The sequence below is a fragment of the Corella eumyota genome, chromosome 3 (assembly GCF_963082875.1).
Source record: "Corella eumyota chromosome 3, kaCorEumy4.1, whole genome shotgun sequence".
Lineage (NCBI taxonomy): Eukaryota > Metazoa > Chordata > Ascidiacea > Phlebobranchia > Corellidae > Corella > Corella eumyota.
Genome location: NC_137492.1, coordinates 18,372,953 through 18,599,150, shown reverse-complemented (window position 1 = coordinate 18,599,150; position 226,198 = coordinate 18,372,953). Strand labels below are relative to the sequence as shown.

Sequence of the window (226,198 nt, the reverse complement as noted above, 5' to 3'; positions counted from 1 at the left end):
AGACTGTGATGCCATCTTGGAGTTTTTCAACAAAAACACCAGGACAAAAAAAAAAAAAAACACCAAAATAAAAACACCAAAATACGTAAAAAGCATTCCTTTTGAATGACGTGGGCATCTATGGCTATAAATATATCTAAAAAATGTTGTCGTTATCAATCGGGCCACGAAGAGAGAGAGAGAGAGGTTGAAAAAGGTTTTAATACCGGCGAAGTGCGCGTAGGACTAGCGATTATATTTGTTCTGTAGTAGGAAGTCTTTTCGCTGTAGTAGCGTGGCAGCAGCATCACAGATCGCACGTTTTAGCGTTCTTGTGTGAATGGGAAAAATATACATTTTTCAACCATATATCATGTAATTAACGCTCTTAAAATTTTTAATTTATGACCTAGTTTACTAATTGATTAATTTTTTAATGTAGCTGCTAAGTTTTAAGTATATTTAAATAAAAAACTGCTAAATAGTATTTGACCATGTCTCGCGTGGATCATATCAAAAATGATAAAATGCCGCTTGGAGAGAGTGGGGAATCTTTATTAACATCAAAGAGTACCACAGGTCTTATCAAGATCAAGCAAATGGATGTAGAGAGTGGATCTTCGGGTGAAATCCCTTCTAAGGAGGGAAAACTTCAGGAAAGGGATACGTGGTCTGGAAGATTTGACTTTCTACTTGCTTGTTGTGGTACTGCTGTCGGTCTCGGGAATGTATGGAGATTTCCTTATCTCTGTTATAAAAATGGAGGAGGTAAAATGAAAAAAGGGCATTATTTTATTTTCTATTTAAAAAAATATTTTTTTTGTAAAACAATTTTTAATATTTTTATGTTATCAGCCTTAACTTATATTTTTTATAAAAAATATTTTTTTTTAATAGTTATTCAATTTTAAAATTTAATAATTTTTTGTTAGGTGCTTTTCTTATCCCCTATATGATTGTGGTTTTGGTTAGTGGAATACCGATCTTTTTTCTGGAAGTTTCCTTGGGTCAATTTTCAAAACTTGGTGCCATACAATCTTGGAACTACTTGTGCCCACTTATTTCCGGTAAGTTTATTTCTGTTTTTTTTAAATATGGTTTGTATATATAAGCAGTTTATTCAATATAAAGATATATATATAATAATATTTTTTAAATAATTTTTGCCAACATTTTTATACCAATATTTTTATTATTTTTTTTATAATATTACTATAAAACTTAATACCATATATTACCACCCTTTTTATAAATAAAGAAAAAGATCAAATTTAAAACACATCCATTTTTTGTATAATCAATTTAAATTTAAATTGTTAAAAATGTGTTATTTTTATAATGCATAACGCGTTTTTCATTTCATTACTAAAATGATGATGTGTAGATTTAAATTTAAAATGATTTGGAATGGAATTAGTTTTCTCCCAAAAGGAATTCTAATGGTAATATACTTAAACGTTTTAATTGTTTAACAAAATTCACTTTTATTGACCTAGATTTTTATAATCACTTCGTTTAACTGTTTTTTTTTTGTATGTTATATCCATATACCACTAAGGTGTTAGTAAGCCAAATAAATAACTCTTGATGGAAATGCCAGATAACTTTTAAACAAATCGCAATTAGATTGAATTTTGTTGAAAGATATTATATGACAAGTTTATTTTTAAACTATTTTAAAATTGGTGACATTTTTTCAATTTGAAGTATTTTTTTATACATTTTGATGATGATAATTAATAACACACATTTTTCGCAAAGCTGTCATTTTAAGAAAAATCCCCAGTTAGATCCTCTATTAATTTGCATATCCCTTGTCTTTGTAAATATAGGTATCGGTATTGCATCAGCCGTGATAGTATTTTTTACACTCTGCTACTATGCTGTTATTCTTGCCTGGGCCCTTTTCTACCTTTTTCAATCCTTTAGAGCGGAACTACCATGGGCTAGCTGCAACAATTCGTGGAACGATCCTCTGAGATGCCAAGAAAACTTCACCTATGTCAGAGAACTCAACATGTCAGCCGAAGAAAGAAGACTAAATTTTACCTCACCAGTTGTTGAATATTGGGAGTAAGTGAATAATGGATTTTTATTCACCTTGTTTTATATATATATGTGGATCATACATACACCTATTTACTATACAAAACTAGTACAGACTCCTGTTTATGAACAATAAATGGCCCATATAGATATTCTTTTATTTACTGTTTTTATATAAACTAAAGAAAAAAATTTTGTTCATTAAAAGTGGAATTTTTGTTTTTAGAAACAACGTTCTTCAAATTACTGATGGAATTGAAGACTTGGGTGGTTTGCGTTACGAACTTGCAGGAGTTCTTTTGTTGGCTTGGATTATTTGTTATTTTACAGTTTTTCAGGGAACAAAATCGACCGGAAAGGTATGTGGAAAATATAACGAATTTTTTTCGGCGAAATATTTGCGCGATTTATATAAAACGTCATCGTGACTAAGACCTAAGAACTTTAATAAGCAATTCTCCTTGCATTAAGAATAAACATACGCTGAGACATTTAGGCGATATTAAAAAAAACTATTTTTGGTATTTTTTTATGTGATAAATCGAAAAATTTAATTTAAGCTTTAAAAGAGAAGGAAAGAGAGTGAAAATTACGCGAGCTTAGAAACAAACGGGCGCATTTTCTCACCTCGATTTCTATGGAGTCGCGCTACAGCGCTCTCCTAGTCGAACCGGGTACGATTTTAAGTAATTTTCCATTACGTAAAAGCTCATCCGCATTCGAAATAGCGGTTGAAGCCATTCGCTGAACCGAGCCACGTTGTCGAGAATTAAAAAAAGAACACATGTTCCAATCTATAGTGGTGTATTCAGTAAACAATATCAAGAATAAGGCTTTAAATACTCGTTAACGCGACTTGAGTTACTTGTATTTTTAAACAAAACACTAAATAAATTAACGCCGTTTTTTTATTTTTTTTTAAACGTGTACTTGTGGTTCTGTAAGTTGTAAACTTGTCGGGGGGAAAAGTAATTTTGGACTACATCCGGCTGCCTAATAAGTACATAATACTCATGATCAGCGCGTGTTGCATAGTTAAGCCAGCGCAACAACACGAGGTCTATTTAGTTTCCGCTTTGCCAACCTATAGCACAATACAGTTACATCCTCTATAATGTATATGCTGTGTGGTTATTTGAAGCCAAACTGTGAATATTGTGTTTTTGTTTTTTTATTATTAGAATAAATATAAATGTGTTTTCGTCGCAAGTATTTTTTTTTCCTTTTAATGGTGGCCGGAAGTGAGTTCCTTCGATTTTTTGTCTCTTTTTACGCGCAATTCTAAAAAGAATTGCTTTGAAAACAAGTTTGTTTATTTCGTTCACAAAAAAAGTTTGAAAGTCCATTCAAAATAACACAACCATGTTATTTCTTTATATATTATTATAAAGCTCATAGTTATCAAACAAAAATTAAAATGAACTTTAATTTTAAAATTTTAAAACGTCATCGGTAACCTTTATTGAATGCCAATAAATATACGCCTTTTGATATTAATATTATTATTACATTTCATTTGTTGATGTTTTTTTTCAGGCTATGTACGTCACAGCAACCTTCCCATACGTAATGTTGTTTATCCTGCTCATCCGTGGAGTTACTCTTCCGGGCGCATGGAAGGGAATAGAATTCTACATTAAACCCAACATGACTAAACTCATGGAACCACAGGTACTTAGAGCACTAACAAAACAAAGCTGGTTAATTAAGCATTGTTGTTATGGCAGAAATTTGAACATTAGCTTGATTACAAAAGCACTTAAACGATTTTAATATTGTGACATTGTGTAACGGGGTATAATCGCGTTTTGCAACACATTGATATCGATTTTTAAAGGGTATGATTTTTAACCACTTATGTATTATACATTAGGTATGGATTGATGCTGGCACCCAAGTTTTCTTTTCCTATTCGCTCTGTATTGGCGTTCTCGTGTCTCTGGGGAGCTTCAACGCATACAACAACAACTGTTTAAGGTAAATTATTGTCCGGCAGTTGCTATATTAAGCAAGTGATTTTTTAATAAGCTTGTTGGTTTGGCTTGTCGAAAATTGTCGAAACTGAGTCAGAAATTTGAAACAAAATCGTTTGTTGTTTACTATAATATCGTGACATAACTTTTCAGTTGCCTTAATCAAAGTTTTGTTATCCGGCTTAAATTCATGAACGGAATTTTCCATGATATTGTAAACAAATATGCCAAATATACCAAATATATACTCGTTTCTGTTAACGTAAATTAATTTACTTTTTAGGGATACTGTTATAATAGCTTGTGTGAACAGTGGAACCAGTATTTTAGCTGGATTCGCGATTTTTTCAGCACTTGGTTTCATGGCATCCGAACAAGGGATGGAAGTTAGTGATGTTGCTGAAAAAGGTGAATTTTTTATTTAATTTTTTTGATTTTCACTAATGCGAAAAAGCTTGAAGCACTCTTAGATGGACGAGTATTTTTTTATACCAATTTATGGATAGCGGTTAATTTTCAAGTTTAATCGGATAATTGGGATGATTTTTATGCTGTAATTTCAGCCTTCATTTAAAGTGCTTTATAATTAAACCATATCCAATTCAACACGCTACGTAGACTGATATTCACGGTAGTCTGCAGTTGGCATATGCCTTCAACAATTTTCTTTTTTTCCCGCCAATCTCTGGCAATGGAAAATTACCAGGCCATCGACGTGTTTTTAAACCGTACAGCGCAGTGAAAAAAGCTCCAAATTTAAAACGCCTACCAATATATGACGGGAAATGACGGCTATATCCTTCTTGCAGTATTTCTATACCGCTTCTTCAGTTCGCCTTAGCACGAATTAATTGCCTTGTTTTTCAGCCCGATCAGCTAAAATGTAAACAATAGTTTAATCCAGTAGTAACACGTGCGATATACGCATTTGACGTTATTTTTAAATGGGTCTTTAATGGTAAAACGCTTAGCTGTTTTAGTTAGCAGCTTATCGCTTAACATGATAGCCTATTATAAAAAACCGTCAACCTAATTTGGTTTCCGGATTTTAGCGTTAACGCATTTTGAGGGAAATTTAGTAGTAGAATTGATGGATTAGTCGCGTTTTCCCGACAATCTACTTAATTGTTTGTATTTTCCACCGCTCTGCATTAATACCGGTGTAATCAATCTAAGTTATACTTGTAATTTTCCACTGTAAAACCGTACGGTTTTAACACTATAAAACACATGTAAAACACTCCCGCTACTGTGTTACAAAAGTTGTTGAACATGATTCTTAAAAATCCACATTTTAAACTTGTAATATTTTCAACTTTAGGCCCAGGTTTGGCATTTATTGCTTATCCAAAAGAGGTTTTGTTACTCCCCGTATCACAGCTGTGGTCCTGCTTATTCTTTATTATGATATTTCTTCTTGGAATTAGCACGCTGGTAATTTAACATAACAATATTATCTGTGTGTTTAAATTGTTGTTTTAATAGTGGGTATATTTAAATACCTAATGATAAATATGGGATATTATTTAAATATAGGCAAATTAGGCTATGTTATTTTATAGCATATAATATAACATTGTAAAATATCTATAAATATATAAATACCCTAATTTTTAAATATATACACTCATTTATTTATATGGTAATATTAATTGCTATATCTATGGCATCTGAAATATAAAAATTGAAGAATGTATAGGAATTAAAACACCTTTTGTAACATTACATTTGATATAAAATCGACCTTACTTTGAACAAAGTGTCTTATATGACCTTTAGTAACAGGTTTTGATATTTAATCTGTTTTTGTTTTGTTCAGTTGACTGACACCCTTGCCTTGGTCACTTCAGTCGGCGACTTGTACCCTCAGTTATTTAGGGGAGGGAAATATAGAAAAGAAATTGCTATGGCTGTTGGCTGTCTGGTGTGCTATTTAGTTGGGCTCACCATGGTTACTAGAGTGAGTTTTGCATTATTTTTTCCTTGTGCCTTTTTTATTAATAAAAATTTACAATTCCTACATAGGGGGTTTTAATTTTTTTTCGTTTATTTTTGATATTTTCTCATTTAAAATGTTTAAAAAAAAATGTTTAAAAAAAAATTAAAATATAATTTTTTATTCTTAGGGTGGTATGTACATTCTACAACTGTTCGATTTCTACGGAGCAAGTGGATTTACTCTTTTATGGACTGCCACCTGGCAATGTATAGCTGTAGCCTGGATGTACGGAGATGAAAAATTTTATGATTGTATTGAAGATATGATTGGACATCGTCCTGGATTTTATTTTAAACTCTGTTGGAAATACTTGGCACCAATACTCAACGTTGTAAGTGATATTTTTCACTTGTATTTAGGTTAAAAATAGCTATTAAAAATTAAGAATTAATTTATAATTAAATTACAAAATTTGGGTATTTGTGTTTGACATTTTATTTATTTACGCCCTAAAATGCCACTAACAAAACATATTTTTTTAATAATTACAATTTTTGTTTATTTTTGGTATTAATTTTGTAATTTCTATCAAATTCAGTATTATTGGTTTTCAAAAACATATTTCTTAATCCTTAACAAGAATCAGAATAAAACAAACAAGAAAGTGAATTAGTGTCACTTTCATTTTTAGCATTCTGTGTAAACAAAAAAATGTTTAAGTTTATTAATAATTCTGATTATGTATTATAAAAATCAATAACAGCCATTTAAATTTATTGCAAAATATTGTTTAATCCTATAATTACTTTCACTTAGAATAAAATAAATTGATTTTTTGAACATAAGGTCGTTTGGTTTGTTTCTTAAAAATTCTTTTAAATTAAAATTTATTTTTTTATTTTAGGCCATTCTTGTTTTTGCCATTGTGAAATATAAACCCCTTATGTACAACAAAGTATATAATTACCCTGCTTGGGGTCATGCCATCGGTTGGACCCTTGCTTTTTCCTCAATCCTTTGCATTCCTCTTCGTATGATGTATGTTGTGTGGAAATCAGATGGGGATACTTTATTGGAGGTGAAAAAAGTTTGTAAATTTGCAATCTTGCAAAGTTAACTCAAGCACTAACAAGAAAATTCTCTAAAAACCAAGACTATTGCAACTTTTGCAAAATTTTTATTGAAAAAAAATTACCCTAAAAGGCATCGAAAATTTGCTGAAAATTACTTTTTCAAAAAAGCAACAACAGCAAAAAATAAAATTACATAAACACAACTAAAAAATATTTTTCTATTGCTAACCATATGCTGAACAATTCTCAATATACGATCACCACATTTAGAAATATGATATATCCTTTGCAAACACAAAGGATTTGGTTACTTGTTTGTTAACATAGAAACTATTCAGGCCCTCTATAAATTATTGCACTATTTATTTGTATTTTAGAAAGCAAAATATTTTACAATAAGTGTTGCTATTTAAACATTTCTTTGTAATAGATTTAATCTTTTGTATTGTTTTTAAGAATAAATTTTTTTTTAGAAATTTAAAAATGCAAAAAAGTCGAAAATTGATCTTTCCCACGGAAATAACATAAACTTGGGATTAAATATTGAAGAAGATGATGATGACGAACCATCCTCCGAAGACAGTCCTCCTCCTCCTTACTCACCCGGTTACAATAAAGTCGCTGACCACGAGACATCAATATGAGATCCAGTTGAATTTAAAGGGGGTCAAATAAAAATGAAGTGGGGTAGGGGGGTGCGGTACCCCCCTTTAGCGAGCTAATTAGGTCTCTTGCTCAAAGGCAAAGTGAAATTTCACAAAGTTGTTTATTTTTTTCCCAGTTATTTAAGTCAGTTGCATTGCCCTAATCTTATATATTTAAAAAAACGTTGCTTGCATATACGCCACTCTTACGATTTAAGTTGTATATTGTAGGGTGTGTTGTTAATTGGCACTTCTTGTTACAAAATTTTACGTATGCATTAAGAATTTATCTTATAACTACACATACACAAAAGTCCATAAGCGTGCTACTATGTTTTCTATGTAAAAACATTGATTTTACAACACACATTAGAGTGAGTTCAATATTCTACTGTGATGGTGAAACTCGATATTACACGATTTGGTTTATATAACGGACTGTGAATTTTGCGTACTCAAATATACAAAAGCTAAATTATCTACTGGCATTTACCTAATTTGACCTCCATACACAATATTTATAAAAAATGTCTCGCTTGTATATAAACTGTAGTATTTAAAGCGCTTTCTTAATTTTCTATGACAAAATTTTTGGACACTATTTATTTAAAATAATTTTTTTTTACGCCAAAAAGCTATTTGCTTCTTTTTCATGTTTGTATTTTCGACAAGTTTTTTTTGCGACTGTAATCCCTTCAAATCTTCAGATATATGACGGTTCTAATTGTTTCCAATGTTTCATGTTTTTGTTAATTGTTTTGGTTTTTGAAAGTTAAATTTTTTGTCTTCTAAAATACATAAAACTTAATTTACAATCTGCTTGATAAATTGATCTATTACTTTAAAAAAATTCTTATCAAAAAGAGAGATATTTATTAGTTAGTTAAAGTTATACACTTTTGCAAAGTTTAAAACTACATTTTTATGTTTTTGCAAGTTTCAAAAAAAGGTAAAATTTAGTAGTTGCCAAAGGTTACATAGTTAGGCTGGTAAATATACATTACCCTATATCAAATATGTATTTTCAAGCATACAATTTAAAGGCCAACGGACTGTTTAAAGTAAGGTTTTGAAAACCACTTTATTTTGTTTCCACAAGTTTAAGTTCATATATAGAACAGGCAAGCCAATAATAACTGTTTTCAGTAAATCTAGGTACTTACGTTGATCAGTTAATAGTCGTCGACAGCTCTGAAGTTAGGCTTTTAAATGTACTTGAAAGACGCAACTGTTCGGTAAATTGCTTTTGAGTGTTGAAATTGTTATTGTCTTTCTATGATGTGTTATTTGTATGTCATACATAACATGATAGAAATAACAGTAGTTGATGAAATGTGTTTGTGCTTTAGTCATTAATTTTGAGTAACTCAGCACTATCCAAACTTTCGTTTTATCTTGTCGTACATTTGTATTTACTATTTTAGCCCACTCAAAAATGCAAGCTGTATGTTATAGAAAAAATAAAACATGTGGGTGGGTCTTATAAGCTGAATTTTATCCAATTAAAAAGTTTATAATCTGGGTTTGGCTCGACACCCTTGATGCCCTTCAGCGTGATTTGCTAATTTAAAGTTTTCAAAAAATTACTGGCTCGCCTTCTTTTACGCCTACGCTCCACCCTTAACCCGCAAAACTTTTATCTTTGGTTGGACGTTTTTTTGGAAAAATACTGTAACTATTTTAATATGTCATTTCTATGATAAATAAACGTATTTACATTGAATAAAATAGTAAATCAACAGTAAACATTTACCTAATAACAACTTTAATTTAGCAAAACATAGGTTTTTATTGGTATTTTTTTTCTACATGATAACCAGACATTAAAAAAACAAATTTTTTTAAGTCGACAGTTCTGAGTTAAAAGGAATTAAAGGAATTTATAAATATGTCCAAAATAATCTTGTATGAAAAGGGTAGAGGTGTACAACTGCAACGTGTTTTTGAGTTATTCGTTAACACCGGACTCAAGGTGTCCCAGGCAATCTAGCTAGTCGTAATTGTGAAGAACTCCAGGCCTTGTGCACCGTATGTCAGTTTTTATAATTATTTACACGTCCGTTAGTGGGAGCAACTGAGTCAATAACATAGTTCGTTATTTGTGCAAACTGTTTGAAATGTTTTACAATTATAAAAAGATAGTGTGTTTTATGTGGTCAATTAAAGCTGGTTTTGGTTTTGTAAACACGTGTAGAAGCCTATTAAACTCAAAGTGTATTTAAATAAGGTTTTTGAGCAAGAAACGTATGTTAAGCTAACTTTTATGGGTTTGTTGTCATATGTTATTATCATGTGACTTGCAAAAAAACGTGTTTACAATAACCATCATTTTAAAAATTACGAAAACATGCGTAACTAAAAAAATTGCTGTCAGGAATGATTAATTACATGCATGTTTTGCCAGTAATCGGATATTGTTTTTTTTAGATTATTTATCATTTAAAAGTTTGTTAGTATTCAATGCAAATTTAGTAAAAAAATATTAAAATAAAAGTTTGTTATTTTTACAAACTGTAAAAATTTAAAAACTGCGAAATGAGTGAAGAAAAAAAAACACCAACGAGGGTCCGGCGACGCAGTTCGACTAAAAAACAACCATTTCCATGGTTCGGTTTGGACATTGGTGGCACTCTGGTAAAACTGGTTTATTTTGAACCACGTCAATTTTCACCAGATGAAGAAGCTTTAGAAAAAGAGTCTTTAAAGTCGATTCGGAAATATTTAACATTAAATACAGCTTATGGGTCATCTGGAGTTAGGGATATCACAATGGAATTGAAAGTAAATTATTGTAGCTTTATGTAAAAAAATTGAATTGTCTGCAATAAATTAAAATATAGGATAATATATTTTGTAATTTTTTATTTGTCCAAAATTTTTAACAACAATTTTAAACATAAAATTTATATGCTTACTATCTAAATATTGAAAATATTAAGTTATCTAAATACATTTTTAATTGCAATTATTTATCCCTTTTTTTATTTTTTAAGAATATTAAGCTTCAAAATTATGAAGGAACGCTTCACTTTATTCGATTTCCCACCAATAAAATGGACAGCTTTGTTAAAATGGCAAAAGAAAAACAATTTGCAACATTACTCGACACTATTCATGCAACAGGAGGTGGGGCTTACAAATTTGAAGAAACGTTTTTAAGTGAAGTCAACATCACCTTAAGTAAATGGGATGAATTAGACAGTTTAATTAAAGGTGAGTACTCTGGCTATCTTTATGCAATTGTAGTTGTAAAATATTTAAATATTTATAAGACTGTTATTGATTTTTTGGTTCTCTGTTAAGGTATCTAATTGTTGTGATATCTTGAAAATCAAAAAATTATCCATTATATATTTTTTTTATGATTTTTAGAAATTTATGACTTATGTTTTTATTAATTGCCAAATTAAAATAGTTAATTGTTTAAAATTATTTTTAATTACATTTATATAAATATTATTTTTTAATTTAGGAATCCATTTTGTTGACCATAATAGTGATGTTAACGGACATTCTGAATGTTTCTCGATATTAGAACCCCTAAGTGAAGGACCCCTTAAAAAAGAACCATTTGATTTTCGAAACCCTTACCCCTATATTGTCGTTAACATTGGGTCAGGTGTTGGGGTAATGCTTGTTGAATCACAAGAAACATATCGAAGAGTAACAGGTAAATACAGTTTTTACATTATTAATAACATTTCTGTTTGACTATTTTAAAATACTTTCCTCCTAACTATTATTTTTACTCATTATTTTTCCAATAGTTTTGAGTATATAATTAAAAAAATATTGCATGATATTATATGTTAAATGCATTGTTAACTTGTTAATTAGTGTTATTAAATGACAAAGTAATTTAGAATTTATTATAGGATGTAATTACATTTCAAAATTTTCCTGTATTTTTATAGTTGTATTATTTCAGTATTAATGTGTATTGTCAAGTCAAATTTTAAGTTAAGAATTTTTATTTAATATTTTTATTGCCCTAAAAATATAGCTAGTAAATTATGTGTGCTTAACACACAGTCTATATACTCATTTTTCCATACATTTGTTTGCACAATATCACCTACATTATAAATTATCTACCTATATTTACCATGGTAAATTTGCCTGGTTTAATGAAACTAGGTTAAGACTATATACATAAAACTTAGATGTGTAATTTAGCATGAGTTTTTGTCACTTTAGGTTAGTTTTATATTGTGTTGATATATTTAAACAAATGACAATGCCATTAGGTGTTAAGTAAAAGTGGCAGAATGTGTTTGCACCAAAAAACATGTTAAAAATTGTTAAAAACATTAAAATTTGGTTTATGATATTTTAAATCATTGAAACTTATTTAAATATTTTTTTTATTAATTTACAGAAAAAATATTATTTATAATTTTCATCTTAAAAAAACATTTTTTTGTGCCATCCTTGTTTAATTTAATACTTAACACCAAGAAAAAAAGATTGATTAAGTCATAAAACAAAAGTTATATTTTAAATTTTTGGTATTAGTTATAACTTGTTGCATTATCATAGACTTCATAATATTTTGTATAAAATATATGTATACGGAACACTACCAATAATCGAACTATTTGTTTATAATTACTGTATAATTTTGTATTCACTTATAGGTACTAGTTTGGGTGGGGGTACCTTTCTTGGTCTATGTTGTTTACTGACAGGATGCCAGACGTTTGATGAAGCAATAGAACTAGCCACACATGGAGACAGCACAAAAATTGATCTTTCAGTTGCCGATATTTACGGTGAAGCTGGTTATTCAAAATTTGGGCTAGCAGGCGACGTAGTAGCATCAAGGTTTATATTATTATGTTATTTATGTGTATTGTATTGTCAGATTTATATTGATAAATAAGTTAGTTTTTACTTACATTAATTAATGTGGTATAAAATGTTCTACAGTACCCTTATAGCTTTAAAAAAATATCTTGTATATTTTTTGCTGTTGTATATTTTTAAAATTTGTATTTAAAGTAACATTACTTCCCTTAAATTTTACTTAAATTCCCAAAATTGTTTTTTAGTTTTGGTAAAATGAATTCAGAACAGCAACGAACAAACGCATCAAAAGCAGATCTGGCAAAAGCCACTCTAGTTACTGTTACTAATAATATTGGATCCATTGCCAGAGATTCTGCTGCAAGATATGTAAGTATTTTTAAATACAAAGTCAGATTTTTTTTAGTATAGCTGAAATTTTTTCTAAAAATTAATTTTTTTAGAATGTCGAAAGAATTGTTTTTGCTGGAAACTTCTTAAGAGTGAACCCGATTTCAATGAAGTTACTCGCCTATGCAATGGACTACTGGTCCCAAGGTTCATTAAAAGCATTATTTCTTGAACACGAAGGTTACTTTGGGTCAGTAGGTGCTTTCTTACATAACTTATAAACTTTAAACACCATAAAAAGGAGATATTTGATCAAATGTTTTGAAAATCTGTGGTAAAATAAATATAAATGCATATTCCATGCAGTCAGTAATTTTCAAAATAAATCGATCAATATTTAAAGAGCATCTCTAATTGACATGTCAAATTTTGTTAAGTTATGCATTTAATCATTAGGATATACATTCCTGTGTAAATCATATACATTTTTGTTCTAACAAAATGCTATTTGTATTTTTTTTGTTATAAATTAATTCATTTTAAATTATTATAAATTAAATGAAGCTTCGTCGAATATGCTTTAGAAATACTAATAGCAATACTAAATAAAAACTAAAAAAGGCACCCTGGTACAAGACTTTATATTAGTGTTTACCTATGTTAATTATGCAGCTTTTAATGTTAACTATTTTTCTGATTATTTGAAAATATAACAAATATATATTTATGTTGACAACAAAAATTTGTGTAAATATTTTTGTTGTACATTGTTCCTAAATGATTTAGGAATGTCATTTTGATAATTTTATTGAAAAATATGCACTCCTATCTATATTATTTTTAGATTTTTGTAGCAGTTTTTTATTTGTTCTTGTGATTTTTTTACTTTAGGCATAATCAAGTTTTTTTTTACATATTTATTAATAAGTAGATTTACAATTTATGAAAAAAAAATATCATTATTTAATTTCTGAATGAACATATTGGGTTAACTTAATTAAATTGTGTTTGTACAAATTAAGCCATTTAATCTTGATTAGTGATTACATAAAATTTTTGTGATTTTGCCAATCTTTGCTTATTTAAAATGTCAAGAATTTTTGTACAATTTTAAGGTTACAAAATGTATTTACGATTGCAGTAACATTTTATTTATTATTAAAAAAATTGTATTTTTAAGTTTATTTTATTTTCAGATAATAATAGTAATAGTAATAATAAAAGAATGCAAAATCAAAAACATATGTGGTTAGTTTAAAACTATTTTGACTGAAAATATTATTTCATATATATATAATATATTAAATATAAACATTAAACTGTGTTTTATTTAATTTAATACCTAACTAAATAGATAAACTGGCTGTAACCCAGCAATAAGTTTAAATACTAAATTTTGTACTTGATATAAGTAATATGAGATTGGTTATCAGTTAATTTCTATTAATCAATATATGTTACAAGTGTTTTTATAGGGCTGGTAGAACATATATATTTGGTAAGAAATAAATAAACCTGATACTAGATTTATTATAGATATTTCTATATAATTAAGCTGTAAAATACAATTCATTTTGTTTTAACAAATATTTTAAAAGTACCAAAACCACCAAAAGGGTTTGTTTATATTATCGCTTCGAAATTAAAACACATTTGTTTACGTTTTTTACTTAACTGATTTTTGTTTCCTAAGGTTTAGTGCCGATCGAGCTATCCTTGCACTTTTCTTCACTTTGTAAACAGGTTTATTTAGCTTAAATCTTCAGTTGGCGTACATATGTGTTATTTAATAGTTTTTAAATTATTAAATTAATTGTATAATAAAAACAATATACAGATTAATAAAAAATTAAATATTTACAGAAAACGAAATAATTTCTTTGAATAATTTTCTGGGAATAAAAGCGTCAAGCATAATGAGGTACAACATCTGAAACTAGAACGAGGGTTGCAAATTAAATTAAAAGATCGTTTTTTTAAGGTGTGTTGTTAAAATAAAGTAAAATCTAAAAACAAATTTTTAATTGTTAATTTACCTGTTTTAAAGAAACCTTATTAGTCATAAGCGTATTTACAAAAAATATCTTAAAATTATTAATATTTACGAGAGTTATGACGAAAAATATTAAATGTTGGGAGTTCTCAAAAATAAATGTTAGTGCTTTTATTATATTCAAAATAGCCTAACTAACATTCAAGATAAATTATTTTCAAAAAATATGCTATAGAACAAAAGTTCACAAAAAATATCTTAATATTATTAATATATTCGAGAGTTTTGACGAAAAATATTAAATTTTGCGAGTTTTCAAAAATGAACTTTAGTGCTTTTATTATATGCGCAATAGCCCAACTAACATTCAAGAAAAAACAATTTAAAAAATATGCTATAGAACAAAAGTTACAGCGATTTTTTATGGCGACCTTTAACCTTTATACTATAGGCCATATCATATGCAAAAAAAATTCAAAATTTTTTTTTTTAAATTTTAAATTTAACTGTTTTAAAAAAACCCCATTAGCCTAATAATCGTATTTACAAAAAATATCTTAAAATTATTAATATTTACGAGAGTTATGACGAAAAATATTAATTTTTGGGAGTTCTCAAAAATGAATTTTAGTGCTTTTATTATATGCGCAATGGCCCAACTAACATTCAAGAAAAAACATTTAAAAAAATATGCTATAGAACAAAAGTAACAGCGATTTTTTATGGCGACCTTTAACCTTTATACTATAGGCCATATCATATGCAAAAAAAATTCAAAATTTTTTTTTTTAAATTTTAAATTTAACTGTTTTAAAAAAACCCCATTAGCCTAATAATCGTATTTACAAAAAATATCTTAAAATTATTAATATTTACGAGAGTTATGACGAAAAATATTAATTTTTGGGAGTTCTCAAAAATGAATTTTAGTGCTTTTATTATATGCGCAATGGCCCAACTAACATTCAAGAAAAAACATTTAAAAAAATATGCTATAGAACAAAAGTAACAGCGATTTTTTGAAGGCGACCTTTAACCCTTATGCTATAGACCATATGGAATATCATATGCAAAAATGTTCAAAAATTTTTTTTTCAAATTTTAAATTTAACTGTTTTAAAGAAACCCCATTAGCCTAATAAGCGTATTTACAAAAAATATCTTAAAATTATTAATATTTACGAGAGTTATGACGAAAAATATTAATTTTTGGGAGTTCTCAAAAATGAATTTTAGTGCTTTTATTATATGCGCAATGGCCCAACTAACATTCAAGAAAAAACATTTAAAAAAATATGCTATAGAACAAAAGTAACAGCGATTTTTTGAAGGCGACCTTTAACCCTTATGCTATAGGCCATATGGAGGAATATTATATGCAAAAAAAATTCAAAAATTTTTTTTTCAAATTTTAAATTTAACTGTTTTAAAGAAACCCCATTAGCCTAATAAGCGTATTCACAAAAAATATCTTAAAATTATTAATATTTACGAGAGTTATGACGAAAAAAAAAAATGTTGGGAGTTCTCAAAAATGAATTTTAGTGCTTTTATTATATGCGCAATAGCCCCTAACATTCAAGAAAAAACATTTAAAAAATATGCTATAGAACAAAAGTTACAGCAGTTTTTTTATGTCGACCTTTAACCCTTATGCTATAGGCCATATCATATGCAAAAAAAATTCAAAAATTTTTTTTTCAAATTTTAAATTTAACTGTTTTAAAGAAACCCCATTAGCCTAATAAGCGTATTTACAAAAAAATATCTTAAAATTATTAATATATACGAGAGTTATGACGAAAAATATTAATTTTTGGGAGTTCTCAAAAATGAATTTTAGTGCTTTTATTATATACGCAATGGCCCAACTAACATTCAAGAAAAAAACATTTAAAAAATATGCTATAGAACAAAAGTTACAGCGATTTTTTTATGGCGACCTTTAACCCTGATGCTATAGGCCATATGGAGGAATATTATATGCAAAAAAAATTCAAAAATTTTTTTTCAAATTTTAAATTTAACTGTTTTAAAGAAACCCCATTAGCCTAATAAGCGTATTCACAAAAAAATATCTTAAAATTATTAATATATACGAGAGTTATGACGAAAAATATTAAATTTTGGGAGTTTTCAAAAATGAATTTTAGTGCTTTTATTATATGCGCAATAGCCCAACTAGCACTGAAGACAAAAAATTTAAAAAAAATATGCTATAGAACAAAAGTAACAGTAGTTTTATATTGTGCGGAGACCTATACTATAACCTTAACATGTTTGTATTATAGATGATAAGGCGTGCTAAACAGTTCTCGGCATATTAAAACAAGTTATGGAAAAAAGATGACGTCAACAAACATATATGTTGAATGTATAAGTTATCGTAAACAAAATAAAAACAACTAATTTTTTTTTCGTTTATAAAAGTGAAACTTACACTTTATATATTTCTTTAACTTTACGTTTTTTGTTGGCTCAATGGTGTAGTGGTAAGACTCTCCTGGGACTCTAGTTATCTGAGGTTCGAACCCATCCAAGAACAAACAACATATTATTTATTTTCGTTTATTGAAGTGTGGTCTGCCGACTATATACTCGCTTAACCTACCGTCATAACGTTACCCAAATGGTCTAGTGGTAGGAGTCTCGGTTGTGACTCTGAACATCCGGGTTTCGGTCCCCGAGTACAACAAGGAAAAAATGTTTTTATAATAAGCGTGCTTATTGAAGCGGAACTAATTGGTCACGTGACCAATCAAAGTTGATTGGATAAAAAATATATTTTAAAATAAACTTCTTCATTCAGGCGGAATTAATGGGTCATGTGACAAACTAACGTTGATTAGATGTGGATAAATAAATAATACTTTTGTACTCTTAAGTTAATTTAATAAAATTTTTTGACCAACATCAAAAAGTAATCAACGTTGATTAGTCACGTGATCAATTAGTTCCGCTTGAGTTATTACTAAATAAAAGGTGTTTGTTTGCTTAAGTTGAGCCCACTTGACCTTTATTGGTAACATATATATCAACGATCATTTTTTTTTAAATTCAAAATTTTTAAATTCAATTTCAATTATACCTATTTTACATGTTATCAGACCAATTTTAAGTTATTATGGTTCGAAATCTTAGATTTCGAAACATATTGTTATTGTCAGTGTATTTATTATTATTATTGTTTTTATTCTTTCTAGTCAGAATTTTGAAAGACGATAACTTTTGTTCTTTAAAACTAAAAGTTCTAAATTTTTAGTATGTTTGTTAATATCCCAACGAATCGCAAATCTCCTATTTACGACATTTAATTATTACTTATTACTAATTAATAGGTGTTTGTTTATTAAAATTTAAAGGTTGTTATTAATTTTTTAAATCTTGGTCAATTGTATATTATGATATAACTAACTCAAAAATAAATTACAATTTTAATTTTTATCACTAATTACTTAATAATAGGTGTTTGTTTATTAAAATTTAAAGGTTGTTATTAATTTTTTTAATTTTTGTCAATTGTATATCATGATATTAGTAACTCAAAAACGATTTTAATTTTTGTCACCAATTACTAATTAATAGGTGTTTGTTTATTTAAATTTAAAGATATTATTAGGTTTTTAAATTTTGGTCGGTTATATCTTATAATATTTATAATTCGAAAATAAATTAAAAAATAATTCTAATAAAGTTTCATAACTTTTATAAATATTAATATTTTCGAAAAATATTAAGTAAACACGGTAATTGGACCTGTGCGGTTCTAACACAACAATTATTTTTTGATTTAAAATTTTTTTTCAAAAAATTTGTATGCAATATCATTGGCCAAAAATATCACGTGACCTAATTAAACCCAAAATAAAAATTATCTCAAACTTTTGTTTTACTGAAAATTTTTGCGAAATGTTTTATCTTGAATGTTAGTTAGGCCAATGCGCGTTTAATAAAATACAAAATTTTAGGTTTTGAGATTTCATAAATTTTTAATAAAAGTTTCATAACTTTTATGAATATTAATATTTTTGAAAAATATTTTGTAAACACGGTAATTGGACCTGTGCGGTTCTAACACAACAATTATTTTTCGATTTAAAATTTTTTATTTTTTTTTAAAAAATTTGTATGCAATATCATTGGCCAAAAATATCACGTGACCTAATGAAAACCAAAATAAAAATTACCTCAAACTTTTGTTTTACTGAAAATTTTCGCGAAATGTTTTATCTTGAATGTTAGTTAGGCCAATGCGCGTCTAATAAAATACAAAATTTTAGGTTTTGAGATTTCATAAATTTTTAATAAAAGTTTCATAACTTTTATAAATATTAATATTTTTGAAAAATATTTTGTAAACACGGTAATTGGACCTGTGCGGTTCTAACACAACAATTATTTTTCGATTTAAAATTTTTTATTTTTTTTTTTAAATTTGTATGCAATATTATATCATTGGCCAAAAATATCACGTGACCTAATGAAAACCAAAATAAAAATTACCTCCTACTTTTGTTTTACTAAAAATTTTCGCGAAATGTTTTATCTTGAATGTTAGTTAGGCCAATGCGCGTGTAATAAAATACAAAATTTTAGGTTTTAAGATTTCATAAATTTTTAATAAAAGTTTCATAACTTTTATAAATATTAATATTTTTGAAAAATATTTTGTAAACACGGTAATTGGACCTGTGCGGTTCTAACACAACAATTATTTTTCGATTTAAAATTTTTAATTTTTTTTCAAAATATTTGTATACAATATCATTGGCCAAAAATATCACGTGACCTAATGAAAACCAAAATAAAAATTACCTCAAACTTTTGTTTTACTAAAAATTTTCGCGAAATGTTTTATCTTGAATGTTAGTTAGGCCAATGCGCGTGTAATAAAATACAAAATTTTAGGTTTTAAGATTTCATAAATTTTTAATAAAAGTTTCATAACTTTTATAAATATTAATATTTTTGAAAAATATTTTGTAAACACGGTAATTGGACCTGTGCGGTTCTAACACAACAATTATTTTTCGATTTAAAATTTTTAATTTTTTTTCAAAATATTTGTATACAATATCATTGGCCAAAAATTTCACGTGACCTAATGAAAACCCAAAATAAAAATTACCTCAAACTTTTGTTTTACTGAAAATTTTCGCGAAATGTTTTATCTTGAATGTTAGTTAGGCCAATATGCGTCTAATAGAATACAAAATTTTAGGTTTTGAGATTTCATAAATTTTTAATAAAAGTTTCATAACTTTTATGAATATTAATATTTTTGAAAAATATTTTGTAAACACGGTAATTGGACCTGTGCGGTTCTAACACAACAATTATTTTTCGATTTAAAATTTTTTATTTTTTTTTTAAATTTGTATGCAATATCATTTGCCAAAAATATCACGTGACCTAATTAAACCCAAAAGAAAAATTACCTCAAACTTTTGTTTTACTGAAAATTTTCGCGAAATGTTTTATCTTGAATGTTAGTTAGGCCATTGCACGTCTAATAAAATACAAAATTTTAGGTTTTGAGATTTCATAAATTTTTAATAAAAGTTTCATAACTTTTATGAATATTAATATTTTTGAAAAATATTTTGTAAACACGGTAATTGGACCTGTGCGGTTCTAACACAACAATAATTTTTTGATTTAATATTTTTTATTTTTTTTTTAAAAATTTGTATCCAATATCATTGGCCAAAAATATCACGTGACCTAATGAAAACCAAAATAAAAATTACCTCAAACTTTTGTTTTACTAAAAATTTTCGCGAAATGTTTTATCTTGAATGTTAGTTAGGCCAATGCGCGTGTAATAAAATACAAAATTTTAGGTTTTGAGATTTCATAAATTTTTAATAAAAGTTTCATAACTTTTATGAATATTAATATTTTCGAAAAATATTTTGTAAACATGGTAATTGGACCCGTGCGGTTCTAACACAACAATTATTTTTCGATTTAAAATTTTTTATTTTTTTTCAAAAAATTTGTATGCAGTATCATTGGCCAAATTATCACGTGACCTAATAAAAACCATAACAAAAATTACTTCAAACTTTTGTTTTACTGAAAATTTTCGCGAAATGTTTTATCTTGAATGTTAGTGAGGACAATGCGCGTCTAATAAAATACAAAATTTTAGGTTTTGAGATTTCATAAATTTTTAATAAAAGTTTCATAACTTTTATGAATATTAATATTTTTGAAAAATATTTTGTAAACACGGTAATTGGACCTGTGCGGTTCTAACACAACAATTATTTTTTGATTTAAAATTTTTAATTTTTTTTTTAAAATTTGTATGCAATATCATTTGCCAAAAATATCACGTGACCTAATTAAACCCAAAATAAAAATTACCTCAAACTTTTGTTTTACTGAAAATTTTCGCGAAATGTTTTATTTTGAATGTTAGTTAGGCCAATGCGCGTGTAATAAAATACAAAATTTTAGGTTTTGAGATTTCATAAATTTTTAATAAAAGTTTCATAACTTTTATAAATATTAATATTTTTGAAAAATATTTTGTAAACACGGTAATTGGACTTGTGTGGTTCTAACACAACAATTATTTTTCGATTTAAAATTTTTCATTTTTTTTTTAAAATTTGTATGCAATATCATTGGCCAAAAATATCACGTGACCTAATTAAACCCAAAATAAAAATTACCTCAAACTTTTGTTTTACTGAAAATTTTCGCGAAATGTTTTATCTTGAATGTTAGTTAGGCCAATGCGCGTCTAATAAAATACAAAATTTTAGGTTTTGAGATTTCATAAATTTTTAATAAAAGTTTCATAACTTTTATAAATATTAATATTTTTGAATAATATTTTGTAAACACGGTAATTGGACCTGTGCGGTTCTAACACAACAATTATTTTTCGATTTAAAATTTTTAATTTTTTTTAAAAAATTTGTATGCAATATCATTGGCCAAAAATATCACGTGACCTAATTAAACCCAAAATAAAAATTACCTCAAACTTTTGTTTTACTGAAAATTTTTGCGAAATGTTTTATCTTGAATGTTAGTTAGGCCAATGTGCGTCTAATAAAATACAAAATTTTAGGTTTTGAGATTTCATAAATTTTTAATAAAAGTTTCATAACTTTTATGAATATTAATATTTTTGAAAAATATTTTGTAAACACGGTAATTGGACCTGTGCGGTTCTAACACAACAATTATTTTTCGATTTAAAATTTTTTATTTTTTTTTTAAAATTTGTATGCAATATCATTGGCCAAAAATATCACGTGACCTAATTAAAGCCAAAATAAAAATTACCTCAAACTTTTGTTTTACTGAAAATTTTCGCGAAATGTTTTATCTTGAATGTTAGTTAGGCCAATATGCGTCTAATAAAATACAAAATTTTAGGTTTTGAGATTTCATAAATTTTTAATAAAAGTTTCATAACTTTTATGAATATTAATATTTTTGAAAAATATTTTGTAAACACGGTAATTGGACCTGTGCGGTTCTAACACAACAATTATTTTTCGATTTAAAATTTTTTATTTTTTTTTTAAAATTTGTATGCAATATCATTTGCCAAAAATATCACGTGACCTAATTAAACCCAAAATAAAAATTACCTCAAACTTTTGTTTTACTGAAAATTTTTGCGAAATGTTTTATCTTGAATGTTAGTTAGGCCAATGCGCGTGTAATAAAATACAAAATTTTAGGTTTTGAGATTTCATAAATTTTTAATAAAAGTTTCATAACTTTTATAAATATTAATATTTTTGAAAAATATTTTGTAAACACGGTAATTGGACCCGTGCGGTTCTAACACAACAATTATTTTTCGATTTAAAATTTTTTATTTTTTTTTTAAAAATTTGTATGCAATATCATTGGCTAAAAATATCACGTGACCTAATGAAAACCAAAATAAAAATTACCTCAAACTTTTGTTTTACTGAAAATTTTCGCGAAATGTTTTATCTTGAATGTTAGTTAGGCCAATGTGCGTCTAATAAAATACAAAATTTTAGGTTTTGAGATTTCATAAATTTTTAATAAAAGTTTCATAACTTTTATAAATATTAATATTTTTGAAAAATATTTTGTAAACACGGTAATTGGACCTGTGCGGTTCTAACACAACAATTATTTTTCGATTTAAAATTTTTTATTTTTTTTTTAAATTTGTATGCAATATCATTGGCCAAAAATATCACGTGACCTAATTAAACCCAAAATAAAAATTACCTCAAACTTTTGTTTTACTGAAAATTTTCGCGAAATGTTTTATCTTGAATGTTAGTTAGGCCAATATGCGTCTAATAAAATACAAAATTTTAGGTTTTGAGATTTCATAAATTTTTAATAAAAGTTTCATAACTTTTATGAATATTAATATTTTTGAAAAATATTTTGTAAACACGGTAATTGGACCTGTGCGGTTCTAACACAACAATTATTTTTCGATTTAAAATTTTTTATTTTTTTTTTTAAATTTGTATGCAATATCATTTGCCAAAAATATCACGTGACCTAATTAAACCCAAAATAAAAATTACCTCAAACTTTTGTTTTACTGAAAATTTTCGCGAAATGTTTTATCTTGAATGTTAGTTAGGCCAATGCGCGTCTAATAAAATACAAAATTTTAGGTTTTGAGATTTCATAAATTTTTAATAAAAGTTTCATAACTTTTATAAATATTAATATTTTTGAATAATATTTTGTAAACACGGTAATTGGACCTGTGCGGTTCTAACACAACAATTATTTTTCGATTTAAAATTTTTAATTTTTTTTAAAAAATTTGTATGCAATATCATTGGCCAAAAATATCACGTGACCTAATTAAACCCAAAATAAAAATTACCTCAAACTTTTGTTTTACTGAAAATTTTTGCGAAATGTTTATCTTGAATGTTAGTTAGGCCAATGTGCGTCTAATAAAATACAAAATTTTAGGTTTTGAGATTTCATAAATTTTTAATAAAAGTTTCATAACTTTTATGAATATTAATATTTTTGAAAAATATTTTGTAAACACGGTAATTGGACCTGTGCGGTTCTAACACAACAATTATTTTTCGATTTAAAATTTTTAATTTTTTTTAAAAAATTTGTATGCAATATCATTGGCCAAAAATATCACGTGACCTAATTAAACCCAAAATAAAAATTACCTCAAACTTTTGTTTTACTGAAAATTTTTGCGAAATGTTTTATCTTGAATGTTAGTTTGGCCAATGTGCGTCTAATAAAATACAAAATTTTAGGTTTTGAGATTTCATAAATTTTTAATAAAAGTTTCATAACTTTTATGAATATTAATATTTTTGAAAAATATTTTGTAAACACGGTAATTGGACCTGTGCGGTTCTAACACAACAATTATTTTTCGATTTAAAATTTTTTATTTTTTTTTTTAAATTTGTATGCAATATCATTGGCCAAAAATATCACGTGACCTAATGAAAACCAAAATAAAAATTACCTCAAACTTTTGTTTTACTAAAAATTTTCGCGAAATGTTTTATCTTGAATGTTAGTTAGGGGAATGCGCGTGTAATAAAATACAAAATTTTAGGTTTTGAGATTTCATAAATTTTTAATAAAAGTTTCATAATTTTTATAAATATTAAAATTTTTGAAAAATATTTTGTAAACACGGTAATTGGACCTGTGCGGTTCTAACACAACAATTATTTTTCGATTTAAAATTTTTTATTTTTTTTCAAAATATTTGTATGCAATATCATTGGCCAAAAATATCACTTGACCTAATTAAACCCAAAATAAAAATTACCTCAAACTTTTGTTTTACTGAAAATTTTTGCGAAATGTTTTATCTTGAATGTTAGTTAGTCCAATATGCGTCTAATAAAATACAAAATTTTAGGTTTTGAGATTTCATAAATTTTTAATAAAAGTTTCATAACTTTTATGAATATTAATATTTTTGAAAAATATTTTGTAAACACGGTAATTGGACCTGTGCGGTTCTAACACAACAATTATTTTTCGATTTAAAATTTTTTTTTTTTTTTTTATATTTGTATGCAATATCATTTGCCAAAAATATCACGTGACCTAATTAAACCCAAAATAAAAATTACCTTAAACTTTTGTTTTACTGAAAATTGTCGCGAAATGTTTTATCTTGAATGTTAGTTAGGCCAATGCGCGTGTAATAAAATACAAAATTTTAGGTTTTGAGATTTCATAAATGTTTAATAAAAGTTTCATAACTTTTATGAATATTAATATTTTTGAAAAATATTTTGTAAACACGGTAATTGGACCTGTGCGGTTCTAACACAACAATTATTTTTCGATTTAAAATTTTTAATTTTTTTTTTTAAATTTGTATGCAATATCATTGGCCAAAAATATCACGTGACCTAATGAAAACCAAAATAAAAATTACCTCAAACTTTTGTTTTACTAAAAATTTTCGCGAAATGTTTTATCTTGAATGTTAGTTAGGCCAATATGCGTCTAATAAAATACAAAATTTTAGGTTTTGAGATTTCATAAATTTTTAATAAAAGTTTCATAACTTTTATGAATATTAATATTTTTGAAAAATATTTTGTAAACACGGTAATTGGACCTGTGTGGTTCTAACACAACAATTATTTTTCGATTTAAAATTTTTTATTTTTTTTTTTAAATTTGTATGCAATATCATTGGCCAAAAATATCACGTGACCTAATTAAACCCAAAATAAAAATTACCTCAAACTTTTGTTTTACTGAAAATTTTCGCGAAATGTTTTATCTTGAATGTTAGTTAGGCCAATGCGCGTCTAATAAAATACAAAATTTTAGGTTTTGAGATTTCATAAATTTTTAATAAAAGTTTCATAACTTTTATAAATATTAATATTTTTGAAAAATATTTTGTAAACACGGTAATTGGACCTGTGCGGTTCTAACACAACAATTATTTTTCGATTTAAAATTTTTATTTTTTTTTAAAAAATTTGTATGCAATATCATTGGCCAAAAATATCACGTGACCTAATTAAACCCAAAATAAAAATTACCTCAAACTTTTGTTTTACTGAAAATTTTTGCGAAATGTTTTATCTTGAATGTTAGTTAGGCCAATGTGCGTCTAATAAAATACAAAATTTTAGGTTTTGAAATTTCATAAATTTTTAATAAAAGTTTCATAACTTTTATGAATATTAATATGTTTAAAAAATATTTTGTAAACACGGTAATTGGACCTGTGCGGTTCTAACACAACAATTATTTTTCGATTTAAAATTTTTTATTTTTTTTTTTAAATTTGTATGCAATATCATTTGCCAAAAATATCACGTGACCTAATTAAAGCCAAAATAAAAATTACCTCAAACTTTTGTTTTACTAAAAATTTTCGCAAAATGTTTTATCTTGAATGTTAGTTAGGCCAATGCGCGTCTAATAAATACAAAATTTTAGGTTTTGAGATTTCATAAATTTTTAATAAAAGTTTCATAACTTTTATGAATGTTAATATTTTCGAAAAATATTTTGTAAACACGGTAATTGGACCTGTGCGGTTCTAACACAACAATTATTTTTCGATTTAAAATTTTTTTTTTTCAAAAAATTTGTATGCAATATAATTGGCCAAAAATATCACGTGACCTAATTAAACCCCCAAAAAAAATTACCTCAAACTTATGTTTTACTGAAAATTTTCGCGAAATGTTTTAGCTTGGATGTTAGTTAGGCCAATGCGCGCCCATAAAATACAAAATTTTAGGTTTTGAGATTTCATAAATTTGTAATAAAAGTTTCATAATTTTTATGAATATTAATATTTTCGAAAAATATTTTGTAAAACACGGTAATTGGACCTGTGCGGTTCTAACACAACACTTATTTTTCGATTTAAAATTTTTTTTTTTTTTCAAAAAATTTGTATGCAATATCATTGGCCAAAAATATCACTTGGCCTAATTAAACCCAAAATAAAAATTACCTCAAACTTTTGTTTTATTGAAAATATTCGCGAAATGTTTAATCTTGAATGTTAGTTAGGCCAATGCGCGTCTAATTAAATATAAAATTTTAGGTTTTGAGATTTCGTCAATTTTTAATAAAAGTGTCATAACTTTTATTAATATTAATATTTTCGAAAAATATTATTTCAACATTACAATAAGACCTACGGTTCTAACAGAACAATTATTTTTTGATTTAAAAGTTTTTTTATTTTTTATTTGTATGCAATATTATTGGCCAAAAATATCACGTGACCTAATTAAACCCAAGAAATTTTCGAAAACAATTAAAAAAACAAAAATAAGAGCATTTTTTTTATTTCACGTACATAGAATCGTTCGCGTGCCCCTTTGACCTATCAAAACTGTATACTTAGCTCGACCAATAATCATACAAGGGTTGTATGATCATTGGCTCGACCAAAAAAAATTTTTTGTCGCAAAACTTAAAATTTTATAGTTAATTAGAATTGTAATGACGTTACTAATTTTTATTTTTATTTTTATTCTTACTAATCCGAATTTTAAAATCGAATAATTTTTGTTTTTGTGAATATAAATTTTTAAATTTTAGTATGTTGTTTATTATCATATCGTGTTTCAATCCTCCTATTTTGATAAATTAAATATTATTAATTAGTAATTAATAGGTGTTTGTTTATTAAAATTTAGAGATCGTTATTAAGTTTTCAAATTTTGGTCAGTTATATATCATAGTATTACTCGAAAATGGATTAAAAATTTATTTTTGTTTGTTTATTATATTTAAATTCTTGTTTGTTTATTAAAAATAAAAGTTTGATATTAGGCAATTAAAATTTAATATTATGTATTTTATAATATTTGTAATAAAATACTTGTTTAAAAAATAATTTTTGGTTGTTTATTTTATTTAAATGCTTGTTTATTTATTAAAAATCAAAAATCCATTTTAGGAATTTAAAATTTAGTATAATGTATATCCTGATATTAACAACATAAAACTGGGTTGAAAAATTAATTTTATTTGTACAATATATTTAAATGCTTGTTTGTTTATTAAAAATCAAAGATATGTAATATTCTTAGTAAAGGTGTATGCATATTTTTTTTTATTTCTAAAAATTTATGCTAAAAATAATCAAATAATTTCGAACCATATTTTTTCTATCAAATAAATCTAGTTTTCCATGTTATTGGACAATTTTAAGTTATTTTTCATGTTAATTGGACAAATTTCAAGTTATTGTTCATGTTAATTAGACCAATTTTAAGTTATGGTATCAAGTACAAAAACAAATAATTTTTCTGTTTTAATTTCGACATTGTAAAAAAAAGTTCGAAATAAAACACAACTGCAATACATAGAAGACAGTAAAAGCATTTATAATATACATTGACAAAAAGGCTAATAAATTCAATAACTAAATAATAAAAGTGACAATATATTAAACAGATAAGCATAACAAATAAAAACAAAAATTTAGAATAAAAAATTAAGAATAAATAAAGATATAATATAGTATTATAATCTAAGTAACAACATACATTACAAGAAAAGTACAAAAATATTGCAATAATATTCACATGGTCAGAGGTACAATTATTTGGCCATAAAAACAGTGTTAAGTATAAAAATTTGTAAAATTGAAAGACAAAACTGTAGAAAAATTAATAACACAAAGTACACAAAAAGTTACTGTTTCTTTAAATTTATGTCCAGTTAAATCGATACAGTAGTTCTGTTTATAAAGTCTAAACTTTTACAGTTAATGTACATGTATGTTTGTACAGTTTACTTTTGATCTGTACATAAAGACATAAAACCCGTTGCTAAAAGGGCTGGCCGACTTTTTGGGAAAAAAGAGTTGACTAGCTTAGGAAAAATGGCTGGATAGCCCCTCCAGAGAAGTACAATTGCTAACCCCTTGGCAAGAGTGGTATGCAAGTTTTGCTCTTTTTTTTCTATAAAATAATAAAGATTAGAATATTGCTTACAAATAATAAAAGTGTGGTTGTAACTATTTGATCATGTTATGTTTGTTTTATTTTATTTAGGTAAAGTTATAATTTGTTTTGTGTTGGTGACATTTTACAATAAAGGTTTTATACAAACTTATGCTCGTCAACCAGAATCTAAAAATAAAGAACAAATTTACTATTTGTTTATGGTAATCTCCCCTGCAAGATTGACAAGATTGACAAATCGACAAGGTCTCCGAAATATTCAACCAGCATCTAAAAATAAAAAACAGAATGTTTAAATTTGTTTTTGGTAATCTAACCTGAAAAAAAGCCTGTAAAAAGGGTTAGTTTGGTTTTAGTTTTTTAAAGGCCCCTGAAAAAAATTATAATTTGGTTAGTGATGCCCCTGTAGAAAAATAAAATGAATGGTTTAAGAGGCCCCTGTGGAGATGTTTAAAGGTAGAAGGAAATAAGAATAGCCTGCAAAAAATAAGAGAGAAATTGGAAAATTTTGTGTTTTTTTTTCTGCATGTTTAATTTTATTGTTTACTGTGTATGTTATTTTGGACAAAATCTATAATTTTTTTGTTTGGATTTCCATACACGAAATTAAATATTGCTTAGATTGGGCTTCGCCCACAAAATTTATGTTGGGTTCCAACCCACTCACACACTTCGGTTTAGTATATAAATAAAACATTGGACGAATAAAATACAGTAAATTGCATAAAATACACACATAAATAATAAAAACCACACATAGGTCTAGTTTTATAAAATCTAATCATCTATATAAATATATTTATAAACTTTACTTGCGCAAAACATCTAAAAACCCATTAAACAGTCCCATTTAATTTAATTATGAACACACATAAACCTAAACACACTTGGGACTGTGTCAACTATACTACTTTTAATGCGCAAAGTTATGAGTTGTTTACCAGTGCCAAAAATAAAAAGTAGATCGTGATATTAAAAACTTTTAACCCGTGAAAACTTTTAAAGCGCTTGATTATGCAGTACATATAAAAACAGGCACGTGAAAACCTACAGCCCTACAGACCTAAAGCCCTACAGCCCACCTTTTGTTGAGTGAGGTCCTGAGACTATTTTGGAGTTTCTTCTTTTGCATAAATACACATAACACACATAGGCTTAGTTTTATAAAAACCTATTCTATATTCTCTATATATTACTTGCGCCAAAACATCTAAAAACCATTAAACAGTCCCGTTTAATATAATTATGATTACACAGAAACCTAAACACACTTGGGACTGTGTCAACTATACAACATTTAATGCGCAAAATTATGAGTTGTTAACCAGTCACAAAATAAAAAAAATACAGAAACGTGATACTACAAACTATTAACCCGTGAAAATTTTAAAGCGCTTTATTATGCAGTACATATAAAAAATAGACACGTGAAAACCTACAGCCCTACAGACCTCATTTTAAGGTCCTGAGTTAATCGAGTTTGTAAAATAATCCAATCCGTTCCAAAATTGTCTTCAGGTCCTGAGTTTTTTAAAACTTAACATCCCCTTTGCTAGTTGCAAAGAAGACTTATAATGATTCGATCCATTTTCCATTCATCCAATTCCTCCCATTATCTTTTTCCTCCAATAATATAATCCAAATATAATTCATTTTTCTTCTACATAAAATATATTGTTTAGAAAAGGGTAATAGATACTAAACCCTACTTTGTAATTTTTTTATACCAATGTGAATTTTATGATATGTCGACCAGTGCCAAAAATTTTTGTCATTTTTTACTTTTTTGTGCCAATATTATTAAATTATGTTAATTTTTGTGCCAAATATTGTTATTATGTGTAAATATTTTATTATTTGTGCCAACAATTTTAAATTATTTCCATTTTTCAAGTTTTTGTGCCAGATCTTTCAATTTATGTTAAAAGTACAACTATTTTATAGTTTAAATACCTCGTTTAACTACTTTGTGGAAGTACCTGCGCATCAACACAGATTTAATAATGTTCATAGGTTTTTAATTAATATATATATAAAAACAATTATTTTATTGTTACGTTTATTAACTTTAAACTAATATCTATTTTAATTATGATTTTTTATGATCATTTTAAAATATATTTTAAATTTAAAATATATTTCGTATTAATTAAAAATTACCAGACCTGGAACAGTATTTCGAACTTAGCCGCGCAAGATGTTCTTCAAGATCAAGTTCTTCTGCACTAACTTTTCTAAAAACAATAAAATCTTTTAAAAAAGTTACAAAAATTCCTTTTTATTTAATAAGTAACTGCTTATAATATTCCACACCTAATACTGTTATTGATAAGTTTTAAAAAAACAAACTACAACAAAAACATGTCTACTCACCTTGAAAGTCCATCTAGAAAGATCTAGAAATCTGATTTCAATTCAAATTTGCCACGAAACACTAAGTCACGTGACTCTGCACGTGTGTGTTCGTGCACGACGGCGCTTACCGTAAAAAGCGCTTTTCGAAATGTCACTCAAAATATATTTGCTTAAATCTTTTAAACAATTTAATAAAATGCTAATATAACAATACAAATTAATAACTTTATATAATATATTAATGTTTATTAACTTTTTAGTTTAAATTTTTAATAATTAATGTCCTAAATTGTGACTAAACAATTGGCGTGTGCGTTAACAAAGCGCGTTATCTCGCAATACTAGGAATTTTTGATTATGATGCAACAACCCGGGACCTCGTGCAAAGGAATTTCTCGGGGAGGCGCACTAATTATGACGTCACATTCCTCGCGCCTCGCTTAATGGAGAATTTTGAGTTTGTTTTATAACAGACCTAGTTCAGCCATATTAAATTATATTATTACCCTTTCTTAATTATAAAAATCGAAATCCATCTATTATTAGTGTTTTTTCATATTTATATTTTACAAATATATAACTCAAATTGAAATATTCTATGCATACTTTTGAATTTTAACGTTATATCTTGCAATAAAAAATAACAATTACATTTATTTGATAAATATAATATGGTTCGAAATCCTTAGATCATTTTTATTACTATTATTCATTATGAATGAATGTATGCATAAACTTTACATAATTCAGAATAATTCCAAATTAATAAACCAATTATTACTTTTTTTATTACTAGACTGAACAGAGGGTTTTCGCCCTCTATTTTGTTGCAACACGGAATATATTACGTTGTAAAAAGTAATATTAGATTTAAAATATATTTAAAAATTGTAAGATCTGAAATTTTAAGAATCACGCCTCAATTATGTTAAATTACAACACCAATATAAGAAATATTGCTTCAAATTTAAAATACGACGTCACTAAATCTTTAAAATGACGTCACACGGTCATCTTCACTAAATGTGGTCACAGGGTTACGACGTGACGTAATTCACTCCTTTATAGACGTCATGGAATAACATCACGTGAAAATCCACTCCCAAAATGACGTCACAAGTTTACGATGTGACGCCATCGACTCCCTAAATGACGTCACAAGCTCCCGGAATGAACCACTCTATGCAGCATCCAGTTAACTTAAACCGTCCAACTCTTCCTCAAAACTCCAGAGATTTCCGAGAGGAAATAATTTCCCGCTTCCTGCTCCGTTTTGTGCAATACCAACAACTGTGACGTAAGAATCATAAATAAAAGAATAATAGTTACATTTCTTGGTTCAACGTCATAATAGGGTATTGTAACGAATCCGCCATCTTGTTGTTTACACTAAGTGTTATCAGATCTTGGTCACGTGTTTACACCATCAAGTCGCGTACTAACATCTTTTCTTTATCACGTGCTATGTATCACGTGATTTCTTAGTTAACTGTTGCAAATGTAATTGTATGTAGTATTCGTGGTACAAGTTTGTAAACGGTTGTTTGTGAATCTTTTTGCAATAAAATACTTTTAAAACGGCTTTGATATAAAAGACTATCAGGCAAAATAACGTTACGGTATCTACTTAACTCTTCAGTAGCGCGCTAAAAAAAATTATTATACTACAATATATGATCAATATAAACGGTGTAAAACCTCTCTAGTAACTAACTCTATATTAAACCAACAAATCACGTTCTGTGAATATCTTATATCCCTGACTGAATCAGGAATCCCGGTTAACATCAGAAATCCCGGTTAACATCATCATGTGGAATAAGTTGATGAATAAAGGAGCATGTTGTCAGATTACTAGGCATAAACACATGCATCCCAGTGAAGTAGGAGAAATAATGTTTATATTAGTAATTTTAAGATACATTTTTGACATATTTTATATCCATTATTTTTATTATTTAAAAAAAAAATACGATTTTTAAACAACTGCAAGCGCCACCTCGCGGTTGGTAAAAATTAATTTTGGTTTGAATATTATAAATACAAATAGCTTTTGTGATTATATTGTACGGTAAACAAAAAGCCAAGTATGTTGTTGTGTTATTATTATTTAATTAAAAGAATGAGAATTTTGGAATGGGACGAATTGATCTTTTTTTGTTTAGTAAAATAATTTAAAATTAACCGGCAGCGTGTTGTAGTGGTAAGAACACTTGCTACACTACATATGAGGTCGTGGGTTCAATCCCCACTGAGATCATGCCGTAGCGCCCTTGAGTAAGGCGCTATAAATGGTATAAACTTCTGCTGAGCCAGCACTTAATCAGCAGCATAATTATCGGGCAATTATAATCTATAATATCCCAAACTGCCACAGGCAACTTGAAACTGGGTCGGACTGATGTGAAAACTAACTGATGTTACTGTATGTTTAAGTGGCGCAGTCGACTTTCCCACATCGAGAATAAAGATATATATAAAAAAAAAAATTAAAAATGTTCAAACGATATTGAACCATATTTTATTTATCAAATAAATCTAGTTGGCTCTTTTATTTTCATTGTTTGGAAACCAATTCCAACGTTTAAAAAAGTACATATATTGCAAAAGAAATAAATATATTAGGTTGTTTACATCTGTTAAAACAATTTTGGTCACTGTTTATAATATCCTACAAAACTGATCATACCAAATAAGAACATGTGCTACAATGAAGGTTTTAGATTGGAACATGCTATTATTTAAGGGCAATAATGTAGCTCCATCAGAAGCTATTGGTCAATATGGTCTTGGAATATTATATACTAGTTTAAAAAAAAAAAATGTTTATTAAACTGAAGATATAAATAAAACTATTTTGAGTTTGCAATTTTTACAAAAAAAGTTGAGTTAAATATTGAAATAGAAAAACAAATGATAAAACAATGTACTAAATATAAATGCGTATTATTGCTTGGTAATAAGTGCAACAGAAAATAATTCGACTCTTTAAAAATGATTTTTTATTTGGTATAAAATAAAAAAACTTAAAATATTTTTTTTAGTGTTACTTAAAATTTGCAGGTAGGTTGACCAGGTGGCTTAACATAAAATTCATCAAACTTTTTCTATTTCTTTAATGATTTTTTCTTAATTTTCTTTAGCATTGTAGCCTAAATAGAAGATTTTGAATTTATAAATTTAGAATAACAAAAAGACTTAACTACTAAATTTCGAAAGTTTTTTAACCACTTATTTTTACCCCCCCCCCCCCCCCAAAATTTGTTATTTTTTACTTGATCATGGGCAGCTGTGATGATAATCTTTCCTGGAGGTTGTAGCCACGGCTCTCCATCAACTTGCACTGCAACCTCCTCCTTCATTGTAATCCGGAAGTTCTCTCCTTGAGCAATCTTGAATCCATTTCTTAAACCACTATAAATCTGGCTCTTTGGGAACAAAAAAAGAAGATCACTTAAATTTCAAAATCTATCACAAATTAAAAAATGACTAAATACTCACCATATGGGCTACACCTCCTACCCCGATCACTTCCAATTTCCCATCCCCAAATGAAGGGGGGTCAAATTTTCGACTTTGGCCCCAAGGGTTAGCCCCACCAGCCCAGCTGAAACAAAAAATATTTTTTTTATTAAATTCAAATAAACAAAAAAATTGTTAAAATATTCCAAAAAAATTAAAGCTTATAAAGTCAACCAACAAAAATGTTTTTAAATATTCAAAATTAAAATGTTTTGTTTTTTCTAACCTTTCAATATTTAAGAAAATAATTCCTTTAATAGAAGGAAGTTGAACTTTAATTCCATCAACTTCCAATTCAATTATATTATGAAGACTTGATGACCGAGTTGTCATCTTCTTTAACCCAGCTTTAAAATACATCGCTTTGTTTCTTAGCCTAAAAAAAATTAAATTATTTATTTTTTTGTTACTATGGGCAAAATAATTTAAATTTACAATATACCTTTAAAAATGCTGTGAATGTAAATGTGCTAATCTAATAGGTATATCATGATGGGATTTTTCTTATTACAATATAGTCAAAATAGACAATTTTTAATTTTTTCCATGCAAAATAATATAAATAAAAATCGTAAATAAAAACATTCCATAAACAAGACAAAAAGATTTTTTAAATTAAGTACCATGAAAATATAAATACCTGCTTGTACAGAACTCAGGATTTTCAAGCCTTGCCACATGGAAAGCCAAACTTAACTCAGCGTCAATTCCTATTCCCATATAATTGTTCATAGACATCAACTTTAAACCAGATGGTAACTCCTGTACAACAATAATAAATATTTTAACTATACATGTTATAGTAAGGACTTTTTAGGGGTGATAAGGGTTTTAGTGCAGAAAAAAATAGGTCCTGTGGTTTTTAGGTTTTCCTATGGATGGGTAATTACTTTTGCCAAATTAAAATATGCAACAACCGAAAAAAAATAACTCAAATCCAAGGTCAATAAAAATTTGTTGAAGAAACATTTCTATAAATATGTTAAATAAAAACCAGAACAAACTGAAAGGCCAATGTGAATTTCAATAGCCTACTTTACAACACTTTTACGAGATTTATTAAAATTAAAATCTGCCAGTGGTTTTTAAAACATTAAAATTTTATAAAACTAATAAAAATACTGAAGGATATTAAACATAAATTACCGTGATTTTCTTTTCAATCGTTTCGGTTTTAAAGGTCGAGCGAACAGGGACCGAATAATTACTTTCATATTGATTTGTTTCTTCATCCAGTACACTGTAACAAAGTTATAAACAAGTTTAAATTTGTGGGTATCCAAGTGCAAACTTATTTTTTAAAATAATCTACGTTGCCAATTTGAAGTTTTCAAAAAAAAAATAAAAGTTTGAAAAAAAAATTTAAAAAATTTATTATGCTAATATCAAACAAAAACAAAAGCATTAAGTATTTTAATTATCAATGAAATTACGTATTTGATAAACATTACATGAACTAACCTTTTATCTATGTAACCATTACTTGTCATAGTACTTGATTGTATTTTTTCGCTATGAAAATGTCTAAAACCTTTATTTCCGTTTGCGTACTCTGTTTTTTTGTATTCAACGGTTTTGCTTTTATGCGGATGAAAAATTGATTTATTTTGGCAGGATTCCGTATTATCACAGTTATTGTCATGTTTACTTATTTCATGGTATTTTGAAACCATATCTTTACTTGTTAAATCATTGTTTTTATTGTGCTCGACAGTTCTAATTAAAAGTTCGAGAATTATTTCCACTTCATTGGGTATCTTGTCTTCTGCTTCATAGGTTTTACTGCTTTTCAGTGTAAGTGCATTACCCTTATTATTACTACAAATAATTTGTGATTCTGTTTTTCCAATACTACTGTTAAATTTTTTTTCTTTAAATTCACTTTTTTGATGATCAGAAGTCTTTCTTGTGTTTAAATTATCGTAAAAAACAGAATTACCGCCTATGGACATTACAACGTTGGTTGGCGGTTTTCGAGTTTTTAAGTTTTTTTTTGGTACATCTGTGATAGAAACGGCATCAGAAAATAACATGGCAGAAGATTGTTTAGAGCCTTGTTTGGTCTTCACTGGTCTTGCAACTGAATCAAATAATAAGTTCCATCTGTCTAGTTTAAAAGGCTGCAAGTCTTCGTACTGTAAACAAGTTATTATTTACAACAAGTTGTTTTTTTATATTACTAAGTTAGTGTATAAAATATTAATTTTAGGCATTACTAAACCAAATCAAAATTAATGCATTTAAAAGGTAAATTAATAAGTATTATTTTAAGACTATAATACAGGCCATTAATATAAGGTTTTCAAGCTCAAAAATATGATTAAAACTTACTTGAGTGAGAAGTTGTGAGATGCTATCTCCACTCCATGAGGATCCACTTCCAAGAACCCTTGCAAGATCATTACCAGTTCCCACTGGCAGAATGGCCACCGAAGGGGACTGGCAAGCAAGATGGGTTTGAACGACCTCAATATGGGAAAGTACCCACCCAGCTGTGCCATCACCACCGCAAACTAGAATACGAAAACGGGGCAACTTCCGAAAAGCAAATAACCTAAAAAAAATTAGTAGTGGAATACTGAATTATCCAGTAGTTACGTAAAAAAAAATCAAATTTTATAATTTATAAACCCCATTGGGTTTATTTTTATTTAAGCTTTTGTCTTGGTTATGGTTTTGAAATCAATTCAAAAACAATGTCACTATCATAACCAAAACAATTCCAATTCCAAGTAAAAAATATCGGTAGTTAGTAATATGTGCTCACAACACATCAAAATTCCCCTTACTTACATGTTATATTTGTATAAACATTATATAAATACTTAGGTTAAAAATTAACCATTTTAATGCTTCGTCATGATTTTATTATAGGCTATAAATATTAAGATTTGCTTTTTCTACAAAATGTAAAAATTCATAAAAGCCCCCTTTTTTGTCTTACCCAGGTATAGCCCCCGAATGTTCCATTAAAAACACTTGGTTGGGGTTTAAGGACTTTTTCATCAACTCATACAACTCAGCCCCCTGACCCCCTCCACTTTTACAGTTTATAAACACAAGTAATGGACAATTGTGCTTTGATGCCAGTGGTGGCTAAAATAATAAATAAAAATAAAAAAAAGTCAATTAGTTGGTTCAATTCATAATCTATTTAGAATTTAAACAGTTTCAGATCTGTTTAATTTATAGTTTTTTAACTGAACAAAAATTTATCAATTTACATATATGGTCAATTAATTTTTAGAGTCATATCATGAACTAAAATGTGAAACTCTGGTTTTATAATCAGCAAACGTCATCTCATAAATTTAACCAATTTTGAGTCAAACAACGACAATACCAAAATTTATTAATGACCTTACTAATTCTGTCCACCAAACTTTTATTTTTTTTTTATAGTAACCGGAATTCCGACATTACAATTAGTCATTTATTACAAGAAAAAAACTTTCTGTTTAAAAACCTACATACCATGTTGATATACGGAATTAGTTGTAGTTTAGGGATTTTTCCCCGAAACTGGGTTTGTTTTAACATTTTCATGGCATTGTAGGCAGAAACACCACTTGCAAATGTTATAATAAAACATCCAACCGTTGAAAATATTGGTCCAATGCTTGATTTTTCTGTAAAAAAACAAGCATATAGTTATGATTATTTCGGTTTATTAAAAAAAATTATTAAAAAATTTTAGGTTTCTTTGACATTTTGTTTAGCTTTGGATTTAAAAAAAGTTATTTATAAAAATTATTACCACATAAACCCATGTAAAAATTGAATAGCCTATTTATATTAATAAAATTTTATTTTAGTGCATTGTTTTACGAATTTGTTATTAATAATTAAGTTTTGTGTTAAAAATAAGTTGCCTTACCATTTGTACACTTCATAGCATAATCAGTATATTGGTCATTAGTAAGATTATTGGGTAGTCCACCAACGAGTAAAATAAGCTCCTTGACTTTGCTTATATTTCTTCTGATGGCTTTGTGATGCCCTGAAAAAAATGTTATCAATAATTGATTTTGTAATCTTTCGAATCACTTAATGATTAAACATCATAAATTTTTGGTTGGGTATATATTAAGGTAAACAATAAGGTTCCAAAAATAGAGATTTTATCATATTTGTTCTTTGGTAGGTGGTTTCTTTGAACAAAAACTTTTTAAAGTGTTTTATACGGTTGCAAATATTTACAAAGCCCTAAAAAACGTCATTTAACAATTTATAATAAAACTAAAAATAAATTTTTTTTTTTTGAAATTTCTGTAAATTTTTTACATTTTTTCTCAGTAGAGGGTGAATTTTCTTGCAAAACCGAATCTAAAAAATAAATAAATATTATTTAATTCTATGTATTAAATAAAAATAATGCATTATTAATTTATGAATAAATATTCATCTAAAACACAATAATTTAGATGCAATGCCTTGAGTTATAGTATTTTTAAATAACTACAAAATTGCAAAAAAATAACAATTAAAACAAATGGACTATACATATATACAAAATTCATGTTATAATAAATTAGCAATAATATAAATATTTAAAATAGACTAATACATATTGTGGGTTCAATAAAAAGCTATGTTACATATGTACTTCCTTATACCAACAAGAACATGTTTATAAAGCATATGCTATCTTTATTACTTAGCAAGGAAGTGCTAAAAATAAAAAAATTAACAAAAAAAGGAAGTAGTCTTAAATTAAAAAATTAATATTCATGCAATTAAATATATATAGAATAATAATTTAAATAAAAAAAAATCTATATATATACTGATTTAGTTGAATATTTGAAATAAAAATTAATGACAGATCAATACTCATTAAAATTAAAAATGCAATTAATATTTAATTTTTTACAAGAAATGACTCTTTTATTATTTGTATTATTTTTTGCACACATTATTGTAAAACACTAAAAGTTGCATTAAATATTTATTCTTTAATTATATATTCTTTTTAATTTTTTTAAGCATAAATTACACAACCAAAATACAACTTCTGATTACTCTGTATTAGACTCAAAATGATCTTGCTTTTGTTTTTAACTTAAACATGGCAGCAGTGGGAATTAAACTATAGACCTTAGGCTTCACAGCAGTTTTCGACGAGATCTCGTGCGTGCAAGGGTAAAAAATGGAGTGATCGCGTGTGCATGCGTACTAAAATTTTCGATCTTTGCGTGATTTATTTTCGCATGTTTTATCTAAATTTGGCTTAAATATGTTACCACAAGACGTCGTCGGTATTGCGCGTGTGCGAATTTTTTTAAAAACCAGGCGTGCAAATTGCTAATTTCAGACGAGCATTTTGTCACCGAAAAAAATCTTGTGTGTGCACGCTGCCTTACCTTCCAGACTGGGCAGCAGTGGGAATTAAACTATATACCTTAGGCTTTCCAGCAGCCAAAGTAAGCAGTCATTTAACAGGCTAGTTTAATAATGTACTATTACTAAGACATGAATGTTATACCTGAATTGCAAAGTGTAGTTTGATTTTTTAATGTAATATGCCCATCTTCTTCAACTGGGATTGAAACAAAATTGATCGGCAAAAAGTTTTTTTGAATAATATAATCCACAGGACTTGGGTCTTGCTTAACCTTAAAAATTAATTAAATTTATATAAAAAAAAAATTAGTTAGGATTTAAACAGTAAAACAGAAATGTACCTTACTGTTTTTTTTTAAATAGAAAGCATAGAATATATACATAAAACTTTTCCTTTTTATTGTTAAATAAATATAATTAAATAAAAAAACTTTCAAGTTCTAGTCTGCCCCCCCCCCCACCCCTCATAAAAAATGGAATTTAAATACACAAAACTCTCGTAAGTTTTTAAAATATTTTTTTTATTACCGTTTAAACAAAAACGATAATAAAATTTATATTAGTCTTTATAGTATAGTACTTACATGCATTACTTCGTTAACTACACCACCTTGTTGGTATGAATTGGAGCTTCTAGTGGCTACAAGTCGTTTTAAGGGTGCGTGACCGCTCATTTCGGTTTGCATATTGTTTTCGACATAAATTATAACCAAAACATTGATTTCCTCAGTTCTTGGAACTGTAAAAATATCTTTCGGTTTTTTAGTGGCTCATAAACCATGAAATGACGTCACGAATTCCAAGGTTTATCCCCGAGAACTGTCGATCAATAATGCATCATGCATCACAAAACACAATAACAATGTTTCAAATCCTTGGAGAAATTTGTTGTTATGTTACGGTTATTTACATTAAATTAAACATTTATTACTGGTAAAGTTATGTTTATTAGAAAAATATAATAATAACTTTTATTGATTAAAAGTAATTTAAATCCTATTTGATTTTGCACATAGCAGTAAACAAAAAGACTTATTTATAAAAACAATTTCTCTAAACTTACGATGTGGTTTCAAATGTATGTAATTTTTTGTATTTGTTTATGTAAATAAACGATAACAAAACAGGGCAATACCCCTTTAATAGTAAATACTTTAAAAGAAACAATTTATAAAGTTCATTTAAAAATATTTTTTAATAAATATTAAATAAAAAAATGCAAAAAAATATGACAAGCATTTTTTGTTGTTTAAACCACAAAAAACTATTTTAAAATGCTTTAATTTATATTAATATTGTTTAAAATTACGGTAATTAAAGTGCTTACCTGTAGCTAGTAGATACAATACAAGCTTTCACATTTTGGACGAAATCACAACATAAATTACCTAAAATTATATATTTATCAAACTACTAATATAAATTTGACAATGGGAGACTCTAGATACTTGATCCGTTTACTTCATGGCAATACGAAAAGTCTTAACTTAAATGGTAAACGTTTAAAAGAAATGCCAACTCCAATCCACAGAATGCAAGGTTTAATTACCCTTGAAATTAAAAACAATCAACTTATTGATTGCCCAGAGTTTTTGTCAAACTTAATAAATGTAAGTTTTAATAATTAAATCAAACACTTTATATGTTTGAGTCTTAGTTTTACTAGTAAAGCTTGTTTGCAAAAATTTAAATATCCTAAACACAGCTTTTTAATTATTAAATAAAAAAATTTATTTTTATAGTTGGAATCGTTAAATTTGGGAAACAACAAACTAAAAGCAATACCCGATGTATTACAACACTTAAAAAATTTAAGAAAATTACACATTTTTGGCAACTTTATAACAGAAATTAAATCTAACGTCTTAGGTAAAATTTTCCCACTATTGTAATAAATAAAATTAATTATTTTTTCTGATATAAACTGAAACAAATATATGTTAATAGTATACCCCAGAAATATGATCTTGTGACTATTTTTATATTTTATTCTTTTAGAAAATCTAAGTGGTCTTACACTACTCAATTTAAACAATAACAACTTGAAGACATTACCACCCCAGATAGGAAGGTACAACAATTCTATAAAATTATTTTAACAGTTTTATGTTATTTAAATTATACTACAGTAATTTTACAAATCGTGCTATTTATTGCAATAAAAAATCGTTAAGCAATTTTCTGAAATTAAAACTTTAAAATGAGTTTTATTTAAAATGTCTAGAAAACTAACTACTTTTTTTTATTAATTGGCTTAAGGTATTTCAAAAAAAATATTTGTTTTATTTAGTTTACAAAATCTACAAACCTTAAGTCTTAACGGAAACCTGCTAGAGAAACTACCTGAAGAACTTTGTACTCTTACAACACTAAAAGAATTGCAAGTCTCGCATAATCAACTTACTGCCCTTCCACTAGAAATTGGTTACATGTCTGCACTTGTCAAGTTATGTCTTGCTCAAAATAAAATTAAAGAACTACCTGAGGTATAACATATTATTTCATCCAATAAAAAAGTCAGAATGTAAAATGCTATAAATTAAAAATATATACAAATATAATTTGTCTGTAAACAAATTATGAGTAAAATATTATAGTTTTGTGAAACAATTTGTAATTCTTAAAATAATTTTAATACTTCACAGGGACTTGGAAAATTACGAAAACTTCACATTCTAGATGTAGCAGGCAATGAATTAAGAATTTTTCCAACTGAGGTATATAAATATTTTAATATTAAATTTATATGATCTTACACTTACCATGAATATTATTAAACTTTAGATTTACAAAATAAACCTTTATAGCAATACAATTTTTGTCTAAAAAAGCTTATTTGCTGTTTCAAAATCGATTTTACTTTTTTAGATGCATAACATACCACTAACTGAGCTTTATTTTGAAGCAAATCCACTTCTAGAAAAACTTCCAGTACATTCTATACAAGAAGAAGAAGTATTATCTCTTAAAGTAAATCCTTAGATAAATCATTATAACGTGACTAATAATAAAAATTATCATTCCCTTAATTATTGACAATCTATCTACAATCTTTGTCTTTTTAAACTTGAAAATTCTTTTTTTAGGAACTTTCAGCAAGAATGGTTATGAGAGAAGTTAAAATAAAGTAAGTTTTTAAAATAAATTTAAGCATATAAAGACATGGCATTTGAGCACTAATAAAAATATATATTCAATTTGTTACTTAAATGCTTTAAAGCCCAACAGGAGTTGCCAATAAACTTGGACATAAATATAACTAATTTGTTTATAATTATAGGGGTTCTGTGTTAAGAAATATGATTCCCTACTTTCCGGGTGTACGGGATATGTTATCACAAGCGAGTAGATGTGCTGTATGCTCTGAAGCCTTTCTAAATACCTGGCTAGAATGCGTAAAGTTTATCAAAGTTAACAAGGTATAAAACTTTACTAACTACAAGCTAAGCAGGGTTTGTACCGTTTCTATGGCACTACTCAAGAGTATGTTATAAAATAAAAGCAATGGGGTTCAAACCCAGGACTTTATGTAATAAAGATAAGTTATCTAACCACTACACCACTGGTACAAATGTAAAATTGATTTTGTATGCTCAAGGTCCCTACTTCGAATCCCACTATTGCTTTAAATCAGTATCATCATTTTTATTTACTTGTACTCAGTTTACATTTTTGTTCAGGAGCTTAAAATTGACAAATGCAACAACAATGTTTTACCAATTCGAGCTCTTCTATGTTCATACAGATGTTTTAACTCAGAGGGTCATGCTTATTTCGGGGTTGCTTTTCCATGATTTATTCACCTTTTAGCCATAAGAAATATTAAATTAATTTTAAGTGTAATTTTTATTGCACTGCACAATAGTTAACCATTTACAAACAAAAAACTACAACAATAAAGTCACTAAAAAGAGTTTGAAGAATTGAATGTTGTTAAATCACCCTTAAAATTTTGCAAGAAGTTATTTAAACAGCCTACATTTAAATAGAACTAACTTAGTATCTACTAATGCTATATAAATATAAGTTAACAAAAGTTACCAATCCAAGACTTAAGACATTAAGCAGTTAGTGAAAATTGCATAAACAAACCAATCAAAAATAAATATGTAAAACCCACTTTACCTTTACTTAAAATCAATAAAAGTTAAATTTTTACTTTCCTTTATACACCACACTGTTATTTTCAGTTTCCACTACTTTAACTTTATAAAGTGAACATTTTTCATTTTTAAGTAAATTTTCCAAACCGTCCCAAATAAAAATGGAAATGTTTTCAGCTGTGGATGGACAGTGTTTAAAATGTTCGACATCTTTGTCAATGTTTAGGTGGTCCATAGGCATTACTATTACCTCCTAAAAAAATAATATAAAAGAAATGACCGTTCTTCTTAATATATATTTTTTGTATATACATTTATCCTCGATGTGGGAAAGTCGAATGCGCGACTTAAACATAGAGTAACATCAGTTACTCCGACCCAGTCTCGAGTTGCCTGTGGCAGTTTGGGATATTATAGATTATAATTGCCAGATTATTGTACTGCTGATTAAGTGCTGGCTCAGCAGGAGTTCATACCATTTATAGCCCCTTACTCAAGAGCGCTACAACATAAGAGCAGTGGGGATTGAACCCACGACCTCATGTGTGGTGTAGCAAGTGTTCTTACCACTACACCATGCTGCCGATAATATATATAAGATAATTAAACCAACCCTTATAAAATGAATTTTAATTGACAGCGGTTTTAACTAAATCCATATGTATTGGTTTTAGTTTTATACATAGAAGTGAGAAACTTACGTTCATATATTCCTTTAATTTAGTTGCATTTATTACCATTCCAGTTACTGGATCTGCATGCCCACAAACAGTTACTTTTACTCTAAACAAATTTAAAGATTAAGGTACTGCTTTAAATGTTTAATAAAAAATATTCAACAAAAATAAGATTTTTGATTAAGTTTTCTAATAAACAAGTATTCTAATTATAACTGGCAGCACCATGAGGTCATGGATTCAATCCCCACTGCTCTCATGCTGCAACGCCCTTGAGTAAAGTGCTATAAACGGTATGAACTCCTGCTGAGCCAGCACTTAATCAGCAGAATAATTACCGGGCAATTATAATCCATATTATACCCAAACTGCCACAGGCAACTCGAGACTGGGTGAGGGTAACTGATGTTACTCTATGTTTAGGTCGTGGATTCGACCTACCCACATCAAGGATAAAGTAATATACAAAAAAACAAACGTATATGTGAAATTAAATAAAAAGTTTAAAATATAATTTTTACACGTAGTTATGACCATGCCCATTTGGCCGACCACACTTTCCAAAAACTTCTTTATTTTCTTCCTCAGATAGCAAATGACTGTTTAATCTGTGAGCAGCAGCAAACGTTACCCTTCTGTAAAATATCAAAAAAATGTGTTTTATTTAACATACGTAATTATCAAGTTGGTAAAGTGTTACTTGGTAAAGTATACAACATACAACTCCACTTACTTGGTAAAGTATACAACTCCATTTTCTTGTTCTGCCATGGCGCCAAAACTGATATTACCAGAATAACAAATGTATAAACTGCCTTTTCAATAATTTAAAATCAATAAATTAAAATGTCACCAAAACGTGTTTCCATAGCCAAGGGAAAGTCCCTTACTTACAAGCTACGATAACGTATGGTATGTTAAAAGCGCTCTCTAAAAACTTACAGTATACAATTGTACACAAAACTTTTTTTATCTAAAATTTTTTGTGGAATTCGCTTTTTAACCGAAAGATGATAAACAAAAGCAGTTATTTTTAATTCCAATTTTGTTCCAACCATTTGGACAATGTTTATATGACTTGCTTGAACCCCCGAAGGGTTAGGGGGTATATACCTTATTATTCCTACTAAAGCCCCTTGAAGAATAGCAATTTCTTGATCTCTTAATAAACTGACTTTCTTAACTAAGTGGAAAAATCACAAATAATTGATTGACATGATAATTAATTTAAAAGAAAAAACAATCAAAAATGAATGAAAAAAAACAGAATTAACACTCAAAAAAAGGGAAATATATAATATTTATATTAGTAAAATAAAGTATTATTTATTACAAATTAAATATCGATAAAGATACAATATCTTACATAATCGAAATTCGGAAGACAAAAAATTATTTTTGCGATAGTTTAAAAAATTAAACAAGCAGATCAACTGCATTTAGATACAAAGCCGAAATCCAAATAATATACAAAATGCATAATTGTATAGACTATGCCATTTTGAAGGGTTTTAAACTACTGTGCATACCCTATAGCTCTTTTATATAGCTATAAGCATCTATTAATAGAAATAATAAAATTAGAACAGTGTACATATTTAATAACATAATAACAACCGAATCTCAAAAGGAACATAAAAAAAATTAGTTTCGTTCCTAAAAATTGTATAATTGAACAAACAATATAATGCAAGGTAATGAAAAATCATAGTATGTACTAAATTGCACAAGTATATAGTTAGATAATCACAAAATTTATTAGGCAAAACAGCAAATCAAAGTGTACAAATATCAAAAATAAATTTTTAAATTAACTTTGCCGAAAAAAATAACAATTAACCCGACAGGATTGAATTAAGAAATAAAACAAAAATTACTGCATTCTGAATGGTGTATGTTAAAGATATTATCAATGCATACAACATACCCTAAAAAATATGTTCAATAAATGGCTTATATTTGGCAAACTTCACGCAATTGCAATGGACTTTTCTGAATTAGAAAAAAAATTTGGACGAATCAAGATATTATTTACACTCAATTATTGCACTGACATATAGTCTACTATAACACTAAAAAAAAACAAGAACTAAATATATATATAAGCTGTTGAAACTTAATGTATTAAGATTGAGAGGTTTTTTCATCCAAATAATGACTGTGTGTTGCTTTGCTGTTGCTAGATACAAAGTTCAAAATAAATTTATTCAGAGTTTAATCATTTACTTAAGTTTACCTAAATTTATTGCACAAAATAAATAATATTTTATAATATTTTGTTTGTAATAGCCCGCATAACACTAATAAAAAATGATTGACTAGATTTTACAAATTTAATTTAAAATAAAATTTGTAAAAAAAAAAATTAAAAAAATTTAACAAACCTGATTATCGGTAAAGAAATTTGAAGAGTTGTCGTTGAACATTCCGAAGGGGTCGTCACTGGGTCCATTAGTTGCATCACCGGCAGCTTGGTTCGGGGTTGACCTTGGGGCAGCGACAGGGGCAGAAGCAGGGGCGTTGTTGTTCATCTCAGATGGTTTTACAGGGACCCCGCCAACTGAGTTACGCAAGTAGCTGTCGAAATTTGGGGACACAGAGTCACCCGACCTTGGTGGAGGCTCGGGCTTCGCCATTTGGAAATTTTTAAACATGTCCTTTTTGTTGGATGATCCACCTCCGAGGCCTGGCAACAAACTGGCAAATGGGTCACTCTTACCCTTCTCCTCCATACCCTGCTCATTTTGAAGGTTGGCTTTTAAATTTATCGGCTCCATTAACCCATTAGAGACTGGGCCACCTCCCAAAGCATCACCAAATGGATTTTGTGGTGCACCAGAAGGTGCCACGTTAGATTGTGGTTGGCGCATGGCACCAGGTCGGGCAGGAATGGCAGGACTTGGACCTCGGAACATCGGTGCCACAGCAGGAGCACCATAAGCACTTGCGGCAAATGGGTTTGCAGCTGGTACGGATGGCATAGAGGCTCCACCATACATTCCTTGTTGCTGTTGTTGTGCTGGGAATGGATTGCCTTGCATTCCCATTTGCTGTTGGGCCATGTATGGGTTTTGTTGTTGTTGGTACATCCCAGGCATTTGTTGCTGGGGTGGAAACATCCCTTGTCCTCCCATTGCTTTAAAAAATAAACATTTATCAAATATAGGTGATTAAATTCAAAACAAATTCAAAAAGGTTGTTAATGGCAAAGTGAATCCGGCAAAACAAGATGATGACTTCATAATTTTACAACAAAATTTTATTGAATATTTACTTTTAGTATTCTGATAAACTATGAATTATCGTAATAGCAAAGTTAATAATTGTACATTCACAAACAAAAGGTAATACTAAACACCTAATTTACAGTATTCATAAATTTTTATTAAATTGTACAGTTTTAGTTTATTTTACTCACCAGCTCCAGGAGTACCAAACCCAGCAAGAATTTGATCTTTTGTTTTCTTTGCTCCTGGTGCTGCTGCAGGTTGAACAGCATCTACGCTCAAAGCAGCAAGATCATCGCTATACGACATATTTCTAGCTTCACTGTTGAATTCCGAACTCTAAAGTATAAAAATATGATTTAATTTAACGGGTACTTAATTAATTTTATAAAAATTGTGAGGCCATATAGTTGCATGATTTTAAAAGCTACCTATTTACAAATCAATATTTTAACTAGTGTATGCTTTGAACGTTAGAAGTAATCCAATAAACGAACAAAAAACATGCAAAAAAATAACATCATGCGTTCAAATGCAATAACCGAAATAAAGGTTTAAAAATGAGAACAAAGGTTAGTAACACATTCAAGCCATGTCAAACATTGAAAGCAAGCAAATAAGTAAAAAATACATGCAAACTAAATATAAAAGAGTTAGTAAAAAAAAATAAATCCAGCTAAAAAAATATACTAAGTGTAAAAAGAATAAGTGTTTAAAAAACTTTAGTACAAAAAGAATGGTGACCAACGACAAGATGTGCTCAATATCACACTCTAGTGTTGATTACCGCGCTACTCCCTCCTAAATACCCGGCATCAGACGGGTTCGAAATCGAACCACTACTGGTGCTAGAGCACTGTGATTTTCCACTGCTAGAGTCTTTGCTAGGATTTTTTGGAACAAAAGAACAAATACGACGACGTTGGTGTTTTTTTGTTCGGGGTGGGGGCCGAATAAGGGGAATATTATCACTACCATGCAACTATATAATTTGATATATTACTTGTGGTTAAGTTATAAACTGAAAGTTGATAAGTTTTGCTTATAAAAAAGCCAATAGCATTGTTACTATAATCAAGTAAAACATAAAAAATTATGTTAGTACTGTAAGTAGTAATTTAACCTAAACAATCAACTACAGAAAAATAAGTTCTACAACTGAAAAAATTTAATAATAACCAAGTTACACCATGTTAAGTTCATGCTCTAAATAAAATGAATCAAGAAAGTTAAAACTAAAAGCTGTTAAAATCTGCATTCCCAATGCTAACCTAGGTAACAGTATCACATGCTGGAAGGCATGCAAACGAAAACCTTAATCAAAAACCTCTGCTGAAGATTTATTGTTTTCTTCCGCACTTAAATCACTTTGTTTATCCGAATCTTCATGAGTTGGAGTTTTGGAAAAGTTTCGACTTGGTAGCGCTGGCGGGGGAAAAGCTGGTGGTTTTAATTCCGGTTTAAATTTATCTGAAATTTGTTTTTCTTCGTCTTCGCTTTCGCTGCTACTTTCTTCTTTATTCTGGGTATTTGTGGGTAAAGGAGGTGGGGCTGTTAAGGGAGGTGGTACAATATTGTCCGAGGGATGCGAGGCAGGTCTGGGTGGAATACGGGGTGGGACTATTGGTGGGGCTATTTGGGGTAATTCTGGAGGGGGTCCTGTCGGAGGGGTTGAAGGGGGTGAAAAAGAGGGTGAGGTTTGTACAAAATTAGATTGAGGTAGATTTGGGTCATTATTATATTTTGAGGGTAACAGGGGTGGTGTTCGAGGGGGCATAGGGGGGAGTTCAGGGGGTGGTAATTGAGGGGGGGCACTTGAAGTTATATAATCATCTGTGCCCGACGACTCGATTTCTGTCGCTGTTATCCAGTTATCCTCACTTGAAAAAGTGTTGGGATTTCTGGACGGCGACGGAAAAGAATTATCAGTGTTTAGATCGCTTAAAATATTATTATCTGATAAATTGTCAAATGAATCTTCTGTTTTTTCGATAATTTTATCGTCTATGTTTTCATGAACCACCGGTAGTTGGCTATTATTATTTGCCCCGAACCCAAATGTTTCTTCTATGTCAGCAAATGGGTCCTCTTCGACAGGATTTTCAAGAACTAACTCTGCAAATGGATCCACAAATGCAACTTCAGATGAAAATGGGTCGACTTGGGCCTCAGTTTCTTTCGAAAAATCCGAAGCAAATGGGTTCTCAGTGGATTGTGATTCACTTTGTTTGATTGTGTTTGTGTCATTCCATGCAAAATTGTCTTTATCAGGAGTGGTTTGCTTTGGAGGGTCATTAAAGGAACACCAATCTGATTGTGATGTAGTGTTCCCAGTTTCTGTAATAGATTCTGGTGGTGTTTGCTCATCAAACGAAGCCCACGATGCAAAATTAGTTAAATTTTGTTGTGCGCTACCACTAGAGGCGTTAGATTCAGTTCTTGTTAATGATTTCGAACTTTTCTCGTCTGTGTTTGTGTTATCAGTTTTGTCGTTTGACATTAATTTGCTTTTAAACATAGGTGGGTTGCTTTTATTCCCCGACGACTTTCTCTGTAAATTTTGAGTTTTTCTGGGTCGTGCCCTCGCTATCGCTAACGAAGGAGGGATTCTAGTTTTGGGGCTTTCATCACTGCGATAAGAATCGGGGGCTGAGGAGATTGAGGTAAGGGAAAGCCCCCGCGATAGTTTGTTTGCATAAGTGGGTTCATTCGTCAAATTTAGTGAAGTATTTGATTTTGTGCTGATTGTATTTGAGTTAATAGATTTGTTTGACAAACTTTTACTGATTACTCCCTTACTTGAGTTTGACTCTGAAGAGCCACTCAGACTTACTGGAGTCTGTTTAGGCGAGTTGAGATTTTTCTTTTTTTGTTTTTTGCTTGAGCTTGAAAAAAAGCTGGCAATTGAAAGAGATTTTTGCGGCGTCTTCCGCTTGCTGTCTGTGCTTGTAACAGAAGACGCAGAACTGTTAACATCATCGGTTGAGTAAGTCTTTTCAACTCCTTGTGTTGAACCGTCATGGGCTGGACTAAAATTTGCTGAAACAGCGCCCATGACCTCATCAAAAAATGAATTTCTGTCGACATTTTCGGGTGGGTTTTCTGTTAGTTGTCCACTATCTATAAAAACTGGTGGAACATTATCTTTGTCAGAATTTTTATCTGGTTTTTGTTCAACTTTGTTAAGCGAAGGAATATTTCGCTCAGGTGTATCATTTTTGTTAAACGAGTTTTTCCGATTTCCACCTGACATTGACGAATGTCGTGTTTTATTTCGTTGAAACCAATGATTACTCGAACCCTGCCATGACTTAGCGCTTTTACCACTGCTTGTTCGATGAAAATTTTGCGGCGAGTAATTGTTTTTTGGATATTTTTCGCCAATTTTTGGCGTATCTTGAACAGAATTTGAAGTACTTGCAAGACTAAAATCGCTGCTTAAAGATGATATATCACTCAGATTCTATTGCACATGAAAATTAAGTTTAATTAACCTCACTTAATTGGCAACAATTATAGTTAAGTTAACATGAAAAATTATTAAATGAATAAATTTAGATAACCAGAGAAATAATAAATTTATATTAAAAATTACAAACTGTGCTGGTGCACGTTAAGTTTGCCATAAAAGTTATAAAAAATAACAACTAAAAAATTAAAAACTGATGTTCTCTTAATTAGCAAATTTATTAAAAATATATTTGTAAATTAAAATATCATAAAAAGAAATATGTTTATTTTAAGTAATTTTCCTGCGAAAAATACAGTTATATTTTTAGAACTTTTATATTAAAAGTTGGATAACAAACAACTCTCCTACAGTAATTTATCATGTCATAGTAGTATGTCAAATTTGATTTACTGCGTTTGTAAAATAGTATTTAAAACTTTAAATTGACAGGGGAATATAGTAAAGACCTTATGTAGTAAACAACACGAGAATATAGTAGTTTTATAATAAATAGAAACTTTAAATTTTTTTTTAATATGCCATTATTACATCCTTCAACGTTTTCTGTTAAGCCCTTTCAAGAATTCTCTAATATTTTAAACTATTTTTATATAAAAGCAATGACCCTTAAAAATATTTTTTCTCTAATGTAAAGGTGACAACAGTCTTTACAAAAACACTAAAAAAAGTTATTCTAAGAACCAAAATGTAAAAAATTATTTACAGCATTTTTTATTATCTAGTTACCAATACCATTACAACCTTTTAATTAGAATAACCGTTTTATTAAATTCTATGTTCTAAAATTTTTTTGCAATTTTTATTATATATATTAAAATTAAAAATATTAAACTACCCAAGAAATTGTAACAAAATATTATAGAAATAACATACCGCCATTCCGAATAAATCTGCATCGTTTGTTGCCGGTGGGGAGCCAGGAGTATCTGGAGAGGTGGGTGTGTTTTCTGGCCAGGGGGTGAAAGCATCCAACCCTGACATCTAAAATAATTAACAACTTAGTTTTTAAATTATGATTTTGACAAAATAAAGTAAAAAAATAAATTTAGTTAGTATTTAATTTTAGCAATATTTAATTGAATTTTTTCATGCTTTAAACACTCTTTTTTAAATTAATTAACATTTCGAAGCATGTTTTCGCCACTCCGAAAAAATATTAATTTTTTCGGTAAAAACAGATATTAAGGCATGATTAAAAAAAAGTTCGTTGAAAAAATTTCCACGAACCTGTTGCATGTTTTGCATCTGTTGTTTGAGGTCAACCAAACTTCCATCCGATCTTTTAACAGCAGGTCTGTTGTTTGGAACAGCATAAACTGCATCACCACCTTCCTTGTCTTGTGCCTAAACATTAAATTATTTTTAAAAAATAAAAAGTTGAGAAATAGAAAAATGTAAAAATGTCAAATTTGAAATTATAAAGCTAAAGCAGAAAAACTTTCAACGAAATAAGTTAAAAAATGAGTAAAAAACAGCAGTTTATGCATATTTTCAATTTTAACTTTAATTTAAAATAGCTATTAAACAAAAGTTAAAATTTGTTTTCTAGTTTGAAATCTAATGCTTACACTATAACAAAAAAACTAAAGCCAATACATAAGTTACAACATTATAACTAAACTAAGACAAAATACATAATGTAAAATCTTATACCTTTTAAACTGTGTGATAAGAAATACATTTTTTTAAATAAGAAATTATCTTCTACTAAAATTATCAACTAAAATTAATATAACTTAAAATTCTAAATTTTTACCTCAGTTTTCTTTGCGATTTCGTCCTTCTTCATATCATATACAACTTGAAACAAATCCCTTAAAGCTAACACTAAATGCTCTGCAATCTTCGCTGTCTTGATGCCAAAGAAATGATGCTTCCCATCACTTGTCCCATAAATGTAACCGAACGCTCGTCTGTCTGTAAGATCTCGTGCAATAAATGAAATGCGGTTGACTTGGTGTTCGTGTTGAATTTCCTAAAGAAAACAGAGAGTGGTGTAATTATATTTAAATGTGTGTCGGGTTATATAGTGCTAGACTTATGCGTGTGCTTTGTTGTTGCAGAATGATTAATTAGAAAAATGTAGTACATTGTTAGACATGATTAATTGGGGTAAAAGTTATTGTATAAAACTGCAAGCTTATTTTTAATATGCAAATTCTATATTAATAAGGCTGAATATAAATCAAATGCTTTGAAAATTGTCCCGAATATTAAAAAAAATTTTAAGCTAATTTAAAATTAAAATATAAAAATAATATTAGAATATTTTAAAGATAAATGTAAGTGGTTATAGTAATATTATATAACACAAGACTTGTACAGTGTGTGCATAGCGCGTGTTAACACCGTTTATTTAAAAAACAAATAAATTAATTCAGTTTCTGTTAAGATCTGTGAATTGACGTCACAGCAACCAATTTATAAATGGCTAATCCTTAGTAAAAATAATTTAACCGACTAAAAAAACATATTATTTAGTTAATTTATATTGCATGTCATGACACAAAGCGAGCACGCTATTTTAAATCCTAAATATCGTTTAAAAAATTTAAAATAACATCTTAATTGACCTAAAGTAATTTAGAATTTTTATAGTAAATTACTATCATATAACATTTATGAAAATTACATATTTCAAGCAATCCTGGGGTAGTAAAAATTAGTATACAACACTTTTTATTAACTGAATTAAAATAAAAGTGACAAATATAACTGCAAGGTCGTACTGCAAAGCATATGATTAAAATATGATTAATATTGCAGATAGCATCAGTAATATTAACATCAATTGTAAACTATTAACCCTTTAACACATTTTCATTCCATAAAATTTGTATAAAAAAATTATTAAATACAATTTAATGTCTTAATGATAATAACGTTTTCACCATGACATTTCATTATCTTGCATTAATTATTTTGACATTTTATTTAATGCATATAAATTACCCACATTTTAATTGATATATTCATTTAAATGTCATGTAATATAACCACATGCATATCATTGCAAGTAGGAATTTGAACAACAATTTTAAAAGGTTTAAAAATAGAAAAAATGGGAAGGTATTAACTACAATTAGGACGTGATTTAAAATACCTATTGGTAAAAACTTTTAATTATCGGTTCAAATACAGAGTAAAATTTCAATAAACAAACCTATTTATAAATTTAAGTATTTTAAATTTAAATTAACAGTTTTTATAAAATTAGATAAATAATAAAATAACTTACTCCGGATATAAGATCAACAACTTTAAGGCCATCCAATGAAACGTTTATGATAATTTTTTGTTTGTGTTGACCAGAAGCTTTTACTGCAGCCTTAAAGAACAAAATAAACAAATATTTTTCAGTTTCTAAAAAAGTTAAATAGTATAAAAAATTTCTTTTTTCATTACCAAATTATTTTGAACAATATTACTAATTTTTAGAATGTTTAGAATTAACAAAATCTTCCACCTTTAACTTGAGGATTGAATCTTGGCACATCTTGTCTCCTCTTGATTCCTCCACATCATCAACTCCTATCAACTTCGCTTTAAAATTTGTTCCAATTCCTCGAAATCTTGCTGTAGGGTCTTTTACAACAGGGGTTGGAGGTGGGGCTAAAAAATAAATTAACACATTAAAATTATAACTTAAAAAATTAAAAATTTTGAAAATAATATTATTCATAAACGTAGGCGTTAAAAAAATAGAAAGTTACAATTTAAACTCTAATAGTGGTATCGAATTTAAGTCACACAGCTATCATATTTATGCTACTTTACTTCAAATACAAAAACCAAGGTAACTTTATAGTTAGAAAATGTGAAAAGAGAATACAATTTTAAAAAGAATAATATATAAAAGGTGTTATATATATAACACAAAAATCCTGCCAACTACACTACATAAACTATAAATAAAACAAAATAAAAGTAATTGAAATGAAAACTTAATATTTTTTTGCCTTTAAAAAAATAGGCAATATAAGTTAATTAAAAAAACGTTAATCAATTTTTATAATTAGTTACCAAAACCAGTTAAGTTACATGCAGAAGTACCAACAAAATTTTAATTTTTGAAAGGAATTTGCCTGCAGGCAATTATAAGTTTATTGTTTACAGTTACAAGTGTTAACAAACCATAAAAATTTTTAAGGAGAAAAATAAGTAAAATTTTTGGTAAGAATTTAAAAAATGCTGGCATAAATTTTTGTAAATTGCATTTTTTACCTGCGACTACTTCTTGTGCTTTTTCAGGTTCTTGTTTCTCTGTGTTGGTTGCAGGATTTCCCGCTGCTATTGTTGGATCTTCCATTATAAATTATTTAACTTTTATTACGCAACTAAAAATTACAACTAACACCAATCGCTAAAGGTTTAAATCTAAAAAATTAAGAGAAAAAATGTTTAAGTTTTCAGTACATTTAAAAAAGTTTATAAATATAATACTACCATAAAGCAATTTTTACATTTTAAATTTGTAAAATTTAAACTAAAAAAGACTATTTAATTTTACAAAATTATTGCCCAATTTCTGTTTAATCTAATTCTATTCTGGACCAGAACTGCACTGCGTTTGGCGCTAGGTATTAACAATGCCGGTTGCACATTAACTTTAAGCAAAAACAAATAAATTCACAAAAGAACTCGCGCTTCTTTACCGAACAACATGTTGCATGGACAAACAACACAAAATAACATTCTGTACCACTGCCTGCCTTCCACTTGTGCACAAGACAAATAAAGTTATTGACTATACCTGTAAGCACATAAGGTTCTAGCAAACATTGTGTTAACTGAACAAAGAAAACCAATGCTGTTTAAATGCTCTGTTTTCGCAATAATTAATTATTAGTTTTATCACACATTTGTTAAAAAATTCTTTTTGTAGAATTTTTCAAACAAAAAAAAACACCAATGTATATAGTTTAAAATTAAAATTTTTTTTTTAGTTTTTAGTTTTTTCCAATTTTGTTTTGAAATTTAATAAACCGTAAAATCACAAATTGGGTTAAATTAGTTTTCTTCAGCTACGCCTTTTTAAACTATTTGAAGCATGGCATTGTTTCCTATTGATTCTTAACACAGTAAAGTGATGTTTTGTTGTTCTAACTATAACGAGTTTTAAAGAAAAAAGCCTAAATAATATTTTTAACAGCTTGTATTATTTTAAAATCAATTTATAAATGTAAAAATTTTTGAAACCAATTATTTAAAAAAAAAATTTTTTCTATTTAATTTCAGAATTTAAATTAACAATTTTAAAACTAGTACAACTCTGTATTCTTTTACGAAATATCTAAAAAAATGAAATCCATTTTTTATTTAAGTTATATATACCAAATTGCTTACTGTCGGTACATCAGCTTTATTATTACCATAGTATTACATAGAATTGATTGGTTTGCTTAATGTTAATGATCTTAAGTAAGAAACCAAATAACATAACAGTCTGACAGTGATTGAAGGTTATAAATGTACATGCCATAATAATGATACTAACTAATATATTAGTGAAATGAAACTGTACTAATTTTATATTCTTATACACAACAACAATATAAACAGATAACTAATTAAATTCTAGTTAAGTTTAGAGGTTGTTAGAGTGCCTCAGTTTGTCAATGGAGGTAGCTGACTAATAACACAACATTATTATAAAAAAAAAAAAAACGTTTTATCAGCTTATGATCGTGATATTCAATTATTTAAATAGATTTGATTTTATTACCATCGCATCTATGAAATTCTGACATTGCCATCCTTTATAAATCAGTCTGTTTATTTTCAGGATTTCCAAAACAACGTCAGATAAACGAACATACCCACAAATTAATTCTAGTATTTAGAAACTTAACTTTATGCTATGGTATACAGTATTGCTCACCACATTTGCTTACATTCTACCTTCATCAACTTTTAAAATGTTTCTTGTTTGTATGGGTTTGCTTACTATCTAATAATGCACGATGAGCTTACTATGCGCGGTAAGCCTACTCGATATGGCTAATATGCGTGATATATATTTTATAGGTGCGGTATAGAAACTCCTTTATTAAGTACAATGCAAATATAATTTAAATAATTAGCAAAAAAGTTTATAAATAAAAAAAATATTTTTTGCTTTAAGAAGTTGCCTGTTTAAGCTTTTATTATTTAAAAAATATAAGTTACAGCAGTGTTTTACAAAGTAAACATTAACAACATAGCTTCTCAGAAAAATCGTCCGTAAGATGTTGCTAGTAAGCCTTTATTAGAACGTAGTTCAAGTTTAAGACTTGCTATTCAAAAACAGACGACGAATGACCTGTGAAGAACGTTCTATACGTTATAAAATACAAACAAATGGTAAATCTATTTGACATTTTAAAAAACAGAATTAAAGGTGCTTTGAAGGAAAATTGGGGCTGGGGCCTCTGTCATCAGTGTGTAAAATTTCAATTTCAATCAAACTCGTATTCTTTTTAACACATTGCTCGACACAGAAGCAAAGGTTGTATAGTTTTTGCAGTGTATAAGGCATTAGATAACCTTCAAAATACAACAACAACGAAACCACAAGGCCATTAATTGCCTTTTAAAAAGGATTAAGATTTTTGTTCCCGATATAGAATATAAAATTTAAAAATATCACGTTAGTGATGGAAGGAATATGACAATAACACATAAAGCACATGTTAACATTGAAAAGCTAATTATCTTACAGAGAGGCAGTAATTAAAAACTTGAAATCCATAATTTGGCAAGAAAGAACATAAGCAGAACATGCCTACACGATTTTTGTATCTGAATTCCAAGACTAACATTTGATATAAATGCAGTTAATTTAAATAGGTTATATGAACTTTAAATGTTCTTTATCTGCCGACTTAAAAAGCGCCTGCGGTATTATGAATTATGGTTATTCAAAAATGATATTTCATACAGTTTTTTTCTTGGTATAAACTAAGTACTTTTCTGTTAAAATAGTGACGTCAAAATTTGGAATAACGTTTTTAGATAATAATGGAAATGTTATGATATTAATTAGTCTGATGATGCGAATATATAAACGTGATCAACTTTTAATCTGTTATTTCAAATTTAACTAAAAAGACGACCACAACATACTGATTTTAACACCGATATTTTTTGATACGAGGGAAATAATTCAGAAATGAATAGCATCATATATGGAATATTAATAATAGTGACATTACATCAATCTGTAGCAGGTAAAATATATGTTTTTGTAGCAAAAAATATAGAAAATTAAATTACTACTTGCAAAAAAAAAACAAATTTAAAAATTCAAGAGAAGCGTACTTAAAATAAAAAATATTTGTTTTAAAGTTCGTTAATTATGTTAAAACAAAATACCCTACAGAAAATTATTTTGAAAGTAGAATAAAATTTTACAGAGTTAGAAAATTGTGGCAACCAAGTTTGTCATCCAGAAGCAAGCTGTGTAAAAATAAAAGGAGAATTCAGATGCCAATGTAACCAATGGTACATCGGAAATGGAACCAAATGCATCGGTTAGTTATTTGTTTGTAATTTTATTTTGTTAAAATACTGTGTGACATATTCTTTTACTTTAAAAGAATTAAGTCTTAGTACACAATTAAGGCTTCCGTATATTACAGCAGCCTAAAACAGGCTTAATTTTCTAGTATTTTGCATATCTTTGAATAAAATTTTAAAAAGCTTGATTAATCGGTTAAGGAGAAAAAATAACCATTTTTTAAATGGCGTGGTATCTAAATTCGTTTAATATTTATAATGTCAACAAAAAAATTTTAAATATTTTGATAGAAAGCACCACAAACTGGTTAAAGTTGTTTTAAATAATACAATATGGATTAGCGGGTATATTAAGTAGATTAGCGGGCAATTTTATATAACAATATCTTCTAATTAACTTGATCAGTTTTGATATCCACTTCTTTATGTACTTTTCAACGTTATATAAATGAAAAAATTAAATGCAAATTATACTTTAGGTTATTGTAATAATGATTGTTCAAATAGTGGAGGAAATTGCCGTTGGAACCCGTTTGGAAATACTTGTTTCTGCTCTGGTAGAACGTCTCAAAATTGCCAAAGTTTGTAAAAATTCCTAATCTAATTTGAGCGCGTTTCTTAATTTTAAAAGCTTAAATTAAGTGGTAATTAGAAGGTTGTGTTTTAGGTACTAGATTTACTTTGGCTGGTATTATATTAATCCTTTGTTGTGTAATAAATAAGCCTGTTATGTAAAGATCATTAATAAACACTTGTTATAGGTTGCTTAAAATAATTTTAAATAGTAAACATTTTTATAATAGCTCTTAATTAATCATATACATATTTATTTTAATACAGTTGGCAACGTTGAAAATGTACAAGTGACTTACAATTCCACCAACTCACTAAGTTTTAAGTGGGACTTTGTACGAAACGCTTATATCTACTTTGTAACACTCAGAAATTCAACATGGACAAGCATGTTGTATGTTACTTATGTACCTATGGCTGCCTTTTCTGGGCTAGAGCCAGGCCTAAATTACGAATTGGAACTTAATGCTAGAGATTCTACATCGACGGTACGTGGGAATTACACAACTTTGCTGGTTCATACCGCAGAAGGTAAGTAACCTATTCCTTAAAGCAGTAATGATTACTGTTTTTTTGAAAACTTTGATTAGAAATATTAATTGTAATTGATTTATTTTTAGTACAAGGAAATAACATACCAACCGGAAGCACATTTATTAAAAACAAAAATAACCAAGGTATTTCAATACACATTTCTCCCTTGTAACTGTAACAAATTAAAAACACTAAACCAAACCAATCCCTTATTTCAAAAAGTTTTCACCAAAGGCGTTAACGAATGTGAGATGGGGATTCACAATTGTCATGTTGAAGCGACCTGTACTGATTTAGAAGTGGGATTTAAATGTACTTGTAACGACTGGTATATTGGAAATGGATACAATTGTACAGGCAAGTATAAACATCTAATAATACAAATACATGAAAAGTTCGATAATTAAACTTGAACCCTTCTGATAAGGCTTGAAAGAAATATTGATTGCGTGATACAATTCCTGTTATATTTATTCAATTCCTCAAACAAATGTAGTATTACTAAAACTAGGAAGTGAACATATTTCGTGACTTGCTAATTTATTATACTTTTAACTACGTCACAGGATTTTGTGATAGTTCATGTACAGACAACCAGCAATGTTACCCAAATTTGTTTGGCTTCACTTGTACTTGCAGAAGTGGCGATACAGAAAATTGCAGAGGTAACAAAATATATTGTAACAAACGTGGAAACGCAGTAGCCCTTTACATAAATTGGTGATAAGTTAAATAAAATATTTTTTTCTGTTTAGCCTGATTACTGTTTATGTTTAAATGTTGTGCTGAAAATTTAAGCAAGTTCCTTGGAATATCTTTAACTATTTAAAATGATTTCCCATTTTAGTGCCTGCCAACCCTACCGAAATTAGAATCGAGTCCCAAAGTACTACCTCGTTATCGTTTAGTTGGAATCTTATTTCAAACGTGGATAGATATGTAGTTAGGTTATTTAACTCGACATTTGAGGATAGGTTATATCAGGGCATCGCCCCGGTCGCAGGCTTTGGTGGACTTAACCCAGGGTCGTTGTACAACCTCACAATTACTTCAACTAACTTATTTGGAGGGAGTACACGGTTTTCTAATTTCTCAGCCTACACAGGTAAAAATGTGTAAAAATTTATAAAATACAATCATCAAATAGGCTTAAAATCATTGTTTTGATTAAAACAAGCTTTAATTTTAACAAAATTAGTAACAAATTTAATTACCGAAATCTGTATTTTTTAAATAGTTGTTGAAGCTGCACCTACCCTTACATTACATATGATTAAGCTAACTACGTTGTCAGTTCAATTCGATCCAGTTCCTGGCGCAATATTATATCAAATCCAATACAGCACTGGTAAGAAATAACCAAATTCTAATTTAAAATTATTTATTTATAGGTAATATTTACGCAATACTATAAAAATATTTAAAAAAATGCCAAATAAGGACATAATGATCAAACCTATTTCAATAATTAATCTATCACAATAATCTACGTAATAACAACCCTTTGCCTATCTTGGGAGCATATATGAGCCTGTTTTATTATAGTTATATAGTAGAATTACAGATTCGGAATTTCAAGGGTTAATACAATAAGAAAATGTCCCAAGAAAGATTTATGCTTTGAATAAACGTGCAAGCAAAATATTTCTCTTTACCAACCTAAATGATAAACGTGACTTGGAAAAAAAGTCAAATGACTTGCACTAATTTACATTTAAAACTCCCCGTTATATAATACTGTCATATTTATAGGGCCTGATGACGTCACTACTATCGAAGTGACGACAACGTCGACACAAATATCTGGGCTAGTCCCCGATCAGTTCTATGACGTAGTTGTGTACGTCATTTATAAGGCGGGAAGAAGTGCTGGAAGTAAACCAATAAGAATTGCTACAGGTAAAATAGGAAAACAGCAAAAAAAAATTATAAAAAAAAATAAAAAAAATGAAGTTAACTTTAATTTTGAGTCCCTTACATATTAGGTCTGTATTAAATAACCTACTGTATCTTTTAATTGAATGAATAGTCTTAATGAGAAACTTTATCTATATTATTTAAATAAAAACTTTAAGTTACGATAAAATTGACAAATTAATTAACACGAATTGGCTCATACATATAACGTGCAAAGAAGCAATCATGATATCGTAGAAGTGAAGCAAATTACAAAATATAATTCTTCCATTTTATCAAATACCAATTAAACTATAAACGCATGACCTATACTTTAAGCACGCGATAAAAAATTCTCGTAGAATTAAAATACCAACCTTTAACATATTAATTAATTTTTTGTTAACATTTTGTAGCTGACACTTGTTTCAGAGGGGATCAAACCTGTGCTCATACAGCTTCATGTCAAAAAACGCAACTTGGTATTGAACAATGTGTTTGCAAAGATGGCCTAATTGGTGATGGGTTTGAATGCCTTAGTAAGCCTACATTTTATACTTGTTATTTTGTTCTAATGTCTATATAGAAACCAATAGATTAAATTATTAAAAATCAAGTTTTTGTTTTTTGACCTTACAATGTTTTTCTCTTTCAATAATATATATTTGTTGTTCCTTTAGACTTGTACGCGAAGTTATTTCGCCAGCAAATTAGCAACTCTCTTCTTGAAGAAAACTGTACCCAATATGTCGAGTTACTAAATAAGGCTTTCCGATTCAACTCCGATGTTTATGATGTAATTAAAACTGGAGCCTTTGCCGGTAGAAAAGGAATATCAACTGTATCGTGAGTTTGTTCATATTTTATTCATAGAAATTGCGTTTCTATATTTAGGTTGTGATTATATCAAATGTCTGAACTGCGTAAGAGGTTCGCGTAATTAACCCAATTGGCTAGCCTTAATTTGGAAAATGTCTTTCAGGTCAAGCTGTACAAAAAATAGGTTTAACTTTGTTTTTATAGCAAAGTGAAAATATCAGTCATGTTTAATGTTTGCCCTACTGTCTGGTTCTTAACTCCAATGTACGTGATGCTATCATGTTTTTATTTACAGATATTTGGTCAGATTTCGAACCATTAATAAGTCAGTGACAGCTTTGTTGAGTTCATATGACAAATATGTTGCTCGTTCGAGTTCACTCTTGAATACACTTAGTCGCCCGTCATCTTTTGCAGGTATGTAAAATTCTTATATGGTTTATAAGACGTAACATTACAAAACGACCTAACCACATTGTGTATTGTTAACGTATGTAATATCACATAACTTAGCTTACAATGTTAATAGCTTTGCCTACGGGCTTTTGATATCCTTATACACAACTTAATGCAAAATGTTTTTGTGATTTTTTAGATCGTTGTCCGTTTACTCGAGTATCAAACTTATCATTTTCACAAAGTTTCGTTTCACGTCGCCAAGCCTCAAGCAATCTATGCGACAATGGTAAACAAGCAAATTATGATAACAACAAAATTTTTCAAAACAACTTGATAAAATATTCATTTCTATTATGATATTTATTTAGGTAATGTTATGGCCTATATGGTATGTAGTCGAGAACTTTCAAAGGGACAAAATGGAATTGTTATAAGCGCTCATTACGATCTTGCAACGTTCCATCGAGTTCCTTGCGATTTTGTTGAGACTACAACTGCTCTAACGACAACAGCAGAAGTAACAACAACAAAACCAATAACAACTACCGCTTCAACAACTACTACAACAACCACTACTACTGAAATGCCTACAACAACTAGAAGCACTACCCAAGAGATTTCAACTTTTCCTGCAAACCCCACCGATGTATTGGATTTCTATAATTTGTATATATATATATGAAATAATTTAGTTCCAAAATAATGTTTAAAATTGTTTTAACAGCTTTTACCGCCAATTGAACTAGGGAAAATGGTTGGCAACGTCAGTGTTCCCTTGTTTAATTTTACTGTTCCAGTCGAAGCTATTTTACAATCGTTACAGCGAAATAATACAGGCGAAGTTACTTATTTTCTTCAAAATGCGACCGATTTTCCTTCGCATGAAAACATATCTACAGTAAGTTAAAAATAAGTGTACAAACTTCACAATAAAGCCCTCTGTTTTTGTTAAGTGTCAAAAAAAATATTACTTTTTGACTTTATAACCTTTTTTTTGTTTAGATAAATGGCAAAGAATGAATAACTTTACCTATTTTAATAAAAAAATAGGCACTTTATTTTATATATTTAATTTAAGGTTATCACAATAAATGTTGGGGTGGACCAAAGAATAGAAAATCTAGAAACTCCAGTTCGGATCGAGATTTTAAACGAAGAAACTAGTTATGGGGAAGTTACGCCAGTTAACGACTTCGTGGTAAGTAATTTTTCCTTTTAATAAAAACAATTTTCCGGTCATTCTTAGAAAATCAGACCATTTCATAAATTTAAAAAATATTTTTTCAATATAACTATCTCATTAAATCACGAAATTTTATATGTCAAAAATTCAATTCATCATAACTCATATGGTAATAAATATTTGTAAATGTTTATGCATAGAATAATAAACAAACTATTTTAAATGTTAATTAGAATTTCGAAGTAATTTAAATTTTTTTGTTATTTTTAGAATGAAGTAACGTTTCAAAGATGTGTATTCTGGGATGAAATAAACATGGTTTGGTCTGATGAAGGATGCTGCCTGGAAGTGCAAAATAATCATACTGTTTGTGTGTGTAATCATCTAACAAGCTTTGCCTTGCTTGTGGTAAATACCTTTTAAATATTTTATATCTTAACTATAAATAAATCCTTAATTTTGATTACCTTAAGTTCTTATTAATAGTATGAACTTACTTACAAGTCATTGACCCATTTTTGTCTGCAAATGTTTTGTTAATTCTTAATCTTAAAATCTATATAATATATGATGATTAAAACATTATTATTGTTAATTCTTGTGTGCTAAAAGCGGAAATAGGAGGTTATAAACGCTAATACATGTTTTGAATAAGCAGAAAAATGTTTATAAATATCAACATCATGACATTTTAGGACATAATCAATATTCATAAAACTTTATATAGGCCAAAAAAATGTCACGTGGTCTAATTAGGAGCAATTCTATTTAAAAACCCTCCATTTTTTTAAGTAATTTTGCACGTACCAATGACTCATGAATAAACTTGATGATTGCATAGATATCTGACCTCCATTTTGTATTTTTAGTCTGTAATTGATGTACCCGCTGATTTGGTTTTATCTCTTGTAAGTGATGTAGGATGCTACTTCTCTATAGCAGGACTATTTGCAACTATACTTATTGTTGCCTTAAACAAGTAAATATAACATTTGACTATTTTTGCTTATATGGTCAAGTTATTTTGTGCTTGGTAATATGTTCTTTGTGAGAACATAACTAAACAATGCTTCAGCTTAGCTACTAGCTTTTGTTACTAAATAACTTTTTTACACTTTGCAGAAATGCTAGGAACAAAGTTCAGTATCAAATTCAACTGCACATCAACACAAACATTATGCTTTTCTATATTATATTTGTTCTTGGTGTATCCACACCGTCACAAGAAATCTTGTGCACTGTAATTACAATAACCTTGCAGTTAACCTTTTTAAGTGGTTGGATTTGGATGGCAGTGTATAGCAATCGACTGTATACAGCTCTTGTAAAAGTAAGTGTATTAAGTTTATGATATTGCACGGTTTACTTAGTAGATGCTATCTTTTCGCTGGTGAAACTAATTTAATGTGCTTGAGATTTATAAAGACACTAACATAAGATGCACCAATAACTATTTGTCCTTAAACCCGATATTTACGTATAAACCAAACATATTACAATAACAAACTAATTCTTTGAAATATAAATTTATATGATTTTAAAATAAATGTATAACTTAAAAGGTTTTTAAAACAACTGGACGATATTTTATGTGGAAAGCTTGTGCATTCTGTTATTTGCTGTCGATTTCAATTGTTGGTATCAACCTTGGACTAACTTATGGGTACTTTGATCAATTTAGGCCTTCCGATGGTTTGTGTCAAAGTCATACTATGGGTATGTGTAAAATTATTTCTAGAACTTACATTTTTATGCTTTTATTTTGGTGTGTTAAAATTTTAAAGGACTGTAACGACGTTAAGAAGGTATTATAAGGTTTTAAGTATTATCTTTTGTTATTCAACCAAATCTCTTTTGTGTTTTGAATGGTTTTAAATGATATTGGCCAAAACTTTTGACAAGAATTAAACACAAGACATTAAATGTTATAACAATCCAATCACAATTTCAATAAACATTTTAAAACCTATTTTCTAGGACGACAGTTATCCGATTCCTATTACCGTGAAGCAAATATGTGCTGGCTGCAAAATTATTCCTTGTACGGGTTTTTAGCTATTGTTGGAAGCGTATTTATGTACAATCTGTTTGTTTTAGTTCTTGTTATTCGGAAAATTTGGTTTAAAAGAGATCAGGTAAAAAAGATTTTTTTATTTTAGACACCCTTTTTAAGAACATTTCTGAAATAATAAAACCGTTCAGTAATGTTAAATAAAAATATACAATCTGAACTCACAAATATAAAGTATAAACCTAATTAGAATCTACAAGTAAAATATAAACTAAATCTACAAGTATAAAAATAAACTTACAAGTTTAAAAAAAAATTAAAAAACAAAGTATAACTTTTGTATTTTTTTTTAAATATTAGATAAGATCAACAGTAGCTAAAAGAAATAAATCTCAAGAGGTGATAACTGCTTGCACTCTTTCACTAACTCTTGGAATAACTTGGATGTTTGGATTTCTTTTGCTATTTTCGTCTGATCTTCTTTATAACATGATTATGTCCTGGCTGTTTGCTATTTTTAACGCTTTTTGGGTAAGCTTAAACATTATTTAATATATTGTAGCGCACTACTTTATTGACATACGAAGCGTAGTATGTGTGTGTACGTTATACGCATGTTGTTATTACCTTTTTCCTAATTACTTAAGCGTCCCGCTGTTATCTTATCTTTCATTCATTCTGTAATTCACCGTTAAACTAATAAGACGCTTTCTCACTTCTATTTAACCGCTACATTGGTGACCCCGACATCTAGAAACGACATTTCTAGAATGATTAAAGAAGAGAATTCTGTTTCTTTAAAATTGCCAAGCTTTTGGTCAGCTCATCCGAGAGTTTGGTATCAACAAGCAGAAGCTCAGTTTGAGTTAAGAAAAATAAATGTTGACCAGACGAAATACTTGTATGTGGTTGCTGCCTTAGATCAAGATACTGCCCTTCGGGTCATTGATTTATTGGAAAACCCTCCAAGCAATGACAAGTATGAAGCACTCAAACAAAGATTGCTAGGAACATTCACGCTTTCCGCACAAGAAAGGGCTTCTCGGTTGCTAAACATGCCTGGTTTGGGAGACCGCAAACCGTCCGAATTAATGGATGAAATGCTGGCACTGTTAGGCGATCACAAATCGTGTTTTATTTTTCAACACCTTTTTTTGCAACATCTACCAGAGGATGTACGTTTAGTTCTTGCCCATGATTCATTCGCAAACATGCGTGCACTTGCGCAACGTGCCGATGCTGTATGGATGGCAAGAAATGCTCCATCACCTTACGCCATTTCTCGAGTTAATCGGACACAAACTGAGCGAAAACCCGATAAGAATGGCGATTCTCTATGTTTCTATCATCGCCGGTTTGGAAACAGGGCCAGAAAATGCGTTCCTCCCTGTAATTTTTCGGAAAACTAAATGGTCGGTTGCTGTCAGCGGCAGCAACCGGTAAACAAAACAATTTATTTTTTGTGCACGACATCAATTCCAAAATTAGATTTCTCATTGACACTGGTGCTGAAGTAAGTGTTATTCCGCCGACCAGTTATGAGCGACGAACAAAAACCAAACAGCAACCACTTCTTTCCGCTAATGGAGGCAAATTATGCACATATGGGACTAAAATGACAAAAATTTGCTTACCTATTGGTACATTTTTATGCAAGTTCGTTATTGCGGATGTTCTTAGGTCACTTCTTGGTGCAGATTTTTTGCGTAAAAACTCCTTCCTAGTAGACATAAACGGCCAAAAGCTTTTGCAAAAACCAGTTTTAAAAAACGACCCTCAACAAAAATTGGTATTGCAAGTCAATTCAACATATACATCGTTATTGCATCAGTTTCCAGGGCTTACGTTGCCACGTTTTGATCAAAAGACCACTAAGCACAATATCATGCATTACATTCCCACCATCGGTCCACCTGTTCACGCACGAGCTCGTCGATTGCCACCCGAGAAGCTTATTATTGCCAAAACGGAGTTTACAAAGATGTTGGAAATGGGCATAATTCAACGCTCCTCTAGTCCTTGGTCTTCACCCTTCATTTGGTGCCCAAAGCTTCTGGAGGTTGGAGACCGTGCGGTGATTATCGCCGTCTAAATGCATTCACAGAACCGGATCGTTATCCGATACCCAATATACAAGATTTTACATCGCATTTAGACGGTTGTTGCCTATTTTCTAAAATAGATTTAGTCAGAGGATATCACCAAGTGCCAGTGGCCCCTGAAGATATACCGAAGACCGCTGTCATAACTCCATTTGGCCTTTTTGAATTCAGGCGCATGCCGTTCGGGTTAAAAAATGCTGCACAAGCTTTTCAGCGACTCATGGACAGTGTATGTCAAGGTCTTAATTTCGTGTTCGTCTATCTGGATGACATATTGGTAGCAAGCAAATCTGAGAAAGAGCACCTTGAACACTTAAAAAGTCTTTTTGAAGTTCTGTCACTAAACGGCTTAGTCGTTAACATTGACAAATGTCGATTTGGCAAATCAGAACTCAACTTTCTAGGGCATTTGGTTAACAAAGCTGGAATAATTCCTTTACCGGATAAAGTAAAAGCTATTACGCAAATGCAGCCCCCTAAAACTGTTAAAGGACTACAGGAGTTTGCCGGAATGATAAATTTTTATTTTCGTTTTATTCCTGGTGCCGCACGCATAATGACGCCAATTTATAAAAGTTTGTCAGGAAAGCCAAAAAAGTTGATCTGGAATAAGGACACGCAATTCGCTTTTGACAAGGCAAAATTGTCACTTGCTAATTGTACCATGCTTCATCACCCCCAGGCGCATGCTACAACAGCCTTAACGGTTGACGCATCACAACAGGCGGTTGGTGCCGTTTTGCAACAAGTAATTAATGGAAAGTGGACACCCCTTGCTTTCTTCAGCAAATATTTACGACCTGCCGAAATAAAATATAGCGCATTCGATCGGGAACTACTGGCAATGTATCTAGCTGTTCGCCATTTCCGTTATTTTCTCCAAGGTAGAGTCTTTACCATCTACACAGATCACAAACCCCTTACTTTTGCTTTTTCTAAAGTCACTGATCCTTGGTCTAATCGACAACAACGACATCTGTCGGCTATTTCCGAATATACGACTGATATTCAACATATTAATGGAAAAGAAAATTATGTCGCAGACGCATTGTCACGGGCTAACATTTCCTGCATTAAAAATAACGTTATCGACCTCGATTTTGAGATTTTTGCCGCAGACCAACTTGTACCGGAAGTACAAGCATATCGTACCGCAGAAACTAATCTGAAAATTGCTGATATAAATATGGGCATCAAGGGCGCAACTGTTTTGTGTGATGTCTCAACTGGTAAGCCTCGTCCCATTGTTCCTTTGTCATGGAGAAAGAAAATATTTCATACTTTGCACGACTTATCACATCCTTCAATCCGAACTACCCGCAAATTAATTGCTTCAAAATTTGTTTGGTCGGGTCTCAACAAGGATGTTGGCACATGGGCAAGACAATGTTTTCCTTGTCAGAAATCAAAAATTCAACGGCATGTGCAAACTCCCTTATCTACATATCCAGACGCAAAAGCTCGTTTTACCGATATAAATATCGATATTGTCGGCCCTCTTCTCCCATCAGATGGTTACACGTATTTGCTAACCATAGTCGATCGTTTTACCAGATGGCCAGAAGCAATTCCGATGAGAAATTCAAAAACAGATACATGTGCAAAAGCTTTTTTATACAATTGGATATCGCGATTTGGTATTCCTTTAAATATGTCGTCTGATCGAGGATCGCAATTTACCTCTAGTGTCTGGAGATCTATAAACGCCTCACTCGGAATTCAGTTAAACCACACGTGTGCTTTCAGGCCGCAATCCAATGGTTTGGTTGAGCGATTACATCGCCACCTTAAAAGTTCGTTAATGGCGCGGTTGACTGGACCTAACTGGACGAATCAACTTCCATGGGTGCTTTTAGGTATAAGAACCGTTCCTAAAGAAGATTTAAAGGTGTCGTCGGCGGAGCTAGTATACGGCGCCCCAATTACTGTCCCAGGGGATTTCATTTTTCATGACCCTGACAAAACAAACAGCGAACAAAAATTAAAACTTATACGCAAAAAAATCAGCCAGTTTATGCCACAACCCATGTCACGCCACGCAAATCAAACTACATATGTCCCTCAAACTTTAAAAACTTGTAAATATGTTTTTATTCGAAAAGATGCTCATCGCCCTCCACTGACAGCACCTTATGAAGGACCATATTATGTAATAAAGCGTGATATAAAAACTTTTATTTTGGATATTGGTGGTACCAAACAAACTTTGTCCGTTGATCGTTTGAAACCAGCCAACGTTGATTTGACGCAGCCTGTTCAAGTGGCAATACCCAATAAACGTGGAAGACCAAAAACGAAACAAAATTAACTGTTAATTTTTAATTTTCTTGTAATTTTTACTACGCTTCTGGGGGGGAATTGTGTAGCGCACTACTTTATTGACATACGAAGCGTAGTATGTGTGTGTACGTTATACGCATGTTGTTATTACCTTTTTCCTAATTACTTAAGCGTCCCGCTGTTATCTTATCTTTCATTCATTCTGTAATTCACCGTTAAACTAATAAGACGCTTTCTCACTTCTATTTAACCGCTACAATATCATATTTATCTCTAAAGTATTTAGAGATATCTTTTACAGTTTACTCTCATGATTTATTAATAATCTTTTGAGCATTTAGTTACCCTGTAATCTGGTTAAAAGTATGAATTACATTGAAAAAATATTAGTTTATTGTATATAGAAATGTTATCTTTTAAATCTGTTTTGTTAAGTACAAAATAATTAATTTAAATATTGTTTTATTTTAGGGTTTATTTATTTGGTATATGACATGTATAAGAAACAAAATGATGCGCGAATTTTGGTGGGGTCCAATAAAGGAATGTTTTGGTCGATGTGGGATCAGCAAATTTAAACAACTTAAGACGCCTGACAAAACTTCATCTACAATTACTGCGGCCACAACAACAGTTTCTAATGCAAATAGTGCAATATAACTCAATTTATATTGCACTTTTTGGCAATAGGCAACGCTGTTATTAAGACAAGGAAATTTAAAAGTTGAAATTTCTGCGATGATCTATGCGGCTTATGAAACTTTCAGTAATTGTAATTCTGAATTGTGGCAATCCTATTTGTAAAGGTTTTGTTTATGAATTTAAATTACAAATTTGTGTAGCCTTGTATAACTGTGAAATATTATATCTCTAATTATTATTTTTGTTACATTTCTTCAAAAGTTTGACCGTTAAGGCAAACGAATGGTTGGTCAAAGCCTTACAACGAGTTTCTTTTGTTCTTATATTATTTCTACCAAATTGATTTGTTAAAATTTCTGTGTAGTTTTTAAGTTGTAATATGCAGTTTTAATATAAAACATAACCTACTCTTATATTTTAGATAATAAAATATAACTTTTTTCTAAAATGCCTAATTAATTTGATCAAGATCTAACTAATAGCATATAACTATGTTTTTACTGATTTTATCAATAAGTACCCAACACAATAAAATGTGAATTATTAATTAGAACTCATTTTGCTTAAGAAATTCGGCCTTTATACGTTTAGTCTTGCAGTTGGAACAAAGGGATTATTTTACAAGTTTCAATCGTACAATAATATCAAGTCTTGTCATGTTTATTTAAGTTTAAATCAGCAAAAACAAGTCTTTTTATTGATTCTAAATCTATTTTAATGATTAATAAATGTCGTTTTAAATACCTGCTTGCAAAAGTAAATCCGTCTGCCGTCGGTCTAACATATTTGTTGTTTCTTACATTAAAATAAACGCCCTTTAGGGGCTCCCCCCAAGGGAGTAATCAACCTACAAAATGTGTATCTTTGGCGTGCGATTGCAATACGATAATATTGATTGCAGGACCAGCACACATTGCATATTTTGATTTAATTGGATGCTGATCGATGTGAAGGAAATGTGAAAAGAACAAGACACTTACAAATTTAAATCGATTATCGCTGGCAAAGCGAACAAGTTTTTTGACAAATCGCTTATCCCAAAAGATAACCGGCAAAGGATATATAACGCATGTAAATCAGCATCTAGCAATTCACTTAACTTTCAACCAGTTTTTAAAACGATTAAAGTTTGAAAATTGTTTTGAGCTCTAAATTTTTGACTTTAAAAAAGAGTTACGGAGAAATAAAACGCAGTATAAAATTGTAAGCGTTAAGAACTGAAGAACTAGGATTTAATTTTGCCAAGTTACACAACACATTATATTTAAATTAAATTTTTTTTTTAACATTGCGTATTTAAGTTAGACCAAGCATTTTATTACAAGAATCACGTTGCTCATAAAAATAATATTTTTGCTGTAAAGCTATTTGAGGACAAACAAAAAAGCTATTTGAGGACATCTTTTTTCAATCGTCGATATCATAAATTTTTTTTTACTAGCAAGTATTTCGCAACAACTTTAATTTGAAAATTTCAAGTAGAGCGAGGTAGTAAACGACTGTTGACTTTAATAAGATATAGTTAGAACTTAAATCCTAAGCAGGATTACGAGTTGTCAGCCTATATGTCTATCAACTAAAAGGTCACCGGGTTACGGAGAAAAATGTGGATTGGAAGCACTTAGTCAATAGTTAAAAAATAAAAAGTAATAACAGGCTTATAAAAAAAAAAATTAAAAAAAAAATTGTAAACAATTAGTTTCAGGCAATATATGTTTAAAAATTTATGTACAACTTCGTAGTCAAAAATGGTAAAATTTTCGTATAAATTTATATAGATATACAAGTCTGAGAAATGTAATAGGTTTACCTGAAGAAAACCTCGCGTTATCTATATTGTTCTCTGTACATTGTATACTCGTACAAAACTTATTGTTTGTACATTTTGTGCGCGTTGCCTGCGTAGCGATACAAAGGTGTAAGGGGCTTCGGAATACAAAGCCGATAAATTATGTATTAAGCTCAGTCTTCAGTAGTTTATACTGCACGTGCTATTGTGAAGTTACGACTAAAGAGTAGAATTAAGAAAAGTGGGCTAGATTAAATACAACTTATAGAAAAGAATGACGGGTTCTTTAACATAGCATTTAAAAGTTTTAAATTTAAATATAAGCATAATTTAAATTTCTTTAAATTTTAGGTTGTTATATTTTCAATTTTTGTTAGTAGTCAAGTTAAAGAATGTTAGGCTTTTCCAAAAACTTTCAGTCTTCGTTGCTAGGTAATAAGCTTATTAGTCTGATGCATTGATTTTTATACATCACTTATAATCAAAAGCGACAGGGATTTCTCATAATATTGGATATTGGATTAATTTTCTTTACACAAATTAAACTTTTCAAACCAAGAATAAATACATCAATCGATTTCTATTTAAATTGGGCACTGTAACATTTATATATATGCAACTACTTCGCTTTTAAAACATGCTCGCAAGGATTTAGTTGTACTAATTTGACGATACATTTATTTACACGGAATTTAATAAATATTAACAAGCAAGATATGAATAATTAAGCAGCAGTAATGAAAAAATTTAAGACGTGTGTGGACGCTTGTTTAATTTATTGCTAAACTGTGAAGCCGCGCAACGCTTCAAAAAAAGCGTCATAAAATTTTAATCTAAGCACAGAAAAATCGCTAACATGTTACATGTGTTATTTAGTTTGCACCTGTAGATTATAGATAACTTATTATAATCATAACAAAATTGTCTGGTAGAGTGACGCATTAATTATAGAACTATATTGTAACTTTAGAAATTAATTGACTTTTGATAAGCAATCGAAATAATTTAGTTTAAAATTTAAAAAAAATTATTTCAGAATAGAACAAAGTATAAGTTAAATAAAGAACGCTTTTTAAGATATATGGATATATATTTTAATCCAATATAATACCAATCAACACATTATACGCAAGCCTTGTACTAATTAGTAAAGATATGTCTATTAAACCTCGCATTGAATGTATGCTAGTTGTATGGATATCACAATCAAAATAGCTCGCTAAATACATTACCACCCTTCGCAAGTTCTGATGGCTTGCGGGCATATGAAACCGTAAGGTTAGGTGGACGATTAAGGGGGGATATAAAGTAAGTTGAACCTCCTTAGTGCATTGCTATTAGTCAAATGTTAATTAGGACTGACAACGCGTATTGTGTATATCAAAACTAATAGTAAATAATGTAAAGCAAAAAAAAAACAAATTGCTAAAACTTATTTTTTCTGACAGTGTTAGATTATTTTTTTTTAGATTAAAATATAAATTTGATTTTGTTTTAACTATTCTTTAGGTTATATAATACTAGGTCTGTCAGGTGTTGTTTGCGATTTAAAAACGGATTATATCATTATGGGTTTATGCAACTGAATAAGAAACCCAACGACTTGGACTGATTAGTTAAAAATGGATAATCTGGCAAAACAATATCCGGCAGAACAACAAGATCATGCAGAAGACGGTTATTATTTATTCACTAAAGAAAGTCAGGAAAAATTACGCAACCGGAGAAAGGAACTTAAGGACAAAAAAGCATCTGAAAAAAATTCCGCAGCCAAACAAGCCATCTTGAAAGGTAAATTTTGTTGTACAATAACTTAGTGTCAAATGGTAATTCTTGTCTTATAACTAACAGGAAATTGTAAATATAATTGTTTTTTGTTTTAAATGGATCCCGCATCTAAAAATTAAATACATTTATTTGTACTTATTATGAATATAATAATATGTATAAAGTAATTTACACTACAGCATTATTTTATTTTATTTACAGCACGCCAGGTTTAGTAGTAACTTACTTAAAGTATCAAAGTAATGTTGTTAAATAAACATTAAACATGTATACAAATTTGTAATAACTTTTAATTAACATTATGTTTAAAAAGGGGTCAAACCAAAGCGCAGGTTTCCCCCACAAATATATACTAACTCACAATGTTCTGTTAGTTCTAAACGAAACATGTCAATTTTTAGGATTAAATGAAAAGTTTATGCCAGAAGTGATTGACAATTACCTCGAACCCGAACCAGAACCCGACCAAGCCCTTGAGGACAGCCAAGAACTTCCTCAATATTATGGACATTTTCCTAAAAAATTTCGAAACCAACCGATAGAAGATGTGGATCCTTATTACAAAGGTCGTGGAGATAAGGTAGGTTAACTTATTTTGTACCTTTTTTAAACATCTTGTAAGTAAAGTTTTATAGAATTATTACTTCAATTAAAAGAGACATGTCTTGATATATAATCTCAATATATTTTTCAGTTAATGAATTGTTTGTAGATATTATAACACGAATAATATGTTGGATAATATATAAATACCCAAACTACCAAATGTAATTAATTAAAAGTGACTGATTGCTTATAAAATTTAACGTAATATTAACAGAACCTACAATAATATTTGTAGCGTTTTAAAAGATAAATAAATTGGTAGTTTTTATGAAATATTTATATGTATAAATTAATAAGGTATTGGCTTAAAAAGCCCAGGAAAATATTGTTATACATATCTAGGCGATAGGTTAACTTGATATATCAGATAAAGTTACATCCAAAGAAATGTATTGTCTTTTCATGAAACAAAAGATTTCTTAATAAAAGAAACATATTGTTACCAACAAGTTAAAAACATTGTAGAAAAATGTAATTGGAAAAGCATTATTAACAAGTTATTATATATATTAAAAGAAACTTAATCACAAAAAATATGTTAATAAAATTAGAAAAGTGTTTCATATTTTCAAAAATAAATTTGGGGCAATTGTTAAGCCTTGAATTAACCTCTTTTTATCTCTTTTTTGGAAATTTGTTCATTTTGAGAAATTTAATTAATATTTTCAGACCTTTTGTGTGGTATCACGAAGATATGGAAAAAATTACGTGTTTCGTTTCAGTTCAACCAGAGCATTATTCGTCCTATCCCCATTTAATCCTGTACGACAATTCGCCATTAGAACAATATTACACCCGTAAGTAAAAACTATACAAATCGTTTTTAAGTGTAAAATTTTAAGACTCGGTCCTAATACAAAATTTACTCTGTGTTTTATTTTAGGGCCTTTGATGCTCTCGTCATGTTAGCTATTTTGGTTAATTGTGCTTTTCTAAGTCTGGACAACGAAATTAAAGAAGCAGAGTAAGTGTGATTTGGAAACAATACGTTACATATTACGTAATGTTCAATATGTTATCAGTCAAGCAATAATCATGCTGTTATGTAACGTAAAACGATTGGAATTATCGAAAATCAATATCTTTAAACCTTTGGCTTAAAAAACACCAAGTTTTATCTAATAACAAATGTAATTTCCAGTAGTATTTTTAATTAAAACAATACAATCAATTACTTAACAAACTTATTTAATTAAAAGTTAACAACCTTAAAAAACAATTAATTTTAAATCAATTAAAATTAAATTATTTATTCGTTTTGTTAGATATTTTTTCACTGCGTTCTACACTGCCGAAATGATAATTAAAATGGCAGCAAGAGGTATTATACTCAACCCATACACCTATCTACGGGACCCCTGGAATTGCCTGGATTTTTTTATTGTCGTAGTTTCGTAAGTGATACATTCTAAACTTTATTAGCAACACATTTGAAGTATTTATGATTTGTTAAACATATATCATTTGTGCTTTTGTTAAACTTAGTTTTGCGTGAATTAATAATTTATTAAAGGTATGCTAAGACCGTGACTTCGATAATTATTTTACTATTATCATGAATATTTATAACTGTTACAAATTTGCACTGTTTTAGTTATGTCACCATTTCGGGGGATCTTAACATATCAGGACTCCGGACGTTTAGAGTCTTGCGAGCTTTGAAGTCTGTATCGATAATACCAGGTAAAAAAAGTTAGATATGTCATTAACTTCAGCATAAACCATTAATGCTTTTACACATAATGTTTATACTAAAAGTCTATGGATTAAAAACCCTTTTTAGGTTTGAAAACTATTGTTAATTCCTTATTTCACTCCTTGCTACCTTTGGCCGAGGTAATGCTGATCATGTTATTCTTGATGGTGGTCATAGCCTTGATATCCTTGCAAGCATATCAAGGAGTTTTACGCAGGCGTTGTGTTAGATATTGGACTGCACAGGACAATATTACAGACCAGAATTTTCAAGCATATGTTACTAACGAATGTAAGTGTACTAGTACTCAAATTGTAAACTGTTTACCCTTTACACTTAACTTAATTGCAACTTTATTTGATTACAGCAAATTGGAGAGTGGTCGACGGAGAAGAAATAGTTTGTGGAAACAGTACGGGCAGTGGGTAAGATTAACTTCCTAATTCTAGTAAATCTATTAGCACTTCAGGCAAACTTAAATATTTTATGTTTTAACTAACTTGACACAAGTAGCATTTGCAAGCCATGTGTTATATTAAGTTATCTAGTTTGTTTGTTGTTAATCCACAGATAACTTTAAGACATTTAAATCCCAACTGTAAAAGTATATTTTATTAATTTTAAGATTTTGTCCATCTGATTTCATCTGCTTGCCTGACGCTGGACCAAACCCTAATTTTGGTTATACAAATTTTGATAATATGGGGTACGCTCTGTTAACTTCATTTCAACTTCTTACGCTTGACTTTTGGGAAAACGTTTATAACATGGTAAGTAAACAACTTAGTTACATATAAGTGATTTGATATGTTTCCTAATTTATGATTTTTTCCAGATTATTAGAGCAGAAGGTCCTTGGAATATTTTGTTCTTTCTCCTATCGGTTTTTCTTGGTCCGTTTTACTTGTTAAATTTGTTGCTAGCAGTTGTAACACTAGCCTATAAAAGGGAACATAATAAGCAGGTAGGAATCATGATTGACCAGGCAAATAAACTGTTGATAACTGAATTTAAATTTAACAACCTATATTTAAACTTGTCAAGGAACAATTAGAAGAGCTGCGTATTAAAGCAAAGGAAAGAGCAAAACGAAAGAGAATTAGAAAAAGGAAAATTGACGAAGAGAAGGCAAGAAGAGAGGAAAAGGCGAAAATGAACGAAGAAGGCGCAGTTTCCGTCTCCATGCAAGACATCGTCGCCTGCGTTAAAAATACCGCCTCGTCAACAATCCAAAGACAAGTAATTATAAACGAAAACGCGCTGGGAGAAAATACAAGAGATGACAACACACAAACTGACGTGGAATCGTCTGTTGCTGGCAATGGGGCCCCGAAATCTAAACTCCAGGCTTTCAAAAGCGGTCGAAACCAAGTTTCAGTTGACAGTTCTGAATCATGTAAGTTTATATTTCAACCACGTGAGCATATTATTAAATAACACAAAGGTTTAAGGTTTTTTAAACGTCATTAGTATGTTAGTAGTATCAAATTACCAATGACTTAGCAAGAAGAAAGTTCTCCCTGAATGAATTTGCTAATTCGTTGTTTTTCTCAAGCCAAAGCACAAAATATTTACTTGGTTCCAAAAATAATTTTTTAACAAATTAAAACTATTTATGTAAGGCTAATTATACATTTCCTTACCGCGACCTTTTATAATTCAATTTAAAGCCCAACAATTTGTACATTTAGTGACGTATTTATTTATTTAATGACGTCAGATCTCAAACCACCTGTTACATCCATATTTGTAGTCTTAAATAATTAAACACTCATAAAAGCGTTTAACGATTTAGTTTTGCCCTACTTTGAAATGTAAGAAAACACTTATTTTTCAAATTAAAACGCCTTGAATATTGATTTTTAATTTAGTTTTTTCTTTAAATTATTTTTTTTAGCAAATAAATCCAAAAATAAATGGCTTCGCAAGTTCCTCCAATTCAAAACCTGGTATATGACAATATTTTGCAGTTGGAAATGCACTAAAGGCTTTGAAAATTTCCAAAAGGTTTTACAAAAGGTAATCTAAGTCTACAACTTTTACCGGCAGCGTGGTGTAGTGGTAAGAACTCTTGCTACACCACACATGAGGTCGTGGGTTCAATCCCCACTGATCTCATGCTGTAGCGCCCTTGAGTAAGGCGCTATAAACGGTATGAACTCCTGCTGAGCCAGCACTTAATCAGTAGCATAATTACCGGGCAATTATAGTCTCTATAATATCCCAAACTGCCACAGGCAACTCGAGACTGGGTCGGAGTAACTTATGTTACTCTAAGTTTAAGTCGCGCATTCGACTTTCCCACATCGAGGATAATATATATACATTAAAAAAAAAAAAAAAAAAAAATTCCCAAAAATGAAACTTTTAAATGTTTGTTTAATAAATCCTTCAAACTTCTTGTTTTCAAATATTGCAGGTGATTAAGCATCAGATTTTCGAAGGATTGGTGATGTTTTGTATTCTTCTTAACACAGTGTTTCTTGCCATCGATCATCATGGAATAAGTTTTGAGTTGGCTAATGCACTAAGCATTGGAAACAAGGTATTTTTTAAATATTAAGTTAATTTTTAGGATTGTAAAGTTGTAGCCTTTATGAAAAAGAATCAAAATGTTGTTTAAAATTTCCAAACCGAAGAATAAAGAATCAGATTTTTATAATTTTTTTAATGTTATACTGACAGGTTTTTACTGCTATATTCACATTTGAGGCCTTGTTTAAAATGCTGGCTTTGGGTCCTCTTACTTACCTTAAAGAACCCTGGAATATGTTTGACTTCTTTATTGTTATATCGAGTTTAGTAGAGTTAGCATTGGACATTGCACAAGTTGGCGCTGATGTAGGATTTACAGTCCTAAGGACTTTTAGACTGGTAAGTTAAACTTTTCTAAAGCTTAAAAACTTTAACTTTTTAAATGCTATAAAATCATTTTTTTGTTTAGTTAAGGGTGTTAAGGCTAGCAAAGATGTGGGGCACTATGCGAAAGTTGGTGAGCATTATTATGAAAAGTCTTGGTGCTGTACGAGATCTTACAATCGTTCTTTTCTTGGTGCTTTACATTTTCGCAGTAATGGGTAAGTTAAATATGTAAAAAATATTGGCAAAACTAACATGCATTGGTGAATGTATAGTATCTAATTTATAGTTAAAAAATATAAAGTGAAGAATTCAAAATTTAATTTTTTGGGTAATATTTTTAATGAGCATTTTAACATTAAAATAGTGTTGTAATCTTTTCAATAAAAATGTTAAATTGACCTGCTAAATTTAACTATTGTTGTTATTACAAAGCGAATATAGTGTGTGCGCTTCTGATTATCGTATTGATTGTAATATCATACTGGTTCTAATAAAACATGAATAGGACTTCCATAATACAATGTTTAAACTGTAGTTCAAAAACAACATAACGATAATATCAATGCTGTTTTTCATTTAGGTAACAAGCTTTTCAGCCAAAATTATCGTGATAGCGCGCACTTGTTTGAGGACAACCAAATACCAAGATGGAATTTCGTCGATTTTTTTCACTCATTCGTTTTAGTTTGGAGAGTTATGTGTGGGGAATGGATAGAGCCACTTTATGATTGTCTTTATATTACTGGAGGCACTGAAAATGTGGGATTCTGTGTGCCTCTCTTCCTCATGATAACGTTCGTTGCAAATTTTATGGTAAGCTGAAAAAATTGTTAATATATTTTGAACTAATTAAAGTTATATGTCTAAGTATATTAATGTATATCCACAAATATTACTGTTTTTTTTTAATTTAAATTTTTTTTATTTAGATACTGAATTTATTTACTGCTATTCTGTTAGACGCTTTTAATATCGACAACATAAAAGCCAAAAAAAACAAGGTAGGCATTTGAAATTAGGTTGCTAGTTAATACAAAGTGAATAACAAGCAATTTTTAATACAAAGTTAATACAAAGTGAACAAACAAGCGATCATTTTAGTGTAGGCTAAGTTATAATTTAATCCCCCCTCAACTACACAAAGTTTATTTTCAGAATAAAATTGAAGTCCTTAGTCCTAACGAGAATGAAACCGAACCAAATGGAAATGACGTAAGCAATGACGTCACAGAGCAGGTAGCTGACGAAGAATTAACTGGTAAGCATAAACAACATTGTTACGTCATAGATTAAAAACAATGACTTTATAAATAACTGTCAACTTCTTTTGTTAAAATGGATATAAAGATTTTTATTGCATTTTAAATGATGGCTATTTACATCTTTACAGTCCCAGATCTTCCGATGGAGGAGCTTGCAATACCACGACGAAATCGTCGCGAGTCCTGGATCAACCTAATAGGTTTTGCACAAACATCGCCCAAACTGAATCACCAGTCTATGCTTAGTGCGGTGAGCGAAGTTCAACAGCTGAATGAAGTTCCAAGCAAAAAACCTGGGCTGCGAAAAACATTCCATAGACAAAACAGTATAAGGTAGGCTAGGTTTCCAATTTTATAATACTTGGGAACGCTGTAACGCCACTAATAAATTGAATCCAACTGCCGTATCTAAAGTATGTAGTACATCATATTAAAACTAAAGCAGACACAAACATTCATTTTTTATGTATAGGGATATAAACGACGACAACATTGGACTTATAACTAAAAATCCTCCAATCATAATCGAGCCGATCGCTGAGGTGTATGATGAAACGACCGCTGGCGAGGACCTTGTAACAACAACATCTCAAATCGAAAACGATCTAAGACAAATTAGAGCAAACGTAGCAGAAGCCGGCGAGAATTCTGAATACTCGAAGACTACGAACCCTTTTCTGTTATGTGGAGGGATGATGAGTTGTTGTGATTGCGTTCAAGGGAGAGAGGAAAACGCGAGTACTGAAAGTACTGATTCAGGGAATGCACCAGAAGAGGAAGCGGAAAAGAAAAAAGAAATTCCGCCAAACTGCCTGCCTAACTGGTTTTTAAACAGGTAATTGTTAAACTGTAAAAATGTAATTACAATTTAAAAGGAAATATCTAAGAAAATACTCCTAGTAATATCGCTCTAAACATACTCCCAAACTACCCTTTAAAAGTTTTAATAAAATACTACAGGGCCTTGGACAATAAATCATAAAATTTTAGGTAGAAACATTATCGAAATCTAAATTTATTTTTTTCTTGAAGGTATCCATCTCTTAAGAAGACGTCAGATACCCCTGCATCTCAATGCTGGCATAAGTTTAGAAAGGGATGTTACAATCTCGTTGAAAATAAATACTTTGAGGGATTTGTGTTGTTTCTTATCGTCGCGAGTACAACAACCTTGGTAAAGAAACTTTTTATTTATTCACTTTCAATGTAAATATAATAGGTTTAAAGCCAGGGCATTGGTTGACATACATTTGTTGCCCAAGTTTAGTATATAGATGCATAGGTAAGTTTTGGATAGTAGTTGTCTTTGATATATTGTCCAAGTATTGAGTTTTCGATTAGTAGGAGTTAGCACCATATAATGCATGGTCTTCTATGAAAATACCTTAAGTAGAAACAGTGGGTATCGAACCAATCACGACATATGGGATGCCTAATGCGTTTAACAATAGCTTCAAGTTGCCAGTAAATGTAAAAATGAACGATTTTTTACAGGCGATGGAAGATGTATACTTACAATTTGATCCAGTGCGAAAAGAAGTTCTTCAAATATTGGAATATATTTTCACTGCCCTGTTTACAATAGAAATGATACTTAAACTTATTGGATTTGGACCCACGAAATATTTCACAAGTTTTTGCTGTCTATTGGATGGTGGCATCGTCGCGGTACGTAAACATTTACATTTTCCTTTAGAAAAAGCATAGCGATAGCATACTTTTAAAGTTTCTTTTAATTTTACAATTATTCATTTTTTTAAAGGCATCTTGGGCTGGCATTATCATTCAGTTAACTTCAACCAATCCACAATCAAGTAATACCGCAGCGTTCCGTGCCCTCCGTACTTTAAGAGCGCTCCGGCCCTTACGTGCTATATCAAGGTGGCAGGGAATGAGGGTAAGTTCTACTTCTTTGCTAAAGGGGGCTGTATTATATTAATTTCTATACTTTGATTTACAAATTGTAACACTGGAATTGATTTTTATTTTTTCAGGTTGTTGTAAATGCGTTAATTTACTGTATCCCGTCTATTGGAAATGTGTTGTGTGTGTGCAGCCTTATTTGGCTGATATTTGCCATTTTAGGAGTCCAGTTTTTTAAAGGAAAATTCTTCAGGTAAGCTATGTTAACAAACTTTTTAAACATGCCTTGCTACAATAGGAAATCTAATTTTAAATTTAATTTATGATTTTTAGGTGCGTAGATGTCGATAACGAACCAGTATCTTCGTTTAATGTAACAGACGTCAACTCTTGTATTATGTCAGGAAATTTCTGGGTTAACACGAACGTTAACTTTGACAACGTGGCCAATGCTATGCTAGCGCTATTTCAAGTGGTAAGCTACTTCAAAAAACATTTACTATAAACATAACCTAAGTTATAGATTTAAACCAACTTTAACCAAAACAAGGTTAATTTTTACCAAAACAAAGTTTTACATACAGCTATTAACTATATAAATCTTACCATCTTAAAAGCTTTATGTATTTTAAATCTAGGCTACCTACGAAGGCTGGATAGAGCTTATGGCTTCAGCAAGTGACACAACTTCAGTTGACTTACAACCGCGTAGAGAAGCCAACCAGTATTTAGCGATGATATACTTCATCATTTTTGTTCTAGTCGGAGCTTTCTTTATATTGAATCTCATCGTGGGGGTTATTATAGAGAGCTTTCAGAAGCTAAGAAAACAGGTACTTAAACTTACTTACTTTATTAACCTGCAAATTAGGCAAAAAACTACACAAAAATGTAGCCAAAATGATATCATGGTATAATCAATGTAAAATTATACTTTCAATCTCTTGGCACTAGAGTTAAAATTTGTATTTTATTTTTCTTAGACTGATGCCCAATCGGCGGTCGAAGCCTTGTTAACTGACACCCAAAAGAATTTTTACAAAACTATGAGGACTATGCTTAACAGAAAACCCAAGAAAACAATATCACCTCCTACAGTAAGAATGTAGTTAAAAGTTTAATCCGTAGCGCATTTTAAAAAAATATTAAGTTTGTTTAATTTTAGGCGTAAATTTATATATATTAAATAATTTTTTGCTACATCCTTGTTGTAAAAAGTCCAACTTTACAGCCTATAACAAGGTGCCTAACATTATAACAAACCAGCCTTGTAACTTAAGTATATAAGTTAATTAAATATCTAATAAATTCCATTTTATTTCAGAACGCATTTCAGTTGTTCTTCTACAACGTAGTTACACACAACCGATTTGAGATGGTAATATTTATCCTGATCGTTCTTAACATGATCACCCTGAGCATGGAACATTATCAGATGACTGAGGCCTGGGTTGATGCCTTGCGCATTTCAGACATAACGTTTACAGCTCTATTTGGAGTTGAAGCGGTTATGAAACTTATCGGAATGCGACATTATTATTTCAAAGATGCTTTTAATGTTTTTGATTTTGTGGTGATAGTAGTATCTATAACAGGTCAGTATTAACGAAAATACATTTAAATCTAGTATAAAAATATACTTTTAAAATCCTAACACTTTGCGTTTTTGTTATAGGGTTTATTCTGGAGAAACTCATTGCTTTTATTGTATCTCCAACCCTGCTTCGTGTTGTGCGAGTTTTTCGAGTGTTCCGTGTATTAAGAGTAGTAAGAGCAGCCAGAGGGATCCGCCGACTGATCTTGACTTTGATGATTTCACTCCCTGCTTTGTTCAACATCGCTATACTGCTGGGCGTTTTTATCGTTATATACGCTATCCTAGGTATGTTGGTGTTATAAAATCAAGTATTAGTATGTTATAGTGAAGATAATCAATTTTTCTGACAAAATAAATATTCTAGGTATGAATCTTTTCATGAATGTTAAATTTAACGATTCGTTGAACGACCAAGTCAATTTCCAAACCTTCGGAAACTCGATCCTTCTTCTCTTTCGACTTGTGACGTCAGCAGGATGGAATGACGTATTAGATCCTCTTATGAATACAAGGAATTGTACGTCAGAGTGCTTTGTGGCTGATTGCACAGTGGACTGCGGAGATCCATTCTTAGCCGCCATTTATTTTCTATCTTTTATTTTCATCGTCTTTCTAGGTAAGTTACTGTATAAACATATATTTAATTTAACTTAGTCATTTAGTAAATGGCCTAACCATAACGTAGCTTAAAATAAACTAGGGGCTAACTAATATGTAGCCTAAACAGCCTAACTAATATGTGGCTAAAATGCAGACTAAATGACCTTAATAATAAGTAGCCGTAGCCTAAACTGAACCAGGAGACCTTATACTACATATTTAGAAACATATTTACTCTTTATTTAGTTATTGTAAACATGTACATTGCGATTATCCTGGAAAATTTTGACGAAATATTTCAACAAGACGAGAGCGGGGTTTCTCAAGGAGATTTTGAAACGTTTTACATGGTCTGGGGTCGGTACGATCCCCGTGCCACACAATTCGTTACATTAACTGAGTTATCTAATCTACTACACGACCTCCACCCACCTTTTCAACTACAAAAACCAAACTTGGTAAGATAATTAAATAATGATTGTGATAATGTTGTAAAACGGTTTTTATTTATTAGCTGGTTGTTTAAATATTAGCTTGTGAGTTAGTGCTGATATTTTCTGAAGTTTTTACATATAAAAAGGTTTTTAAAATGCTTTACATTTTTTTAAATCGTGTTGTTCTCCTTACCAGGTAAAAATTGGAGCCCTTGACCTGCCAGTGTTATACGGAGACAAAGTGCATTGTCTAGATGTCCTGTTTGCACTTGTTAAACGCATTTTGGGCGAGGTTGAAATATCAGAAGAAATGAGGAAAGAGGCCGAAGAAAGGTTGCTGAAGTCGTTTCCAACGAGGAGGACTCTGAAAGCGGAGACTACGACGTTGGTGCTTAGACAGCAAATGAGAGCCGCCAAATTAATTCAGGTGAGTTAAAAGTTTTAAATGGCAAGTGACTACCCAATACTGGATATTATTCTCTTAATAGTTTTGGAATTAGCCAACTAAATTAACAGGGCTAACACTGTATTATTGTATTTGTTTTCAGCATATTTTTAACTTTGCAGACTTTGATAAAATCTTTACCTATTTATTTGTAGGATAATTGGAAAGGTTTTCAACAGAGAAAGAAAGAAGGCGGCGAAAAACCGAGCCTTGCAACTTCAATCATGCAACTTGCCAAGAAAAGCAAGGAAGATAATGCTCAACAAGAAAAGCAAAAAGAGGCAGAAAAGTCTGAGAAGAAAGTAAACGGTATTGTCCACTTTGAAGACGATGACAACTTGCAGATTCAAGATGTTGCAGACCAAAGCAATGAAAACAATAATTCAAACACTTTTGATACGACAATTTCGACTTCTAAGCAAAAGGCATCGAAAGAAGATCTAGATTATGTAATTGAAAATATTTACATACAGAAGAAAGATATTCCAGATTACCAAATATCCGAAAAGTCTAAAAATCAAGCAATAACCACAAAAGACATTAATGAGCCTTTGACGATTTCAAACACAAAAGTAGGCACTTTAAGCGCTCAAAAAATCAACGAGAAGCCTGTACAACCACCTGTAAAAAGTAAAGTTGATTCTGAAAAAGTACTTACCAATAAAGCACTTGCATCAAGTAGTCAAAAGCCCCCAGAAAATAAAGCAATTCCCCGCCCAGCTACTTCATTGGGAATAAAACGAAATTCTGACATCGACAAGCAACCTGTGGCAAGACCTAATACATCAATGGCTACAAAAGCTAAGATAGAGACAAATAAGAAACCGAATGGTCCAGTGTACGGAGAGGTACAAGTGAACAATCTTTTTAAGTCTCGAAATTCGAACAATAATATTTCGGTTACAAGACCGATCGAAAAACCCTCGAAAAATGGGTTTCTGAGAAAAGAAGAAATCGACAAGCGAAAGTCGAAAGTTTAAATAAAAATGCGCGCCAACTTTTAATTTATTATTGTTATCTTGAAATTCCTTTTTCTTTGCCCGTCGCGTTTTATTATGAAATTCTGTATTTAAATAAAATACAAAAAATAAACTTGCTTGCCTAAAAATATAAGAACATTTTTTAGACAGTCTGGCGCAAACCCTCAATTCTTTTGATTTTGATTTTATTAAGTTAATTTTATATACTATTTAGGAAAATGGACATAAATGTATGTATAATTGCACTACTTTAAAAAAGCATTAGATGACTCCAAAAAATTTCAAAGATCCAAAATTTATCTAAAAAAATTCCAATTTTTTTCCAAGGGCCAGGAAAAGTTAAACTAATGTTATCCAACAGCTGATGTAATAACTTGTGCAGCATCACCATCCGTACTACGCACTGTAAGCTGCATAGTCACACCGTTGTTAAGTATCAGCTTAGCTCTAGCTAATACATCATGCCCCCCTCTGTACACCCCAGATAGAAATAAAGTGTGGGTGGATTTTCCCTCTGGAACTCTATCTGAACGTTCACAAGCTTGCATGCCAAGATATTTTGTTATATCTTTGACAGCATCTGAACGGGACCAAATTGGTTAAAAATTTAAATAATTTTTATTGTTTGATTTGATATAAATATGAAAACTGCTAAAAAATAAGGGGGGTAACAATCAATATACCCTCCCTAATTTTCCACCATATAAAAGACATTTTAATCTATTATTTAACCCACCTTGTAATGTATTGACAGTAGACAGAGCGTAGGTATCTTCCAGTTGGTTCTCATCACCAACCTCATCCCACGAAGCTCCAAAATTGGATTTCAAGACTTTTTGGACATGGTCAGCTACCGATATATCTATATCCTCTAACTATGGGTGATGATAATACAAATTTAAAAATTACAAAAAAAATAAATTTAAAAAAAAAAAATTTTTTGTGATAAAAGAATTCCCCATACCTGGTATTCATCTTCATATCCATTATCGTCAGTTTCACCTGTGTTTGGGTCACAATCCTTTACAATAAACTTCATCGTGCATGATAGTGTGGTGGTCACTTCTGTTAAGTCCTCTGTGGGCATTACTATACACGCATATGTGACACCTAAACAATGAAAAGTAGATTAACAACAGGCTGATTTACACTAAATAAAAATAGTCAGTACTATCTCCAATGCTAATATATCAGAGTGCACTTGAGTAGGGCACCATAACTGGTACGAACTTTTGCTGGGTCAAAAACCATTTCACAATTTAATTAACAAACAACATTTAGGCAACTTGACAATATGTTAAAATGTAATATTTTGGGCTATAAAGTCAGCCCCATAGTAAGTATTGAAATACAATAAAAAAAATGCACATTAAACAAATTTTAAAAAACCTTTAGTATTTAAGCAATAGTTACAAAACTTAATTTAAAAATAAAAATATATATATAGTATTTTGTACCTGGTTGGTTGTAAGCCAGTTTAGGGCAAGGAACATAAGCAACGGCTTTGAATCCATCATTCTCCTCAACTTGAACTGTCACATTCTCCAATAATTGATCATTTAATGTGTTCACGCAATCAAACTAAAAAAAAAAAATTTTGAGGTCAGTAGTAAATTATTAAAAAAATTTTAAATGTAGTGTAAGTACAAAGGCTGCCTAATAATGTTTAGTTTTTGACAATTTTTGTATTTTTTTTGTTTAATTTTTTAATCTGAATAATTTTGTTTACACTAAAAGTTTTTAGGAACTTACTTGTAAAACAATGTGTTTGTTGAATGTGTGTTTAACACATTTAATGTAATATTCGGTCTCTGATTCAGTTAGTTCTATTGGATCAGAAGATTTGAACAACGGACCCATGATATTGAACTCAGGAATATTAGAAAGTTGCTCTAAAAATTAAAATATTTATTTAGTTTATATGTAATAAGTAGAATATAAATTTTTTGGTGTGAAAAAAATTGGTGCCATCAGTGGGAATCAAACCTAAGACCTTAGATGGTTAAATTACCTGAGTAGATTTCTTGTTTTGAGATTGTTGGTTTATCAACTTTTCTTGAAGGAGCTAAAAATAAATTCCCAATTTTTTATTCAAAATAAAAACTGAACTCTGCACAAATCACAAATAAAAATTTAATCTTACCAATCTCAGATTTAATTTCATTGGTTGGAATGGAAACCAATGGAACAGATTTCATGTTAAAAGGTTCGGTTCCAACTTCTTGAAGATATTGCTGCAGACATCGTTCCAATCCTGGTACAGATACAGCAAGACCTGTAGATAATAACAGATTAAAAATTTAAAAATACAAAATTCTGGTACAAAAAAAAAACAATATAAAAACTTCTTTTTCCATATCCCTTAAGGGGATAGGTTTTTGATATTTTATCAAGTAATGATGTAATATTAGGATGTGTTTAAGCTTTCAGTAAACGCCGGACTCAAGGGCGAATAGTGTGCCATTTGCGACTTGAACCCTAAACCTTCGAACTCATAGTCCTACACCATAACCGGTATACTAAACAACCGAATTTTCTATGAGTATAATAAATAATATAACAGTGGCAAAAGTTATTTAAATTTTTTTATTAAAATAAATTTTATTTTTTACCATTAAGTATGTAGGCAGAGTTAAGCGGTTTTTCTTTTTGTTGGAGAGTGTGAAAATAAAAAGTTGCACGATCTCTCACTTCATCGTCCTCATCCATCATCGATCTTGAGAGGAGAGAGAGAATAGAGGGAAGAAGGGCCTCACATTGAGCTCCGAATCTTGCAAGAGCAGATACAGCAGCTAAAGAAAAACACCAAAAAAATTTAAGTTAAATTTCTATCTTAAATCAAAAAATAACTCTGATAAAATAATCCTAATTTATAAAATTTTAAACGAAACTGTTGGTTTTACTACATGAGGTTCTTGGTTTAATCCCCACTGCTCTCATGCTGGAGCACCTTCAAGTAAGGTCCTATAAACAGTATGAATTTTTGCTAGCCAACACTTATCAACAGTTTAAATATCAGGCAACTATAAATCTACAATATCTCAAACTGCAGAAAGCAACTGAAAGCGAGGTTGGAGTAACTGATGTTACTCTATGTTAAGGCCGTGAAGTCGACCATTCCACATCAAGATAAATAAAATTAAACTAAAAAACAAACATTTAAAAACAAAACATAATTAATTACCTGCCCGAACTGCCTCGTTTTCCAATATAACCCTGTTGTAAATAAATCTGATATATTTGGATGGGTTTGGTGTTTTAGGTCCTTCTCTGCCAAGTAGGTGAATAATCTTGGTGGCAAGAATGGTGTGCTCACAATCCTATCAAAAATAAAACATTTAACACACACAGATATAAAAATAATAATCTACAAAAAAAAGTTAAAATAAATGTAAAATTTTTTAAAATTAAAATTGATTTATTTACCTCAATAAATTCACAAAGATGTGAAAGTCCGCTTTCTTTTGATTCTGGTGATTCCTCTAATATTGTGATAATACATTCAACTATTGATTTCTTATACTCAAAACCACCCTTAACAAAAATTAAAGATGTTTGAAATATATAAATAAAAAATCAAATTTAAATAAGTGCCTTAACAAAAATTAAAAAAGAAAAATTATTTAAACAAATTAATTATTTACTATTTTTATATTTTAACACAGAAAACCAAAAAATAAGTTTTTTTAATCAATTACACAAAACATTTTTTTTGCCTAACTACCTCGTCTCTAAGCATGGATGACAAGTAGTTCATCATGACAGCATGTTTTCTTGGATATTTCTGGCAGAGTGCTGATATAGCTCGTACAACAACAACTTTAAATTCATCTGAGATCTCGGACATGAATGATGTTATTTGTTTCATCAAACGATCAACACTGCTCTCACTACCAGTCTTTAAAATAAAATCAAAAAAATGTAACAATTGGTTTAATAATCTTTATATAATAAACCTCAGTGGGCAGTTATAAGTATATGTATGTCCAATTTATAAGCTCACGGGTAAATTATCACTGGCAAAATTAATTGACAGTAAATGCTGTATAAAATTCTGACTGTGGGACGGGCTATCGAGTAGTTTTTGGTAAAATTAGTCTTCCGTTGTTAGATATGAATTTACAAATGCAACTTATGCTTTACATAGGATTTTAAACTCTAGAAAACCTACCTTTAACAATGTAGTAATAGCCAGGGTAGCAATACTCCTGTTCACATCAGTGATCAAGTTTTCAAGATCCAAGTTACAAGCTGTAACTGCTGATGGATGCTTCATGGCAACCTAACATAAAAAAATGTTGGTAATAACTTTTTACATACCTTTTAAATTTTAAGGCATTATTATTAAAGTAATAGAATTTACCTTATTAAGTGTCCTTACTCCAGCATATCTAAATGAAGGTTTGGGTGAACTCAAAAATAATTGCAAAACTAAAAAACAAATCACATCATAATTATTTAATATACCAATATGTAATTTTTGGACAAACTACTGCTTTTTTTAATATATACTTTTACTTATATAAAAAAATTATTAATTTTTAACTTTTTTATTATTAAATGAAAATTACCTGAAACAGCAGGGGCTAATTCACGGGCTGTACAATTTGGCATGTTAACGATGGCAGAAGCAGCTTCGTAAATCACAATCTCGTGTTTGTTTCTTAAACAACTTTCGATAAAATCAAACAGTGGGCTCTCATGGCTGAAAATTTTTTTATTCAAGTTTAGATAAAAAGTGTTTAAAGTAGTTACATAGTTTACATTTATTTAGTATAGCTTCACCTATGTACACTTAAATTCAAAATGTAAAAAATTTGCAAAGTATAAAAAATAATACAATACAAATATAAGTATTAATAAAATACTACACTAAGCTTAATATACAAACATAAAAAAATAATAAAAGTATAGAAATTTAATTTAAAAAAAAGCATTTTAATTGACAAAAAACAATTTTTTTACCCGTTATCGTCTTCTTCAATCAATTTACTCGCAATCCTGATGAGAATACAATAAGCAAATGGTGATTTTAAACCAGATTTCATGAACTTGCTCACCATTTTAGAGGTACCAAGCCTGTCCTTCTTACGAAGATGATTTAAAAGACCAAGGGCATGATACTAAATGAAAAAAAGTAAATTTATATATTACAATTTTATAATTATTCTAACATAATATTATATTAAAAATACAAAAAAACACATTTTCAAAATATTATAAAACCGAAAATTAAAATGATCTAAAATTGGTAAATAATACTGTTTAAAAATGACCTTTTTTTAAATTCAATGGGCTATAACAGTACATAAACCTATTAATAATATATTTAGGCAAGCCTTAATAGAAATAAATATTTGTGTTTAATTACCTGCACCATAATGTTATCATTAGAACAGGATTCCTGTACTTCATTGACCCATCTTTTCACAACATCAAACGAGGTCTTTGTAAGATGTAGAGAAGATACCAGAGCAGCACTAGATACCGAAGCAACCTAAAACACATAAAATTTAACTAAAAAATGGACCTATTTAAAATATGTAGCATTTGCCATTTAATTATGCCATATACCGGCATGGTGTAATAGTCAGAACACTTGCTACGCTACATGAGGTCGTGGGTTCGATTTCCAGTGCTTTCATGCTGTAGCAAAGTAAGGCGCTATAAACGGTATAAACTCCTGCTAAGCCAGCACTTTATCAGCAGCTTAATTATCTGGCAATTTTGATTTATAATATCCCAAACTGTCAAAGACAACTCGAGACTGGGTCAGGGTAACTGAAGTTACTCTATGTTTAGGTCGTGAAGTTGATCTTCCAACATCAAGGATAAATACATACAAAAAAAAACTCAGTTTAAAAAAAGTTAATAGTTCACCTTATCCACAATAGCTTGTTTCATATATCTCTCAATCCCTTGTAAAGTACTAACATCAGTGATTGCACATAATGCTCTAACAGCTGCTGCTCTGAATATATCTTCACGACCATTCATGTCTTTTGTTAAACTAAAAAACAAATAAATCATTGGTTATTTTCCAATATCAATATTAAATGGGAATATATATACATAAAATACACTTATGTTTCTTTTAAATTTAAAGTCGAAATTGTTTAATTTTTTTAAATTCTTTTTTATTTAAAAAACCTTTGTGTAACGATGAAAGCATTCTCGGTCATCTTAGACATTTCCTTGATAGTAAGATAACACATTCTTCTCATAATAACCTTTACAACAAATTACAAATTTATAAGTTACAAAAAAAAATTTAAGAACTAAAAGTTATTAAAAATAGGTTTCAAAATCTAACAAATTTAAAAAAAAAAAAAATTTCTAAAATGATTTTTTTTAAAACATAAAATATACTTTTTTTTTTGTATATATCTTTATCCTCTATGTGGGAAAGTCGAATGTGCGACTTAAACATAGAGTAACATTATTTACTCCGACCCAGTCCTGAGTTGCCTGTAGCAGTTTGGGATATTATAGATTATAATTGCCAGATAATTATGCTGCTGATTAAGTGCTGGCTCAGCAGGAGTTCATAATTTTTATAGCTCCTTACTCAAGAGCGCTACAGCATAAGATCAGTGGGGATTGAACCCATGACCTCATGTGTGGTGTAGCAAGTGTTCTTACCACTACACCATGCTGCCGGTCTTTATTATATAAGAGTTAATAATGTATATTTAAAAAAATTATTTTACATCGTTAGATTGAAACAATTTTGTCATTGCAAAAAATGTTTCCGTTGCTTCGTTTGTTGAAATAATTTCTCCTTGATTTATCAAGTAAATAATTTTGGTTAAGATCTCGCAGCATTTTCGAGGATTTATCGGAGTTTGCTGGAAGATTCTCGCTTCCTGGAGAACAGTGGATCTCTCAATGTTGGCAAATGGATTTACTCCTGGATAAATTAAATAAACAGTGTATCGCCCTTGAGTAAGGCGTTATAAACGGTATGAACTCCTGCTGAGCCAACACTTAATCAGCAGCATAATTATCGGGAAATTATAATCTATAATATCCTAAACTGCTAAAGGAAACTCGAGACTGGGTCAGACTTTCCCACATCAAGGATAAAGATATATACAAAAATATACATGCAAGTTTTGCAATCAAATTCATTACAAAAAAGCATTATAAAAATATATTATAAATAAATAACATTTCTATGAGTTAGTTACCCCCTTCTTCATCCTTATCTTTTCTCATCGGTGCCATTGTTTATTTGTTGTTAAAATTAAAAAGGTCTATTTTTTATAAAATACAAAATAACGTTAAAAATGACACGTGTACAAAACAGGTTTCGCCAAAACGCTTAAAATTTAACCTTTTTCTAGCTAAAAATCGGTTGTCTAGTACATATATGATATACCTTACATTTTGTTACAAATCTTTATACATGTTATAAACTGAAAACGGCAGAAAATTAAAAATTTTTATTAAGATTTAGAATTTACGATTTTATGCAAAAAATTAAAAAACTTGTGACGTCATTTCTTCCATGAAATAGCAGGAGTCATAAATATCAACACTAGCGTCGCCACTTGCATTTTTAATTTTAGGTTTATCCTCTTTTCAGTCACCGACGCAAGAATATTGATATTTATTTCAAGGTGTTATTTTATATTCCTGACTTAAATTATTGTAGGTATTTATATTGCATTGTTTACCCATTTCTTTAAGTTAATTCTTTTTGTTTATTTAAGGCAAATACTTCTTTTGTTTACGTTTTTATTGCGAGTTGGTATGTTACCAAGGTAAACAAAACTCTTTCAGTCGGTTACAAAGTTGCGGTAATCTACATTAAATAATAAAGCAGGTTAAATAAGTTGTTTGTTACCTTAAGCAGAAGACCAACCAATGATTATATAACTAATACAACTAGGATTTAGTGATTATGTAATGCACAAACGGAGTTATCAAGTGATCAAACATAACGCATTCCAATAAAAGCTGAAATTATAGACTTGGCAGCTTCGTAGTGTACGACACAATGAGTATTATGGACAACATCCCACCACTACAGAAAAGCTCTTTGTATCCACTTGTGATTCGGTCAAAGAAAAGTATAACCGATGAAGAAATTAATGATCATGTCTCTTATTCATTTCTTGATGATATGGAAATGGTGGAAAAAGAAATAATTTCCACAGATATAAGTAAGTTTTAAAGTAATAATAAAAAAGAAAATAATCTATATATTGTATTTTTTGGTTTACTATAACTTCTTGGAATATTCCTTACAGTTAAAATCATAAAGTTTTTTTTCCCTTTGTTTACCAAGCAAATCTTACTACACCACATATTTACTTAATCATAAGTTACATTGTACAAGCAAACTTATAACTCATTATATCAAAGAATGCTTATTGTATTTCATCTGGTATTTGTTCCCTTCAAAATCACCCTAGAGTAAATATTGACTTGAAGGCTTTTAATCCTTTGTCCTATGTTAGATAACTATGAAGGAACTGGAAAATACATAATGGAAGTTACTGAGAAAAAAGGACATATGAAAATGGATTTAAAATCGACAGAATTCTCGGACAATGAACAAAAGCACACCAGGAATAACTCGAAAATGTTGTTTGAACTAAAACAAGTGGGGACATGTTATGTGATGGTTCGAAAACCGACAAGGGAAAATATACAAGCCATTGCAATTGATCATGCTAGAAGTAGTTTAACTTCATTACCTGGCGCAATGGATTACCACCTCTGTGTTGAAGATACTGAAACCGACAAGAAAGGATTCCGTGCGAAAAATTCGATATTAAATCTAAGATTTCAGTCTATGCAGTCGAAGAATATATTAAAATTCACCGAAGCAAGTAACTCCGCGTTACAACAAATGCAGAAGTTTTTGTTAAAAATTAAACAAGCAATAGCAGCCGAGTTTAGGTATTTAAAACACTTAGATAATGTTAAAGAAATGTACGCTTCCAAGCAAAAAAATATGCAACAGAGTTTTTCAGAGGACTCAGTTTTTGATGACATCTCGCTAGATGGTAATAGTATAAATGGAGTAAATAATTCAATTACTCTGCCCAAGTTAGGAAAGGTTTATGTTGAACTTCAAATGCATTTTAATGTTTGGAATGACCTCATGTTAAAGTTTGAGCGCACAAAGTGAGTGTTTATTAACTTTACATAAAATTTGTTTTTAATATTACTGACTCTAAAATTTTAAGTTTGCATAAAGTAATGTTGTAGTAGTATATAAATTAAGGGTACTAGTAGAATTACAACTGCCAATATTACCTATTTTTACCTAACTATAGTTGCTATCAACAAAACCATATCGAGTATATCTTTAAAATAATGATAATTTTTTTACAGGCTATCATTATCCATTGCTATGATGCAACAATTAACAAAACTTCACAACCGACTGTCTACACTCCACAACAAAATACTTTTCTATGTTCAAAAATTAATCGAGACTCGTTTAAAAAGTTTCGCTTGTTGCTCGAGTGTAAGATCAAAGCACGAGGAAGCGGAAAGAGAATGGTCCTCCGTGTTTGGATCTGGAGCGTTAAAACGTTTTTGTAAACTGATTGAGGTGTACAACAAGTTGCTTAGGTGAATTTTAAGCTAACTTTGGGCCTAAAATAACATAATATTTTCTGAGATCACCACATTTTAAACTTTTTTTAATTTTCACTATAAAGTGTAGCGCTGCTTTAACAACTAAATGTATTTACAGAAAATCGAAACATTTTCAATCCAAGTCCTCCATGTCTTCCTCCCATTCCCATCCACATCTAGGAGCATCCCATAATACTTCCAACGAAAGTAAAATTATTTTTATTATTAAATATAATATCTGACTTTTTTTTCGAAATTTTTGTTGTAAATAAATATTTTCTTTTGCAGAAGATGCCCCCCAAATTTTCACTGTGCCCAGAATTGTTTTTTTGTTATCGAAACCTGTTAAAAATGACCTCGGAATCAGTCTAATCCGAGTTTTACTTCTTATTCTCCAAAACGAACCGAATGATGATGAATTTGGTGAAGAAAATCAAAATATATTTCACGATTATAAACTGAACTGGAGAAATGCAGATGATATTGAAATGGGTAATTTAAACTTAAAAATTTTTTTCATACAACCTTATTATAAAGGGTTAGCAATATTGTAGTTGTTTATTTAATAGAATAACCAAAATACAAATTATTTTAGATGAAGATCAAGTAATAACGCACATCGACGAAATGCCAGTTCATAGCATTCCAGACACAGATCTTTCTAATGGTAATAACCAAAACATGAAATGTTTAAAAGTACTATAAAAATTAAAGGATTAATTTAACCCCCTTCCCCCCTTTTTTGTAGATTGTTTATCTGGGGTTAAGCAGCTGTTATATGCACAAGGAAGTTTTATTGTTTCATTTCTTAACTGCTTGGCTGGTAACACCAGTTTGTTACGGAGAAATCTTAGAAGCAAAAGTCCATGTTCAGTCTCTTCTCAAGTAAGATATAAACAAGTATTATTTTTTATATCAAGAATGTGTTCATTTTAAGACCAAAAAAGGGGGTTAAAGTAGTAAACCACAAACCCCCACCCTAAATTTTTTACATTTGACAATTTTTTAAATGTTTTGTAAATCTGAATTTATTTTAAAGTATTTTGGGGATACTGTGGGATCAGTAAACAGTTCTGACGAAGAAGCAAGCAGCATCGCATCCTCCTCATTCTATAGCCAACTTAGTGGAGCCGGAGGACTAAATTCTCCTCGAAAAAGGAAGACAGTTTTATGGAGAGACTCCTGGGATCATGAAGCGGTGAAATCACTCTCGAAATCCTACATTGCTGATTTAGTGACCCATGGGTCATTTGAATCCCTTTTAGGGGTTTTATTTTCACCCTCGGAGACTACAAAAACAATTTGTCGATCAAGCAGAACATTTGACGAGAATTTAATTTATCCCCAATCCTCGTTTAAGGTTTTGTTCCGGTCCGATATGCAGTTGTTGTTGTTGGAAGGAAGTGTAACAAATATGATCACTACTGGGTTGTTGCCGGAAGATATTCTTGAAAATTTGTTGGAGTCAACTCACAGCTTTATCATCCAAAAAGGTAAAATTTTGTATTTGTATGTATGACCAAGTTTTAAGGCCCTTAAGATAAATAAAACTGCCATTTGTGATGCATGAGTAAATTGTCACAGGTAAAAGTTAGTTGAAAGTTGCGACAATTGAATTTAGTTTGTAGGACGAGATATTGACTAGTTTTTGTTAATGTAATAAAAAAAATGCAATAGCTACAGTTACATTACAGAATCTTGATCTGACCTAGCCTTATCTAGTAACTTATATTTGCAAAACTTAACTGTTCAGGTTAATGAATTAATATTTTTATTTAAAATGACAGCGTTAAGTAAATGGGATGAAAGTATGTCCGAAGCACTTGCTATTGGTTGTTCAGACAAATGTGGTGGAATAACCATAGGTGGTCGACAATGTTTAACTAAAACCGCTTGGTTGTATGTGGAAGCTGTACATGCATTAATGTTCATCATGGACAAGTAAGTCATTTCAATTAAAGTTTTTATATTTTGTGTTTTTAAAAAAGGGCTAACAACCTAAACATCGAATAATAATCTAACTGTAAGTCCTTGCTGTAGTCTTACTAGGTGTTTAAAAAGTATATGGTTGTTTATTGCTTCTTAAAATATGTAAAAATTATGACAATTTGTGTTATATACATTTATTATTTCAGGTATAACGATAGGGAAGATGTAGCACAAGAGGCTCTACCGAGACTTGGTTCCACTTTGCACTCATTTTATGTTTGGTGTGTTGGCAAAATACAACAGTTGTTAGGCTTGTGGGCACTCAGACCACTTTTACAGGTAGCTATTAAATATTTATCACAATACTTGTTGAAAGTTTTATGACTTTGAATTGTTTGCTCAAAGCAGATTTGTTTAATGTTGGTAAGTTGTGAATTGTTTTATTACATGTTTGAATGAAGTATTTCTGGTAATACCTTTATTAAAAAATCAGTTTTAGAAAACTGGTTTCCAAAAAATGGAAAATATAAATTAGCTATAAAAACGTTACTACTCTTTATTTTATCTTTTTTAGTTGAAAATAAGGCATTTAAAAGGATTTCAAACAATAAAACAAAATGTTTGCTTTATAGCAGTAGAATTGCTAAAAACCGATTTATTTACCTTTTTTTAAGGTCACGCTTGGCGACTTGAGCCACCTGACAGCAATCGGTTTAGAATGTCTTCCCCTAGTTGAAAAATTACACAATTATGTTGAAAGCAGGAGGGTTGAAAACCCGGCCACTCTTCATCTGGCAACAAATAACCTGGAGAGCATTGATGGGATTATCACTAACATGCAGGTATGTAAAAAAACTAGGACTTACCCTTAATTTAAAAGTGAAATTTTTGCCTTTAACATGATATGCACCTACAGAAGAACAGAAAGCAATACCTTTTACAAAGCGAAATATACATTTTTTTTACTTAGAAATTTAAATGTTTTTATTTTTTAGTCGCTCAGTGGTGAATGTATGAAAATGTACTTAAACAAATGCGACCGCTTATCCAAGGAATCGATTGAATCAACCTTCCCACCTCAGAAGATGTGGAGACAAAAGAACTTAACAGGTATCTTCTATACTGGTGTTTAAATTTCCCTCTGTTAAGTCCCAACTGGACCCTTGAATAGCACAGTTCAAATTATGAAAAATTTTTCCAGATTTCAAAATAAAAAATGGTCAAGGCATTTTTAAGTATTTTTTTAAACAGTTTTATTTTTAATCTTGACACAGATCATGGCTCAGCAAGTAGCTATATCGAGAAAGCTGTTAAATCGGTGATCCAACCAGTGTGCTCAGCTGTAAACGAACTTGATATTAGATCTCAACTTTCATCTGCACCAACTGCAGTTTCTTCGCTTATGAATGCACTGGCGAGACATATTTGCGACCATAAAGTTCATTTTAGGTATGTAGTAGAAACAAAATATAAATTAAATCCTTTTTGTTATATATAAATGAAGCTATTTGACTTGTTCTTTTGGCCTTGATATTACCTTAAAAATGCATTATAAGTTTTGCCAACTACTTTATATATATTTTTAATAGTTTTTGTTGTGTGCTTTAATCCACTTAAATTTATTCATTTGTTTTTCTAACTTCCAAAGTTTTACTTAAATTTTCCTTTTTTTTCAGTGTCCAAGGTGCTTTACAACTACAACACGATTTTGAGCATATTATTGATTTTATTTGCTCGCAAGAAGCAGGAATGTGTCATGAGGTAAAGAGGGCTGTGCTGAGACTACCGGCAACCAAGAGGGCATTCAAAATGTGCAAAACTTTACAAAGAACTGATTTGATTCCTGAAAAAGGGGGCAAGTCAGGATATGAGGCATCAAAAAGTGGTAAGAGTCCTTTCTTTAAATAAATAATATATTTTTAATGGTTTAGAAGTTCATCTGAAAAATGTAAAACTTCTTTTTTAGCTCGCCGTGCTTCATCTGTCGAAACGGATGATCTGGAAGATAACACAACCGATGAATGTCCCTGGATGTTGTCGGAGCAACGTCTCCTCCAATTAAGAGTCCACGCCTCCCCCAAGAAATGGTTTTCTTTGCCTTGCTCCGATAACTAAAATTTTTCTTGTTTATTCCATGATTCTTCATATATTTTCTTTTTTTTTCTAATTGGTGCTACAACAGTATTACAACTCTTGCACTTACCAATGCCAATGTTATCTCTATACAAATCTTTAATGTGTCTTAGGTGCTTTTACCTGTACTTTGAATAAAAGAATAAAAGCAGTAACAAAAATGAATTTATTTGGATAATTAAAATGAAGAAAAAATACTTTTGCAAGATTTTTGGACGCAATATTTAAATGCAAGTCATTAGCAACACAATTTGCTATGTTCAAATAATAAAATTAAAATATATTAACAAAAGTACTTTTAAATTATGTAATAATGTTCTGTATTACAAAAGATAAATTATTTGCTGTTGTTTCCGAAAAAATGTTTCTTAAAAAAAATAATTTCCAAAAAAATGTTTCTTAAAAAAATAATTTCTGAAAAAAGTTTTTTAAAAATTTGCTAATTAATATTCGGTCTATATATTAACACAAACACTTGGCTTAACAAACACAATTACTATTATTACACATTTAAAATATTGCACTTGATCATGGGTTAATGTGGCAAAAATGAAATTCAATAACTACAGTTAAGTGCAGTAACTTTATCTGCAAGTTTTTTCTACTAGTGGTAATGTGAAAATATGGAAATTAAAAAGTGTAACTAATGACATAATTTACAGCTAAAAAAAGGGTTTGGACGTTCTTTTTTAGAGGAATATTTTCTAATAATTTGTCAGTTATATAAAAACTGTATTTTTGGGATCACAAATGTTTTGTCATTGCAAATGATATAAAGAAAAATGTTTTAAAAAAAATTTTCTTTTCTTATATATATTTTAGAAATTAAATATAATTTATCAGCTCTAGAAATATTAAAAGAAAACTTGCTAAAAAATTACATATTTAATCATAAAATCTGGCTTTTTAAAATACAAATTATTTAGCTAATATGTGACAAAATAGTTAAGAATATAATAACCTGTGTTTTTCGAACGCATAATACACATAATTTTAATGTTAGCAATTAAAAATTAAATTTTACAGATTAATCATCATCGCTATCCATATCTTTATTATTATCAGTTTCAACTCTAACAAACCCATGTCTAAGTTTATCAAGCTCAAGTAATTCTGCCGTGACTTTTTCGATGTGAATCGCACGAAGGCGATTGATTTTTCGCATCGGAAAGGGGTTGATTTCACGGAGCGCAATATCAGTTAGAACTCTACAAAGGTTTTAGATATAAAAAAGATAATGCCCATGAAATATTTAAAAAAAATTTAATCCTGGTTTTAAAAAAAATTTAAAAAAAACATTTGTATGCACATAAAACTTATAAAAAAATAATGCCCTGCTTTTAAAATACTTAAAGTAAATTAGACTAATTTAATGCCGATTTAAAAAAAAATTTAATTGTTTACACATTAAACTTATAGTTTTAAAATTATATTTAAACCTATTGTAAGTACATAAAGTAGCTTATATAATATAATAGCAAATATTAATTTAAAATTGCTTAATAATTATTTTCTTGATAGAAAAAAAAACATGAAACTATAATAGTTTCAAATTTCTTTTAGGCCCATATTTTTTTAACAACATTGTTTAAAAACCTATTTAAATGGAATTAACTTTATAATAGTTTTAAAATATTAAGTATAATAACCCCTTACCTGACATCATACATTCTATGTGACATGGACCTGAGAAAGTTGAAGATTGCCATGTAATCTGTTAATGCTAGGATATCGTTCTCTACATGTTTGAAGAATGCTATTCCAAATCGAAACAAGATCTGAAAAATAAATAAAGTTTTAACCAGTAAACTAAAAAACCTTTTTTTTACATTTATTTATCCTCAATGTGGGAGAATCAACTCCACGACCTATACATAGAGTAACATCAGTTACCCCGATCCCAGTCTTGAGTTGCCTGTGGCAGTTTGGAATATTATAGATTATGATTTTCCGGTAACTAAACTGCTAATTAAGTATTGGCTCAGCAGGAGTTTATTCCGTATATAGTGCCTTACTCAAGGGCACCACACCAAAAAAGCAGTCAGAATTGAACCCAAAACCTCAAGTTATGAAGCCAAGTGTTCTGACCATTACATCACCCTGGCTTTCTAAAAAATAAAAATCAAAAAAATTAAAGTTTTTTATTACCTTTGAAGACTCATTAAGCAAAATATCCCAGATATGAAACATAGTGTCAGGAGGAACATTGTCACAAAATAAACATAACAACCAATTAAAAGTGATCAGTGAACAATCGACGCCGGCATTTTCTAAATGTCTGTGGATTTTAGGTAGTTTGTCAGCCATTAGATCTCTAAATACCCGCTGGTCAGCCTGCATTAAATTGTATTTAATTATTGGCTTCAAATTATTATAATGTAACCTTTAATTACAAAAAAACCAGCAGTGTGGTATAGACCGGCAGCGTGGTGTAGTGGTAAGAATTCTTTCTACACCACACATGAGGTCGTGGGTTCAATCCCCACTAATCTCATGCTGTAGTGCTCTTGGGTAAGGTGCTATAAACGGTATGAACTCCTGCTGAGCCAGCACTTAATCAGCAGCATGATTACCGGGCAATTATAATCTATATAATATCCCAAACTGCCACAGGCAACTCAAGACTGGTTCGGAGTAACTTATGTTACTCTATGTTTAAGTCGCGCATTCGACTTTCCCACATTGAGGATAAAGATATATACAAAAAAAAAATACTGACATTGCAGCCACTGCTAGCACTACACTTAAAGGCACAACGCTAAGGCATTATTGGGGATCAAACAAAGAACCCCAAGGTAATGCATTATTGGGAATACAACAATTTTGACTGCTTATATTACCTGTGAGGCAGTAAGTGTTGTACTGTAGTAATCAGGTGGCATAATACACTCAGTTATACACACTAAACACCAAAAAGCATCTTCTTCACTTAGATATAGTAGTGCTACAGCAACAATTCTGTTCAATCCCTGGCAATACCTAAATTTAATATTGTTTTTATTAAAGAACACTCAAAAAAATTATTTAATTAGACATTTTAATAATATAAAGGCCTTGAATTTACTAATAGGCTTGAGAAAGCCGGCAGCGTGGTGTAGCGTTAAGAACACTTGCTACACCACACATGAGGTAATGGGTTCAATCCCCACTGATCTCATGCTGTAGAACCCTTAAGTAAGGCGCTATAAACGGTATGGACACCTGCTGAGCCAGCACTTAATCAGCAGCATAATTACCATGCAATTATAATCTATATAATATCCCAAACTGCCACAGGCAACTCAAGACTGGGTTGGAGTAACTGATGTTACTCTATGTTTAAGTCGCGCATTCGACTTTCCCACATTGAGGATAAAGATATATACAAAAAAACAACCAAAAATAAAACTAGCAGTTTGCTAAGTTCTGAATACACACTTACCCAATACTTGGATTGTGAATACTGTAAGCTCTCAAAACATTTCTTAGTTGCTCAATTCCTGTTGAGGACATTGAAGTAAAATGTTTGTTGTTTGGTAAAGTCCTCAACAAATCAAGTTCAATCTGCTTGGAAGGGAGTTGGGCTTCTTTGCTTGTTTTGAGTTCCTCGTAATAAGAATCAGCAAAGTTTTTCCTAAAAAAACCAAAGACAGATAAAATTATTTTTTCGAAATTTTTATTTCATTTTTTAATTTTTGAACATTATTTTTAAAAGTTATCTATACATAAATATAATTATGTCCAATTTTTCGACCTACAAAACATAAACAACTGCTGTTTGGAATGCGTGGGTAAATTATAACAGCAAATATTAGTGGCAAAATGCAACCTTGTCCCAACAATTGAGATGCTGACTTAAATTTAATATAACGTTGCGTTTATGGTTAACTACCTGATGTGTAAAGTTCTATTGTTTACCATCCACGACCAAACTCGAGGCCTCAACTCATGGGGAATCCCCTGTCTGATCAAGTTTTTAAGTTCATCATTTCTCTGTAGGTCTCTAAAAGTAAAAAAAAATCAGAATTACATTTTTGGATTTGAAATTGGGTTAAATTTCGAAGAGTTTAAATCATTTGTAACAATTTGATTAGATAACTGAACCTGCAATCATTAAGAATTAAACATAGAAACTAGGGTCCCCACTGATCTCATGCTGTAGCGCCCTTGAGTAAGGCGCTTTAAAGGTACGAACTCCTGCTGAGCCAGCACTTAATCAGCAGCATAATTACTGGGCAATTATAATCTATGATATCCCAAACTACCACAGGCAACTCGAGACTGGGTCGGAGTAACTGATGTTACTATATGTTTAAGTCGCGCATTCGACTTTCCCACATCGAGGATAAATATAGATACAAAAATAGGGTGTTTGGTAAACTGGCTTTCTGCACTATTTTTTTATTAGTGTTTATATTAAAAATAAAAAAAATTGTAAACAATTAAAAAAAAACACTGCTATAAATATATTGTTTAAAAAAAAACTTAAATTTTTATATATTTATTAAGTTATATTTACTTGTTTATTGCCAAATAGTTTTGCCATTTCACATTCAATGATTGATCGTATTTGTGAAGGGAATTCTGAATATCTGATGATCTTTTGGCCAAATAACTGGCGGCAGAATATAAAGCACAATCACTATCATCTTCTGGAATGCAGGAGAAACCATGGCGATCGTATTTGTCCTCCCTGAAAAAAAAACATTCAACTTTTATTAGTTTTTTAAAAAAAAATTTTGACGATAAAAAAAAATTTTATGATCAGAAAAAATTTTTTTTCTCATGTTTAATACAAGCTATTATTAAATACCATTACAATTATTAAAATGTTTAAATTTTAGCCTATTATTTAATTGCTATACAAGTTATTTTAGTTTATTAAAATTTATGTTTTTTTAAGTTGGTATGTATGTATTAAAATGACGTCAATATTGTTTTTAAATATATATTTAGATGACGAGTTTGGGGTATGTTTAGTAAACCTAATATATACCAAACAAGAACTTTCAAAATGTTTAGTAGTGATTCAATATTTGCAAATGTTGTTGTACAACATCAAACATAACATACTTTTTAAGATAAATAAATACATTACATAATATAGGGTGGGGGCTGGTAAATAAAAATAACTATTTCATGACTAGAAGGCTATATGAGGCCAATATAATATTTTTAAAAGATAACTAAAAAAAATTTTATACCTAAAGTACTGTAAGATGATATTCAGTATGCTATAAAAAAAGCAAAAATATGGTAAAAAAATCTTTAAAAAAAACAGTATATATGTTTAAGAAAAATACAATTTCAGTTTACTATGGCAAATATCTAATAGTTCAATACCTAATTTTTATTAACAAAACTATAATACAATTTTTGTTTAATATATAACCAACCTCATTGCCTCTGCATCAACTATTGAACTCAACCCATTTCCTCCCATAGCATCCTTGATTAAAATCTTCACCATATTCTTACTCTCTTCATCTACTGACCCCTTACCGTACCCAGAACCTCTTCTGGGCTTATTCATTTCAGCCAATATAATGAGGTACTTGCTATGGAGTTGGCAGTACTTTGCTTCTTGTAATTGAACCTGAAAATCAATTTTTAAATTTAAAAATAAATTTTTGTGTTGTATTTAAACAGGAAAGTATGATTTAAGTTTTTTTGGCAAACAATAACAAAATTTTGGCAGAATTTGGAATCATTGTTTTGATGATAAATTCGATTTAATTTTATTACATCACGAAGTTCAACAATTTGATGCTCAATTAAATCACACTTTAACTAAATTTTTTTTAGCAACTATTATTTATAATAAATTTCTATTTAAAATTCCTATTTAATTAACACACAAAAAATTGGACTTAAACATAGAGTAACATCAGTTACTCCAACCCAGTCTCGAGTTGCCTGTGGCAGTTTACGATATTATAGATTATAATTGCCCAATAAATAAGCTGCTAATTAAGTATTGGCTTAGCAAGAGTTCATATTATTTACAGCGCCTTACTGAAGGAAGCTACAGCATTAGAGCAGTGGTGATCAAACCCAGGACCTCATGTAGTGAGGCCAAGTGTTCTGACCACTACACCATGCTGCCGGTTATTATATAAATTAAGTTACATTACATTAAAGATATTAACAAATTATATTTATTTACCTTATCTTGTAATGCTTGTAGTTTATCGTTGTCCAGTTTTCTCAAATAATCTAACTGGAAAATTTCTTGATTCAGAAAATGATTTTGGTCTGTATACCCTTGCAGTTTATCCTAAATATAAAAGTTTAATTATAAAACTGGGTTGGGCAGTAAAGCTCGTAAAAAAATAAATACAAAACAGAAAGAGATTTGCAATATGTGACAACATAGAAAAGTAAATAGTATTTCGAATTGCTTAACTAAATAAAATGTTTTTCAATATTAATTATGACATAGATGCTTAAAATAGAATATATAATGGCCTGTAGATATGAAATGGTGGTACCATATTGTTTGTATTTTACAATAAGCAAGCATTAATATAAAAAAGATCTTTACACTTTTGAGGTAAGAAATCACTGCCAGTGTGGTGTCGTGGTTAAGAACACTTGCTACACCACATGAGGTCGTGGGTTCAATCCCCACTGCCCTTATGTTTTAGCGCCCTTGAGTAAGGCGCTATAAACGGTATGAACTCCTGCTGAGCCAGCACTTAATCAGCAGCATAATTATCACGCAGTTATAGAATAATATCCCAAACTGCCACAGGCAACTCGAGACTGGGTCGGGATAACTGATGTCACTCTATGTTTAAGTCGTGCATTCCGACCTTCCCAAATCGAGGATAAGGATATATACGAAAAAAATCAAAAATAAATTAGACTATAGTAATATTTAAAAAATGTGCCTAAATAATATTTATGAGCAAAATATAAAAATGCAATAAAACAAAAAAAACTAAAAAATTATTAATACTACCATCTACAAGCTAACAGAGAATTTATATTACAACAAACGCAAATTTAATAATTAATATTTCATTTAAATATTTAATTAACTATGCTTAGTCAAACTGAATTATCTTAAACCAATATTTAAATGTTTTAAAAAATATTTTACCATAATTTTTGTTAAATCCTCGTTAGAGTTGGTTGGCGTTAAAAGAACGAATTCTTCATTTTTTTCAGCTCTTAATTCTTCGTATTGTTTAGTTAATGCTCTAAGTGAGGTTTCAACATCATACAACTAAACATTAAATTTAAATTTTATTTCAAAGTTGAACATTTATTAATTTTGAATTTTCATAATGTTATCTTAAGCATTTTAATAAATAGGTAAACATTAGTAATATATACAAGATAGACCAAACTTTATATAAAACAAAATTTCACATTTTCAAAACTTTAAAAACTTAAATTATTTCTACCAAGGCCCAAGTAGAATTATCAAAAATTTTCTTATATTGCTTTACAATACATAATACATTTATAAAAAACAAAAACCATAAAAAAGCACAAGTTGTGGATTTATTAAGGTGAAAAAAGTACCTTATTGCTCAATTGAATGACCACATCGTCTTTAATTTGCAGCATTTCCGTTAACATCACATTGTTTTCTTCAAGGGTTCTGTTGCTTAGGGTTTTCTCTTCAACGTCCTGTTCTAACTTTTCGTGTTTCAGTTTGAGGTTAATAAAATCCGATCTCATTTTGTAATCAGAGGTAGAAGAAAATTTACTCGCTAAAAAAATAAATTAAAAAATAACAATATTTTTAAAAAAAATTTGATTTAAATGTCTATATTTTTTTAATTAAAAAATTAGCATATCATAATAGATAAAAATTTGAATAAAATATAACGTTATAATTTTTTTTTAAATAAACATGAGAAAATTAATTTTAAGAAATGTAAAACACAGATTGAGGATATGCTTAATTTGCTTTTAAAATAGTTTCGGTAGCAAGTATATAAATATATATAAGAATGCACAATTTAAAATTGACTAACACGATATATAAGTGGAAGCGGCAACTATTAGTTTTTATAAAGCTTGGCAGAATGAAATTCTATATTTAGCTTTACTTATTTTGCATTTTTAAAATAGATTATAAATTACCGGCGTTTCTGTCATTTTCTAGTTTCTCAAGTTCCATTCTTAGTAGTTGTATAGTTTCCTGTTGAAAATAAAATGATTGTTAACAATTTGTATTGGTATTAAAAAACTTTTGATATTTTTTATATGGTGAAAGTAAGATTTTTATAATTCACTTAAACAAAAAAAAAATGGAAATAATTTTTGAATTTCAATAAATATATTTTTAATACTTTTTAAATCTAATATAGTTTTACAAACCTCTTTAGATTCTAATGTTGACTTGACTAAAAATAATTCATCTTTATATTGTTGTAGGGTATCTTCTAAACATCTTTGGTCATTGTTAATCAAATTTGAATTTGATTGGTCAAAAAACTCTAAAAACCAAAAAAAATATATTTTTAATAAAATTAAAAAAGTTAAAAAATTATGCTCTGTGAGATTAAAAAAAAAATTGCACCCGACCCAGACTAACCCGAGTTCATAGAAGTAGTTGTAATATCGTTGGCAATATTTTGTTTTCTGCGATTGAAAAACATTGCAACTTTATCGACAGATAAAATATGTTTGGGTGAGTGTTGTGGGGTGGTAGATGAGGGTAAGGTGGGTACAGTGGGGTCAGAAATATCGATTAAATTACCAGTGGGGACTACAGTTAAGGCATTATTTCTAGTTTTAGTAGTTTCTGTATAAAAAAAGTACAATTAAAAGCCAAATAAATAAATATATATAAAATCGAACTATTTTTTATACTTTTTTAAAATTTTAAACAACAAACTCATTATTTAACTAACATGCCTATTGTGTAAAACAAAAATGAATGGTATGACATACTTGAACTCTTTTTCTCTGGTGAATTATTTCCACTTATAAGTCCCTTGTTTTCCCTGGGTAACCAAAACACACTCGACCCCTGAATATTTCCATGAAAATCGTGTTTTTCTGCATTGGCATAAGCCGGTTGTTCATTTGAGTTGAAATTGCGTCTTTCAAGCTGTAATCTTTCCAACCACCATTTAAGAGCATTTTTGTTTAGGGCCTTAAAAAAAAAAGAGAAAAACTAATTAAAAATTTTAAATATACAACTATTTATTAAACATGGATGTATGGCGTAGTGGTCAGAACACTTGGATTTACTACATAAGGTACAGGGTTCTATCCTTGCTGCTCTTATGCTGTAGCACTCTTGAGTAAGGCACTATGAATGGTAAAAACTTCTGCTGAGCTAACATTTAGTCAACAGCTTATAGTTATTGGGGAATTATAATCTATAATATCCAAAACTACCGAAGAAAAATAGGAACCGGGTTGGGGTAATTTATATTACTCTTGGTTTGGGTGGTGAAGTCGACCTTCCCACATTGAGGATAAATAAATGTGAAAATTGTGTTTTTAAAACTACATTCTGTTGGTTGGCCAATCATAAATCAAGTATATATAGATTATTGCATAACTATGAATTATCCGTTACAATGTGAATAAAAGTAAATAACTTTAATTTTAAACCTGTAAAGTGTGGGTTTCCCCTTCAGCATGTATTGTAAAAATATTTTCACTTATATTTGCTGCAGTTAAGTTGAACGAAGCTCTTCGCAATGGTATTCTCCCAACCTCTGAGTTTAAAGAATTTGCTCCTGAATTTTTAGTGGCTCTGTAGTAAACCAGATCACATGTTGTTGGATCATAAGAAAACCAGCGAGGTCTTGTGTCTAAAAAACATTCTTATTTGTAATAGAACTTCCTTAATTACCAAATTTTGCAATAAGTTAAATCTTAACCGAAATATTAAAATGTCATACTTTTTATTGGTCCGGTAACTGTTATCTTAGAAAGTTGTCCACACAACTTATTTTCATCCATATTTTCAAAATAAAGCTTGCAATTTCATGACAGTATTTATTAAAATTACTAAATCACATTACAACTAATGCTATTAAAGTTATTAAATGTAAAATTGCTTAACTTGCTCACGAGACTTAAATAGAAATATCAAGAGTTAATTTCGTCTTAGGGTAAAACCCTTTGGCAACTTAGTTTATTATAATAAACGAAAGCTAACAAAATTTGAGATGCTAATTTTTCTAAATAAACATACCATTTACAATCCCATAATGTATTTATATGAGTTTTTAATTGTATAATAAGTAATACGAGTTAATTGCTAACTAAGCATACAAAAATCTAATATTTAATTGGAAACACTTAGACTTTCAGCCTAGGTGACGACGAAATTCTCTGCAATTCCCCTGACGAATTTGTGACAAACACGGTCGGTGGTGTCATTTTAACTTTGAAAACATAAACAGATGTTACAAGTTTTGTACCCGCTATAAAAGCCAAAAAAACGAATCGTTATATTTATTAAACGATAGAAGTTTGCTGCTGAAGGGTCTAAGCAGTGACCTACCATGAAAATTAAAGTCAACCAAGTAAGAACGTACGACGATGATGGGTATAGACGGAGGGCAGCTTGTCTGTGTTTTAGATCAGAATGTGAAACGGAGGTGAAAGTTTAAATTAATTATTAATTGTCATGTATATAATAATACATCAAGGGCGTATGGTATTTAAATTATTAAATATGAAATTAATTATATTTTTGAGCGTATATATACAAATTTACACAAACATACAGCCTAAACCTTTCTGTATATAGTTTGTTTATTAATTAAAATTATATTTTTTGTTTTATTGACAGATTTTGTTAGTCTCAAGCAGTAGATACCACGATTTATGGATCGTTCCTGGAGGGGGTCAAGAACCGGGCGAGGACCCAGCAACAACAGCAATACGAGAAGTCAACGAAGAAGTAAATACTTAAAAATTTATTTTGTTATTTATTCATGTATTTATACAAATTTATTTTTATCTGTCCATAGAATGATTTAAATTTTAATAATCGTTATGACGGGGGTTTATCTGAATTATTGAATAATGCTTTTTTGAGTTTGTGATGTCACTAGTCTGCTAGTATAATTGTCTTAAAAGAAATGCATTGTTTAATTTTTATTGTTGGCCTTTTTTATTGTTGTACACAAAGCCCTATTGGTTGTTTCTTTGAAACAACTAATGAGTTACTTAAGTTGTTGGTATCAATTTTTGTCTAAATATTGGAAAATTTATGGGTAAAAACATGAATTTAATTTTATACACATACATATTTAATCTTCAATGTATGGAGAAGGTCGCAGGCCAATGCTTTACAAACTTGCATTCGAATTTCAAAGCAAATATATATTTTGTTGTGCTTATATTGTGATTCCATAAACTTTAAATGGGTCAGTTACGCACAAAGTGTGTCAACGGTCTTTACATAATACTACCTTCTCTTCAATAAACGATGTCGATATTGTATTATGTAAACACACAAAACACGAGCTTAAGACCTGGCTTAAATGGTGAATCATAAATTGTATTATTTCATTACCACATTTGACTTTTTGTATTACGTAACCTACTTACAACATGACTTAACTTTTAACAATTGTTTACTTATGTTTTAGGCTGGTGTTGTAGGCAAGCTTGGAAGGTTGTTAGATATTTTCAAGGTATGGGCATTATTTGATTAATAATTTATGTGTTTTATAATTGTTTAACAAAAATATTAAAGTTATAAACTTTAACTAAAAAATAATATTTTACAAATTAATTTAATTTTTTGTCTTAGCTTATCAACAACTTATTTAACTTGAACCCTAAATGTTTTACAGAATGTTGAAAGGAAGACCAAGACTTATGTTTACATACTCACTGTTGAAAAGTTGAACGATGAATATGAAGATGCCAAAGGTATAGGTCGCATCAGACGTTGGTTCTCCCTTCCCGAAGCCAATGAGAGATTACTTGAACACAAACCCATTCAACAAGGTTATCTGAAGAAGCTTTTTAACGACCAGGTACATCATAACTAACTTTTAACTGCCTTTTTATTGCCGTTTATTGCCAATAAAAAGTAAATAAAACAAAAGTGTCACATATAGTTTAACAATTTTACTTTTTATCCTAAAATATTTTTTATTTTGGTTTAGGATCATCAACAAAGATCGTCACGATGTAAAATATCCTCTAATTTGCCTCCTTTTAATCCGCACTTTACCGAACAAAATGGGCACTATGAAAACAATGGTTGTTGCCACCATTGTAACAATGGTTCCAACAATGGGGATAATGACATTGCCACGGACAACTCCAAAGTAAGATGTACTGTGCTTGCAGCCACTTCAAATAACCCCCATCAATCCAGTAACGGCGATTCGGCATCCTCAAATTACCAGCCTATTGAAGCAAGAACTGTGAGTGACAACAGAGTTGAGACTCTGGCGATAACCGAGCCCAGCACAGTCGGCAAATTTTTACCCGTGTGAAGAAGGATATTTGTAGAGCAACTGCATGCGAAAGTGTTCTACAATATTAGGTATTAATTTTGTACTATTTTTTTTTTGCTTTTTAGTTGTAAATTATGTTTTATGCGTGCCTTAAATATTAGGTCTATGTTAAAATGATCATTATCAGATTTGAAAAGTTCAATATTTTATGGTTGCTTCAACTGCCATTTAAAGTGAGATCGGTTAATAAAAAAATCAAGTCCTCTCTTTGTGTATGTTTTGCTTTATATAATAACCACATATTTTTTCAGAATTATTTTCAGAATTATTCGATGTCTCTTTTCATGCCTATTGCTTTTTTAAGATGGCATTTTCAGATATCATTAAAGGCTGTTTTAAATGTGCTAGTGTTTAATAAATGATATTGAATAACAGATGTTTTCATTTTTTTTATGATGAGTTTGCACTTTTAGGCTTATGTTCATACAAAATAGTGTTTTAAACTGCATTAATACCTGATTCTTCCTCAATCTAAGGTTGTTTTTCATTGCTTTATGTATCCTAATTGAAGAGAAATATTGGACAAAGTTTTTGATATTTAAACCATGTTAATATACTGTTGAATTTTGTTTCTCTTGTTGTTTTTTTTTTGTGTGAATCTTGATCGTATATTTACAATTAAATAAAGTTTACCACTGTTCGAAATGGCTATTTGGTTATTTGTGGTCAAGTTTAAAGTGCAATAGTAGTCAGATATTACTATTAGCCTGTACTTTGGCCTATTAAGGTTCCAACATAAAGGATATACTATAATTAAAAAGCTTCTAGCTGGGTAGAATTTTAGATTATTTTCTATGGAAACTAACTTTGATAAATAATAAAAAAAAACGAAATACCTTAATCTTTTTGAATACTTTGTTAATTCTTAAATTTTTTCTTTAATGATCTTGTACATCTACCATATAAAAGAAAACTTTATTAGTTTTACTAACATAAAACTAGTTCATAATTGTTTGACAATTTTAATAAAGCAGTTAATCGACAATAGGCAATTAATTAATACTGATAAAAAAGCAAATTGCAAAGATAGAAAAATTACAAAAATACACCTAATTTCAGAATGCATAGCAAGCTCTTAAAGGAATTATTCATTTCATGAATGTAATGCATATACAGCTTAACACTTACATAACATAAAATCTAAACTCCTTTTGTTTTCCCTTATGACCGTAACCCTTTTTTGACTGAATTAAAAACCCCATCATTTCATCCGGTTCATTTTCCTGAACGGTACTTACAGAGGTAAATGAAGCCGGGTTCTTTTTAAGATTGAAAACTGGTTTTTGATCAGTAATCGAAACGTTCTTGCTACCCCTTGTTGTGTTGAGTCTTAATAAGAAAAAAAAACATTTAGAGTCAAACTATACTTAAAGCTCTTCATGTGGAAAGACCGACTTCACAACGTAAACATAGAGTAACATCAGTTACCCTGACCCAATCTAGAGTTGCTTTTGGCAATTTGGAATATTATGAATTTATAATTGCCCGGTAATAAAACTGCTTATTAATTGTTGGCTTAGCAGGAGTTAATAGCGATTATTGCGCCTTACTTAAAACTGCTACAGCATAAGAGCAGTGGGGATTGAACCCAGGACCACAAGTAGTAACTTACATTAGTTATTAAAATTTTACCTTAATACAACACATGTCAATTGCACTGCGGTCATGGTAACAAAAAGAAGTCCAATAATTGCAAACACAAGTTTAGCATTTACATCATCCAGCCAGGTCTGATATTTGACCTCATCAATAATATAAACTTGGTCCGTGTTTGGTAAATACCCAGGCTCAGGAGAAGCTAAAACAACAAGAAATATGAAAATACTGAAAATGAATATATTATTTTTGATTTTAAAAATTGTTTATTTTTTGCACTGTTAAGCAGTTTGTATATTTTCGAAAACCAGATGTTATAAATATCCCATAATTTAAAACCTTTTAAAATAAATAAAATGCATCATATGACGCATATGACTTTAACAAAAATTTATCAAAACAATTTTCAAAGCATTTATTTAATATTATTTTATGTTACGTTAAATAAATATTTTTAATTTGCTGCTAATTTAATTATGACATTTTTATTTTGGGTTTTTCCAAATGTTTCACACCAACCTATGATAACTTGTTGACAAAAAGATTACTAAAAAACACAAAAAAATTTTACCAATTAGTAATCTATTTTTAACTTACCCTTTTTAGCGTAAATATCAGCTAATGATTTTACAGTTAAAGAGTTCTTTAATGCCTGTGTTGTAACGTTATTTTCCCATGGATAAAATGTCAAAGTTTTTACTGAATTTGTCATCAAAAACCCATTCTCAGAAAATCGACCTGTAAAAAAAATTTAAAAAAAAATTAATAATTTTCCCAATATATATAAATATATATTGCCTAATGTTTTGCAATGGAAGCTTATCAAGAGCAATATTTGCTGATGAAAGCAAATATTGACCAACTTTTGGTTTTCTTTAAAGCTGTAAAATTGATATTGGATCAACCACATAAACAGTTTACTAATGTAATCACAGTGTTGTTTAAACAAAAGTACGAGCAAACATATCTTAGCTCATGTGTAAATATTTATATAGCAAATTCATGTGATGGATTTTAATTAAAAACCCAATTGTTGGTAGTTAATAAATTAATAAAGGACAAACAGCATAAAAGCAAAACAATTAAAAAAAAAGTTAATTTATATAAAAGGTTTTATTTAACCGGCAGGGTGGGGTAGTGGTAAGAACACTTGCCACACCACCATAAGGTAGTGGGTTCAATCCCCACTGCTCTCATGCTGTAGCGCCCTTGAGTAAGGCACTATAAACGGTATGAACTCCTGCTGAGCCAGCACTTAATCAGCAGCATAATTACCAGGCAATTAAAATCTAAAATATCTCAAACTGCCACGGGCAACTCGAGACTGGGTCGGAGTAACTGATGTTACTCTATGTTTAAGTCGCACAGTCGACTTTTCCACATTGAGGATAAAGATTAATACAAAAAAAAATTTAGGTATAATAACATGAAAGCAGTGGGGATTGAACCTAGGACCTTTTGTAGCACAACACCAATATACCATGGCGTACATATAATTTTAAAAATATGATATGTCATGCTTTTAACCAATATGTTAAATATATTGACATACTATTTTACCTTTTATTCCAACAGCTTCAAACCATGTAAAAAGTGAGGGATTTTTTGCTATAAATGATATCTCAAAATTTTCCTTAACAGCTACAACATCTTTAATCTAAAAATTTTTATTTTTTACTACCTATAAAAATAAAAATTTTTAAAGTAAAAATTAAGTTACCACAATCTCTGGTTTGGCAAGACCTTCTATATTCTTAAACGGAACTGGATAAAAATATGTCGTAGGCACATCTGTGTTATTTTGTAGGTGAACAGAAATGTAGCACAACTCCTAAAATAATAAGTTTTTTGTGTTATTGCAAAATAACTAACATCTTTAAAAAAATAAACCTACAGTAGTATAATCCAGCAGCGTGGTGTAGTAGTAAGAACACTTGCTACACCACACATGAGGTCGTGGGTTCAATCCCCACTGACCTCATGCTGTAGCGCCCTAAAGTAAGGCGCTATAAACGGTATGAACTCCTGCTGAGCCAGCACTTAATCAGCAGCATAATTACTGGGCAATTATAATCTCTATAATATCCCAAACTGCCACAGGCAACTCGAGACTGGGTCGGGGTAACTGATGTTACTCTATGTTTAAGTCGAGCATTTGACTTTCTCACATCGAGGATAAAGATATATACAAAAAAATAATATTAAATTAAAATGCTGATTAACAGATACAAAAAATAAATTTTTAAATATAGTTAAAATTTGAACAACAATTGATACTTAGAATTAGGAATGTCTAAAATAATCTTAAAAATTAAACGTTAAAGCTGTTGTAAAAGAAACTAGTTCACTACCTTGTATGGGCAATTGCCATAATGCAACAAGTAACCAATACTTTGTACGGTCTGGTGTTTTGACTGGTTCGGTGGTATGGTTACTGGTACTTTAAAATCTCCCAAAACACCAAATTGAACGACTGAATATATGGAAATTACGATGGTCCCATTAATGGTGTGGTCCACATCAGATGAAGAGTAAATGGTTAATTCTGTATCATCATCATATGCTATTAAGGAAACGGGAGCAAAAAAATCTTTGGCAAAATAATGAAGAAATTTCCATTTTCCTCCATATTCTGAAAAACCGAACAGTTTAGCAATTAGAACTTTTTATAAAAAGTTAAGCAAAAAACCTAACAAACTTTGCCAAATCCTTTTCCAATTTAGTTTTACAATGTATGTTTTTATTACATACATTGTACACATTGCGCAAAGCCTATTTAATAGGACCCGTTAAAAAATGGTTTTTACCGATAGATGACCAGGAAGGGGCTTGCCAAATATCGTTTAACTGCCAGTACAAAGCACCCATTGTATGTCCTTGACCGTTCACAATCTCATTTCTACTCCGACGATAAAACTCTGTCTGACTCTTGTAGCATAAAGCTTGCATCACCTAAAAAAAATAAAAATAATTTTTTTAGACTAAGTTATCTCAAAAATAAACCATTTTTTTAATACCTGGGTTAAATAGATTGTGTTTTCAAACAATTCTGTTTTATTTCCAGTATCTGGCAAATTAAAATGTTTTTGAATCTGATTCAACATCTGTTGTTGTCCACCAGCATGATGTTGTCGGTGTTCTGACCAATCAGAAGTAAACGTGAGATCTTGTATGTTTGTTACTGGAAGAATAGTTTCTAAGGATGGCCAGGATTGAAAGCCAAACTCAGAAGCAAATCTTAAATATAAAAAATTAAAAAAAAAAAAAGTGTGTAAAAGCATTTGACAACAACTGTTATAACATCATGGTATAGTCATTAAAACACTTGGGTTTACTACTGAATCCCAACTTTTTAATCCCAACTGCTTTTAATCCCAACTGCTTTCATACTGTAATGCACTATAAATGGTACAAACAGTTGAGCAAGTCTACTTAGGACTAGGTTTTTTATGATTCAAAAAAAAAAATTTTCAATGAATTATAAATACTTTTTTTATATTTATTTATTTTCGAAGTTGAAAAGTCGACTTTATTGCCTGCATAGAGCAACATTTATTACCCCAGCCCATTCTCAAGTTCCTTTGGCAGTTTGGGATATTACTTACTCAAGGGCGCTACAGCATGAGAGCAGTGGGGATCAAATCCGGGTCCTTATTTAGTGAAGCCAAGTGTTCTAGCCACAACACCATGCTATCGGTTGTATTTTCTAAACTATAACTTACATACTACTTTATTAAACATTTAAATTAAATACAAACAGCTTTAAAATCAACCTGGTTTTTGGGTACTTGGTCCAATCCATGCAATCGTCATTATAGTTGTAATAATGAACATCACCATAATAAACACTGTATGGGTTGGTTGCTACGTATCCTTCAGTAATTGTTTCTTGACCGTTGGTTGGACTTGAAGTCAAAAATGGACGAAATGGGTCATTTTTCTCAACTATTTTGCCAATAGTATCTAAAAATTAACAAGTATTAATTAAACTGTAAACATATGTTTTATACAGTAAAATTTTAATATTAAACATAATTTATTACCAATTTTTGGCCCCCATTTTCCAAATAAATTTGACAAATTGTGTTTTTAAAAAATGCCTTAAATGACAAATAAGATATTTTGTGCTTTGAATGTAAATAACATTTATTTAAAACATTATTGTGCTACTTTTATATATTACTTACCATGATATAAGGTGACATAATCAACTTTATATTGTTGAAAATGTTTAGTTGTATTGTACCAGTCAGTAGCAAGTGCTGCTTCGTTTTCGTTATTACCCGCCCATATTACTATAGAAGGATGGTGCTTCAGTCTCCATATGGTGTTCCCTATTTCCTGTTATTATAAAGGTAACAATCAATTTAATATTTATTTTAGCGTATTTCAGAAAGGATGTTAATGTAGATGCCAAAAATCATTAAGTAATGTTACGCGAAAAATTTAATATTATTTATATATATATCAAAAACAAAACATTTCCTTATTTTTAACATAATAACTAAAACACACTAAAACTTTTAAAATTGTCAGTTAAATTTAAATGTGGCGTTTTTGCTTAGTTGTTTTGTCAAAGCATTGTCCCTAACCTACCTCACCTTAAGCATAGTGATATAAAATCACACTAAATTTTTTGAAATTGAAAGAAAATTTTTGATAAGGAATTTTTTTATTTTAATATTCCCCTATCCCTAGTTCTCTTAGATAGCAGTTGAATTTACTTACTGTTGTCACATTGCTTAAAAACTCTTCACTGGTTGGATACAGGGCACAAGCAAACATGAAATCTTGCCATAACATTATCCCCAACCTATCTGCTTCTTCATAAAAATAATCGTTCTCATATATTCCCCCACCCCATACTCTTAACATATTCATATTTGCAATTTTCGCAGACTGGAGAAGGTTATCATATCTATAACAAAAAGTTAAAGATTGAATATTATTTAAAGATGATTTTTTTATAAATATATATATATTTTTTTGTATAAATTTTTATCCTCGATGTGGGAAGGTTGAATCTGCGACCTAAATATAGAGTAACATCAGTTACTCCGACCCAGTCTCGAGTTGCCTGTGGCAGTTTGGGATATTATAGATTATAATTGCCTGATAATTATGCTGCTGATTAAGTGCTGGCTCAGCAGGAGTTCATATCGTTTATAAGTACAATCATCCATAATATAACTTCTCAACTAATAATAATCATTTACATGTCTGGAGTAACTCTGTTAATAAATGCATCAGCAGGAATCCAGTTCGCTCCTTTGGCGAATATCGGAACGTCATTAATTCGAAAATAAAAACTTAATCCCGTTGAGTTGATGATAGGTTCTTGAATTAATTCAACTTTTCGAAATCCAAACCTTTAAAAAAGTTGCAATATTATTAGATTGATGATACAGAATGTGCACAAAATTAAAAATATATATCATAAAAATCTTATTAAAATAATGCACCTTTTGTTTTTAATTTTATTTATTCTTGATGTAGGAAGGCTACAGTCTACCAATTTCTGACCAATTTCAAGTTGCCATAACCATTTGTATATATCTTTATCCTCGATGTGGGAAAGTCGAATGCGCAAACATAGAATAACATCAATTACTCTGACCCAGTCTTGAGTTGCCTGTGGCAGTTTGGGATATTATAGATTATAACTGCGTGATAATTATGCTGCTGATTAAGTGCTGGCTCAGCAGGAGTTCATACCGTTTATAGTGCCTTACTCAAGGACGCTACAGCATGAGATCAGTGGGGATTGAACCCACGACCTCATGGTGGTGTAGCAAGTGTTCTTACCACTACACCACGCTGCCGGTTAATTAAATCTCATTATTTAGAAAAAAACTTACATAAAAAACTTGTGGCTTGTGTGATTGTTAGAAGTAAAAGTTAAAGAAATGTTGTATAACTTCTGATCTCCAAACCCATTAGGCCACCACTTTTCAAACTTCACCTAAAGTTAAAGTTTAACATAAATATCATTTTATGGACTTTGTTTTGTTTAATTAAGAGCTTATTAAAGTTTAATTATTAAACAGTTTCTTTATTTAACATGATGGCTAAAGGACTTTTGCTACTTACAAAAGTGAAAAATAAAAAAAATACATAAACATTTTGCAAAGTGCAAATGTAATAAAAAAAAATTTTAATTTAGATATCGGAATTTTATTAAAATTCAAATTAAATTAATTACCTATTAAAATTTTTATAATTTACTTTTTTACTAAGATACCTACATTTGTGAAATCAATTTTAAAAGAATGTGTTTCCAAACATGATATCGTGACATTTACAAATTCCTTTTTAACTTTTAATTCTTTAACTTCAACCATAAGATCTCCAGTTGATGTCGTTGAAGAATCAACATTTGCAAAACTTGTATCAATAAAAAGACTGCTCATATCTAAAATTTAAAAACTTAACTTATAAAATCAATTTTAGTAACTTAAGCTTGTTGTAAAAAGAATCTTTTATTATGCATTGTAAAACTATTAAAATGCGAACATTTTATGTTGTATATACCTATACACTTGATTCGGAAAGGCTGGCTTTACAGCCTAAACATGGAGTTACATTTATTACCCTGGCCTAGTCTCAAGTTGCCTTTATTTAAAAATTTAATAAAATGTACTACAACAATAAAGTCTTACTAAAATCATACAATGCAGTAGCTTGTGAGAGGATGGGATAGTTGTATGCCATGATATAAACAGGTTTCCATATTCCTTGGGTTGCAAAACCTGGGCCCCAATCCCAACTGAATGATGATTGTTCTTTTCTGTAAGGGAAATTAATAATATTAATAAAGTTTAGTGTAAAAAGAATATAAGGCTAAGCTATGAAACAGTTGTAGGCATTTTATTACCAAATAAGTGTGTTATAAAACCTTTTTAATCATTTTAAAAATTTAATCCTTTTTTACAGTCTACAACAATGAGAAAAATAATTTATAAATAAATAATAAACACAAAAAATGTGCAAACATTAAAAAAAAAACAAGTAAATGACTTAAACTTTAATTTTATACTGTAGTATAATACAAAAAAACATATATTTTTTTTGGATATATCTTTATCCTCGATGTGGAAAAGTCAAATGCGCAAATTAAACATAGAGTAACAACAGTTACTCCGACCCAGTCTCGAGTTGCCTTTAGCAGTTTAGGATATTATAGATTATAATTGCCCGGTAATTATGCTGCTGATTAAGTGCTGGCTCAGCAGGAGTTCATACCGTTTATAGTGCCTTACTCAAGGGCGCTACAGCATGATATCAGTGGAGATTGAACCCACAACCTCAAGGTGGTGTAGCAAGTGTTCTTACCACTACACCACGCTGCCGATCACCCACCATAATTTTGTAAGCTGTGATTACAAATTTTAATGTTAAAATACCTTATTAGATTAACATGACAGAACCCATGCTGTACATCAGGTGGACATGATGGAGGAATCACATAAGAAAGTTGTTTTGATTTTGACTCTGCATAGTTAACTGCTGATGTAAATGACACACTTAACATGTTGAAATTTAATTGAAGAAGACCAGTAACATTGAATTTCTAAAACAAAAAGGTATCATACATTTAAAAATTTCTAAAATGCAAATATATATCTATTTATAATGAATTCTATATATTAGTATATCTGTGTTAATTCATGGGCCCACAAAATAAAGAAAACTGTAATCTGTGGCATGCATAAATTATTGTAGTCAAATATTAGTTTAAAGTTGCAACTATATTGCCACATTTAAATTGCCAACCCTAGGGCATGTTATTGACTAGTACTTATAAAAGAAACATAATATGTTACTATTAACAGTAAAAATGACCTCAAAACTTACATATTTAACAAACATATCAAAAGTGTTGCCGATTAATTTTCCATTCAGCGAAATGTTTGCAATAGTGTCGACACCCTCTAATATCAACCACTGCTCTGTTTGCTGCAACAACTTAGCTGTGGTTTGAAACTGTCGATAATATCTCCAATCTGTTTTGGCAATCCATTGCAAATTTGCATCATTAAAACGATAATATGGGTCCTAAAAATATGCATTTAAACAGAAAGTTATTTTTAATGTCAGTTTAAACAGTAAAATTTACAAAAGTCATGACTTTGCAATGGCATATAACAAACACATAAAATTAACACATTTTTATAAAAATTAATCTTTTAAATAAATGATTATTCAAAAACAAAAATCTAGGTGTGTATACTTGGTCATGTGACTTTCCATTTAACCAATCAGTGTGCACCGAGCCGGGAACATAGGTTTGGTCAATTTTAGTGACAACTCTAGTTAGTGGATCTCGTCCCTCAGCTTGCCATTCTGTTCCTCCAAGATCAAGATAAATAGGCACACAACAGACTGTCCATGTGTTAACCGATAAAAATATTGCTACATAAATAAACAACAACTGCATAGTTCATTATATTTTATACATAATTTACAAACTTATATCTGAAATTTAAGAAGATAAATTAATTAAAATGTTATCATTAGTAACTTCAAAAACTATTGCCTTATTGCTTATACATAATAAACTAATATAGTATTGTTAAAGTTATTTAAATTTGTTAATTTGATATGTATATATCTTAACTTTTAAATTCTTATTGACGCTTTAAAATTTTTTAGTAAAAAGAAAATTATAAACAAATTTAAACTTGAACCCAGCCAAAAATAGTTACGAATGATTCGTCAGTTAAAGCAATGGCGCGTGCATAAAATTGCAAAAAACGACAAACAACAAAAATATTGCGCAACATTTTAATCTACCTTGACTTAATTTTCTGATTTCCATTTTAAATAAATATTACAGAGATTATAACTTAAAGTTTGCAAAAAATCGCTAGGTCAGTAAATAAACATAACCTGACCGGCGGCATGTTTTATTGCCCAATAAAACTATAAACAAATCAGCTGATTTTCCATAATAAACCAAAGTGTTTCCAACAATAACTAGATTTATTTGATAAATAAAATATGATTATTTTTAATATAGATTAAGTATTAAGCTTTAATAATATCAAAAATGGGCTTTGCTTTTGTAGAGTTACTAGATTTTATTGTTGTAGTTATTTTGGTTGGTTATTCGGTTTAACTGTTTAATTTGGCTTGACTCCGTTTACCGACTCATTTTATTATGATTATATTTGGTTTGGTATTTTGTTTAAGTTTTAGTTATAAACGACAAGACGTTAACAGTAATACTTTTCTTGTAATACGGCAAAACACTTACACGGTTTGATTTAAAGTTACATTACAAGATCAGCTAGATTGCTAGACTGACGTTAAAGTTAAAGTACGGTTTGTAGGTCCAGTTATTGCGAGATGCGACGGTGGCCAACTATCGCTAGATTGGCCCGACGATGTAACGATGACCAACTATCGGTAGATTGGTGAAGAATGTTTAAATTGTTCCAGTATTTATAGCACAACCGAAAGGCAATAAAAGTTCGTTCGTTGTAAAGCCGCTGGCCTTCTCCGTACAGGTTAAGTGGCTAATTCTCGTTAAGGGCGATTTTAGAGTGCATTGTTTGAAGTTGACGCCCGTTGTAACGAGAATAATTGTTGTACGTGTAAACTAGCTTGAACTTAGAGTTGATTGTAATAGGCTTATTACAATTGATTCTACACTTTCTTAATAGGGGCCTATCCAATGTTTAGTTTCTACCTGAGTTTAAAGTTAAAGAGGTAGTGGGTTCAATCCCCACTGCTCTCATGCTGTAACGCCCTTGAGTAAGGCACTATAAACGGTATGAACTCCCGCTGAGCCAGCACTTAATCAGTACCATAATTATCGGGCAATTATAATCAATAATATCCTAAACTGCCACAGGCACCTCGAGACTGGGTCGGAGTAACTAATGTTACTCTATGTTTAAGTCGCGCATTCGACATTCCCACATCAAGGATAAAGATATAGACAACAAAAATCCTACTAGATTTTTTTTAACCCTTGTTTAGGTACCCGACCATTTTTAGAGTAAATTACCAACACTACCTAAATAAAATACCTGTAGACCAAAACATCATTTAGCAAAAACTTAGTCTTTTATATTTGTTCGAATAGCAATTAAGTAAAAAACAACTCTTGTAATATTCATAATATCTTATTGTGAATTCCTCTTTATAAAATATGAAAAGATAGTGATAAAAAAACAAATATTTAAAATCATACATAATAGAACAAAGCTTAAAATAAAATTTAGTAAACTGCTCCAATTCTACAGACACCGCCTTTCTTTAGTCTTTCTGTTAAAACTGAAACTTCTGCTGGTTTCACATCGTCCAGGTCACTAACTTCACATTTGTAAGATATCTCAAGATATTTCATCATTTGTTCTTGTGTAATTGATGGATCAATCATCATCATTGTACTTCTAAGATCACTCATAGGAATCTAAAGTAATTAATTTTTGATGTATAAATATATCCTTAAAATCAAAAGGCCAACAACACAACCTAAAAATAGAGTAACATTTGCTGCAATGACCCAGTCCCCAGTTGCCTTTGCCAGTTTGTCTTGTTTATAGCCTTCAACTTTGGTGCAATACAAGATGGAGGCAGTTACTTAAAAATAAATACATATTTTAAAGCAGTTTTGTAATTTAAATACTGTATGTAAATACCTCTGTCATGCCTTCCAGTTGGTTAAATATCTCCCCAATATAAGTCTCAATTTCCTGATCATCTTGGGTTCTTAATAAGTTGAGGAATGGACCAGTTTCCCCTTCCTCATCCTCTGTAAAGAGAGCCTAAAACAACAACAATGTTATCTACATTTTTAAAAGTAAAATCAAGTAATAATGCAAAGTTTACAAGTATATCTAACGTCTCTAAATTTAAACAAGAAAAAGACTTTACTATGTTATTACTTCACTGTAAAGTAGAATAAAAATGGTTTGTAAGATTGAAAAATAGCTTTACCTGATAATCAAATGCAATTTGGGCAAAATTATCAGAAGTTGTTGCAATTTCTAGTTCCTCACAAGCAGCATCCACCAATGCTTGGACACTTTGCTCCGATTTTAACGGATAAGCCTTTGCAAAAGATCCAGTAAACTGTGCCATAGCAATATTGCCTAGAACAATTTATATATAATTGTATAACAATATTGTATATAAAAATATTAATAAATGATTTGGGTAATAATAGTTTGGATAACCATATCTTAAACAAGTATAGACACCGAAGGCCTTGGTGTATTGTAAAATACTTATATGCCCCATTACTAGCATTAATATTTTTTTAACTTTTTTTTTTTTTAATATAATATAAATATTGTGTTATCATCACCTTCTGGATCCTTTGATAATTTATTTAACTCAGTTGCAAGCTTGTTAATAATATCCATTCTATGGTAATAAAGATCTTCAGTTCCTGAAAAAAAAAAAATTGATTTTTAGAAAACCTTTCTATTTAAATAAATGCTAAAAATTATTGCTCAAAAAGATTTCAAATCCTTTGTTCTACAAAAGTCTGTAATCTTTTTGTACCTAATTTAGACACCTACCATCCCCGTTAATAACGTCCAGTAATATTCCCATATGAGGTTTATCCTTGAAGTTATTCAATGCATCATGTAATGAATAACCCCATTCATATACCAGATCCTCCATATTACTAAACTTCTCCTAAAATATATAAAAACCTTGGTAAAATTATAAAAATAATTGTTTTATCAAGTAGGTATGTTGTGGCAAAAATGTGTTCAATTTGTATTTTAAAAACTTTTTTGAATTTTAAAGATAGTTTGTACCTGGAAAAAGTCGAAAATGAAGTCGTTCATTTTTTGCCTGCTTCCTTTTTCCGAATCAGATTGAACTTTTTTAAACCATATTTCTTTTAGGAGTGAAGACACTTCTGCCTTGGTCATCTTTCGATTTCGAACTTTACCATCAAATCGTAAAAATCTAAGTAGTTTAATAATATAATTTTGGCGAACTTTCACAGTATATAACTATAAACTAGACTTACCAATATGCCTATTCATGTATAAGTTATATTACTAATTAAGTTACCTAATTTTACATTTAAACATTTAATTTTACCACTAATATCTTATCTCAAACAAAAATTTAAATCTTACCTTGACTGCAGATATTACTCTAGATTTCTTTTGCTTGTGTTAAATAAATATTTCTTGCCTTTAACCTTTTTACAGGTACTTTTACAAATTAAAAATAAACTTTGCTTACTATATTACAACATTTATGTGTAAAAAAGTACCTTTTATTTTGCTCTAAACTTATCCACACAAAATAAGAACAAACTTAATTTATTTCCTTGCTCAATTCTATTAGAAAACCCTTCCACTAAAACTGACTTTATTTTCTCAATACTGCATATAAAGAAACAAATCAGAAATATAATATAAAGTGTTACTTTGGTACTTCTTCTTCCAAACCCTTTCCGTCAAAATATTCAGGGCCAGAGGACCCACCCGATTGGAACTCTTTGATTAAAGCTTCTAATATTTGCTCACTTGTCTTACCTTGGATTACTTCTTCCCAGTGCTCTACACCACCTATAAATATAAGTTTATTTCTTTTGTATAAATAAATATGTAGTTTTCATAAGAATTTCATGTATAATCCTTCTACTAATTTTTGTTTTTCTATCTTAAACTATTTTTTTTTATTCTCGATGTGGGAAAGTCGAATGCGCGACTTAAACATAGAGTAACATCAGTTACTCCAACCCAGCCCCGACTTGCCTGTGGCAGTTTTGGATATTATAGATTATATTTGTCCGATAGTTAAGCTGCTGATTAAGTGCTGGCTCAGCAGAAGTTCATACCGTTTAAGGCACCTTACTCAAGGGCGCTACAGCATGGAAGCAGTGGGGGATTGAACCCACGACCTCATGTGTGGTGTAGCAAGTGTTCTTACCACTACACCACGCTGCCGGTGTAATCTCTATTATATTCACAATTTTAACAGAGCCAATATCAAGCTTTAAAACCTGGTAAAATGTCTCCACATTTGTTCCACTGTGGTCTTGGTGTTGCACTTCTTCTCAAACTTTCAGCCTCAGTGTAAAACTCGTCTCTCTGACTCAAAACCTGTTTGTGGATATCCAACAACGTGTCATGTTCTGATTTCAGTTCTTTAAAATCTCCTTGTGATAATTCTTGTTTTTCTGTTAGAGCATTCATCTTGACTTCCAACATTTCAAAGTCTCTTCTAGGGACTACATCACCATAATCAGCTTTTATGCGAGTCAGTTCTTCAGCCTGTCTTGTCAGATCTTCTTTAGCAACCTTAATAGAAATTGTACCCAGTTAACAAGTGTGGATCCTAAAGCATGGTGGAGTGTTAAGAACTCTTAGCTTTACTACTCAAGTTTCTGAATTCGATTTTCACTGCTTGCATGTTGTAGCACCCTTAAGTAAGGTGCTGTAAACAATAAAAAAACCTTGTAAGCGAAAAAAAAATTGGTAGATTGATTTTTAGGCAATTATAATCAAAATTACCACAACTGTAAAAGTAAACCTAATACTGGATCAAGATAGTAAATGTTACTCTATGTTTGAGTCAATTTATGTTTGCCTTTTAGACAAAAAGCTTTAAAAATTGCATAAATACTTTTAATGCAATCTTTAATCTGACTGGATCATCATCTGCATCAATGACCCCCTGTCCAGCTGCTCTCTTCAGATCTTCTTGTTGATGTTGGAGGTCATTCATGTCTGATATAAGAAGTTTCCGCATGTCACATTCATTCCTGTACCTGTTTGTTAAAATACAGGCAAAAATTCAAGTAAAAATTTAAAATAAAGAAATTCTCACAGTGAAAACTAAAAAGTAGAGGTCAGAACACTTGACTTCACTAAATTAGGATCTGGGTTTGATTCCCAATGCTTTCATGCTGTAGCGCTCTTAAGTATGGTGTTATAAAGGGTATAAGCTCCTAGCAATTATAATCTACTATATTCCAAACTTCCTAGGGCAACTCGAAAAATAAAATCGAGCTTAATGTTTAAAATACTAATTAGTACAACAGATTAAGAGCCTGTTTGTATATTATTTTAAGTTCATAATATTTACTTTCTATATTCCACTGCTAGTTGTTCTTGTAGTTTGGCAACTTGAGCTTCTAAACTACGTTCAGATTCTTTCATGGTGTCTATATATCTTAACAAATCCATTTTGCTTTTTCGAAGTTGAAGTATTTCTTGCCTTTCCTAATAAAAAAAAGATATTTATTAAAACTTTTTAAAAAATATTTGTTTTTATTCTTAATTATTGATATTCATGTGTAGTTTATTTATGGTTTGCTTACATCTTCTCTAATTTTAAGGATTTTCTTGTCGCATTGTTCAGAAACAGTTATTAGCATCGACTTAAGAGGCTCCAATTCACGAATTCTCTCTCTGTAGGAACTCAACATTTTTTCATATTCATTTTTGATCTAAAACAAGAAATTTAAAAACCATTGTGATTTATTTAAAAAAATTATTAAGCCTTAATGTTATATATACCGACAGCGTGGTGTAGTGGTAAGAACACTTGCTACACCACACATGAGGTCGTGGGTTCAATTCCCACTGATCTCATGCTGTAGTGCCCTTGAGTAAGACGCTTTAAACGGTACGAACTCCTGCTGAGCCACCACTTAATCAGCAGCATACTTATCGGGCCAATTATAACCTATAATATCACAAACTGCCACAGGCAACTCGAGACTGGGTCGGAATAACTGATGTTACTCTATGTTTAGGTCACGCAATCGACTTTCCCACATCGAGGATAAAAATATACACAAAAAAAAATAATAATTTTGTATTAAAAAGTCTATTTTACCTCAGATAATAGTGGTTTATAAGTTTTAAAGTCTTCAATTAAATATTCAAACACTTCTCGATATGCTTGTAATCTTAGTTCACTTGGTTTAGGGTCAGTGCACCCCAGTTGAACTATTTCCTTTTTTACATAAGTTTCCAATGCTGTTAGAAATTTAGGTTTTGGTATAACAGATTTCTGTAAAAAAATTAAACTGTGTTAGTTTGTAAATAAATAGCAATATTAAATATATATTTTTTCGTGATGTGGGAAGGTTAACTTTACAACCTAAAAATGAAAAAACATCAGTAACTCCGACCCAGTTTTGAGTTGCCTTTGGCAGTTTCGTATATTATAGACTATAAATGCTTATTTATTATAAGCTGCTAATTAAGTGTTGGCTTAGCAAAAGTTTATACCATTTATAGCGTGTTATGCAAGGGCATTACAGCATGAGAGTAGCATGGATCAAACCAAAGACCTCATGTAGTAAGAACATAGTTTTGACCACTACACCACAATGCCAGTTTTAATAAATTTGCATCTAAAATTATTTTAACACAATTTGTTATTGTTGTTTATAGAGTTGGTTTACCTTTACTATCATGAGTGGATTCTTCTGGAAACTTCTTCCCATTAGAGCAGTATCCGATACACTTCTACTTGCATAAGCTGGCCAAGTTTCCACCTCTCCAGATTGTGTATCTTGGTTGGGTTTCAGGCCTTTCTCGGTGGGCAAAACATGCTTAAATAAATAAGCAATTAAGATATGTTTACAAGACATAAATTTTTATAATTAATGGCTTTAAATTTAAAACACTTATGTGTTCCGTGATGTAAAAAACATTATCGCATAAAAATAAATGTAATAGTTAAAACTAAATACTATTAAAGAAGTGCCACAATAGGTAGCATAATTGTTAGTTTAAGACAATAATTAATGATTAAAATTTAATGTTATATTGACTTACCACAACATTATTTCCTGTTTCCCCAGTAAGTGAATATGACATTTGATTCTTGTCATTATATTGAACAACATCCATGTTTCCTTGGTCAGTTTCAATAGGGGGAAGTTTCGGTGCTTTTAATGCCATTTTTAAGGTTTTACTTATACTACATTATCTTAAAAGAAAAATGTAACAGTTACAAAGATGAGAGTACAACATATAATGTAATTTCATAAGTTATAATTGCAGATAATTTGTGCTTTATATGTTAAAATGTTGTGATATTTTAATACATTACAACAATAAAAAAAAAGTTTGCACCATGGTAATTTCATTTAATACATAAATTAAAATATTACAGTCAATATCTCAGGTGCGCTTAACGTAAAAAGCACGACCCTGCTTGTGTAATTCTTTTTCATACATCGCATGTTCGCTTTCCAATAAAGCTTGCAATGCTGCTCTTCTTATGGCCACCAATGCTTTATTAGCATAAGCTAGTTCATGTTTCATTTCCTGTTTGTTTATCCTATATTGCTGGACCCTGCTGGCTTCTTCCAACCCCTCTGCCCATCCAGCTTTTAAGTTGACGTCCTCTTCTGTTTTGACTTGAAGAATTCTTTCTGCCATGAGTTCATCTTTAAGAATTCGATCTTTTTCTCTGTTTAAAGATTTGACGAGACTACCACCTCGATCGGCAACCTCGAAACGTAATGACATGTTCATACTCATGATTGCAGGTTCTTATTTTTTGCCTAAATCCAACTCTAACTAACTAAAATTTTTAAAAACTAAAAAGGTTTATATAGGCCTACTCATATAAAAATTTATAGAATATAATAACAGTAAGCTAAATAATTAAATGGTAATTTTTTTGGATATATAATATAGTATTTCTAAAATAAAAAGTATTAAGTTGCATTATTAAAGATTAGGTTATTGTAGCACACTTTTTTTAGATTATAATTCGTAATTTGTTTATTTGAAAGCATTAAAAACAATTAAAATGACAATACACCATATAGCTATTTTAAGTGGTACAAGTAATTAATTATAGAATAAAATTTATAAAGTCATACTAACATTTAAACTATTTATATTCTATTTAAAAAGTAAATAAAATTCTCTAACTATCAAAACAAATCAACAGAGCGAGCGTAGAGTTGTCGTAGCAACGCTTACGCAAACTGCGCCATCACGCGTCAATGACTTTGAGTCAAAAATTGTTCACTAATGTTGGTAGATAGCTACCATTCGTTTAAAAAGTATCGGACAAAAAGAACGTAAAAAATGTAAAAAAAACGGTAAATTTACCTATAAACAACTTGCTAGCAATTGCTTTAAATTGAATGATTCATTGTGAAGAGGCAGAATTAAAAATATGAAATTGGCATTACATTCATTTCCCATCGTAACAAAGTTATAATATTCGAACCAAAACGGTAATAAGATTATTTTGAAAACGCTTTATTACCCATGATATTCATTTCCTTAGAAATATATTCCAAAGTGATTGATGGCACGCAGGCACGAAATATTACAATCTTTAAACGATTTTGATATTGAACTAACATTTGAACAATACAGCGACATGTCATCGCTCTAGATTATCCAACTTCCCCAACTATTCTTTCCAAATCATGCGAGTAATTTAAATGTGTTAATATCACCCGTGGTGGCTGGCTTAGTACTTTGAAAATATTTGTATAGGGTGCTGCACCTGTAAGGATTTAAGCCTGTTGCTTTTCAAAAAAAAAAACTATTAACAAAATAACTATAACAGTTATTTTTCTGATAACAGCTGATCAAATGAAGCACATTTTAATAAACGTCATAACAAATCATAAATTCTTTCCTGTGCTTAACGTTTTTTTTTTAATTTTATTTAGTAAACCATTCTTTTTATTAATAAAATTTTAAAAAGGATGCGAATAAACAAACGCAAAAAAAAATTTACATTATATTGAAACGAGAAAAGTATAATAAAAAAACTTGAACTATAAAAATGTTAAAAATAAATAAAAAATGAAAAGCAAACAATTAAACAAAATGGAAAAACAAAAAAATAAACCGCTTCTGTAAAAAAGAACCGAAATCCCTGTTATTAAGAACATAAAAGGCCGGCCACAATTCAGCTGCATGTCAAACTTTGTAAGTCCTGAACTTTGGTATGATTGACTGTAAATGAGGTTTAAATGTGATAATTACATATCGGCAGTAGGAAATCAGTAGGATCAGTTCGATTTGAAATCACAAGTGTTTTTGATCGACTAATGACCTGATCCAATGAACGTGAGACAGTTTTTTCTCAGGCTCGTGGGCCTTTGAAGCCGCCTTGGACCACGCCTTGTTCGCTATGTAAACTGGCCATTATGTGTGTATGGGAAAACCGATTAGTGTTAAAATAAAGAAAGTGATAATTACCGCAAAACCAAAAGTTTAAAGCCGAAAATTTGATTGCATAAAAATGCACTTGAGTTGAATACAAAATTTTTAAAAATCCTCTTGATAAAAAACTGCATTTTACGTTGGTAAATTTTTAAATTTTTTAGGAAGTTTTAATTAACAGAGCTGGTTTTTCGTCCGGTCTTACTTTTCGTGGTCTTCCTTTCGGTTTGGTCGGGGGTTCGGTACCACCACATTGTAATACCTAAATTTAAAAAAAACTTTTTTACGTTGCGGTTTTTGCGTATATTATGTAAAACTATGTGAAATTTAATTCGTTTGGCACTTACTATGTGTTTTAAAATAAAATAGAAATGCAAAAAAACGTAAGCTTTCGATTTTATTTGGTAAATACGCCAATTTAAACAATAATATGCAAAAAAAAAATAAATAATACAATTATTTACCTGTTTTTTCCATTTCATTCTTCGATTTTGGTACCATGTTTTCACTTGAAGTTGCGTTAAACCCAACAAATCAGCAAGTTCGACTCGATTAGGGGTCGATAAATATTGTTGATTTTCAAATCTTTTTTCAAGACCAATCATCTACAATTTACGACAAAGTATTATTGTATGTAATTAGATTAGAAAGATTTAATAATAATATCGCAAAAATCTCTGATTTAATTATTTTACACGAATATTTATAACCTCCAAAAAGGTTATGTTTAAACGAAATATGCGTATGATCGTCCGCCATTTTAAAATTTAAGAAAATTTGATAAAAATAAAAAAAAAACATTTAGGTCAGGGTAAAAAATAATATAAAAATATTTAATATTAATTTACCTGCATTTCCGTAAACACAGTTCTACTTCTTCTACATTTTTTGGGTTTTCTGGTGGGCGAAACATCCTTTGATTCTTTATCCACAGTCCTTAAATAAACGGGGAAATGTCTTCGCTTCTGACTTTCTATAGTTGGGGATAAATCTCTGGGTGAAGTTGGGGGTAATAAATTGGGGGACGGCGACGGGGTGTTATCATACAACACGTGGCGATGATGGTCTTCGCTTGATAATGTCCGTGAATATTCGTTTATATCAGACCATTGGCCAACTGGTTTGTTTTCTGTTGTAATATAATTTAAATTTTGATCTTGATATAAATGTGTGGGCTCAATGTGATTTTTTAAGCCGTAATTTCCAAATAAAAATGGCGAGATTTTAGAATTAAAACCGGCTTGTAGACTACAGAGATACCGTAGATTTGCCAAAGATTGATTGTGCGATTGGATAATTACATCTTGATAGTTTTGCGGGTAGTTTTTGTACAAAGAATTCTCTGTAAAATCAGTAAGTTCGTGACCAGTTTTGCCATGTGTTGATGAATATGCTTTCGGCGAACATCGAAATTTTTCGTGCAAATCAAAATCCGAGTCCGGCGATGGAGTCATTAATATTGGATCCACATAACTATTGTGATCTGTTATTTTTGTACAATATTCACTTGATATAATATATCTCTTTTCCTTTTCAAAGTTTTTTGAAGATCTTCTGTGTTTGGTAAAGTCCGTACGATTATTGTCGTTGCTTTTATTGCTGTTTAAGCGCTCTTTGTTACAAGTGTTTTGTTCTATGTTTTCCCTGATATTATCGCTAGAAAGTCTTCGTTTTGAGAAACTGATTTGATTCGACTTTTCAATTAAATTTGCGTTTAAATTTTGGTCGGAAATTTTGTTTGGTTCGCCCAGAATATCTCTTATGAAAAACGAAGTCTTCTTTGTTTGAAGATTTTTATCAGGCAAATTCATGTTGCTTTAATTATTAAATACTTTACAAATAAATTTAAAACTAATCAAGCAAAAATACGATTAAGATATTGCTACTATCTCTTACAAACTACCTGTTAATATTTTTTTTTAAATTGCAACTTCTAAATAAGTTACATGCTTAACCTTGTCGCTTAGCTTGTATAACTTAACTACTGTTGCAACTACAACGACAACTTTGTATATAAAGTGTGGCAACTTTGCCTTTTTTCGGAAGTGGTCGTTGTCGACATGCCATGTCTTACAAAGCTGTTTTTTCCAATCATGCGACTATTATTTGATTTGCGAACTACAGGTAGCTTAATTTGATACTCAATGCGCGCAGGTGATCTTGTTTAGGCAGCATAAAACGTCGTTGAACTTCAGCCTTGCCCGCCGCTTAATGACTATTCACAAATGTTCGCCAGATCGAGTGTTAATGTGGTTAAGGTTTTTACACTTCACTTTGTTAACTTATATCCTCGGATTACGTTAAACCTTTTAAAAGCCCTAATTACGATTTTTGCGCGTAACAAGTTGAAGTTGTTAATGAAATTGAAAATTTTGACCGCTTTTTCTGTACTTTTTTTTTAAATTTTACAATACGTTAATATCAAATTATTTTTTAAATAAAAAAATAATTTTTTTTTTATATTTTTTACGAAATTATTTTTGTGTCGTAAATTACGCAACAAAAACTCTGACATTTATATTTATAAAATGCGCGGCCCAATTCACACATAGCCATTCTTTCAACCAGGCGTGCGATTATCCATTAAGCCTATTTTTAAAACAATTCAAATCGTAAACTCAAAAGGCCAAAAACAAATAAACATCGCTCGTACGGTGCCTCTAAAACGCATTTAGGGGATCATAAAACATAGTACCGTTCTTCAAGGGCCTGGCACTCCGCGGGTACTTGCCGATTTGCCAAAGCGAGCATAAACAATTTTCTACGCTAAGTTGACTCGTTAGATAAATTTGTAGCAGTAAGTGTCTATAGTTGAAGGCGTCTGGCCGCGGTCTTTCGCGACCTCCATGGGAATATTTTGATTTCGACGTTTAAACATATTTGAAAGGCCCGGTTGACAATTGAGCGGAAAATATAGCAAGACCACACACATATACACTTCAACAATGACACGACTTGAAACTGTGACGCTTTTTCCCCGACAAAAACATCAAGAAAACAAACTAAAATGATTTATGTAGGGATCGTGCTGCGAAAAAGCGATTTATCGAATACGAAAATCTTTATCCTATTTGTTAATGCTTGAATTGGTAAAATTTTGTCAAAATTTTAACGTTTATGCCTCATCCTTTATAACAATGACATCAATTTACAAAACACAGTGTTAAGTTGTATTAAAAATATCACCTTACAAAATTGCGGCCAGGTCTGCATTGGCTTGTTAGTAATAATTACTAGCACATCATTCTTAAGAAATCTCATCAGCATGTAGTCACATTATCTGTCAGTTAGAAGTAACTAGTAGCTGAATCAATGTAAAATTATCCGTCGTTAAACGTTGTACAAACTGTCTAAGCAAATAGCTAGTCGCCCATTTGGCCTGGCCACCCATGAAGCGGGCTTGTAACTGCTACGGTGAATTACGAAGCTGGGGTGTCGCGTTACAAAACACATCATTTCGTAACGCTGCTAATGACATTACTTAAAAAGTTAGCCATTTTTGCGGTTAGGCCGTTTAGCTTAAGCATAATCGTTTATTTATCCGTTTTTACCTGCAAAATACTTAAAAAAACCTTGAAAAATATATTTTTTTGATCGCTTACGAAAAAACTTTTTTTGTTCAGCAGATTTTAATAAAAAAAATTTTGTGTTAGTATTTTAAAAAATATAACAAAATAAATTTCAACAAATTATTTCAATTTTTTTTAATAACATTGACACATTGTTTAAGCACGTAAAGTAAGCTGTATAATTAAAGGTTTTAACACGACACCACGATAGAGTAAGGGGCACAGTACGGTCTAGCGCTTACACAAGCAGCGTGGTAGTAAGATGACACTGGAAAATCTAAATCGCGCCATTTAGACCACCCAATACAAGGTTTTAACGACGCGTGGAAGAAGTAAATTTATTGGTTTGTTACCGCCAATGTTTTTGGCTTCCGATTTTAAAATGTTTTTTTATAAGATGCTTTTTTGTATCGAAATGTTTGCATAAAAATGTCGTCCTTAGAAAAATGTTATTTTTATGCATTTTTTAACATATATATGTAAAGTTTCTTAAACGATTGATGATCAAAAAAAAGAATATTTAAAGTCCAACTTTATACGAAGATATCTGTATACGATATTTTTTAAAGGTTTGACTATGCTGGTGGCAAAAAAATGCCAGAATCTAAAAAATATTGCTCTCTATTGCCCACAAGTGGGTAAATGTTCTAACAAATTCTACCAAAATTGATAAAAAAATATAAGCATCAATAAAACCTTTTTTTTGTTTATATAAAAATATTTTAAGTGCTTGAATCATACGCGTACAATACTTATAAAGTATATCATTAATTTAAATACAACAACGAATTTTTATATAAATTAATTTTCAAAAAAAAGATCAATTTGAAATAGACATTTTAGTATCACATATAAAAAAATACTTAAAATTTTAACTGAGATGTCACTTTATTGTAATTAAAAGGTAAACAAAATTATAAAGTTACACGGGTTTTTATGACATAACTTTGAACCGGTATCACAAGTTAAAAAGCCCTTGAGCTATATGTCGTAAGTTTTGCACACAGATGTATTATATGATTTGTATTTGCGGGTCAAATTGTATAAAAATAAAAAACTACGGTTTTATGTGGTAAAATGATTAAGTCAAAATTCTAAGGAATTCAAAATTCAAAAGTTGGCAGAAAGAATAAAAAGGTAGTGTTAAATTGATTATTTCTAATTTATATTTCAATTATAATGTTTATCTAATTAAACAAATACCAACTTTTAGACCAATTTACCAAAATTTTGGAGTTGTAACAATATTATTTATTAGACGAAAACCGTAAAAGTAATAAGTAGATTTAAGAGACGTACGCAGTATAAAATATATTAGAAATTCTTTCGTTAAGTTTACAGAATAGTAAAACACGTTAAAACTGCTACTCAACAAAATATTTATAAATTAAACACTTTCAACAATGAAGAATTTAAAAGTATATAAAAGGGTATTAAATTACTTAGTACGTTCAACTATTCAATGAAATTACATTGATTAAGATGGAACACACGTTGTGTAGTAAACTACCAGTTAAGAGAGTCTATATTTGAAACAGTTAGAATAACTTTTATATTCAACGAATCATTAACCTAAATGGATTTTAAAATGAAATTTGAATTTGTAAGTTGTGTCTAAATTTAAATAAGTGTAAATATTGACTTTTGTTATCTCTTTATCTTATTCTTATAACGTTTCTTATCGCTAAATCTTATAACTTTTAGTTTAAGCTATTAAAGAAAAACTACTTAGTTATGTTTAAGTGTAGAAAAATTGTATAGTTTGTACAATTGTAGCCGAATTATAGTTTATAGTTCACAAAAGTGAAAAGAATATCTTAAAAAGTATTAAAGTTTTTGCAATAAAGTTCTAAATATTATGTCATTAAAAACTTGTTGTTTTTTTTTTATTTACAAAATATTTACCAAGCATTACACTGCCTAGAATAAGACATTCAAAATACAGTTTATTTGATTAAACTTAAAGTTTACATATTGAAAAATTAAACAGCAAATGTTAACCTATCAAAAGTAATTTTTGTTAACATAAGCTTATAATATATTTATTATTTTATTTTCACTTTATTTTAAGATGAAAACGCGGATTCGATGGCTGTTTGCAAGTTTGGGAGTGTTCGTTGTATGTACCATGCTACTTCATGCTAAAACCTTACAAGATAGAACAAGACGTTCACTTGCTGCAAATCGTATTGCCGCAATTCAAATACAACAAAATCATCAATTTAATAAAAAAATTGATAATATTCCTATAACAGAAAACCTCAAAAAAGAAGAAAAGGTTGTTGAGGTAGAATATTTAAATTTTTAAATAAATTTGAACTTTGAAAATAACATTAAACTTTGGATTTATTGTAGAGAAATCTTCAAGAATATAACAATGTATTTATGGAACCGAAAAACATAGTTCTGTGTCCGAAATACCCAATCGAATTACGTAAGTTTAGCACATAAATATATCTTATAGCACTTTTAATGTAATAAAGTTAAGGTTCAGTTAACAAAAGTTACATTGTCTTAACAAAAAGCCTTTACTACAACTATTTTGAAAAATATATTACTAAAGTTACCATCAGCTAATGATAAATGAAAATTCAGGCAGTAATAACATAGGTTTTTAAAATGTTTTATACATTTTAAACAGTTGGAAATTTAACTGTCGACTCTTACCACATACCTACAGAAGAAGAAGCAATATCAGATTCGGGGGTTTTAGAAAACGGGGGGTGCTACACCCCACCCAACTGCAAAGCCCGACAAAAAGTGGCTCTCGTTATTCCTTATAAAAATCGAAAACAACACTTGCTAACGCTTTTGCAACACATGCATCCCATAATGAAAGTATGTAAGGTCAAAAACAAAAATGAATAATTGCTGTTGATACATTTTAATTTAGGTTAATACTAACTTTTTTTTGTATATATCTTTATCCTCGATGTGGAAAAGTCGAATGCGCGACTTAAACATAGAGTAACATAAGTTACTCTAGCCCAGTCTTGAGTTGCCTGTGGCAGTTTGGGATATTATAGAGACTATAATTGCCCGATTATTATGCTGCTGATTAAGTGCTGGCTCAGCAGGAGTTCATACCGTTTATAGCACCTTACTCAAGTGCGCTACAGCATGAGAGCAGTGGGGATTGAACCCACGACCTTATGTGTGGCGTAGCAAGTGTTCTTACCACTACACCACACGCCGGTAAAAACAAACATTAAAAAAAGGAAGGTTTTTAGTATTATTTTTAGGTAAAGTCTAAATTTCCAAAATGACTAAAATTGCTCTGTATTACAGTTTAATATACTTAATTTTGTTTTTACAGAGACAAAATATGCAATACTGCGTCTTTGTAGCAGAACAATACGACAACGGGACGTTTAACAAAGCAAGAGTAATGAATGCAGCATTTTTAGAGATCAACAAAAACTGGAATGCAAAACAACCGTTCGACTGTTTTATATTCCACGACGTTGATATGCTTTTAGAGAATGATAGAAATTTATATCAATGCGAATCAATGCCAAAACACCTTTCGCCAGGTAATACAAGTTAAATCTAACACTGCAATTTATAGCTTTTCGAGTAAATTATTATTTTGATATTAACCTTAAAAAATACATGGGTTTGATTAGTAAGTTCACAAAATATATAAAAACAGTTTGCCTATGGTTGGATTCGAACACAGAACACTTGGGCTACAAAAGTAAAGTACATGTAATCAGCTACCTTTTTAGTAAATTTAATTATCATTGGAATTTTAAGCAATCGACAAGTTTAACTATACGACTGGTTATGGAACAAAATATGGAGGAGTAACAGCAATAAGAAGAGATCATTATACATTAGTGAACGGTCATAGTAACCGATTCTGGGGCTGGGGAGGTGAAGATAACGACATGGAACATAGGTGAGAAATATTAAATTACAAGGTATACAAATTAAATTCTAAATACCGACTTCATAATATCTAAGTTCAACAATTACTCCTTTAAAAACCATAAACCGATACTGGCAAAGAATACAGACCTACACTTTGTTAATAGTTTTAAATGCAGAAGTTCCAATCTTAACTTCTAAATATGATATTTATACATGCCTTATCATATTAACTTTTATATAATTCAATGTCACTTTTCAACAGGATTGAGAAGAACGGATTAAGTATTATATCAGCGGATGAAAGATACGGAAGATATAAAATGATCGACCACGACCATCCTTGGTGGTTTGATCCGTTATCCGGTGTTGGAAGCTTTTTTCGAAAGAAAACAGACAAGTAAGTTGAAAAAAAACTATCTGAAAATATCTTGCACCAAAAACCTCAACCCTAATTAAATTTAAAAAAATTTAAATAGTCACAAATTTGTCAAGTCTAATTGTTTAAAGATAGGTTTAGGTAATCCTTCAAACTTGCCTTAAGCAATTTTTTAACGTTAGTTTTAAAAACCACATAATGCAACAAGATTTTAGCAGGTGGCTTTTTTAAACTATATAGAATTTCACAAAATAATAACAGTAATACTTTGTTTATTAAAATATTTTGATATTTATATTTTTTTTAGATTGATGGAGAAAGCTGAAAGTGAAGACAAGGTGTATGATACGACTGGGATATCTGATATGAAATATACCTTGACCGCATCAAATATACACAAACTATGGACAAAATTAACCCTTGAAATTCGTAAGTTAAACAACCAAGTTATAATTTACAATTGTAGATATATAAACTGTGACTTAATGTTAATATAGTAACCTTTTAAAGTACTTCATTTTCTAACACATAGTGTTATAGAATTATGTTTTATTTGGTTTTGGTTAAGGTACCGAAGTTATAGAGAATATCACAGTTCACCTAAATCGCTACCCAGGGAACGATGTAGTTCTTAAAAAACGTTCCGAAAGCAACCTTTCAAAAACAACTAAAAACCAGACAACACCCCCTTATACTTATATACAATTTGAACGTAAATCAGTGAATCGAACACGAGCTATGATTGATAAACAATACACAAAAACTTATTATTCATTGGACGAGGCTAAAAAAGATTGTGATAAGTTACAGCATCAATGTCATTCGATTGTGGAGCAAATTAAAGGTCGATTTTCGCTCCGTTCAACGGCTTTTGTTCAAGAAAATGCGTTACATTACAAGAAGGTATGTAAAAAAATTTACTTTTTATTGTAATATTGTTAATTTTTAATTTGATGTATTTTTAGGGGTTATCGGAACAATGTGATGTGTACGAAAAGACTTTTTCAAGAAACGTTTTCGTAAAAGATTGCTCAGGAAACCAGGACTACGTTCAATTCTTCAAAGAACCGTTTGTTTTGCAGGGGGACGAATTATCCGGTACGTAACAACTTTTTCAACGATGAACGGTGGTTAAATGCTAAAAAAACAACTTAAATTTTACATGTTTTAACTTGTAGGCGCAGTGCCTAACTACTACATTGAAATGAACGTCCGCATATTCCACGACTCCAGTCTCCGCTTTCTTATTCGATCCCAAACGATGACGTCACATCGAGCTGCGATGGAGCAAAGATATGAGAACGGAGTGCTTGACAAAATTTGGTGGGATTCAATGGGAAAAACACAACAATGTAAAAAAATGACCAGTTTGTTATTAAGTCCAAACTTTTTCTCTTTAAACAAAAAATATATTAAGCCAAATGGATGTTTTTTATTATTTGTACTTAATTTAATATAAAATGTTTTACAAAAGGGCCTTTTTTTAGTTAAATTTCTTATAATTACTTTTCTAAACAGCAAAGTTAACAATTAAAATTAGTGTCAATCCTAGTAGTAATTAAACAAATTTGTTTGTTTTTCAGCTAAGACAAAGCTAGTTGATTTGTCCGACCACAAAACTCTACAAAAATTCTTTTCAAGAGATGATGGAAATTCAAAGATTTATCGGATTCGATCCCCACTTACTGGGATGTTAAGAATCCCGGGTTGTTATATTATTAAAGCAGAGATTATAGAAGAGGAATCAAATAATGTTGTTATGGCTTGGTCGTTTTGGATCGAGTTAAAAGCACAAACAAAGGAAATAGACGAAAAAATGAAGGTAGATAAAAAAATTTGTTAAAAAAACTTTTAAAATAGTGTTGAAGTAAGTTTAAAAATTAAAATAAGAATAAATTTAATATTAATTATTGTTTTCTTTTTCGTGGCCAAAACAACGTTTAACGCTTTAAAAATTAACGACCGAATGTTAGGTCTAAACATTTGATTTTTGTTTAGGAATTGGAGTTAAAAAAATCAGTCGAAGCAGGTAAGAAATTCAATTCTTACATAAGCGAACGAAAAGTATTGTTAGAAAAGTGGGCAAAGCAAAAGAAAGTCGAAGAAATGAAAGTAAAAACTTGAAAAGAGAACTTGCTTAAACGTACCTAAAAAGTATTCATACTTATGGTATTTAGGCCTGAATTTTACTTACTCTAAATCCGCAAAAACATATAAAAATTCTTCAAATACTATTCGTGTAATAATATTAATAATATTATATGTTGTAAACTCAAACAATTCTTCTAAACCTTTAACAGTTTTTTTTAAGCACCATTGTTTTTTAACTATTTCTTCTCAGCCTTTAGTACTCAACCAATTCTTTTAAAACTTCAAAAGTTTATCATCTTAAGCCCCATTATGTCTTTATATGTGTATTTTGTGTTTTTTAATCATTTTTGAAAATCTCGCAATTTATAATAAAAAAAAAATAATAAAAATTTTTAAAATAAAATAATTGACTTCACAAGCTTTCTTTAAAATTAAAGCTAGCTTTTACAAGCTATGCATACTTATAACTGTTTTTTTGTAAAGTACCAGTTATTAAAAAAGACATGTTGGATTAATTTACCAATTTTTATATACAATTTTTCTAACTTGTTACAACTATGGGAAATGACGATTTTATACGAAATAAAAAGATGACACATTACACAAAGTATTGTAGAATACGTATAGCCATACTTAGAGTTATATGCCCTATACATGAATCACCAAAAACATATAATACATTGTTTATGTGTACGTAATATATTTAACTAAACACAAGTATTTGTATATTACATTAGTGGTTAAGCTAACTTTGACTGTATAATATATTTTATTTAATTTAAAATGTATAAATATATAGTCAAAATAATTGGATTATATCTGTTGGTGATTTCATTTGGGTTTGGACTTATACAGCAAAATAGATGGTAAGTAAATTGCTTTACACAATTTTAGACTTTTTTAAATGTAATCAAAATATGCTTCAGGTGTTTAGTAAACGATGGTGTTAATATAACAAGCGACACTTATAAACAATACGACGACTCGGTGGCTGCCTGTATCACTTGTGGAGCTAACACTCGACTTTATTCAAACAGGTATTTCAAAACACTTGTGTTTTTTCTACATAATGCAAATTCGTTAAAGTATAACCTAGCACAATATCTTTAGGAATAACGCTTCAAATGAAATATGTTGTGACAATGTGTTTGCAAGTGTTTGTGCGTTGTGTTCAAGAGGAACAAGAGAAGGATGTGTTCCTGGTGTTACAACAGGTTAACGATAATTCGATTTTAAATAGAGTTAAAACTTAAAATCACAAAAGTATTTTTTTTTTAATTTCTAAATAATACCTTAACAATAGCTTAGTTATTGTTAATAAATGATAAGACCCCCAGAAAAGAGCTGATATAAGCTTAAATTAACAACAATGTTTTTTTAATATTCAGGGCTTGAGTTTTGTCCTAACTCTCAACATTGTGATGGTTATAATGATTGTGGTAACGGATATGATGAAACGAATACTGTGGAACGACCTTGTGTGTTCGGAGCTAACAATTGTGAGCCGGGGGAATATGTTTGTAATGGAACAACATCTCAATGTTTTCCACCAAGTAAAGTAAGTTATATTGAAATATAGTACTGTCTATGTATAAATTAATACATGATGTAAGATATCCATAGTTCAATTGACCAGCATCAGATGCAATAATAGTAAGAAACATTAAGCACTGCAAAAGCTTTTTAGAAGTTTTTGACATGACAGCTGTGGGAATCAAATCTGCAACCTCGGGCAGTAAATTTAATTGCTAAACTAACCCACCCAAAGAACTATCTAGTAAAGCATTAAAGACACGAAGTAGATCCATTTAGTTATGTTATACTTCAAGTAACTTATTTTCCGTTTTCCCTGACACAGGTTTGTGACGGAGAGAAAAATTGTTTTTCGGGTTCTGACGAGATAAATTGTTTGTATTATGCGGGAAGATGTGAAGGTTTCTTGTGCTCGACAATTCCAATGTGTTTGCCTGCCTCAGTTGTAAGTAAAAATTATTGTGTAATAGCTAGGTTTAATAATTATACTTTATTAAATTGTAATGGACAAACAATGTATTTTGAGTAGTGACTAACGCTAAGCATCATAACTTCAAACTACTTTTATTATTTAATTATTACGTACAAGAATTGGCTTTAATAACTATAGCAGACGACAACAGAAAATTGAGAAAAATTGATTTCTTAGGTTTGCGACTTTAAGAAAGATTGCCTTGATGGCTCTGACGAAGTCAACTGCCTTCCTCTCTGTATAGATCCTGACCCAAAGTTTTTATGTAATAATGTAACTACAATAGCAACGGCTGCGTGCGAGGCTAATACAGTGTCAGCATCTTTGGTTTGCGATGGTAATGCTGACTGCTTGAACAATAGAGATGAAGTAAGGAAAAAATTACCCTTGAAAGAGGCCAAGAGCTTTAACTACAGACATAATGGTGTTAAACTTATTAATATTTAAAAACGTTTTTTTTGAAAGATGTCATGTTTTGATTGGACACCGTGGGGAACTTGGTCATCTTGTGATTGTCCTTCTGGTCAAACAAATGGAACTGTGAGAAGAAATCGAAATTGTTCGTCGTTAAGAAACATAAACTCACATACTGAAGGTATAGGTTTCTAATTAAACAAAAATTTAACAATTTAAAGTGAAATTTTATATCATAGCGAATATATTATATTGCCTCTATTAACCCTATAAGACGGGACAATCGTATAAATGCAACCCAACAGACCGCAACGTACCTAAAGAGTTGCTAAAGAGTTAAAACACAATTTCAAGTAAAAAGCAAATTAAAATTGAAATAATAACAAAAGTTGTTGTTTATTTTTGTGTTTTTTGTTTTAGGACAATGTAATGGTGAAGAAGAAGAACAGAAATTTTGCACATGCGCAGTTGAAACCACCGCAATTATACCCACAACAACCTTACCACCAAGTCTATTAATTTCTATCGAACTCTTGGCTGTCATAATATTAGCCTCTGTTATTTTTGTGGTAGCAATATGCACAATTATATACCTAGCATGCAATCGACGTAAAAAACCTCAGACTCAAAGAGTTCCAACTATTAAAACTCAACAAGCTTCGCCCAGAGACAATATTTCAATACATACCAACATGTCAGCACATTCTAGAAGACCTGTATCCCAAATCTCGCATTTTTCGACACGACCTTTGCCTAGCACCAGTAGCCACGATCCAGACTATTCAAGCATAGACGAGCTTCGTGAAAAAACAATAGATCCGTACGCACAAACTCCGTTTAAACCCAAGCCCTCGATCCACGGATCCAATACGCATTCCGTCCGCGGATCAACACTATCCGTCCGCGGATCCACGTTTAACTCAGTCCGTTCTTCCACACCGACTGTGGATAATGATCCGAATGTTTCATACGCAGTACTTCAGCCTGTGGAAGGGGCGGAAGACAATTACGGATACTTGCTGCCTGTTATGTCATCTCCCGGCTCTAAAAAACATCTCCAAGTTCGAGGTAAATACAACATTTTTACATTCAATACCAATTAATTATATATTACGCTAACATATTCAGCAATCATTTTTGACACATTTACCTTTTCTAAGATCATGGATATACGATTATGCGCTCTCCTAAACGAACAACATCATCAACGACTAATAAGGGCACAAAGGTACCCTTATTTGTGCCAGAAGATCATAAAAAAGAACTCTACGTTGGAAGCGAAATCGACATCATTGACTCTCCTGAAGAAATTAACGAAGAAAATAAGAATTTGAAATCCCCGAAAGGTAAAGACGGATATACAAAGGTTAAGCACGTTAAGAAGAAACCTTGTTCGAAAACGAACTCTCCAAACTGTTCGACGATAAAAGAGGTAGAGGAAAACACATCACAAGAGATTAAGAAAGGTACGGGGGAATCAATACCAGCAAAAAATCAAGAAACGAAATTGGAAGATACAGTTGTTACAGAGACAGTGTCTCCAACGCCTGATTTAACACAAAGTCTAGAAGACACCACATCAACAAAATTTAACTCTCAAAAAGATATCAAAGTCGAAGACATCAAACCAACTGATGCAAACCGGTGCCTTTAAAACGAAAAACAAGTAGATAAAGAAAATAAAGTCGAGAATGAACCAAAACAATCAAAAACAACCGATTCAGATACCGTCGAAACTAGCGTTCCAACGAAAACATATCTTGAGTAAAACAATTTATAGAGTAAAAACAGTGTATGGGTTACTCTAAACGCCTGCCACTGCGGAGATTTAAACCTGCGACATATGAATCACAATCTGATGTCGTGGCCATATTTTAATTACAGCCTTTAACACTGTTTATTATTTTTTAACATATTTTGCGTACGAAAAAGTTATACAAACAAAAAACCCTCTTAAAAAATCTGTAATATTTTAATATCCTTGCTGATAATGTTTGTAGCGTTAAAAACTGTTAAAAATTTTTAAACTTATTAATGTCATGTACCGTTAACTTTTTTTTTTGTTTACTTTATACTTATATTATCACTTTGCACTTGTTTATAACTATGTATGTTGTCGTTGAATTTCGTCTTAAAATATACGTGTACACTTAATGTCGAGATAAGTGACGTGTAAAGGGTATTTATAAACGCTATTTCGTGATAATAAAATGTTTTTCTTAGGGCGGAAACGTGTTATCAGTATTAAATGTTAAGATATTGCTCATACCTATACCCAGCGTTAAAGCTTAAGCGCATGCATGTAGTATTAATAAATATGAGGTAATGACATAGAAAAAACGCAAGGGTTGTAGGCTGTGTTATTATTAGTATGTGTTGATATGACTTATGCTTTATTGTTAAACTTTACCGAAGGTTTTAGGCGATAGATTGAATTGTTTATAAAATTTTAACTAGAAGATACAATAAAGCTAAAAATGAGGTAAGTAATATCAAATTTATATTAAAATTAGGTTTAATCTTAAATTTATTATGTGGCACACCAGTATCTATTTATTATGATATTATTAAAATTAATTTTTTCTATAAATTCTGGGAAGTGCCTTTGCGTATATGACACTGACAAATACCGTATAGCTTATTAACTCAATTAAAGTATGAGTCAATGTAAGGTATAGAAATCTATTGTTCTTTGACCGTAACAACTATCAAAGCGTACAAGGCTCGCGTTTAAAAACTTAAATTTTGTTGGAAAATTCGGTGTAATTTATTGTAAATTAATCCCTGACCCGGTAATATAGGTCATAGCTTCAAAATTTTTCTGCTGTAAATTAGAATTAAATAAAGAAACTGTACCATAAAAACTGAATAAGGTAATTTGTAAAATTACAATTTGAAAATGACTTCCGAAAAATGAAAACAAATGGTATAAAAGCCCGTGAAACGCTGTAAAATTTTAAATCTTTAAATTTAATGAATGTATACCGTCTAGATTTTAACAATTTAAAAATGGATACAGAAGTAATATACGAAGATATTAAAACGCTATCTCAAACAAGGTTTATATAACAAAAAAATTAATCCCCAAAAAATAAAAACCAAATAACAAATTTATAAGTTTTAAAAATAAATTTGATAAAAATAAATAAAATTATTAGCAATAGTCAAAATTTTGAATACAAAAAATAAATATCGTCGTGGTTAAAATTAGATTACGCATATAAGTAACTTAAATACTTTGACCTTAGTTCGTCGGGAATTTGTAAATTGAACTCAGTTGGTATTAGACATCGCATAGCCTTGTAAGTTATGGTTATAATAGTTTATTTAAATAAAGTAGTAAGAAATAAAAAAACAAAACTTTTAAAATTTTTACTATATATATACAACTAAAACGCAATTTTAAAAAACGTGATAAGTATAAGCAGAAACTTTAATTTATTCGTAATAGTTTTTTTAATTGAATATGGATGTTACGCTTTTACTTTAATAGTTAATGATTATACGAAACTAAAAATGTCAAACATCAATTTAATTGTTATGTGAATTTTGTTAGGTTTTTATCCACGTGCACAATTATTCTGGTGATATTCATTGTAATATCAACATACGAAACCGTAGGTAAGTAACAATTTTAGTAAAACTACCATTTTTTTCTTGGATGTTAATCGATCTAACTGTGTTTTTAAAATCACACAGACGGGTGCGAGGATCTTTTGGTGCAATGCCCGCTTTACACCGATCATTGTGATAATAATCTTATCCGAACACACTGCCAAAAAACATGTCAGATTTGTAGACCAGGTAATGTAAAAAACCCTAAGTGGGACTTATTTAATTTACCCCTAAACGCTGGGTCCAAAAGAAAATAAAGGTGACATTGGTGCAGCTCAAACTCAATACCTTTAGGTTCATAGGCCAGTACCAACGCTAGTATCCATCTTTATTCCACAAAAACTTAATTTTTCTTTTCTTTTAGATTCATGTGAAGAGAACAACGGGGGGTGTCACCACATTTGTACATTTAACAATAGCGCAGCTGTTTGTAGTTGCCATACTGGATTCAAACTAGCTAGGGATGGAGTATCTTGCGTAGGTAAGACACAACAACATAACAACTTCTTTAAACACGCGCAACTAACTAATTTAACAACATATAAACTTTTAAATACAATCAAGGCGAACAGTAAAATTCATGCGTGTGCATTTTAGTCTTATTAAATAACCTTTGACTATCTGTTAGTATAAAGTTGTACTTTATGATAGACATAGATGAATGTGTTGAAAGACCGACACCCTGTCCACAAGATAGACCTGCTTGTGTCAATAACATTGGTTCGTTTTCATGCCAGTCTTATAACTGCAAAGCTAAACAAGGGTTGGCAAACTACTACAGAAGTAATGGCTGCTGCCGAGCAAAAAACGGTTGGTATTTTGCACAAAAATAAAATATCAAATTAAAGTGTTTAAATCATATTTTGGTCTGGGTAAGTAGTGTAACACAATATTATTTTTTGTTAAAGCGTCGTGTGGAATTACGGAATCTATTAAAGCCAATTTTAAAAAAGCTGACAAGAACAGTAGAAGAGTTTTCGGAGGGTTTAACTCCGTTATTACAGCATGGCCGTGGATGGTAAATTATAACTTATTTAATATAAGGCATTTAAATTTTAATAACACAACATAATTTATTTTAACTACATTTTAGGTACAGTTTGTATATCGTGGTCAACCTTTATGTGGTGGAACATTATTATCAGACCGTTGGGTGGTTTCAGCAGCACACTGTTTTGGGTAAGTTTAGAATAATTAAAAACTTGTCCGGTGGTGTGGCGAACCGGTCATGGCGTCATTCTACGAGCCGAAAGGTTTCGGGTTCGAGACGCACCAACGTCACACTATTCGCCCTTAAGCCCGGTGTTTACGGATAGCTCAAAACACGTCATAACAGCACACCCTTCCTAATAAAAATCTAAAACCAAAAAAAATAAATAAATAAAATAATAATTAAAAACTTGTAAAAAAACTTTCAGGCAGCAAAATTCTATGTTAATTCTATCTTTAAGGGGAATTTTATAAATTTGCAACTTAAACTTAGAAAAACCAATGAAAAGTAACGCAAAAAATGTCCAAAACAAAAATATTTTTCAGTAAAAAACAACATTTCGTAGAATTTCTGCTATTTCGTCATTTTCATATGGCGTAAAAAAATTTTCACGGGTTTTCTATTACAAAAACAGCTTTAGGCATTTTGTACTTAAAAGTAAAAAAAACAAACGGTTTGTTATGCTTTATGACGCGTATTTCAATTGTACATAATATATTATTTGTACCAATACTTATTTAGTTCATATGAAAAATCCTTTACAATATTTTTTTTTAGAAGTGAAATTTCCACTGACTTTCTCTCTGCCTTTTTGGGACAAACTAGAAGTGGACATTTGGAAATTGTAAATAAATCAAGAAGGATTAAAAGAAGCATTCGACGAGTAAGTTAAATAAAAATAACCACTTAAGATGTTATCATTTTTAAGTAAAAATATATACCCAATAAAAATTCACTTTTATCAAAAAAAATTGTTTTTTATTTTACTAACAAGCAAAGTTTGTTTATTTTTTAGATAATATTACACCCAAACGCTGCTCCGTTTGTTAATGATATCGCTTTGGTAGAATTGGAACAAACTGTCCCATTTAGCGACATTATCAGCCCGGTTTGTCTTCCTTGCGGGGAAATACCGAAAGTGGGACAAAAATGTTGGGTGACCGGGTTCGGAGTAACTGGTAAGGGTTATAATCATAATTTAGTTAAAAATAGTTAACTGCAATTTTACCAGGATTTCCTTAAAAGTCGCTAGTCATAATATGGTCGCACCCAAAACATTGCGCACCACAAACTGGGTTTTTAAGTTATTTTTTAAATATATTTTTATAAAAATTAGAATACGGTTTTATAAATCACGTGATGCCGTTGTAATGCATTACTGTTCACCAAATAAATGTCTAATGTTTTTCCTCCAATGTTTTTTTTACTAGAATACAGCGAGGGATTTACTTCGGATGTTTTAAAAGAAGTTGATGTAGCTATAGCCAGTGGTAACGACTGTAGGTTGGCTTATGATCAATATATTCAAATCAATAATGAACAAATGATTTGTGCTGGGTACCCAGAAGGCGGAAAGGACGCTTGTAATGGTTAGAATTTTCTCTATATCTTAATACCATTGCTTGTCCATTTCAAATGTAATTTACTTAACCTATTTAACGTTTAAGGCGATTCTGGTGGGCCAATGGTTTGCCAAAGAGAAGACTCTTGTGGTTGGTATCTCGCCGGTGTGACGTCATTTGGTCAAGGCTGCGGCGAGGCTGGATTTTACGGAGTGTACGCAAATGTTTTGACGTACGAGCCTTGGATACGCGAAACTATTGGAAATGAATATCCACATACTTGTTAGTTGGTTGCACCTTTGAATATATCCTAAACACCAACACCTATAACACCAACTTAGCTTAAACTGTTTTTTTTTAATAATTTAGGTTCCAAAATTTATAACCCCTGCCGTGGAAAGTCGAATATCGACTCCGCTTGCTATCTTAAATTGGAACTCTGCGATTTGTATCCTGACTACATGGGAACAAACTGCAATTTAGCTTGTTGTCAACTTACAAATAACGGTAAGAACGGTAATAAATTTACCGTCACTTTAATTTCAGGATCTAATACTATAACATCTTTTTTAGAAATAGAAAATTGCACGGATAAAACAGAACTACAGCAAGTATGTAATGATTACAAACATTTATGCAACAACCCAGCTTTTTCAACGTTTATGAAAACGAACTGCCGGAAAACTTGTCTTAGATGCTGAACTAAATGTGCTTTTACATAACAGCACACTATAATGCCTATTATATGGGTTCAAATGCAAAACAAATGTTTCATAAGTAACAACATGTTGCTGTTTTACTGAACAAGGCTACCGGTACAACGTCACCAGTAACCTAAGGTAGCGGTAAACAGCAAGACGCAAATAAATTTTACTTACAGCCACCCTAAGAACTTAAAAAATATCACTTAATACTAGTAAATTGACATCTATGATTTAACAAAAACACTGCCTAAATATAATTTTAAAATGGTGAACTTAAAACTTACTTTGAACTTCAGGTCATGTTGTTGCAAACTTGTATTTTGTTTTTCTGTTGTTTTCTTTCGTTATTTCAGTAAAGTCAATCTTTATAAAAGGATTTTGCATAACTTTTAATGCTTAATTTTGAATATCTGACAAGAAACAAAGATTTAAAACATGTTGTTTCTACATAATATTTTGATTTAACTTCCGATGAATCCAAACTTTTGGACACTATGTAAATAGCGGATGTTTAGTGCGAAGTGTTTTTAGGGATCTTCTAAATTTGTGATCACTATAATTTAGGTGAATTTTAATTAAAAAGTAACATATTTAACAACCTACAACGAAGTCTTACTGCAAATTTAAAAAAAACACGACTTTTACTGTTAAAAAATGCCAGAATTTACAAACGAAATGACCCGTTTTTTTAGTTTAAATTTGTATAAACTCATTTTGAATAAACTCTTAACCCAAGTCAAGCAACTCAATGCTGGCCCTTTACGTTAACCTTGGTTAGGCACATTAACAAGTGCATGTAGACACTAGACAGTCACTTAAACAAAGTATCGTCGCTAAAACGGACGTTGACAAGTCAATAAAATGTCCCCCCTCCAAACTTGCACTCCGCCTTTTACATTGGCCCACAGTTTTTATTAGATCGGGTTGCAGAGAAGACGATGTAACTTTGTGTTGTCAGGTGTTTTATGTTTAAGCACAGTCAAAGGTTATTGTTGACAAAATAAATAATTTAGTTGTCTATTTAAAATAAGCCTATTTAAATTTAAAGTTGGTACTTGATAAATTTGTTAGGCAGTTTACCCATACCAGAAAGATAACTTTATTTATTGTTATTGCATTTTCAAGTAAAAATATATACTGCCAGACTGCAATTAAGTTGCCCTGTTATTAAGTAAGCCTGTGCAATTTATAGAAATTTATATCCATAACTATTGTAAATTACCCTTTGTATTTTTTAAAACATAAATTAGGCATTAAGCGTAAAATTAAAGATGAAATCGCCTGTAGCGGCGGATCCTGAGCCTTACCTGGAGCAGAGTATTAGTTCTGGTGGCCAGGCACCTTCAGCAAAAGCGATTTTTGAACAAAGAAAGAGTTATGCTAAGGAAGCAGCAGCAATGGGAGAAATATCGGAGTACAAAGTGGAGGTAAAGTCCATACAATCTGATGTCAATAAAATTTTAAAAATGTGTTGATTTTTAACATTTTTTTTAACACCAAAATGTTTTTGTTTCTTATTTTTTTAATAATCAACTACTTTTATTCTAGCATTTGGCAACATTTGTGATGGAACGAAAAGGGGGAATGCTTACGGTAGAAGACAGCATTAGAAAGTTAAAACTTTTGGAGGCACGCGGGAAAGTTTGGACACAAGAAATATGTCTTTACGTTGATGATAAAGCAATAAAGATTTTCGACGAAGCTTCAAAAGTAACTTTATTATTACGTTGTGTTTAGCTATATAATTTTTTGTGTTAAATATAAGCTTTTCAAATATAAAAACAAGAAAGCCTTTATTGATTGTCTTCTAAAGTTGTATGTTTATGTTTTTATTAGGATGAGCTGGAACATTATCCAATTAATTCCATTCAACATGTCCAATCTGTCCTTGATGAGTGTATATATAAAAGTATTTGTGCATTGGTTATAAAAGAACAAGATCAAAGAACACCCGATATTCATCTTTTTAACTGTCCCAATATTCCAGTAAGTCATCGTAAATTTAACTTTTATAAACGTAAAACTACTGGTAGTATTTTTTAGTAAACTGTATCATTGTGAATTTTTAAAAAGTAAAGTTTTTGTTATCTTTTACACAACAGGCTGAGGTTATAGTTGCTGACATTAGCAGTGCTTTTACTGACATGAAAGTTGGAAAAAAAGGTCAAAAAATTCGCTCAGACACTTTGTCTCAGCACCGTGACGTAATAAGAGCATCTAATAGTGTATCCACAGCTACTAACCCTGTCAGTGTTCAAAAAAAGATCAAGCAATGGCAAACCACAATTGAGAATATAAGTAAGTTACATTCAAAAAAACTAGGACTATTTAAACAAAAATGTCTTCATTTTATTTTTGTAAGGATTTTTTTATTCTATTGTACTTATTGTATTGTATAAATTTTCAATGTAAAATAAATAATTTTATTGTATTTTTAACACAAAAAAAATGGTACTCTAAAATAATATAGTGGTCCTATCGAAGAATAATATTTATTTAAAACTTGAATTATTTTAATAAAAATGTATTGTATAATTTCTTTGTTTTCTTATCAAGATTTATTGGATAAACCTACAGGTCTATATTTTGTTAAAAAAAAGATTATTTTGGGTTTAAAAAAAATTTTAAATATAATTTATTATTAGATGACCCTCCATCCCCCTCTTCTCCCAGATCGTCAAACTCAAACCAACATGAAAGTTCAGCTGAGATGGTCGCATTTAAAATACACAGAGAAGTGGTAAGTTAAATATTACACAAATTTTAAATTTGATTTAAAGAAACTGTCATTTTTGAACATTATTTATTATACATTTTTCCCTTTTTTCTTGTTAATAATTTACTTTTGAAATTAAATTTAGAAAAAAATATTGGTTGACTAAATTGTTTTATTTAATAATTAGAAAATCAGAAATATAAATTTATCATTGTCCGATGTTTACTAGTTATTTATTTATTCCCATCCCATTGCTTGAATACACACTATAAAATGTACATGTGTAATTTGTATTTGGTTTCTTTTTATTTTTGTGAGCTTTATCTAAATCAGAAGCACACAATACATTCAATATAAAAAAACTTATGTGAAATTAAATTAAATGTTTTTAGTGATATTTTTTAAAGTATATTCAATTACTAAATATCACTTTTTTTACTTTTCTGTCATGCAAAACCTTTCTTAAAATAGGGTATTACTGTTGTTAAATGGGTTATACAGGACAAGAGTTGTATTTTTGTTTCAAATATATAAAAATGATCACAAACTTTTTTTCAGCAAATGCTAAACCATGCGTTAGATGATGTTGAAGTGTTTGTTTCTGGGCTCCAAAAAGCTGCAGAAGCCACCAGACAGTTAACAGTTCGATCCAAGCGGTCTTCCAGGCGGTCCTCCAAGAAGGGCAAGGGAGGGGGAGTCTTGGAGCTGAGATCTCGTCTACCTCCACAGGAAGAATTTGTTGATTGTTTTCAAAAATTTAAGTTTTGTTTTAATTTGCTGGTAAGTGTAAATTTTTGTGATAAAATACAACTAAAAACTGGCAGCATGGTGTAGTGGTAAGAACACTTGCTACACCATTATTAGGTCGTGGGTTTAATCACCACTGCTCTCATGCTGTAGCACCCTTGAGTAAGGCGCTCTAAACGGTATGAATTCCTGCTGAGCCAGCACTTAATCAGCAGCATAATTACCGGGCAACTATATTCTCGATAATATCCCAAACTGCCACAGGCAACTCGAGACTGGGTCGGAGTAACTGATGTTACTCTATGTTTAGGTCGCGCATTCAACCTTCCCACATCGAAGATAAAGATATATACAAAAAAAAGTAACAAATTGTATATATTTAAAATAAAAATTATTTAATTGTGTTTTATTAGTTAGTTTGTTTGTAAGTTTTAGCTTAATTGCAAACTTTCATATCTTTATTGAATATAATTGAAATGCTTTTCAATGTGATTAAACATTAATTAATCTTCAAGGTTTGTTTAAACAGCCAGTAGGGCGTGTTTTAGTAACTTATAAATTTTTCCAAAAAACTAAATGCCATAAATTAAAAACTTTTTGTTATTTTTTGGCAAAGTGAACATATTTATTGCTTGGGTAAGTCTTCACTGATTGACTATAAATCAATAATTTTAAATAACAATAGTTTGTTAACGTTACTGTTTCTTATATGTTCTTAAACGTTTGTTATTTTTGGCTAAGTTTAGTTTAAAGTTGTGTTAAATAAGGTTGGGTTTGTCAATATTTATTTAATAATCCAATGTTATACTCTTTGGACTGGTGGCTTTTTGATGTGTCAATTATAAAATTGATTAATGCTTTCTAAATTTTGTAAGACCAATTTTTTTGAGTGTTATTTATTGCTACTAAATTAAGTTAATTTTCCTATAACGTTAGTGTGGTTATTTTAAAAAGTTATTTTAAAACAGCAGTAGCCTATTGTATGTTAAGGTTTTAACTACTGTCTGACCCTTTTAAGAAAAATTTGACACAAGTTGATATATTTACTTTTAATTTTAAAAAAATCTTATTTCCCCTTAAAAATTTTATATAAAAAAAATTTGAAACTTTAATATAAATTTTTTAATAATTTGTAATTTTGTTATATCTATGAAATTCTAAGTTACACTTTACAAGATGTCTATTGGTTGTTGGCTAAAGTTTTGGCATCATTTTTGAATTGTTTCCATAGATTGAATGGCACTAGTATCTGTGTATTATAACTGTTCTTTAATATATATACGATCTAAAATTAATTTTCCCCACCTTTATTGATTCAATGACGTTCATTGAAATATTTGATAGTCGAGTGTCCTATTATAACTGACATAAAATATTTAATGATATTTTTCACAATATAATCGGCTGCCTTCAGTAAACAACAGCAACATGTTAAGAATGTGGTATCTCCATAACATTCAAAAGCTTTAATAAATTAAAATAGTTTTGATATTTTATTTATATAGAAAATTTTCCAGTATTTTTTACCTAAATATTTTTTAAAATTAATGTTAGTGAAATCATTATTTACGGAATAGCATTGAAATATCAATAAAAAATAAAAAGCTTTTTTTATTAAAATATTAATAAATTTAAGGTGTTCTTATATAATTAGTTGCCCAACGGTTGGGATTTTAAATTTTTAAATATGGTCGCAACTCTTAATAAATATTTGCCTGCAATAATTTACCCACGCACCACAAATGGCAGTTGTGAAGCTCCATTATATATAAATGTTTTACTTACTTTTAGGCCAAGTTGAAATCTCACATAAAGAACCCAAACGCTGTCGAACTTGTCCATTTTCTCTTCCAACCTTTGAACATGGTCGTTTTCACTTGTGGTGGCCCAGAGTTGGCACGTAATGTTGTTTGTCCTCTTTTCAGCCGAGATACGATCGAGTTTCTGCAGAACTGCACGACTTCTGATGAGGCGATGTTCTGGCGCCAGTTAGGAAACTTCTGGAATATGAGTCGGTAAATAAAAAAACCTTTTGATATTTTGTGGTACTATTAGTGGATTTTTTTAAATATGTTCTGCAAATAATTTATGTTTTAAAAGTTCGTTTTAAAAACAGGATTTTTGTTTTTTTATTTTAATAAAACTTTGTTTTTATTTATTAAAAATATGTATAATGGGCATCAAACAACAATTTTACTTGTGTTTTTTTTAAATTAAAAAATCAATTTAAAAAAAAAAACTGCCCAAATTTAACAATTTTTTTAACCACACATTTTTTCCTTATTTTTGTATGAAGATGAGTAGGTATCAAAGGTCGTAAATTGATACAATTCGTTATCACCAAACACTTAAAAACCACAAATATAAGAACAAACCAAGCGAACATTCCTTAAAACGAACATTTGATTTTAAAAAGTTAATAATTGAAAGGCTTTTGTGTTTTTTTATTGTCATAACGCAAAGTGTTAAAATGACGTTGTTTCGGCACGGGCAACTAAATGTTTGTCTACCTTCATCATACTTTTGTTAGGTAATGTTTGTACACCGTTTAAATCTTTAACTGGTGTTTGATACTGTGTTTATGCTATCATTATACATACATAATGATATGGTATAGGAAAATGCGATTTTGTTGTAGTTGTAAAATGATAAAATCAATATATATATTTTTGTATAAATTTAAGGTGAATCTAAAATTAATCTTTTTTTGAGATAAGTTGGGCAATTTGAGTTGGGTTTTACAATAAAGTCTCGTTTTGAGTATGGTAATGTGACCCTACTTGGCAATTTAAATATTAGACATAAGTGGTACTTGTGTTTAATTAGTCTCAGATGCCCTTGACTTTTATTTAATAACGTTATATTTAATAAAAAATATAATATTAAATTTACAACAACAAAAGTTAAAATTAAATTTATATAATGTTATATTTAAATTACATTTTTAAATAGTTTTACTATATTTAAAACAAAAACAAATTTTTTTTTAAATTTAAATAAAAAATTTTTTTAGAGGAGAATTTCCAAAAGAAAACTACTTTCCTCCTTACATCCCGAAGTTCAAGTCCGGATGGGAGCCACCTCCCCTTCCATCAATGGGTCTGGAGGCGCCACAGGAGCTTGCAGCTGCCGTAGCTGAACAAGCGGATCAAGTTCAAAGAGCGGAAGAGGCATGGAAAGCCGGAGGTTCTAACGTAAGTGTTTTATACATAAAAATATAAAAAAGGGATTTATATTTTATTTTCCCATCATCTTTTAAAAACTTGGCATGTAATTTACTATTCCATAACCCGAAATTGTTGGCATAATTAAGCCATGGCATTCTTTCCTTTTCCTATTACTTTTTAATGTTAGACCCTGTACTAGTGTGGGTCAAAAAATATTGGATAGAATTGTTAATTTTTTGGAAATTGGTATTCTAATTAGGGTTCAGAATTTCTATATACTCAGGCCTTTTACATGTAAAAGCATAGCATTATTTCCAAACCTTGTTTTGTTACTGCTAGAATAGGCCTATCATTAAATTCCTGTTATAATATGGTCGCAAAAAATATTTGCCTTTACAAGAGTCTTTTTAATGTTAAAGGTCTTTAATTTGGATATAAAATATATTATCCTTTTATAAATAGATAAATACATGTGCTATATAATAACTTTAAATTACTTTGAACATTGTGCCTTAGACATGTTTGTGTTTAAGTTTTTTTTAACAGATTGCTTGAAAACACTTAAAATATGTGGTGTCGACTCTTATGCGGTTTCAAGTACATAGAAAAGTACTTGAAATCTCGAAGCTTGTTAGTAAAATATTAGTCCTTTAAACTACCTTGTAGAAATTCGTGTTTTTGTACTTTGGAATTGTGTGTCTATATTTAATTTAATTAAACTCTTGAAATTCTGTAAAAAAGTCAACTCTTTGTTATATTCTAAGTTAAATTATTCTTTATGTGTTTAGTAATGTCAGTTTTACTTACTATATATGTTATATAATACTTGTTAATTTTAAATTTTTATATAAATTTAAAAAATAACTTTTTTTTCGAAATTTTTATTTTTTTTAATTTTTAGATTGAAGAAAGTTTAAAGCCACTAACACCAATACCACCACCACCCGTGTTACAAGAAGTGGAAAAACCACAGCGAAAACTAAGTCTTCAACCTCCATATGATGCTACATCTGCTTTTAAACAACATGTTGACAGCCATATTAAGAGGTAGGATAAACTGGCAGATTTGGGTAGCTGTTACATGGGTTCACCACATGAGGTCCAGGGTTGGATCCCCACGTCTTTCATGCTGTAGTTGCCTCTAAATAATGTTTTATAAACAGTACAAACTCCTGTTAAGCTAAAAAACACTTTACAAATTTACTAATAGGCAATCGGAATCAACATTATCTAAGAACAACTTAACAACAAATGTTACTCCATGTTTAGACAATAGATTTGACTATTCCACATAAAAGATAATTAAATATCAAAAAAAGTGTTAAAACTTTAAAAATCGAAACCTGTACAATGAGTAAAATTTTTTATAAAAATTTTTAGAAATATTGCTGCACAGAATGGAACGGCTCAGCCTCAAGCTCCCAGAGAATTGTGTAGAGCCATGCACGACTTTACAGCTCGCAATGAACATGAGTTATCGATTGGCATGGATGAACTTCTGGATGTTGTGGATAGAAGTAAATCGTGGTGGAAAGTGCAAAACAAGCAAGGTAGAAAAATTTGTTTTTTTGTTAAAAGTAAAATAGTACCTTGGTAATTAATTTTTTTGTTTATTATTTTTAAATTTATTTATCTTCAATGTAAAATTGTCGACTTCACCAAGTCTCAAGTTGCATTTGACAGTTTGAGATACTATAGATCCTAGTTGGCCGATAAATAAAAGCTGCTGATTAAGTATTGACTCAGCAGGAGTATATATTGTATAATCGCCTTACACAAGGGCACTACAGCATGAGAGCATTAGGAGTCGAACCCAGGGCCTTATGTAGTTAAGTCAAGTGTTCTGAGCTCTACACCCTGCTGCCAGTAAAGTAAACTTAAAACATTATTTGATTATTTTTTGTTTAAAGTTTTATTTAAAAATTACTTTAGGTAATGAAGGGTATGTGCCCCAAAATTTGGTCCTCTTGATATCAGCTGCTGGGGCAAAATCCCCCTCACCCCCTGCTTCTGCTATTCTACCCCCTCCACCCCCAATATTGGCATCACCTCCCCCAGTTGCGCATCAACAATACAATGGTCTTGGGACAGCGTATAATAATAATAACAACAACATCAACAAAGCTAGTAGAGTAAGATATCAAAATCAAACACATCTTTTAACTCATTATTTGGATCACATACTAACCCCAATTTACAGTCTAATTTTCGTAAAATGGTCGCAACTCTTAACTAATATTTTTTTTTTCTGATTAAATTGTCCACCATGCTTCATTATACAGAGAAGTAATAACTATAATGTTAAAACAAATATATTGGCATTGAATTCATTATAAAAATCATAGATATTTAAATTTTAAAACTAAACATTTTTTTTTATTAATCTTACCCAGGTACCAATGGGAATCCCCACCCCGATGTTCGAGATCCCGCCTCCCCCTGTTCTAACCCCGGAGCCCGCACCAGTCCCCAAAACACCTCCCGGTAAGTTATTTCGATGTTTATAAATAAAAAAGCCAAAAATTGCATTTTAAGAATAAGAGTTTGTTATTTATGAATTGATTAAAATTTGCAGTGGTCTAAGGTTTCTGTTTGCGATATCAATTACACTAGTTGATTGTCTCCTCCACTAGCTACGTTTTAATTGTCGTAATATGGTTAAATCTTGCAACTTATAAATACCAAAAAAAAAAAACTTGCTTATCACAAAATTTTTTTTTTTCTTAGTCTTAAAATGATATGTATAGTTTATTAAGCTTTATATTTTAAATTAGTATTTAGTTAAATTAAAATACCGGCAGCGTGGTGTAGTGGTAAAAACACTTGCTACACCACACATGAGGTCGTGGGTTCAATGCCCACTGATCTTATGCTGTAGCACCCTTGAGTAAGGTGCTATAAACGGTATGAACTCCCGCTGAGCCAGCACTTAATCAGCAGCATAATAATTACCAGGCAATTATAATTTATATTATCCCAAACTAAAGGCAACTCGAGACTGGGTTGAAGTAACTTATGTTACTCCATGTTTAGGTCATGCATTCAACCTTCCCACATCGAGGATAAAGCTACAAATAAAAAAGTTTTATTTACCAAAACTTTTCTTGTTTTTTAACTAGTCATTTATGCGGTACCAGTCAAAAAACAACTGAATAGCATCCCTGTGGAGAAAAAGGTGGAAAAGGTTATTACACCTAAAGTTCCGACTCAACCAAAACAATCGCCGGCCCATTTGCAGGAGGAACTGAGGCAAAGAGTAGAATCTCAACAAATCAATAGAAACTTTAAAATACCAAGAAAAAGTGGTAACTTTAATTTTTTTATAATTTTCGCGATTCGTGTTATTATTAGCTATTTACCTAAATTTTAGTTTTTTGTTATCACAATATTATATTTTCTTTAAAATTTTTGGTGAAAAAAATAATTTTTTTGTAGCTTCTTCAGCTAGTTTAGCCATTTCTCAAAAATCCTCACCCAATGATATCAAACACTTTCTAATTTCAAACGGGTTTTCCCAACTAACAATTGATAGTCTGGGTGTTTTAACTGGAGCTCAGATTTTCTCACTAACAAAAGATGAATTAAAAGAGGTAGGTTGTACTGTACGTACAAAGTTTGAAATTCTATATACAAAACACATATTGTATGTAGATGTAGAAATAGTTGCATTTTTTTAAAGCACCCATTTTTTTAAATGGCGAATAGAAAATAATTTTGCAATCACTGTTTTGCTAAAAATAATTTGAATGGCAAGAAAAGAAAACGGTACAAATATCAATTTTTTGTGCTTGAAAAAAAATTATACAATAACTAGATTAAATGTATATGCCAATAAAGAAAATCCATTTAGAAATATTTTTTCCGCAAAATATTGTTTTTTTTTTAATATTTTTTTACTTTTTAAGATTTGTGATGATGATGGTCCTCGAGTTCATAGCAAGCTCCTCGTCCAACAATCCCTTGAAAATGAGAGAGCAGCATCCCAGGAATCGGAGCTGGATGCTATTATGAGGAAGAGGAGACAAAATATGTCAGAAAATGGGGCAGAGTGAAATAACTTCTTCTAAATAAGAAATATCAATTGGTAATTATGATTAACAAAAAAAATAAAAATTAGAAAATTTTTGTTTTTTTAAATTCAAAAATAAAAGTTTAAAAGATTTTTTTTTTTAACTGTAATTAAATCTATTTTTACTAATAAACGAATAAATTTTGTTTTTTCTGTAGATTTTGAGGTCTGTTCTTGAAAATTTTTGTGATAATAAATTTATTTGGTGATTTATGTCCATAATACTTATTGGGTTATTTTCATCATTATCATCTTTGAATCGTCGTTTACTGTAATTGTTCTATTTTCATTCCATCGTAGTATTTTTTATATTTAAAAAAAATGTACTTTAATTTCTATACTGTAAATGTGCTTTGTCGATAAAAAAAACGTACTTATTATTCTAATCAGTGTATAAAGTTCCTGACTTTAAATATATCTTCAATTTTTTACTTTTCTAATTCCTGTGGTGTTAATTCGTTTTACTGTGCATTTGATTCAAGTGTGGTATTGGTGTTTTTTTTGGTACAATATGGTGCTAATATAACAAAATGGTTCATATATTTTTAAGCTCCCTAATTTTTGCTAATTTTTTTTTTTTTAAATTAAAGCCTTAACTATTTGTACATTTTTAAGTGATTTATATTTAAATTTCTTTGCAATTGATGTAAATTATATTATTTTTCTTATACAAAAATTGTGCCTTGATTGGTTTGTCAAATTGTTTAACCTTTACTAAATTTTCTCGTTGTACAGCCTTAGTAGTCCTTGATTTTAAGTAGCTTTTAGTTGCAATTAGTGTGTTATTCTTCAATAGCTGTAGATTTGTTCATTTGTGCACCTTTTTAATTGCCATTTAATTAGCGTTTTTGTGCTGTTAAATAAAATTATAATTACAAAAAATGGGCCTGATTAACCTAAACTTGTAAACATTTATTTCCAATAACAACCAAAAATGCATATATTGGGCTTAAGATGAGCCAAAATTAACAGGTTTGGTTAATAGTTTTAAAAAATGTGTACAAATTCTTTAAATAAAGAACAATAGACTAGTGTTATCTTTTCATTGTAGTTTTTAAATTAAGATTTTGTTTTGTTATAAAGGTATATATAAATTAATTTAGAAGGAAAAAAAATTAATAAAATTATTTTTTGGGGGAGCCCTGTAATATCACGTGACCTTTAAAACACGTGCGCGCTGTATTTACAAAATAGTAAACGTTTTGTACTAATTTACTAAAATACGACAGCATTTATTACAAAAGAAGATCTCAGAAGGCTACGTGTTAATCCTTTATGAGTTATGACTGATATGTAACTACAAAAATTGGAATTGCCATAAGGTAAGCAATCTGTTTTTAACTGTTAAAGATTTTTGTTGTAGTTTCTAAAACTATATTGCATTTTTAAAGCAAGATTGTGCGTTGTTTAAAAAACTAGAAAACTAAAATTCTTTATTATATTTTACACCTCGCTATAAATTCTTGTTTACAATCTCGTAAAAAAATAAACTTAAAAACACAACAAAGTTAAAATTAAAAACACTGTGAAAACTGAAAAAACAAAAACGATTTGTACAGTAGGTATTTTATACATTGGAAATTGTTTGTTTTAAAACAGGAGTTTTAACTCAAGGCAGTGGTCTCGCCCCTAAAAAACTTTTCTATTTCTTCTAAAGTTACCCCCTTTGTTTCGGGCATACAACACAAGGTAAAGAAAATTGATATTCCGCAATTTATTCCAAATATCCAGAACGTTCCTTGGGGTGTTAAACAAGCCTAAAATTCGTATGTTTGGATATTTAAACAATTTAACTTTTGATGTTAACTAAATTTTATAACCTTACTACATGAGGTCCTAGGTTCGATTCTTACAGCTCTTACGCTGTAGCGCCCCGGGGCCATTTTTTAAACTTTTTATTACTAGTAGGCTAAGTCGACAAAACTACTACATGTCCTAGCTTTTCCCTAAGTATATATGACTTTTGTAATTAGCAAATAGACGTGCAGTGGACTTACCAGCATGTTGCTGAATTGCAGTGTCAAAATAAACGCGAGAAACAGGTTAAAACCGGTCGCCAACCCGGCGCCACGGGATCGTGCCCGTACAGGTATAATTTCCCCGACCATAAGCCATGCTATAGGTCCGATTCCTATAGAATAGGCAGCGATAAAGGTCATCATACTTATGAGCGCCATCCAAGTAAGATTTTTCTCTATTTAAACATGGTAATAGAGAAGGTTTTTATTCGGTTTTATTGGTTAAAAGTATTTCATTTACTAACCAACGATGGTATTAACTTGTGTAGTATTGACAATAACAGGTTCATCATCAAACATCGCGTTTCCGTTTAATTCTTCTATTTGGAAATATAAACCAAAGACGAATAAACTTAACGTCATTATCACAGCGCCAACGACTATTAGAAGTTTCCGCCCTTAAAAGATTCAAAGTTAGCTATGTTTCACAAAAAAACCAGACAACTGCGAGTAAATAATTAATAGTATTGTGAATGTTGTAAAACATCAGATTTCGCTAAAAAGTCATTCAAAATATTTGTATGAAAGTTCTGAGTTTACTTTTTTTGCAATGCATTATACAAGGGAAATGCATTATACAAGCCCAACAATTTCCGTAATTAACGCGGGTTAAATATTTAGTTATATGCAATTTTAAACTTACCTGTTTTATCAATAATAAGGCACGATATAAGGGTGAAAAATACTTGGGTTCCAGCAACTAGAATAAGGGCTAAAGTCAATTCACCGCCAGTAAATCCTGCTTCCTATAAAATAAAAGAACTAAATTGTATGCATACTTAATACTTCTACAAGTTTTTGTTTTCACTTTACCTCGAATATTGACATTGCGTAAAACATCACACAATTAATCCCGCTTAGTTGTTGAAAGTACATACAAGCTAGAGATAATAATAATGGTGTTCTCAGGCCAGGATCTTTAATAATCTCCTTCCAAGTTGCTGAGGATTGTTCTGTGTTTAAATTTTCTTCTAACTCTTCGAATTCTTCTTTAATGTAGCCCTAAAATTATTCAAACTTGGTAGATAAATTTACAATAGGAAAAAACCAATATTTTCAACAACATTGTCCTTTTTTAATTAAAAAAATGTTATATATTGATAACGACTTGCAAAAAGTTTCTTTTATTTTAAATTTTATTAAAAATATATAGTTGAACACCTTGTTTGACAGTTTGCTAAATATTCAAGTTTTACCGTTTTTCCTCTGATCAATTGAAGTGATTTTCTAGCCGCTTCTGTTCTGTTTTTTAACATTAAATATCTTGGAGTCTCGGGAATGAAACATGAAAATATTGACAGCAAGGTTGGGGGTATAATAGCAGCTGCTGCTAGCCATCTCCAAGGCAAAACCGAACCTTTAAAAAATAATGGTATCCTAATTTTCTCATATTAGTAAGTTAGTAAAGCTACTTGTTCAAACCATGCAAGCAATTAAAAACTTGTCTTTAAAATGAACCACATGTCAAGGAACGATTTTCTTTAGGTATAAGTTTTTGTAAACAACCTACCTATTCCATATATAATCAGTATTCCTGTTACAATACAAAGTTGATTAGCCGAACCCAAAGCACCGCGTAATTGCGCGGTGGAAACTTCTCCAATGTAAGTCTAATAAAACAATACGAGTTGCAGATGTACATGTTGCTTGCGTAAATATTAAAATATTTAGAAATTGTATTTTTTATACAAAATCTGAAATGCTTACCGGGGCAACGCAAGATGATATTCCAAGTCCCAATCCTGTAACTATACGTCCAACGTAGAGCATCCATTTCCGATCAGCAAGCGCGATAAACTACAATATGTTACATTTTTTGTCAAAAATAAAGTGAAATTGGGAGTTTGGTAATATTTTATACAGCCTAAATATTAAAAAAAATTATTTTATATTTTACCAATAATCCAACTATATATGGCAATCCAGCAATAATCGACGTCCACTTTCTTCCGATCCACTGCATGATAAATCCAGCTGATATCCCGCCCACCACACCACCAAGCGTTATAAGTGACTGTAACATTAGAATTTTGTCATTGGTATGAAAAGAAATGTACAGTAAGTATTCTTGCATTAGTCAATCTTTATTGAAATAGTAAATCTCATGTTGTATTTCTATTGCTTTTAAGCCTTTCTGAAAAGTATTTTTAAATACACAGTGCAGCAGCAATCATTTTAAACACACATTCGATATAAACAAGGGTTTAAATATCATTTATAACTTACCCCAAACCACGAGGCTTCACCGACAGTCAGATGTAGATCGGGATTAACATCATTTTGGATCTCGGGTATCATTGGCGACGACAAGCCTAACATTGTTCCGTTAGAAAGTGGTCCGATTAAAATCACAAAAATTGACAGAAACATCACTAAGTTACTTCCCCCCACATTTCTAAATGTTAAATACGTTGTTTTGTTAGAATATTCATGTATTTTGGTCATAATCGAAAAGGTTAAAATGGTTTTAAATGTTTTAAAATAAACTGTTTACTTTAATTTCCAAATGTCACAAAAAGCCAATAATCTATTTACGCAATTGTCAATTTCATACACGGTAACAACATTAATAGCGATTATTTAATCGATTTCGTGACGTAAAAGGCCTGACGTACTCTCAAAACATAGTAAAAATACAAACCTGTGTTTAGCTGGCGATTGTACAACCAACGACTTAAGTTCGCTGGTTGAGCCACTTCGGCTTCGCATATTTTGCTCTTACGCACTTTCGTTGTTTACTCCAGACTGGATTGCATCTAGAATTAATCTTAACTTAAAACTACCTAATTCTTAAAATACGATAATACCACATTGAATGTTAATAAATTGCGAGTTATGTTTTTTTCATATTTGTAATTCTGCATTGATTTTAAATAGAAAGGATATATTCGTTTATATATCTTTGATATATTTATATTGTCTTGTATAAGCTTCTCAGCTTTTAAAATATAAAGCTGATGCATTCTTGTGCTAAGTATAATACACATTTGTGTTTTATTATTCATGTAAACCATCAAACAACAGATTAGTAATACGTATGCTAAGATGTTTTTTATTAGAAGATTAATTACTGCAATTTCCTTATACTTGCACACTGCTTGATAGCAACTTTTTTGCAGTTTCCCTGTTTCTTACCTATATAAACCTCTTACCTTCTTTCTAATTTTTACAACACACTTTTAACAGGTGTTTTTTCGAGCGCAAATATCATAAAAATTGTATACATTAATGCGGAGCGCAGGAAATACTGGTTACGGAAGCCGCAATGAGAAATAGCACAGCGAATACAATGCAAGTAAAAGGAAGTGACGTAAACGTCGAATGTTTTGTTAATATTAATCACTCGAATTAGTTGTATTTACATTTAAAAATTAAAACTTTTACTTGTTTTTGTTTTTTCGGAAAAGTAAAACCCTTGTTTTGTTATGACACATAAAAAAGGTTGTCAAAAAAAAAAAAAAAAAGGTTGTGTTTTGTTATGACACATAAAAAAGGTTGTTTTTTATAAGCAGGTTAATTAGCTTCGTTTTTTAACACTTAAAATATATAATTTATAATTAAAACAAAGTGATCATAACTTATTTTTTTAATTAAAATTGTATTTACATGCTTTAAAAATCACAGAATTGACATGCACTATAAAAACAAAAATAATTAATTTAATATGAAAATTTTACAAAAAATTTCACGGTTTTTCGTCAAGTTAAATAATTATGCAGCTAAGACTTTATGCTAATTACTCTTTATAACAAAATAAATTCCCAGAGGTTGCTTTAACATTTAAATTAAAGCAAATAAATAATTTAACTTTGTAGTTGTCATTAAAAAACCACTGTTTGCAAACCACTGAATAATTATGTTTTAACAAGCTTTACAAAGCGAATCTTGAAAAAAATAACAACAACTAAAATGTATTTAAACTAAAATAACAACTTGGTATTTTACGAAATAATGTTATTAAAAAATGTAAGCTCTAAAATATGTTTTGATTATTGGGTAATCATATAGTTGACTTCTCTTTTTGGAGGACAATGTAAAACCCGTTGTAGAAGCAAAAGAATTCCAATGTCTAAAAAAATAATTTGCCCAATCAATAAAATCGTAGTAGTTAATTGTTTCATTACAAATTGTTTGTGACAGTTTATTTGATTTTATTTAAAAATAAACAAATAACCTAATGTTGGTGACGTAAACATCATATCCATTTTTAAAAATAAAATTATTGCTTTAGTATATTTCGCTTTATTTTATTTTTGTTATACAATACTGTCAATCTCAGAACATAAATCGATTTATAATCTCTAAAATGATTTAATTTAAATAACAAATTTAATAATTTGTGCAAAAGTTCAATTCGTAAACGTAATTAAAAAATCCCCTCAAAAAATTAATAGTTTAGCTGTTCTAAATTTAACATAAAATAAGTTTAAAAATAATATAACAGTTAAAAGGCAAGTTAGCAAAATAAATTTACATATGACTTACCTTCATTTGTTTGCTCATTTTTATCCTTTATAATTGTAGACAATTGGTAACGATTATCATCCTCTCTATAATTCACAGATCTTTTTCCCATTAACCCATAAAAATGGGGCGCATGTCTCTAAATATTTTGATAAATAATATTGTTTTAATTTATTTGTTATAGGCCAGTATTAACAATATTTTATAAAGAAGGGATTTATTTTTTTTTTATTTGGTCTGAAGAATTATACTTGCGCACCAAAAAAATATTAATTTTAAAAATCAGTCAAAATTAAGTCTGTTATTGAATCATTGCTCTTTTATATAAAAAATACTTCAAGTTTTTAAATTATTTCTTAAAGTGTTAGAATATTTAATCTACCTTAAATGATTCAATCTCTTTAACACGGTTGTTGTCAAGTTCCATAAGCTCTTCTGGCAACTGTAGTTTAATATATTTATGTTAAATATTTGTTTCGACATATTATAATAGTTATATTTATTTAAAAAAAATAATTTTATACTATACCTTTGGTGATAACTTGCACAAATACTTTGCAAATAGATTGGACATTACATTGCTTGAAACTTCTTCTACAGCGTAAGTTGAAGTCACAAAAAGCACAGCCAAGCAAATAAAATATTTTGACATATTTATTCTCTTAAAATTCAGTTATAAAATTGTTAAAATATTATCGCAACCTAAAAAAACAAAACTTTACTCGGACAAATCTAACTAGTAAATATTTATATACACAATGTGGTCTTCAAACTCAATTTTTTTTTGTCTAATCCAAGTCAATATTGATTTGTTGGATTTGTTGTAGTTATTATCAGATCAGCGTAATGCACTTGACATCTCAATCTATTTTCTACAAAGAGATTTTCTACTTCAATGTTGTTGTAATACTCGCATGAATAATAAATTTTTTTATTTAAATATATTTGTTATCTTTATCAGCAACTGGCTGGGCCCATTAATAATAAATTTTTCTTCAATTGACCGTTGATTAAATTCGAAGAATTTGAAAATTAATTATTTCAGATCTTGAAAAGATAAAAAAAAAATTGCAAAGAGAGATAAGAATGTCTCAAATAATTTTTACATACATAATAATTTTAATAAATTTAAGATGAAGTTATTTAATTTTAGCAATTCGCTCCGACTTTATTAATCAATAAGAGTGGAATTTTTGAGCGGGGTTTTGTTAGAGTATATTTTCGTTTCAATTGAGTTTTGTGGTTATTGATCTTAAAATTCCGTGTTCAATTAAATAATTTGATGAATGTTATTTAACATTTTTGGCGCGTGTTAATTAATTATGCATAAACTTTTAAATGTCTTTGCTTTGAAAAATTCTACTTACGTAATAGTCTGACATCTGTACTTAATTTCTTATACATATTAAATTAGGAAAAATATTTTTGTAATTTTTTTATAAGATTGTTTGAAGTAGTTTAATGTATGTAATTTATGTAATACTTTATTAAAAAAAATCTGCATGTAAAAATCTGTCAACTAATAATGTATTGGCTAATATGCAACAGTTTCTATACAACAGTTTCTTCTATTTGCCTAACTCAAATTACTTTTCAACTTTTAAAAATTCTAAAATTTTGAAACATAACAACAAGTTTAGCATTTTCTCAAAAAAAAAATTAAAAAACATCGGGTTAAGTTTGCTATAAAAATGTTTTTTTGCTATAAAAGACAATTTTGTATTACTATTTTTTACTAATATATATGTGTTTAAAATATAAAACATAGTTATTTTGTTATTTATTTTTAAGTTAGTTAATTGGGGATAAATAATATATTTTTACCACGACGTTTTTCTCTACCTCCCTCAATGCGAAAAATATCATTTCACTTTTGCTCTGTCAGTCTGCAAGTTCTGTTTTAACTTTAGCTTGTTGCAAGCATTTTGTTTCGAATTTTCAACAATTTTTGTTACTTATTCTAGGTTTTGTTTTAATAGAAATAAATAAACAAAATAATATGGCACCTACTACGCCACGACGGAGAATAAGCGACATGAGGGTCGCTGAACTTCGTCTTGAATTAGAAAAACGAAATTTAGAAAGCAAAGGTTTAAAAGGGACTCTTATACAACGTTTGCAACAGGTAAATGTTCATTAAAGGTTTGTTCAAATGTTGTTAAAACTAATTTTGCCATAATTTGTAATGCTTGTCTGATTTTTAAATAGCATACTGTCAGACTGTAGCTTTAGTTTTGTTTAGGATGTATTAGATATATAATATATTGGCAGCGTGGTCAGTGGTGTAGTGGTATTAACAACACTTGCTTTACCACATAAGGTTGTGGGTTTAATCCCCACTGCTCTCATGTTGTAGCGCTCTTGAGTAAGTCGCTATAAACGGTATAAACTTCTGCTGTGCCAGCACTTTAAACAGCAGCATAATTATCTGCCAAATATAATCTACATATTATATATCTCAAACTGCTAAAAGGCAACTCGAGACTTGGTCGAGGTAACTGATGTTACTTTATGTTTAGGTCGCGCATTTGACTTTTCCACATCAAGAATAAAGATATATATACAACAAAAAATATATATATATACCTAAAAGTGTTTTTTTATTACTTTTTAAGGCAATTAAAAAAGAAGAACAAGAAAAACTAAATACATCTTCAGAAGAAAATAAGGAAGATGAAATTGTAGGTTTTTATTCACTATTCGATTAATTTTATTTTGTTAAAATATTTATTGCAAGATTTTTTTATGTGCTTTTAATTATATTTCAGATTTTAAAATTAAAATCTCCCAGTAAAGCTGAACAGAACATTGCTGAAAACGGTTAGCATTTTTCTTTTAATGGCGATTTTACGGCTTTTCAACTAATTATTTTTATTAGCACTTTACACATATGATTTAAAAAATGGGCTATAAAATACAAGATATGTAAATTGACTGCTTATTTTAAAATTAGATTTAATTTTTATGTCTTGATTTATTTAAAAATAATAGTTTTTTTGCAAATTTTAGACGAAATTGAACAAAATAATACCTCATCAGAGGAAATATTAGAAACATCAAATCCAGAAATTAATTTAAAATTGCCGGTAAGTCAGTCAATTAAAATGTGTTGTGGTGGTGTTAATTACAGTTTCAAAACCTACTCTAATAATTGGCAAATGTAGGTCATTTATTAAAAGTGTGAGTTTGTGTTTTCGTTAATTAGTGAGCCCAATAAAATAACAAAATATGTTTTTTAATATTTTAGGAAACAGAAAAACCGGAAACAATTTTTTCTGAACCAGGTTAGTTCTTGTTAAAAGTTTAATGATTACATAATTTTAATTGTACGTAGCAAATGCGAAAGTGATTTATTTAATCAACTACACAACTGGAATATACTCAACAAGGAAATACTCTATCTTGGCAATAAGCATTTGAATGGGTTTTCCTTATTGGAGTGTTCAAGTGAATATAAAATATGGAAATTTTGGACGATTTTTTTATTTCAAAAATAAGGAAGATTTATGCTTACAAGAAAGAAAATGAACTTTTAAATACAAGCAAAGTTTTAAATAATTACTTTGTGCATAACCTGTATCTAAGATAACCTAACCAATCTAATTCATTTACTAACACAATTATTTAAGAAGTTTAAATAGTTGTTTGTAAAATATTAAGTGCATTTTTTACTTAAAATTAGTTAAACCTAACTTTGATAAATTTGTAATTTTTTAAAAAGTTAATAATATTTGGTTTAAAATTTTCTCATCAGTCCACCTATTTAACATCGATTTGCTTTACTCTTATTTCAAAATCTTAGAAATTATCAAATCTGCTCCAGTGAACTTGGAAAAGGATAATATTGAAATACAACAGGAGGAGCAAGTCGATAAAACTCCAGAAGCGGATGACAAAGATCCTATCAATGATGTTCAATCAAATGAAGAGGTGTCATCCAGTGAGCCTGTCGTTGAGGAAGAAACGGTAGTTGAAGAAGAGGTGATCGCCGATCATGAAAAGGGTCCTAAAGAAGAGCATGTTTTAGAGGATGAAGACATGCGTCATGATGAGGAGCAAAGTCAAAATGATGATGCGAAGCAAGATAATGATAATATTGTTGACAATAATTCAACTCCACTTGCTCAAGATGATCAAACTACAGAAATTGAAGAAAATGTTCTTTTTAGTAATGCTGATAATGATGATCAAATTGAGAGTCCGGAGGAGAAAGAAGTTATCAACGAAGATCAGGAAGTTGTGGATGAGGATTCGGTCCTCGATTCCAGTGTCCCAGAGTCGAATGTTGCACAAACAAGCAATTTATCAGAAGATGAGCGCTATTATTTATTTTCAACTGAAAACGATCCTAAAGAGGAAGAGGTTTGCGAGGAGAATATTCCTCAAGAACAAGATGAAGATGAAGGTCTTTCGGAAGATCAAAATGATACAGAAGAGGTGGAGGAGTTTGAACAGGATGAGGTTATTGAAGAGAGCGAGATCACGGAGGAGTATGTTGCTTATGTCACAGTGGATGAAAATGAGCAACAAGATGAAAATGTAAACGAGGAAAAAGTTGAAGAGTCAAAAGATGAAGATGGTGATCAAACTCCAAACCTTGAGGAAGATGATTCACAATATTCCAATGATGCTGAATCCAAGAATGATCTAGCTTTAAAAGAAGATCCAATTGATGAAAATTCTAAAACTGGGGAAGAGTCTGGAGCAATGGATGTTGATGAACAACTGGATGAGGAAGAGGATAATGAGGATCTCGTGGCCATAGAGGAAGATGTATTAGATATGCTGGATTACGATATAGAAGTGCCAGATAATCAGCATGCAAGATCCGAATCCAGAGACAAGAACGAAGAAAATAATAAAGCAAGGGAACGGAATATCCAAGCGAGAAAATCTCAAAAATCGGTTTCAAGCGACGGAAAAAGGTTCGTTTTTTGAAGTTGTGACGCTGACCACGACCTCTGCTCTACCTGCACATCTTTATATTATGTTTTTAAAATTAAGGTTATTACACTAGCCCATGGTCGCCACTATTTTTCATGGGTTCCGAGCATGGGGCACAGTGTAAGATTTATGATATCTACATTTAGTAGTTTAAATTGTAGGCAGAGTTATGGCATTACCTAACAAAATTTAAACTCATTTTTTTATTAAGTTTGTTGTTATTAAAATTGGACTGTATTTTCAGAAAAGGAAAATCATAATTTAATTTTAAAATTCGTTTTTTGTATCGTAGAAATTCGCAGAGTGAACCATCATCTACACAAAATGAAAAAACAGCCATGGTTAAAAAAGAAGGTCTTGGAGAAACAAAAAATTTGTGGATCAGTGGACTATCTGCTTCCACTCGTGCTAGTGAACTAAAAGTTGCATTCAGTAGATATGGAAAAGTAAGTCACAAGTATTTTCAAAATTAAGTCATTAATATTTTTAGCATGTAGTTGTTAATGTACGGATGTTGACACAACATTTAATATTCACATATCATACAACTGTGTGGTTTTTATCTTACTGTTTTTTATTTAATTTTGATTTAAAAAAACTTTGAAATTTTGTTGATTTTTTTAGGTTGTCGGAGCAAAGGTTGTGACAAATGCCAAGACCCCAGGCTCGAAATGTTTTGGTTTTGTTGCCATGTCAACTGCTGACGCAGCAAACAAATGTATTTTACATTTAAACAAAACAGAAATGCATGGTCGTTATATTACAGTTGAAAGGGTAAGTTAATTTGTTTTAAAACTGATATTTTAGTCATTTAAAAAATAATAATTAGTGTAGACCTGTCTTAGATTATAATTAACTTATTGTCAAATCAAAGGACCGTTAATTTTTATTAATATTTAAAGTACAGTGAATCTAATAAATTTCTATTTTATACTTTGCTTGTTTATTATATGAATAATGCATTGTGTATGGTATGTATAATAGAGTTTAATATAACGTAATAGCTTAGGCCTATTCATAAAACTTAAAATAGCATTTCACATGCTAAATATTTTGTCATCAGGTTTAGTAAACAACCTTTTTTTATGATTTAGACGAGGTCAGACCCTTCTGCCTCAAAGAAATCAACAACTTCTGAAGCACTACGATCAACAACTAGTTCACAAGATAAGAATTCTGAAATAAATTTAAAAAAAGAAAAAACACCAATCAAAGGGTATGTGTGGTGGTGTTCACTTATTACTAATTACCATCAATGGGTTGATTGCATGACTTAAAATGAGTGTAATAATTTATTTTAAAGTGATTATATTTTTTTGACTAATATGTGGATGTGATGGTTTAATTAAACAGAAATTAAATATAAACTGTTAGTAATACATTGTTGTGCTATGTTCTATGTATAAGTATTGATTAAAATAAGGTGATATCAATAACACCTAAAATCAATGATTTTTTAATTCATTTAATTAACAAATATGCTTTTAAATTTTTTTTGCAAAGTATTTATTTTTTTATTTTTTAAACAACATAATTTAGCTTTTTTTTTTAAACAACTACATAGGCTACTTTTACATAGAAGACTTTTTTTAAATATATTTATTTTTAAAGGGTTTCTGATGTTAATAAAAAGGACGAAAATTCCCCAAAGACAAATAATAATGATCGAATGACTGACAAAACCGATAAATTTAGACCAAAAAGTATAAAAAGAGAAGGTAAATCAAATAATATTTTTTTAGCCTTTAAAGAAAAAAATAGAAAAACATTTGTAATTAAATTTAAACTGTGTGATGATATCTCTTTCTTAATTTTTTTTATGTTATATATTTTTTTTATATTTTAGATTCTCGTAGTGAAGCTAGCAAGAAATTGGAAACACGAAGAAGAACTCAATCTAGTGTTAGTTCTTACAGGAATCGATTGGATAATAAACCTCTGAGTAGGGCAGGGTGAGTGTTAAAAAACAAAAAAAAAAAAAAAAAAAGTTATTTTTCATATAATTTTTTTCTTTTTTAATTTTTTATGTTTTTTTGGTAGGATCCAAACTGGTGATAAAAGAGGAAATGAAATACAGAGAGGGAGCACAAGCAGAAGGTCCTCTCTGGGTGAACCTATTCGTAAACGACCAAGAAATCCTGATGGTAAAAATTATTTTTTAAATACTGTTCCAAAAACTAAAATATTTACAAATTTTTTTTTTGTTTCCAGGAAGAAGAGAAGTTGTTATTGATAACAAAGCTGGTGAACTGAGTCTTCGAGTCAATGTGAGTTCTAACTCTGGCGACAATCGTGCCTCAAATATTAGTGTGATGAATCGACTCAAGCGGTCACCACCCTTGCGCGAGCGAATAACTCGTGTCACAAATCGAAGTGATCGACCAAATCGAGCGGAAAATGCGATCTCACGACAGAACAACTTTGGAAGACAAGGGGCTGGGTTGCAGCGACAAAATATGGGTCTTAACCGGCAGAATGTTAATATATCCCGTCAAGGTACAGCTCAATACCGGCAGAATACTTCCTCTCGTCAGGGCACAACTTTGGCACAAGCTGCACTCCAGAGATCCCGAAAATATATTCCAGAACGAAGACATAATCGTGATCGTGGCGCCATGGCAACGGTTTCTAATGACAACGCTACAAGTTTTAACAAAAGGGAAGCGATAAGGTCTAATAGAGTTTTTTCGACGTCGCTTGATCGTAGTAGACAACTTTTGAAAAAAGAAAGAGAACAGAGAGAATTGTTGCAACTTGAGAGAGAGAAGTTGGAGAGGGAAAGAAGGCAGCTGGAAAAAGATCGACAAGAAAGAGAAAGGTTGGATATTTTTTCCAATTTTTAATTTTAAAATTTTGGTATATATTTACTAATAAAATATTTTAATTATATTTAGATTAGAGCGCGAAAGATCAAAGTTAGAACAAGAAAGAAAACTTGAACTGGAAAAAATTGGGAAAGCAAAAGCTGAAATGAGAAGATTACAAGAAATAAACAGGTTAATATTAAATTTATACTTAGTTAAAAAAAATTGTATTTCCACATCAAGGACAAACATTTAAAAAGTATTTAAATTTAAGATTTGAGCAAGCGCAAAGACAAAGAGCAATAAAGAGATCTTATGATGCGGTTCCCACGACAACAAGGAGAACACAAAGTAATACGGATAAGAGGGGAGACCGTGACGATAGACGGTAAAATTTTTTTTTCTTATTTATTGGTTTAGATTATTATGATTTAATTTTAATAATAAATTCTTGTCAGCAGTGGTGGATACCAATATGAGACTAGAGATTCAGGATCACCTCAAGTGAGAAATGACCAGGTAGAAAAAAGATAAAAAATATTTTTTAAATTTTAAATTTTTTTTTTAAATTTTTTTTTTTTCAAAAAAAATTAAAAAACATTTTTTGCAGGAAACTTACCGGAGTAGCCGTGCAACAGAGCGCTCCACTCAGCAGAGTCAGAGTCAACTAACTCGTGGCTTGAGTAAGTCAATGTTGAGTTCTAATCAGGATTATCATGATGTGGATCGGAGGAGAGAGGTCATCGCTCCGCAGGACACAGATGCGAGATACGGGAACGATATTGAGAGGAAAGTGAAGAAGTACGAACGTCCAGAAAGGAACTCGACTAAAATAATGGACTACGGTAAATAATTTGTTTAATATTTTAAAATTAATTTTTTTATTTTTAAATTAAATTTTAACAAAATTAATAATGACTTTTTAAAATATATAAGCAAAATATGTCTAAAATTTTTTCAGCTTTTTTAAAAGTTGTTTTTTTTGGTATATATATTTATCCTTGATGTGGAAAAGTCGAATGCGCGACTTAAACATAGAGTAACATCAGTTACTTCAACCCAGTCTTGAGTTGCCTGTGGCAGTTTGGGATATTATAGATTCTAATTGCCCGATAATTATGCTGCTGTTTAAGTGCTGGCTCAGCAGGAGTTTATACTGTTTATAGCGCCTTACTCAAGGGCGCTACAGCATGAGATCAGTGGGGATTGAACCCACAAATTCATCTGTGGCGTAGCAAGTGTTCTTACCACTACACCACACTGCTGGTTTATAAGGAGTAAAAGTTATAAATATGTGCTTACCTTTAACTTGAATTCAAGCTGTTAGTAATTTTTTTGGTTTATGAATTTTGTTTATTATAGATCGTAGAAGTGGGGCTGCAAATGCTTCAACTTTTTCAAGGGAAGGAAGGGAAATACGGGACAGCAGAACAATGTAAGTGTTTAAATTAATAAAAAACCCAACTTTTCTTGTGATTTAAACTTAATTTTAAATTTTTATTCTACAGTGACGACCGAAAAGTTGTTCAACGAGAAAGACCATCAAGAAGGTAAAAACTTTATTTTTTAAATGTTACTTTTAAACCTATATTTATACTTATTACACATTGTGTTATTTTTACTTCTCCCACCCATGACTTAAATTATGACAAACTGTATTTTGTGTTGGTGTAATATATGACCGGCAGCGTGGTGTAGTGGTAATAACTAGGGATGTGTTGAGCCGAGTGCTCGGGCTCGTACTCGTGTACGAGCCTAGGCATTTTTAAAGGCTCGGTTTTTGCCGAGCTTTCACGTTAAATTATCCGAGCATTATCAACTAAATTAATTTTTTTGCTTTTTGGTAAATTATAATGCAAATCGAACGCCGTCCAGTGTTATAACTTTTTAAATGCAATAGTGTTATAATTCACACTGCGAAAATTAGTCGGTTCACCGATAAATATACTAATATATACATATTAGTATCTCCATGGTTTAATTATATCACGCGAGATATGACGTTGTTATTCAATTGTTGTCACGCCGCCAACAAGTGTTTTTATTAAAAGACTTTTTAGTACAGCGGGCGCTATTACTAGCACGCTTCGTAACCAATTAACTCCTGAACATGTCGAAATGCTTACATTTCTTCATGTGAATTTACGTAAGCTTAAGTAAATTTTCGCATTTTAATACAAAGTACAACACTAACCTAAGTTCAGCCTATTTCAATTTTCTTAAAACCGTTAAACTTTGTTCGGCGTTTCACTGCACGTTTTAACGATTTTAAATCGCTTCTTTAAATAAAGCAATATAATCTTAAATTATTTATCTATAGCAAGCTTGCAGCGATATAACATTTAATTCAAATAATTAAAAAAAAAATTGTAAAAAATCGTGTCCACAACAAAAATTTGTGCATTTTTTCCGGGCATACGTTTTGCGTTACGTACCGAAAGGTCACTTAGATATTTATTTTCGCTATTCAAAAGCTCGTATTGCTCGGCCGAGCTTTTTTAAAATTAAGATGCTCGTACGAGCCGAACTTTTTACGATTTGGCACATCCCTAGTAATAACACTTGGTACACCACATATGAAGTCGTGGGTTTAATCCCCACTGCACTCATGCTGTAGCGCCCTTGAGTAAGGCGCTATAAACGGAATAACCTCCTGCTAAGCCAGCACTTAATCAGCAGTAAAATTATCAGGCAATTATAATCTATAATATCCCAAACTGCCACAGGCAACTCAAGACTGGGTCGAAGTAACTGATGTTACTCTATGTTTAAGTCGCGCATTCAACTTTTCCACATCGAGAATTAAGATATATACAAAAAAATATATATAAATATCATTCTATTTCCATAGTAAACTATTCATTACTAATTATGTATTTATATTGCTGTTGACCACTTTTTTTTAATTTTTTTATAATTTGTTAAATAATATTTTTTTTATGTTTTTAGTTCACGAAGTCCCATGACGGGATACAGAAGAGGAGGCAACACCTCTAGTTCAACCACTCGAAAAGAATCAGCCTTGTGGAGGGACACTACTGTCTCCTCCAGCAAAAGAAGACCAACCGATCGGGATCTCAGAGAGGATGCTCATCCTAGAGGCGTAAGTTTCTAAAAAAAAAAATTAAAAAAATTTTTATCTCGGTATTTTAATCGCTGATCTTTTCACAGGTGAGTGATTATGAGAGTGGGAGGAAGAGCGAGAGGAGTGGAAGGAAGATGGGGGATCAGAGTGAGATCCGGCATCACTCCAGTCACGGATCTTCCTCCAGGAGCGGATCACAAAAGTACAGGACAGAAGCGGAGAGACATGCAGCAGACATGAACTTCTCAAGCAAACGGTAAAAAATAAAAAAAAACTTTTTTTTGGTACAGTTTTTTCTTTTAATTTTTTTGCCATTTTATAATTTGGTTTTTAAATGGTTGTAGATCACCAGTTGGACCAGCGGCCAGTGGAAAACCAATTCCGACCACAGCTCGAGCTGGTTCGCACCAGCAACCAGACCCATGGTCACCATGGCAACAACAACAACAACAACCATCCAGAGGCGAAAGTAGCAGTTTGTGGACAGGTTGGTTAAAATATGGTTCTTTTAAAGTTTGTTTTTGTAACAAAATTGGTTTTTAATTAATATGGTTAATTTTTTTTAGGAAGTAATTCTGTACAAGCTCCTCCGCTAGGTGTCCCACCAGCGTAAGTAAAACTATTTTATAATTATAAATACCACAACTTGTCCGGTAGTGTAGCGAACCGGTCATGGCGTCGGACTACGAGCCGAAAGGTTTCGGGTTCGAGCCGCACCAACGTCACACTATGCGCCCTTGAGCCTGGCGTTTACGGATAGCCCGATCACACGATAACAGCATATCTTTCCTTATAAAAATATCAAAAACCTATTTCCTTAAGGAACCACTTTAAGTAACCACCCTTATTTTGTTAGGTTGGTTGGTTTTAATGGTGTTCAACCAACAGAGCATACCCATATCCAAGGTTTACCTACTGGGCTTAGCATACTCCCCCCACATGGCACCTATTTTGCACCTAACCGCCCTCCATCGGACAGCCGTTACGACGGGTACAAAAATATTCGACGATTTTAAGGGAACAAGTTTTTACGCTACACTCTGCATTGCCGTAGATTTGATTTGATCATTATTTATGTAAATTATGTTCTTTGTGCTTTTGAGCCATGATTTTAGCGGAACAAGAAACTGAATTCGAAAAAATTTGTACTGCTTTAGTAGAAAATTATTTTTGTCGTAATATAGTGGTTAAGGCACTGGAGTCTGGGGTTTGATACCTACCGCTACCCTGTTCTAGCATATTTAAGTAAGAATTTTATGAGTAGCAAATACAATAATTCAAAAAGTTGTCTGTTTATAGGGTCAAGCAACAAATTTGCAAGGTCCAAATACATATTTACGTGTTATTACATTAAAAAAATCACAAATATACATTTCTAATTACACAACTACAACTGATTAAAACAAGTGCAAACAAAAATTAATTAACAGTAAAGTTAAAACTATTTAAGAAATTTACATTCGAAGAGGTATTTCTCTTGTATGTTACACAACTTTTAGATATATTCTTACATTGTCGAGGTAGCATAGGCAAAGATTTGGATGGAAAACTTTTAATACGCAAAAAAGGGTATATTTTACTATGTATTTTGGTACTGTTGTATTCTTTTTATAATTCGTTACAGTTTTAAGTCATTAACGATGCTTTAATAATGATTATTAAATTTCGAGATTTGAGATATCAACCATTTTCTTGACCTTGGTCCTTGCAACATTTTCCATGTTTCCATAGGGTCAGAATTGCCATAATAAAACGCAATCGAACGAATATCTATGCGCAAAACGTTCTCTATAAACTCAACTGCGTTTAAAGACCTGCGGTTAAGTACATCGTCTACTGTGGGACAGGTGTTGTGACATTGAGGCAAGGAACAGTTACTGATAGCGTTGTATTTACATGTTGTAGGATCGGGTTGGCTGTTTGTATATTTGTTCGATACCCCAACTGAAGTAGGAAGGTTGTTACTTTCGTTATACGAATCTCGGTAGTTTTCTGTTTCTAGATTTTCTTGATTTCTATCGGAAGAGGGATTTTCTTTTAGGCTTCTGGACGCTGAAATCGTTTTCCACATCCAGCATTGGATCGCATCTGGAAGATTGATTCCATCCACCTCCAGGTTCTTCCAGTTGCTAAACAAAATGGTGGAATAATTACTAAAAATTTAGTTTATCATAAATACACAGAAATTTCTTTTTAACTAAGCATTTTGAATTTTACCTTTTTTGCAATGTCGTGTGTGCAATACAAGATGGAGCAAAGATGCCACTAAAACATAAAAAAAGAAGTTTCACTAAATATAAATACATTTAAATTTAGCCACACAATGTAATACTATCTTTAGTTATATCACATACTCCATTGTCTTGAACGTTTGTGACATTTCCGCGTGCAGAAGTTGGAAATAACGAAGTAAATCAGCAGTGTTACCCTGATGAAATAAGAAAATGTCGTCGGACATTAACTGAACGTTGTCGTACATCCATTGCACCACGAATAACGGAGCTGCAAAAGTTTTTTTAGTTTTTGATAGGTATTTTCATGCTTAGTTTACTGGCTAAAGTCAATGAGACATTAAATTTTTTTTTTAATTTTTTTAACAAGATTTTGGATACTTACTTTGAATGTGAGGGTAGACAAGATGTCCAAAGAAGCATTTCCATCTGTGGTCACGTGGCCTAGACCCGTGATCACGTGACGTGTGGTAATCACGCAATGAAAAGGGGTTTCGTGTTCGGTGCCTCCGACGACTTCCAGGTGCCAGTGGCGCCGTGGTGTATTTGGCTAAGCAAGATGCGGGTATGTTCGGTCTCCAAATATCGACCCCTTTTTTGATCGAATCGATCGGTGAGCACATGTCTCGATTTCCACAAACAATCTACAAAATTATTAAATTTTTTTTTGTATATATGTTTATCTCGATGTGGGAAGGTCGAATGCTCGACCTAAACATGAAGTAACATCAGTTACCCCGACCCAGTCTTGGGTTGAATATGGCAGTTAGGAATAGAATAGATTATAATTGGTCAATAATTAAGCTGCTTATTAAGTGCTGGCTCAGCAGGAATTCATACTGTTTATATAGTACCTAACTCAGGGGCTCTACAGCATGAGATCACTGGGGATCGAACCCAGGACCTTATGAAGTGTAGGAAGTGTATTTAAAATCAATATTTACATTAAAATTATGATTCATTAGTAACAAAATTTGACCCAACCCTATAAGAGTTCAGTTACCCTTTATGAATCAGTACCACATTAAATTGTGACACATTTTACACTAAGCCTCCTAATTTTTATATTACAAAGATTAGCGTGCCTTTCTATAGGATTATGGAGGTTAATTGCAATAATGGCCCCAATTATAAGGCATAAGAGTTTTTGTATAGTAAAAGAACTCGTGCAACAAATGCCAATAGAACAATTCAAGGCATAGGAATGCAGTGAAGTTATGTAATGTTTTTGTTAAGCTTATAATTAAGGCAATATTTACACATGTAGCATTTTTCTTGTGCCTATTAAAAAAATAAACAAATCTCGTGCAAGGCCCGTTTCACTACTTCTAAGTCCCTGATCCGTAATCGAATTTTAGTGAAAATTATACCCGATTTAAAGGATTATTTCAAAATTAGTTGACTTTATTCAAAGCACCCTATACCGCTTTATTTAATAGGGTTCTTTGATGCATATATAAGCTATTGAGGAGTATATATTATTGGTAAACACGGGAAACATAAAAGGGGCTTTGTTACAGTATACGTAACCCCGAAAAGCGAGGCAAACTTGCTAGCCAAACAAAAAATACATTGTAGTTTATAGATATGCTGATTATCTGTTTTTTTTTTAACTAAAGTCATTTTAAACGTGAAAAGGTAATTTAAAACTTTAAACTATCAAATTAAAATTAAGTGGACGCTTCGCTTTACCAGGACTCGAACCCAAGATCTTTTAATTTTAATATTGTATGTTGACCCTACGCCATTTGGCATTTGAAAAATTTTAACGGGTTGTTTGTTAATTAAAATATATAAAAAATCGCTAATTCCTATATTTCTTACATCATTTTCCATATTTGGTCTATAAAGATACCATCCCGAGTCAACGACACCCCGCAACTTTGCATCACTTTCTGCGGTGTTAAGTATAGCTTGAACCCGGTCAATGTTGATTAAGACCCCGGTCGCTCCCGCACTGCTCCCGGCAAGCAAAATGGTGGACGCTATTTTCATTCCATGGTTGTGCATAAGGCGTTTAACGACTTGTTCGATAATGGTAGAACCCATAAAATTGATTGTAACTAAAAGCAGGAATATTGTTATTAAACTTTTCTACCTTTTATTTTTTTACCCTTTATGTTCATAAATATTAAATGGGTGTGTATAAAGTGTCTATAAGTATTTTTAAATAGTCGTGGTTTGCTATCTATATTTATTTTATTTTGCCCGAAAATTCCATCTAAAGTTAACCACATTTTTGACGTTAGTTATTTAATTTTATGCAAAACTTATGTAAATGATATAATATGTAGGCTATATAGTTTAAAGGATTACACTAGTTTGAAATTTGTTGCTGTATAAAAAATGTAGTAAACTTACGTTCACCAAGTCTTTGGTTTTTGCTTGTTCCGCTCCAAACGTCACTAGAGCAATAAGGAATATAACTAAACATAAAAAGAATATTTTTGTTTAATATTTCATACCATAACAAGTAATATTTATGTAAGTCCATCTTTGTTATTCTGGATCCCTGGATCTCGTGAAACGAACCCTAACTCTAACAATTCAATTCATTTTAACAGTTTAATATACTTAATATTTAAGTATAATTAAAAACACTATCTTACACCATGTTGGCCGTTGAAAGATGTGGATTTTCTTCTTCATCTGTCGATATAATACCGCTTCCTAAAAAAATTGGAAAAAATTGTTTTTAATAATTTTTTTATATTTATTCATCCTTAATGTGGGAAGGTCGACTTTACGACCTGAACATAAAGTAACATCGATTACCTCGACCCAGTCTCATGTTGCCTGTGGCAGTTAGGAAACTTACAGATTATAATTGCCCAAAAGTTTAGCTGCTGATCGAGTGTTGGTTCAGCTGGAGTTTTTACCGTTTACAGCGCCTTACTTAAGAGCGCTACGGCATGAGAGGAGTGGGGATCGAACCCAGGACCTTATGTAGTAAAGCCAAGTGTCCTGACCACACCAGGCTGCTGGCTAAATTGTTACAAATTACGTATATTTTTAGGTAATACACTATCAATACATAATTTATTTTATTTTAACATACCAACCTGCGTGGCAATTTGGCCAATTAGTTGAACTGTAAAAAATTCCATAATTTTCTTTCCGTGAACGACAATTTATTTCGTCAGCACAATACCAACCTCCTTGTAGATAAATTACCCATTTGTCACTTTCACTTTGCTTTAACATGTAGTACCTTAAACAAACGTAAAACTGTTAAGGGTATTAAATAAGATTTTTTATATTTTTACTTTACATTTTGTAATACTAGAATTTAAGCTTTAATTCTGTTTTCTAATACTAGAACTTAAGCTTAAAGATTACAGAAAAGTAGGCCCGGCCTCCAATTTTTATATTTATTGTTTTGGTTTTTGAAGTGTGATAAACCGTTAACGGCATTGTCGCAAAGTAAAAGGTCTTGGGTTCGATCCGCACCAAAGTTACGTTACAATATTTTTACTTGAGCTTGTCGTTTTTAAAAAGCTTAAAACAGATCTAATCAGCAGAAAGTTGTTTATTAAAACTTATATTACCTATCTCTTATAAAGTGACCTATCAAAAATAATTTGGTTTATATCAAATCATAAAATGGTATTTGCTTACCCTGCTGTCGTTCCGTCGTTACAGGTCGCTGCATCACTTCCGGCCAACTTGATCAACTTCATATTGTAGGAGGACCCACATTGCCCTTCACTTACAACCTCTTCGTATCTTTGACCTCTTGCCACAACCTCCGAGACTGGATCATTGTCGCTATCTGTTAATGTCGTTGATCTTCTTGCATGTTGCGCAGGTGAAGATTCCGAAATTTGATAAAAATACAGCAGCGCAAGTAACACTTTTACTACAAGTCTTAGCATGTTAATTTTATTTAAGGCTATAATTGAAAACAGAGGTTAACTAATTGTAAAAAATCCACTGCCACTGTCACAGCCTAAGCTGTCGATGCTATGATTTGTCTTCGTTGGTAACTCGGGGTTTAGCTTTTTAAATATTTGACCACAATTTTCTGATCTTCTTTTCATACCTTTATCTTTTTACGCAAAATATCAATGCAGACGTCAGGTAAAAAAATCGAAATTGTGGCGGCGTCTTCAAGCGACCAAAGATGAAACAAAATCGCATGACGTCATCCGACGCGGCGCCGTTTGATCTGTCAGCAAAACACGCTTGGCCACACATTAGCCTGTAGCGAAAATCTGCTTAATATGCCAACCCCGCGCGAGTCTCCAATCAGCAAGCAAATCTGTAAAACAACACTGAGTACGACAGAAAACGAATTTCTCCTTCATCTGAAGTAAAATGGCGGCTTTATAAGCAATGTTCTGTGTACAGAAAGAAGTCGTCTGTTGGCAAGAGGGTGTGTGTAACATTCTTTGTGGATAAAAGGAATGCATGGAATAACACTCGCTTTCTAGGTGTTGAGTTGTATTCATAAAGCAAAACAAAGCCCCTCTGTTTACGTTCCATTAAATAAATGAACTATAGTACAATGTGCCCAATTATTGGTATTTAGACATAAACAACACATTTAAAAATTTTTTAAATGTGCCTAAATGTTTGGGTTTTTACACAATATTAAATAGAACTGTTGTAAAATTTACTAAGTTGATAATTAAATGGAATATATTTAAATTAACATCAATGTATCTTAATGACCTGTCCTCTGTAGAGCTACTTTTTTCAATAGGCAGTAATGTTGGCACGTTATCCATTCCCACAAGCAGTGACGTTAGCATCCACTGGTTGATAATTAAATGGAATTTATTTAAAATATTATCGAAGTATTATAATGACCTGTCCTCCACAACGTCGCCATTCCTATAACCAGTGACGTCAGCACTTAAGGGTTGCGATGATAAGAAGAGGATACGAGATATAACATAATGTTAAGTGTTCGTCGAATTTTTTCGCAATACCAGTCCCTGTATATTCTATTTTTTTACAAATACATGTTAAGTGGGAATGAAGATGACCTATCAAGTGGATCGAGGGCCGAAATATTATAATAAACAACAACTTAAAAACCAGCGGTTACAATATAACACTAGATTGAGTTGAGCTGTTATTATTATTTTTGTGCAATTTTTAAACAACTTTTAGATAAAAAAAAATAATTTTTTGTATTTTAAAAATTAATTTTAAATTTTTACATACTAGTTTAAAGGTTTGTTGATTTTTTATGTTGTATAATTTGTAATGGAACGATATAGAGAAACAGTTCAGCTATTGTTATTTATTTTGTTGGTAAGTTTACTATCTAAATGTCTTATGTATTTGTAATAATTTTTTTTAAAGATGACTCATATAATATGCACTTTAAAGAAATGACATAACATGTTTTTGTTCAATAATTATTATTTATTAAAACAAAGAAGAAGTGCTTTTGACATATAATTGGCATTTTTCCTCAAGTACTTAATAGTTACAGTCAGATTTAACTTGTAATGCAATAATACTTATTATGTTTAACAGATTTGTTTGTCGTACAAACCTGTTCGTGGTCACGTGACTTTGAGTTTTCCACCTGCGAGGCCTTTAGCTTTTGATTTTCTTGACAACGTTAACACTAAGAGTCCGTGTGGTGTACCATACAATAATGGTAAATTTTTTTTCTCTATTTATGATAAAATTTTTATTTGTTCACTATTTAGTTTAAGTTAATTTTTCCGAATTTTTGATTATTTTTTAATTTTCAAGTCTTTTTATTTTTTTAGAGAATAAAGTTTTAACACCAATATTTTCCGGAAAACCAACGGAAGTAACCTGGAAAATTGCTTACCCTCATTTGGTAAATCTATTTGTCGATCAACTTATTGAACATTGCTATAAAATTAACCGACAACGTGGTGTAGTATTTTTTTAAAAACACTTGTTACAGAATAAGTTCTATCCTAACTGCTTCCATGTAGTAGCTTTATTTAGTTTAAAAAACGGTAACTCATATTTGGTTGCTTATTCCTAGATAATGTGTGATTTAAAACTTGTATGTATAAATGTATTTAGGGAGGAATCAAACTGCAACTGATGGAACTGAATGGAACAGTTTTACAAGAATTAACGGATTCAGAATTTATATTTCAAAATGATACAACGTAAATAATTAAACTATTTTTAATTGTAATACACTGTTTAAAACTTTTAACACGTAGAAAAACAAGCACGTTTTTTTGTTATTAATTTTTGTAATTCAGCGGTAATAAAAAAAGTTATGATTCTAGTTAGTTAGTCGCTTTGTTTATAAACAATTTTGGTGGCACGTGGTAATATTTTACATTTGTTCAAATCCAAGATGTAGTAATTTTATTTTCAGGGCTTTGTCTCACGAAATAACCATTGACGAAGGTATTACTTGTGAGCACTGTGTGTTGAGGGTAATAAAGCAGGCTTCAGAATGGAATACAAGCAATAAAGATGGGTATTTGTTTTGGTCTTGTGCTGATGTCAACGTAATCTCAGATTCAGAAGGTATAGTCTTTGTAAAAAATATTTAAAATTGTTTTCAAATATAAGAATTAATTTTTTGTAACATTTTTAAATTTTCGTTTTTATTGTTAAAAGATTTGACTTTCGAACCAAATAAAAGTTTAACGTTATGAGTTATATTTTTTTTTTAATAAATTTTAGACATATCTTCAACATGTTACGAAGGCAGATGTTTAAACGGTGGAACTTGTGAAAATGTTGAATGTTCTTGTCTTAAAAAATTTGAAGGAGAAAGGTAAAAAGAATTTTAATCACAACCTAACCAAAATTTACAAAAAAACTTTGTATGAAAATAATAATTGTGATTTTTGTGCATTTATGTTATGTTTTTTAATTAACAGATGTGAATATGAAAATGATTGCTCTGATGGTGATGATTGTGGGAATAATGGTGAATGTGTAACAATGGATTGGACAAGTTATCCAAAAAAAGTTTGTTTTTGTGAAGCTGGCTGGATGGAAAGGTTTTGCAGTAAAAGTAAATATTAAAATACAAAAAAATATAATTTTTTTTTCTGATTGTAAAACTTTTTTGTTACCTTAGTCAAATTTTTAACTTGTTATGTTTAATTTCTACAAAATCAAATAAAGAAATTGTTTGTGCCTTATTTAGTTTTATGTTGTTTTTAGAATCTGATTTTAAAGACACTAAAATCGAAAATGAAAATGATTACATGAAAATCGAATTATATAAAGACCCTAGTTTTTTGTAAGACCAACTTTGCATTTTGAAACATATTTATTTACAAATTATATATTAACACAGCTATTAAAACTACCTCAAAAATATCTTCTAGTTTTTATAGTAAACTGTTTTTATATTTTTGTGATTGTTTTATGTTTAGATTTTATTGGAAGTTAGTAGATGATGATGAGATCGAGATTGTATTAAAAGTAGAAACAAATACTTGGGTTGGGGTTGGTTGGAGACCTCAAGATATTGATTCTACTTGTAGGGTAAGTTTAAAGCACTAAAAAATTTAATATCATTCTGTAAACCAAATGTTACAATTTTTTTAGGATTTTCCGAATATTGGGGGAGAGAAAGAGGTTGACGATCAAGATAAGAAAGGGGAGGTGGAAGCAGATAAGGATGAGAATGAAGAGGAAGTAAAAGATGACGACAATGAAGAGAAAAAAGAGGGAGAAAATGAAGAAGGTTCAAAAGGTCAAAATAAATTAAAACATTAAAAAAAAAATTGGTTATTGTGATTAATAAAATTTAATTCAATTATTTTTATTTGACATCATGTAGAAAGTAGAAAAAGAAGAAAAAGAAGTCGGTTTTCCGAAATTAATTTTACTTATCGTAGATTTAAAAGAGAAATTGTTGACAAAAAAGAAGTAATATTAAACTTTATAAAAAATAAAATTGTAACAGTATTAAAAAAATATTGTAACATAGAAGCTACAACATATAAAAAATAACTTGAACAAATTTTAACCATAAAAATAATTAAAATAACCTTAACACAGGTAAATGTAGTAAAAGAATTATGTGAAGCTGGGAATGTTAGTGAGGCATCCTCATGGGCAACTTGGGCTTTTAATGCTGGACCAGATGGTAAATTTAACAGTTTTATGTAAAACCTTAATAAGTAGCAAAGTTGATTTTATATTAATCTAATTTATTTTTTAAACATTTACCGAAACATTTAAATTATTTGTTAATAGAATTGGAACCAGATTCAGCCCCAGAACCAGAGCCTAAAAGTGAACCGGAACCAGACTCAGAGCCAGAACCAGATGTAACACCAGAGCCTGAACCAGAAGCCGAACCAGCAGCTGATCCAGAAAGTTTACATCCGATGGATTGCTCTGACATTGTTTTTGGTGCAACATTTTTTTATTATGATAAATGTATCTAGTAAAAAATAATTTTTTTAGCACTTTAAAAGACTTATTAATCATAATTTAATTAGCTTGAAGACTTGCATAAAGCACAGACTCATTTGTATTTGAGCTTAACTAATGGTTTTAAATTCTTTCTTAATTACAGTAAGTGCTCATGGAAATCTACATCGAGTTGTTGACAGTTACACCAGAGATCGATCAACTCCAAAACCAGATTATTGGTATGGTGGAACTGATGATCTAACTGCTGCTATTGCCGGAATAGAAGATGGGGTTTTACATGCAAAGTTTAGAAGGTAAGCTATGTTATGTTGATAAAAAGTTAAAAGTGGAAAATATTATAGAAAAAATATTATTCACCGGCAGCGTGGTGTAGTGGTAAGAACACTTGCTACACCACATATTAGGGCGTGGGTTCAATCCCCACTGCTCTCATGCTGTAGCGCCCTTGAGTAAGGTTGAGTAAGGTGCTATAAACTGGTATGAATTCCTGCTGAGCCAGCACTTAATCAGCAGCATAATTATCAGGCAATTATAATCCATATAATATCTCAAACTGCCACAGACAACTTGAGACTGGGTCGAAGTAACTGATGTTACTCTTAGTTTAAGTCGCGCATTTGACTTCCTACATCGAGGATAAAGATATATACAAAAAAAAATTATACCGATATTCAAACAAAGAATTAAATTTAATATTAATGAGATTTTAAATTTTTGATTTGTTTTTAGGAAGTTGAAATCTAAAGACAAAGCAGATCATTCATTTTACGATTCAAATTTTCGTTTAATTTGGGCGCGAGGACAAACACCTTACACTTTTTATCACAAACCTCAAAGTGGTTTGGAAAGATGTAAAGCATCAGATTATGGTTATTACAGGTAAAAACCTTCTAATTTTCACGTTCCGTCCAAAAAAATTTAATAAATATGATACTGATTATTTAAAATTGAAATTGGTATGCATGATTTGATTAATATACATATGATTTTTTCTTATAACACATTAAATAGTTGATTTTGAATCTAGGATAAATGAGTTAAAGTATCACGGCACAAAACCATCACAGAGAGGAACTACCTTGTTTAACATTTATGGTATAACAATACTTTTTATTTTTTATTTATTTTTTTTGTATATATCTTTATTCTCGATGTGGAATAGTCGAATGCGACATCAGTTACTCCGACCCAGTCTCGAGTTGCTTGTGGCAGTTTGGAATATTATAGATTATAATTGCCCGATAATTATGCTGCTGATTAAGTGCTGGCTCAGCAGGAGTTCGTACCGTTTATAGCGCCTTACTCAAGGGCTCTACAGCATGAGCTCAGTGGCGATTGAACCCACGACCTCATGTGTGGTGTAGCAAGTGTTCTTACTACAACACCAAGCTGTCGGTTATTCATTAATGAAATTAATGTTAATTTAAAACTGTGGGATAGTGAACTGGCAAGAACACTAGGCTTTACTTCATGAGATCATGGTTTAGGATAAAAAATATAAATAGAAGAATGTTTTCAAAATTAGTTTTTTTTAGATTGTGAATAATATAAATATATTGACTTTAGAAAATCCTGAGGATGAAAACACAACGAAAGTAACAAGTGGGTCATTTAGTCATCCAACAGATTGTGAAGATAAAGATTGTGAGTACACGATCAACTGGAAGTACAGAAACTCGACCGACAAAGTTCATTTCACAATCGAAGCAAAAGTAGGACAGGAGGAATGGGCCAGTGTCGGATTTTCAAATGATAAAAGCATGGTACTTGGAAAAGATTTAAATGTTTGGTACACTATATGTATAACCGGCAGCGTGGTGTAGTGGTAAGATCACTTGCTACACCACACATGAGGTCGTGGGTTTAATCCCCACTGATCTTATGCTGTAGTGCCCTTGAGTAAGGCGCTATAAACGGTACGAACTTCTGCTGAGCCAGCACTTAATCAGCAGCATAATTATCAGGGAATTATAATCTATATTATCCCAAACTGCTAAAAGGCAACTCGAGACTGGGTCGGAGTAACTGATGTTACTCTATGTTTAAGTCGCGCATTCGACTTTCCCACATCGAGGATAAAGATATACAAAAAAAAAGATAATTAATCTTATTCTTATTTTAGGTGGATTCAGATGCTGTGGTAGGCTGGGTAGACGCAGCAGATGGTAACTTAATATTAACAGACAGGTGGTTGACATCTCGTGATCCCACTGGTATTGCATTGGACAATGGACCAAGTACATTAGAAGATGGAAGAGGGGAATATAAGGACGGAGTGTTAAAGTTTTCGTTTGCAAGATTAATAGATACTGAGGTAAGATAAATCTATTTAATATTCATTTTATAGTTAATTGGGTTTATTTATTATTGGGCAATACTTTTTGGAAATTAAAAATAAGTTTGTAAATTTTTATTGACGAAGTTTTAAATATTTTTTTTAATTTTACATTGAGGATGAGAATGATTTATCATTGAAAGATTGTGTTTATTTCTTGTATGCATGGGGTGGTGGTCTTAAAGATGGAGATTTAAGTAAACATAAAAACCAAATTGTTAGTGAGGAAAAGATTTGTATAGGTAAAACACAATTAAAAATTTTGTTATTACGAATTTTTTTTTTGAGAAATTTGTCTAATTTCGAAATTTTTCTTTGCAGGATCATCTTCCACGAGAGTTTGGTCTGTAGGGATTTTTAATGTAATGACTTTGTCTGTGCTTTATTTCACTATGTTTACATGAAGATTTATATATAAATGTTAATTATTTTTACCACTAGCTTGCGATTTGTGTTGATAGACTTCTTGTTAGTAGTGTTTTACACAATTTTTTGTAACTGGTTATAACTTAATAGTTTGATTACTTATTAGATTTTTATATTTAGTGGGTGTTTTAGTGTTTTTAAAATGATCTTTTTAGTTTTTTTACGATTCTACAAAATGATTAATTATTTTAGAAATAAACTTTGTATTACTTATTGCTTGTATTGTTTTTTACCAACATGTTTTTACTAAAAAGCTTTATAAAATAATTTTTAATGTTATTTCTACTACTTTAAAATGTTAAAATAAAGAAATATTAGAGTAAAACTAAGTTTTTATTAAAAAATAAACAAAGTTAACTCGCCGGCGCTCTCTAGTTATAACTATTGTTACGATTACCAGGAAAATAAATGTTTCCATTGCCAACTGCTGATGCGTTTGTGGAACAGACTGAAAGAGCGCTAAAGTTTAATGATAAACTACACTCATTAATATTTGTTTCGTGTGGAAATAATACATCGAGGATTATAAAAGTATATTTAATTTATTGTATATGAAGTAGCGCGCTTTAAAACGAGCAGTTATCGCTATATCGTCGGTAACTAAAGTTGTTAAAATTGCTAAAAAAATTAAAAATGGATCTTGAAACTGGAAGTAATTTGGAGGTAATGCCTCCTGGTACGCCTGCAAGTTGTATGTCACCCGAATTAAAACATCATGAACCTCCAATGTTTGTGGCAAGACCATCATCTGATCAAGCACTGGTATAAAATTCCTTTTCTATAAAATGAGGAATTTATATCTAATTTTTTGATATTTATTTATTTCCAATACGGGAAGGTCGACTTTATGACCTAAATATAGAGTAATATTAGTTACCCCGACCCAGTCTCGAGTTGCCTGTGGCAGTTTGGGATATTATAAAGATTATAATTGCCCGGTAATTATGCTGATGATTAAGTGCTGGCTCAGCAGGATTTCATACCGTTTAAAGCGCCTTATCAAGGGCGCTACAACATAAGGTCAGTGGGGATTGAACCCACGACTTCATGTGTGGTGTAGCAAGTGTTCTTACCACTACACCACACTGCCGGCATTAAAATTTATTTATTTTCAATGTGAGAAGGTCGATTTCACGACCTAAACATAGAGTAACATTAGTTACCCCAACCCAGTCTTGAGTTGCTTTTGGCAGTTTAGGATATTATAGATTATAATTGCTCATAATAAAGCTGCTGGTTAAGTGCTGGCTCAGCAGGAGTTCACACCGTTTATAGCTCCTTACCTAAGGGCGCTACAGCATGAGAGCAGTAGGGATTGAACCCATGACTTCATGTAGTGAATTTGTCCAACTTATTAGCATATTAAATAATAGGTAATATGATATTGTTTAAAAAAGTCGATGCCAACTCTTAATGATATCAATTCTTTATTGAAGGATGTCTCCCACATACTAGCTGATGTATTTAAAGACCTTTACACCAGAGATGTAATGAGTAAAGACACTGTCAAAAATTTAACTTGTTCTAGTGAGGGAAGCACGAAGTTTCACAAGAAATGCATGGATCAACTTAATATGGTACGGTCCCATATTACCTAAAAATTTATATTTCTGTGAACTATTAATAATTTAGTTTAATATTTTATAATGTAGGACTTTTGCAGACTTGTTTTTTTTAGGAACAAGCGTTTGTAGTACTGTTGTGTTAAATGTATTAAGAATTTTTTGTGAGTTATTATTATTGTTGTTAGGTTCATGCAGAACATCAGCGAAAAATGGAGGAATGCAACATGTTAGAAAGAAGAATAATTCAGGTGAAACAAAAAGTTTTAATTAATGTTTGAAATCTTAATTTACATTTTCCAGTTAGTTATCAACTTAATATTTATAAAAAACTTATTTGTATCTCAGCGATTACATCTTTTTTTTTTGTATATATCTTTATCCTCGAAGTGGTAAAGTCGAATGCGCGACTTAAACATAGAGTAACATCAGTTACTCCAACCCAGTCTCTAATTGCCTGTGGCAGTTTGCGAAATTATAAATTATAATTTCCCGATAATTATGCTGCTGATTAAGTGCTGGCTCAGCAGGAGTTCATATCGTTTATAGCGCCTTACTCGAGAGCGCTACAGCATGAGATAAGTGGGGATTGAACCCACGACCTCATGTGTGGTGTAGCAAGTGTTCTTACCACTACACCACGGTGCTGGTTAATCTTAAAAATAAAAGAAATTTTATTCCCAAATTACTTTCTTTTTCATAACGCATAGTGTTTCTAAAAAGTCAGTTAATACTTTTTTTTTACAGGCAAGAGCCAGAGCGGTTTCTGCTGACACTAAAGCACTGGAACATGTCGCAGGAAATATTGGAAGCGAAAGATATGAACAACTAGGATTACCACCAGGTTCAGTTAATTAAAATGGCTCTTTATATTGTTATGAAATATAGTAGGCTTAATATTTGATGTTTTATATTTTAATAGTTCAGTCCCACTTTCAATGGTGCCTTGAAGAAGCAAAGTTAAAAGAACACAAGTTAATTGTCCCAAGCGATTTGTTTCAAAAAGATCACCAACTGTTAGATGGACCAGCCAGTAAGTAATGTTTTCTATGTTGGTAAAATTAATATATTAAATATAATAAAATATTGCAAAAATAAAATGTATACAAGCATATACATTTTTGCTTCATATATACACATTTGTAGACTGGCATACTTTTACATTTTTATATGACTGTTTTAACACGATCTTTTTAAATATTGGAAAATTTTTGTTCAAGGAAAACATACCCCTCACTTTTCCATTCCAACTGTTTCTTCATCTCTTCATTTTCTTAAAGAAAAATTGGATGATGGATATGACTTAGAGCCACAACAAGAAAAAGTAAGTTACGTAATTATCAAGCTATCTTTCATTTTACTAAATTATGTATAAATAGGTAATTTTTTTTAACAGTTGTTTAAATATTTAATATTGCCATCTTTTTGCAAATGACATAGTTTTTTTTTTTTTTTTTTTTTTTTTTTTCTTGATAAAAGTAAATAATAAATATGATATACAATTAATATTACAACAATGCGACGGGAAAAAATGATGATTTAAAAATCATCAATTAATGATTTAAAAAAAGTTTAATGTCTTTTATGTTGTATTTGTTTTAAAACAAACTTTTTTATAAAAAAAAGCTAACACTGACCAGAAAAACTAAATTAAGTCAGATTTTTTCAACTTGTAATTTAAGTTGTCAAAAATGACTCAGTGTGACTATTACATAAAAAGTTTTGCTTTCGTTTAAGATTAATGTTTTGTTCGAAACTGCAAATAATGATGAAAAATCGATCGCTACGTTGTCGAGTGATTCAGCCGACCTAACCAGCATTCCACCCCGGACACCAATCAACAAAAAAAGGAAGGTTTTGCCATCACAGGATCGCTGGCGTGAAAATATGAAGCACGAAGCAAGGGTTGAGGACAGGGCAATGCTAGTAAGGCTTGAAGAAAGGTAATATCAATTGTTTAATTTAACTTTTAACATATTTTTCGTGCGAACTTGTCATAATTTTGTTATTTTTTTCAGACACAATTTTTTAAAGAATCCAAGATATCTTCCTGTTACTGAAACAAAACTTTTAACAAAAGAACATCCAAAACAAATGGTGTTAAAAGCTGGGAGAGAAATATCACAAAACAAGTAAGTTACGTAAAAAAATACAATAGTGTATATAAATTTATATTTGATTATGTCTTCAGTTTTAATATTTCTTTAAGATAGCTTTTTGTGTTTGATGATAATGTATATAAAACCCTTACGAAACTATTTTATCATCATAATGTTTTTATTGTAAATATGTATGTTATATATATAGATGTGAAGATGATATTCAAGTATTTGAATGCAATCCTGCAGTTGTCACTTTTACAGACTGGATTGTTGGCAGAGTTTATGAGGTAAAATTTATGTTGTTAATTAAATTGTATTTATGTTGTTAATTAAATTGTTTTCAATATAGGCTTATTTTACCAGAGAAAATTCGCTCTTAATGGCCTAAGTGTAGAGTAACATAAGTTACTTGAAACATTACTGATTCCTTGTTTGATTACTTTTTGATTTGACAGAAGTTTATAGAGATAATGGTGCCTTCTTTAAGGGTTTTTGCAAAGAAGCATTTTTTTTTTGTATATTTTTTTATTCTCGATGTGGGAAAGTCGAATGCGCGACTTAAACATAGAGAACATCAGTTACTCCGACCCAGTCTCAGGTTGCCTGTGGCAGTTTGGGATACTATAAATTATAATTGCCCGATAATTATGCTGCTGATTAAGTGCTGGCTCAGCAGGAGTTCATACTGTTTATAGCATCTTACTCAAGGGCGCTACAGCATGAGAGCAGTGAGGATTGAACCCAGGACTTCATCTGTGGTTGAGCAAGTGTTCATATCACTACACAATGCTGCTGGTTTAAAACCTTGGAGTTTTTGTACAGTAATTAATTTAAAAAAAATTGTTGTATTTTTAGTGTGTGTTGGAAGTAAGAAATATTAGCAGTGTAAGCAGACAACTAAGAGTCTTACCTCCTAAAACTTCCTATTTTTCACTGGGACTAGGTTAGTTTAACAAAAAAAAATTTAATTTATTAATAAACCATATTTAACCTTACAGGATACTTATCTTCATTTTACCCTTTTTCAGGTAAATATCCAGGTGCAGAAGGATCTGTAGCTCCAGGTATGAATGCTCAATATAACATCAGGTTTATGCCTGATTCACTTTCCAACTACAAGGACGAGATTGAAATTATTTCACAATCTGCATCTCCACTCTATGTTACAATACAGGGTAAACGACCACCTCCAGTGTTAAGCAGTAAGTCAATATTAATTTTGATTTATTAATAGTGTTAGAACATTCAATTTACAACTAATGAACAAGTACCGGCAGCGTGGTGTAGTGGTAAGAACCATTGCTACACCACAGATGGTGTCGTGGGTTCAATCCCCACTGACCTCATGCTGTAGCGCTCTTGAGTAAGGCGCTATAAACGGTATGAACTCCTGCTGAGCCAGCACTTAATCAGCAGTATAATTATCGGGCAATTATAATCTATAATATCCCAAACTGCCACAGGCAACTCGAGACTGGGTCTGAGTAACTGTTGTTACTCTATGTTTGAGTTGTTACTCTATGTTTAAGTCGCATTCGACTTTCTCACATCGAGGATAAAGATATATACAAAAACAGACATAGTGCATAGAGCCCCTCAAAAAAAACAACATAATAGCAACTACAATTATTAATATCTCAAACTATAAAGTCAACATAAAATTGGTGCAGGGCCACAAATGTTTATCCTACATTTTATTTTATTTTTATTTATATATCACTATTTATTTGATTAGTTGCTGATACTTTGAATTGTGGTTACTGCTTGGTGGGCGGAGTCAAAATGACTGAGTTGCCAATCAAAAACTTTGGTGGAAGCGGAAGGTTTTGTGTTCTAAAAAAGACCTCTTGGCCTGCTGCTAATTTCAAGGTAAAATTCCACAGTTTAAATAGTTTTACTATGTTTAGTTGACCAGGCTTTCATGACATAAACTTAATTTGATTTGACATACTGACTTTACTGTATCTTTTTTTCTTTAACTTTTTTTTGTATATATCTTTATCCTCGATGTGGGAAGGTCGAATGTGCGACCGAAACATAGAGTAACATCAGTAACCTTGACCCAGCCTTAGGTTGCCTGTTGCAGTTTTGGATATTTTATAGATTATATTTGCCTTGTTATTTTGCTGCTGATTAATTGCTGGCCAAGCAGGAGTTCAAACTGTTTATAGCGCCTTACTCAAGAGTGCTACAGCATGAGAGCAGTGGGGATCAAACCCACAATCTCATGTGGTGTAGCAAGTGTTCTTACTACTACTACACCACTGCCGATATTTATTTTGTTAAAATAATTTTTTGTTTTTAGACTTTGGTCAATCCTGGATGCTTAGATGTTGGGCCATTTAAAATAAGACCTGCTGTGTTTGAAATAATGGCCGGTCAAAAAATAAGCATCGAACTTTTGTTCTCGCCTCATACTTTGGGTAAATTTAAAGAGGAGTTAGTGATTGTGTGCGACAACTGTCAAGTTAAATATTTCACAATTGAAGGTAAGTTTAGTTTGTAGAAATTTCTAACTGTGTCTACAAATTAAAAAAATTTAAGCACAAATTCACTTTTTTGCATTTATTTATTTTTGATGTAAAATGCCTGAAAATTGAACTTACTGATTGTTTTTGGCTTTCGGATGTTCATACTGTTTATAGAACCTTACTTGAGGGTGCTATAGCTTTAAAGCAGTTAGGATCAAACTCAGGGCCTCATTTTGTGACAGCTTGACCTCAGGAGCGCATTAAAATATTAACTAATCCAAATCCAGTACAGAAAAAATTACATTTAGATAACTTATTGATGTTGATAAAACATGTGTTAATAATAGGTGAAGGTGAATCTGCATCAGTTGAGTTAGTAAGTGTGAGTGATGATGGATTAAAAGAACCCGGAATCCATGAAATAAAAGATATCACCGCTGACCATTTAGTCAAGTTTCCTCAACTTAATCCACATTCGTTTTATATGAGACAGCTTATACTGCACAACTCTGCGTAATTAAATGATTTTTTATTTAAAATTTCTTTATATTTAGTAATTTTTTGATAAATTAGTGTTACTAGCTCCTAGAATCTTAATCGATTTAACGCACTAGTAACCAGATTAATAGCCCCACCGCTCTCATACTGTAGCACCCCTGAGTGAATGCTATAAACGATAACTTTATGATGAGCCGACACGACATGAGCAGCTTACTTTTTAGGCATTTATAACCTACTCCAAACTGCTTTAGTCCACCTGAGACTAGGCCGGAGTAACTGATGTTACTCTACGTATAAGTCATAAAGTTGACCTTGTCACACATCGAGGATAAATAAGTATGTAAAAAAAACAAAAAACAGCAAACTAAATAATTCATAATTTTTTTACTTCTGCAGAAATGTGGAATTACCATTTTCTTGGCACATTTTGAAACCTAATCTCGCCCCAGCAATAAAACAACTAAACCTCGAAGATAGAAATGAAAAAGTTGAGTTTTACCCAGACTTGGATTCCTCATTTTTTGTTGAACCAAAAGAAGGAGTTTTACAACCGAATGGAATTCATGAATTTGTGTTAACATTTGCACCAAACAAGGTTATTTTAAATTCATTATTTTTTTTTTGTTTTATATCTTCATCCTCGATGTGGGAAAGTCGAATGCGCGACTTAAACATAGAGTAACATTAGTTACTCCGACCCAGTCTCGAGTTGCCTGTGGCAGTTTGGGATATTATAGATTATTATTGCCCGATAATTATGCTGCTGATTAAGTGCTGGCTCAGCAGGAGTTTATACCATTATAGCGCCTTACTTAAGGGCGCTACAGCATGAGATCAGTGGGGATTAAACCCACGACCTCATGTGTGGTGTAGCAAGAGTTCTTTACCACTACACCACGCTGCCGGTCAATCAATACCCTAACAGTTTATAGCACAGTTTAAAATTAAGGCTTTAAGAATAAAAGAACATCATTTTCTAATATTAAGAAAAATAAAAGCACTTAATGCTTGTTGAAATTTCTTAATGGTAAAGTATACCACATAAAAAATTGTTGCCAATCTTCATACCTACATATATTAAAGCTCATCGGCTGATATATATAATTATGTGTACGTTCAATTTATAGGCCTGCAAAATAAAAAAACTGATGTTTGTGGTGAGCAGGCAAATTGGAAACTGCAACCATATATTAGGAGTTGCAACCCTATTATTACAATTAAAATGCCGATCAAAGGGCTGGCTATGGACTAGTTTATATAATAATTAACTAGTTTAAATAAATGTTTAAGGTTGAAAAATTTCACAACACGTTTCATCTTGTACTAAGTAATATTCCTGATGTCAAAAAGGATGTAAGCCATCCAAACACTTCAGATTCTTTAAACATTGACGGAAAAAGTGAGAAGAAAACGTTTGAAGAAGCAGCACCCAGGCTTGCAAGATCTAATTCAGGAACCATGGTATTTGTAAACTTCTTTGTTGGAATATTGTTTGCAAAATCAGTTTACTAATAAAAACCTTTCGACCGGCAGCGTGGTGTAGTGGTAAGAACACTTGCTACACTATATGAGGTCGTGGGTTCAATTCCCACTGATCTCATGCTGTAGCGCCCTTGGGTAAGGCGCTATGAACGGTATAAACTCCTGCTAAGCCAATACTAAATCAGCAGCATAATTATCGGGCAATTATAATCTATAATATCCCAAATTGCCACAGGCAACTCGAGACTGGGTCGGAGTAACTGATGTTACTCTATGTTTAAGTCGCGCATTTGACTTTCCTACTTCGAGGATAAAGATATATACAAAAAAAAAAAACTAAAAGTAGTATTGGGCTTTATTCATGTTGTATCATCCTTATAAATGTACTATAATTCTCTTAGGGTCATAGGGTATGAAAGATATAACTAAATTGCATTGCAAGTTTAAACTAGGATATTATTTTCTTTTAGCATACAACTCCACAACTGTTGCCTCTGCGAGAGGTGATAGCTCTAGAAGTTGAAGTAAAAGGAGAAAGCATTCCATACTCAGTTCTACTTCACCCACCAGCAGTTATGGTTCCTGGTAGTATACTAACTGGTGCAACTGTTAAAAGACCATTAAGGATGGCCAACTACAGGTAAGTGGTATAAAAAAAATGATTTAAATAATAGCAGTTAGAACATTTAGCCTTACTACTTAAGGATTTGGGTTTAATTCTCGCTGCTTCCACGCTGTTGTACTTTCTTATTTAAGTGCTAAATTAACTAATTTGAGTGCTAAATTGATTTAGTTTGGCCCCAGTTGAGTTCCAATGGAGTAACGAAAGTTCATCCAATATAGTAGAAGTTGAACCCCCATTGGGTATAATTAACCCTGGGGATGTAGCTGAACTGGAAGTTAGTGTAACGGGGCTAAGACCTGGACCCTTGTTCTGTCAGTTGTTGTGCCATATTGAGCACCAAGAGAAACCAATGACACTAAATGTAAATGCTCAGATAAAAGGACCTAAAGTTGTGATTGGTAAGTAAGCTAAAAAGTAAATTTAATGAATTAGTTTCTTTTATTTTGTAATAATTTAAAAGTTATAAAGATTTATTTACAAGTTGCTTAATTGTATTGTTAACCTAGATTAATTGTTGTAGAAAATATGCTTAAACAACTAAACATATTTCTATTTATTACATTTACAGTTAAATTTTTTTAATGATTTGTTATTTTTTAGACAATGTGTGCATCAATTTTGATTTGATAAAACTGGATTATTGCGTTACGGAAGAACTATATATTCGCAACACAACACAACTTAATGCACAATGGAATTTATCTTTAACATCTCCTGAAAAATTTGGGTATGACCAATTTTTTAAATAAAACTTTACACTATTTTACTGCGTTTAAATTACATTCCTTATTAAAGACCATATGGATAACATTATATTTTACTATAGTCCATATCAAGTTATGTTTGTTGCACAATAGGTAGTAATTTAACAGTGTAACATTAAGCAAGTTTAACATTTAAAAGTATAAATTTGTCTTCTAAATTTAAAATATTCTATCTTTACATTTATAAACATTTTTTTTGTATATATCTTTATCCTTGATGTGTGAAAGTCGAATACGCGACTTAAACATAGAGTAACAACTGTTACTCGACCCAGTCTCGAGTTGCCTTTAGCAGTTTGGGATATTATAGATTATAATTGCCTGATAATTATACTGCTGATTAAGTGCTGGCTCAGCAGGAGTTCATACTGTTTATAGCGCCTTACCCCCAGGGCGCTACAGCATGAGAGCAGTAGGGATTGAACCCACGACCTCATATGTGGTGTAGCAAGTGTTCTTACCACTACACCACGCTGCCGGTCCACATGTAAACAATTTTTTTTTTAATATTTTAGTGAGGTTTTATTTATGTCACCGTCCTTTGGTGAGCTTGGCTCTTTGCAACAACAAAGTGTTAAAGTAACATTCAAGCCCAAGGAATGCCAGAGCATTAACACTACCATACAACTGGATGTGAAAGGTGGGGAGTCTTCCAGTGTAGCTGTTAAAGGTGAAGTCCAAACACAACAGGTAAAACTTTTGGTTGTTTGCTTGTTCTATTTTTTAATAAAGAATTTTTTTTTTTTTTTTTAATTGACAGCATGGTGTTGTGGTAAGAACACTTGGCTTTACTACTTTAGGCCCTAAGTTTTCCAAACTGACAAAGGCAACTTAAGACTGGGTTGGGATAACAAATCTTACTCTATTTTTGGGTTGTAAAGTCACTTTGCACATCAAGGATAAATTTTTAAAAAAAATATTTAAGCATTTTAACTTAGTCAGGGTTTTACAAGTTTAGGTTTAAAAAATATTGCAATATTATAACAAAAATATCAACTTTAAAGCATCTGTAAATGTGATCACTATATTCTTACTTACAAATTAAAAAGTTAAAAAGTTGGTTGGGTCGTAGAGTTTCTTTTTTAATTATGTTGGAATTTTTTCAACTTGCACGAGGATACCATTATTTTAAAAATCGTGCATCACGTGACTCGCGAGCATTGGACTTTCCCTATTTACAATATTTACCTTCAAATCCCGATATCTTAAAAACTACTTGACCAATTTTTAAAATAATAGTATCCTCGTGCAAGTTGGAAAAATTCCAACATAATTAAAAAAGAAACTTTACGACCGAACCATCTCTTTAACATGTCTTTGCTATTTCTTTGTTAAATTTATAAATTTTTTGTTAACTCTTCAGGTATGTTTTGACGATTGCACTGTAGTGTTGAAAGACATATTCTTGTCTGTACCGAAACGAGCAAAAGTGACTTTGATCAACCAAACCTTGTTCCCAACTGCATTTTGGTTTAAAGAGCACCAAGGCAAACAGGCAAATGTTTGTGAAATAAGAACTGAACCCAAACAGGGAGTTTTAAAGCCAAGAGAAGAACTAGAAGTTGAGGTAAGCCTAACAGCTTTAATAAATTTAAATGCTAAGTTGTGACTAACTTCAAGATAGTAAGTTTTTCTTTTACTAGTAGTTTTTTTTTTGTATATATCTTTATCCTTGATGTGGGAAAGTCGAATGCGTGACCTGAACATAGAGTAATGTAAGTCACTTCGACCCAGTCTTGAGTTGCCTGTGGCAGTTTGGGATGTTATAGATTATAATTGCCCGATAATTATGCTGCTGGTTTACTGTTGACTCAGCAGAATTTTATACTTTATACCGTTTATAGCGCCTTACTTAAGGGCATTACGGCATGAGATCAGTGGGGATTGAACCCACGACCTCATGTGTATTTTTACCACGCAGGGTCTTTGGTTCTAGTCCTACTGCTTCTATTTCAACGCCTAAGATTGCCTTTTTATTACATCTATTTTTATTAAGGTAACAGTTGTTATAAATGCTCAAGGTGAACTGACTGAAGTCTACCTTCCATGTGTTATTGAAGGAACAAAGAAACCGATTGTTCTAGGATTTTATGCTGATGTTGGATGTCTTAACGTTGTATTTTCTACACCTGATAATGAAAAGTAAGACCAAGTTTTAAGAATATTGATTTTACAAATATTTTGTATTTAAATTAGGCCTTGCTCTGTACGTATTTTTTTAGAAGTTTTAAGTTTACATTTTTTTTTAGTGACCAAGAACTTAAAGTTGTATTTGGCGAATCTGTTGCTGTTGGGAAAAGCAAAACCTCTCGTATTTTGTTTACAAACACCACAGCTATCCGTTCTCCTTGGTCTGCAGCTATTAAAACATACAAGGTGAAAGTATGTGTTGATTATAACTAGTAACAAACATATATTTATGTTAGAATAATTAGATTTTCCTAATTAGATTTTACAAATTTATGCTTGGTTAGAATAATTAGATTTTTCTTTATTAAAGTAAAAATTATATCAGTTTTATTTTATATTACTTTATAGACTTAGAAAATATAGTAAATATATGCTAAGAACATATAAAAACATATTTATTTAAGCATACCAACTGAATGTTATCTTTATTTTAGGGACAAAGCCAATCAGTTCGGAAGTCTAACCATGATTTTAAAAGTGTTAAATCTCGACGTGCTATGCTTGGTCGCACACCAAACCTTGCCGATCCACTTTCAAAAACCCCGGCCCAAGCTTTCTCTGGTAAGCATTTATTATTAAGTTAAGATTTTAAAATAATACCAAAAAGTTTAAAAGCATTTTTTACGCAGTAAATTTTTTGTTTTTAAAGCAATAAATTTTTTTAAATACTTAATATTATTTCTAATTTCTTATTATTTTTTCTTTTTAAATTTTGTTATATTTTTTAGAGTATGCCAGGCTGTTATTGAGTGAAGGTAAGGGTTGTGCATTTACATTAGAGCCTAGCAAAGGTTACTTGGATCCTTACCAGACCCAAGAAATAACTGTGACTTCTTACAATGATATGTGGGGACAATATGTAGATGAAATTACATGCAGAGTTGAAGGTAGGCTATAACATTTGACATTTTTATGTTGGTAGTTCAGGGTGATGAAGATTTTAAGTTCCCAATATTGTAATAAAGGGGTTAACTTTATGGTTTCTAAAATCTTATGCCCAATACCCTTTTTCTGTAGTTTGTGACTTAGTCCTTTTTATTGTTTATGTCTAGATATACTAATTATTATTAGGCAACGCAATTTTAAGATAATTTACCTAATATTTTTAACTTGTATAGGCGGAATAACAATGTTCAAAATTGAAAACCGCATTCAAAACATATTTAAATTAAGTACCCATTTCTTAAACCCTTAATATTTTAAAAAGGTCTTGACAACAAAACAATTCCAGTGGAGCTAAATGTAACAGGATGCCCTCTTTCCTTCCAAATAGCAAATCAAGTCAACAAACATGCTGTTGCGAGGTATGGAACTCACTTGGAAGGTGGTGCTACAGTGGCTAGAAAGTTGCAGATTAACAATTCTAGTTCTGTTGGTAAGTACTTGCAAACCAGCAGCATGGTGTAGTGGTAAGAACGCTTGCTACACCACCATGAGGTTGTGGGTTCAATCCCTACTGCTCTTATGCTGTAGCGCCCTTGAGTAAGGCGCTATAAACGGCTGAGCCAGCACTTAATCAGCAGCATAAATACTAGGCAATTATAATCTCTATAATACCCCAAACTACCACAGGAAACTCGAGCCTGGGTTGGAGTAACTGATGTTACTCTATGTTTAAGTCGCGCTTTCGACCTTTCCACATCGAGGACAAAGATATATACAAAAAAAAATTAAAGTAATTATTTACATATAAATATAAGTAGAATGGCATTTTTAAACTACCATACTTAATGTTGTTTAGATATTCGTTTGGATTGGAAAACTTATAACTACCCAAAACCTGAAGATAAAAAACTTGTTGATCTCAATATTTGGTTTGGTGAAGATTTCCCTAAAATTACAAAGAAAAATTCGCACGGAAAATCAATTACAAGTCTGTCTCAGCAAAGCATTTCAACAAAGGTATGTTATTGTTTGTATGTCATATTTTTTTATGCATTTTGTCTTAATGAGTAAAGGCTGAAAATATGCTCCAATTTATGCCCCAAATTAGGATACTATTTCTTACGTATTTTAGGTTTTCTTAAGCAGTATTAGATTTTATTGATTTATTTGCCCAATAATTACGTTACTGATTGTCTTCTGGCTTAAAAGGATATATAGTGTTTATAGTACCTTAATCATGGCAGCAGTTGGGATCAAACTTTGGACGTTCTGTATTCAGCAACTATTTTATTAACTTTACTTGAATCTATCAATACGAAACAAAAAATTGTTTTATTTTAGGTTGATAAAAAAGATTTGGACAAATTAGTCCATGTTAGGATTGAACCTCATTTTGGTGAAAAATCAGAATTACCTTTCCACATTGAGCCCAGTCAGATCATTGTACCTGGTAAGAACTAAAAAGTAGACAAAGAAGTTAAAAATTTGTGACTAAAGTAAAAAAGTTAGGTTTGTTTCAAATATTTAAATTATGAAAAGAATTAGTAAATGTTTTTTTGTTCAATTATTTACCCAATTAAACTTACCAAGTCATTTTATCTTCTCTATTTTTACAGCACATGGAAGAACTATGGTATCTGGTATATTTAAACCAGTGATAGGAGGTCCTTGTGTTAATGGAGAATATAATTGGAAGGCTTATGGGTTGGGTTATATGAGCCTAGATCAAATGTTATCAGGACAAAATATTAACCAAGTACATAATTCACTTTAGTTATCGTAACAATTTAAAAATTATTCTTGCGGCGTGATGTAGTGGTGGGAACACTTTGCTTCACTACATAAGGTCCTGGGTTTGATTCCTATTGCTTTTATGCTGTAGTAGTAAGAACTTTTGTCATGCCAACCATTTATGTCATGCCAACCATTTATGTCATGCCAACCATTTATGTCATGCCAACCATTTATGTCATGCCAACCATTTATGTCATGCCAACCATTTATGTCATGCCAACCATTTGCCAAAAAATTTATGTCATGCCAACCATTTGCTTTTGTCATGCCAACCATTTGCCAAAAAATTTATGTCATGCCAACCATTTGCCAAAAAATTTATGTCATGCCAACCATTTATGTCATGCCAACCATTTGCCAAAAAATTTATGTCATGCCAACCATTTGCTTTTGTCATGCCAACCATTTGCCAAAAAATTTATGTCATGCCAACCATTTGCTTTTGTCATGCCAACCATTTGCCAAAAACAATTTAAAAAGTAAATTTTAGGGAATGTAAATAATATTCCAAACTGCTTAAGACAATAAGAGACTGGGCTTGTACAACAGATTTTTCTTGTCAAAGATATTTAACAAAAATACCAAAATACTGTTGAAAAAATGCTGATTTTAGAATGGTCACTAAACCTGAATTTTTTTCTTTTGCTACCTTTTGCCACCTTTATTATTTTGTAAATTTTATAGTTATCCCGGCCTGACGGTTATTCAGTTGAACCGTTAAGAATCGAGTTTCGATCCACAGTAAGAGCTGGTATGCTTGATATTAATGTGGACGTAGATGAGGAAAATACTTTTTATCAACCTTTAAGTAATTTACTTGATGAAAATTCGAAATTAAAGGTAATTCTTTTTCTGTTGAATTCCATTTAATAACTGCTAAAAATATGGTTTTTATGGTTAAAAATATGGTTAGTTGGTTGAAAGTTTGGTTATTTGGTTGACGAGATGGTTTCTTGGTTAAAAAAGATGGTTGTTTAGATAAAAGGATGGTTTTTTGGTTTAAAATATAGTTATCTGGTTAAAATAATGGTCGTTTGGTTGAAAAGATGGTGTTTTGGTAAAACAGATGGTTATTTGGTTTAAAAGATGGTAAACTCACGTCTTTAATATTTTTATTAAGAACGAATCGATCCAACTTCGCTCTTGTGTTCTCACAAACGCCACCGAGACGCCTCTCTCTTTTCACCTCTCCACTGAAGCCCCTTTTTTTGTGACGTCATCAACCGGCCCTGACCCTCCCCGGGCAACCACCCTGGCAAGGAATGTGTTGAGACCCCAAACCAACTTAAAAGTAAGTGTAGTGTGGTTATAATAAAAATAAATTAAAATTTAGGGGTTAATAGCCTTGTTAATGTTATGAAACTTAACCTAATGCGTATTAAACAGACGTTTATGTTAAAAATGCGCAATGTCTAATTTAAGTGCGTAGGTTTTACTCAAAATATATCAACGTTACTTTAATGTTTAAATATTAGACAGCACTTAGTGTTATTAATATCACGTTTTAGACATCGAGTATATATAAACATATCTCTTTTTTAAATTGGTTAAAGTTTTAATTATTATTTTTTTGTTAACTTAAAGATGGTATACTTTAATTTATAAATTAAAAATAAAATTCTGATTAAACATTTTAAAATATTTATTGTAAAAACTATTTTTGAATTTTTATGTTAAGTAATAAGCTCAGTTTAGATATCAATTATTAGGATAAATAAAAAAAAAATGATTATTAGTTTTTAAACAGGGTTGAAAAGTTCAGTTATGCGACTATAGTAACCACGTCATGCTGTAGTGTATATAGGTTTACTCTATATCATACATAAGCAATCTTAAAAAGGTTGTTATGCCCTGGCTATGTTACTAAATATACTGATGAGTAATTCACATTAATGCTGTCCTCGATTATACTCTTGTTTGTTTGTTGGTAGCGTCAACTTAATGAATCACACAATTTTTTCTACTTTAAATTATACCCTACCTATTTTACACCTGCATAAAAGATCTAAATTTATATCATGTGGTATAAGGAATTATAATAATATTACGTTTTGGTTATGTGCGTTGTTTGACCCACAAAGGCCAGAGGTTTGGCGATGTAAAAAAATGTAAAACTTGATAGAAGAGGAGTTAATGTTCGAGTTAAAGTTTAGTAAATTGTGTGTTATAACGTACAGAATATATAACCACTAACAGCTTAATATTATTGTATGCGGATAGCCTAATTTCAGTTTATATTTTTAGTGTTTTAAGCGTTATTTTTTATTATCATTTAATATCATATTTTTACAAGGGTATAATTGAGTAATTAAACATGAGGATCGTGTATATTTCTGCTTTACTATTCCACATAGTGTCTTTAACAACATCTTGTCCACTGTTATGCCAATGCATTGGGACAGTAGTAGACTGTGCCGAAAAAGGTCTAGCAGAAATACCTGACGGAATACCCCCTACTACAACTCATCTTTACCTACAACAAAACAACATTTCAAGGCTATCTTCAGCTTATGCTGGAAAACTGGACGCTTTAATCGTGTTGGATTTAAGCTATAACAACATGCAAACTTTAAATGACCAACACTTTAGAAAGTTGCCTAGTCTTGAGGAACTTAGGCTTGATCATAACTTTATTAGTTTTAATACTGGCGCTGTTGATCCATTCGGTGGGTTAGAGGATACGTTGTTACATTTATCAGTGTCTTATAACAGAATTGAGGGAGAATTAGTCAGAGATACATACTGGTATCATCAGAAGCTTATCTATCTTGATATCAGCAATAACCTTGTTACGTACCTTCCTATAGAGGTAGGATTTTTGTTTTAAAAGTTTTTTAATTAATTTGTCAAAAAAAATTGTGCTTTAATATGAAATGATTTTATTTTTAGGCCTTTCCTCCTTCTCTTGAGCATTTAAATGTAAGCAATAACAGGTTTGAATTTATTGAACGAGATGCTTTCAAGGGCCTAGCTGGTCTCAAAACCTTAAATATGAATGGTTTATTGATGAAAAAAATGCACAACGGTAGGCAATTCCGTTCTTTAACATCGCTAATTGAATTATCCATCAGTGGGGAAAACATTGAAGCAATCGAAAGCGGCATCTTTAGTCGAGTAAAAACTTTGGAAAAACTGTCACTCACGAATACTCAACTTGAGTTTCTGCCTCGTGGAATTTTCTCTCTGTTAGAAAATTTGAGTACACTTAACTTAAATCACAACAGATTATCTTACATTCCGCCCAGCACTTTTCTTGCTAACTCCAAAATGAATTCGCTTAGTTTGGATAATAATCAGTTTTCCGACTTGATGCAGTTATCAAGCGCCTTGTTGTCGTTGAAAAATCTTACAACTTTATCTTTACAAGGAAATGGTATTCTAGAACAACCTGATACTCTGATTGAAAGGTTGAATGCACTCCAAGAACTTGACTTTAGCGGGAACTCGTTGGCATCACTTACCGCTAATTTATCATCACCGACGCTTCGTTTACTTAATTTTTCCTCCAACCAAATTTCTGAGATACACGAACACGTTTTTACAAATCTAACAAGTTTAACTGTCGTTGATTTATCAGGTAACCGACTGACAAGCCTACCGACTATCAGCAAAGAAGAGAAATCGATTTCCCAGTTAGTTGTGAGTGGTAATAGCTGGCATTGCGACTGTGATTTGCTTTATTCTTACATGGAATTAAAACAGGGCAACGTAAACCTTGACTGCACATACCAAGACACTTTTCGAGACGCTTGTGTCGTTTGTTCCACGCCTGTATCAGTAGAAGGAAGGCTAATCAGTGAACTTCGACCTTCAGATGTCAGCAACTGTTCAGGAATAGATTTTCCAGCAGCAAAGCCTCAATCTGATGTTGTTGATATTATTGGCATCATGGGTGGTGTATTAATAGCTTTCGTATTGATAGTTGTCCTGATTTTATTTTTGAAGCGAGGCGGTTTGGAAAAAGTCAAGACTCTACTAAAAGGGGACAAAAAACATAACTCTACAGATTCGGAACCTCCTGCTGTACAACCTGAAATAGCTGAGTATGGTTCAATCGACACTGTTTCTACTACTGCGTACTCAGTAGCTTCAGATCAGCATCTAAGCGATACAAACTTAAAACAACTTTCCGGGCCTCCTCGTTCACCACTTAACTTATACCAACCAGCCAGTCCAGTTGAGCAATTTTCTTACCCAAAATCGTCACCCAAGAAAACGCTGCCAATACCTTCAATGTTCCATCAATATGAAAGCATAAAATCGTTAAAGAAGCCTGCACAGCGAGAGTCAAGTTTAAATCCGTATATCTTCCCTGAAAGCTCACCTGAGACTGTAACAACTCCTGACGACTCGGCATCTCCTTACTTGGAACCTATGCAGGCATTTTCAACGGCAAACCCCTACGAAATACCGATGGCAAGCGGTTACATGCAGTTTGGTAATGGGGAAAAAGCGGCGAATGTTTATGAAATGGCTCCTCAAGAAAAATAAATATGTTTTATCTTGTTAACCGCGTTTTTTGAAAAACTTTTAAATGATAAGTATTTTTTATTTATTTTTTAAATTTTTTGTTTAGGTTTTCCGGGTATAAATAAATGTAATCAAATAATACAAAACACAATAAATACATTAATACGATGTATATTTGCATATAGTTACTTTTATTGTTTTTATTTAAAATTTAAAAAAACTTTTTTTTAATGAGCGTTATGCATTTTTAAATTTTCTAAAAATCGCTATTTTTTTAATTTGTTACAATTAAAAAGCTTACTTAATTATATACAATAGACACATCGGAAATTATTTATTGTAGTATGTTATTTAAATAAACAATATTGTAATATACTATACGCGTAAACTGCATGCGTATATGTAAGTTTGTCATATCCGCTCCCCAATATGATTTCATTCTGCACAACAATATACCTATATATAGTATTCAACTAGCGATATTATTAAAGTAATATTCAAAAATTCTAATGTGATATTGATGGTTAAAAAGTTAAAACAGTAATGTTGTTAAATTGTGATTAGTTGTTAGAGCAAGTAGATCATGAAGTTCCTTTGGATATTTACGTTTCTAATATTTGCCTGCGTTGTTATGGAAATTCGTTCTGTACATGTTTGTAGTGGAGTTTGCAGCTGTTCAAATTATGAAGTAGATTGCTCTAACAAAGAATTAAATGATTTAAATTCTGTAATTCCTGAAAATACTCGTACTTTATTATTGAACAATAACAGGTAAAACTAACTTGTTTTAGTAATTTGAAAACTTTATAGCGTTCTATTAAAGTTATTAGATCAATATATTACAAAATGTGTTCTAAAAATGTTTTGTATACACTACTTACTGTCATTTTTCAGTTTTCAAGAGCTTAACACAAGCTGGATAACTGATACGAAGACTACACTTGAAAATGTTGATGCGTCTTACAATTTACTCAATTATATGCCGCGTGATTTTATCAGCCAACTGACTAAGTTAACTTATTTAAATTTGTCGCATAACAACATTTCTGTTGAATTTGACGACTTTTACATATTTTCATCCAACACCAAACTTGTAAATTTAGACTTAAGTTCAAATCGGATAGATTTATTGTTTCCAAGTATGTTTCAGTTTCTCTCAGAGCTAAAAACTGTCAATTTATCTAACAACTACTTACAAATATTCACTATTTATACATTCAGTGGATCGCCTAATTTAAAAAGCATCTCTCTTAGAAACAACAAGATTCAGAAGTTATATTTTCATTTGTTATCGGAAATCACTTCGTTTGATTTACGTGAAAACTTATTTCAATTCACTGAGGAAACAGATATATTTGAAGCTACTCCTTTACTAGTTAACCTCAAACTTGGACATAAAACTTTGCGTTATTTCGATAATACTTTTGATGGTTTAACAAAACTTCAAGCACTTGAAATAATGGATTACGACAACAGCAGTTTAGTTTTTGATTCTTCTAAATCGTTTTCAAAAACTCTAACTCAGTTTAAAATAATTGGTGGGCAAGTGAGATCTATAAATATTGAGGATTTTGTAAATTTGGAAGAGTTTGAGATTTTTCAACTGCCAATGCTGAAAGAGCTTACTGTGAAGAATTGTCCCTTGAGAAACTTAAATAAGATTCAATTTAAGAATCAATCCTTACTTGAAAAAATAACTGTTACATATTCAAACCTTCGCGAATTTAATGCTTCAAGGATGTTTTTTGGTGAAAACACTTTGTCAAAATTAACGATTTCTAATTCATTTTTAAGTAATTTAAAGGACGGTGCATTTGATGTTTTATCAAACTTAAAAGTTCTGGATTTAAGTATCAACCAAATATCATATTTGCCTAGTAACATATTCGCAAAGTTATATCGTCTTACAACGTTAGATCTTACAGGAAACACCTTTGTAAAATTGCCTGCACAATTTTTGCTAACCAGCAGCATAACTACTTTAAACATCAGCAGAAATTTTATCAAAGAATTCCAACCGAATTCGTTCACTTCACTTATAGCTTTAAACTTTTTGGACATTTCCAATAACGAATTAACAACCTTTAACATTAATGCCTCATCTAATTTAAGTATTAACGCAATTGGAAATACCTGGCATTGCAACTGTACTGTATATAACCAGCTATCAACGTTGTTTAACCTGAATAACACACTATGCCCACGTTGTTATATTTGTTCTAGCTCATATCGTTACTTGGGACGACCTATAGATCACCTAAGACCCATTTGTGCCAGCCAGGGCAAAAGTAAAACAACAAATGTAAACTCGTCTGTGACTAAAAAAAAACATTATACAGTTAGTATACTTGCTGGTTGTGGTGCTGGACTTCTTTTTATTCTTATAGTAACCACAATGTACGTTGCGCTGAAAAAAATTAAACAAAAACGCGTGGCTGAAAGAACTAAAAATTTACAGAATTCTGGAACTCAAAACGAGGAAAATAATTCTCGTACTCTTGCTGCTCTGTTGCCTGGCAACCCACAGTCAAGTGGTGGGGTCGTTGAGTTATAAATTACTCAAGTAGTTTCTTTAAAGTTGTTGTTTTGGTTGATTTTTCGGTTGTTGCCATATCGTTATGCTATTTTTTAATATTACAATGCAGTTGTAAATATATATTTTGTTTTAAGTAAAATTTAAAAGTTTGGATTTTTACTTTTTGTTTCTTTTGCTACAATTTTTAATCAAATAGTCACTAAGGTTATTATAGTTTTTAGAACAAAATATTAGGTTAATTTAGTACAGTACAATCTAACGATATATAGCCAGACCTTACATTAAAATTTTATTATTTATTTATTTGTACGAACTTTAAACCTTAAGTTCTATGTTAAACATGTGCAAGTTAAAGACTGACGGTAAGCTTTTACAACCCGAAGTTAAGCCCAGCTTGTTAAGATATCGATCTTCTGTAGTCGTTTCGTTAACGTATGTTACGTGTGTGGAAAAAATTTGCCAGGCGGGTAAACCCGGTATTCAGATTTTCTTAACAAAGGTGGCAATGTATGGTCATCTTGCATTTTAAGATGGTCACCTTCATATAAAGATCCGCTAGTGGGCAATGAAGGGTCATAATGAGCGGCTCCTATATTAGGCTTAAGGTAATTGGATTCTCTTGTTTTTGTGTTTGCTGTTTGGTTTAAGGCTTTGGTTCTTTTACTTATAGTAGGCTGTGTTGGTCATATTGCCCCTATTTGTCAGGTTAAATTCTACGAGATCGCATTCTAAAACCTTGCAGACTTCTGCAATTTATCACGGTTAAATTCCTTAATCGTGGCGTTGGGGGGAGAATGTCTTACAAGGCCGGAAGGTCGATGTAACTTAAGCTTCTAATTTAACTGGGTTGGACATATGTGAATCGCTGCAGGTTAGGCATATTTCTGAGATAATATGGGATTGGGAAGTAATCTCTAGCAACTAGCGAGACTTGTGGTAGATTTACAAATTCGACGTTTTGCAATACAAAGAAGGAAGAAAGTGCTGTATTTTGTTGACCAAATCGTAATGTTCACAAGCTCATTATTTGGCATTTCTAACGTAATTTGTTACTGACGTTTTTTGAGGAGGTTTATTGGCTACAATTTAAATTTAAAAACAACAAAAATGACAAATTTCATACATAGTACTGAATAATAGGTAAATAAAAACGGTATTATTTTGTTTAGTACTTAAATCATTTTAAAAAACTACTGTTATTATAAAATTTTTTTTTGATTAATTAACTACCTAAAAATACAAACAGTTTTTTGCACAACTATATAAGTTTGAGGTAATGTTCTTCCGGTTCTTCTGGTTTTTGTTCATTAACATAAGTACTTGGTGGATTGTCCTTATTTTCTTTCTCGTTTAAGTACGGGCTTTTTGCTTCACCTTCGTTAAGATAAGTCCCTGATATATTCTCTTGATTTACATACTGTGGACCTTCAGGGTTTACTTTTTTGCCGCTACCAGGCGTACCAGATGCTGGTATCGTTTGACCTGCTGGGAACGCTATGTAGCCTGATTCATATAAAGAAGGCGGCAAGGTTTGTCCTTCAGGCATAGTCAGATAACCCCCTTCGTATAAAGATCCGCTAGTTGGCAGTGAGGGGTTGGAATGAGCCAAGTCGGTCATAGGCTTGAGGTATTCTGATTCTTTCGTTTTGTTTAAGCTCTGGATACTTTTACTTATCGGAAGCGGACTGGGTTCTAGATACTCTCCTTCTGTTGCTTTTTCAAGTGGAGGCACAGTCGCTGTAAGGTATTGGTCGTCCTTTGGTTTAGCGGCAGTCATTGGCAATGGGTTGAGGTAATATTGATTTTTGTTGTCATCATTTATCTTGTCATTCAACTGCTTCCCTTTTAAGGGGTCTTTTCGTTTAGGCAAAGTTGGTGTGCCCAGTTTACTCAAAGGCACATTATTTCGTTCAGGTAACTTAGGTCCTATTTGAAAAACTTCAATACTCTCATATAGGTCTTCCTCCTTCTTCGATTTCGTTCCTGTCTTTCGACGGCGTACGCATACGATTATAACAATAATGGCAATTATAAGAAGAACTCCTACCGCTATAGGAATAGCGATAACAAGTATGTTAGGGCCTGGTCGTGGAGGTGGCAATGGAGACGTCGGAAAAATCGGAGAAGTTGTTGGAACACTTGCATTTAATGGTGACAAAACGCCCATGCTATTACATTCTAGATCGTTTAAGGAATAATTACTTAAATTCGACGGGGTGAAGCATTGAATACAAGGATTGATATCGTTTAAATCGTCAGCACAGCGAAACTCAACATCGTCTGCTGTTTGGTAGTCTCTTAGCAAACCACAAGTACATTCCCATTCGTTATTATCAGTGAGCAAAATTAATATTTCAGATCGTTGCCTGTTTAATGGGACCAACCTGGTAATATTGTTCTGTGATAAGTCGAGAAGAGTTAGACTTGGAAACGAATTGACGACAAATTCGTCGATTGCTATGAGTTGATTACGCCTTAAAATTATGGTCCGAAGGTTAGGCAATGTTTGGGTCGGTGGCGCTTGCAAACTTGTTATCAAATTCTCAGTTAGGTCGACATGCTCAATACTCATGCCGAAAATGCTGAAATCAAACGAATTTAGGCTGTTATCGGTGGCAGAAAAAGTTTGTAAGTTTGGGAAATTTTGCAAACTTGTAATTGCGCTGATCGAATTTCCAGATAGGTCAAGTTCAAACATAACTTGAAGGCTTGTTCCTGCAGGAAAATATCTAGTAGAGCTAAACTGGCCACTAAGGCCGACGTCTCTTAAAATCAGGGTCCTTAATCTATTCGGCTCATTAAAAAACCCTTCGGGATTGTTTATATCTTGAATGAATACGTTTTGTAAATCTAAATAAACTAAGTTTCTTAGAGGGTATATGTGAGATCGCAGACCAAATCCTTGCAGACTTCCGCAAGCGATCACTGTAAAATTTAATATTTGTGGCATTGGTGGAAGGATGTCTCGCAAGGCCGGAAGGTTAACAAAACTTAAACTTTCGATAAAGCTGTTTTGGCCGATCGAGGAGCGCTGCAAGTTAGGCATATTGCTTAGGTAATATGAACGAGCCATAGAATTGTCAACAGATAGTTCTGTCTGTAGTAAATCAACGATTTCAAGGTTTTGTAAACCCATGTACGAAAGAAACTCCATGTTTCCGATGTTTGAAATACTTCGTTGACCCAACCGTAACGTTTGCAGCTCATTATTTGGCATTTCTGATGTAGCTAAATTACTAACTGAAGTAAACGCATTATCTCTTATATCAAGGTACCTAAGTGTTGGCAGTCCGGTAACGTAATTTCTTACCGAGGTAAGGGCATTTGAGTTGAGAGTTAAAATCTGAAGACTGCGCAACTGTGCTAAGGTGGTAAAATCGAGTTCCTGAAGGGCGTTTGCTGACAACAGAAGCATTTCCATGGCCTGACTTTCTTGAAATGCGTTTGGATGAATCATGTTAATTCGATTTTCGCTGAAAGAAACCTGGGTTAAGGTAGGTACCAGCGCTATAGTGAGATCCATTATAGCAGTTATTTGGTTACGACTCAAGTCCAATGTTTTAAGGTCTCTTAATTCAGTGATTGCCCCAAAACCGTTTGCAAGTTGAAGCTTGTTGCCTGATAGATCAAGATGATCGACGCGCAGTCCAGTCCATTGCGACAAAGCTGCCAACGATTCGTCAGTTAACCTAAAAAAATTGTAAATAAATTTATAGTTTAATAGTTAAAAAAAGTGTTTTTATAAGATTTAAATGAAGGTTGTGACTCTTTAAAGCGTGATGTCAATACATAAATAGGTCGTGCTATTTTTAAAAAAAGGTGTCGCGTAAAACTACATCCTTTTTTTCCAGTTATAAATAGATTAATCGCAGAAGTATTAAATTTGGTAACACTAGACCAAAAAATTTCAATTTTTTTTTAAATTTAAGGCAAAAAAACCGGCTTTATAACAAAACCATATGCAACCTACATGTTAATTGATAAAAGCAGGGCAGTAAACGTAAGAGCTTCGCGTTTCTTTCTAGCCACAATTATGGTTGTTGTCGTTGTGGTCTGAGTTGTTGTTGGTGGTGTAGTGGTGGGCGGGGGAGGTGGTGGTGGTTCGGTGGTTGTCGGAAAACCAGTGGTTGTCATTCTTGGTGGCGTGGTTGGCGGACCAGTTGATGTTGTACTGATTGTGGTTGTTGATGGCGAACCGGTTGATGTTGTACTAAGTGTGGTTGTCGACGTTGGTGGACCAATTGTTGTAGTTGTTGTTGGTGATGTTGTGGTAATTGGCATTGTCGTTGCAGTAATTTCATTATATTCATTCGTCGGTGGGTTTGGTATTTCAGTTAATTCTGACTCTTCGCAGTTCACTATAAACATGTTTACAGTAGAGTAACATGGACATGGTGAATCGCATTGAATTTCTTCAGCCTCGACAATTGGTATCGTTGGTAGACTAGGGTCAATAGGTAACGGTGGTAGGTCTATAGGCATTTGATTTTGACATAACGCAAGTTGAGTAACTAATATCAGTATAAAAATATGCTGCATGTTGAATTATTTTAAGTTTCTAAAAACAAAAAAAACTACAGTTAAAGCCTTTCTTAATCAAAAAAACGCCAATATTGAGTTTATTTTAAAACTTTTGCTGCTTTAAGTCTATATATCTTATAAATTTAACTGTATTATATTGTACGCTTAAACTGTATTATAAATTAAACTGTATTATATTGTACGCTAACATATTGCCTAGTTACAATAATTTGAAGTCTTTGTGTAACTAATCTTCCAGCCACCTTTCAAAATACGTTAATTGTATATATTTAGATTTAATCTGTCTGTACGCGTCTGCGCGCAACTAATTAAATTTTAAGTCACATACAGCCTCTGTTAGTCTGAAAAATTCAACTTTCTATAAGAATTTTTAGTAAATAAACTTAAGAACCGGTCGAAGTAGCTTCGCTTAACAGGAAGCCTACTGTAAACTACGTGAGCAGAAACGATGCGTCCCGTGGTATTAGTCAGCACATATGCCCTGTAACAGAGGGTAAATACATCTACGTTGTTAACCTGTTACGTAGTTTTATTATGACGTCTGTCCTCAAAATAAATTGCGTATAAAGAGTGTTTGTTGGGCTTCCAAACATGTAATAACTCGGTGAATAACTGTTATGGACGCTCTGTGTTTACGCTTGATTTGCTTTTGAGTGACCACGATAACACAAGATTTTACCTGTAGGCTTTTAAAATTCACCTTTTTTATAATAAATTCTCGCTTTTGTATAAGATGGCTTTACTTAAAGTGCAAAGGATTAAGTTTTAAATATGCTATCTTTTACTTTACGCTGCCATACAATATTATCCTTACTAAAAATAATATTTAAATTTCAATAACAATAGTAATTCAACGTTTTTTTTAATTTTTTTTTTTTAAATAATTTTCGTTTTATAACTTTTTTTTACTAAAATTAGACATTAAATTTTTAAATTTTATTTATAGGTTCAAATTGGTTTTCGTCTTAGTAAAGATTCGATATCTAAACTAGAGAATGAAAAGCAAACTGATGATGAATTGTCGTGCGGTAAGTTATTAAACAACTTACCTATTATTATTATGAATAACCATTTGAAGATTTATTAGTTTAGTTTTATTGACATAGAATCGAACATAATAGTTGAAAATAAACAAAAGTTATTAGCTGGTATATTAACCAGCGCGCTATTTTTTTTAAGACATTTCTGCGGGCAAAATTACAAAAATAAAATTTCCTATGTTATTTATAGATTCTAAGTGGTTAGGCTAGTGCCCTATACGTTTAAGTTAAATAACATTTTAAGCCATATAGGCTAAGAATGGATTTATTATTAATAGTTTTATGGTTAAATAGGTAATTTCGCTTTATACGTACCCACCTTTACTTAAAGTAATATATTGAGAAATAGTAATGCTACTTTTTTTAGATGCACTTATACAATTTCGTCTTGATTATTTTTTTTTTCCAATTTTTACTTTAAGTTTTTTTTTAATTGAACAAAATTGTTTTCTTAGAGAGCTTACGGTTTGATGGTAACTTATGCGTACGCTACATAAACGGTGCAACACAGAAATATCCACTTTCAGCCCATGTTGCAAGACCTTCATTTACCTTATCTCATCACGAGGTCGAGTTTGGAAATTGTTTTGTTGGCCAGGAAAGAAAGGCAGAAATAACAATCGTTAATTCAACAAGTTCGAATTGCGTTTGGCAAGCTACGCTTAAAGGTATTGTGTTTAAAGATTTAAAGAATGTGGCAATATTAAAATTACTTAAGGGCGCTACTGATCTTATGCTGTAGCGACCTTGAGTATGGGCGCTATAAACGGTATGAACTCCACTTAATCAGCAGCATAATTATCGGGCAATTATAATCTATAATATCCCAAACTGCCATAGGCCACTCGAGACTGGGTCGAGTAACTGATGTTACTCTATGTTTAAGTCGCGCATTTGACTTTCCCACATCAAGGATAATATAAACGAAAAAAAAAATGCAATTTTTATGTTTTTTATTTTTGTGTGTTGGTTTGGTAAGCAATGCAAAATTTCATGTATTCACGTTTTTTTAAATAATAAAAATACTTTTATTTTTAATCAAAAAAAAGATTTATATTTTATTTGCATGTAATTGAATTTTTTTAACTTAAAGTTTTAACATACAAAGTATGTGAACTTTAGCAAGTGAATATATTTCTAAACCCTTTCTTTAAATTTTAGATTGCACGAAGCAGAGCGAGGGAATATGCCGAGTTGAACCGAACAAGGGATTCCTGGAAGCTTTTTCGAATTACAAAGCTCACAACAAAGACACAATTTTCCTTTATTATACACCGAGGTAAGATGTTTTTGTGTTTACAAATCCTGTTTTTATTGCTAATCCGATATCCATAGGAAATTATTTTACAGTAATTGTACGGTCTTTTGTTTATTGTTGTATTTGGTCAACTCGTTATTAATATTATTATTATTGCCTTAAATAGCAAAGAAGTTAAAAAAAATATATATTTTGCAACTCAAACTTAACAAGCTATAAAATTTAGTTATTAATTTGGAATAGTACATTTCTATACTGTAGCGGTCCTTTAGGGACAAGTCTACTTGCATGATAAGAAGTCTTGGACTACAGTCTTACCTTTAGCCTTTTTGTGTTGTGTTTCAAAAACCGACTACCACTTTTATTACCTATTTAACTGTTTTGCTAAACGCTAAAAAGATTTTGAGTTATTTTTGTATACACCAAAATACACTTTTAATTATAATTTAATGTTTATTAATTTATATATATATATAATTAATTATACAGAGCTATATTTGTTGATTACGTTTGAGTTTACACTAACAACGTAACGTCATTTTAATGATTCATTGCAAACTCGATTACCAATATACTGTTTTAATACTTTGAACCAGGCTAACCTTAGTAGTAATCGGCGTAACTATTTTTAGAAATTCGAGTCAATTCGAAGGTACATGCGAAATCAAGGGTTTGCTTGGCGAAAAAATTGGAAAAATTCATTTTACTGGTTATGGTTCTTTCGACGGCAAATTCGAATTGAAGTAATCTGTTATTCATTAAACGTATACACTGTGCTTATATTACTGTAACATTTATTTTTTTACCAATTAAAAGTTTAACTTTGTTATTTATGTGAGTTTTTAAAGTAACTGCATTCAGTTGGTTATAGGGCATATTGTCAATTGAGAACAGCGACCTACAACTTTAGGAAAAACACGCGTGTTGAATTTTACAGTTACTTTGATTTACAGTTTTTTAAGTAATACCTTAAAACAACAAAACATTATTAAAGTAATTTCTTAAAACGACAAACATATTAACATTGTAAAATTAGATGTTAATATGTTTTGTCCTGAATAAACAAAAACATTACAAAAAAATTATTTTATATTTTCGTTTTGGGGATACCTACGCAAAAATGCAAGTTTGTTTGTATAGTTCTCGTAGCGTAGTTAGTAAGGCGCTTGCTTTCAAATTAAGACGCCTCACTTCGATTCCCGCTGTTCTCATAAAATCTCTTTTGTTTAACAGAAAATTTTTGCGAAATGTTTTATCTTGAATGTTAGTTAAGCCAATGCGCGTCTAATAAAATATAAATTTTTAGGTTTTGCGTTTTTATCAACTTTTGATAAAAGTGTCATAACTTTTATGAATATCAATATTTTTAAAAAATATTTTGTTTACACATTAATTGGACCTGTTCGGTTTTAACAGAACAATTATTTTTCGATTTAAAATTTTTTTTTTTTTTAAATTTAGATGCAATATTATTGCCCAAAAATATCACGTGACCTAATTAAACCCAAAATAAAAAATAGCTCTAACTTTTGTTCTACTAAAAATTTTTGCGAAATGTTTTATCTTGAATGTTAGTTAGGTCGATGCGCGTCTAATAAAATATAAAATTTTAGGTTTTAAGATTTCATCAACTTTTAATAAAAGTGTCATAACTTTTATGAATATCAATATTTTAAAAAAATATTCTGTTTACACATTAATTGGACCTGTTCGGTTTTAACAGAACAATTATTTTTCGATTTAAAATTTATATTTTTTTTTTATTTATATGCAATATCATTGCCCAAAAATATCACGTGACCTAATTAAACCTAAAATAAAAAATAGCTCTAACTTTTGTTCTACTAAAAATTTTTGCGAAATGTTTTATCTTGAATGTTAGTTAGGCCAATGCGCGTCTAATAAAATATAAAATTTTAGGTTTTAAGATTTCATCAACTTTTAATAAAAGTGTCATAACTTTTATGAATATCAATACTTTTGAAAAATATTTTGTTTACACAATAATTGGACCTGTTCAGTTTTAACAGAACATTTATATTTTGATTTAAAATTCTTCATTTTTTTTTTAATTTATATGCAATATCATTGCCCAAAAATATCACGTGACCTAATTAAACCCAAAATGAAAAATAGCTCTAACTTTTGTTCTACTAAAAAATGTTGCGAAATGTTTAATCTTGAATGTTTGTTAGGCCAATGCGCGTCTAATAAAATATAAAGTTTTAGGTTTTGAGATTTCATCAACTTTTAATAAAAGTGTCATAACTTTTATGAATATCAATATTTTCAAAAAATATTTTGTAAACACGTTAATTGGACCTGTGCGGTTCTAACAAAACATTTATTTTTCGATTTAAAATTTTTTATTTTTTTTTAAAGTTTATATGCAATAGCATTGGCCAAAAATAATACGTGACCTAATTAAACCCAGAATAAAAATTTGCTGTAACTTTTGTTTTACTGAAAATTTTTGCGAAATGTTTTATCTTGAATGTTAGTTAGGTCAATGCGCGTCTAATAAAATATAAAATTTTAAGTTTTAAGATTTCATCAATTTTTAATAAAAGTGTCATAACTTTTATGAATATTAATATTTTCAAAAAATAGTTTGTAAACACGTTAATTGGACCTGTGCAGTTCTAACAAAACATTTATTTTTCGATTTAAAATTTTTTATTTTTTTTTAAAGTTTATATGCAATAGCATTGGCCAAAAATATCACGTGACCTAATTAAATCCAGAATGAAAATTCGCTGTAACTTTTGTTTTACTGAAAATTTTTGCGAAATGTTTTATCTTGAATGTTAGTTAGGTCGATGCGCGTCTAATAAAATATAAAATTTTAGGTTTTAAGATTTCATCAATTTTTAATAAAAGTGTCATAACTTTTATGAATATTAATATTTTCAAAAAATATTTTGTAAACACGTTAATTGGACCTGTGCAGTTCTAACAAAACATTTATTTTTCGATTTAAAATTTATTATTTTTTTTTTAAGTTTATATGCAATAGCATTGTTCAAAAATATCACGTGACCTAATTAAACCCAGAATAAAAATTTGCTGTAACTTTTGTTTTACTAAAAATTTTTGCGAAATGTTTTATCTTGAATGTTAGTTAGGTCGATGCGCGTCTAATAAAATATAAAATTTTAGGTTTTGAGATTTCATCAATTTTTAATAAAAGTGTCATAACTTTTATGAATATTAATATTTTCAAAAAATATTTTGTAAACACGTTAATTGGACCTGTGCGGTTCTAACAAAACATTTATTTTTCGATTTAAAATTTTTTATTTTTTTTAAAAGTTTATATGCAATAGCATTGGCCAAAAATATCACGTGACCTAATTAAACCCAGAATGAAAATTTGCTGTAACTTTTGTTTTACTGAAAATTTTTGCGAAATGTTTTATCTTGAATGTTAGTTAGGTCAATGCGCGTCTAATAAAATATAAAATTTTAGGTTTTAAGATTTCATCAATTTTTAATAAAAGTGTCATAACTTTTATGAATATTAATATTTTCAAAAAATATTTTGTAAACACGTTAATTGGACCTGTGCAGTTCTAACAAAACATTTATTTTTCGATTTAAAATTTATTATTTTTTTTTTAAGTTTATATGCAATAGCATTGTTCAAAAATATCACGTGACCTAATTAAACCCAGAATGAAAATTTGCTGTAACTTTTGTTTTACTAAAAATTTTTGCGAAATGTTTTATCTTGAATGTTAGTTAGGTCATTGCGCGTCTAATAAAATATAAAATTTTAGGTTTTGAGATTTCATCAATTTTTAATAAAAGTGTCATAACTTTTATGAATATTAATATTTTCAAAAAATATTTTGTAAACACGTTAATTGGACCTGTGCGGTTCTAACAAAACATTTATTTTTCGATTTAAAATTTTTTATTTTTTTTTAAAGTTTATATGCAATAGCATTGGCCAAAAATATCACGTGACCTAATTAAACCCAGAATGAAAATTTGCTGTAACTTTTGTTTTACTGAAAATTTTTGCGAAATGTTTTATCTTGAATGTTAGTTAGGTCAATGCGCGTCTAATAAAATATAAAATTTTAGGTTTTGAGATTTCATCAATTTTTAATAAAAGTGTCATAACTTTTATGAATATTAATATTTTCAAAAAATATTTTGTAAACACGTTAATTGGACCTGTGCGGTTCTAACAAAACATTTATTTTTTAATTTAAAAATGTTTTTTTTTTTTTAAAGTTAATATGCAATAGCATTGGCCAAAAATATCACGTGACCTAATTAAACCCAGAAT

At 30.5% G+C, this 226,198-nt stretch overlaps 25 protein-coding genes across 30 annotated transcripts; 12 read left to right on the top strand and 13 right to left on the bottom strand.

The window, feature by feature from the left end:
• The first annotated feature begins 403 nt into the window (after positions 1-403).
• LOC145746326 (sodium- and chloride-dependent taurine transporter-like) lies at positions 404-8,463 on the top strand. The gene is made up of 12 exons (XM_082564587.1): positions 404-747; positions 912-1,046; positions 1,812-2,052; positions 2,252-2,384; positions 3,562-3,696; positions 3,899-4,002; positions 4,282-4,406; positions 5,320-5,432; positions 5,818-5,958; positions 6,125-6,328; positions 6,842-7,015; positions 7,484-8,463. Exons 1-12 carry the CDS (start codon positions 474-476, stop codon positions 7,652-7,654), a joined length of 1,950 nt encoding a protein of 649 aa, XP_082420713.1. The 5' UTR covers positions 404-473; the 3' UTR covers positions 7,655-8,463.
• A 1,627-nt stretch (positions 8,464-10,090) lies between these two features.
• Positions 10,091-13,676, top strand: LOC145746374 (pantothenate kinase 2, mitochondrial-like). Its single transcript, XM_082564644.1, has 6 exons — positions 10,091-10,435; positions 10,648-10,867; positions 11,127-11,324; positions 12,292-12,478; positions 12,706-12,829; positions 12,904-13,676. The coding sequence occupies exons 1-6, from the start codon at positions 10,190-10,192 to the stop codon at positions 13,069-13,071; spliced, it is 1,143 nt and encodes a 380-aa protein (XP_082420770.1). The 5' UTR covers positions 10,091-10,189; the 3' UTR covers positions 13,072-13,676.
• A 19,945-nt stretch (positions 13,677-33,621) lies between these two features.
• On the bottom strand, positions 33,622-40,659 carry LOC145745278 (diacylglycerol kinase theta-like). The gene is made up of 14 exons (XM_082563306.1): positions 40,522-40,659; positions 40,080-40,209; positions 38,879-38,920; positions 38,472-38,594; positions 38,069-38,223; positions 37,539-37,690; positions 36,926-37,148; positions 36,056-36,729; positions 35,741-35,834; positions 35,235-35,356; positions 34,821-34,970; positions 34,574-34,679; positions 34,348-34,500; positions 33,622-34,224 (listed from the first exon to the last, which is right to left on the bottom strand). The coding sequence occupies exons 1-14, from the start codon at positions 40,621-40,623 to the stop codon at positions 34,180-34,182; spliced, it is 2,271 nt and encodes a 756-aa protein (XP_082419432.1). The 5' UTR covers positions 40,624-40,659; the 3' UTR covers positions 33,622-34,179.
• Positions 40,660-41,309: 650 nt separating this feature from the next.
• Positions 41,310-44,252, top strand: LOC145744618 (uncharacterized). The gene is made up of 9 exons (XM_082562511.1): positions 41,310-41,547; positions 41,680-41,806; positions 41,936-42,008; positions 42,228-42,423; positions 42,583-42,654; positions 42,806-42,907; positions 43,024-43,064; positions 43,218-43,356; positions 43,618-44,252. The coding sequence occupies exons 1-9, from the start codon at positions 41,368-41,370 to the stop codon at positions 43,729-43,731; spliced, it is 1,044 nt and encodes a 347-aa protein (XP_082418637.1). The 5' UTR covers positions 41,310-41,367; the 3' UTR covers positions 43,732-44,252.
• Positions 43,783-45,587, bottom strand: LOC145744619 (6-pyruvoyl tetrahydrobiopterin synthase-like). The gene is made up of 4 exons (XM_082562512.1): positions 45,451-45,587; positions 45,239-45,352; positions 44,742-44,823; positions 43,783-44,293 (listed from the first exon to the last, which is right to left on the bottom strand). The coding sequence occupies exons 1-4, from the start codon at positions 45,486-45,488 to the stop codon at positions 44,093-44,095; spliced, it is 435 nt and encodes a 144-aa protein (XP_082418638.1). The 5' UTR covers positions 45,489-45,587; the 3' UTR covers positions 43,783-44,092.
• Positions 45,588-46,101: 514 nt separating this feature from the next.
• Positions 46,102-55,787, bottom strand: LOC145744617 (uncharacterized). Its single transcript, XM_082562510.1, has 10 exons — positions 55,641-55,787; positions 54,883-55,028; positions 54,655-54,744; positions 53,173-53,391; positions 52,644-52,760; positions 52,290-52,397; positions 49,272-51,407; positions 48,136-48,283; positions 47,102-47,853; positions 46,102-46,896 (listed from the first exon to the last, which is right to left on the bottom strand). Exons 1-10 carry the CDS (start codon positions 55,723-55,725, stop codon positions 46,861-46,863), a joined length of 3,837 nt encoding a protein of 1,278 aa, XP_082418636.1. The 5' UTR covers positions 55,726-55,787; the 3' UTR covers positions 46,102-46,860.
• An 18,869-nt stretch (positions 55,788-74,656) lies between these two features.
• LOC145745752 (sodium channel protein 1 brain-like) lies at positions 74,657-87,389 on the top strand. The gene is made up of 33 exons (XM_082563908.1): positions 74,657-74,932; positions 75,331-75,509; positions 76,205-76,332; positions 76,419-76,499; positions 76,801-76,929; positions 77,130-77,218; positions 77,319-77,522; positions 77,599-77,656; positions 77,857-78,001; positions 78,067-78,195; positions 78,276-78,627; positions 79,129-79,250; positions 79,651-79,776; positions 79,917-80,105; positions 80,176-80,308; positions 80,674-80,906; positions 81,023-81,094; positions 81,249-81,351; positions 81,484-81,688; positions 81,828-82,190; positions 82,388-82,529; positions 82,850-83,023; positions 83,118-83,252; positions 83,350-83,471; positions 83,552-83,693; positions 83,857-84,051; positions 84,202-84,315; positions 84,543-84,813; positions 84,894-85,100; positions 85,180-85,431; positions 85,662-85,873; positions 86,046-86,276; positions 86,450-87,389. The coding sequence occupies exons 1-33, from the start codon at positions 74,764-74,766 to the stop codon at positions 87,272-87,274; spliced, it is 6,231 nt and encodes a 2,076-aa protein (XP_082420034.1). The 5' UTR covers positions 74,657-74,763; the 3' UTR covers positions 87,275-87,389.
• LOC145745753 (coatomer subunit gamma-2-like) lies at positions 86,503-94,619 on the bottom strand. Its single transcript, XM_082563909.1, has 20 exons — positions 94,465-94,619; positions 93,985-94,184; positions 93,425-93,504; positions 93,155-93,284; positions 92,646-92,771; positions 92,240-92,397; positions 91,846-91,979; positions 91,638-91,705; positions 91,446-91,556; positions 90,999-91,172; positions 90,701-90,808; positions 90,459-90,594; positions 89,887-90,066; positions 89,418-89,549; positions 89,286-89,339; positions 89,027-89,166; positions 88,732-88,855; positions 88,239-88,384; positions 88,011-88,149; positions 86,503-87,854 (listed from the first exon to the last, which is right to left on the bottom strand). Exons 1-20 carry the CDS (start codon positions 94,499-94,501, stop codon positions 87,625-87,627), a joined length of 2,607 nt encoding a protein of 868 aa, XP_082420035.1. The 5' UTR covers positions 94,502-94,619; the 3' UTR covers positions 86,503-87,624.
• A 512-nt stretch (positions 94,620-95,131) lies between these two features.
• LOC145745431 (uncharacterized) lies at positions 95,132-101,036 on the top strand. Its single transcript, XM_082563508.1, has 15 exons — positions 95,132-95,442; positions 95,740-96,412; positions 96,623-96,865; positions 96,990-97,078; positions 97,160-97,363; positions 97,467-97,538; positions 97,620-97,756; positions 97,911-98,364; positions 98,659-98,812; positions 99,007-99,139; positions 99,475-99,642; positions 99,796-99,910; positions 100,075-100,249; positions 100,477-100,685; positions 100,767-101,036. Exons 1-15 carry the CDS (start codon positions 95,277-95,279, stop codon positions 100,913-100,915), a joined length of 3,141 nt encoding a protein of 1,046 aa, XP_082419634.1. The 5' UTR covers positions 95,132-95,276; the 3' UTR covers positions 100,916-101,036.
• A 116-nt stretch (positions 101,037-101,152) lies between these two features.
• On the bottom strand, positions 101,153-110,954 carry LOC145744946 (TBC1 domain family member 2B-like). The gene is made up of 17 exons (XM_082562921.1): positions 110,791-110,954; positions 110,498-110,700; positions 109,826-110,030; positions 109,467-109,676; positions 109,250-109,368; positions 109,013-109,070; positions 108,446-108,636; positions 108,018-108,143; positions 107,079-107,189; positions 106,309-106,508; positions 105,432-105,605; positions 104,805-104,915; positions 104,355-104,546; positions 103,774-103,912; positions 103,082-103,267; positions 102,590-102,711; positions 101,153-102,141 (listed from the first exon to the last, which is right to left on the bottom strand). The coding sequence occupies exons 1-17, from the start codon at positions 110,849-110,851 to the stop codon at positions 101,961-101,963; spliced, it is 2,589 nt and encodes an 862-aa protein (XP_082419047.1). The 5' UTR covers positions 110,852-110,954; the 3' UTR covers positions 101,153-101,960.
• Positions 110,955-111,268: 314 nt separating this feature from the next.
• Positions 111,269-113,950, top strand: LOC145745845 (diphosphoinositol polyphosphate phosphohydrolase 1-like). The gene is made up of 5 exons (XM_082564016.1): positions 111,269-111,495; positions 111,690-111,800; positions 112,495-112,539; positions 112,702-112,887; positions 113,020-113,950. Exons 1-5 carry the CDS (start codon positions 111,400-111,402, stop codon positions 113,353-113,355), a joined length of 774 nt encoding a protein of 257 aa, XP_082420142.1. The 5' UTR covers positions 111,269-111,399; the 3' UTR covers positions 113,356-113,950.
• LOC145745844 (beta-mannosidase-like) lies at positions 113,083-123,431 on the bottom strand. 2 transcript variants are annotated; one of them, XM_082564014.1, is made up of 20 exons: positions 123,203-123,431; positions 122,827-123,027; positions 122,376-122,542; positions 121,632-121,759; positions 121,218-121,384; positions 120,831-120,934; positions 120,189-120,341; positions 119,701-119,890; positions 119,160-119,313; positions 118,746-118,935; positions 117,990-118,209; positions 117,780-117,924; positions 117,324-117,604; positions 116,693-116,803; positions 116,533-116,629; positions 115,570-115,710; positions 115,009-115,174; positions 114,505-114,705; positions 114,213-114,271; positions 113,083-113,393 (listed from the first exon to the last, which is right to left on the bottom strand). In XM_082564014.1, exons 1-19 carry the CDS (start codon positions 123,407-123,409, stop codon positions 114,235-114,237), a joined length of 3,060 nt encoding a protein of 1,019 aa, XP_082420140.1. In that variant the 5' UTR covers positions 123,410-123,431; the 3' UTR covers positions 113,083-113,393; positions 114,213-114,234. The 2 variants fall into 2 exon arrangements, with proteins under 2 accessions (XP_082420140.1, XP_082420141.1); XM_082564015.1 differs by having other exon boundaries at positions 116,696-116,803.
• A 1,599-nt stretch (positions 123,432-125,030) lies between these two features.
• LOC145744644 (translin-associated factor X-interacting protein 1-like) lies at positions 125,031-130,898 on the bottom strand. The gene is made up of 14 exons (XM_082562544.1): positions 130,749-130,898; positions 130,373-130,522; positions 129,799-129,975; positions 129,278-129,406; positions 129,043-129,179; positions 128,581-128,725; positions 127,958-128,255; positions 127,379-127,520; positions 126,753-126,906; positions 126,507-126,627; positions 126,290-126,373; positions 125,920-126,074; positions 125,622-125,747; positions 125,031-125,392 (listed from the first exon to the last, which is right to left on the bottom strand). Exons 1-14 carry the CDS (start codon positions 130,872-130,874, stop codon positions 125,198-125,200), a joined length of 2,139 nt encoding a protein of 712 aa, XP_082418670.1. The 5' UTR covers positions 130,875-130,898; the 3' UTR covers positions 125,031-125,197.
• Positions 130,899-130,904: 6 nt separating this feature from the next.
• On the bottom strand, positions 130,905-131,513 carry LOC145744645 (uncharacterized). Its single transcript, XM_082562545.1, has one exon. It carries the CDS (start codon positions 131,457-131,459, stop codon positions 131,097-131,099), a length of 363 nt encoding a protein of 120 aa, XP_082418671.1. The 5' UTR covers positions 131,460-131,513; the 3' UTR covers positions 130,905-131,096.
• A 1,118-nt stretch (positions 131,514-132,631) lies between these two features.
• On the bottom strand, positions 132,632-134,926 carry LOC145745707 (uncharacterized). Its single transcript, XM_082563852.1, has 3 exons — positions 133,964-134,926; positions 133,580-133,720; positions 132,632-133,377 (listed from the first exon to the last, which is right to left on the bottom strand). Exons 1-3 carry the CDS (start codon positions 134,924-134,926, stop codon positions 133,276-133,278), a joined length of 1,206 nt encoding a protein of 401 aa, XP_082419978.1. The 3' UTR covers positions 132,632-133,275.
• A 2,831-nt stretch (positions 134,927-137,757) lies between these two features.
• On the top strand, positions 137,758-143,339 carry LOC145745395 (uncharacterized). Of its 2 annotated transcripts, none has more exons than XM_082563458.1 (13): positions 137,758-137,821; positions 138,756-138,971; positions 139,040-139,118; positions 139,326-139,522; positions 140,001-140,217; positions 140,441-140,585; positions 140,820-140,954; positions 141,241-141,362; positions 141,502-141,836; positions 141,899-142,031; positions 142,112-142,285; positions 142,517-142,755; positions 142,932-143,339. In XM_082563458.1, the coding sequence occupies exons 2-13, from the start codon at positions 138,756-138,758 to the stop codon at positions 143,055-143,057; spliced, it is 2,118 nt and encodes a 705-aa protein (XP_082419584.1). In that variant the 5' UTR covers positions 137,758-137,821; the 3' UTR covers positions 143,058-143,339. The 2 variants fall into 2 exon arrangements, with proteins under 2 accessions (XP_082419584.1, XP_082419583.1); XM_082563457.1 differs by lacking the exon at positions 137,758-137,821 and adding an exon at positions 138,200-138,287.
• Positions 143,340-147,795: 4,456 nt separating this feature from the next.
• On the top strand, positions 147,796-152,841 carry LOC145744601 (coagulation factor IX-like). Its single transcript, XM_082562490.1, has 13 exons — positions 147,796-147,925; positions 149,000-149,064; positions 149,143-149,247; positions 149,423-149,539; positions 149,710-149,868; positions 149,967-150,076; positions 150,152-150,237; positions 150,827-150,932; positions 151,065-151,227; positions 151,480-151,638; positions 151,717-151,893; positions 151,981-152,118; positions 152,185-152,841. The coding sequence occupies exons 1-13, from the start codon at positions 147,921-147,923 to the stop codon at positions 152,310-152,312; spliced, it is 1,518 nt and encodes a 505-aa protein (XP_082418616.1). The 5' UTR covers positions 147,796-147,920; the 3' UTR covers positions 152,313-152,841.
• Positions 152,842-153,586: 745 nt separating this feature from the next.
• Positions 153,587-163,826, top strand: LOC145744791 (epidermal growth factor receptor kinase substrate 8-like). Its single transcript, XM_082562738.1, has 16 exons — positions 153,587-153,742; positions 153,864-154,025; positions 154,152-154,301; positions 154,418-154,613; positions 154,961-155,055; positions 155,590-155,811; positions 157,570-157,793; positions 158,792-158,972; positions 159,847-159,992; positions 160,326-160,495; positions 160,878-161,077; positions 161,339-161,429; positions 162,065-162,250; positions 162,381-162,535; positions 162,851-163,029; positions 163,173-163,826. Exons 1-15 carry the CDS (start codon positions 153,587-153,589, stop codon positions 162,995-162,997), a joined length of 2,481 nt encoding a protein of 826 aa, XP_082418864.1. The 3' UTR covers positions 162,998-163,029; positions 163,173-163,826.
• A 751-nt stretch (positions 163,827-164,577) lies between these two features.
• Positions 164,578-167,769, bottom strand: LOC145745737 (solute carrier family 2, facilitated glucose transporter member 8-like). Of its 2 annotated transcripts, none has more exons than XM_082563890.1 (11): positions 167,674-167,769; positions 167,259-167,427; positions 166,930-167,046; positions 166,740-166,829; positions 166,543-166,642; positions 166,229-166,389; positions 165,846-166,034; positions 165,676-165,778; positions 165,278-165,430; positions 165,012-165,208; positions 164,578-164,771 (listed from the first exon to the last, which is right to left on the bottom strand). In XM_082563890.1, the coding sequence occupies exons 1-11, from the start codon at positions 167,739-167,741 to the stop codon at positions 164,619-164,621; spliced, it is 1,500 nt and encodes a 499-aa protein (XP_082420016.1). In that variant the 5' UTR covers positions 167,742-167,769; the 3' UTR covers positions 164,578-164,618. The 2 variants fall into 2 exon arrangements, with proteins under 2 accessions (XP_082420016.1, XP_082420017.1); XM_082563891.1 differs by having other exon boundaries at positions 165,012-165,206; positions 165,294-165,430.
• A 955-nt stretch (positions 167,770-168,724) lies between these two features.
• LOC145746069 (uncharacterized) lies at positions 168,725-170,157 on the bottom strand. The gene is made up of 4 exons (XM_082564253.1): positions 170,026-170,157; positions 169,879-169,938; positions 169,518-169,635; positions 168,725-169,101 (listed from the first exon to the last, which is right to left on the bottom strand). Exons 1-4 carry the CDS (start codon positions 170,146-170,148, stop codon positions 169,022-169,024), a joined length of 381 nt encoding a protein of 126 aa, XP_082420379.1. The 5' UTR covers positions 170,149-170,157; the 3' UTR covers positions 168,725-169,021.
• Positions 170,158-171,467: 1,310 nt separating this feature from the next.
• Positions 171,468-181,579, top strand: LOC145744672 (uncharacterized). 2 transcript variants are annotated; one of them, XM_082562584.1, is made up of 24 exons: positions 171,468-171,621; positions 172,112-172,177; positions 172,265-172,316; positions 172,506-172,582; positions 172,744-172,780; positions 173,299-174,421; positions 174,733-174,886; positions 175,065-175,214; positions 175,535-175,656; positions 176,052-176,158; positions 176,287-176,392; positions 176,481-176,584; positions 176,652-177,258; positions 177,335-177,436; positions 177,519-177,632; positions 177,706-177,763; positions 177,855-178,089; positions 178,607-178,679; positions 178,753-178,794; positions 180,194-180,347; positions 180,416-180,585; positions 180,674-180,816; positions 180,896-180,938; positions 181,186-181,579. In XM_082562584.1, exons 1-24 carry the CDS (start codon positions 171,496-171,498, stop codon positions 181,343-181,345), a joined length of 4,125 nt encoding a protein of 1,374 aa, XP_082418710.1. In that variant the 5' UTR covers positions 171,468-171,495; the 3' UTR covers positions 181,346-181,579. The 2 variants fall into 2 exon arrangements, with proteins under 2 accessions (XP_082418710.1, XP_082418709.1); XM_082562583.1 differs by having other exon boundaries at positions 177,703-177,763.
• Positions 181,580-181,974: 395 nt separating this feature from the next.
• On the bottom strand, positions 181,975-186,435 carry LOC145746000 (carboxylesterase notum2-like). Its single transcript, XM_082564178.1, has 9 exons — positions 186,179-186,435; positions 185,623-185,771; positions 185,170-185,230; positions 184,922-184,986; positions 184,385-184,623; positions 182,946-183,204; positions 182,684-182,831; positions 182,547-182,594; positions 181,975-182,458 (listed from the first exon to the last, which is right to left on the bottom strand). The coding sequence occupies exons 1-9, from the start codon at positions 186,433-186,435 to the stop codon at positions 181,975-181,977; spliced, it is 1,710 nt and encodes a 569-aa protein (XP_082420304.1).
• Positions 186,436-187,734: 1,299 nt separating this feature from the next.
• Positions 187,735-193,657, top strand: LOC145745543 (uncharacterized). The gene is made up of 20 exons (XM_082563649.1): positions 187,735-187,822; positions 188,051-188,177; positions 188,293-188,366; positions 188,582-188,670; positions 188,889-189,043; positions 189,203-189,296; positions 189,403-189,539; positions 189,692-189,770; positions 189,907-190,018; positions 190,082-190,229; positions 190,317-190,405; positions 190,538-190,625; positions 190,736-190,894; positions 191,061-191,211; positions 191,648-191,797; positions 191,946-192,013; positions 192,485-192,681; positions 193,041-193,232; positions 193,372-193,495; positions 193,575-193,657. The coding sequence occupies exons 1-20, from the start codon at positions 187,775-187,777 to the stop codon at positions 193,655-193,657; spliced, it is 2,364 nt and encodes a 787-aa protein (XP_082419775.1). The 5' UTR covers positions 187,735-187,774.
• Positions 193,658-194,173: 516 nt separating this feature from the next.
• On the top strand, positions 194,174-222,794 carry LOC145745363 (deleted in lung and esophageal cancer protein 1-like). 2 transcript variants are annotated; one of them, XM_082563416.1, is made up of 35 exons: positions 194,174-194,441; positions 195,116-195,256; positions 195,430-195,492; positions 195,989-196,085; positions 196,164-196,274; positions 196,462-196,565; positions 196,979-197,184; positions 197,260-197,373; positions 197,549-197,630; positions 198,199-198,286; positions 198,372-198,545; positions 199,079-199,212; positions 199,649-199,832; positions 200,162-200,327; positions 200,712-200,910; positions 201,606-201,776; positions 202,268-202,437; positions 202,591-202,820; positions 203,023-203,149; positions 203,702-203,876; positions 204,550-204,753; positions 205,183-205,328; positions 205,436-205,562; positions 205,811-205,937; positions 206,105-206,263; positions 206,584-206,751; positions 207,118-207,278; positions 207,603-207,711; positions 207,878-208,017; positions 208,740-208,895; positions 209,176-209,346; positions 220,550-220,631; positions 221,099-221,311; positions 221,805-221,922; positions 222,534-222,794. In XM_082563416.1, the coding sequence occupies exons 1-35, from the start codon at positions 194,313-194,315 to the stop codon at positions 222,646-222,648; spliced, it is 5,061 nt and encodes a 1,686-aa protein (XP_082419542.1). In that variant the 5' UTR covers positions 194,174-194,312; the 3' UTR covers positions 222,649-222,794. The 2 variants fall into 2 exon arrangements, 1 of the variants encoding a protein (XP_082419542.1); XR_014281258.1 differs by lacking the exons at positions 209,176-209,346; positions 220,550-220,631; positions 221,099-221,311; positions 221,805-221,922; positions 222,534-222,794 and having other exon boundaries at positions 207,878-208,107; positions 208,740-208,749.
• Positions 216,137-219,602, bottom strand: LOC145745366 (uncharacterized). Its single transcript, XM_082563423.1, has 2 exons — positions 219,032-219,602; positions 216,137-218,750 (listed from the first exon to the last, which is right to left on the bottom strand). The coding sequence occupies exons 1-2, from the start codon at positions 219,598-219,600 to the stop codon at positions 216,320-216,322; spliced, it is 3,000 nt and encodes a 999-aa protein (XP_082419549.1). The 5' UTR covers positions 219,601-219,602; the 3' UTR covers positions 216,137-216,319.
• Positions 222,795-226,198: the final 3,404 nt, after the last annotated feature.

Bases quoted from the DNA above. Each gene is read 5' to 3' on its own strand.
- LOC145746326 (XM_082564587.1), top strand. From the start codon at position 474: ATGTCTCGCGTGGATCATATCAAAAATGATAAAATGCCGCTTGGAGAG. The intron at 2,053-2,251 runs GTAAGTGAATAA...TTTTGTTTTTAG, and splicing joins CCAGTTGTTGAATATTGGGA to AAACAACGTTCTTCAAATTA. The intron at 3,697-3,898 runs GTACTTAGAGCA...ATTATACATTAG, and splicing joins CTAAACTCATGGAACCACAG to GTATGGATTGATGCTGGCAC.
- LOC145746374 (XM_082564644.1), top strand. From the start codon at position 10,190: ATGAGTGAAGAAAAAAAAACACCAACGAGGGTCCGGCGACGCAGTTCG. The intron at 10,436-10,647 runs GTAAATTATTGT...TTATTTTTTAAG, and splicing joins ATATCACAATGGAATTGAAA to AATATTAAGCTTCAAAATTA. The intron at 10,868-11,126 runs GTGAGTACTCTG...TTTTTAATTTAG, and splicing joins ATTAGACAGTTTAATTAAAG to GAATCCATTTTGTTGACCAT.
- LOC145745278 (XM_082563306.1), bottom strand. From the start codon at position 40,623: ATGCAAACCGAAATGAGCGGTCACGCACCCTTAAAACGACTTGTAGCC. The intron at 38,921-40,079 runs GTATAACATTCA...TTTATTTTTTAG, and splicing joins AACTACACTTTGCAATTCAG to ATTCGGTTTTGCAAGAAAAT. The intron at 38,595-38,878 runs GTAAAAAATTTA...CATTTTTTTCAG, and splicing joins ACCCTCTACTGAGAAAAAAT to GGCATCACAAAGCCATCAGA.
- LOC145744618 (XM_082562511.1), top strand. From the start codon at position 41,368: ATGGGAGACTCTAGATACTTGATCCGTTTACTTCATGGCAATACGAAA. The intron at 41,807-41,935 runs GTAAAATTTTCC...TTATTCTTTTAG, and splicing joins AATTAAATCTAACGTCTTAG to AAAATCTAAGTGGTCTTACA. The intron at 43,065-43,217 runs GTAAGTTTTTAA...TTATAATTATAG, and splicing joins ATGAGAGAAGTTAAAATAAA to GGGTTCTGTGTTAAGAAATA.
- LOC145744619 (XM_082562512.1), bottom strand. From the start codon at position 45,488: ATGGCAGAACAAGAAAATGGAGTTGTATACTTTACCAA. The intron at 44,824-45,238 runs GTAAAAATTATA...AAATTTGTTTAG, and splicing joins GGGCATGGTCATAACTACGT to AGTAAAAGTAACTGTTTGTG. The intron at 44,294-44,741 runs GTAAGTTTCTCA...TTATTTTTTTAG, and splicing joins AATTAAAGGAATATATGAAC to GAGGTAATAGTAATGCCTAT.
- LOC145744617 (XM_082562510.1), bottom strand. From the start codon at position 55,725: ATGGAAGATCCAACAATAGCAGCGGGAAATCCTGCAACCAACACAGAG. The intron at 54,745-54,882 runs GTGGAAGATTTT...TTGTTCTTTAAG, and splicing joins ATTCAATCCTCAAGTTAAAG to GCTGCAGTAAAAGCTTCTGG. The intron at 48,284-49,271 runs GTTTTTGATTAA...TTTATACTTTAG, and splicing joins ACAATAAATCTTCAGCAGAG to AGTTCGGAATTCAACAGTGA.
- LOC145745752 (XM_082563908.1), top strand. From the start codon at position 74,764: ATGGATAATCTGGCAAAACAATATCCGGCAGAACAACAAGATCATGCA. The intron at 74,933-75,330 runs GTAAATTTTGTT...GTCAATTTTTAG, and splicing joins CAAACAAGCCATCTTGAAAG to GATTAAATGAAAAGTTTATG. The intron at 80,309-80,673 runs GTAAGTTAAATA...TTTTTCATTTAG, and splicing joins TTACATTTTCGCAGTAATGG to GTAACAAGCTTTTCAGCCAA.
- LOC145745753 (XM_082563909.1), bottom strand. From the start codon at position 94,501: ATGGCACCGATGAGAAAAGATAAGGATGAAGAAGGGG. The intron at 93,505-93,984 runs GTAAAATAATTT...TTTGTTGTAAAG, and splicing joins AATTGTTTCAATCTAACGAT to GTTATTATGAGAAGAATGTG. The intron at 87,855-88,010 runs GTGGGTTAAATA...GGTCCCGTTCAG, and splicing joins TACTGTCAATACATTACAAG to ATGCTGTCAAAGATATAACA.
- LOC145745431 (XM_082563508.1), top strand. From the start codon at position 95,277: ATGAGTATTATGGACAACATCCCACCACTACAGAAAAGCTCTTTGTAT. The intron at 96,413-96,622 runs GTGAGTGTTTAT...ATTTTTTTACAG, and splicing joins TTAAAGTTTGAGCGCACAAA to GCTATCATTATCCATTGCTA. The intron at 97,079-97,159 runs GTAAAATTATTT...TTTCTTTTGCAG, and splicing joins CCATAATACTTCCAACGAAA to AAGATGCCCCCCAAATTTTC.
- LOC145744946 (XM_082562921.1), bottom strand. From the start codon at position 110,851: ATGGATGAAAATAAGTTGTGTGGACAACTTTCTAAGATAACAGTTACC. The intron at 109,369-109,466 runs GTTAGTCTGGGT...TTTGGTTTTTAG, and splicing joins AACTACTTCTATGAACTCGG to AGTTTTTTGACCAATCAAAT. The intron at 103,268-103,773 runs GTAATATAAGCA...AATTTAATGCAG, and splicing joins CAACACTTACTGCCTCACAG to GCTGACCAGCGGGTATTTAG.
- LOC145745845 (XM_082564016.1), top strand. From the start codon at position 111,400: ATGAAAATTAAAGTCAACCAAGTAAGAACGTACGACGATGATGGGTAT. The intron at 111,496-111,689 runs GTGAAAGTTTAA...TTTTATTGACAG, and splicing joins GATCAGAATGTGAAACGGAG to ATTTTGTTAGTCTCAAGCAG. The intron at 112,540-112,701 runs GTATGGGCATTA...AATGTTTTACAG, and splicing joins GGTTGTTAGATATTTTCAAG to AATGTTGAAAGGAAGACCAA.
- LOC145745844 (XM_082564014.1), bottom strand. From the start codon at position 123,409: ATGCAGTTGTTGTTTATTTATGTAGCAATATTTTTATCGGTTAACACA. The intron at 115,711-116,532 runs GTAAAATAGTAT...TTTTTTTTACAG, and splicing joins TGAAGCTGTTGGAATAAAAG to GTCGATTTTCTGAGAATGGG. The intron at 114,706-115,008 runs GTAAAATTTTAA...TTTCTTATTAAG, and splicing joins TTGACATGTGTTGTATTAAG to ACTCAACACAACAAGGGGTA.
- LOC145744644 (XM_082562544.1), bottom strand. From the start codon at position 130,874: ATGGCATTAAAAGCACCGAAACTTCCCCCTATTGAAACTGACCAAGGA. The intron at 126,628-126,752 runs GTACAAACTATC...TATATATTTTAG, and splicing joins TCATTTTCGACTTTTTCCAG to GAGAAGTTTAGTAATATGGA. The intron at 126,374-126,506 runs GTAGGTGTCTAA...TTTTTTTTTCAG, and splicing joins GGACGTTATTAACGGGGATG to GAACTGAAGATCTTTATTAC.
- LOC145744645 (XM_082562545.1), bottom strand. From the start codon at position 131,459: ATGAGTATGAACATGTCATTACGTTTCGAGGTTGCCGATCGAGGTGGT.
- LOC145745707 (XM_082563852.1), bottom strand. From the start codon at position 134,926: ATGAATTTGCCTGATAAAAATCTTCAAACAAAGAAGACTTCGTTTTTC. The intron at 133,721-133,963 runs GTAAATTAATAT...CGTAAATTGTAG, and splicing joins CTGTGTTTACGGAAATGCAG to ATGATTGGTCTTGAAAAAAG. The intron at 133,378-133,579 runs GTAAATAATTGT...TTTTAAATTTAG, and splicing joins GAATGAAATGGAAAAAACAG to GTATTACAATGTGGTGGTAC.
- LOC145745395 (XM_082563457.1), top strand. From the start codon at position 138,261: ATGGATTTTAAAATGAAATTTGAATTT. The intron at 140,586-140,819 runs GTGAGAAATATT...ACTTTTCAACAG, and splicing joins GATAACGACATGGAACATAG to GATTGAGAAGAACGGATTAA. The intron at 142,032-142,111 runs GTACGTAACAAC...TTTAACTTGTAG, and splicing joins GCAGGGGGACGAATTATCCG to GCGCAGTGCCTAACTACTAC.
- LOC145744601 (XM_082562490.1), top strand. The intron at 149,540-149,709 runs GTAAGACACAAC...ACTTTATGATAG, and splicing joins GGATGGAGTATCTTGCGTAG to ACATAGATGAATGTGTTGAA. The intron at 151,228-151,479 runs GTAAGGGTTATA...TTTTTTTACTAG, and splicing joins GACCGGGTTCGGAGTAACTG to AATACAGCGAGGGATTTACT.
- LOC145744791 (XM_082562738.1), top strand. From the start codon at position 153,587: ATGAAATCGCCTGTAGCGGCGGATCCTGAGCCTTACCTGGAGCAGAGT. The intron at 153,743-153,863 runs GTAAAGTCCATA...CTTTTATTCTAG, and splicing joins TATCGGAGTACAAAGTGGAG to CATTTGGCAACATTTGTGAT. The intron at 158,973-159,846 runs GTAAGTGTTTTA...TTTAATTTTTAG, and splicing joins GGAAAGCCGGAGGTTCTAAC to ATTGAAGAAAGTTTAAAGCC.
- LOC145745737 (XM_082563890.1), bottom strand. From the start codon at position 167,741: ATGCGAAGCCGAAGTGGCTCAACCAGCGAACTTAAGTCGTTGGTTGTA. The intron at 166,830-166,929 runs GTAAAATATAAA...AACATATTGTAG, and splicing joins CATATATAGTTGGATTATTG to TTTATCGCGCTTGCTGATCG. The intron at 165,431-165,675 runs GTAAGTTTAAAA...GAATCTTTTAAG, and splicing joins CCTTATTATTGATAAAACAG to GGCGGAAACTTCTAATAGTC.
- LOC145746069 (XM_082564253.1), bottom strand. From the start codon at position 170,148: ATGTCAAAATATTTTATTTGCTTGGCTGTGCTTTTTGTGACTTCAACT. The intron at 169,939-170,025 runs GTATAGTATAAA...ATTAAACTACAG, and splicing joins TGTGCAAGTTATCACCAAAG to TTGCCAGAAGAGCTTATGGA. The intron at 169,636-169,878 runs GTAGATTAAATA...CAAAATATTTAG, and splicing joins AAGAGATTGAATCATTTAAG to AGACATGCGCCCCATTTTTA.
- LOC145744672 (XM_082562583.1), top strand. From the start codon at position 171,496: ATGGCACCTACTACGCCACGACGGAGAATAAGCGACATGAGGGTCGCT. The intron at 172,583-172,743 runs GTAAGTCAGTCA...TTAATATTTTAG, and splicing joins AAATTAATTTAAAATTGCCG to GAAACAGAAAAACCGGAAAC. The intron at 178,090-178,606 runs GTAAATAATTTG...TGTTTATTATAG, and splicing joins GACTAAAATAATGGACTACG to ATCGTAGAAGTGGGGCTGCA.
- LOC145746000 (XM_082564178.1), bottom strand. From the start codon at position 186,435: ATGCTAAGACTTGTAGTAAAAGTGTTACTTGCGCTGCTGTATTTTTAT. The intron at 184,987-185,169 runs GTAAGATAGTGT...TTTTATGTTTAG, and splicing joins CTTTCAACGGCCAACATGGT to TTATATTCCTTATTGCTCTA. The intron at 182,459-182,546 runs GTAAAATTCAAA...CATTTTGTTTAG, and splicing joins CACACGACATTGCAAAAAAG to CAACTGGAAGAACCTGGAGG.
- LOC145745543 (XM_082563649.1), top strand. From the start codon at position 187,775: ATGGAACGATATAGAGAAACAGTTCAGCTATTGTTATTTATTTTGTTG. The intron at 189,540-189,691 runs GTAAATATTAAA...TGTTGTTTTTAG, and splicing joins GGAAAGGTTTTGCAGTAAAA to AATCTGATTTTAAAGACACT. The intron at 193,496-193,574 runs GTAAAACACAAT...TTTTCTTTGCAG, and splicing joins TGAGGAAAAGATTTGTATAG to GATCATCTTCCACGAGAGTT.
- LOC145745363 (XM_082563416.1), top strand. From the start codon at position 194,313: ATGGATCTTGAAACTGGAAGTAATTTGGAGGTAATGCCTCCTGGTACG. The intron at 194,442-195,115 runs GTATAAAATTCC...TCTTTATTGAAG, and splicing joins CATCATCTGATCAAGCACTG to GATGTCTCCCACATACTAGC. The intron at 196,275-196,461 runs GTAAGTAATGTT...TTTTTGTTCAAG, and splicing joins ACTGTTAGATGGACCAGCCA to GAAAACATACCCCTCACTTT.
- LOC145745366 (XM_082563423.1), bottom strand. From the start codon at position 219,600: ATGCAGCATATTTTTATACTGATATTAGTTACTCAACTTGCGTTATGT. The intron at 218,751-219,031 runs GTAGGTTGCATA...CAATTTTTTTAG, and splicing joins CTGCTTTTATCAATTAACAT to GTTAACTGACGAATCGTTGG.